Consider the following 284,574-nt stretch of genomic DNA (forward strand, 5'->3'; position numbering starts at 1 on the left):
GGGAAGCCCCCTAATATAACATATTGGTCATGTAATATGGTTATTTACCTGCCTCTTCCATTTTCTTACTTTTAACAAGTGCTTTGGTTCTTTAGGGTTTCCTTGGGCTTCCCTGGTGGCTCAGATGGTAAAGAATCTGCCTGCAATGTGGGAAATCTGGGTTCAATACCTGGGTTGGGGAGATCCCCTGAAGGAGGGCACGGCAACCCACTCCAGCATTCTTGCCTGGAGAATCCAGATGGACAGAGGAACCTGGCAGGCTATAGTCCATGGGGTGGCAAAGAGTCAGACACAACTAAGTGACTAAGCACAGTTAGTCCCTTAGGGAAGACAAAATATGAATCCCAGGGGAATTTCCACTGAATTCCTAGAACACAGGTACCCTAAATGTGGTGTTCTTTTTGGTTCAGTCTACTTGATCCTTAGGAACATTGTCTGAATATCAGTAACTATTTTCAAGGTAGCCTACCTTTCTCATATAGTGTCTTCCAGAAGCCGCTATCATAAGGAATCCCTTCAGCATACTTATTCTGCATTCAGTCATGTCTTTGCCAGGAAACTGGGGATATCTAGTTTGTCCACAGTCTGTAGGGTGGCTAAGGGATCTCTCACCTTCAGGGTGGACCCACAAGATAAGCTTTTGGGGAGGAGGTTTTGTTGGGGAGGAGTCTTGTGTTAGCTATTAAGGAGAATTCCAAAGTGAAAGCTTTGCTCTTGGTCATCTGAGCATTTCTTTCTCATTGAAGAATTTCAGGGCATTCCAGTTTGGCTCAGAATGTTTGTTGGTTGGTCACTAAGTCATGTTTGACTATTTTGCAACCCCATGGACTATAGCCCGCCAGGCTCCTCTGTCCATGGAATTCTCTAGGCAAGAACACTGGAATGGGTAGCTATTCCCTTCTCCAGAGGATCTTCCCGACCCAAGGATGAAACCTGTGTCCCCTGCACTGGCAGGTGGACTCTTTACCACTGAGCCACCTGGGAAGCCCTTGGTCCAGAATATGAAGTGCTTAATTGAAGTAAAAGCAGGTCTTTCTTGGAGTAGCTGTGAGCTATAATAGTTCCACACCATCCCCACATCAGGAATGATATGACAGGACTTTGTGTTGTAAGAAATACTTCCAGAAAATATACTGAGATAGTTTTTATGAATTTCTTTCTCCTCTAGTATTTATTGAGCTCAATCCCAATTTATTCTCAGACATTCTGATTTAATTACCTAGGATGGGGACCAGGGCTCCTGATGATCTGAATATGAAGCCTGCAACGGCAGCCACCAACCACCCACACCCTTCATTCCACACATGAGGAAATCAGGGGATTAATTAAAATGGTACCAATGTAGCATATTTAAGTAAAAAATTTTTCATAAGTAAGTAGTTAATAATTTTTAAAACATGAACCTTCTTGACCAAGGGAGGCTTAACTGTTTGAACAACTGTTTACCATTTCCACTTGTTTTTTTCTAGGAACTAAAGGTCTTCCTTATCCCTGATATTAACTCTGTGAACACAGATTAACCTTTATAACCTTTTTTTAAAAAAAAAAAAAAAAAGAACTACCAGCCAAATATTTACCCACAGGAGCTGACACAAACAAGTTTAAAAAGAAAAAAGAATAAAACTTAAAATAACATAGCTGACTCTCACTTTCAACTTTCTCTAACAGAACTTTAGTATAAAAAGAGTTAGAAGAGCTATTTTAAGTAGCTTACAAAATTAAAAACCAAACAAGGATTAAAATATGAGAGGCTAGGCTTCCCTGGTGGTCCAGTGGTTAAGAATCCACCTACCAATGCAGGGGACACAGGTTCAATCCTTGGTCCGGGAAGACCCCTCAGGGCAACTAAGCCTGTGTGCCACAACTACTGAGCCCACGCTCTGGAGCCTATGCTCTGCAACATGAGAAACCACTGCAATGAGAAGCCCGCATGCCTCAAAGAAGAGTGGCCCTCACTTGCTTCAACAAGAGAAACCACACGCAGCAACAAAGACTCAGCCAAAAATAAATAAATAAATAAATAATCTTTTAAAAATCCAAGAGGTAAGCAGGTGCCATGGTGATTTTTTAAATGGCTGAACCTTCTTTGACACACCTCCCTCCAAGAGCAGGGTCTATTCCCTCCCCTTGACACAGAAAGGTTAGTGATTGGTTTAACCAATAAAGCAGGACTCAACAAACCTTTTCTTTAAGGACCAGATAGTAAATATTTTAGGCTTTGCAGACCATATGGTTTCTGTTGCAACTACTAAACTCTGCATCAGAGCATGAAAGCAGCCATAGAAGGTATGTAAACAAATGGACATGGCTGTGTTCCAATGATACCTTTTTTATAGAGACAGGTGGCAGGCTGGATTTAGCATCAAGCCATAATTTGCTGATCCCTGCCATCAATAGAGTATGGAAGAAGTGATGCTCTGTGACTGCTGAAAGTAACAGTGTTAGCTGCTCAGTCATGTCCGACTCTTTTCCAACCCCATGGACTACAGCCCCCCAGGCTCCTCTGTCCATGGGCTTCTCCAGGAAAGAATGCTACCTTGAGTTTGCCATTCCCTTCTCCAGGGGGTCTTCCTGACCCAGGGATTAAATCCAAGTCACCTGCATTGCAGGCTGATTCTTTATCACTGAGCCACAAGGGAAGCTCTATGATTGCTGAGGTGAAGTCATAAAAGGCCACAGAGATTCTACCTGTGTCTCCTGGAACACTCAGCTTCCTCTTGGAACTTGGCCACTATCCTGGGAGAAGCCCGCATCAGAAAGAGAGGACCCACACAGGTGCTTCATGTCATCCAGGTGCCAGCATGAGCATGAGGAAGCCTCCACATGATTCCAGTTTCCAGCCTTTCAAACCCCCCTCAACCTTTGAGTCTTCTCTGCAGAGGTTTTGGACATCGTGGAGCAGAGATAAAACATCCCCACCATACCATCTGAATTCCATAAGGATAATAAAACTGTTGTTGTTTTTATGTGACTAGGTTCGAAGGCAGTTTGTTGTGCACCAATAAATAATGAGGATAGATTAACTGAAAAAGTATAAGAGCCCATGTGGAAGGCTAAGAATCAGTGCTTGACACTGTTGCAGTTTCAGATACTTTGTTGTTGTTCAGTTGCTCAGTCATGTCCAAATTTTTGTGACCCCACGGATGGCAGCACACCAGGCTTCCCTGTCCTTCTCTATCTCCGGGACTTTGCTCAAACTCACCATTGAGTCAGTGATGCCGTCCAAACATCTCATCCTCTGTCGTCCCCTTCTCCTTCTGCCTTCAATCTTTCCCAACATCAGGGTCTTTTCCAATGAGTCAGCTCTTCTGATCAGGTGGCCAAAGTATTGAAGCTTCTGCATCAGTCCTTCCAATGAATATGTAAGGTTGATTCCCTTTAGGACTTACTGATTGGATCTCCTTGAAGTCCAAGGGACTCTCAAGAGTCTTCTCCAACACCACAATTCAAAAGCATCAATTCTTCGACGTTCAGCCTTCTTTATGGTCCATCTTTCACATCCATATATAACTAGTGGAAAAACCATAGCTTTGACTATACGGACCTTTGTTGGCAAAGTGATGTCTGTTGTTTAATATGCTGTCTAGGTTTTCATAGCTTTTCTTCCAAGAAGCAAGCGTTTTTTTAAATTTCATTGCTGCAATCACTGTCCACAGTGATTCTGGAGCCCAGGAAAATAAAATCTGCCACTGTTTCCACTTTTTTCCTAGATTCTTTGTAAGTAATACTTAAAATTTATGATGCTAGTCTATACTAGAAAAGCTTTCTAACATTAAGTAGTATGAACTATGCTAGTAGTCACATTTAAATTACAGTGAATTGATTTCATCACAGCAAGCAAGAGAGAATGCCAACATAAGCAAGTCAGTCTTTTGTAACCTAATCTTGGAAGTGACATCCATTACTTTTGCCATGTTCTACTTATCAGAAGCAAACTATTAGGTCCACCCCACACACAGAGGCAAAATTATCGAGGGGCAGTTTAGAAGCATGCCTACCTCAGGATGTAAGAGAGGTTAAGTTTTAGGAGGAATGTTTGCATACCTAAAAATAGTCTTTTTCTACTCTCACATTTAATTGATAGTTTGGGCATGGAATTCAAGTTAGGCTGACTCTCCCCCCACCCCACTTACTCCTCAGGCTGCCCTGAGGAGACAGAAAGGGGGAAGCCAGACATGCAAGGTGAGGATACCGAGCTCTTTAATGACCCCCACTGCATGAGGAAAAGTCAGTAATGGTCTTCTTCATATTCCCTGGAGGACCTGGCCAGATGCAGATCAGGTGAAAAAGTGTAGGAGAGCAGACCTAAGAAGATAAAACTTAGAAGATAAAGCATCAAAAGCATCAGCTATGTGCCAAACACTTGGAGACCTCTATGCTTTGAAGAAATAGTCATTACAGTGTATCTTTATCTCACCAGTCATCTGAACAATCTGCCTAACAGAAAACAAAAGAATTGAGTGAAGATGAAATCGGGACTCTGAAACATCAAAACCAAATAGACAACAAAAAAGCCAAAACCAAAATCAGTAAAACTTCTGAACGGGAACAAAAATATAAGGACACAAACAGCAATGCTCAGACCCAGCACAAAGGAAGGAGATGAACTAAATGAAGACATTTTATCTTTAACTGTTGACGAGAATGGAAACACTTAAAAACCTTTGACATTTCTTTAAAAGAAATTTTTTTAAAGTTGAAATGTAGTTGATTTTGAGGGCCTCCCTGGTAGCTCAGATGGTAAAGAATCCACCTGTGATGCAGGAGATCTGGATTTGAACCCTGGGTGAGGAAGATCCCCTGGAGAAGGGAATAGTAACTTAGAGAATTTCAATAGACAGAGGAGCCTGGTGGGCTAGAGTCAGACACAATTGAGCAACATCACCACATTACCATTGTTGATTTACAATATTAGTTTCAGGTGTAAAACACTTTCAATATTTTTATAGGGTAGATTCCATTTAAACTTATTACAACATAATGGTTATATTCCCTTTTGCTGTACAATATACCCTTATTTTAAACATAATAGCTTGCACTGAAATTTCAATTCTTATATACAAAACAAAACCTACCTCTAGATGGACATGAGGCTGACAACTCCTATAAATTCTCTTTGCTTTTGATGAATCTCAAACATTGCTGAAGTGCAAGACAAATCCTGGTGAGAAGGCAGTGAGAAGGTCCTAAGAAGGTGACACCAGTTAACATGTTCTGTGGAGAAACAGCAGAGTCAGCTGCTAAAAAGAAACCCTTGGGGAAGTAAGAGACTCATAATCATGATGATGTGTGAACACATCAGAGGAAGAACACCATGCTGGTGAGCTATGCTGATAAATTTCATCCTCAAGAGAAGAACCTGTAGGCTTCCTTCCTCATGAAACTGACACAGGAATGCCAGCTGTATAATTTCACACTGGAATAACTAAGAAGTAGGACTAAATTTGGAGCACAGTCATGGCCAGTCAGACGTTGTGTCCAGTAGATTTTCTTCAGAAATGAACACTGTTGCCTCAAGACTTGTAGGGAAGTATTTTGGGGCTTCCCTTGTAGCTCAGTCAGTAAAGAATCTGCCTGCAATGCAGAAGACCTGCGTTCGATTCCTGGGTTGGGAAGATCCCCTGGAGAAGGAAATGGCAACTCACTCCAGTATTTTTGCCTGGAGAATCCCTGTGGACAGGGGAGCCTGGCAGGCTACAGTCCATGGGGTCACAAGAGTCGGACATGACTTAGCAACTAAACCACCACCACCATCCCTAAGCTATCTGCACACGCTATGCCTCCTATGCCTTATGCACTTGGTTGGCAAGATCAGTGTCTGTTATGGGCATACCTGTTGCACTGAAAACAACTGAGGAAGTTTGTTCTTTTATCCATCAATTACCATAACTATTTCAGAATTTGATGATGTAATTTCTGTTTCTTCTCAGAATAATGAGAAGGGTAATGACCTGAAGGAAATTTATCATTTTCTCAGTGGACAGATAAGCATTATGCTTTTGAAATTTTAATAGATCTCCCGCAAGCACTTGTTTTATGTTTAGATGGTATCCATGGTGATACAAATTTGAGATGAAATAACAGTCTAGCTGGCCGACCATTTGTCCTTGCAGTATATCAACAGATTTTCATTTCATATTTATCACTGTTGTCCTTTGAAGTGTCGTATCTTAACCTTTTTTAAAAAGTCCTATCATTTTCAAGAGTCTTTGGAGAAAATCTCCAGAGGGCAAATCTTTGATGTTTTCTTTGCAGTTAGCAGGATGACTGCGGCATTGCATTCACTAATGAGGTGATGGAAAATGTTAAAACTTAGTATGGATTTTGGTTTGAGGAAGCCATAAATTTGATAACCAAACTTAACACTTGGATGAAACTTCTTGGAAATTCCACAGACCTCAGATAGTACAGTGGTAAAGAATCTGCCTGCCAATGCAGGAGACTCAGGAGACCTAGGTTTGATCCCTGGGTTGGGAAGTTTCCCTGGAGTAGGAAATGGCAACACACTCCAGTATTCTTGCCTGGAAAATTCCATGACCAGGAGAGCCTGGCAGGCTATAGTCCATGGAGTCTCAAAGAGTTAGAAGTGACTTAGTGACTAAACAACAACAACAATACATGGAAAAACTACTTTACACATTTTATTATTTAGACTGAGCTGTAAGCATAAGTATGATATTTCCAGACTGTTAGTCGCTCAGTCGTGCCCAACTCTTTGCGACCCCATGGACCGCAGCCCACTAGGCTCCTGTGTCCATGAGATTTTCCAGGCAAGGATACTGGAGTGGGTTGCCATTTCCTTCTCCAGGGGAACTTCCCAACCCAGGGATCGAACCCGGGTCTCCTACACTGCAGGCAGATTCTTCACCAATATTTCCAGACTACTGTCCCCAAATGCTTTGAATGAAAACTTACTCTACAAAAAGTGTCCCAGAATTTCACTTCGTTTAAATATCCTGTATCTGCGTTGCTTTAAAAGAACTTACAACATAGTCTGCCTTCTAGACATAGCATCACTTTTCCCTTACTGATCACCTCAGGCAGACGTTCAAGGGGGATTTTTCACAGGACTTTAGACATGTCACATGTCATTTCCCACAAAAGTTTATTACATAGAAAGCTTTGGATCAGGAAAACAAGGATCACACAAGGAAAGAGAAATAAGGACAGACTCCTGAAAATCCAGAATACAGGCCACACCACAGAAACAACATAATCTAATGGGTGGGAGAGAAGGAAAGACCAGGGGCGAGAGACTCAGCTTTCAGGGGAATGCTACTCCTCTGCCAGCAGTGGCGCCTGCTCTTTAACAACAGTTGTTAACAAATCTTTAGGCAGTGGGAGTGTCAGATTTTTTAGCTGGGAGACACTTGTGGGTAGCAACCTGGCCTGAAGTGAAGCTAAACAATTTGTCTAAGGGAAGCCAAGCCCTCTGGGTAGTTATCACACTGTTTTTAACTTCAAATGCAAATTGCTGCTGCTGTTGCTGCAGCTAAGTCGCTTCAGTCGTGTCTGACTCTGTGTGACCCTATAGATGGCAGCCCACCAAGCTCCACAGTCCTTGGGATTCTCCAGGCAAGAACACTGGAGTGGGTTGCCATTTCCTTCTCCAATGCATGAAAGTGAAAAGTGAAAGTGAAGTCGCTCAGTCGTGTCTGACTCTTAGCGACCCTGTGGACTGCAGCCTACCAGGCTCCTCCGTCCATGGGATTTTCCAGGCAAGAGTACTGGAGTGGGTTGCCACTGCCTTCTCCATGAATGCAAGTTACATAACAGTAAAAACAACATGTGTTTTCTGAGGATGATCTTATGTATAATTTATAAACGTTTTTTGTTTTTACATATGAATTATGATTCTGGAGGGGGTTGTAGGTTTTCTGCAAATTGGTGAGGGGAGCTAAAGCTGTCCTAGGCTGCTCCTTCACGTTCACAAGTCTAAAAAGCACTGTTCTAAACTGTATGAAAGCACCGACTTCCCTGGTGGCCCAGTGGTTAGGAATCCACTTTGCAACGCAAGGGACATGATTCGAACCCTGGTCAAGGAACTAAGATCTCCCATGCCAGAGGGCAACTAAGCCTTTGAGCCACACCTACTGAGCCCGCACACCACAATGAAGAGCCCTTGTGCCGAAACTGAGACCTAATGCAGCCACAAATAAATAAATAAATACTAAAAACAAAACAAAAAACAAAGGTGCAAAGCGTGAATCAGAGAAGGTAACCGAGGTAACCTCTGACTCTGCACACAGTACAGAACTACTCAACCTCCAGGTTACAAATGAAAACACTGATGGTCAGGGCTAAGTTGATTTTAAAATTCTGTCTTAACACTGCATTGATGATGGCAAAATATTCCCATGGAGGGAGGTTATAGGAACAAAGAAGGAGAATATGTCTTTTCCTAACACCTGGTGATGTGGTCCTAAGCCATAATGAGTCTGGAGATGCACCTCCTCCCATGTAATAGCTTTTTGGGAAACAAATAATCTGAGCTATTTCAAGTCCTGTGGCGAGTTCAACTAGGGTTCAGAGGCTCAGGAAAAAATCCAGATGGAGTGGCTTCAATTCAACACGTATTTACTGAATACATATGTATCAGGCACTATGCTGGGGACAAATAAGACAAAGGTCTCTATCCTCAGAGTCAAAGGAAGAATTTTTCACCTCTGAAATCCCATAATCACACTCGGGAACTTACCTGTACATACTAGCTCAAGGACCCAGCAAAACAACTTGCCTTGCATTTTCTAGATGCTGGTTGTCTTTGAGATTGCACACCATTTCTGAACAGAGTACAAAAAGTAAAATCTAAAAGATGCTCTGGCCTGTTCTCTTTTAACGCAAATGCCTAACTCATGGCGGGGGAGAAAAAAAACCACTGCAAATTTCAGCTGATTTTGCTCTTGCTCCATGGGGGACTGAGTTAGAGCAATTTTTAACTTAATGCATGCCAACTGTGAGCAAATATGCCAGACCAAGCCATTCCATTGGGCAGGAATCAGAGCAAAGCCCATCCTAGCCTAGATCAGGGACATCCACCAGAACCTGAATGCCTGAGGAGAACGACTAATCTAACAAATATTCCTCAATGAATTCTTGATTCTAACCACCATCCCCTCCTCCAAAACCTCTTTCTCTCCACACTTTCTCCACCTGAGAAAATGGCAACCCATCCACCCAGCCAAGCCACACATTGACACGTGGCCAAGTCCAGACCATGACCAAGTCCTGTCAACTCTACCCTCCAATATATCTTAAACTCATTTACTTTTCTGTCTCCTACCATCACCACAACCCAAGTGACCGGTATCTCCCACCCAGACAACTGCAATAGCTTCCTAGCTGCTGTGCTTACTTATACCCTGACCTCTGTCAAATTCCTCAGATACATATGTGATTTAACTTGAATTGTTTATTGGATATTTCTCCCCTCAGAATGTAAGCTCTATGAAGACAAAGACCCGATCTGTTTTGTTTTGTTTTTTTAAAAACTGTGGTATTCCTGGTGCCTACCTCAGTACCTGGCATAGAGTAGGCATCAATAAAACTTGAGAATAAATGAATGCTTTGTAATCCGTGCATAGACAGAAGTCTCCTGTCCACACAGACAAGTAAGGCTTGGAATCCATTCTCTTAAGGGTCTTTCTTCCCCTTCAGAGCCACATGAGCCATTCCTCAATGAGAATTGAGATTTTTTCTTCCTTCAGGCTGATTGTATGGTAACCTTATAGCAGAGTCTTTTATAAAGAAATCACAGTTCTGAAAGACTCCAAACTAAGCCTTCCTCTTTCTAATGCTGTGGAAAGAGATGATAGTTTATGAAGGAAAAAAAAAATACAACTCTTAAACCTTTAGAGACACTACTGCCATCTGGTGGCAATAGTATTAATCTGCAAGCAAGCAACTACCCCACCTTCATTTTCTGATTGTCTCCTTTTCTGAAATTTAACAATGGTTCTAACTTTGGAATAAAATTCCTTTGATCCATCATACCTTCTATTCTGGAAATGTACATGCTTCATTTCTAGGGCATTTTCTTAAATTATTTCTTTGCTATTTTTCTCCCCATCATTTTCTCTTTTGAGATTTCTCATAATTTGGATGTTGGATCTCTTGAACTGGCTTTTAACTTTCTTATCCTTTTCATCCCATTTCCATCCTTTCTCTTTTTTCTTTTGTACTAATTTTTTTTAGAGGTGATGTGTTTGGCTCTAGCAAAATGTCTCCCAAAACCACCTTTGACAAAGCTGAGTTTATCCTTACTGAAGGAAGGGAGAGCACAAACTTGATGGAGTCTTAGCCCCCTGAGGTATTCCTGAAATTTTGCAATCTGGTTTAAGGCAGGTCCATCGATGCCAGGGCTTGATTAGGATTGGACAAGGGTTAACAGTTTAGGGTGGGGCGTCCCAGCTAGGAGGTTTTGAGATGCAGGTTTCAAAGAGTCTAGAGGAGTAAACTGTTGCTTGATGCTATCTATAGGTTAGCTCAGCATTTACATGGGTTTGCGGAGAGGAAACTCCTGGAATAAACAATACTATTTATATTTTTCATTGCCTCCTGAAAAAGTTCCCTGTAATTATAAAGTTATACTTGTAATGAGTAGAATGAAACCAAAAATAAATACTTACTGTAAACAGTAAGCTGTGTGGGTACAGATGGTTTCAGTTATCAGGGGTCTCTATCTTATTTTCCTTCCTTTCTGTTGAATTTTTCACTTCTACCACAGTATTTTCAATTTATAAGAGTCTTTCTTCTTCTGAAAGCTCTTTTTAAAGTCTTTTTTCTTTGAGGGGACAAGATATCTGCAAGGACAGATAATAGAATTTTTTAAAACAAGTTTTCCTGCGAGCTTCGTGGCCTTAACGCCTTCTGGGTTTCTTTTGGTGTCTGTCATTCACACTGGGGCTTTCCTTGACTGAGGGTGAGCCTGGGCTGTATATGAGGAGCAAGGAGACCAGGAGCGGGGCAAGGCAGGGTAGGAGGCTGGGTTCATCAGTGTAGGCTGATCATATAGGATTGCAGGGTTTTGCCCCTCTTGGGCTCAAAAGTTTTCCCACTGAGGAATTATCCAGTCGCCTGTGGGTCACGGAGAGTGTGGAGCAGGCCTGGTTGCCAGCGTTCTCAGAGTTGCATTGCAGAAGTGGGCTGAGACATCACCATCTAACACTGACATTAACTTAGTTCCCATTTTCAGTACGGTATTCCTGTACTAGCTATGCTTTTTGTTTGTTTCACTCACACTCTCTCTTTCAGGGACATCTGGTACTGCCACCACCTAATCTTTCCTAGGGGTTCTAAAAATTGGCTTGTGAAACTTCCCTGGTTGTAAGAGTCCACCTACCAATGAGAGGACACAGATTCAACCCCTGGTCTGGGAAGATCCACATGCCGCAGAGCAGCAAAGCATGTTCCACAACTACTGAGCCCATGCTCTAGAGCCTGCGATCCACAACGAACAGCAGCCCCCACTCGCCACACCTAGAGAAAACCTGAGTGCAAGAATGAAGACCCAGCACAACCAAAGCTTTTACATCTTAAATCTAAATAATGAAAATAATTAATTAGAAAATTGGTTTACTATGGCTTCCTCCACTAATAGCTTAGGGGATCATTACTCTGCTAAGTCAGTATCCACAAAATGTGGTTGTTGTCATCTGCTTACCCAGGTTCTTTGTCCTGTGGGTTTATACATTTTTAACTTACGGTGCTTTTAGAAGACTTGGGATAGGTACCAGAGATAAATGAATAGCATTCATTCAACTCCATTTAACTAGGAATCTGCATTATATTCCTAAGGTCCCTTCCAACTCTAAATTCTATGATTTTTAGTACATTTTCATTAAATCAAGAGTGAACATATTTGGGAATAATTCTGAAGGAAGAACAACTTAGGATTCTCATGTCCAAATGTATTAGGAGAAGAGAGGGAAAAAATAAAAGAAGAGAGGGAATTTTTTTTTCCTCCCAATAATCAATTTGGGAAGGCTTCATGGAAGAGGCAAAATTTATGGAATTATTTATATGATAAGAAATACACATTTTGACATGGAATAGATGAAAAAACTTTTAATAACTAAACCTGAAAACTTACTTAATTACACATTTTAAGAACAGCAGAAGTGAAATAAAAAATAAGTTGGGTGAGCCTACAGCAATCTTATTTTTTATCCAGAGTGCAACAAAATGAGGGAAGAAAAGGAAAAAAAAAACCAACAACAGAAATTGTTTAAAGAAATGGAAAAGCCAATCTTCTAAAATTCATAGGGAAATGCAAGGAGCCTTGATCAGCCAAAACAATATTGAGAAAGAAGAACAAAGTTGGAGGTCTCACTCCCAATTTCCAAACTTACTATATGGCTATCTCCTAAGTCTCTTCAGTCATGTCTGATTCTGTGCGACCCCATGGACTGTAGCCTGCCAGGCTCCTCTGACCATGGGATTCTCCAGGCAAGAATCCTGGAGTGGGTTGCCATTTCCTTCTCCAGGGGATCTTCCTGACCTAGGATCCAACCTGCGTCTCTATCTCCTGCACTGGCAGGTGGGGTCTTTACCACTAGCGCCACCTAACCTAAAACAGTGTGGTCCTGGCATAAGGATAGATAAATAGACCAACGATATAACTGAGAGTCCAGAAATAAACCCATACATCTATGGTCAAAAGATTTTCAACAAGATGCCAAGATGATTCAACAAGGAAAGAATAATTTCTTTCATAAATAATGCTGGGACCACTGGATAATACCCACACTCCTACTTCATAAAATATCACAAAAATTAATTCAAAATAGATCAACAGCCTAAATAAAAGAGCTAAAACTATGCTTCATGACTATCTCATACACATATACACATGCACAAATTTCACATTGACCTCTACTCTAGCGATATCAAATACAAACACTTCATATTCTCTCATGATTCAGTACCATCTTGTATATTCCCTGCCCCACCCCTGGAATCAGCCATTTTCTCAAGGACTCCTGGTATGTTAGAGAAGGATGGTACTTGGAAAGCAAGATCTGGCTACTAGATGTGCTTATTGCTGCTACTAGGGCATCACTGCTTCCAGATTTTTTTCAGAGGACAGAGCTGGAAAGTCTATGAATGTAAGTAGGTGTGTTTCTATGAATTCATACCAACACTTCCAACACCAATACAACACCTCAGGGTTCTTTTGAACCTTGCCTCTTTCCATGTTTCCTTCTCCAATGGTGAGAAATCTGGCTCTCATAATCCCAAATATATTATTTGCTCAATCAGCTTTCTTATTTGCTCGATGTAAACAGCCTCCCAGCCTGTTATTTGCCTCCTCACCTTGCTCTTGGACACCAGTAGGCACAACACCAAAGTGCTCTGCACAGTGCCTTCCTCTCCCCTTTGGTGTGTGTGTCCCAGGGTGCAGGACAGCCGCCACGTCGCCTCCATGCCACTCACCCCCACCATGCCTCCACCTCACTGCCTCCATGCTGGGGAGGAAAGCAAGTGAAATGAAAGAGAAGATTGAGGGTTGGGGTTTGAAAGAGAATGGCAGATGTTCTCTCATTAAAAAAAAAAAAAAATTATATATATATATATATATATATATATATATATATATATATATATATCTAGCTCAGGACCTCCCTGGTGGCCCAGTGGCTAAGACTCCAAGTTCCCAATGCAGGGGGCCCAGGTTCAATTCCTAGTCAGGGAACTAGGTCCCACATGCCCCAACTAAAACCTGGTGCAGCCACCGATATATTTCTTTTGAAGAAAAGCTATGACAAACTAGACAGCATACTGAAAAGCAGAGACATTACTTTCCTGACAAAGGTCTGTATAGTCAAAACTATGGTTTTTCTAGTAGTCATGTATGGATGTGAGAGTTGGACCATTAAGAAGGCTGACAGCCGAAGAATGCTTTTGAACTTGAGAGTCCCTTGGACCGCAAGAAGATCAAACCAGTCATTCCTAAAGGAAATCAGTCCTGAATATTCATTGGAAGGACTGATGCTGAAGCTGAAACTCCAATACTTTGGCCACCTGATGTGAAGAACTGACTCATTGGAAAAGGCCCTGATGCTGAGAAAGATTGAAGGCAGGAGGAGAAGGGGACGACAGAGGATGAGATGGTTGGATGGCATCACGGACTCAATGGACATGAGTTTGAGCAAGCTCCTGGAGTTGGTGATGAACAGGGAAGCCTGGCATGCTGCAGTCCATGGGGTCGCAGAGTCAGACACCATTGAGTGACTGAACTGAACTGATTTCTTTTAAATTTCAGATAAACAGCAAAAAAGTCTTATTAGTATAAATACATCCCCAATATGGCATGTACTTTAACCCCTCATATTGATTGTTCACCTAAAAACTGGGCACCTTGTATTTTTATTTGCTCAATCAGGCAACCATATGACCATATTGTGAAAGGTTTTAATAAATATAAGAATTCAGACTTCATTCCATAGATAACAAGGATCCCTGAAGACTGTAGCACAAAGAAGTGGCCATAGGAAAATGGTATTTGAGACCAGCCAGAAGACAACATGATGGACATGAAGTTTTAGCAAGCTCCGGGAGTTGAAGATGGACATGAGTTTGAGCAAGTTCCGGGAGTTGAAGATGGACATGAGTTTGAGCAAGCTCTGGGAGTTGGTGATGGACAGGGAGGCCTGGCATGCTGCAGTCCATGGGGTCGCAAAGAGTTGGACATGACTGAGCAACTGAACTGAACTGAACTAAGAAGACAACAGCAATTGTCCTGGTAGGAAATCCTGAGATCTAAGACAAGGATGGTAGAAGGAAAGAAAAAGGGTAAGATCTTGTGACTGGTTACAAATAGGCAGATGAAGAATGAGGAGAAATCCAGTACGACAGATGTTTAGTCTGGATGTCTGGAAGAATGACAGAGCTACTGATGGAAAGAGACAGGTCTGGAGGAGGAACTGCTTTGGGAAGAAACAAAACTCAGCTTTGAAATGATGCTTGTATATCTAAGCGAATGTTAAAACAGGAAAAAATAAGTTACCTCTTCTTCAGCACCTTCTCCCAGGCACTGCAAAGATGGGATGTTACTCCTTATCCTCATAGCCACCTTGCGGGGGAGGTATTATCACCACAATTTTCTTATGGACAAAACCGATGTCACCGGCAGGTGGCAGAGTTAGGATTTAAAGTCCCAGGTCACCTAACTAAAGTCTGGGTTTATTTCCTCTACTCCACACTGCCTGGGATTTAGAGATACAGAAGCAGAACTCCAGAGTAGTCAAGTTCTCTTGCTCCATCAACAACGCCTTCTTTAGACCCTTGGCTATCACTTCCCCTCCCAGTATCCTCTGTGCAAATGTCCTTCCAATGATGCAGTCATTATTGATGGTGATCACTTAGACTTCCAATGGTGGTCTTTGGGGTCCAAAGACTACACAGAGGCAGAGAAGAAAGGGACAGAAAGAGTAACCTGTTCTTCAGCTCTACAGCTACATTTCCCCCTCAGTTCTGGAATACAGTCTCTTAAAGTTTTTCACGAATATGGAACTTTCTTTTCTAAAACCACACCTTTCTAAAGAAGCTCAAAACTTGATCATCGGTTCTAGCTGATGTATAAGCTTGTTGTTACCTCATTTTTCTCTTGCTCCCCATCCCTGACACCTTGGCCCCAAACTCCTCCCCAAATAGTGGAAGTCCTCACGCATGTCATTTCACGTGTGAGGCTTACCAAAGTCATCCTGTTCCCACTGATTCTCTGAAGTGCCACTGGACGTCTCTGGCAGGGCGGTGGTTAAGACTCCCTGCTCCCAACGCAGGGGGCACAGGTTTGATCCCTGGTCAGGAACTAAGATCCCATGTGCCATGTGGTGTGACCAAATGATTTTTTTAAATAAACAAAATAGTTCTAGTATCAGTGCTTTTTAACATAGAGTCCTAAGAAAACAAAGCTTGAAGCAGAAGATTATGTACTGAAGTTTTGTTGATGGGTGGAATTCTAAGGAAGAAAGTGTAAGAGAAAAAAGAAGTGAGCTGGGGAAAAAGTGAAAACAATATAAAGGATGTGTTACCAAGATGGCCATAGCTTCACTGCAAAGCTGGCTGCTTGACCATGGCATCGTGTCTCCAGGGAGCGAGCACTTATGAAGCCATTATTTCTCAGAACAGCCCATAACACAGGAGAAGGAGGGAGCAGTGCTGACTCCATTCATCTGCTGTCTCTCACGGGCTATGTTTTATCCATCCCCAGACAGAACTCCCCTACACTTCTGGATTGTATTACTCAACTCCCACCCCAACCCCTCCCAGGTAGCTTCTTGGGAAGCTAGAGCCTCTGCAGTCCATTCTAGCCAAACTCTTTAGTTCTTTAGTTCTTCCTCCCAGTCAGTACTACCTGTGGGGAACCCTCAGTTTGTGAGGGCTAGACGGGAGCAGGGGCTGTTGCTTTATGGCTGTAGGTTAACTGATAGGGTTTCTGTGAGAACTCAGTCAAGTAATACCCAGTGCCTGGCATTCAGTATGCACTCAGCAAATATTAGCTACTCTTATTAATACTAATTAAGTGAAACTTTTGTGTATGATTGTCTTGTGATCTGTACACTGTTATGAACATCTTCCTCCAGTCCTTCCCCCTGATCTAAGCCTTTGTTAGGCACCACGGGACTCAGTCATCACTCTGATACAGACACATCTGAGTGGTTCAACAATGCCATGAGCAGTGGTCCACAGCATCGGGGGACAGTCAAGCAGCCAAATGGATTTGCAACAAATTGACAACAGTGGTGGCCACTGGCCACGCAACATGCAGTTATGCTGAGTGGAGCTGAGTATCTTACCTTTAAAAATATATAACTAGCAATAATGCCTTTCATTGTTTCACCACCTTAAAAAATTATTATTTTTTTAATTTTATTTTATTTTTAAACTTTACATAATTGTATTAGTTTTGCCAAATATCAAAATGAATCCGCCACAGGTATAAAAAATTATTTTAAACATTTAACTTGTCTCTGAAATCCACTAAGGAAATAAATTGGTATTTTTTTGTTGTTGTTTATAAATCATAGCCATGTAGCTGAAGGATAATTTGCCCATTCATGGAGTCATAAATTTGCTTCTGAAACCATGAATACAGGAGACATCAAATGTCAAATGAATATCTGAAGGATAATACTTTCTTTGGGAAATTTGCTACATGATCCTCTAAGTTTGGTTAATCATAAATAAATATCCTTCACTTAATGATTAATTCAAATCTTAGTCTTGTCGCTGTGGAAAAGAGGGCTCCCTTCTCTATGTTTTCTTTATGAGACAGTCAGTGCCATGGACATAATGCTTGTTTCCCTCGATGGAACAACAGCTCTTGACAAATGGAAATATGACTTCAGCAAAGAAATTGCTGTTCTATGTGTTAAAAATGGCTTCAATATTCTGTTTTGATTCTTGCTTAAAATATATGGAAAGGATTTTTATAGTCAACGTAAATCTATGTGATGAATGTGATAGACATGAGCCTTGAAACAGTCAAAAGTGAATTTGGGGCTTTCATAAAATATGCCTTTACTGTTCGGGATATAAGACTTGAACTTTTAAAGATAAAAACTGATAGAAGTTATGATCTAACAAAAAATATAAGTTGTAACATGGGTGGTTTCTAGTGAATTTCCTAAATCATGCTTTTGTTAGTGATGATAACAAGTGTTTATCATGAGTGTCTGGTACTTGTTTTAAACCTTTTGATGGTCTAGTTGCCCCTGTTCCTGGATCTACATCACCTCCATTACCTGAAAACAGCTTTGGCTCCATCATTTCTGATCTTTGGTCTTATACCTTAACTGTGGTACCCTCAGGCAACCCTCAGCAACTACCAGCCAGAACTAACCCAGTCCTTTGCCCCATCCTTCTGAGACTACTTTTGGCCTCCGGAGAGGAGTTGGGGCATGCACAGGACATGAAGCCAGGTGCCACTGAAGTTGCAGAGAGATATAAGAAATATGTGGTAGAGTTATGCAGAAAGTACTGAACTTAAAGTTGAAAGACAGGAAAGAGAAATAAAGTCAGGGAATCAGGAGAGAGCATTCCTTAAACATCTCTGTGTTTTGATGCCTTAAAGTTAGGAAATTTAATCCCCACAACAATCCTTTAATGAAGTCATTAGTCTTCATTAGTATGACTGTGAGATCAGTGGCTCTGAGAGGTTAGGTACCTCTTTCAAAGTCACTGAGCTGCAGATTTCTTAGGGAAAGCCTGTCGATCTCTGTGGTCACTGTGTACATGGATGAGTGGCATGAGAAAGTGGTAAGGAGGAGACTGGATGAATTCCTACTCAGCTATTCAAAAAAAAAAAATGACATTTTGCCATTTGCAACAACATGGATGGACCTGGAGGGTATCATGCTTAGTGAAATAAGTCTGACAGAGAAAGACAAATACTGAACGTTATCATTTACATGTGGACTCTAAAAAATAAAACAAACTAGTGAGTATAACAAAAAGGACTCAAAGATACAGAGAATAAACTAGTAGGGGGAGGGATAGGATGGGGATCGGCCATTAAGAGGTACAAACTACTATGCATACAGTGAATAAGCTACAAGGATATACTGTATACAGGAATGTAGCCAATATTTACTTGCTATTTATCGATTTTTTATTTTTGGCTGTGCTGGGTCTTTATTGCTACTCACGGTCTTTCTCTAGCTGTGCCAAGCAAGGGATTACTCTCTAGGTGCAGTACCCAGGCTTCTTCTTGTGGCGGCTCACTTATCTTGCTGTGGAGCACCGGCTTTAGGGAGTGCAGGCCCAGCAGTCGCGAGACGTGGACTCAGTTGTCCTGCGGTATGTGGGATCGTAATTCCCAGACCACAGATCAAACCCACGTCCCCTGCATTGGCAGGCAGATTCTTAACCATTGGACCACAAGGGAAGTCCCAGCCAATATTTTCTATTAACCATAAATGGAGTATAAAGTGTAAAAATTTTGAATCACTATGTTATACACCTAAAACACCTAAAATATAATATTGTAAATCAACTGTATCTCAATTTTTTTAAAGACAGGAAAAAAAGAGATTGGAAAGTTAAATTTCACCCATATAGTGAAGAGCCTTATTACACTATGTCTTTTCACTAAACGATGCTGGCTTAGGTACTTGCTAGCTCTGTAACCAAGGGCAAGTGTACTTAACCTCTCTGTGCCTGAGTTTCCTTGTTTTAAAATAGAAGGGAGAACAGTGATGCCATCATACATACCACAAAAAGTTTTGTTAGTTCCAATGAACTCATGTTAAAAAAAAAAAAATTCATAAGCAGAAAAATGCCATACAAACTCAACTCAGTTCTCCTCTCTAGATGCAAAATTTCACAGTCCAGCTGTGAAACTTCACAGTCCAGGAAGATATAACATAAACACAACTTACAGAGAATAACCACAGCAACTCAAGATTTAACTGTCTTGGTATCTCAAAAGTCCTCCAGCCTACTGGAGTATACCCCAATTGCCACAGTTTAATGGAAATGGTCTTGAACTCCCAACCTATATAAAATGAGAAAACCCAGCATTGTTTTCAATGTTTCTGAGCTTCCTTGGACTATTTCTCTCCTTGTAATTTTTAGCTCTGTTTTACTCCTGATGATTGCTCTCTCTCTGCTGACTCAAATACTTATACCACACCATCTGTACTAGATACCATCTGGATTTTTGAAGTGATCAAAATACCACTGGCACCAGATCATATATAGAGCAGACCTTTACTACAGATTTGGGGGCAAAGTTTGTGGGGTTAAATATTAAGTATCCCTGTTCCTAAATGACCTTTGAACTTTTCTTCCTGTATATTCCTCACTGGACATCTATTCACAAACTAACCAGCATAATTCTGCTCCATTTTTACTTTATTTTGATTTCATTTTCTACCTGCTACCCATAATCTTGCCAAACCTATTATACATATGTAGCAATAATAACAACACTGTACCAGGCAGCATAAGTGCTTTATGTATGTTCTTTCATATAACAGACACTTTCTTTCCCTGTGTTTGGCCCCTAGGTATCCAGGCCAAAATCCTTGGAGCTTCATCTTTTTTGTCTCAGTTCAGTTCAGTTCAGTCGCTCAGTCGTGTCTGACTCTTTGAGGCCCCATGAATCGCAGCATGCCAGGCCTCCCTGTCTATCACCAACTCCCAGAGTTCACTCAAACTCATGTCCATCAAGTCAGTGATGCCATCCAGCCATCTCATCCTCTGTCATCCCCTTTTCCTCCTGCCCGCAATCCCTCCCAGCATCAGAGTCTTTTCCAATGAGTCAACTCTTCGCATGAGGTGGCCAAAGTATTGGAGTTTCAGCTTTAGCATCATTCCTTCCAAAGAACACCCAAGGCTGATCTCCTCCAGAATGGACTGGTTGGATCTCCTTGCAGGCCAAGGGACTCTCAAGAGTCTTCTCCAACACCACAGTCCAAAAGCATCAATTCTTCGGCACTCAGCTTTCTTCACAGTCCAACTCTCACATCCATATATGACTACTGGAAAAACCATAGCCTTGACTAGACAGACCTTTGTTGGCAAAGTAATGTCTCTGCTTTTGAATATGCTATCTAGGTTGGTCATTACTTTCCTTCCAATGAGTAAGCATCTTTTAATTTCATGGCTGCAGTCACCATCTGCAGTGATTTTGGAGCCCAAAAAATAAAATCTGACACTGTTTCCACTGTTTCCCTATCTATTTCCCACGAAGTGATGGGACCAGATGCCATGATCTTTGTTTTCTGAATGTTGAGCTTTAAGCCAACTTTTTCACTCTCCTCTTTCACTTTCATCAAGAGGCTTTTTAGTGCCTCTTCACTTTCTGCCATAATGGTGGTGTCATCTGCATATCTGAGGTTATTGAGATTTCTCCTGGCAATCTTGATTCCAGCTTGTGCTTCTTCCAGTCCAGCGTTTCTCATGATGTACTCTGCATATAAGTTAAATAAGCAGGGTGACAATATACAGCCTTGATGTACTCCTTTTCCTATTTGGAACCAGTCTGTTGTTCCATGTCCAGTTCTAACTGTTGCTTCCTGACCTGCATACAGGTTTCTCAAGAGGCAGGTCAGGTGGTCTGGTATTCCCATCTCTTTCAGAATTTTCCACAGTTTATTGTGATCCACACAAAGGCTTTGCCATAGTCAATAAAGCAGAAATAGATGTTTTTCTGGAACTCTCTTGCTTTTTCCATGATCCAGCAGATGTTGGTAATTTGATCTCTGGTTCCTCTGCCTTTTCTAAAACCAGCTTATGAAATGCATTTTTTGCTTGCTTGTTTGTTTCATTTTGCTAGAACAGTGCTAGCTCCTAGAGCTTTGGTAACAAATAAAACAGACTTAGTCTCTGACATCATGGGACTCCATATTCAAAGAGATAATAAAAGTAAAGACAATTCTGTTTTGAAAGACTTGTCAAAAACCTTGAGGTTTTTATAATAATCATTTTTATACTTGCTGCAATAGATGACAACAAAAAAGACAAATAGCAAAATAAGACAAAAATACAAAGGATGGCACACAGCAGGACATGATTGGCACATAAGTCTTTCAGAAATAATAAATATTAATACTTTAGAAGCTCCTGAGATCATCTGGATTAAACTGGTGGACCCTGACGCACTAGATTAGAGAGGTAAGGAAGGTAGGGAGGGCTGGGATAGGATGAAAATAGACATAGTGTTTGAGACCCTGGGATCAAATCATGATTCTTTCACTTACTATGTGACTCTAGGGAGCAACTCAATCTCTCTAAGTGTATATTTCCTCCTTTGGAAAACTGTGATAATAACTTTCTTAAAGGATTGTTTTAGGAATTAAATGGGGGTGGGGAGCAGGGGGAGCGTTTGGGTGAGGGTGCACACCAATCTCATTAAGCAATGCCAGAAGCTTGATAAATGCCAAGCAAATGTTCATGTATAAAGGAGCAAATGCTCTGCATTTAAGATCCTTACACTTTCACTTATGTAGTTTTTTTCATATACATTATTATTTCAAAATTTCTAGCAATTTATAAAGTGGATATGATTATCATCATCTTCATTAAGCAGAATTGGAAGTTGGGCTTTTCAGATATTAAGAACTTGAATAGGGCTTGAAAAGGACTCAGCCCAGGCCTCTGAATCTAGATCTTCCAGCTCCTAATCTTTTCATTCCTGTCTTAAAAGTCAGTTATTTCCACAGAATATGGGAATATTTAAGTGTTTAAATGTTTGACAAGCAATACCTTAGGCAAAGACTCTCACCAAGAGTAGGTCAGGCATGCAAAGGAGAGTCAGAAGTGGGAGTCAAACACAAACCTCAGCTGTTGTTGCTGTTCGGTCACTAAGTCATGGTCCTACTCAGTTAGGCGTTTAGAAATAATCAGTCAAATATAAGTCAACCTAGTGAAGGTGAAAGTCACTCAGTTGTGTCCGACTCTTTGTGACCCCATGGACTCTACAGTCCATGGGATTCTCCAGGCCAGAATACTGGAGTGGGTAGCCTTTCCCTTCTCCAGGGGATCTTCCCAACCCAGGGATTGAACCCAGGTCTCCCACATTGCAGGCGGATTCTTTACCAGCTGAGCCACCAAGTCAACCTAAATGTCCACAAATGGAGTACCTCCTTACATGGTATACCAGGTAGCCAAGAAAATGAATGAGGTAGATCTATGTGTACTGATCTAGAAAGCTGTACACACACCAAAACAAAAATGGCAGGCGGTGGAATGATATACACAAAAGAGGCTTTACGGTGCAGTGTTTGAGAGAATAGATTCTACTCATTGGGTGACCCAGTCTGCCACTCTCCTTTCCTCATTTCTGCCGGGGTCCAGCCCCAGCAGGATCCAGGGGTACCCTCAGGATGACGGCTTAGGTGATAAGGATAGCAAAGCGGAGAGCAGGGTTTGATCTTCCTTGAATAACACAGAAAGCCAATAAAGCTCCTGTGTCCCAAGGAGTCATCCTGAAAGAAGAACAGAGAGAGGAAAGGAGGGAAAAGGAAAAAAAGAATGACACAGGGAGACCAAGCTTCGGTGAGCGAGGCCCATAACTTTATTTTCAAAAGGAACTTTTATTCCTTGACTTGTACATAAAGGGAAATGAAAGATGCAAAGTCATACAGAGTCAGCCCAAACATCACATCTGTTTTGTCTTTATCAAAACCAGGATTTTTTCTGCATACCTTTCCCATAAACAATGTTGTGTACATTATCTTCTGGCCTTGGAGGCCTGTGGACATTTTATGACCCTTTTTCGATAAAGGCTGCTCAGCCAGAAAACTTGTTTTCCCTTAAAGTGTTTCTTCTTTATTCCTCCCAGCCTCAGAAAGTACTAAACAGAGTTACATTCTCACAGAGCAAAGGTGCAGTGGTCACAACAAAGAAAGAACCAGTTAGCTCAAAGGTCTGATGTGGTTAATTCCAAGGCTGCTACTTGTTTTTCTTACATTCCAACTATGTTAACCAATGCACTCCCAGGCGCACAACGGATAAGGGATACGGGCACTTGGCAGCAAGCATTGGCCCAATAATGAAGCCCTTTACCAGCACTATCTATTCTAATAATTTTTCATCCCTTAAAGGACTCTATGCTCATTAGGACTTTTAGAATGCTTTGGCTTCCCATGCCTTTCAAGGTTGGGGAGTTGTGAACAATCTTGTGTGTTAACTGCAAGAGTATGGATAAACCTGTCAGGCAAGCTAGAATGCCAACAGAGGGGTTAAAATAGAAATATTCCTTTTATGTCCAAGAGACTTATTAACTAAAGCCCTAAGTTGATTTTTTTCCAGAGAAAGGTGGTCGGGGATAGCCCCCTGTTAATGTCAGAAGAGTTGGTGAAAGGCACAAAATAGTAAGACAGACAGATTCTGGTTTTGGGGTAGATGCTCGAGCAGATTCAGGGGGTCCCTCGAGGCCTGATCTGCCTTTGCCTGTCAGGCCTCCTCCACATGACCTTTGTCATGGGTGGGATCTCCTGTGGTGGCTCCCGGCACATTTCCACATCCTAACCAGCCCCTTCCATAACCTCCATTTCTCCTGGTCCTCCTGATCTTTTCTCTTGCCCACCCTTCCTCAGCCTCCTCTGTCCTCTCTGCCTGGGGCTCCTTAACTGGGGATGGAAACTGGGAGACAGTTGTGAAAGTTGTAAAGCACATGCTCCCTGGCGTCTCCCAGAACACCAAGTAGGTATGTTTGCACCCCTCCCCTCTCCTTTTCCAAGACAGAGCCCGAGAACAACTGGTCCCTGCCTTGCGCCTCGGGGTTGACCAGCACTTCACACACATCCTGGGCCCGCCCAACCTGCTTCCACCCTCATCAGTTCAGTTCAGTCACTCAGTCATGTCCGACTCTTTGTGACCCCTGGTCACTGCTGTGCTAGTGTGCAAGTGCCTCTCGGCCCAAGGAGGCGGCGTTGCATTTGTCCCAATCCCATTCAGTCCTCACTTTTCGTTCTTCCTGCTTGTGAGACTCTCCTGCTGATGGTGTTGTCACACTAACTGCTGTTACAGCGCGGCCCTCTTATGTGTCAGTGTAGATCAAATTCACTTCAAACAGGAGACAGAATGAGAATGCCGGCCCTTACCCCTGAAAGAAGATAAGGAGAGCCCTCCATCCCATACCCTTCCTTGTGTGAACTAAATTTGGCACAGAATGCAGTAAATCCCTGGTTGTAAATTGAGTTCCTTAAATGGTAATGATAGTAGCCATGATCTTCGTTTTTTGAATGTTGAGTTTTAAGCCAGATTTTTCACTCTCCTCTTTCACCCTCATCAAGAGGCTCTTTAGTTCCTCTTCACTTTCTGCCATTAGTGGTATCATCTGTATATCTAAGTTTGTTGATATTTCTGCCAGCAATCTTGATCCCAGCTTGCACTTCATCCAGCCCAGCATTTTGCATGATGTACTCTGCATAGAAGCTAAATAAGCAGAGTGACAATATACAGCTTTGTCATACTCCTCTCCCAATTTTGAACCAGTCCATTATTCTATGTCCAGTTCTAACTGATGCTTCTTAACTCTCATACAGGTTTCTCAGGAGACAGGTAAGGCGGTCTGGTACTTACCAAAAATAAGGAAGAGAAGATAGGAAAGGAGACAAGAAGGAAGGCCAAGAGGTTCTGAGCTCAGATAATTGTGAAGTGGAAGAAGGCAGATTCGCTAAAGGGACATACAAATAGTGTATATATATAATTTATTGAGGGGAAATTCACATAACATAAAATTATACATTTGAAAGTGAACAAACCAGTGACATTTAGTACATTCACAATGTTGTGTAACCACCATTTCTATCTAGTTCCAAAACATTTCCGTCATTCCACAGTAAAACCGCGTACTCATTAAGCAGTAACTCCCTACTCCTCCTCCCCCACACCTCCCCTTGGCAACCACCAATTTGTGTTCTGTCTCCATGGATATATCTATGCTGAATAGTTCATATAAAGGGAATCATACAAAATAGAATCAGATAATAATAAGCCTTTGTGTCTGGCTTTTTTGTCTTAGCATAATGTTTTCTAGGTTTGTCCATGTAGGATACATCGTACTTCATGACTTTTATGACTGAATAAAATTCCATTGTATGTACGTAACACTATTCGTTTATCCATTCAGCTACTGATAGACATTTGGACTGTTTCCACCTTCTGACTGTTGTGAATAGTGCTGCCGTGGGCGTGCACGTGCACGTACTTGTTTCAACACCCGTGTTCAGTTCTTTTGTGTATACCAAGGAATAGAATTGTGGGGCCATATGGTTATTTTATAACTTTTTGAGGAGCTCCTACATTCTTTTGAAACTCTTCCTTAAGGCTATAATATTATAAATAATATTAGATATAGGAAATATTCTAAGTCAGAGTGTCTCAACTTGAGCACTGTTGACATTTGGGGCCAGAGAATTCTTTGCTGTGGAGGCTGACCGTGCACACTAGAATGTTTAACAGCATCTCTGGCCTCTACTCAATAGAAGACATCAGTATCATCCCCCAAGTTGTGACAATTAATTATACCTCAAGACATTGACAAATGTCCTCTGGGAGGAAAAAGTGTCATCTCCCCCGCAAACCATCATTTTAAAAGAGTCAGTAAACTTGAAGCAAAATGGCACTAAAGCAGAATACTAAAACAAAACAAGGGCCTCTAAAAAACAGACATTCCTTATAAGTCTGCGTACAGGAAATATTACTATGTAATGATTTTAAGGAGTTTTAAGGTTTACAAATGTGTGACAACCAGAAAAATCTTATCGTTCAATATTCATATAATTTTCATATATACCTTTAGTACCATAAACCCAGCTCATCCACAGAACTCCAAGAAATACAGCTTTTTACCTCAGTACACATTACATACCAAACCACATTTATAGCATACTACACCATATAATTCTTAAGATGGCAACTAGAAGCAAGGTTTATATTTTTTGATATGATAATATTCATTATTTTGACTCTAAGCTCAAACAGAGCCCATAAGAAATTTCTTATTTGGTTCAGCCAAATAATGAAAATTTTATATTTACTGTTAAAGATCAAAGCGCATTAGTTATAGGATGAGAACTCTGAGTACATAAATACCTTTGCCATCAAAAAGCCATCCAGATTAGGACTTTTATGGAAATGAACCAGCTTTAGACACAGACAGCACTTCTGTAGAGATCACAGCAGTTATAAAGTGCGATAGCACTGAATTCTTTATCTTCCCAGGGACCAGAAAAAGAAGGAGGGTTGTAGGTCCCATTCAGAGAAGCACTGAAATGAAAAACCAGAGAGATACACAGTGGGTCAGATAAAAACAATGCAACAAGATGTATCAGTACGTTCTACCAAGCTGGTGAAAACAAAAACAGAAACCTATTAATGAATCCAATCACAATGACCAAGAAAGTAGGATAGAATTAAGTGTATTTTTTCATTCATGCCCAAGACAGTACTAGCAAGAAACCCTATACAATGTGTCTGCTTCTGTGCCCAATTCCAATTCCTAACCATAGTCCTTTCCAAACATCACTGAAGCAAAATTTATTCTTTGTAATGTGATTTAGAATTGAATTTATTCAAAAAAGTGAGATGATATTCCAAAGCCACTTCCCTCTTAAGAAAGGAAAACACTGGGAAGGTCATGTATACACTGCTATGTTTAAAAAGCATAACCAACAAAGACCTATTGTATAGCACATGGAATTCTGCTCAAAGTTATGTACCAGTCTGGATGGGAGGAGGGTTTGGGGGAGAATGGATACATGTACATGTATGGCTGAGTCCTTTCTCTGTTCACCTGAGACTACCACAACATTGTTAATAGGCTATACTCCAATACAAAATAAAAAGTTTAAAGTTTGGAAAAAGAGAAAACAGCTCAGGCTTGGTTGTATATGTATGTGTGTTTCAGCTTTACTGAGGTATAATTAACAAAGTTGTAATATATAGAAAGTGTACAGTGTGATCAGTTGACATATGCATATATTGTGAAAGGATTCCCAACATTGTGTTAATTAACACATCCATCACCTCACATATTTACTTTTGTGTGTGTATGATGAGAACACAAGTTCTACTCTCTTAGCAAATTTCAATTATATGCTACAGTATTATTATTAACTATAGCCACTATGAGATACATTAAAACTTCATATCTATTATCTTATATCTGAAAGTTTGTACTATTATACCAGCTTCTCCCTATCCCTCTAAGTGCTAGGCACAGGCAACCACCATTTCTGTACATGCAATTTTTATTTCAATTTTTTTATATTTCACATATAAGTGAGACCATGCAGTATTTGTCTTTTTCTGGCTTATTTTGCTTAGTGTAATTGTTCATCCACATTGTTGCAAATACCAGGATTTCTTTCTTTTTTAAGGATGAATAACATGGCACTGTATCACAAAGAGTTGGACACGACTGAGCAACTTCACTTTCACTTTTCCCTTTCATGCGTTGGAGAAGGAAATGGCAACCCACTCCAGTGTTCTTGCCTGGAGAGTCCCAGGGACGGGGGAGCCTGGTGGGCTGTCGTCTCTGGGGTCGCACAGAGTCGGACACGACTGAAGCGACTTAGCAGTATACTTCTACAACATTTGATTTATCCATCTATCTGTTAGTGGACACATAGGTTGTTTCCATACCACAGCTACAACAGTAGCCATAATAATGCTGCAATGAACATGGGAGTACAGACAATGACTTTGTTTCCTTTGGATACATATCCAGAAAGGAGGTTTCTGGATAATATGGTAGTTCTATTTTTAGTTTCTTCAGGAACCTCCAAGTGACTGTACCATTTTACATTTCCACAAACTGTGTAAAAGGGTTTCCTTTTCTCCACATCCTTGCCAGCATTTGTTGTCACCTGTCTTCTTTATGACAGCCACCCTAATAGGTGTAAGGTGATACTTCATTTTGGTTATTATTTGCATTTCCTTGTTAGTTGATGATATTAAGCACCTTTTCGTGTACCTGCTGGCCATTGACCATTTGGGTGACTTCTTTGGAAAAATGTCTGTTCAATTCCTCTGCTCATTTTTAAATTGGATTATTTGGGGGTGGTTGCTATTGATCTATATAAGTTCCTTGTATATTTTGTATATTAATTCCTTACTGGATATGTGTTTTGCAAATATTTTGTTAGTTGACTTTTCATCTTTTTTTTTTTTTTGCTGTGCAGAAGCTTTTTAGTTTGATGAAGTGCCAGTTGGCTCTTTTTTGTTTTTGTTGCTTTGGGTTTCAAATCCAAAAAAAAAAAAAAATCATTACTAACAAAAACAGAAGTAAGATCAATGGAACAGGATAGAAAGCTCCAGAGATAAATCCACACACCTGTGGTCGCCTTATCTTTGACAAAGGAGGCAAGAAAAGACAATGGCGAAAAGACAGCCTCTTCAATAAGTGGTGCTGGCAAAACTGGACAGCTACATGTAAAAGAATGAAATTACAACACTCAAATAGATGGGGAAACAGTGGAAACAGTGTCAGACTTTATTTTTGGGGGGTTCAAAATCACTGCAGATGGTGATCGCAGCCATGAAATTAAAAGACGCTTACTCCTTGAAAGGAAAGTTATGACCAACCTAGATAGCATATTGAAAAGCAGAGACATTACTTTACCAACAAAGGTCCGTCTAGTCAAGGCTATGGTTTTTCCAGTGGTCATGTATGGATGTGAGAGTTGGACTGTGAAGAAGGCTGAGCACTGAAGAATTGATGCTTTTGAACTGTGGTGTTGGAGAAGACTCTTGAGAGTCCCTTGGACTGCAAGGAGATCCAACCAGTCCATTCTAAAGGAGATCAGCCCTGGGTGTTCTTTGGAAGGAATGATGCTAAAGCTGAAACTCCAATACTTTGACCACCTCATGCGAAGAGTTGACTCATTGGAAAAGACTTTGATGCTGGGAGGGATTTGAGGCAGGAGGAAAAGGGGACGACAGAGGCTGAGATGACTGGATGGCATCACCGACTCGACGGACATGAGTTTGAGTGAACTCTGGGAGATGGTGATGGACAGGGAGCCCTGGCGTGCTGCAATTCATGGGGTCGCAAAGAGTCAGAAACGACTGAGTGACTGAACTGAACTGAACTGAATGCCATTCTCAAAAATAAACTCAAAATGGATTAAAGACCTAAATGTAAGGCCAGATACTATAAAAATCTTACAGAAAACATAGGTAGAACACTCTTTGATATAAATCACTGCAAGATACTTTTTGATCCACCTCCTAGAATGACGAAAATAAAAACAGAAATAAATGGGAAATAATTAAACTGTTTATAAAAGCTTTGCACAGCAAAGGAAAACTATAAACAAGATGAAAAGACAACCCTCAGAATGGGAGAAAATATTTGCAAATGAAACAACTGACAAAGGATTAATCTCCAAAATATACACGCAGCTCATACAACTCAATATCAAAATAACAAAGAACCCAATCAAAAAATGGATGAAAGATCTAAATAGACATTTCTCCAAAGAAGATATACAAATGGCCAACAAACACATAAATAGATGCTCAACATCACTAATTATTAGAGAAATACAAATCAAAACCACAGCGAGTTAACACCTCAAACTAGTCAAAATGGCCATCATCAAAAAATCTACAAACAACAAATGCTGAAGAGTGTGTGGAGAAAAGGGAACCCTCATGCACTGTTGGTGGGAACATAAATTGATACGGCCACTAAAGAGAACATGTAGAGGTTCCTTAAAAAAATTAAAAATAGAACAACTATATGACCCAACAATCCCACTACTAGGCATATACCCTGAGAAAACTATTAATTCAAAAAGATACGTGTACCCCACTGCTCATTGCAGCACTATTTACAAAAGCCAGGGCATGGAAGCAACCTAGATGTCCATCAACAGAAGATGGGATACATATATACAATGGAATACTGCTGCTATTGTTTTGGTCGCTAAGTCATGTCTGACTCTTTTGTGAGCCCATGGACAGATTGAACCAGCGTCGCCTGTGGCTCCTGCATTGGCAGGCAGATTCTTTACCACACAGAGCCACCAAGGAAGCTCCCAGTGGAATATTACTCAGGCATTAAAAGGAACAAAATTGGGTCATTTGTAGTTACATGAATGAACCTAGAGTCTGTCATACTGAGTGAAATCAGTCAGAAAAACAAATATTGTATATTAATCTAGCAAATGATACTGATGAACATATCTGCAGGGCAGGAATAGAGACAGAGACATAGAGAACGGACTTGTGGACACAGCAGGGGAAGGTGGGACTAACTGAGAGACATATACACACTACATACACACATGTGTAAAATAGCTAGTGGGAAGCTGCTGTGTAGCACAGGGAACTCAGGTCAGTGCTCTGCAATGACCTAGAGGGGTGGGATTGGGGTGGGGTGGGAGGGAGGTTTAAGATGGAGGAAATATATGTATACGTAGGATGGAGGAGCCTGGTGGGCTGCAGTCCAAGGGGTTGCTAAGAGTCGGATACGACTTCGTGACTTCACTTTCACTTTTCACTTTCATGCATTGGAGAAGGAAATGGCAACCCACTCCAGTGTTCTTGCCTGGAGAATCCCAGGGATGGGGGAACCTGGTGGGCTGCTGTCTATGGGGTCGCACAGAGTCGGACACGACTGAAGCGACTTTAGCAGCAGCAGCAGCTGATTCACTTTGCTGTACAGCAGAAACTAACACAACATTGTAAAGCAAGTATATACTACAATTTTTAAATTTTTTATTTAAAAAAAAAACTCATTACTAAGACCAATGTCCAGGGCTGTCTATGTTTTCTGCAAGGATTTTCAAGGTTTCAGGTCTTATGTTCAAGTCTTTAATCAATTTTGAGTCGACTTTTGTGTATGGTATAAGACAGGAGTTCAGTTTCATTCTCCTACATGGGTGAACATGAAGGGGTTAGGGAAGTAGGCAGAGTGGAGCTTTAAACATTGGGGGCATAGATGTGCAGCCTAAACCCTTCACTGCTTAGGGGGAAGCTTAGAGCTGGGAGTTTCTTTCCATTACATGGTGCTCTGCCAGGGCTGGGGTTTATAATGAGAGATGTCTTGACCTTTCCTACCCAGTTCAGTGTAGCTATTTTCTCAGTCATAGGAGTCATTCAGCTAGTTTCTTGATTTTTCTTAGAGGGAATTATTCCATGTGTAGCTGTACACTTGGTGCATACATAGGAAAAGGGAAATTCAAGCCTCCTTTGTTGTCATCTTGGTCTGGAGTCACTCGAAGTATTTACTATGAATGAACTGGACAAAAACATTCTCTTTCAGATTCTAGATACTAATGATACTCAGTAAGTGACTTGAGGCAAAAAGTCAGTTGCATTTCTGAGGGCAGAAATGAGCAGGAAAGAGTATTCTATTAATCCTTTAGTGAGGTTCAGTGACGTACTCATCATTAAACAAAAATTAGCAATTTTCACCTTATTCATTTGCTTTAGATTATGCCTACAATGATATCTACTGAAGTGCCACAAGAACAGAGGAATCATAACTATGCCAGACCAATGATCTATCTAGATTATGATTCATCTTTATCAGTGCAGCACAAAGATTACTTTTTCAGAAGATATTGGTTGCCTTCTCTGGTGAAAACCTCCAAACCCAGGAGGGTAATATCTGTTCACCTGGCATAGTTACCTGTTAAGGAGGTAGTACCCAAGCCTCTACCTGTATAGTGAACATATGTAAGATCACATACTTAATAATGACTTCCAAATCTATCTCCAGTTCTTATTTCTCTCCTAAGCTCCAGACATAAGTCGCTTCACATGATGTTTCCACAGGTAAAAATGTGGAATCAACATGCTGCTGCTGCTGCTGCTGCTGCTGCTAAGTCGCTTCAGTCGTGTCCAACTCTGTGCGACCCCATAGATGGCAGCCCACCAGGCTCCCCCGTCCCTGGGATTCTCCAGGCAAGAACATTGGAGTGGATTGCCATTTCCTTCTCCATGCATGAAAGTGAAAAGTGAAAGTGAAGTCGCTCAGTCGTGTCCGACTCTTAGCGACCCCATGGCCTGCAGCCTACCAGGCTCCTCCGTCCATGGATTTTCCAGGCAAGAGTACTGGAGTGGGGTGCCGTTGCCTTCTCCGCTAAATCAACATATTTACCTGAATTAAGCCATAATCTCTCCCCTTTACTCCCATTCCCAGAATCAATCCCCTTCTTGTCAGTTAATAAATGGCAGCCCTTAGATCTACTTGCCCGAGCCAGAAAGGGTACAGACATTTGAGACTCCTTTCTCTTCCTTACCCTTTTCTTCCGTTCAATAAACAATCCTATTGATTCTCCTTAGTCTAATGTATCTTCATCCTCACAACTACTTAGTATCAGCTCTCATCATCTACTACTTGAGAGTATTACAGCAATGTGTTTATTGGTCTCCCCAACATCCAAATGGCTACCCAACATGATCTTTTGAAAAAACATCTCAGCATGTGTTCAGAATTCTGTAAGTCCAAATCTAAATTCCTTAGCACTTCATGCTGCTGCTGCTGTTAAGTCACTTCAGTCGTGTCCGACTCTGTGCGACCCCAGAGACGGCAGCCCACCAGGCTCCCCGGTCCCTGGGATTCTCCAGGCAAGAACACTGGAGTGGGTTGCCATTGCCTTCTTCAATGCATGAAAGTGAAAAGTGAAAGTGAAGTCGCTCAGTCGTGTCCGACTCTTCACGACCCCCTGGACTGCAGCCTACCAGGCTCCTCTGTCCATGGGATTTTCCAGGCAAGAGTACTGGAGTGGGGTGCCACTGCCTTCTCCATAGCACTTTATAGAAGGCCTTATAAGATCTTTTAGCCTCATTTTCCAGAACTCTTTATTCACCCACATATCAGTACAAGTACACACACCTTTTGCTTCTGCAGAACCAAAGATCTTTTGCAGTTCCTCAGATCTTTCCTTTCTGGGTCCTGTAACTAATTCTATTAGCTTACGATATACTCCCTTTAGTTTTCAACTGACTTCTTTTGGTATTTTTTCTTTGTCTTTGATTTTCTATCACTTGAAAATGATATGTTTAAGTATAGTTCTCTTGGCATTTATCCTGCTTGATGTTCTCTGAGCTTCCCAGATCTGTGATTTGGTGCCTGACATTAATTTGGGGAAATTCTCAGTCATAATTGTTTTGACTATTTCTTCTTCTCCTTTTGGTATTCATATTACGTGTATGTTACACCTTTTGAAGTTGTCCCATAATCCTTGAATGTTCTATTTTAATTTTTTTTCCCAGTCTTTGTTCTCTTTGCTTTTCAGTTTTGATGATTTCTGCTGATATATCTTCAAGCTGGAAGTGCTTTTCTCAGATGTGCTTAGTCTACTAATAAGCTATTCAAAGGCATTCATCACTTATGTTACAGTGTTTTTGATCTGCAGTATTTCCTTTTGGTTCTTTCTTAAGATTCCTGTATCTCTGTACTTCCATTGCTCATCTGTTCTTGCACGCTGCCTACTTTATCCATTAGCGCCCTTAGTGTAGTAATCATTGTTGTTTAGTCACTAAGTCATGTCCAACTCGTTTGTGGCCCCATGGACTGTGGCCCTCCAGCCTCCTCTCTCCATGGAATTTTCCGGGCAAGAATACTGGAGTAGGTTGACATTTCCTTCTCCAGGGATCTTCCCAATCCAGGGTTGGAACCCGTGTCTCCTACACTGGCAGGTGGATTCTTTACCACTGAGCCACTAGGGAAGATCCATATTAATCATAGCTGTTCAAAATTCCCACTCTGATAATCTGAAAATCTCTGCCATGTCTGATTTTGATGCTTGCTCTGTCCCCTCAAATTGTGGTTTTTGCCTTTTAGTGTGTTTTGTAATTTCTTCTTGATAACTAGACATGACATACCCATAAAAGGAACAGCTGTAAATAGACCTTAGCAATGTAGTGGTGAGATGTTGGGGAGGGGAGGCATTCTATTGTCCTGTGGTTAGGTCTCAGCCTTTTAGTTAGCCTGTGCCTCTGAACTCTGAACTTCACAAGTGTTTCTCAGTCTTTCCTCCCTCCTTGAATGGGACGAGATGGCTAGAGTGGGCTGCAGTTGGGTATTTCTCTTTTTCTAGGTCAGGTGGACTCTGATAATACCCCAGGTGGTTAGGCTTTGGTTAATTAGTTTTTCCTAAAGGCAGGTCTTGTTTAAAAAAACAGAGTGCTTTGGTGTATTTCAAAATAGTTCCTTTTCCCCTCCACCTGCCAGAAGCATGAGGGGGGTTTTGTCTGATATTTACTATGAGAACCTAGTGTAGTTCCAAGAGGTAAAACTTCCAAAAGTGTGGGGTTTCCCCTGAGAAATGGGTCCCCTCAGAGTTTTTAACACAGCTTTGTCCTCCCCGAGGCTTCAGCAACTGCAGTTTCTGGTTTTCCTGCCCCTGCACGGGTTTCTGTGGCTCCAGTAAACCATGACTCCCTGTGTTTGCCTGTTGCTCCAATCTTGGGGTCTGCAGTTTGCCTTGTGTTTCTTACAGATTCAAGAAGAGTTATTGATTTTTCAGACTGTTCAGCTTTTTTTCACTGTTGTCTTAAGATGGAGTGGTGACCTCTGAGTTCCTTACACACAGAACCAGAAAACTATTCTAATAATATCCCACGAATTGGTAAACAAGTTCATTTTTACACTACCTGAACGCATTGTGATTTTATCAATTCAACTTTATCTGTCTCAGTCTTCATTTCTATCTGAAGAAGCTCTTAAGTTTTGGGCCACTCAGAACCACTGTCAACCTTCACCTACAACCTATCTATATTCAAATCACAATAAATACTTCACTTCTGATCAGGGAAATCACCCTCCCTTACTTCTTCTGCTGCCCCTCCACTTCTCAGTACCCCATCAATACAAGATATTGTCATTTGTAAAACTGATGATTTGTCCATGCTAGAGCCAATAGTGAGTATGCATCTAATAACAGAAAAGAAGAGAGATCTAGACCACCACAAATACCTATCCCCCTTCTTATATGTTCTCTTCAGTATCCATGTGATTACCCTCAAGACCTTACTTTTCTCCAATCCCAGAAATTCCTGAGTGAAAGAGAGCATAAGAGAGGAGACTCGAGCAGGGATCCAGTGCTCACTCACCTCTGAAAGAGCTCTCTGCAGCACACATAGGTCTCATAGGTTCGGTTGGTGAAACTCGTGTTTAGGAAGGAGACACAGTCAGTTTCTGCTCCCCTGGGGACATAGAGGATTCCTGGATAAAGGAGACAGAGATGCTAAGGGGAAGATTTTACACATGTTCCTTAAGGCTTTTAATTCTCTGGGTATAAATTGAGAATACTGTAGATTTGAAGCCTTTTCCATGCATATGTGAGACGGATGGTTAAATCAGTTATTCTGAGACTAAGCTAGGACACTTACCTGCCACACAGGCACTGATAAGGGATACACAGGCCCCTGTGAAGAGGGCACTGACCACAACCTTGGACAAGTCACTCTTCCGGTGGGGTACCATTGATGCTGCAGACAACAAAACAAAACAATTCAATCTCTTCCCTGCCAGGCAACTGGGTATACCCATGAATCCTGATTAGAAGAATGCTGAGTATCAAAACACAGCAGATGAATCGCATTCTTACTGCCAACCACCAGATGCTTGCCAGTGGTGTGCTTAGAAGTATAAGTATTCATAGGTCACTAACTTAGACACTCCCCAGGTCAAGGATGGTGCATCTGACTCTAACTTCCGTGGTTCTGTGAACATTCCTAAGATGTATCTGAACCAAGAAAAGCTCTGCATTGCTCCAGACAGTACAAATGCCTTGGGTGTTCACTAGTTGAAATTGGCATGCTTGCTGCTGCTACTGCTAAATTGCTTCAGTCGTGTCCTACTCTGTGCGACCCCATAGACGGCAGCCCACCAGGCTCCTCCGTCCATGGGATTTTCCAGGCAAGAGTACTGGAGTGGGTTGCCATTGGCATGCTTAGGGTGGACAGAATTAGACAATTTTGAGCCAGAGAGATGAGACTAGCAACATTCATCTAAGCCTTAGTCATGTGGTGCGTATTCCACCACTAGATGTTAATCTCACAGTCAGGTGGTAATCGGGCATCAGAATTAGAAGACAGACAACTGTGTGACAGAAGGGGAAAAGAAACTGAAAGGAAACTGTTTCACCTTTAAATTGTTTGATCAGCTACCAAGTAAATCAACTTAATGATTCTAGCCCAGAACATGAGTGAAATAAAAAATGAACACACTAAGCTGTATTTTTCTTATTTGTTGTTCTTTAGTCGCTCAGTCATGTCCGACTTTTTGTAACCCCATGGACTGCAGCACGCCAGGCTTCCCTGTCCTTCACCAACTCCCAGAGCTTGCTCATACTGATCCAACCATCCTGTCCTCTGTCATCCCCTTCTCCTCCTGCCCTCAACCTTTCTTAGCATCAGGGTCTTTTTCAATGAGTCGGCTCCTCACATCAGGGGGCCAAAGTATTGGAGCTTCAGCTTCAACATTAGTCCTTTCAAATGAATGTTCAGGACTGATTTCCTTTAGGATTGACTGGCTGGATCTCCTTGCAGTCCAAGGGACTCTCAAGAGTCTTCTCCAGCACCACAGTTCAAAAGCATCAATTCTTCGGCGCTCAGCTTTCTTTATGGTCCAACTCTTACATCCATACTTGACTACTGGAAAAACCATAGCTTTGACTAGACGAACCTTTGTCAGCAAAGGAAAGTGTCTGCTTTTTAATATACTGTCTAGGTTTGTCATAGCTTTTCTTCCAAGGAACAAGCGTCTTTTAATCTCATGGCTACAGTCACCATCTGCAGTGATTTTGGAGCCCAGCGATCTTCCAAACTCTTGGAATCCACTAGTTCTCTTTGCCCAGCCTTCAAAGACAGCTCCACTTTCTTCATATTATTTCCTCCAACCATCGCCATTTAGCAGTATTCTTAGCAATCTAAATGTAATCTGTGTATGCTTAAAATACTCATTCCTCCTACAGCTGGTGACTTGTAGCTTTAATTCCAACACTTCACAGCACTTGCTCTATCTATCTACCTTATATGTCTCTGTTTTTATTTGTTCTGATTCCTTGCACAAGGCCTATTTCTATGAAGTCAACTGGTGAGCAGCATAATTTCAGAAAGTACCTTCACTACTGAACAAAAAACAAAATACTTTTACTTATTTATGTACTATGTCCATTTAGTGGTAAAATAAAAATAATACCATTATAGTGTTCCTCATAGGAAAAAGAAAAATAAAATTGGTTTCTTGGGCCTCCAACAGGGAGGAAAAAAAAAAAATAACAGAAGTTGAGATTCTAAACCCAGCCTTGGCTCCACACATAGCCAGGTAGCATGATTACTTGAACTCCAAATTAACTGCCAATGGAGAGGACCATTTCACATCAGCTTCTCTATCTGGGCTCAACTTGTACTGAAGCACCAGGGCTGCCTACTATAGATGCTGGGACCTGGCTGGCATATTGGGTAGCTGGGAAAAAGAATTAACTCACTCAAGCCTCCCAGTGTGATTCCTATGGAACTAAGATTGGCAAATCCACAGAGTGAAAACGTTGTAATGATTTCAGCTCTCACCTAGGGAAAACAAAAATAAATAAACTCAGTCCCATGTGTGCAGTTGTATAATCATTATAGAAGTTCCAGAGTACTTAGAACCCCTAATCTTGTCCATACCACTCTAAGGAATGTGGAAAGGATGCTCAGAAAATAACCAATCCCTGAGTTATTCCAGGGATAATGACATGAAAACCACCCTGGTTTCTTGCCCAGTGTTCTTGTCTAAGCCTTTAGAGCCTATGAAATCTATGAGGGAAGCTGGGTCAGTGTGGAGCGGGGTGGGGGAAGGGGGGAAATGACCTCAGGGCAGCTCAGGCACAGAAGCTAAGCACACTGTTACTCTCTTGCTTTGGGTCAGACTCTTGCTTTGATCCTGACTCTTCCTAGGGTCAGGCCTGGGACCCTGGAGAGGGATCTGTGTGTGTGAGACAAACTTTTGTGTAATACTTTGTATCTGTCCACAGACTGTTTATGCTTTTCCAGACTGGCACTTACAGAAATCCACTGCTTCTTGCCTTCGATCCACTCCTCCACTCCAGAGAGACGCTTGTTTTTGTACTGAGACAGTTGCTGATAGGCCACAAACTCGTTCGTGAAGAATTTCATCCCCACCATCTCAGCCACCATTGGACAGTCTGCCCACTCGACACCCATCATGAAAACCATGGGCCTTAAGACATAGGAGCAGATGACCTGGGTGAGAGAAAGAGATATCTCACATCAGGAGCCCAGGACTTCTCTGGAACCTTGATTCAGTCCCCCAACCCCTTCTCCCTGCCATGCTCCCTTAGCTCACTCCGGGTCAGAAGACATGTGCAATTCAAGGACTTCATAAACACACCCTAGAAGGACCGCCCAGGTAAATGGAATCCATTACCTGAAAAGTGAGTCCCTGTATGTCTACCATTTCCCCTAGCCAGGAGAGGGCAGCATTGATGAAGGCCAACACAGCCAAAAAGGCAATCAGGTTGGCTGCTACGTTACTAGCAAGGCCTACAGCATCTGTGGCTCCATTGCTGGCAGCTTCCAGGACATTCTTCTCCTTCCTGTGGTTATTGGGCAGAAGGGAAGAACACGGTGTCTAAAGTAATCTCAGCCCCTCAGAAAAGAGATGTCTCAGTGCCCCAGGAGTGCAGGAGTGCAAAAGGAGAGTGCAAGAACAGCTTAAGAGGTGATGGGGGTTCCTAGTGACCCTTTCTGTGGAAATTACTAATTTTCACAGTATCAAATTCAATCACCATGAAATTCTACTGACACAAAGAACAGAGGATAATGGCATGCAGAAGGCAGAGGAAATGGCAGGGTTAAACAAAAGAAACAAATCAACATGAATAGCTAGAGGCAGAGGTAGACACAAGGAGATATGGAATCATATTATTCCCTCTCCGGGAGACTTGGAGCCTTGAACCACAGCACCACTCTTGATTCTGCACATGACCTCACCATCTCCCAAATTATATGCTTCATTGGACTCACCCACGGGGCAATTTTACCCCCTCCTTATTCTTGAACTTCGACTCCTCTACTTCCGGATATACCAGCTTTGACAAAGCAAGAGCAGAAGGGGCAGCCATCACAGAGGCAGAAATCAAGGATGATGCGTCAATCTGTAAGGCCAGACTTAGGAGTCAGCATCTACAGAACCCAGACTTGGGCTCACCCAGGAGTGATCAAACAGACTATGCTTACCCCAAAGGATATGAAGGCTCCCAACACAGTGCCTGAAATGGTGGCAAACCCTCCAGTCATCACTGCGTGGATTTCAGAGAGCGTCATGTCTGCAAGGTATGGACGGATGAGCAGAGGTGCCTCCGTCTAAAAATAAGACGGAGAGAGTCAGATTCAAGAGGGGTACAGTTTCCCACCCCAGAGTGCCCATCCCAGCCCTGGGTGCATAGCCCTCCAGTGTGGGTGCCCTTCAAACTCTGAGCTCTGCTCATAGGCTCTCCTAGTTTCTAGCTCACTCCCTCTAATACCTAATTATATCCTGGCTGGCATTGTTCTATGTGTTTTCATATGTGTTTGTCTCATCTATTTAAAAATTAGAATTCTATAAATGAGAAATGGTATATTTCTTTTGTAGGTTCTCAGTCTAAAACTGTATACTTAATGGATGAATTTAAGGAGTACAGTGTACTTACTAATAACTATTAACTGCTTAAAAAGTATTCATTAAATGAACTGCTACATGAATGAAGCCCAATGTTGATGAAACAATCAAAAGAAACAACGTTTGTGAAAATGGTATGAAATTATGAAGGCCCAACTATGCAAACTATATCTAGTATTGTAAAATAGGTAATATTTACTATTTAAAGAATGATAACTATGTGCTTAGTGGTATAGGAGATGACAGGGACATTATATGAACAGGGCAAAGTTCCTACTCTTAGGACTTCATAGTCTAGCAGAGGAAATCAAATTGATTATGGAGAATTTCAACAAAATGTTGCATGCTATGCTAGAAATATATAGAAGTACTCTGAGACCATTTCAAATACAGTTAATCAGCCTAGGACCTTAGGAGAGAAAGACTTCAATACTAATTCCTTGTCAGTTTGACAAGCCATTTCCCTAGTGTTAAGTTGATCAGTCAGTAGCCTATACTGAGCACCTACTCCATATAGACAAATGTATCAAAAAAGTATTATGGGGAAGAGCTTTGGTGTTGGCCCTGAGCAAGGCTCCTTAGAGACCCTGGAAAACAAAGGTCACTGGAAGAGACCAGAATATGGAGGAGACACCTTTCATAGTCCCTGAAGGGGGACGATTTAGACCAGGACATTTCCCTAAATCCCTGTGTAAGAATTTAGATCTGTGGTTAAGTATGTCCCCATTACATGCATCACGTAAGTATCAATAGAGATGAAGGGTGAAAGCAATGAGTTGCATTTCCTTTGAGCTTCTGAATTTTGTTTCATCAGAGAATGAGTGGCTCCCCATAGAGTCTTCATTTATCTGACTTTTCAAAAGGAAAGCATACATTTCTCAGCCTATTGTCTGCCATACTTTCTATTCCCCAGAGAAAAGATCAAAATCCTCAGGATGCTTACCATACCCACAAAGATGTTTCCTGCCACAGCCAGGGTCTCTGTGGCAGTGGTGCCCATGGTGATTTGCAAAAACCAAGCAATCTAAAGGGATGCAAACACCCAAAACATTAACATTAGCAGAAATCTCAGAGTGTATCCAGCAAAACCCCTCCTCCATTAACATTGGTAACGAAATTAAGGCCTAGAGAAGAGTAACAAGGCCGAGACCACAAAGCAAATTACAAACAGATCCTGGACCAGAACTCAGGGCTCTTTGCTTCCAGAAAAAATAAATTAAAACTCAGTATGAAGTGGTAGCTCAGCCCATTTTTTTCTCCTTGCTGTGCCCCTCAGCCTGCCCAGGGCCTGGTCCTGACCATCTGATACCAGGCACGCTTGAAAGAGTGTGCTTTTCACATTAGTTCTAATGCTCAAGATATGAAATATGAGCCTTCTTTTTCAAAGTAAGTATCATCTTCATGCCTCTTGACAGATCACACGATAAAAGCCCACCTCCTGGATGAATAGCAGAATGACTCACCTTCTGAACAACCCACTGCACAAGGCCCAGGTAGTAAAGGATGGACATCACACATCCAAAGAAAAGAATGATGGGTAAGGCCTGTAATGAGAATGATGGGGCAGGCAGTGAGATCCTACAATGAACATGCCATAAGCAAACTGTGTTTCAGGCATGTAAGATAACTTCCCATCATCCCAATGCAGCTGATACAGTATAGATCCTCAGTGGATATTTAAACACAAGCTAGTTTAGGAATAAATTTTAAGTGTACTGCAAATCTATTATGCCATCAATACTAAGCCACAAAAAGATGTTTTCTGAACCTTCCTCTCCCACCCCTATTTCATTCCAATTTCAGTATGGCACTGAACAAAGGGCAAGAGATTGACACTGCTTCCTATACGAATGGGATCAAATCCTCTTCTTAGGGTCATTGGTATACAAACTGTCTGATTTCTTGGACATACGTCTTCATCATCCGTTTTATCCCTCTTCCCACCCCCCACCCACCACCACTGACCCTCTTTCTTGCTCATGAAACAGACATGACCTGAAAGGCGAAGACATCTTTGACCAGAACATCCCCAAAAACAAAACTGGAGCCAGCCACTGTATAGCTGAGGAAAATCTGAAAGAAAAAGGAGAGAGAGATAACAAAAGTGAAGTCACGAAAGACACAAGGAAGATAAGATCAGCCTTATGTATGACTTGGACCTACTGCTGCCACTGAAGTTGGCCTCCCTTTGACAGCATGGGAAGCAGTCTATGTCCCTGTGAGTTACTCAGTGAAGGACAGAGGACTCAGCAGTTCAGTCCTCTTCATTCCTATGCTTAGCTGTACCCCCATGTACTCTCTCCTTTCCGACCAGATCTCATTAACAAGACACAGTGTGATCTCATGTTTTCCCCCAATCTCCTTTCTCTAGGGTTTGCAAAGAGCAGTTCCCTCACATTCGATTTCTCATACCTGAACCTGTTCTCCCAGCCACTGAAATGCATTAAATCCAGGATCAGTTCTGATGACCAAGATCCCAAAGACAAACTGAAGACCTAGGCCCCAAAGCACTGCCCTCCAGGACACCTGGGACCAAAAAGAACATTATTCCAATGTGAGTTCTAAATCAGACTTGTTAATTACCTGGCTGGCGTTTTAAACATGGGTATATGTACTCTGGAACCAATCTAGGGTGTTAACAGTAAATCTGGGGTAAGATGGGAGTAGAGAGAATGTGGTACCGGGTAGTGATATACAAAGAGCCACATACATATATATGTTTTTTAAACTTACACCTACAGGTTAGATCTGACACACAGTCAGACACACACACACATACATAAAAGCATCATAAACCAATGCTTTAATATTACTATGTGCAGTACTAGTTGATTCTCTACTGTATTCTATTTTCTTTCTTTCCTTCTTTATTTTTTGTTTTGTTTTGTTTTGTCTTTAACACCAGCCTGCATCCACAAAATTGATATCAAGACTCAGTTTGTAAATAAGTGGTCCAGGGCCTCTTAGAACCTTAAACTTCACTTAAGAGCAAAATTATCAAAGGAGAAAATTCCAGAGATTGTTAAGAACTCAGTTCTGTGCCTTTGTAATCAATACTTGGCACATGTACTTTGTAATTAATAACAAATGGTCCTTGGCTCGGTATTACTATGCCCACCCCTGCATAACCCAAACTCACTGCGCTATGGTGTTTGGAGCAGGCAAAGAGGATGATGATGAACATGCAGATTCCCGCAAAGGAGATCAGCTGCTCTGGCCTTTGGGCTGTGTCCAGAGCCAGCCACAGGATAAGGCCAATCAAGGAGACTCCTGCCAACACCCTGGAGAGGGAATTTCAGGATAATGCCATCAACTCACTGAATGAATAAGAAATAATCAACTTAACCTCTAAAAACCAGAAACTCATCAAATGGATAAATTCATCAAAAGGATAAACACAATAGGTTAGACACAGAGACATGTCTTTAGAATCATTCATCTGGTGGTTTCCCAGTTACCACCTCTCCCCTCCCCTCAACTCTTTTACTCACAGATGGAAGGTCAAAGAGTCCAATCTGAGGACATAAATCTCATGACTTCCTCAATCTATCATATCAGTAACAAAAAGACTTATTCTTCGAGATTGCTCTAATGCAAAACCAAAATATTTTCAAAAGAAGAAGGAAAAGTCCCCTACGGATCTCCACCCAGTTTCCAACCACTTGAAGGGGCAGAATAAAGGCTAAGGCTAAGCCACAAATCAACGACTTATGGCCTTATGGTCCCTTGATGTACCAAACATGCACAGTCAGTACACAAACTAGTCTCCTCAAGTCTGAGTGTTGGAGTCATTTCAGTTCAAGGAGTAAGAATTAGAGGGCAAATCACATGTGAAAAGAAAAGAAAACCAAAACACACACACACTGTCCATTGAGATGCTGCAGGAACAACAATGACAACAGGATAGAGGACAGGTCAGGGTTGAATACTGGGGCTGTTCTCTCTGTGAACTCAAAGTGAATTAAATCTGGCTTCCAGAATCCATCCTGCTAATGAAGAAAGTACTTCAGCTCTATCTCTTCAGTGTCAAATAAATCAATGATCCGAAATTTAGGCTGTAGTCTGGGGTGTTTCTCCAAATGATCACTGTTGCAAACATTCTTAACAGCTATTTTCTGTGCATCCATTGGACAAAAGGCAGAAAAGAGGAACATACAGGGAGTCTGAAAGTCATTCGCTCACCCTAGGTCTGTGATCAAAGGACACGTGCATGCCATAGTTAGTTAAATGAGCTGTGGCTGCTGTAGCATTTGGTCCAGTATACACTAAACAGTGCTAAACTCTAGGGAATTATAAGACACCTGTGGGTACAGGAAGTCTGGAGGACTAGAGGGGGAAAAGAGGATAAAAAGTATCCAGAAATTAAAGGAGAAACACATGAGCACCAAATCAATTTGACAGTTTAATGCAGCTTTGCCTTGATTACTTCTGTGAAGAGGAATATGGTTTTTCTCATTTCCGACACCAACCCTGACAATAAACAGGCTAAAACCCTTCCCTGAAATGTAACCCCTCCTGACCTGCAAGCAATATTAAGATAGGAGATTGTAAGAAACTGGACTAAGTTCAGTGCTCAGAAGCCCACTGCTATTTGCTCCCTGAGCCTTGGTTTTGTAAAGTATAGGAGAACTTTTCTCAGACAGCTCAGAAACCAGGAAAGGAGGAGAAGGGTAATGGTTTGGGGTTTAAGACAAGTTGTGGGACCAGGGATATTGAGATTATCTTACCATTTCATCCAAAACTTCAGGCGGGAGTTTTCAAGGGGCTTGAGACATCTCGTCAATTTTTCACCAAAGAGCCTTTTCAGAAAGCGGTGAACCAGGACCAAAAGCACCAAACAAGTGAGGACGAACAAGGCCAGTGCCCTATGGAAATCCAAGATGCAAGCTGCCAGGAAGTAGGCAGCATAAGCTAAAAACAGAAAGTACAAAGTAAGGATCAGCAAGGCAGAGACCCTAGGAACCAATGAAGACTGAGCCATGAATGTCTGGGTAAGGCAGGAAAAACCCTCCAGCAACCTTACCACCAGCCCTGTCAGACTGAGCGGCACTTCCCAACGCCAGGGTAGATGGCTAGCTGTTTTCTTGGGGGATTCAGAGCAACCAGCTTAGTTTGACTGCTGCATATTTTAATTTGTCCCTGAGGAAATCTCATTCCTTTCTATTTTATCTGGTATCCTCTTTCTATTCCTTGGTATGGACTTGATCAGCACCTACTTTTATACACTTAAAAAAATCATCTTTTCTCAAAACTTTATAACCCCAGTCATTTTAACCTTTCCTCTTGAGCAGAGGCATGGAAGCAGGCTACTACTAGGAAGAACAGCCATACGGTCCTCATTTTATGGCTCCCTGACTCACCCCAAAATATAATTTTTATTTTCACCATCCCAGCTGCCTCTAATATTGACGTCAAAGCCCCATACATCATTGACAGCATATTTTAAACAGAGGTTTCCTATGTGTTTTGTTTGTTTATTTGGTTGGCTGGTTTTTTTTTGCTGTGTCTCATGGCTTGCAGGATCTTAGTTCCCACACCAGAGATCAAACCTGGGGCCCCAACAGTAAAAGTGCTGGGTCCTAACCACTGGACTGCCAGTGAATTCCCAAAAGGTTTGCTATGCTTTAGAAACATTTTATATCATTGGTCTTATTGGCAAACCAGCAAATAAGTAACATATACTACAGGCTTTTTTCATAGACTACAAGAACCACGCCCTTCATCTACTCAAGACACAAATAGAGACAAGCCCAGATTCTTAGAAATATTTAAGTCTATTGAATAGTACAGTTTGAAAAATAGCTTATTCTCAGATTTTACTTATTCCTAGAAGTACAATTCTATAAATTACAATTCACTACAAGTAGTTAAGAGCTATACATCGTATAGCTTCTTTCCATCTAGGAGTAGTCTTGACAGAAGGTCATATTTCTGAAATGACTGTGTCTCTCACTTCCACAGGTTCTCAATACCTTACCCAAACACAGCAGGCTCAGTAGGATCTTCTTGAACAAGCCAGCATGTGTTTTACAGAAACTTCTTGCCCTGGTGAAAGGCTGTAAGGTCCTCCTGATGAGAAACCAAAAGTTAAGATAACAAAATTTACTACATCCTGTTTGCATCAATTCCCAGAACTTAGATGGTCCAGCCTGAGGAAGAATTTTCTCTTAAGAAATTCATCCAGGGGAAGTTAGGCAGTGTCCCAGCAATGCCAGAAAGGCTGGATCAACCTTGCCAATGGGCAGCAGCTCAGGACATTCCTACCCAACCTGGACTAACAATATCCCTGATATCGTTAGTGGAGGGGGAGGAACAGGAAGACACTTGGACCTTTCTGTTCTCTGAAGACAAGGGACTATTCAGTTTCCAGATTCAGAAATGGGCCTATCATTCTGAAAGAAAATAAAAATCACACAAATCCATAGCCCTAAACAGTCAATCAGACATGCACTGATGGACCAGAAGGAAAACACTACCATCCCCAAGAATCCCACCCCCAAGAATCCCTGGCTGAGAGGACCTAAGAGGAGACATCCAGCAAGTAGGTCTTCTCAAGTTTAATTTAACAAACCTTTATATAGTGTTTTCTATATGCTGGACTCTTTCTAAGAAGTTTAAAAGTAGGAACTCATTGACTCCTAATAAGAACTCTTGAAGTGGTTACTATTATCATTCCCATTTTACAAATGTGGAAACTGGAAAGCAGAGAAGTACCTTTCCCAAGGTTGTGGAGGTTGTAAGGAGCATAGACAGAACATAAACTCAGGCAATGTGGCTTCAGAATCTGAGCTCTTAACCATCTTTCTATGCTGCATCTTACCTAGGCCCCAAGCTCACCTGTCTCTACCATTCTTAAATGTCCTCAGCACATTGGAATCATATGAGCATAAAGCACTAACTTCCAAATTCTCAGAAGATCCAAAGAAGATGAGCCCAGCAAGAAGGTTTCAATTGCCCATCATGCTGAGACAGAACAGCTTAGCCAGAGCTGGAACCAACCACTAGCTCCAAATGCCCTGAGGACTTGGCACACAAACTTCTATGTTCTATGGCTGCCTCTCCTATCTAACACACTCCTCTCTCTTTCTTCTCCTTTTTTCTTCTTTCATCAAGGAGTCCAATGCTATGTTAGTTGAGTAGAGTGTATATTATCAGATATAGGTAAAGGAGAAAATATTCCTTATCACCTCCTGACTTAATCAATCCAAGAGGACACCTTGCCATCACCTTATGACCACATTCGATCATTTCCTAAGAACTACCAGAAATCAGTGAAGAATACTCATTTCTGCAAAACTCATGAACAATCTGATTCGAGAACATAATTTAGAGCTGAACTTCTGTTTTTAAAAATTAGGATTGAAAAAAAATCATAAGGGACATTTCAAAGAAAAAGGCAAAATAAGATCTCAGTCTTTTTTAAACCAACTGAGAAGCAGTGCATAGAAGTATGTGCACAGGTATTCATGGTCCTGGCGTCTTGCTTGGCCCACGATCTTGCTAACATGGCCAAGTTCCTTATATAATGGTTCAGCTTGAGAGTTAGTAACTGTGTTATATCCAGAAGCTGAATTGAGAAAAATAATCTATCTGGTAGATGGTGATACTCGATACCTTTTCCATAATTTGCTGTGATGTCTGTACCCACTGATAAATTCTTCAGGTGTGTGTATGGAAGGCTTTCCAGACATGAACTAATAATAACCTTCTCATTCACATGCTTACTGCCTGCAGCCTCAGGTGACAGTGTGAGAAAGAGTAGGGTAAGGATGTTAGGTAGTGCTAGCTCAACACTGCATTAGTGGGCGCCATAGATCAGGGCTGGCAGCAAAAGTGTTCATGCATTTTTCTCAGTGACCCTTTCTACAAGATGTGGAAACTCCCCTTTAAAAAATTCATCTGACTGTTGACAGAGGGGCCCTGGGCAAATCCTTGCTTGCCTGAGCTTGAAGTAAGAACCAGAAGGAAGGAAATGAGTCAACCCAGTATGAAATGATGGTCTGAGTAAAGGGCAAGAGTTCCAGGTAGAAGTGACCGGAATCTCTTCAAGGAGTCCAAAGTTTCCATTTGATAATAGCAAAGAGTTCAAGAAGGCGGAGTAGAAGGATATGCACTCATCTTCTTTGAGAACACCAAAATTGTGTTGAACAACCACTGACAGGAGAACACTGGAACTCACCAAAAAAACAGATACCACATTTGATGACAGAATAAAAAGAACTGTACTGGGTACCACTTTGCCAGATTCAAAGTTGTGCATACAACTGGTTTAAAACTGGATGTGCAGGACTGCTGGATAGTGTTGCAGAGGAGTTCAAGAACAGTTACCAAAAGTGCCCAAGGGAGAATGGTGACTGAGAAGCAAAAAGGCTGTTAACAAAATAAAGTGGAAAGCCATATAGGTGTTGGAAAACCAGCAAAGGCAAGAGAAAGGTCTCTCAGATGGAGGTCAGCAAAGCTACAATGGAGGCAGAGACTCTGTGCGCCAGGTTATGACCAGTGCTGAGAACCATCAGCCTAGGTAGAGTGAGAAGGAAACTTAAATTTAGAACACAGATGGGCTTAACTGCTCAGTTGTGATGGATGTGTTGCCTTGGAAAAGAACTCTCTCTCTCCACACAGGACTCAAATCTTTCCTTGATGCGCAATAAAAAGTCAGATTTCTTCACACTAAGAATAGAAATTCAATGCCAACAGTCCAAAAAATCAAAAGGGACCTAGTTAGTGGCATTTTCAACCAGCTATTCTACCTAGCCTCAATTTCTTCCTTCCAGAGGTCTTCTCCCTCCAAGTTAGAGGTAGCAGGGGTTCTGAAAAGCAGGAGAGTCTTCCCAGTAAGGCTCTCTCTCATTAGAGAGAGTCATGACCCTCTCCCCATTGGCCTTTGTGGGCCAGCCCTTTAGTTCCATTGTTAGAAAAATTTTCTCCAGGTTTCTATCATATGATTAATGCCCATCATGGAGTCCCTATGCTATATAAGCTGTCCCTATTTACACCTTCTTTTAATGATTTCAGTAGGAATTTGAGGACAAAGGAGCTCTGGTTCATTCAGCAGTTGAATACATGCTCAGGTTCTAATGAGAAAAAACAAAAGAAAACTGGAGGGGTGGGGGGAGGAGTTCCCAGCAAGGACAGGCGGCCTAAAGTTCTTCACGCAGGACTTACATTGACATGCAACTTAGTCCACCCAAGATGTCCTTCCATACCTCCTTCCCAGTAATTTGTGCAGTTCACACCCACCCATTTATCTTGCCATTCCCACCCATCCCTGTCAGGCTTACCACCATCCTCCCAGGAAGTCAGAACAGTCACTCTGATAGGGCAGCCAGAAGAAACAACAGACTTAGTAGGAGCAGTTGGGCAGCTAGGAAGAAAAGCGAAAAGGAGAAATGATTAAGAAGGAGGCAAGGTTGACGACATTCAGTGATGTGTAAAATCAGGTTTGTGTGGCAAATAAGATGGCAGTAAACAGGTGACTGGTTCTGTTTGAAAAAGCCATTTACAGGAGAATGACTAGATGAAAACAGAATTGCAGGGGACTGAGTGAATGTGAGCATACATGGACTACTTTAAAAAAAATAATAACTGCCTCCGAAGGAAAGAAAAACCAGATACTATTTACTAAGCACTTTTTACCAGGTACTGCAAGAATCTCTCAATCACCCACCCCCCAAAACCACAAGGCTAATGTTATGCTCATGAGCAAGGAAACAGCCTGCTGGCAGAGTTAGAATTTAAAACCCACCTCTTTCCATTACCCCATGTGACTTCTAATTAGACACAAAAGACTGGAATACCAGAGGGAGGGACCATTCCAGAATTCCAAAATTATAGTTGCTAGGAGAGTAGAGGAGAAGGAGCAGGTAACCATGCCGGTGAATGTTGAACAAGCTTTCACAAGAAAAGGACAGACGAACTGATCCAAAGGTAAAGGGGAAGGCACTTGCCAAGAAGAGATGTTGCAGGGAGTCAGAAGAAAAGGCTGGCGTACCTCAAGAGGAGGAAAAATATCCTTGAGTGAGCCTAGCATTTTGAAAGAACAGTATGATTTACTGTTGCTGAGAAGCAGGGAACATGTGGATGGATGGTGGGAAGAAAGCTTGTAAAGAAAACAGAAGCCAGGTCATTTAGACTTTGTCTTGTAGAAAGGAGAGACCCACTGAAGAACTTAAGCAAAGTAATAACATAGGCAGGCTTCCCCTTTGGTACAGTGGTAAAGAAACCACCGGGAATGCAGGAGAGGCAGGAGGTGCAGGTTCGATCCCCTGGGTCGGGAAGATCCCTTGGAGTAGGAGATGGCAACCCACCTCAGTATTCTTGCCTGGGAAATCCCATGGACACAAGAGCCTGGCGGGTTCCAGTCCACGGAGTCATAAAGTGTCAAACATGACTGACTGAGCATACACAGCAGAATAACAGCAGATATGCATTTTCTAAACAGAAGCAAAAAGGCAAATTGGTTGTCTGAGAAGGCCTTACAAATGGCTGAGAAAAGAAGAGAAGTGAAAGGCAAAGGGAAAAAAAGGAAAGACAAACCCATTTGAATGCAGAGTTCCAAAGAAGAACAAGAAGAGATAAGAAAGCCTTCCTTAGTGATCAATGCAAAGAAATAGAGGAAAACAATAGAATGGGAAAGACTAGTGATCTCTTCAAGAAAATTAAGAGATATCAAGGGATATCTTTCATGCAAAGATGGGCACAATAAAGGACAGAAATGGTATGGACCTAATAGAAGCAGAAGATATTAAGAAGAGGGGGCAAGAATACATAGAACTATACAGAAAAGATCTTCATGACCCAGATAATCACGATGGTGTGATCACTCAACTAGAGCCAGACATCCTGGAATGCGAAGTCAAGTGGGCCTTAGGAAGCATCACTACCCAACAAAACTCGTGGAGGTGATGGAATTCCAGCTGAGATATTTCAAATCTTAAAGATGATGCTGTGAAAGTGATGCACTCAATATGCCAGCAAATTTGGAAAACTCAGCAGTGGCCACAGGACTGGAAAAGGTCAGTTTTCATTCCAATGTCAAAGAAAGGCAATGCCAAAGAATGTTCAAACTACCAAACAATTGCACTCATCTCACATGCTAGCAAAGTAATGCTCAAAATTCTCCAAGCAAGGCTTCAACAGTACGTGAACCAAGAACTTCCAGATGTTCAAGCTGGATTTAGAAAAGGCAGAAGAACCAAAGATCAAATTGCCAACATCCTTTGGATCATCAAAAAAAGCAAGAGAGTTTCAGAAAAACATCTACTTCTGCTTTACTGACTATGCCAAAGCCTTTGACTGTGTGGATCACAATGAACTGTGGAATATTCTTCAAGAGATGGGAATACCAGACCACCTGACCTGCCTCCTGAGAAATCTGTATGCAGGTCAAGAAGACATGGAACAACAGACTGGTTCCAAATAGGAAAAGGAGTATGTCAAGGCTATATATTGTCACCCTACTTTTTTAACTTATATGCAGAGTACATCATACGAAATGCCAGCCTGGATGAAGCACAAGCTGGAATCAAGATTGCCAGAACAAATATCAATAACCTCAGATATGCAGATGACACCAACCATATGGCAGAAAGCAAGGAGGAACTGAGAAGCCTCTTGATGAAAGTGAAAGAGGAGAGTGAAAAAGCTGGCTTAAAACTGAACATTCAGAAAACTAAGATCATGGCATCTGGTCCCATCACTTCATGGCGAATAGATGGGGAAACAATGAACACAGTGACAGACTTTATTTTGGGGGGCTCCAAAATCACTGCAGATGGTGACTGCAGCCATGAAATTAAAAGACACTTGCTCCTTGGAAGAAAAGCTATGACAAACCTGCTGCTGCTGCTGCTAAGTTGCTTCAGTCGTGTCTGACTCTGAGACCTCATAGATGGCTGCCCACCAGGCTACCCCGTCCCTGGGATTCTCCAGGCAAGAACACTGGAGTGGGTTGCCATTTCCTTCTCCATGCATGAAAGTGAAAAGTGAAAGTGAAGTCGCTCAGTCGTGTCTGACTCCTATCGACCCCATGGCCTGCAGCCTACCAGGCTCCTCCGTCCATGGGATTTGCCAGGCAAGAGTACTGGAGTGGGTTGCCATTGTCTTCTCCAATGACCAACCTAGATAGCATATTAAAAAGCAGAGAGATGTTACTCTACCAACAAAGGTCCGTCTAGTCAAAGCTATGGTTTTTCCAGTAGTCATGTATGGACTATAAAGAAAGTTGAGCACTGAAGAATTGATGCTTTTAAACTGTGGTGTTGGAGAAGACTCTTGAAAGTCTCCTGGACTGCAAGGAGATCCAAACAGTCCATCCTAAAGGAAATCAGTCCTGAATATTCACTGGAAGGACTGATGCTGAAGCTGAAACTCCAATACTTTGGCCATCTGATGTGAAATACAGACTCATTGGAAAAGACCCTGATGCTGGGAAAGATTACAGGCAGGAGGAGAAGGGGAAGACAGAGGATGAGATGGTTGGATGGCATCACCAACCCGATGGACATGAGTTTGAATAAGCTCCAGGAGTTGGTGATGGATAGGGAAGCCCAGCGTGCTGCCGTCCATGGGGTCACAGAGAGTTGGACACGACTGAATTACTGAACTGAACTGACACAGATCACTCTGGAGGCAGTGGGATGGGTGACAGTCTGGGGCCGGTAAGGAAGTAACTGAGGGTGCAGGGGAGGTGCATGCACAGGAGGTGAATGCACAGTTGTTTGAGAAAGAGGATTAACATCAAGTGGAGGAAAACTAGGATGACAAATGAGGTTCCTATGGTGAGTGACTCAGTCAGGATGCTAACACGCACCCAAAGAGAGGAGACAGGAGGAGGAACAGACCTGAGGAGGAAATGTGAGTTTATCTATCTTTGTATGTCTAAAGCCCAGCCCAGGGCCTGACTTAGTAGAAAAGTATCACACCTATGCTAAGAGGAATTTCATTTTAATGTTAAATATAAAGTATATACACCACACCTAGATGAAGATGTTTGGTAAGTGGTTAGATATATAGGTGGGAAGCTTAGAACAAAGATGCAGACATCAGATGTGGCTTTATGAATCCAGACATTAAGTGTAAGAATGAGAAGAAAAGACAAAAACAGGCTCTGGAAAACAACAGACAAGAAGAAACATCCAGAGAGGCAGGAGAATGAGGAGGGTATAGCGCCATTAAAATCAGTAAGTGGGGACTTCCTTGGTGGACCAATGGTTAAGAATTTGCCCTGCAATGCTGGGGATGAGAGTTCCATCCCTGGTCAGGGAACTAAGATTCCCCATGCCATGAAGCAAGCAAGCCTGCACGCCGCAACTACTGAGCCCACGAACACTGCAATGAAAGATCCTGTCTGTCATAACTAAGACCCAACACAGCTAAATAAACAAATATATTTTTTAAAAATCAATAAATGAGTTTCCAGAAAGAAAGGATCAGAAGGGTCATGCTGCAGAGATGACCAGTGAAAGTGTGTATACATTGGACTTGGTAAGTAGGTTTTCACTGTTCACTTAAATAACAGAATTTCAGCTGAGCAGTGATAGTGAAAACTAGATTGCACTGCACTGAATACGGAGGTGAGAAAATGGAAACAGCAAGAAAATCCCACATTTCCAAGAAACTTGGTCATGAAGGAAAATGATATCACAAGTTTGAGATAAGGTTGATTTTTGGTTTTGTTTGTTTTATTATAAGAAATAAATTTGAGTACACTTATAGATTCTTCAAGCCAGGCTTCAGCAATACATGAACCTGAACTTTATGCCAGGAGCCACCACGGGAGATCCCACCCATGACAAGGTCATGTGGAAGAGATCTGATGAGCAAGGCTGATCAGAACTCAAGGGACCCCGTGAATCTGCTCAAGCATCTACCCCAAAACCAGAATCTGTCTGTCTTACTACTTTGTGCCTTTCACCAACTCTTCTGACATTAACAGGGGGCTATCCCCGACCACCTTTCTCTGGAAAAAGTCAACTTAGGGCTTTAGTTTATAAGTCTTCTGGGCATGAAAGGAATATTTCTATTTTAACCCCTCTGTTAGCATTCTAGCTTGCCTGACAGGTTTATCCATACTCTTGCAATTAACACACAAGATTGTTCACAACTCCCCAACCTTGAAAGGCATGGGAAGCCAAAACATTCTAAAAGTCCTAATGAGCATAGAGTCCTTTAAGGGATGAAAAATTATTAGAATAGATAGTGCTGGTAAAGGGCTTCATTATTGGGCCAATACTTGCTGCCAAGTTCCCATATCCCTTATCCATTGTGCACCTGGGAGTGCATTGGTTAACATAGCTGGAATGTAAGAAAAACAAGTAGCAGCCTTGGAATTAACCACATCAGACCTTTGAGCTAACTGGTTCTTTCTTTGTTGTGACCACTGCACCTTTGCTCTGTGAGAATGTAACTCTGTTTAGTACTTTCTGAGGCTGGGAGAAATAAAGAAGAAACACTTTAAGGGAAAACAAGTTTTCTGGCTGAGCAGCCTTTATCAAAAAAGGGTCATAAAATGTCCACAGGCCTCCAAGGCCAGAAGATAATGTACACAACATTGTTTATGGGAAAGGTATGCAGAAAAAATCCTGGTTTTGATAAAGACAAAACAGATGTAATGTTTGGGCTGACTCTGTATGACTTTGCATCTTTCATTTCCCTTTATGTACAAGTCAAGGAATAAAAGTTCCTTTTGAAAATAAAGTTATGGGCCTCGCTCACCGAAGCTTGGTCTCCCCGTGTCATTCTTTTTTTCCTTTTCCCTCCTTTCCTCTCTCTGTTCTTCTTTCAGGATGACTCCTTGGAACACAGGAGCTTTATTGGCTTTCCGTGTAAATCAAGGAAGATCAAGCCCTGCTCTCCGCTTTGCTATCCTTATCGCCTAAGCCATCATCCTGAGGGTACCCCTGGATCCTGCCGGGGCTGGACCCCAGTACTTCCAGATGTTTAAGCTGGTTTTAGAAAAGGCAGAGGAACCAGATGCCAACATCTGCTGGATCATGGGAAAAGGAAGAGAGTTCCAGAAAAACATCTATTTCTGCTTTATTGACTATGCCAAAGCCTTTGACTGTGTGGATCACAATAAACTGTGGAAAATTCTTCAAGAGATGGGAATACCAGACCACCTGACCTGCCTCTTGAGAAACTTATATGCAGGTCAAGAAGCAACAGTTAGAACTGGACATGGAACAACAGACAGGTTCCAAATAGGAACAGGAGTACGTCAAAGCTGTATATTGTCACCCTGCTTATTTAACTTCTATGCAGAGTACATCATGAGAAACGCTGGGCTGGAAGAAGCACAAGCTGGAATCAAGATTGCCGGGAGAAATCTCAATAACCTCAGATATGCAGATGACACCACCCTTATGGCAGAAAGTGAAGAGGCACTAAAAAGTCTCTTGATGAAAGTGAAAGAGGAGAGTGAAAAAGTTGGCTTAAAGCTCAACATTCAGAAAATGAAGATCATGGCATCTGGTCCCATCACTTCATGGGAAATAGATGGGGAAACAGTGTCAGACTTTATTTTTCTGGGCTCCAAAATCACTGCAGATGGTGATTGCAGCCATGAAATTACAAAACACTTACTCCTTGGAAGGAAAGTTATGACCAACCTAGATAGCATATTCAAAAGCAGAGACATTACTTTGCCAACAAAGGTCCATCTAGTCAAGGCTATGGTTTTTCCTGTGGTCATGTATGGATGTGAAAGTTGGACTGTGAAGAAAGCTGAGCACCGAAGAATTGATGCTTTTGAACTGTGGTGTTGGAGAAGACTCTTGAGAGTCCCTTGGACTGCAAGGAGATCCAACCAGTCCATTCTAAAGGAGATCAGTCCTGGGTGTTCTTTGGAAGGACTGATGCTAAAGCTGAAACTCCAATACTTTGGCCACCTCATGAGAAGAGTTGACTCATTGGAAAAGACTCTGATGCTGGGAGGGATTGGGGGCAGGAGGAGAAGGGGACAACAGAGGATGAGATGGTTGGATGGCATCACTGACTCAATGGACATGAGTTTGAGTAAGCTCTGGGAGTTGGTGATGGACAGGGAGGCCTGGCGTGCTGCAATTCATGGGGTAGCAAAGAGTCGGACACGACTGAGCAACTGAACTGAACTGAACTGATAGATTGGGGGAGGGTCTAATGGGGAAGGAGTAATTGAAGAAGTAGAAAACAGAGGGCCCTTAGAAGGGGACAGAGAAGGATGGATAAGGAGATTAAGAAGATGGGTAAGGGGCTTCCCTGGTGGTCCAGTGGTTAAGAATCCCCCTTCCAATGCAGGGCACTCAGGTTCCATCCCTGCTGAGAGAACTAAAAAGCTACTGAGCCCACACACTCTAGAGTCCATTCTCTGCAACAAGAAAAGCCCGTGCACCACAGTGAGAAGCCCCTGCCCACATGCTGCAACGAAGGGCCTAAGCAGTCAAAATTAAAAAAGAAGAAAGGTAAAGAGGTTAGCTTCAGACTCAGGGAGAGTAAGCTTTCTGATAAAGGAGGGAAAAAGATAGGGATTCATGCAGGTGCAGGTATATTTAAGTTAGAACACATAGGAAGATAACAATGTTTAAACAAAAATAATAATATTATAGTATGCAGGACTGATGCTGAAGCTGAAGCTCCAAAACTTTGGCCACTGGATGCGAAGAGCCAATTCATTAGAAAAGACTGATGCTGGGAAAGATAGAAGGTAGGAGGAGAAGGGGATGACAGAGGATAAGATGGTTGGATAGCATCACTGATTCAATGGACATGAGCTTGAGCAAGCTCCGGGAGATGGTGAAGGACAGGGAAAGGACAGAGAAGCCTGGCGTGCTGCAGTCCATGGGGCTGCAAAGAGTTGGACACAACTGAGTGACCAAACAAAATGTAATTTATAATGTATGGAAGTAAAATGTATAAACATAAACAATGGTAATATAAAGGCTGGAAAGGGACAAACAGAAGTAAACTACTATAAAGTTCTTATACTATATATGATGAGGTATAATATCACTTGAAGGCAGACTTGATAAGTTGAAAATATATATCACAAACTCCAAACCAACTACTAATATAGCAAAACAAAGAATTATACCTAATAAACCAACAAAATAGATAAAATGGAATCATTGAAAAATATTCAGGGAGTTCCCTGGTGATCCAGGGTTTAGGACTCCATGCTTTCACTGGTGAGTGCCCAGGTTCAATTCCTGGTCGATTATAGAAAGCTTACTGTTAACTCATTAAAATGTGATATATGAAGTAAGTGGAAAAACAAAAATACAAAGTAGTAATGTCCACACTGATGCATATCAACTGATATATATCTATTTGAATATAGAAGTGAAATTCTGGAGAAAAGAAATTTTAAAAATTAAGCTTGCTTTCTCTATGAAGTCACTAAGTTAACTCTCAAAAATAGAGAGAAGAAAGAAACATATATCCATGTATTCCCTTTAGAAACTATCCAGTATCCTCTTCTAAGCTTCTCAATGTATGACTTCAGTGTTGTTGTTGTTGTTGTTGTTTTAATAAATACAGACTCTTTTCCACACCAGGGAATACAGCTTTCATCTAACCTATTTTACTCCAACAACTTCTACAGACTTTACTTCTGTGACTACGACCATGACCAAATTCAAAGACAGTTCTCACTCCTTCCTTGACTATTACACAGAACATTGAAGATTAATTGTACTTTCATCGTTGACACTTTTTTCTCTTTTGACTTCAGAGATTGTATTTTTTTTAATTTTATTATCTCTCTTGGTGGTTCCTTCTCTGGTTTTTTTAAATTTCTGGTTTCTCTTTTTCCTCATCCCCAAATCTGAGTATTTCAGAAGAGCTATTTTTTTTAAGATTCTATGGGGGAATTCCCTGGAGGTCCAGTGGTTAGGACTCAGCACTTTCCCTTGCTGAGGTCCTGGGTTCAATCCCTGGTCATGGAACTAAGATCCTCCAAGCTCTGTGGTGCAGCCAAAAATAAATAAATACTAAAAAAAATTATAAGCCTCAATTTTCTAATTGAAAAAGGGGATGAAAATTAGTATCCACCTGTTGTGAAAATTAAATGAATTAATTACATAAAGCATTCTGTACAATAGTAAATACTCAATAATTGTTGGTTGTTGTTATTCTCATTGTTGTTATTTTTGTTGCCAGTCCAACCAATGCTGATACTACTGAACTCATTACTTATGGCCCAGGTATATTTAACAATTAATTACATAAAAATAGATACATGCACATGGTAATGGCACATGGCTATGAATCTTATTTCCACAATAAGATCACCAGCTCTTGAGAACAGGGCAAGCCTGACCTCTTCTAAATCCACTGACCACACTAGCCAACCCTAGGCCCCAACTGAATCAACGCTAGAAGACCTGTACCTCAGTCGTGTGGGAGGTTCCAATCCACCCTTAAGGCTGTGTCCTTGTTCTTCAGCCCTCTTGCTTCCCTCAGGATTTATCCCTTCTTCCTGTAAGCAGAGGTAGGATTGAGGTCAGTCCTAAGGCCCTGTCAGGGGTGACAGGGATTGCAAGCAGCCAAATACCCTATGTGAGGCCATGCGTCAGTCAACAGAGACGTGCAGAAACTAAACTGGTGAGTTACCGTGAGTTCCAGCCCTGGGTTCTGTATGCCAGTCTCCACAGTGGTCAGAGCAAAGGCCTCTTTTCCATTTGTTTTCTCCATCTCCTGTTCTCCTGAAAGACAAATTCAGAGCCAAGAGTGGAAGATTAGTTGTTCTGTAATGTGAGACTGGATAGAACTTTTAGGGCCAGTTATCCACAGGAAAAACAAAACTAAAAATATGTAGAGATTTAGCTGACTTCTTTAAGGACTGAGAACAGAGAAGATTGGAAGCATAATTCTAAAATAATGAACAATGAAGTATAGACTTCTACTTTCTATTGTCAATGGTTAAGGAAGGGGAAATAACATAGAAGAGAAATGAAGGGCAGGGGAATTGACATGAATCAGTGGCTCACAAAAGGCTCCAGGACCTGGACTAAAAAGGACTGTCTTCAGTTTCCTTGAGGAAGACCGAGAGGGCAACTACTCCTGTTAGCCTCCAGGAGGCCCCACTGAGCTGTACTAAGAAGAAAACAAGGCGGCAGAGGGCTGGGAAGACCATGCCCACAACACATTACTGAGAAAACCAAGATGAACACACTTTCAAGTTCCTGACCATAATGCAGCATGACAATCATTTCTGGAGTATCTAAGAGAGTTCCTCATGAGAGAAAAGAAACCTACACATGGAATAATCAGGATGAGTGTTAATTATCCCCAATAAAGAAAGTTTCAAAACAAAATGAGAGAATAAAGAAATAAAGCAGGACTTCCCTGGTGGTCCCCTGGTTGAGAAACTGTCAGCTAATGCAGGGGATGCAGGTTCGATCCCTGACTCGGGAAGATTCTACTTGTTGCAGAGCAGCTAAGCTCGTGTGGCACAAGAACTGAGCCCTTGCTCTAGAGCCTGAGAGCCACAACTATGAAGCCCTTGCATCTAGAGCCTGTGCTCCACCACAAGAGAAGCCACTGCAGCAAGCCCATGCACTGCAGTGAAAAGTAGCCCCTGCTGGCCACAACTGCTGCTAAGTCACTTCAGTCGTGTCCTACTCTGTGCGACCCCAGAGACGGAAGCCCACCAGGCTCCCCCGTCCCTGGGATTCTCCAGGCAAGAACACTGGAGTGGGTTGCCATTTCCTTCTCCAATGCATGAAAGTGAAAAGTGAAAGTGAAGTCGCTCAGTCGTGTCCAACGCTTAGCTACCCCATGGACTGCAGCCTTCCAGGCTCCTCCGTCCATGGGATTTTCCAGGCAAGAGTACTGGAGTGGGGTGCCAACTAGAGAAAGCCTGTTTAGAGCAGTGAAGATCCAGCAAAAGGTACAAGTTCATTTACTGGAATCATCCATTTAAGAAAAAGAAACAAAACAAGCACTTGAGCTCACTATAAGCAACCTTTATCTAAACATTCAAAGTCATAATACATGTTCATTTAAGACTTTTTTTTTACTTTATAGAAATTTTCCTTCCCTATGGAATTGTGTTTTGTTTTTGTTTTACGGTGATCCTTTCAACCATTTAAATATAATTTCATTAAGCATCATAAATGGATAACTTTTGTTTTATAAATCAGGGCCTTCCTGCATAGATATAGACCTACTTGAACTTGGTCTCAGTAGGCTCAATTAAAAAATCTGGCAAATCAGGTTCCTGCCCTCCCCCAAGATAATTACTTACTCCAGTTTGTAGACTTCTTCTGGTGCCTCAGAGAGGACAGAAAGAACTCAGTTCCATGCTACCCTGACTCTGAAGTCAGGGCTGGGAATGAGGGAGGGTGATTCCGATTGGCTCATTTTTGCCCCTGGGCCCTCCCTTGCTGTGCTTGCCCTTGCCTGTAGAGAAGGAGTGCAATGTCTCAAGTTAAATATTTATATGCTTTAAAGACTGTTTTGCAGGGTCAGGTCTAAGAATTCTGCAGGAATTTCTAACAGGCACTTCAGTAAAAGCACTGTCCAGTACTGAACTAGGCACAGGGGAGAAAAATAAGTAGAAAAGTAAGAGAAAGATCTCTGCCCTCAGAAAATGGATCATCATTTGGTACTGGGAAGATAGTTCTTAGAAAACAACGGAACACAGGACTGCACAAGATTTGATTCCAAATGACTGCTAGGAAGTCTTTTGCTAATCCACTTAACAAATATTTATTAAGTACGCACGATCACCCTGGCATGGCTCTGGGTGCTGAGGACACAAAGATGAATGGGATACTGTCTCTACTGTGAAGGAATTACAAATCAGTGAGGAAAGACGTGTCAAAAAAGGCTTTACACAGCTGGTTCCATTGGTCCTGAGCCAGGAAATTCTTGAAAGGTAAGCAGAGAATCACTGACAGAGAACAGGAAAGATATACTACAAGAGGGAGAAACACACAGAAAAGGCACAGACAATGAAGCCTTCCTGTCATACTAACAAGGCTGTAAAAATACAGCTAAAGAATAAGGGGATATTTTGGGGGAAATTAATGAAGGAGGGACAAAATAAAAGTAAGAAATTAGTTAAGGAATGAAAGGAGAAAATATGAAAGAGATCATGATGGTTTATCAAGAGATGTCTGGAGATGCAATCAAGTGCCAGGCTGAACGTTTGGTCTTATCTGGAGCCAAGTGGTGAGGCAAGAGGAGGGACTGGAAGGATGCCTGTTGGAGACAGGAAGACCAGTCAGGAGACAAAAGCTGGTCCAGGTCGGACATGGAGAGGCTCTAACCAAAGCAGTGGATGCAGAGGAAGAAACAAATCTATAAAGAGTGATGACTGGTGGGGCATGGAGGGAGTAAATGAAAGGGAGGAAGTAATTCTCCAAAATTGTTCAAAATAATCTAATTTCTTCTTGCTCCTACCCACCAGTAATACTGAGCAATATGTTGTTCCCTAAACATTTGATGTTTCCTTCTGCCTGTATAGTCATACGTTTGCAGATGCTGTTCCTTCTGCCTCTGACACGCTACCGCTGTCTATTGCTGTTGTTGTTCTTCAGTTGCTAAGTCCTGTCTGACTCTGTGACTCCATGGACTGCAGCATGTCAGCCTTTTCTGTCCTCCACTATCTCCTGCAGTTTGCTCACATTTATATCCATTGAGTTGGTGATGTTATCTAACCATCTCATCCTGAAGCCTTCCTCTCCTTTTGCTTTTAATCTTTCCCAGCATCAGGGTCTTTTCCAATGAGTCAGCTCTTTGCATTATGTGGCCAAAGTATTGGAGCTTCAGCTTCATCATCAGTCCTTCCAATCAATATTCATAGTTGATTTCCTTTAGGATTGACTGGTTGGATCTCCCTACAGTCCAAGTGACTCTCAAGAGTCTTCTCCAGCACCATAGTTCAAAAGCATCAACTCTTTGGTGCTCTGCCTTCTTTATGATCCAACTCTCACATTCATACATGACTAGTGGAAAAACTAAACCTTTGATTATGTGGACCTTTGTTGCCAAAGTAATGTCTCTGCTTTTTAATACTGTCTAGGTTTGTCATCGGAGAAGGCAATGGCACCCCACTCCAGTACTCTTGCCTGGAAAATCCCATGGATGGAGGAGCCTGGAAGGTTGCAGTCCATGGGGTCGCTAAGAGTCGGATACGACCGGGCGACTTCACTTTCACTTTTCACTTTCATGCATTGGAGAAGGAAATGGCAACCCACTCCAGTGTTCTTGCCTGGAGAATCCCAGGGACGGGGGAGCCTGGTGGGCTTCCATCTATGGGGTCGCACAGAGTTGGACACGACTGAAGAGACTTAGCAGCAGCAGCAGCAGCAGCAGGTTTGTCATAGCTTTTCTTCCAAGGAGCAAGCTTCTTTTCATTTCATGGCTGCAGTCACTGTCCACAGTGATTTTGGAGCCCAAAAAATAAAATCTCACTGCCTGCACCTTTTCCCCTGCTATTTGCCATGAAGTGATGGGACCGGATGCCATGATCTTAGTTTTTTTCAACGTTAAGTTTAGAGCCGATTTTTATTTACCTAGCAAATTCCTGTACCACCAAGTCTCTGTTGCAAGACCACTGTTTTCAGTGAAGTTTTCCAAATTCTCTCCAGTTCAGACTTCAGACCCCTTTCCCCACACTCCTGCTGCAACATGCTTTTGCAGAGGTCTATAGAGCATTTAGTACTCTACATGTCTACTTGTTTCCCACTAGACTATGATTTCATCAAGCACAGGCTCTTTATCTTATTTGCCACTGTAACCCTGGTAACTGAGCCTTCCCTGGGCCACCAGATGCTAAGAATGGACTCATTAACAGACTCATTGGAAAAGACCCTGATGCTGAGAAAGATTGAAGGCGGGAGGAGCAGGGGACAACAGAGGATGAGATGGTTGGATGGCATCACCAACTCAATGGACATGAGTTTGAGCAAGCTCTGGGAGTTGGTGATGGACAGGGAAGCCTGGTGTGTTGCAGTCCATGGGGTCACAAAGAATCGGCTGAGCAACTGAACTGAACTGATCCCCAGACTCAAGATCTGCCACAATATTGTTGTTGTTGTTGTTTAGTCACCAAGTTGTGTCCAACTCTTTTTCAACCCCATGGATTACACCCTGACAGGCTCCCCGTATAGTGGATTATCACTTCCTTCTCCAGGAGATCTTCCCAATTCAGAGATTGAATACACATCTCCTGCACTGGCAGGTGGATTCTTTACCGCTGAGCCATGAAAGAAGCCCGCCAAAATATTAGGCAATCAATAAATATTTGTGGGGCTTCCCTGGTGGTCCAGTGGTTAAAAATTCACTTTGCAATGCAGGGGACACCAGTTCAATCCCTGGTCCAGGAAGTTCCCACATGCTGAGAAGCAACTAAGCCCCCTTGTGCCACAACCACTAAGCCCACTCACCTTGAGCCTGTGCTCTACAACAAGAGAAGCCAGCACAGTGAGTCCATGCACTGCAACTAGTGAGTAGCCCCTGTCTTGCTGCAACTAGAGAAAAGCCCACATGTAGCAATGAAGACCCACCACAGCCAAAAAATAAAATAAATACATGAATATTTAATAAATATTTGTAAAATAAGTGAAACAAACAGATTTCTGACATTGGGTGTGAAGATGATGATAACAAACACCAAAACAGGAAGATATATCTCTATTTCCCTAGTTCCATGCATTTGTGTACACACACACACACACACACACACACACAAAGCCTAGCAGAGTAAATGTATGTTATATTCTGTAACCTAGAGCAACTCATTTTGCCTCTCTGGACCTCTTCTGTCATTTCTGCCCTGCCTAATTGTCCAATGCTATTGAGAGAGTCAGTTCTTAGGCAGGTTGATAGGGAGTCTAGGGGTCCCCAAGGAGAGAGGGATCTGGAATTCTCAAGGAGGAAGAAAGGACAAACTTTTTTTCTTTCTCCACATTCCTTAGGATTATATAACAATAATGTATCCTGCCTAAGGACAGTCTTTGGATTCAACCTTCTGTTATCTTAAAATGTTAATTATGGGAGTAGACCTGGTCTTTACAAGGATGTATCTTGCCTGAGGACAGTGTTATCTTAAAATGTAAATTATGGGAGTAGGTCTGATGAGGTCTTTACAACCTCCAGATAGTCTTTGGATTATATAACTCATTGTTAACACTAGCAAGCGGGTACTCTTTCTGCCCCCTTCTGATGCCTATGTCAGAAGCTTTCTCTATCTCCTTTATACTTTAATAAAACTTTATTACACAAAAGCTCTGAGCCATCAAGCCTCGTCTCTGGCCCCGGGTTGAATTCTCCTCCTCCGGGGGCCAAGAATCCCGGTGTATTCGCGTGATTCAACAACAACCTTTCACAGTCTTTCATCTTGGGGGCTCGTCCGAGATCCTTCAGGACAAGGTAAGGATGCTTGGAGCTTTAGTTCTTTGTTCACTTAGAGAACACGTTTTCTGCTGTGCTTTACTAACTCTACCGTGTGCTTGTGTGAATGAATGGCATGCCCTGCGTGAAGCAAGTAAGGAGCCCTGCTCTGCTGTTCCATGGTGATCTTATATGGCTTATGGCAGAAACCTGTCGGGGCGTTATACCGACCTGCCAATGCCAAGAGGCACCCAATGTCTCCTTCGGGAACCGACCAGAAATGGGCAAAGCGTGTGGACCGAACTCTCCTTTCTCGGTCAAACTTTTCGGTCTCTTTGACCATTTCATAACTCCTTGGGAATTAGAAGTACTAACCTAATCTATCGGATCATAGACTTTCAAGGGACTTGTGATCTATACTGTTATTGTGTACTGTGGCTTAGGTCCCAAACTTGGATTGGTAGCCGATAAAGCGCCTAGCCTCGCTAGGAATCGAAAGGTCAGAAGCTAGATGGAGCTCTAGTTCCCAGAACATCTCTGAGGTTAAAGGTTACTCACATTGGGACTGCCATGAGTTTTTTTCCTTTGGTAACACTGGCTCTTAGTAGATCAGAGGAGGCTGTTATACTGGTGTGGTGATGCTTGGAAAGAACATCTCAGTTTCATGTTCGTGCCGGTCTTATTGTGGTCAGGAAATACTCAGGGTCGTGCATGGGCACTCAGGTGACGAATGTTTCCCACAGTGGTCTTAGCTTGGGAGGCATTCCGGAAGGTTACTCTGATTCACCCCGGGTGACATCAGAGGCAAGCAAGGTTAAAGGTGAAGAGCTGGACGTCAAGTAGGGATGCTATCAAGTCTACTCCTGGTACATCCCCACTCCATCTCGGTGGTAGAACCAGGAGGGACGAGTTTGGCACCTGCATCAGTAAGGGACAGACTAAGTCCGACCAGGAAGGAAAAGCTTTTGGTGTAACGTCTGTCTACACCCCCATCTAGAGCAGGGAGGGATGCCTCCGGTAGAAAAATGGTGCTGGTCACTTTTTTTCTCTCTTACAGATGGGAGCTAACAATTCCAGCCTCACTCCTTTGAACTGTATCCTGAAAAACTGGGATAGACTTGATCCCCAGGGCTTAAAGAAGACACACCTGGTCTTCCTATGTGATACCACATGGCCACGGTATCCATTGGAGGATGGCGAACGGTGGCCAGTTGAAGGGTCTCTTAAGTATAATACTGTTCTACAATTAGACCTAATGGGTAGAAGTAGCATATGTGTTGCCCTTTTTCTCTCTGCGAAATATGCCAGACTTATGTCCTAAGGGTATAGATTTGGGTGTGAAACCTTCAGCTCCCTACTGTCCTCTTACTTTGCCCCCATACCTGGGACTCCAAACTGGGATTCAAACTGCCCACATGGAGGTCCAAACAACTCCTGTCTCAGTACGACCTCAGACTACTCTGGTTTCAGTAGAAACTCAGACCATTGAAGTAAGAGATGAGATGGAGGACAGGAGACAAAGAGAAGAGGAAAAACAGGTTTCTCCAATCTATCCCTGGGATCATATGCGCAGAGCAGCCAGGGAGACTGAGGAACAGCCACACAAGCTGTTGCCTCTTTATGAAACATCCACCGGGAGAAATAATCAGTCTGTGAGAGTTAATAAGCCTTTCTCTTATCAAGAAATACAAAGAATCAAGGAGGATCTGGGAGACTATTTAGAGGACCCAGAAAAATATATTAGAGCTTTTAAAGGTGTTACTCTGTTTTATGACCTCACTTGGAAGCATGTGATGTATATCTTGGGACAAACGCTGACTCCCGAGTCAAAGACTCGAGTTTTGGGAAAAGTGGTTGCTTATGGAGATGAATGGCTTGGTAATGAATCAGTAGGGAAGAGGGAGAACTCCCCAGTGGGAATCAAGCGGTCCCAACTATAGGACCAGACTGGGACTACAACACAGCTAAAGGAAAATGGGATCAGAGTCATTTTGTTAGATGTATTCTTGAAGGACTTAGGCAGGTGCGTTCTAAGCCTTTAAACTATGGCAAATTGGCAGACATAGAACAGGAGGAGAAGGAAGCTCCTGGTAAATTCCGAGATAGACTGAAAGAAGCCCTTCGAAGATTCACTGAGATTGATCCCGAAAGTGAAGTAGGAAAAGTGATCTTAAAGGATAGATTTCTCACTCAGTCGGCTCCAGATATCCGCCATAAGCTACTAAAAAGGGCGTATGGACAAAATCAGTCTTTAGATACTCTGTTACAACTGGCTCAGACAGTCTATTATGGTAGGGAATATGAGGAAAATAAAGAAAGGCAAAAAAAAAAAAAGACAAAGGAAAAGGCAGAAGCCTTCGCCATGGCTATGAAAAACGTTCTTAAACAGCCTGAGAAAAATGCCCAGAGGGACCCAGGTGAAAAGGGATGGGCTTGCTATTACTGTGGAAAGGAGGGGCATCTCAAGCAGGATTGCCCTCAGGCATCTAAGCCGCCCCCGGCTCCATGTCCGGTCTGCAAAGGACCACACTGGAAGAGAGACTGCCCCCAGAGTCGTAGGTCTCCAGGGTCGGACTCAAGATAATCAGGACTGAAGGTGCCCGGGGGTCCCCACACAAGCTCCCGTCCTAATTACACCTGAGGAACCCCGGGTACTAATAATTGTGGGGGGCCAATCCGTCGATTTCCTTTTAGATACTGGGGCAACTTATTCTGTGCTTACTGAAGCCCCTGGCCCACTTTCTTTCCGATCTGCTTTTGTAATGGGACTGTCTGGACGAGCCAAAAGGTATTATTTCAGTTATTCTTTATCTTGCAACTGGGATTCTGTGCTGTTTTCACACGAGTTTTCTGATCGTGCCAGAATCTCCCTCACCTCTTTTGGGGAGGGATATACTGAGCAAGGTCCATGCCTCTGTTTTCATGAATATGGAGCCCTCCCTTTCTCTCCCTTTAGTTGAACAAAATGTAAATCCTAGAGTATGGACTGATGGAAAATCTGTGGGTCGAGCACAAAATGCTATTCCTGTAGTTGTTAAGCTCAAAGACCCACACGTATTTCCACATAAGAAGTAGTATCCACTGAAACCTGAAGTTAAGGAAGGGTTAAAACCCATCATTGAAAATTTAAAGGAGCAGGGACTATTAATTCCCTGTAACAGTCCTAGCAACACTCCTATTTTGGATATAAAGAAATTGAATGGTAATTGGAGACTAGTTCAAGATTTACGAATAATAAATGAGGCTGTCGTTCCTTTACACCCCGTGTGCCTAATCCTTATACTCTATTGTCTGAAATTCCTGAATGGGCCAAATATTTCTCAGTAATTGATTTAAAGGATGCCTTCTATTCAGTTCCTTTGGCGGAAGAAAGTCAATTTCTATTTGCCTTTGAAGACCCTACACAATCAGCTGCTCAGTTAACCTGGACAGTTTTGCCCCAGGGATTTCGTGATAGTCCTCACCTATTTGGACAAAGTTTGTCACGGGATCTACAAAACTTTAATAGCTCTGAAGCAGTAGTGTTACAATATTTTGCTCTGTGCTGAGACAGAGGAAGCTTGTTCGCGAGCCTCAGAAGATTTCTTAAACTTTCTGGCAGACTGTGGTTACAAGGCATCAAGAGAAAAGGCTCAGCTTTGTCAACAATCGGTTAGATATCTGGGCCTAATCATATCAGAAGGGACCAGGGCCATAGGCCCTGAGAGAATTAAACCTATACTAAATCATTCCCTACCTATGACTTTAAGACAATTGAGAGGATTTTGGGGAATCACAGGTTACTGTCGCATTTGGATTCCGGGTTACGGGGAACTTGCCCGGCCTTTATATAAACTTATAGCTGAAACTCAGCAGGCCCAAACCGACAAACTGGTTTGGTCTCCAGAAACTCAAAAGGCTTTTAAGGTTCTTCAGACTGCTCTCCTGCAAGCTCCAGCTCTGAGCTTGCCCACAGGGTCAGAATTTAATTTGTCACTGAAAGAAAAGGTGTGGCATTGGGAGTTTTGACACAACCCCGAGGGTTGTGTGTCAAACCAGCAACCTATTGCTTATCTAAGCAGAGAATTAGATGTAGTTTCATGTGGGTGGCCCCACTGCCTAAGAGTAATTGGGGCAGCGGCTTTATTAGCACCTGAAGCTTTAAAAATAATTAATGGACGAAACCTTACTGTACTGACTTCTCATGATGTGAGTGGAATCTTAAATTCTAAGGTTAATATTTGGATGACAGACAGTAGGCTTCTTAAGTATCAGTCATTGTTGTTAGAAGGACTAGTAACTAAGCTTAAAGTTTGTGGAAATTTAAATCCTGCCACTTTCCTTCCTGAGAAGGAAAATGAAACACCTGACCACGATTGTTCTCAATTCCTAACTTTAAACTATGCAGCTTGGTAGGATCTAAAGGATACCCCATTAGACAATCCTGACATGGAAATATTTACAGATGGCAGTTCTTTTGTTCGGGATGGAAAGCGTAAAGCAGGTTACGCCGTGGTGACTGCTGAACAGGTTTTGGAAGCAAAATCTCTCCCCCAGGGAACCAGTGCTCTGTTAGCGGAGCTTGTGGCCCTGACCCGAGCTCTAGAGCTAAGCAAAGGGCAGTGGATGGGCCTGATAATCTATGTGAGTCTACTTCTGCTGACTCCAAATATCCTGAGTCTGCCGTTGGATCCTCAAGACACTGCCTTCCTGTCCTGGGCTCACTCCTATGCTGCATTCCACAATCGGTCTAACTGCTGGGTCTGCGGAGCACTCCCCTCTTCGTCAGTGGAAGGCTTCCCGTGGTGGACATCCCCACTTCAAGGAAAAGACTTTCTCCAAGTCTGTGAATACCTTCGACAACAATCACATGCGATGCCTCTTCTTCATCTGATGACATCTACCAACCCTAAAATGGACTGGTGCAACACTTTGCACTTTAACTATGGACATGATGTGACTTTTAATTTTGATTCTGAATGTTGTGTTTTTGCTGTTTGTATCTGTAATTGTATAACTGGATTTGTTTCTAGCCTCATGAAAGCTTTTAAGTTACAAATGGTTGCTCAAACTCCTGCTACTGCTGTAGCTTCCTCCAGCTACTATTTGGGCCCCCTGGATCAGATATCCTCAATATGAGGATTAGGAGAATATGTTGCCTCACCAATTTAGGGACAACGCCCCAGTCAGCTTGGAAGTAGTTATGGAATGAGAACGATGCCCCATTTCCCTAGGCAACATAATTCTCCTAAAAAGAAAAGGGGGGAATGAGAGTCAGTTCCTAGGCAGGTTGATAGGGAGTCTAGGGATCCCCAAGGAGAGAGGGATCTGGAATTCTCAAGGAGGAAGAAAGGACAAACTTTTTTTCTTTCTCCACATTCCTTAGGATTATATAACAATAATGTATCCTGCCTAAGGACAGTCTTTGGATTCAACCTTCTGTTATCTTAAAATGTTAATTATGGGAGTAGACCTGGTCTTTACAAGGATGTATCTTGCTCGAGGACAGTGTTATCTTAAAATGTAAATTATGGGAGTAGGTCTGATGAGGTCTTTACAACCTCCAGATAGTCTTTGGATTATATAACTTCATTGTTAACACTAGCAAGCGGGTACTCTTTCTGCCCCCTTCTGATGCCTATGTCAGAAGTTTTCTCTATCTCCTTTATACTTTAATAAAACTTTATTACACAAAAGCTCTGAGCCATCAAGCCTCGTCTCTGGCCCCGGGTTGAATTCTCCTCCTCCGGGGGCCAAGAATCCCGGTGTATTCGCGTGATTCAACAACAACCTTTCACAACCTTTCACTATTTCACAAGATTATTAAGAAAATTTGATATACTAATGGAAAGATAATTTGAAAAACAGTAGGAAAACTTAGAATTGTAGGCTATTATTGTAAGTCCCTATAGAAACTCAGGAAAATTAAAGACATTGTAAAGGTCGCATCTGAAAACAATATGATTATGAAATCTCTCAAACTCATTCTCAGTCAGTTCAGTCATTCAGTCATGTCTAACTCTTTGCAACCCCATGGACTGCAGCATGTCACGCCTCCCCGTCCATCACCAACAGTCGGAGCTTGCTCAAACTCATATCCATCGAGTTGGTGATACCATCCAACCATCTCATCCTCTGTTGTCCCCTTCTCCTCCTGCCTTTAATCTTTCCCAGCATCAGGGTCTTTTCCAGTAAGTCCGTTCTTCGCATCTGGTGGCCAAAGTATTGGAGCTTCAGCTTCAGCATCAGTCCTTCCAATGAATATTCAGGGTTGATTTCCTTTAGGATTGACTGATTTCATCTCCTTGAAGTACAAGGGACTCTCAAGAGTCTTCTCTAACATCACACATCAAAAGTATCAATTCTTCGGTGTTTAGCTTTCTTTATGGTCCAGCTCTCACATCCATACATAACTACTGGAAAAACCACAGTTTTGACTAGATGGACCTTTGTCGGCAAAGTAATGTCTCTGCTTTTTAATATGCTATCTATGTTGGTCATAGCTTTTTTTTTTCAAGGAGCAAGCGTCTTTTAATTTCATGGCTGCAGTCACCATCTGCAGTGATTTTGGAGCCCCCCAAAATAAAGTCTGTCACTGTTCATTGTTTCCCCGTCTATTTGCCATGAAGTGATGGGACCAATTGCCATGATCTTAGTTTTCTGAATGTTCAGTTTTAAGCCAGCTTTTTCACTCTCCTCTTTCACTTTCAGCAAGAGGCTCCTCAGTTCCTCCTCACTTTCTGCCGTAAGGGTGGTGTCATCTGCATATCTGAGGTTATTGAGATTTCTTCTGACAGTCTTGATTCCAGCTTGTGCTTCTTCTAGGCTGGCATTTCGTATAATGTACTCTGCATATAAGTTAAAAAAGCAGGATGACAATATACAGCCTTGATGTACTCCTTTCCTAATTTGGAACCAGTCTGTTGTTCCACGTCTGGTTCTAACTGTTGCTTCCTAACCTGCATACAGATTTCTCAGGAGGCAGGTCAGGTGGTCTGGTATTCCCATCTCTTTAAGAATATTCCATAGTTTGTTGTGATCCACACAGTCAAAGGCTTTGGCATAGTCAATAAAGTAGAAATATATGTTTTTCTGGAGCTCTCTTGCTTTTTCGATGATCCAACAGATGTTGGGAATTTGATCTCTGGTTCCTCTGAATTTTCTAAATCCAGCTTGAACATTTGGAAGTTCTCGGTTCACGTACTGTTGAAGTCTGGCTTGGAGAATTTTGAGCATTACTTTACTAGCATGTGAGATGAATGCAATTGTGCGATAGTTTGAGCATTCTTTGGCATTGTCTTTCTTTGGGATTGGAATGAAAACTGACCTTTTCCAGTCCTGTGGCCACTGCTGAGTTTGCCAAATTTGCTGGCATATTGAGTGCATCACTTTCACAGCATCATCTTTAAGATTTGAAATAGCTCAACTGGAATCCCATCACCTCCATGAGCTTTGTTGAGTAGTGATACTTCCTAAGGCCCACTTGACTTTGCATTCCAGGTTGTCTGGCTCTGGGTGGGTGATCACACCATCGTGATTATCTGGGTCATGAAGATCTTTCTGTATAGTTCTTCTATGTATTCTTGCCCCCTCTTCTTAATATCTTCTGCTTCTGTTAGGTTCATACCATTTCTGTCCTCCTCCTGAGAACAACTAAAAAGGCTAGAAAGTGAAAGTTAGTCGCACAGTTGTGTCCAGCTCTTTGCCTCCCCATGGGCTGAAGCCCACCAGGCTCCTCTGTCTGCGGAATTCTCCAAGGAAGAATACTGGAGTGGGTTGCCATTTCCTTCTCCAGAGGATCTTCCTGACTCAGGGATCAAACTCATGTCTCCTACATTGCAAGATTCTTTACCAAATGAGTCACTAGGGAAGACCCCAAAATAGGTTAGACAAATATTTAAATCAACAGGAGAAAATATTGCAGAGCAACCAATGGAGGCAGAACTTGAAGGTCTATGATCCTTGAGAGAAGAGAAGCATAACAGTTGAGTTCCACATTCATCTTAGTTCTTTTTCTGAGGACATTTTATTTTCCAAATCACAAGCAGTCTTTTTGAAAGGGAAAAAGAAAAAGAAAAGAAAAGAAAAAAAAAGAACCATGAAGAAGGAGCCTAAAAACCTGCAACCAAATTTCAAAGTCATTGGCCAACTCAAAAATTTTAGATGTTCAAAACAAGAAACCAAAAAATTCAGTGAAAAACAGTATTTGGAGTGGTTAAAGACCAGAGATTTCAGCAACTATGTGCTGCCAGATAGACAAATGTTTGTTTTGGATCTCGATAAACACATCAAGTTTTCTATTGAGACCCTAAAGGCACCATAGCCTAGTAATAAGAAACATGTCTAAAGAATAAATACTATGCCCTAGGACATTTCTTTTGTACTGACTTCCCTGGTGGCTCAGATGGTAAAACATCTGCCTACAATGTGGGAGACCTGGGTTCAATCCCTGGGTCGGGAAGATCTCCTGGAGAAGGAAATGGCAACCCACTCCAGTATTCTTGCCTGGAGAATCCCATGGATGGAGAAGCCTGGCAGGCTACAGTCCATGGGGTCGCAAAGAGTTGGACACGACTGAGCGACTTCACCAGTTTACCAGGGGAAAGACAAAGCTGAAATAGCAAGCTTAAGACAAAGCCTCAACAGGATCAAGTCAATCCACTTCTACCTTATCTGATTGAGGAAAGAAATGTTAACCCTCTTCAAGTACATATAACATCATCCAGAGCCTCTACAAATGTTCAATTACAATGTCCAGCACCCAATTTTAAAATATAAGAGATTCTAAAACGAAAAAAAAAAAAAAAAAAGAAGGATCAAATGACCAACCCCCTCAAAAAAAAACACATCATAGAAACAAATCCATAAATGATCCAGATATTAGAAATATCAAATAGGGCCTTTAAAATAACTATAATTAAACTTTCAAGAAAATAAGGGGAAAGGTGGAGAAACAGATGAAAAGATGGGAGATTTAGAAAAGACAATTAAAATCTGTAAAAAATAAATGCATATTCTAGAAATTAAAGGCTAACTGAAATGGTTTCATGAACTACATAAAGCAAAAGGCAGGGAGAATGAACTCAAAAAGTGGTCAACAGAAAACATCAGAACAGCACAGAGAGAAAAAATTGAGGGGAAAAAAAAGAGAATAAGACTTCCATCTTCTATTAAGGATGCAGAAACACTGGAGAGTCTTGCTCCCTTCATTAAAACAACAATTTTGAAAATCCAGATAATCTAAAATTTTACAATTTTTGTTTAGCCAATCAGTAACCTGGGTTACAAGTCACCCACCTAGTCTATGGCGTTTTGTTATGGCAGCCTGAGCAGATTAAAACTGAGGCTTATTATGAAGAGAAAGTAATTAAGGCAGTGTGGTGTCAGAAAAAGCACTGACACATAGTCAATGGAATAGGGTCCAGAAATAGACCCACAAATATATGGTCAACTGGTTTTCCACATGTTATAAAAGCAACTCAATGTAAAAAGGATAATGTTTCCAACAAATGGCACCACAGCAACTCGGTATCCATATGCAAAAAAGACAAATTAATTTCAATTCATAATTTGTGCCCTATTTTAAAAGCAACTCAAAATGGGTCAAGGACTGAAATCCCAACTCAGAAAGCATAAAGCTTCTAGAGAAAAAAAAAAAAAACAGCAAATTTTTGTTATCTTGGACTATACAAAAATTTCTTGGATATAATGTCAAAAGCACAATCCATAAAAGAAAAAACAATAAAATGAATTTCCTCAAAATTAAGAACTTCTGCTCTCCAAAAGACACCACAAAGAGAATGAAAAGATATACCACAAATAGGTATGAAATATTTGCAGATTTCAAATCTGATAATACACTTACAACCAGAATATTTTTAAACTCACAAAACTGAATATTGAGAAAAAAACAAGCAAACAACTTGATAAACGGGCAAAAGATTTAGATATTTTACCAAAGAAAATATCAGGTGGCAGAAAAGCCTATGGAAAGATGCCACCTCATTAGTCAACAGGAAAAGGCAAATTAAGACTACAATGAGATACCACTGTATATCCATTAGAATGGCTAAAACTAAAATGGCGGGGGATGGGCGGGTTGGGGGGGCGGGGCGTGGGGGTGGAGAAAAGGAAAAGAAAGAAAGAAAAGAAAAAAAATTACAATTCTAAGTACAGATGAGTTTGCAGAGCAACTGGAATTCTCACATACTGATGGAGGGAATGATCTCTACAAGCGTATACAAAAACAAATTATAAAAATCAACTATATTTCTATGTACTAAAAAAATGAATTTTAACAAAAGATACCTTACAATACAATTTTTTAATAGAATATCTTCAAATACTTCTTTGTCTCACCCATCTGTTCTTTCTGGGACTCCAATCAGATTTGTAGCAGGCCCTTGATGATATTCCACAGATTTTTAACACAGTGTTATGTCTCTCTTGTCTATGCTTATTTCAAATAGTTTCTATTGCTATGTCTTCAAGTTCACTAATCTTTTCATCTGCAATGTGTAAGCTGCTACTAACCCCATCCAGTGTACTTTTCATTTCAGATGATGTATTTTTTTATCTCTAGAAGTTTAATTTCAAGCATATCTTTTTTATATCTTCTTTTTTTGTACCTCCTATTTCTCTCCTACTTAAGCTCTCCTACTTTCTCTCCTACCTACTTCTTCTACCTTCTTGAACAATATTTTAATACATATGGGATGGGATATACAATAAATATTAAAATACTTGCTTCAAAGATTTTGTCCTGTATATCTATCATGTGTCCTTCTGTGTTTTTTCTGACTGATTTCCCCTCTTGTTACAAGCTCTATTTTCATGCATTATTACATAAAGTAAATTTAAATTTTTTTAAAATGGTAATTTCAAGTCAGAGGGCAGTTAAAATGAGTTTTACACAGTTGGGTGCTGCATTTTTTTTGCATTCCTTTACCCCGAGTCCGAGGCCAGGGGCTGCGGGCGGGAGGAGCTACCCCACGCCCCCACGCCCCCACGCCCCCACGCCCGAGGCCAAGGGTGGCCGGGAGGAGCAACCCCAAGGAGCCGTGGCTGCATGGGCGCAGGAGGGCCTAGAGGAGCCATCCCACGTTGAAGGTCAGGAAGGGTGGCAGTGAGGAGATACCCCTAGTCCAAGGTAAGGAGTAATGGCTGCGCTTTGCTGGAGCAGCCATGAAGAGATACCCCACGCCCAAGGTAAGAGAAACCCAAGTAAGACAGTAGGTGTTGCAAGAGGGAATCAGAGGGCAGACACACTGAAACCATACTCACAGAAAACTAGTCAATCTAATCACACTAGGACCACAGCCTTGTCTAACTCAATGAAACTAAGCCATGCCGGTGGGGCAACTCAAGATGGGCAGGTCATGGTGGAGAGATCTGACAGAATGTGGTCCACTGGAGAAGGGAATGGCAAACCACTTCAGTATTCTTGCCTTGAGAACCCCATGAACAGTATGAAAAGGCAAAATGATAGGATACTGAAAGAGGAACTCCACAGGTCAGTAGGGGCCCAATATGCTACTGGAGATCAGTGGAGAAAAATTCCAGAAAGAATGAAGGGATGGAGCCAACACAAAAACAATACCCAGCTGTGGATGTGACTGGTGATAGAAGCAAGGTCCGATGCTGTAAAGAGCAATATTGCATAGGAACCTGGACTGTCAGGTCCATGAATCAAGGTAAATTGGAAGTGGTCAAACAAGAGATGACAAGAGTGAATGTCGACATTCTAGGAATCAGTGAACTGAAATGGTCTGGAATGGGTGAATTTAACTCAGACGACCATTATATCTACTACTTCGGGCAGGAATCCCTCGGAAGAAATGGAGTGGCCATCATGGTCAACAAAAGAGTCCGAAATGCAGTACTTGGATGCAATCTCAAAAATGACAGAATGATCTCTGTTCATTTCCAAGGCAAACCATTCAATATCACAGTAATCCAAGTCTATGCCCCAACCAGTAACGCTGAAGAAGCTGAATTTGAATGGTTCTATGAAGACTTACAAGACCTTTTAGAACTAACACCCAAAAAAGATGTCCGTTTCATTATAGGGGACTGGAATGCAAAAGTAGGAAGTCAAGAAACACCTGGAGTAACAGGCAAATTTGGCCTTGGAATATGGAATGAAGCAGGGCAAAGACTAATAGAGTTTTGCCAAGAAAATGCACTGGTCATAACAAACACCCTCTTCCAACAACACAAGAGAAGACTCTATACATGGACATCACCAGATGGTCAACACCGAAATCAGACTGATTATATTCTTTGCAGACAAAGATGGAGAAGCTCTATACAGTCAGCAAAAACAAGACCAGGAGCTGACTGTGGCTCAGATCATGAACTCCTTATTCCCACATTCAGACTTAAATTGAAGAAAGTAGGAAAATCACTAGACCATTCAGGTATGACCTAAATCAAATCCCTTATGATTATACAGTGGAAGTGAGAAATAGATTTAAGGGCCTAGATCTGATAGATAGACTGCCTGATGAACTATGGACTGAGGTTGATGACATTGTACAGGAGACAGGGATCAAGACCATCCCCATGGAAAAGAAATGCAAAAAAGCAAAATGGCTGTCTGGGGAGGCCTTACAAATAGCTGTGAAAAGAAGAGAAGTGAAAAGCAAAGGAGAAAAGGAAAGATATAAACATCTGAATGCAGAGTTCCAAAGAATAGCAAGAAGAGATAAGAAAGCCTTCTTCAGCGATCAATGCAAAGAAATAGAGGAAAACAAATGGGAAAGACTAGGGATCTCTTCAAGAAAATCAGAGATACCAAAGGAACATTTCATGCAAAAATGGGCTCAATAAAGGACAAAAATGGTATGGACCTAAAAGAAGCAGAAGATATTAAGAAGAGATGGCAAGAATACACAGAAGAACTGTACAAAAAAGATCTTCACGACCCAGATCATCACGATAGTGTGATCACTGACCTAGAGCCAGACATCCTGGAATGTGAAGTCAAGTGGGCCTTAGAAAGCATCACTATGAACAAAGCTAGTGGAGGTGATGGAATTCCAGTTGAGCTATTCCAAATCCTGAAAGATGATGCTGTGAAAGTGCTGCACTCAATATGCCAGCAAATTTGGCAAACTCAGCAGTGGCCACAGGACTGGAAAAGGTCAGTTTTCATTCCAACCCCAAAGAAAGGCAATGCCAAAAATGCTCAAACTACCGCACAATTGCATTCATCTCACATGCTAGTAAAGTAATGCTCAAAATTCTCCAAACCAGGCTTCAGCAATATGTGAACCGTGAACTTCCTGATGTTCAAGCTGGTTTTAGAAAAGGCAGAGGAACCAGAGATCAAATTGCCAACATCTGCTGGATCATGGAAAAAGCAAGAGAGTTCCAGAAAAGCATCTATTTCTGCTTTATTGACTATGCCAAAGCCTTTCACTGTGTGGATCACAATAAACTGAGGAAAATTCTGAAAGAGATGGGGATACCAGACCACCTGATCTGCCTCTTGAGAAATTTGTATGCAGGTCAGGAAGCAACAGTTAGAACTGGACATGGAACAAGAGACTGGTTCCAAATAGGAAAAGGAGTTCGTCAAGGCTGTATATTGTCACCCTGTTTATTTAACTTACATGCAGAGTACATCTTGAGAAACGCTGGACTGGAAGAAACACAAGCTGGAATCAAGATTGTCGGTAGAAATATCAATAACCTCAGATATGCAAATGATACCACCCTTATGGCAGAAAGTGAAGAGGAACTGAAAAGCCTCTTGATGAAAGTGAAAGTGGAGAGTGAAAAAGTTGGCTTAAAGCTCAACATTCAGAAAACAAAGATCATGGCATCCAGTCCCATCACTTCATGGGAAATAGATGGGGAAACAGTGGAAACAGTGTCAGACTTTTTTTTCTGGGCTCCAAAATCACTACAGATGGTGACTGCAGCCATGAAATTAAAAGGCGCTTACTCTGTGGAAGGAAAGTTATGGCCAACCTAGATAGCATATTCAAAGGCAGAGACATTACTTTGCCAACAAAGGTTCGTCTAGTCAAGGCTATGGTTTTTCCTGTGGTCATGTATGGATGTGAGAGTTGAACTGTGAAGAAGGCTGAGCACAGAAGAATTGATGCTTTTGAACTGTGGTGTTGGAGAAGACTCTTGAGAGTCCCTTGGACTGCAAGGAGATCCAACCAGTCCATTCTGAAGGAGATCAGCCCTGGGATTTCTTTGGAAAGTATGATGCTAAAGCTGAAACTCCAATACTTTGGCCACCTCATGCGAAGAGTTGACTCATTGGAAAAGACTCTGATGCTGGGAGGGATTGGGGGCAAGAGAAGAAGGGGACTACAGAGGATGAGATGGTTGGATGGCATCACTGACTCGATGGACATGAGTCTGAGTGAACTCCGGGAGTTGGTGATGGACAGGGAGGCCTGGCGTGCTGCGATTCATGGGGTTGCAAAGAGTCGGACATGACTGAGCGACTGATCTGATCTGAAATACTTTTGGACTTCATTCTAGAATACAGCTAAGTTATTACTTGGAAACAGTTTGAATCTAGCAAGTCTTTTTTTTTTTTGCTTTGTTACAGAGATCCAAAACAGCCTTTAAAGGGACTTCCTGGGCAGTTCAGTTGTTAAGACTCTGAACTTCCACTGCAGGGGGTGTGGGTTTCCTACATGGAACTAAGTTCCCACCTGTCTTGAGGCCAAAGAAAAACAAAACAGCCTTTAAACTAGGACTAATTTGGCTCTACTACTGAAACAATCCTTTCCTGAGAATTTGACTCAATGCCCCAAGAGTTAGGTCTTTCCACTTGGGTCAGTAGTTTCCCAGTCCTGTGCAAGCTCTAAGGGTTTTTCTGATTGCTCTTTTTCAGTTCTTCTTTCTTAGGTCTCAGTGGTTTCCTCACATGCATGTCCTTATCAGCCTTCTCTCTGTTACTCTCTCCTCCTCCGTACTCTGTCCTGTGAATACCAGCCATCTTGAACTGAACTCTGAATCCCATGAGATCAATGGGCCTGGAAACCCTTTCCAGGCAGTAAGCTAAGACAGTCACAGGGTTCATCTTACTGCCCTTTCAAGGATCACCATCCTGTGCTGCCTGTTGTCCAATATCTGAAAATGTTTTCAGTTGTTTACAACGAGATAAGTCTGGACCTTGTCACTCCATCTTGGCCAGAAGTGGAAATCCGTGAGTAATTATGAGTGCCTACTATTGTGCTGGATGCTGAGGACACAGTCGTGACCCACACAGACAAGGGTCCTGTCCTGGAAAAAAGCTTTTTTAAAAAAAGAAAGGACCTCCAGGGAAGCCTGCATAGCATCTTTTTAATTTCATTTCTTTTGCCTGTAGTGGGTCTTATTTGCTTTCTACTGGCTTTCTTTAGTTGTGGAGATCAGGGGTTACTCTTTATTGTAGGGAGAGGCCTTCTCATTGTGGTAGCTTCTCGTTGTGGAGCACAGGTTCTAGGTGCATAAGCTTAAGTAGTTGCAGCACGTGGGCTCAGCAGTTGTGGCTCGTAGGCTTAGATCCATAGCATGTGGAAACTTCCCGGACCAGGGATCGAACCTGTGTCCCTTGCATTCACAGGTGGACTCTTATCCACCATGCCACCAGGGAAGTTCCGGGAAAAAGCTTTTTAATAAAGGCCTGTGAAGATCAGTATTGGATTCTACAGCAGGAATAGATACAATTAAGAAGTCTTCATTCTGCCTTTCAGGACTTTCAGATCTACAGCTTCAAAAAATAGCAGATTACACTGGAGGGCAGAGGATAGGCAAAGAGGTGAAGCAGACATCTATATAAAAACTTTGCCTATCATTTTTTTTGCTTGTTTGTTTTTGCTCTCTTCCTTTGTGTGATTTTTTCCATTACTGTTCTTTTGTATTTTTTTTATTTTTTGACTACCATTTTGTAAACAGAATGGTAGTTGGCTGTAACAAAGCAGCATTAGTTTAAGAATGAATGTGGGTAATTATAGTGTCCATTCAACAGAATCCTAAATCAAGTTGATTTATATGAAGTGTTTATTTATCTCAATGCTTGATAGGGACAGCTTTTTCCCTAACTTCAATTCAACAAATAATTATGGACAAATTCACAGCTCGGAGTAGTGTATGGTGCCTTTTCGTCCACTCCTATGCAACTTGTATTATTATTCCTATAGTCTTCTGCCCCCAGATACAGAATTCTCTCCGGAAGAATCTCTCTTATTTAAGACCACCTCCATAATTTGTGGGGCCCAGTGTGAAACTAAAACATGCCCCTCCTTGATCAAAAAAAGAATTACCGGATGTTGACAGCAGAGCAAAGCAAGCATGGGACCCCTCTGAGAGTGGGCCTTGTGTGACTGCCTAGGTCACACACTCATGAAACCATTCCTGCTCCCGTCTCACCTCCAAACAAATTCCAATCTCCTCTAAGATGCCCTCAACCATCTGTCAGACAGACAGGAAGGCTCTCCAGCAGCCTGGTAACACAATTAACACAAACACACAAACAAACAGTCAAAACATTTGCATCATTCACAGATCGAATGCACAGTGCTTCTCCTAGGGTTGTAACACAACACGTACTTGATAAACACTTGTTGGATAACAAATACTGAAGAAATCATGCCCTAAGAAAAGGAGTTAGTTAGCATAGCTTTGATCATCAGGACCTTTCTGGCACCCATGAAATCTTCCCACATGAGTGATCCCTTCTTGAACTCTAAGGATAGGTCTACCAGTGTTCATACCACACTACCATCATTTAGCAGTCTTCGGAGGAAAACTGTTTAAAGTGAAGGAATTGGGACCTCCCTATTGTCACCCTGCTTATTTAACTTATATGCAGAGTACATCTTGAGAAACGCTGGGCTGGAAGAAGCACAAGCTGGAATCAAGATTGTTGGTAGAAATATCAATAACCTCAGATATGCAGATGACACCACCCTTATGGCAGAAAGTGAAGAGGAACTAAAAAGCCTCTTGATGAAAGTGAAAGTGGAGAGTGAAAAAGTTGGCTTAAAGCTCAACATTCAGAAAACAAAGATCATGGCATCCGGTCCCATCACTTCATGGGAAATAGATGGGGAAACAGTGGAAACAGTGTCAGACTTTATTTGGGGGGGCTCCAAAATCACTGCAGATGGTGACTGCAGCCATGAAATTAAAAGGCGCTTACTCCTTGGAAGGAAAGTTATGACCAACCTAGATAGCATATTGAAAAGCAGAGACATTACTTTGCCAACAAAGGTCCGTCTAGTCAAGGCTATGGTTTTTCCTGTGGTCATGTATGGATGTGAGAGCTGGACTGTGAAGAAAGCTGAGCGCCAAAGAATTGATGCTTTTGAGCTGTGGTGTTGGAGAAGACTCTTGAGAGTCCCTTGGCCTGCAAGGAGATCCAACCAGTCCATTCTAAAGGAGATCAGGCCTGGGTGTTCTTTGGAAGGAATGATGCTAAAGCTGAAACTCCAGTACTTTGGCCACCTCATGCGAAGAGTTGACTCATTGGAAAAGACTCTGATGCTGGGAGGGATTTGGGGCAGGAGGAGAAGGGGACGACAGAGGATGAGATGGCTGGATGGTATCACCGACTCAATGGACGTGAGTTTGAGTGAATTCCGGGAGATGGTGATAGACAGGGAGGCCTGGCGTGCTACAATTCATGGGGTCGCAAAGAGTCGGACATGACTGAGCAACTGAACTGAACTGGTGGCCCAATGGTTAAGACTCCATGCTTCCATTGTCAGGGGCGTGGGTTTGATCCCTGGTCGGGTAACTAAGATCCCACATGCAGCGTGGCTTAAATAAATAAATAAAATGAAGGAATTACATTTAAAGGAAAGGCAGAGAACCAGCAAACTGAAAATTTCAACTTTCCAATCAATAACTGAGCTACTGTTAAGTGGATACAGATCTACATTATCTTGTTATCAGCTAAAGAAGAGAACAAATTGAGAAATTATCCTGCTTCCAAAAAGGTAACTGAAAAAGTCAATTTCCAAGGAAAAGAACTTCACGGCCCTCCCATTCCTCCCATGCTCAATTCCCTCTGGCCTTGGTGCCAGCCAGGATCATAAAACAGCTGCCATCTGGAGGAGTGAGGCAGGTTATCTTGTAGAATCTAACAGATTTTTAGAGCAAACTGGACCTTTAAGATTGTCTTGTTAACCACAACTGAACTGACTGTGGGCAGTGCAGGGCATCAAGCTGCAAACAACTGCCTGATCGGCAGGGTGTAAGGACTCTGCTCTGCTGGTTGTGCACTTGGGCCTGCAGTGAATCTGACAGTCTATTACACACTTTCCTCTTCATGAAGATGACATCCAGTCCCTCTCTCTACCTGTGACCTTGAGAAGTCTCCCCTCACTCTCCTGTCTTCCCAAAAACCTGAAGGTCCTTTCCAATTAGATGATTCACTGATGTCTCAGCACTAATTGTTCTAAACGTGAAATTACACTTGTCAGATGCCATCTCCTTCCAAATTCCCTCTGTTACCCTCTAGGTGAAGCTTTCCTTATCCTTACTTTCTCCTTCTGTCCCCGTAGTGGTACTTTCCTCACTTGGCCTTGTGTAGAGCTAGGCATATGTCCGAGCCAGGTACAGGGTCTGGGCTAGAGCTAGGGCCTTTGTTCCCTCTCATCAGAGGGGAAGTTCCCTGAGAGAAGACCTTGTGAAGGAGAAAAAGAAGACATGGAATAGGGTGCAAAGGGAAGCATTTAAAGATTCATCTCTTCAACGTCACAATTTTGCAAATGGTGGACCCTAAACACCAGGCCATGCAAATTACTGGGTACAGTTAAATGGCAGATTTAAATGGGTGGTAATGACAAGTGTTTTCCAAGGACCCCTTTATTTTTTAATGTTTTCTATATTCAACTATGATTTGTTTTTTGAAATGTTTGCCATTTCTTATGTAATTCTGCTGTTTTTTAAATTTTGTCTATGAGAAATTTAAGGTCTTTTTCTCTTTAGCTTTGTCTCCCACACAGGTTCCTTTCAGAGTAATGAGACATTGCAAGTGTAAAGGATGTGAGAACAGAGGAGGGAGATGATAAATACCCTTCCATACCACAAGTATTGGTCTTGGCCAATTCAAAGACCAAGCACTAGATAGCCTGTTCTTTCAGTAAAGAGTTTCTAGAAATACCTAATTGAAAGATCAACCAAATGTTCTCACCACAGAAAGCAGAGTGAAACTATGGTAAGTCTTAAGGAATTAACCTTTCTGCTCTGGTGTTAAGAAATCTTATTCCTAAAGATGCTTTCTCAAAAAAAAAAAAAAAGATTCTTTCTCAACATCCTGTTTGTAATTTCTCTATCTCTTTGACTCTACTTCCCTCTCTCTCTCATCTCTGTCTCTCATACCCCTTCCTCTCTGTTTCCCACCTCTGTTACATCTTGCAGTGCGTTGCCTAAGAAAGCTGTGAAAGACGGAACTCTGGGGAACAGCTTCCCAAATTCCTGTGGGGACCACCCCACCTCAGTCCCTGCAGAGTGGAGTTGGTGACTAAGACAGTCAGAAATGAGGGTGTGTGTGTCAGGGAGCAGGTGGGTGAGCAGTCAAGGCTTTATCCTGGGAGCGACTTCCCTGGTGGTCTCATGGTTAAGACTCTATGCTTCCAATGCAGGGAGCCTGGGTGTTTGATCCCTGGTTGGGTAACTAGATCCCATATGCTGCAGATCCCATATGCTGCAACTAACTAAGAGATCCCACATGCCCCAATGAAAATCAAAGATCCCATGTGCCACAATTAAGACCCGGTGCAGCCTGACTAATTAATTATTTAGTATTTTTTAAAGGCTTTATGGGGGAATGAATGAGGCTCATGAAGAACTCAGTGAGGCCCTGCGAGCACAGTCATGTTGTCTAGAGATTCCGCATTAACAAAAACCTCCCACAGTTAGTCTTACAGGACTGTGACTAGAATCTTAATTTTCTTTTTGCTGAACTTCTTGGGAGACTTTTGCCTTGGATTCTGATTAGAAAAGCCTAATCTCTAGTATTCCTTATTGGTCTGTAGTTGGCTAATTATTTCCCATGGTTAAATTGTGAGGTGGACAAAGTCTAGGAAAATTGGTGCTCATTTCTCACTTCTGACCCTCCTCCTAGGTGCTCTAAGTATACCTTATTGGTGAAAGTCTATTCTTGTTTGAAAAACAAGTTATAAGGAAGTAATCCTTGGCCAAAATATTAGTTATTAAGCATTTCAAGGTTTTTCTCTCTACCTCTCTTTCTTCTTTTTTTAACTTTTAAGGTAGGATTGGAGAGATTTGGAGTCAGAGACTCCACGAGAAATGACTTCGTGCCTTTAGGGAAAGTATATTAACCATCTTGAGTCTCGAGTCCCATTTCTGAAAAATGGAAGTGATAAATTAATCTGCCTACAAGATTGAGAGTCTGCCTTCTAAATGAGAACAAAAGGGAAAGGAGAAAAAATGTCTGTATAAATGGTAAGATGCTCTCAAAACTTTAGTACCTAAAGTATAAACATCCTAATATGGATCCTTTTGCTTTTTTTTTAAGCTATATTGTTCATTTATCATATTTCAGGCACTACTCCAAGCCTGACATGTATTTCATTCATTTTCTCATGTAATCCTATCCACACACCTTTGAGGAAAGTACTATTACTATCCCAGTTTTCCACACAAGGAAACTCAGGCTTAGAAAGGTGAAATACTTAAAGAGGTTAAACAACTTGCCCAACTGCTGATAAGTGGAAATCTTTGTTTTGAATCCAAACAGTTGGGTATTTCTTAAGTAGAGTTGAGAATTCCCAATCCGTAGGTTCCCAAATCCCCTTGTCTCCCCTAATCAGAGGGTGCTGATGGGGCATTACAGCTGGGGCACTGATTCAAACCTTCAGTTCACATCTCTCCCAGGAAGCTGTTTCAGTTCCTGATAAAGCCTTCTAGAAGCAAGTATTGCAATAAAGATAAGTTTTGAAATAATGGCATTCTGCAGAAAGGAATTAAGGCAACTCTGATAGTAGGGAAGGGCACTCCAGATGCACTAGCTTTGAAGTCTGCAAACTCTGCCTGTGATTCAGTCCATAGGTCAGTTCTCAAGAACTCTTCCAGGCCTGTTGACTCCATGGCCTAAAAGAGTAGAACCTGCCTGCAAGGAAGATGGAACAGAGTGGTGGCCACCATCTCCTCACTTCCCTCCTGTCCTCTCCACCTCTGCAAGCCTTTCCAAGGAAACCACTGACCATATCATAAAGAGTAGGAGAAGGGGCCCTGCCTGGGTCAGATAGGGGCATGGAAAGGAGAGGCCATGTCTGAAACATGCAATAAAGGACAGCACAGATGACTGGGAAGCCAGTCTTCGGCGCTAAAGCCCCCTCTCTTTTCCCTTTTCTCCATCCTATCTTCCTCTCCATCCTGTCTTCTTCCTCTCCAGCCTGATCAAAATCTGTCCTCAGGAAAAGATCAGAGATTGGCTGCTTCCCTGGGAACCAAAGTCAGGAAGTAACCATGTAGTTTCTGTAGTTTCTGTGCCCTGTAAAGGGCTTTGCAGAATTGGTGAGCAAAAGAGGTAGGTGGGCTTTGTCATAGTCAGGTTTATTTTCCCTGTGCCTAGATCAGTGCCTGGCTCTTTAGTTGTTGACTGAATGAATTTTGGAGGCCAGGGAGTCCTTTTCACAACCCTTAAACTGAACACCTATTGGCCCTGGGCTGTGGACCTGTGGGCCACAGAAGTTATATCTACTGAGCAGAGGAACTTCAGATGCTAAGAGATCTAGGCCTGTGTGGATGTGAAGCCAACACTAAATACTGTATCACTACATGTACCCAGGGTGCCCTTCAGCTCCTAGCAGAGATTTATAAGCCTCACTCCAGCCTCCAGTCCCTGTTTCCAAAATTCCAGAATGCTGGCTCTACCACTGGAGGACATGCCCTGACCTTTCTGGGGCATAGAGCAAGGGGTCTGGATTAAGACCTCCCCACTGCTAATGCACTGAATTGTGCCCCCCTCCTCCCTATTCAGGCTCCTCCTGTGGCTCAGCTGGTAAAGAACTCACCTGCAATGTGGGAGACCTGGGTTCGATCTTTGGGTTGGGAAGATCCCCTAGAGAAAGGAAAGGCTACCCACTCCAGTATTCTGGCCTGGAAAATCTCATGGGCAGAGGAGCCTGGTGGGCTGCAGTCCATGGGGTCACAAAGAGTTGGGCATGACTGAGTGACTAACACTTACTTAACCCCCAATTCATATGATGAACCATTAAACCTTAATGTGACTATATTTATACTAAAGAAGTAATTAAGTTTTAATGAGGTCATAAGGGCAGGACCCTAGTCCAATAGGAATATTGTTGTTATTACTATTGAATACTTTGGCCACCTGAAGTGAAGAGACAACTCACTGGAAAAGAACCTGATGCTGGGAAAGACTGAGGACAAGAGGAGAAGGCGACAACAGAGGATGAGATAGTTAGATAGCATCACCAACTTAATGGACATGAATCTGAACAAACTCCAGAAGATAGAGAAGGATGGGGGAGCCTGATGTGTTACAGTCCATAGGAATGCAAAGAGTAGGACATGACTTAACAACTGATAAACAAACAAAAAAATTGTTCTTATAAGATAATACACCAGAGTAGTCACTCTCTCTCCACCATGTGAGGACAAAGCAAAAAGATGGCCATCTGCAAGTTAGGGAGTCCTCATCAGAAAATAAACTGGCCAGCACAAATACATACATACATTAGGTTTAAGCCACTCAGTCTATGACAGCCTGAGCAGAACAAGACACCTGCTTCCTCTATAATACTTAAGATTTATGCTCAGAGAGGTTCTGACGAGCAGACAAATCTTCTAGGCCCACTCTTACCCAAGCCAAATTCCTTCCTGTTATATATCTTTTATTCCTCACAAATGGACACAACACTGCTTTTTCTTATACTCCATTTCTCCCTTGCCACATCTTAGATATTTTTTTAATGGTAATTTCGTTTTTCCAACTTTAACTGAATTTCAGATTTCTGCTTGTTTTTCCATTTGGGTTTTGCCTTTTTTTTTTTTGGCTTCGTTGCATGGCATGTGGAATTTTAGTTCCCTGACCAGGTATGGAACCCATGCCCCTGCAGGGGAAGCTGGAGTCTTAACCACTAGATGACCAGGGAAGTCCTGCCACATCTTAGATATTAAGTCACAAATGAGGCAGACTTTGCAGGACAAGAAACCTTTGAAGATCCAGGCATACCATGGGGCCCTGGTGGTACAGAGAATCTTCTCTCCCTTGGTCTGTCTTGGTCTCACGGTTTCAGCATCAAGAAATTGGGCTTAAGATGTCTCCATTAAAATGGTCATGTTACTTTGGGGTATGAGGGTAATACTTTTAACAGTCTTCAACCATTTAGTAGGTCAGCTGGCTCCTTCTGAAGGGAACTGGATAAAGTTCTCCTAAAATAACTGTAGGAAAGAAGGTTTAAGAGTCCTGAGAGGGAAAGCTTAGGAACCAAAGCTTACGTCTAAAAGAGAGTGAAGCTTAAATCAGCAAAGCAGGATTGCTGACATGGTAGTGTTTCCCATTTCCCAGGAAATAGAAAACTAATAAAGCCCTTGATGCTGGCACAGCATAAACCTCAGCAAAGGCTAATAAACAATTATAAAGCATTTACGATAAGACCTTAAATAATTAACTAATTATCTTGGAAAGTTAAAGAACAGGACCCCAGGGTATGGGACCTGATTATAAAGTCATACATATATATGTGAGGTGAGGCCAGAGTAGGAAGAGGGTGGCAGGAAGGAGGCCTATTAGAATAGGCTGAAGGAGAAGGGGAGGAGTGTGCAGATCAGTAGTCAGAGACAGGAAGTGGGAGAACTATGTTGACTACAACCATACCTGTATCAGTGCCATGTCTTGGGGTAGTCACAGTGCTGGACAAAAATCGCAAAGACTATTGCCCTTTCCAAAGAGATACATAATCAACTGCCTAGGAGGAGAGCCAAAAAGAGACCATTGGAAACCTACGGGTTTTTCTATAAAGCTGTTATGAAGTGTTACCAGACTCATTTTCTGCATATTTTCCAATCCCAACATTCTGCCTTATTAAAATGCTGGGCCTTTGCATTACCTTGGAAGTACCTTAGGGCAAGTCACCACTTGTTCTGTACAATTTCAAGATGCACTGTTGTCCAGTGACTGAGCTTTCATTGCCTTGCTGGTTTCCAGGAAAGCAGACCCCTAAATCACTCAGAATTGACTCAACAATTTTTTCTAAAAATTGCCAGGATTTCCACTGTCAAAAAACTGCTCACGTATATCTAAATAACTTAAGAATATTTTTAATATAAATAAAGCATTCCAACAATTTTCTTTTTAAGAACCATAAAATCTGTACTATGCCTTCTGAGACCCAAGCAAATTAAAGATAATAGGATTGTTAGGGAACTGTTGACCAAAACTGCCTGCCTTGGCCAGGCACAACCAGTAACAGGTTTGCTTAAGTCTCCCACTTCAGAATGCTTCAAAAGGACTCAAAACCAGTGTGGGGCCCAAAAACAACCCAGAGAAAACCTAAGAGGAGCCAAGAAGGGGAGGAGATACCAGTTGATAATATGTCTCAACAACCTCTCAGAAATCCTTGTGCTGAAAACCATCATGACTGAGAGATGCACGCACTACCAAGAAGGGCCTGAGGCAGATCAAATGAAGGCACAACCAAGATGATTGGCCAGAAACAACCCAGAAAGCTAACCCCACCACCATAAAACCTGAGACTGTGAGATACACGTGGCAGAGCAATTCTTCCCAGTTCCTTTACCCTGCTGCTCTCTGCCTGAGTGCCCCTTTTCAATAATGCGTCTTTTGTTTTGTCAGTACGTCTCCTTTGACAATTCATTTCCAAGGATTCTGAAGTGGGACCCCTTCAAGAGCCCATTGTCAGGCCGTTGAAAGAGTCCCATCCAGTGACAGGATGATGCTGGCAATATATATTTACAAGAACAGAGGTTTCCAAAAATCAGAGGTAAGATGAAAACCAATTTTATTCTGAACAGCCTTTTAGTTAAATCATTGAGGGTGTGGCCCCTGCACTGGAAGGGTGGAGTCTTAACCACTAGACCACCAAGGAAGTCCCCAGATGCTCTAGATCTTGATTGTGGAGGTGGTTATACAGTTGTGTATATTAGACAAAAAGCACAAATGTGTGCAATTTACTATTATCAGTCACCATACTTTCCATAGACAAGGGAGCTGAGGAGATAATAGGTGGGGAAGAAGACACTATTAACACATTATTTTCCATTGGCACAATTTCTTCTGTTTATTTTTGATTTAACTTTCCTTTCTGATTCCTGCACTAGAATATAGGTCTACGAGAGCAACGTATCTGTCTTATTCATTACTATAACCCCAGAAACTAGAACACTACCTGGCACATAGTAGGCCATTAATAAATAGTTGATCAAATGAATGAGAATTAATATGGTAAGGACAACATAAAGAGGTGGAAGGGGATCAGAATGAGGGAAGTGCTGGATATAAACTTGAATAATTTTATAATTCTGGAAGTTTATGTCAGTTCCTCCTTGGAGAATTTCCTTCCACTCCAGCAAGAGATGTCTTTCTTCTACAGCATTTCTTGTGTCATTTCTGACTGTTGCTATAGGCTAGCATTTTCTCCCAGCTAGAAAATAACTATTTGGGGCAAGAAGTAAGATATACAGCTTTGCAGTTCCCCCATGATGCACAGCACTTTAGCTACACTATGCTAGTTTGCTGAATGAATGAATAACTGAAACTTGAGTCCTGAATGTCCAGAGAATCCCTGAGGAATGGGCTCAGTGTTATAGCGGCTAAAGTCAAAGTGATATATTCAAGAGTAAGTTTCATCTGGCTTCAGCATTCTACATCCACTCCCTGGGGTGCAGTACCTCCTAGTGGAAGTCCAGGGCTGCTGCCTCCTTCCTAAGTGCCCCAAAACACGGGCCCTCAGTGACTCCCTCCCAGAAATCCATCTTCTCCTCCTCAAAACTTCCCTTTCACCCCCATCAGTGAAGCCCAGTAGACAATGAGGACCAGCAGACTCAGGCAGGTCCCTTCTACTAACCCCCAAAATCCACAGCGTAAATAATGAAGGGCTCCATTAGAGTCAGGTGGTTCTCTCAACCATACCTGCACTTTTCAAACTCTATGGTGCAAATGAATAATCTGTGGAGAATCCTGTTAAAATGAAGATTCTGATACAGCAGTTCCAGTTTGTGGGCCAAGATTCTGAATCTGAACTAGCTTCCAGATGACACCAAAGGATGCTGGTCCAGTCTGTACTGCACCCATGTGGTGATTGACAGCTACAGCAGTCACAACTCCAGATGCACCAAGAACTCCAGAAAACCACGGGGGTTGATTGTTTAAGCAAACACTGTGAAGCATATAAACATATGTTCCCTTCAAGGTTTGGCCCTAGAAGGTTTGCTTGCTTCTTTCCTGATGCTGAGACCCTAGAGAAGAGCTCTGCCTTCCAGCTGGAAGGGGTAGAGGAAGGGACCACATTCCCAGAATCAGAAACAGAAAAATGTGGTTTAAATCAAGAAGTTAAGGGGAGGGAGCTGAAGGCTCAGAGAGGGTGTCCCAGAGCAGTAGTCTCTATAAGGTCATCCCAGGCCAGTGTCTCTAGCTCTCAGCTTTGCCAGCCTGTAAACTCCACATTTTGTCAGCACACCAAGAGATAAGCAGACTGAAGGGAAATGAATCATACCAACTAGACTCAAGGGTCTAAACCAAATGGCAAAGTAAGAAGAACAAACACCAACTAATCAGAAACTTGTTCAAAGCAATGCTTTTCCCTGCAGGAATGTCTACGTGGGCTGGCATATCATTACCAAAAGTCTGTTTTATGGGCCTGAAATCAGAGCAAGAGGAATCGAGTGAGGGGATATTATGTCATTTTGAAAGCTGGATACACCCATCTCCAGGATATTTGTATATCTGCCAAGAAGGTCAGCAGTCAGAAACTAGGAGAACACACTGCCCCTCTGTTAATCTTCCTGCACCCGGAAACTTTCTGTTCAGCTTTCTTTACTACATTCCTGATCTCAGAAGACACTTCAGTTGCCTTGGATTGGATGTGAATAGCTAGAATGGGTTATGTCCAGTGATGTATGTTTGTGGGTTTTATTTTCTTGGTTGACTCCTTTTGCTCTTGGAAAGTGATTGCACCAGAACTTCTCTCCAGATTCTGAGAGCAGCTCATTGTGCAGCACTGAAGCACCAGCAGGAGAGGAACAGGGGGTTGGAGGGAAGGCCACTGGGGAAAAGCTGGATCCTTTCATTGCTTCCTACCCTAACACCTTATTCCAGGTTGCAGATTTTAAAACCTGTGTAGTTATTTAAGTGGTCAGAGGAACAGAGGTTGTCACATTCCTGTTGGCTGGTTCTTTTTCTGCTGGTTATGTTGATTTTCTATATGGACAACACTTAAATCAGTGTCCAAAGTTGGGCAAGTTTCTCAGGCTCATCTTTCCTCATTCCATTCTCTGAGTTGTCCTGTTGTATGGCTTTACACTCATCAAATTTAGGGAAGTGGCAGTAAGGAGACCTGGAAAATTACAACACTCCAGTGTCTTGCTTTTACAGGGTTCAGTATGCTTTTGTAGACATATTGTCAGTAAAGGGAGCACAACCCCACTTCTTCCTGACTTACTCTGCCACTTTCCTACAACCCCTGAACTCCGCCCCGCCCCCCCCCCCCGGACCCGCCCCGCTCCCCTACCTCCACCCCCCCACCCCAGGTCCTCTAGGAGAAGCTGGAGGGACTCATTGTTCACTGAGTCCTATCTCATTCCCTCCTTGACAGTGATACAGCCACTACCCAGCCACCTGAAAGCAAACTCCAAAACTTACTTCCATTTGCCTATTGCCAAATGACAGACTTAAATTTGCTAAACCTGGATACTGCTAAGTCACTTCTGTCGTGTCCGACTCTGTGTGACCCCAGAGACGGCAGCCCACCAGGCTCCCCCATCCCTGGGACTCTCCAGGCAAGAACACTGCAGTGGGTTGCCATTTCCTTCTCCAAAGCATGAAAGTGAAAAGTGAAAGGGAAGTCGCTCAGTCGTGTCCGACTCTTAGCGACCCCATGGACTGCAGCCTACCAGGTTCCTCCATCCATGGGATTTTCCAGGCAAGAGTACTGGAGTGGGATGCCATTGCCTTTCCGAAACCTGGATAAAGTGCTCACAAGTGCTCACAAAACAAAGTAACGAATAGTATTTGCTTTAAACCTGAGGTAGGTTAGGAAAAAAAAATCCTCAAGGAGAAAAAGCCCTCCCACCCAGAAGGCTGAGGAGACGGAGGCCACAAACTCTTCCGCAACCTCATAGTGGCTACCGGTACCAATTCGTCCAGAGCGGTCAGATTTTTCGCTAGTCACGGTGTATTGTCTAATCTGCACTCTTCTAATTCTTAATAAACGTTTGCACAGTGTTCCTATAATCCCTGCACTCCAAAGTATTGACTAGAAAGTATGAGGCTTTTCTTTTGAGAACCCAAAATATGATTTCACCACTGATAGCAAATAAGGAAAGAGAACGAGTACCACACGGAAAGTGAAAGTGAAGTCGCTCAGTCGTGTCCGACTCTTTGCGACCCCACGGACTGTAGCCTACCAGGCTCCTCCCTCCATGGGATTCTCCAGGCAAGAGTACTGGAGTGGGTTGCCATTTCCTTCTCCAGGGGATCTTCCCGACCCAGGGAACAACCTCCCAAAATTAAACAGTCTGATAACACAGAAGATGACGGTTGGCCGACTCACTGAAGCCCCTGGGTTCACTTTTTGCCGAGTTATTAATATAATTTCAGCCCTGACCTAATGTCAAGAAGCAGTTAGGGAACAACCGCAGAAGAATACTGCTTCCCAAGTCTAAAAAAGACGCCCCTGCCGTGCCATTGTTGCCACAATGCCGTGACTCGGATTCGAACCGAGGTTGCTGCGGCCACAACGCAGAGTACTAACCACTATACGATCACGGCGAGCTACTGGGACGCCGCGAGTAATGCGTCACCCAGTGTGGTCCTCGTCTAGATGGCTGCCGCCCTCGCCTGCCCCAGTCGCTCACTATCAGCCCCTCTGGTTCTGGCACAAAGCCTGAAGCGGAGTAAAGGCGCCGTAGACTCCGGGCCGAAGTCTCCGTTGATCGTCCGCCTGGACCGTTAAAGTACTTTGCAAACTAAAGGACCCCTGGGACGCCGGGCCTGCGAACCGGACTCACGCAGCCTGGAGGGGATGTGAGGCCTGCGCCAGCGGGTCGCCCGAATAGCGGCGCCGGTCTCTTCCTCACACCCTTTGTGCCCTGGCGCTCGTGCTGTCTGAACAGGCTCTGGCTGGGAATGGGACTGTCTCTTAACTCTCACAAGAAGAAAAATCAGTTCCAGTCCACAGCACAACTTTCTTCGAGATGCGGAGTAAGATAACCCCAAAATACCTAGCACCGCGGTAGTGAAACCGCAAGATCTGTCCCGCGGAAGAGTGCGGACTGATATTGAGACAGCTGAAAGACAGTGCGCCTGCGTACGCCCGGGCAGAGCGGCGAGGTTTAAGATGGGCGGGAATTAGCAATGTCACAGCCAGGGGGCGGGGCTTTAAACAGAGAAGAGCTCAGGCGAGAAACAAAAGACACAAGTCTCCAGTAGCTCGCCGTGATCGTATAGTGGTTAGTACTCTGCGTTGTGGCCGCAGCAACCTCGGTTCGAATCCGAGTCACGGCATTGCGAAAGCAGTGGCACGGCAAGGGGGCTGCATTTTAGCGTTCTCCTCCATTTTTTTTTTATCTTCAGTTTGTGACAATTTTCTCGAAAATGGATCCCAATCCCCTTGTGACAGAAACGATATTTACGCCAGGTCTAGCTACACTGGATTTCGGAAGAATATAGGCTTCCGCTTACACTGGGCTACGCACGTTATCCGGCACAACCCAAACAAAGCACAGAACACTCAAGAGGCAAAGTGCTAAAATTAACATATGTACAAATTTCCATAGCAGCACTGGAAATGGGCTTCCGGTAATAGAAGTCTTCGCAGAACAAGTGACCTTGGAAGTAGCTCTTTACAGGCAGAAAGAGAATTTGTCAAGCAGCAAGCAGCCAGGATAATCTCGTGAGCTAAGGTCTTGAAATGGAACGAAGAGAATTCCTCTTTGCAGGACTTCTCTTCATCTCATCCCCACGACGCTTACGGGCCCTGGTCGGAAAGGTAGTATTAAGCGCTTCTCAAGGACCTGTTGAAAGCAAGTAACTAAGAAATGGGAAACGACACTGAGGAAAGTCGAGGGGTGTTGGGAAGAGAGTTAGAAGAGTGAGATTCCATTCGGGTTTAGCAGGATCCTTCCGACTGCTCTGCAGTGGGGGAAGGGGGTAGTGATTAGAGCAGACGACACTGGAGAAAGACGGGTGGTCCCTCTGGATTCACTCATTAGAACCAGTGGCACGTTCTGTTTAGCAAAAAGGCACTGCCTACTGTGGACTCAGCCTGGTTCTAGGCGCCTTGCGGACGAGAGCTCCGATGTATCCAGAAGGAAAATCGGGCTCCCTCCCTGCTGCGCCCAGGGACACAACAGAGGATGGCACCGGATCCGGCGGAAACACAGGTGAGCGGACGAGTCAATGCCGTCGGGGGAGCAAGGGAAGCAAGGAAGGGGGTGCTGCAGATGAGGGGAACAGCAGGTTGAGATACATTCATGGAGTCCCTTCTAAGTAGCCAGTCCAATTCTGGGGGTGTCTTCCTTCAGAGGCAGCGTTCGGTCACTCGGGGAATCAACAAAGAGAAGCCCTCAGGAGCTCCCCTCTGCCGGTCTGCGGTGCTGGAAGGGTCTCGAGGGCACAGGAGATGGGATTCCTCCAAGGAAGGCGAGTTACACAGTTTGTGAACATTTTGAGTTCACGGCCAGTCCCGTCCCTGGATGCCCAAGTGGTACCCCCTAACTCCCACCTCCCTTACATGGAACCCACTCTTTCTTACTGCATCGTCACCATCTCGGGTAGCTAATGGACCCAAACTGGAGAGAACCGGAGCAACTGGCAAAAGAGCAATGCGCCTGCGCATTCTCAGACTCGGCCTTAGGCCTGAACCCGCCCCATAGGTGGACCCTTTGGTGACGTGCAGAATGGGAAGGCCTATAACTGTTGAAGAAGACAATCCGAAAGTTCGCCTGACAGGTCTCCGGTAGCTCGCCGTGATCGTATAGTGGTTAGTACTCTGCGTTGTGGCCGCAGCAACCTCGGTTCGAATCCGAGTCACGGCATTGTGGCAACAATGGCACGGCAAGGGACCTCTACTTTTAAATTCCTTTTCCCACCCTAGTCCACGACGCTTTATATAAATCATAACTCACTTTTTTGAAACGAAACGCTGCATCTCTCTACTTTGAAAACTGAGCCACCTCCGATCGCCACCTTCAATAATTCTCATTTAATCCTCTGAATGCAGCATTAGAGCAAACAAATTGTAACCCTTTCCCTCCTGAAAAAAATTGAAAATCAGTGTCAAAATCATTTTACACCAACAAAACAGCGACCCTGTGGCCTCGCGATTTCTTTCCTTTTCATACATTAAAAAAAAAAAAAAAAAAAAAAGTCTTCATTTTCAAATGGAGAATACAAAGAACAAGCCCAGTGAAAACTGTCTCCCTCTCATTCTTCACCCTATCTAGCAATCGTCGTCAGTTTCCAATATATTTTTCTGTGGCAGTCTTTGTATAAATAAATATTTGTATATGTATGCGTGTCCTAAGTCGCTCAGTCGTGTCCGACTCTTTGCGACTCTATGGACTGTAGCCCTCTGTTCACGGGATTCTCCAGACAAGAAAACTGAAATGAGCTGCCACGCCCTCCGCCAGTGGATCCTCCGGAGCCAGGGGTTGAAACCTTCTCGGGTTCTTTACCACTTAGGGTCATCTGATACATGTATGCACATATATTCCCGCTTGCTTCTTCCATAGTACAGGTGACATCTCTTCTTCCTCACCCCCAGAAATCAGACTAAACTTGAAGTCTTAGATTTGCGTTGGTAACCTATCTCCCACTACAGAAGAGTATACATACCCCAGGGGGAGTCTCCACCCACCTGATCTAGTCCTTTTTCTCCCCAGGCACAGGCTCCTGGTTGGGGAGGGTGGAACTCTGGGTTGATAAGATAAGGGAAAAGCATTCATTACCTTGCCTCCCCCCCCCCCCCCCAAAAAAAAAAAACCGTTGGATGGGAGCCTGGGCTCTGCTGGGAATTGGCCCTCTTTTGATTTTAGGTTGGAAGGTCAGAATTCATTTGGAGACCCTCTGAAGGCAGGAGGAGGAGGGGTTGGATGGCATCACCAACTGGATGGACATGAGTTTGAGCAAGCTCCAGGAGTTGGTGATGGACAAGGAAGACTGGCATGCTGCAGTCCATGGGGTCGCAGAGTCAGACACGACTGTGAGACTGAACTGAACTGGACTTCCATTTCTTCCTTATTGTCAGAATCCAACTTAAATCACAAACCACTCAAGTTAGAAAATTCAAGTTCAGTGAAGGTAGAACTGAATCCTACTATGTTTGTGTTCCAAGAATACAGCCTCCTCATAAATATTTGAACAGAGATATCTTATGGAGTCTATAAATGAGATAAGTGGCCCAGTTTGCTGTATGGCTGCATTTTAAGTTGTATTCTTGCAACACAGAACCATGTTATTTTTATACCAGAAAACATGACTCAAATGAAGCTCCATCTACATGCAGAATATCTAAGAACAGAATTCATATATTTGGGATATGTTTGTCTTCTCAAGGTTGTGGACAGAGATGAACGCAAGGCAAGGCTGGAGACCAAAGGCAAGGGCCAGGCTTAGAAAAAGACAAAACCAGAAGGAATGAGAGTTCAGAATGGGACTGGGCACTCAAAGGTAAGCAAATAGAAGTAAGGACATCCCACGCAGTACCCAGCAAGGGAAGTGAGCACTAAGGACTAGGCTTTGGGAAATGTGCAAACTTAGCACGTTAAGGGAGGAAGACAGGATTTGTCTTGAGAGAAAAGAGAACAGTGTCATTTCAAGAAAAGTTTGGGAGAAGAGGACTTTAAGCATAGAGGAGGTCAGCAGACAGGAGAAAGAGAAATGAGAAGTCACTGGTCTTAACACATAAAAGTCGTTGACTTTAAAAACCTTCTGTGAGAGCAAACGGATAACGTGTAACAAGAGTCAGAAAAAAATATACACTCTTTGCCCCAATAACTCCACTTTTGGGAATCTTGCCAAAGGAAATTATCCTAAACTTGGAAAAGTTATCCACATAAAGATGTTTGTTACAGTTATTTAGAAGGGAGGATAATGGAAATAGCCTAAATGATCAACAAATAAAGTGATAAAGTATGTTCATTTGATGAGATATTAAATAGCCATTTTTAAAGTACAAAGTCAACTTTTAACTGCCATCTCCAACTAAAGGGAGTAAGACCCCTTTAAAGAAATTGATTACAAGTACAAGAACTGCAGACCGGTAAGTACAAGTTGTGTCTGGAATATCTTATGTGAGAAAGCAAGTAAGTGTTGAAAGACTGGCAAGACCAAGTCAACAGAATCCAGAAGCTTCTTGAAAGGGCTCTTACTGGCCCAATTTAGGACAGTTTTGAGCATTAAAAAAATGATGGCAATGGATTATACATATTAAATTAAAAAAAAAATTTTTTTGAGACCACAGGGATTGGGTGGAGGGGTTGGGGGAGGAGAAACTCTCTCTTTACAGAAGAATGCTGGATAATAAATGCAGAATGACAGAATTAGAGTCACCTTTTGCAATCCCCAGTGTAATAACAAATGTAAGCATAGATCATCAATGGAAGCTAAGACCGCTGGGTAAAACATGTTGGGAGCTAATAGTCTTAGGTTATCACACCACAACTTACTCTAAATTGTGAAATGGAGAGATCTGATGGACTCCAGTTTAAGCAAGTGATCAAGCCTAGCATCGCCAATAAAGGACAATGAGCACTATTGACTGGCCTGCCAGTGTAACACACTGGAAAGTCCACATCATCTCAAATGTAGTGGTCTTTTTTTTTTTTTTAAATGTCAAGCCTGAATCTAATCATGAGGAAACTACGGAAAAATCCAAAATGTGAAACATTCTACATGACAACTGTCCTGGACATTTCAAAATGAGCAATGTCATGAAAAACAAACTAGCAAGAAAAAAAATGGGAAATATTTCAAGATTTTAAAGAGAGTAAAGAAGTAAACAGTGCAACAGGGGAACCTTGGTAAATCCTGAATCTGGATGGAAAAAATCCCAAATGTATATATGTATGTATGTGTTGGAGAAGGCAATGGCACCCCACTCCAGTACTCTTGCCTGGAAAATCCCATAGGCAGAGGAGCCTGGTAGGCCACAGTCCATGGGGTTGCTAAGAGTCTGACACGACTGAGCGACTTCACTTTCACTTTTCACTCTCATGCATTGGAGAAGGAAATGGCAACCCACTCCAGTGTTCTTGCCTGGAGAATCCCAGGGACGGGGGAGCCTGGTGGGCTGCTGTCTATGGGGTCGCACAGAGTCGGACACGACTGAAGCGACTTAGCAGCATGTATGTGCACAGTCGCTCAATCAAGTCTGACTCTTTGTGATCCTATAGACTGTAGCCTGCCAGGCTCTTCTGTCCATGGGAATCTCCAGGCAAGAGTACTGGAGTGCTTGCCCTATCCTCGTCCAGAGGATCTTCCTGACCCAGGGATCAAACCCACATCTCTGCATCTCCTGCAATGACAGACTGATTCTTTACCACTGAGCCACCTGGGAAACCCAAGTAAATGACATTTGGCAGGGAGGGATGGAAAAAAATTAATATGGACTGTATAACAGACAATGCTATTAATGATAATGGTTTGTGGCCCCATAGAAGAATTCCTTATTCTTAGGGAATGGCTGCTAAAGTATTTAGAGCTGAAGCATCATGACAACTGAAACTTGCATCAAATCGTTAAGGGGGGGAAAAGGCTGAAAGGATAGAACAAATGTGGCAAAATGTTAAAAAGTGGTGAATCTAGGTGAAGGGTATACAGATTTCCCCTGTACTTTCTTACTTGTACTTACTTGAATTATTCTGTAAGTTTGAAATTAAAAAAAAAAAAAAAAAAACCTGGAAGAAAATAAAGCTTTCATAATAAAAATGGGGAAATTATGCAATGTTCAGTGAAAAAAATAAGGATACAAAATTGTGTATACCACAATTATAGCTATATAAAAATAACAAGAGAAATGATGTTTATTCATTTCAACATTTGTTAAGCTCACTGAGTGATGAGAACACCCAGATCACCTTCAGAATCCTGAGTCTATGGTGCAATGCTTAACATGCTTAAGTACAAGACTTTGGATCTGGCAAACTCCACCCAAGTCTTGAGAGCCTCACCTCTGTATCCTTGGTTCCTAGCAAGCTATCTGGCCCCATGAGGTGCTCAACAATGCCTGATTCTGAAAGTGCATTAACAAAAGTTTAAGACAAAAGTAAGTTCACGGTGTACATAAAGTATTAGAGCTCTCTAATTATCATTTAAACTATCCTTATGATATCCTCCCCCATCCTCATGTGATTTTACTTCCTAATCTTCCTCACTATGAATTCACCCCTTCTTAATGGTATGCTGGTTCACTCAACCCACGCTGACCTCTTAGCTTGGAATGACCATTTGCTCCTTTGCTTCATCTACCCACACCCTACCCAGTTCAGGTCTACCCCCTGCGTGAAGCCTGACAACTTTTGTGCAGACCTTATTTGATTCCATTCCTCTGTGCTGTCAGAAGCTTAGCTCCATATTTCTTAAACATAGGTGGCTTCATTTGACACCTACCATTGTAAGCACTTTACAGTTTTAAAAGCCTGTTCCATCATTTCCATCACTCCATGTCCATGATTTCCCTTAATGCTCACAGGACAGTCATCATGCCCTTTGCAGATATAAGGAAGGTAAGAATCAGTGGCAAGAGGAGGGTCTTGCTTTTGATCCTGAGATGTGTCTCGAGCCCACAATTACTGTTAAACACCTGGTGATTGAGGAGATCCTCCAATATGAATCTACTGGATCATTCTTCTAGAATTTATTATCTTTATAATAAATAAAGATATTTATTTATATCTTTGCTTTGTTAGTCAATTTTAAGCAAATATCTATTTATTAGGTTGCACTGAGTCTTAGTTGCAGAATCTTCAGTCTTCATTGTGGCATGTAGGATCTTTCAGCTGCAGCATATGGAATCTTTAATTGTTCCGTGTGGAATCTGGGATCTAGTCCTGACCAGGGATGGAACCCAGACCCCCTGCTTTGGGAGCACAGAGTCTTAGCCCCTGGACCACCTAGGAAGTCCATTAGTCATATTTGAAGCCGCATATTTTTATGATGTGCGTGATATTTTCTCTATTATACCTCATGAAACCATATACAATATCAGACATTTCAATTATCTCCTACAGTCCTGCCCCTCAAAGAGTGGTGGGAGGACCAGCTGCATTTGTATCACTTGGAAGCCTGTTAGAATTCCATCGAAATTCCATCCCAGCTAGACCTACAGAAACTTCAGTTTAACAAATTCCCCAGGAGATTTGTGTTCATTTTATAGTTTGAGAAGCACCGTCCTGTAACACCAACTAGAATATGCACAAAGCAGAAACTCAGCAAATATTTTGAGACGTGGGGCCCTGGGAATCCTAGGAGATTCTCAGTTTTGCCATCACATCTTACTGTACTCCAGTTTTGAGCTTCCTTCCCTTTGGGACCTCAGGTGGCTCTTTGCTCCCTCACAAAGCAGATATGAGCCTAAGAGAGAGGGAGACATTGAGGGAGACATTGAGGTGGTGTCAGAGGGATGGATGCTGATGAAGTGCAGCTGCTGTCTTTCCAACCGTCAAAACCAAGTGTTGGAGTCGGGCCTCAGGGCTACAATATTTCTGGGGAGAAATTGGCTTTATTTCTAAGACAAAAATGCCTATCGCTTGAGCATCTGAGCCTCTGGGGATTAAGGGGTTTGTGATAGACAACACTGTAACTGTTTCTAGACTTGGTTTATTGACTTGTCTGTTTCTATTCTGTCACTAATCTGACGGACAAGGAAACCCGGGACATGAAAGAATTTCTGCGTGTTTGCGCTCTCTGGCATCAGGGCCGGGTCGACCTGCTCAGAATGGGTGAGCTCAGGGGTGGGAGGCGTTTGTGCAAGGGCTGTTTGCCTGTGAGGAGGGCGTGTGTGGAAGCCACTCGGGAGAAGTGGGTGCCTCTAGGGAGCTGATTGTCTGTGATGTGAGATGTCCGCCTGGAGTGGGTTAGAGTATGTGCAGTGAGAGCGGTTGGATGGGAGGAGGTAGGTGGGGCTCCCATAGCAGCACGCCGAAACCCGGTCCTACCGAGCAGCCCCCATCTCGGCCTCCCCTCTGCCTGCCCCCAACCCCAGCTTTTCCTCCTAGGATAATATTTCCCAGTTAGGAGTGGCCTTGGGGAGGGGCAGAAGGAGCCGGAGAGCCAGGAATCCAGGAGTCTAAGGACTCCCCTCTCGGGGTCGCGCTAGGTGGGAAGTGGCGGCAGGGAACAGACGTGGGCAGGTGAGCCCCTGCAGGGACAGGCGTGGCGACACGTGGAGGATTTATCCTCAGTCCATCCTCAGGAGTCGGATGACCTGCCCTGGGGTCGCTACTTCGCGTCTTCGGCGAGCACACAGGCTGGAAGCGCGTCCCCCTCCTCTCCGTGGGGCGGGGAGTGGGGGGAGGTAGGCCCCTTTAGGTAGCGGAACCCCGCCTCTCCCTTGTTACCGACGAGCCCCGCCCCCTCTCGCCGCCCGGCGGAGCTCCGCCCCCTCCCCGCCCCCCGCCCGGTCACCACTCTCCCCTAGCTCAGTCTGGCCGGCCCTATGTTACTGAGCGGAGCTCCTCCGGCCGGCTCCGGCCCCGGCCCGCGGGCGCAGGGGAGCGCGGGGGGCGGCCCGGCAGGATCACGCCGCGGCGCCGGGGGTGCAGGAGCGGGCCCAGGAGGGGGCGGCAGCGGCGGAGTGGCCAAGTGGCTCCGGGAGCATCTGGGCTTCCGCGGGGGGGGCGGCGGCGGAGGTGGGGGCAAGCCGGCGCCCCCCGAGCCGGACTACCGCCCCCCTGCACCTTCCCCGGCCGCGCCCCCCGCACCTCCCCCGGACATTTTGGCTGCCTACCGGCTGCAGAGGGAGCGTGACTTCGAAGACCCCTACTCCGGGGGGCCGTCCGGCACCGCTACCCTAGCAACCCCGTCCGCCCCCGGCCCCACTCCGCCCCCGCGCCACGGCTCGCCCCCCCACCGCCTTATTCGGGTCGAGACCCCTGGCCCCCCAGCTCCTCCGCCTGAGGAACGAATCTCTGGACACCCCGCCAGCAGCGACAGGGTGAGTGCCACGCCGGGCAGGGGGCGGCCAGAAGGAGAGGTGGTCGGAGGTCTGAGGCTTACGAGAGGGACAAAGGTGGCCTGACCGGGGCCGGGCCCCTTGGTGTCACGGTTTCTGGCGGACACGATCTTAGTCTCTGACCCCGGGGCTCGAAGGCTTCATCCACCTTTGTTCAGATTCTCGACCTACTAATTTGGGACGTGCGCCCCAAACTCTGCCTCTTTCCCTTATTATCGCCCCGGAACTAGTGACCCTCCCCCTCCCAGGTTCTGCTCTCCTCATCGCAGCCCCCGGAGCCTAATCAGGGAGCCTTTTTCTAACGGGATTTGAGCCCCGCTTTTCCCCAGTTTATGGCCTTTCAACTCTCCGGGAGCAGCAGCTCACTGCCCTTTGATCTCTGACCCCTCCCCCCCAGGGCAGAGTGAGCACAAAGCTCCTTCCCACCTCCTGTTAGCATCTTTGCAGGTGCTCAAGCGCCAGAAAGGAGGGGAAGACTGGTTTTCTCCCGGACACGGCAAAAGCTGGCTTTTGCCTTAACCCATGGTGCTGGAGATGGGTGGACTGTTGAGCAGGGTAGACTTGTTCTTAGCAAGCCAGAACCAGCAGTATGCATCTCTTCACCAAGGATGCCGACCACTGAGGTACAGGCAGGGCCACTCCTGCTCTCCTTCCCTATCTCCTCAGGTATGGGGACAGTCGGGCTTTCCTGGTGGCTCAGTGGTAAAGAATCCATCTGCTAATGCAGGAGACTCAGGTTTGATCCCTGGGTCAGGAACATCCCCTGGAGAAGGAAATGGCAACGCACTCCAGTATTCTTGCCTAGGAAATCCCATGGACAGAGGAGCCTGGCAGGCTGCAGTCCATGGGGTCATAATCAGACACGACTTAGCAACTAAACAACAACGTGGGGACAGTCAGTGCTCAGAACCTGTTGCCCAGAAGGGACTAAGCAACTGAGCCCACTCCTCTCTTCTTGGCCTCCTCCTCCTGGATGGTTAGAGCTTTTCATGGATCTTCAGGCTTAGGGTTCTCACCATTCTCGAGAACATCCATTGTGGCTCAAAGCCCCAGGTAGAGAAACCACCCCCTGCCCAACCCCAGTGTGGCCTGAGAGCTGAAAGCCATCCTCAGGCCCCTGTGGCCCTAAATTCTAGGAAGGTGACTCTGTGGGTGGCCCTGGCTCTGTTGTCCCTTCACTGACCTCTGGGAGCTTGCTCCGGGGCTTACTCCCCTCTCCTCAGCAGAGAACACTGTTTTCTTTGATTGGAAAGCAAAGTTGCTGTCTGAATCCATTGGCTCCAGTATTGAGGTTTTCAGCTGAACGTGTGATGCTGTTCTGCCCAATTTCCTGGGTAAGAGAGATGTGTCGGGGTCAGAGAAAAGCCTCAGGAATGTGATTTATTTTTCCCTGAGTTCCTACCATGGGGCACGGCTGCCCATCCTGCCCATTCTGCAGACCCTTCGCCGGCAGAAGGTGGCTGGCCTGTCCCCACGTGTCCTTAGGCTCCTCTTCTCCCTAATTTTCCCTGTTGATGATGGTGGTGGTGGCAGTGGCTTTGTTCTTACTATTGACCAGTTAGTCTCCTCCTCCCTGACCATTGCCTATGGGCATGTGGGCCTGGAATGTCCCTGGCCCTCCTCCTCTCTGCATCCTCTTGGAAAGGCATAACAGGCTGCCCACCAAGCCATGGACTCCTCCGGGACAAGGACCATGTCTTCATATTATGTCTCACAAGCACCTAACACAGAATTTGGCATGAAGAGGGGTGGTGCATAAATAAGTCCTGAGTTGTGACTGATCATTGCCATAGTGACCTGAGGGTGAGCATTTCCCCTAACTAAAGCTGCCCATGTCCGTATTCTCACAGAGACCCCAAGGAAGGGGCTGTGCCCACACAACCATGTGGAAACCCACAGCCTCTTCTCACCGAGGGCATCCATCCTTCTCCTAGTCGGCTCTGTGATCTGTGGGCTGCTCAGACCTTGTGGGCTAAGCAGTGTCTGACTCCTTTGTCAGCTGTGGGGACAGAAATGAAATGGAGCACTCAGTGGTTTAGTGGGTGTGTGAGAAAGATCCAGGAAGCTATCTGAGCTGGCCCCAGGGCAGGGATGCTGACCTGGGGCTGCCCCCACCCCCTGCCCCACCATTCCGAGAGAGCAGCTCCACCCCCTCAGAACAGTTTGGATCTTCTTAGGAAGAGCCCAGACTGCACACCTGAGCCCCTTACCCTAAACCCAGGTGTCGGCCCATGCCTGCAGAGCCTGCACAGAGTTGTGGCTTCTAGATAGTGAGCCAGCCTGGCCCCCTGAGCCCCTGCTCAGCCAGTATTTCTGTTCTGTGTGGCTGCTTTCTCCTTAGTCTCCGTTTCCCCCGCTCTTAGCCCTGCAGGTCCCCTTGGCTTGTTGCTTTTGGGTTACTTCCTGAGGCGCGACGGAGCTGGGCCCCAGGTTTTACTTTGGGCTGGCTCATTTCTCTCCTGCAGCCCAGCAGCTGGTACTGGGTGGGTCAGAACCCTCTGAGAGGCTGGATCATGAGATTTGATGCAATGGGTGGAAATGCTTCTGTGATGAGCCAGAGAGATTGAAGGGGAATGAGCCCAGTGGATGAGTGGATGTGGGTCAGGAGAGAATAGGCCTTCAGACAGGACCCTGAGAGGCCTGGGAGCTCAAGACCATTAGCCTTCTCCCCATGCAGGGCTCTGGCTGCTGGCCCACCCTGAGACCCATGGCCGCAGTTGGCAGGGGTGCACGGGTGGCCATCTGGGCAGGCCTGGCAGGGCAGGTGTGGGAGCAGCGGGAGCCGCGCCCTGCACCAGGCAGGCGGGGCCTTGCCATCTGGCTGCAGGAAGGCTCCCTCTTGGTGCTGGGCCCTGTCTGGCCATCAGGCTGTGCTCTGGCAGAGGGGCTAGAGAGCTGTGCCTTCCCTTGCTTTGCTCCCTTTTCTCAGACCTTCAACAGGAAAAACCTGATCTAATTAGCAAAAGGGGCTGGGGTTGGGAGAGGGGCCCTGACTGGATGAAGCTTTGAGTTGCCTCTGACCATCTGCACAATGTGTCCTTTGCCTCCATCATGCCAAGATACGTGTGAGAGAGACGGACAGAGATAGAGAATGAGTGAGAGTGAGAGCAAAGAGAGAGAAGTGGTGTGAGCAATAAGACAGGCACCTTGGATGAACTGAAACTAAGGTTCTTGTCCCTAGCTCACAGATGGGCCTCTAAGGTTCACGAACCTCCAGAAATAGTGCGCAGATATTTGGGTGAGTGAGCATTTTTCTGCGAAAAGGCTCACAGCTCTTGGATTCTTATTGGTGTTCACAGGGCCCAAAATATTAAGAATTTTGAAAAACAGATGCTATACCTCAGATGATTTTCATGTGGACTTGGATCCTCCAGTCCCAATTTGGAAATGAGTGAACAGATAGGCAGGAGGAAGGAAGTGAAGGATACATTCCGGGTGCCAGAAGATGAACAAGCTATGCCTGCCCTGGGGTTAGGGGGGCAGGTAGGGGCCCTCCCTTAGCCAGTGTTTATGGAGTGTTTGAGTATCATTAAATGACACTGGCCCAGGCACCGCCTGGGAGGCTGAGGTCTTGCCTTTTTGGGGTTTGTCTGCTTTAATTTTCCTTCTTATGACTTGCACAGAATCTGGAGGTCTGATCTGTTTATCTTACACCTGTCCTCATGTCCCCAGTGACGGAGGAGAAGAGAAGGGTCTGGGTCAAGGGACCTCTGTGGACTGGTTAGACCTCTGAACCCTTTGTGGCCCGGGCTGGTCATCTGTGCTGCTGTTGGTTCCCCTGCCGTTGGTGCGTCGAGGAGGGCCAAGGCCCGCGGTGACTGTGGGATGGTGTGGCAGGCCTGTCCACTCTCTTCACTACCGCCTTCTCACGCTGTGACACTCCCTCCTCTGGAAGACACCTGTGGCTTGTTGGCCAGTGACTCAGTGACATTGCAGCCCTGGTGCTTTTCCTTTGGGAGCCAGGAACAGGCAGGAGCCTGTGACCAGAATGGGAGCAGCTGGCTAGGGTCGGGGCTTGGAGGGGTACCTGGAGCCAACACCAGCTACCCTGGAGAACCAGTGTGGTATGATAGGAGAGCGGAGAAGGGGCCCAGACCCTGCATACAGTGAGCCTGTCATGCTTCCAGAGCCTGAGGCCCAGTGGTGTAGCTTCATAGCACCTCAAGGTGCTTCTTCTCTCTTTCAGAGCTTGTTTTGTGTGTGTGTCACTGTGAGCTCCTGAAGGATCCCGAAATTTGTTCTTTTCATATCTAACAATGTAATCATGGATGTTTACTGAGCCTCTACCTCGTATCTAGCATTGTTTGAAGCAGCTCGCGTATATTAGACAGTTGATCCTCACAACAACCCTATAAGGACAAGTCTGGTCTGTTATTATTCCAGCATTACAAATAGGGAGACCAGGAATGTTGAGTCACGCTTACTTGGTTTCACAGCTAGTTAGGAAAGCTGAAGTTCCCACTGGGGCAGCCTGATTCCAGACTGACTGCCAGCATCGTGGGACCTTTGCACCTGCCTTGAGGACCCCTGCAGAGAAAGGATGTGCCACTAAGCAGTTGCTAATGAACAAGGGGAAGGAGACTCTTAAAGAAGGAATGAGGATTGCATTCTATGCTGAGTTCACAATTTCCTGAATGCTGAAGGCCAGCACTTGCCCCTGAATCCCAAAGTGGCCCTCAGACAGACCTTTCAAGAGTCTTACAAAGGTTGGTAACAAGGGTTAGTTAGTACACGTCTGTGATGTTTGAATGTTTTACAGGCATGGCATTGCTTTGTGGTTAGAAAAGGATAATAACAAATTTGCTTCATGTGAGGGCATTTCCCTGGCAGATAATATTAGGAAGGGCATTCCGGTAAGTGGGAACAGAAAGTGCAAAAAGTTTGATCTTGAGGAAGGTAAATATCAGTAGTACACCATTTCCAAAACTGACAGATTTTCAGTGGTAAAAGGATTTCATGGTTAAAATAGTTTGGAGAAATGCTGAATTAGACAAAATTAGTTTATTCTTTTGACTGTAGGACTTCTCATAGCCTTTAACATGCTATGGTGTATTTTATATCTACAAGTAGAGGAGGGAAGATGCTACATTTCCCAATTCTTCTGGAAAATCTATGGCAAGGCACTAAGACCTGGGTCTCTGACTTTCTTGTCTCCACTGCTGCAAACTGTGCACCCTGGACAAGCCTGGACTGTGGGGCCCCAATGCCTGTATACAAGAGATTATCATCAGTGCTAAGACTGATGGAGCACTGACTCCATGCCAGCCTCTGAGCCAAAGACTTTTGTATTCATTGTCCTCTACCCAATCCTGTGAGACAGATACTAATACCAACCCCATTCCACAGATGAAAAGACCAGAAGCTTCCAGACATTAAATGTAAATGAAAGAAATAGAGGAAAGGGACAGTGGTAGACTTTGGAGACCTTACAGAGCCCAAATCCTGTGACATGTGTCCCCCTTGCTCCCCTGGCCTTAAGAACCCCGTGGATTGGCTCAGGAACTCCTAGCAGGGTCCAGCTGCAGAGTGGGAGGGTGGAACCACATGGTGGGCCTGCCAGCTCCCTCAGGAGAGGCCTGGGCAGGAAGGAAAGGCAGAGCCAGACAGCTACTTTGGGAGGGACACTGCCCAACTGAACAGGTGCAAGAGCAGGGTCTTGGAGCCACCCTGCCAGATGGCAGGAGGGGAAGGAGACCTGGTTGGCAGGGGGCCCTCTGGGGAGCAGCTACTCACCTATTAGTTTGGAAATATTTCAGCATTTCAGGAGCGTTCCAACTACCAGAGGGTTTGCCTAAATATCAGCCCCGTGTTTTAGGTGCCTTCCCTGTCCGTTCCTTCCTTCTGCCCTTGAGCCAAAAGCTTTGATCCCCATCAAATACCCATTCTCCTGACTGGCTGCTCCCACAGCCCCTACTGGTCAGTCAGTTAGGATGAATGGGGGACTGAGACTTGGTGTCTCTCCAGAAGATGGAGTCTGGGGAGCAAGAGGCCTTTTGAGCATCCAGAATGCGCACTGAGCAGCTACTGTGTACCAGGCCGATACCATATACTACAGTGAGCACATCAGAGTCGAGTAGAGGACCCATAAAGTAAGTCGTGGTGGAGCAAAGGTGTCAGAACCTGGCAGAGGCAGCTTCCCCACACCTGAATGGTTTGCCTTCTCACGTGACCTGGAAGCCACTGCGAAAGCAGGTCTGGTCTCTGATGGGGGTCCCCCATGTCCAGGCAGATGCTTGTCCTGCCAACCTCCCAGCAGGCGTCTCTGCTGCTGTTCCTGATCCCTGTCCTGTGGGTGGCTTTTCTGGGCACCCCCGCCTAAGGTGAGGGCCGGGGCTTCCTGGAGCAGGTGTAGAGCCAGGAATGGAACAGAGGAGCCATTGAGCTGCCCACAAAGCTGCCACCTGGGTGCCCGTGGGCCCTGCCGGCTGGTGCTGTGGAGGCCCACGCCAGCCTGGGAAGGGTCACAGCACCTGGCCCAGGCTCTGGTGGGAAGGGCCGGCCTGCAACTCTGACTGAGCTTGGAAAGCCAGGGCATGGGGTGCTCCGTGGAGTTGGGGAGGAAGGGCCTGGGGCTTGGGCCAGGTGCTTCTGCTCCCAGAGCAGCTTCTGGGGACTCATACCTTCTGTCTGACTCCTCACCCAGATTCATGCTTCCTCTTCTGAATGAACAAGGAAAAGTGCTTCCTTTGTCCTTTCTTCCTTCCTGTTTATATGTACTGATTCAACACAGAATTACTGAGCACTTTAGGCATTGGGAATTTAGCAGTAAACATGATTCCTGCCCTCAGGAAGTTCACAGTCAGCAAGAAGACAGATAAGAAGACAAGTATATACTACACAATGTGATGGTAGCCCAGCACAGAGCCCCTAACCAGACCTGGGGGGAGACTGACTGGAAGGCTTTCTAAAGAGAAATAAGCTGATCCAGGTAATTGGAAAGCCTTAGAGATAAAAAAGAGATTATAGAGCTTTCAGGTAATGAAGTGACCGGAAACTTCAGGGAGGGAGAGAACATTTTTCTAGTGCCTACTGTGGACCAGGTGCTTATTAGAGCTGGAGAGACAAAAATGACAAAGAGCTCAGGTTACAGGAAGAGCTGGTGGAGGTGATAGGATGATCTGAGATGTGGCCTTAGGGGCATGCAGAGATACAGTAGAGATAAAGGAGCTGGCGGTCTTGATTGGAACGAGGTGAAACAAGTGGGAGCTGAAGAACTGAAGGATGAGAGTTCTGCTAGGAGCTGTTGGGATGCATGTCAAAGACCCCTGGAGGGGCCTGTAGAGTGCTGCTGCTGCTGCTGCTAAGTCACTTGGAACCTGCAAAAAGGGGTATCTGAGATGGGAAGTTTTCTTTCTTCATTCCGCCTTGCTAGGGGTCTCAGATCCTATTACCCAGGCCAGGGTGGTCATCCCCACAGCCTCCCTGCCCAGCTGACTCCCAGAGTTCTGATCTGGACCAGAAAGAAAGTCTAGAAAAATGGGGGAGAGGCAGGAGCAGCCCTCCCCTAGGCCACAGGCCTCACAGCTACCTCTTGTCAATGCCCAGCATCCTGGTGTGCAGTGATCTCCCAGGGCTGTTGGCACGGGGCGGACTGGGCTCTGTGTCTGCCTCAGCGGGTCCCCCCACCACCCAGCCTGTGCCCAGCTTGGAGAAAGGCTCTATTGTCCTCAATGAGTCCCGCCCCAGAACCTTAAGCTCTTCCGAAGGGTGTGTGGTTTGCCATTCACTCTGCCTTGACTGGAAGCAGGAACAGAGGGGTGGCCATGAGCCACTTGTGTGAGAGAAGGGGCAGCCTGAGTATGGAGGGCCAAGGCCAGGGCTGTCCTGTCCCTTCCCTCCAAGAGCCCAGAGGGGTTCCGCAGAGCCCAAATCCTGGTTTTCTCAGGGCTGTCCTAAGGTGGTCTCTCTCCCAGGATAGCCAAGATGCCGTGGTAGCAGGTTAGCAGCATGATTTTGCACAAAGGGCACAGGTTCCAATCCTGGTTCCTCTGCTTACCTGGAACAGACTTGGGTATGTTGTTCCCTACCTGTCCTGAGCCTCTATTTCCTAAAAATGGGGATAATAATTCCCATATGGCATTTTGAAGGGCTGTGAGGATAAACCAGTGAACTGTGACATAAAGTCAGTGCTCAGCCCTTCCTTCCTCCATGGTCAGCAAATATTTTCAGCATCTGGGAGTGCAATGGTAGACATGAACCAAGCTAATCGCCTCATTGCCTGCTGTTCCTGCTTATTCTTAGGACACTCCCAACACCTTTATAAGCAGGTTTCTGAATTAATTCCTTCTGTTAGGCCACCTTGCCTAGTGGATGGCCCAGAGGCACACAATTAAGAGAAAAGGAAGATGGCCCATTCTGTGGGCAGCCTGGTGGGGGACCCCACAAAGGAAGAGCCAGAGCTTGTCCCCATCCAAGCTCCTGGGCAGCCAGGACTCTTGTTCCCATGGACAGAGCAACCGGGGAGAAGCAGAGCTGTCTCTCAGATGGCTGAAGCCTGCTCCCCTCACTCTCTTCCCACAGTTAGCAATTCTAGAAGACTATGCGGACCCTTTTGATGTTCAGGAGACTGGCGAAGGCCCAATAGGTGCTGCAGGAGCCCCAGAGAAGGTTCCTGAAAATGACGGCTACATGGAACCCTATGAGGCACAAAAGATGATGGCTGGTAAGTGATGGAGTCGGGGGTGGGAGCAGGGTGGGGGACACTCCCTGAGGCCTGAGTATTTGAAGAACAGGCTCTGGGACCCACAAGTCTAAGGACTGATTCCTTGGTCCCGAGAAAATAGGGAGAAAGCCTTTGCTGGGTCCTTGGGGAGGGTGGTGGCCATTGCCTTCAAGATAGTCATTTTGGAGGAGCTGGGACTTATGGAGCCTAAGACCTAAGGTACTGGAGAAGGCCATACAACCAAAGGTCAGACAGTAAAAACATTTGGGATAGTCAGGAAGGGCAGGCTAGTGGGCTGGGCTGGGGGTCACTGATCCCAAGCAGAGAATCACTAGCTATAGGGAAGGTGATGGGGTCGAAACGATGGGATGTTGAAGTAAACACCTTTGTGGCGACTGGAAACACATAACTAGACATGCAGATGCAGTGCACAGAAGTGGGTATGTAGTTCAGGGAGTGAGGGCAGGGAGAAATGAATAAGACCTGGCCCTGGGGAACAGAGGTCAAGAAAGCATACAGGAAAAGGGACCAACAGGGGAGGATGTGGTGAATCAGTGTAAGCCAAGGCCCCAGGGAAGGATGAAAGGAAGGTTTGTTCAGGGGCAAATAATCTTAGTGCTAGGCAGAAGGCTAAGCCTAGCTAAGAGCTAAGAGGGGCAGTAAAGGATCGCAAAGGCTCGAATGAGGCATTTGGACTTGCTCCAAAGTGGGGAGGGGAGCCATTCTGTATTCTTAAACAAGAAAGAAACAGGATGAATATGGCATTTTAAGAGGATTACTGAGGCTTTGGTGTACAGAACAGGCTAGAAGAACTGGGCATCAGGAAGATGAGTTATTAGGCTATTGTGGAAATTGTTGAGGCTTTAAGAGACCGATAATTAACACTTCTTTCTTCCCCTCTGGGCTTGGAAATAACTGAGAAATAGGATTAAGGAAACAGACAGATGGAGATAGCAATGTCAGCTTTATTACTGATAAAGTTGATTGGAGAACATTACTTAGCTATGTCACTACAATGGGCTTCTTAATACTTCACCACAGAATTAAACTTGCCCACTCAGGCTTGGGCAACACAGGGCAGCTGTAGGCCCCTGTACGGGGGCAGGAGGAGAAAGAACCAGAATGTTCTCTCTCTGCAAGTAGACAGATGTGGGAAAGAAAGGAAGCATCCACTGTCCGATCAGATAAGCTGCTCTCCCTCCCTGGGTGAGGTGGGTGAAGGGGCAGAGAGAAGCAGGGAGTGTTATTCCATGGAGACCATGAAACATGAGCCTGTAGAATGGAGGTTCACCCTAGCAGTAATCTAGACGAGGAGACCTGGCCCTGTGGAATGGAAGTCAAGATAAAGTGTCAGAGGGAAAGGGGTCGTAGAGAGTTGAGAGCGGGGAGTCAGCAGGTGGCACTGAACATGTGGGATTCAGACAAAGAAGAGGGGCCAGGACCAAGGAGAGCAGTGTAATCGCCAGCAGTGGAGAAAATGAGAGGGTGGCTACTGTATTTAGATCAGAGGGGTGTGGATACCTGGGAGGTCTAGGAGTGCCCTGGAATTGTATGAGAAAATTTGCACATTTTTCTGGGGGAATAGCTCCATAATTTTTATCAAAATTTCATTGGGGTCAATGATCCCTAAAAGAGGATGACAGAAAAGACTAGAACTTTGGAAGAAAGCAGTGAGTTTGAAACACCAAAGGGAAATATCTTTATGGCAGTTGGAAACATACAGATGCAAAGGGTGCCATGAGACTGAAGAGTGAGGGCAGGGAGAAATGAACAAGGCTTGGCCGTATGAGAACAGAGACCAAGAGAGGGATCCAGGGAAAGAGACTGAATGGGGGTGATCAGAGAGGCAGACAGTCCATGAAATTGACTCATCCAAGGGGACAGTTTCAAGGAGGAGGAGGTCAGCAGTGCCTGAACAACAAAGAAGGATTTTCTGACTGTGAGATGACAAAACTTGGGGCTCAAAGAAATAAGTGGATCTGGGTAGCAAGGAGGAAATGGACTCTGCCTCAGTTTCTGAAATGAGTAAGCCTCAGCAACCCACCCCTTGCTGGCCATCACAAGATCTCTTTTCAGTCTTTCCCTTTGGTGCTTCTCTGCCCCTGCCTCCGTGGGGTCCCATGCTGTTGGAACCCCAGGGGTGTTTTGAGGGGCCTCTGGTCTCCCTGCAGAGTCAGCAGCCTCCCCTCTGAAGTCTTATAGCTGGAGGGTGCTGCCTGCTAGGGGAGCTAAGCCAGGCAGCCAGGACCACTCACACCTCCCCTCCTGCCTTGCCCTGGCAGAGATCCGGGGCTCCAAGGAGACAGCAGCTCAGCCCCTGCCTCTGTATGACACACCCTATGAGCCAGAGGAGGAGGGGGCCACCCCAGAGGGTGAGGGGGCCCCCTGGCCCCGGGAGTCCCGCCTGCCAGAGGATGATGAGAGGCCCCCCGAGGAGTATGACCAGCCCTGGGAGTGGAAGAAGGAGCGGATTTCCAAAGCCTTTGCAGGTGAGTCCTGGGTAGAGAGGGCAGTTCTGCTGGGGCCTCGGAGCAGCTTTCCAGGCTCAGGGGAATGGGAGGACTGGGCCCTGGGGACAGAGGTGATGAGTTGGGCACTGTGAACACGAACTGTGTGCAGCGTCAGGGGATGACTTCCTGCATCACCACCTCTCAGGCCCCCATCTTTTAGGAGGCAGGGTAGACTTAAAAGTAAAGAAATTCCAAACAAAATGCTCAAACGTGTGGCCTGTGTTAAAGACTTATATTTAACAAAACAAAGCACAGAGGGTGTGCGTGGGTGATGCAAGAGCCTGGATCCTTGATTCAGTGAGAACATCAAGGACTTAGTGCCGTTAGACCTCATTCCTGCTCCTGTGTCCTCCTCAACCCTCCCTGGGCAAGGGGCTCATCCTGGAGCTGGACTCGGCTCTCTGCTCTGTCCCCCCAACCCTGGCAGTCAGACTGAGAAACCACAGCTTTCTCATTTGTTTCCTGTAAAGCATGCACCGTTGAGGATGGGCCATTTATCTCCAGGAGTCTCCTTGGAGAATCAATACTGTTTGGATTGCTTAATGGGAAAATCTATGCTCGTCATTAGGAAACCTCGTTAGCAGTCCTGCAGCCGCCAGTGGCATGGCTCTGCTAATTGTCAAGGCTCAGGATTGAGAGTGTGGGGGGTAAATTTCAATAAAATATCTGCCCCCGTGTCTAAGCTTTCCTGACACCCTGCGGCCAGACTCTCTGGGTCTTGCTACCCATGAGTTCCCAGGCTTCAGGTGAAAGGGAGAAGAGAGGCAAGGTGGGAGGTGCCAGGAGGCTGTGGGGGCGCCTGGGTATGGTGCTGGGTGGTGTGGACAGCCCTTTGTCCCACTTTTCCTCCCTGCCCAGTCCCTTTGGGCCCTGGAGGCTCGAGAGACATCAAAAGGGACCTGTGGGGCTGGCAGAGCAAGGCCCTGTGTTCTGCTGTTTGTCACTGGAGCCTCCCACTGGATCGGTCAGTGCGGCTCCACCCAGTCCCCTAAGAGTCCTCTTCCCCCAGAAGCCGCCCCTGCCTCTGCTCCTTTTCCTTTCCAGGCTGTCCTATATCCTGGCTCTGGTTTCGGTGTCTCAATCTCTGCCTCTCTCTGTCTCTGTCTCTGTCTGTCTCTCTTCTCCCGGCTGCTCCTGGCTCCAGTTGACATTAAGGTCATCAAAGACCTACCTTGGCCTCCGCCCGTGGGACAGCTGGACAGCAGCCCCTCCCTGCCCACCGGGGACAGGGACATCTCCGGTCCAGCCTCCCCCGTCCCCGAGCCCAGCCAGGAGGATGGCAGCGGTGGGTCCCGTGGGGGCTTCTGGAGAGGGCCATCCCCTAGGCCCCGTGGGATTGGGTGGGAGGAGCTGAGAGGTGGGGTGGAGTTCAGAGAGCCCAGGAGGAATGCCTCTGGCCCTGGAGGGAGAGGAAAGGGACAAAGGCCTCGGTCCTCCCTCCCCAAAGCACAAGGGAGGTGCCTCCTGAGAGAGGCCCCTTCCAGATACCTTTCCCACCAAGCCAGGTCAATCCACTCTTCTAAATTCACCTTTTGGGGCAGAGCTCTGCCTGACCGGATCCTTCAGCAGCACAAATAACCCTGAGGCTAGGTGATACTAGCACAGGAAGGACCTGACTCCTTAAAGGAGAGATCTGGTTTTGCACCTGGTGACTGGAGGGCTTGAAAGTGGTACTCAGAAAAAGAGCCCAAATGGGGAGAGAGAAGACACTGAACCCTTCACCTATGTTCAGTTTTATGCACAATGGGCAGCCAGGGGTGGGCTTGCGGCTGTGCGTACACACACAGGCATGAGCACTTGTTTGTATATTTGCGCCTGTGTGTGAGTGGGCATCATGTAAATACAGGCTGAGGGGGGGTCTCTGTCACCTGTGCATGCTGGCTTTACCCGTGTGGGCCACTGGCTTCAGCCCTCCCTGGGCAGGCTGCCCAGGGTCTTGGAAGGGCTCTGGGGTCTGGGAGGGCACCGCTGCCTCTGCTGGGCTTCTGTCGGGGGCAGGGGGGTGGGGGTGGGGGAGCCTATGGGCAGCGACCTTGGGGGCGGGGGCAGGCTGGCGGCTTTAGGCTTTGGGCAGGGATGGCCTGTCAGGATGGCACCAAGGGAAATCAGATAATTGTTCTCGGATCGATAAGTCATTTCTACAGAATGGCTTGGCAGGGTGATTTGGAGAACGGTAATGAACTCTGAGGAGGAGAAAGAAACAATATTATCAGCGCTGAAGCCACCCTGAGGGGGATGGGAGAGGGAAGGCAGTCATCTCCTCCAGAGGGAGAGGCTTAAGTGGTTTCTCATGTCATTTCTCTCCCCTCTCTTGCCACAGAATGGGGACCGAAAGGCCCTGTGTGCACAGGAGAGCTGAGCCCCGCCCCCACCAAGGAAAGGACAGATACTGTCCCTAGAGCTAGTCAGGCTTCTGAGCAGGCCCCACCCTTGCAGAACTTTCCTTTGTTCCCTTTTGGGTGGAAATGGGGATGGAGCCCTGGCTAGGCTATAGGGATCTACCTCTAGGGTCCTCAGAGTCTGTGACTGGTATGTTCCCCACAGCCCAGTTTGAAGGATCTGAGAAGAGCTGCCTGTCACCTGGCCGAGAGGAGAAGGGGCGCCTCCCTCCCCGACTCTCTGCAGGGAACCCCAAGTCAGCCAAGCCCCTAAGCATGGAGCCCAGCAGCCCCCTGGGGGAGTGGACAGACCCAGCACTGCCTCTGGAAAACCAGGTGTGAGTGTCTGTGTCCAGTTGGGGACCCTCCCCTCCCTTCCCGGCACTGACTTGCCTGCTGGGAACACTCAGAATGGGTGGGCCTGGACAGCCAGGGACCCAGCAGAGATGCCCCCCTTTTTTCTCTTGTCCTCAGCTGGTATCACGGGGCCATCAGCCGAACAGATGCCGAGAACCTGCTCCGGCTGTGCAAAGAGGCCAGCTATCTGGTGCGCAACAGTGAGACCAGCAAGAACGACTTCTCCCTGTCCCTCAAGTGAGTGGGGCCTGCTGGCTGGGGGCTCTAGACAAGATGAGCCTGTCAGGATGAGTCCAAGGGGAATCAGTGTGAGGACTACCAGCAGGGCAGGAGGAGTCTCCAGTTCTCTCCCAGGCTGGAGAGAACGTCATCCCCTGTGAACACGTGCTGACTCTGGGCCAAGCCCGGACACCTGAGGCTTGACTGAGGCTTGACTTGCTCTCGAGGAGCTTGGAGTCCTTTGGGGAAAACAGTTAAGGTATTGAATCCAGCTTAGAAGTGTTCTGTCCCTTTCTAGCTCTGTGACCTGGAGCCCCTTAACCTCTGTGGGCCTCAGGGGCAATAACGTATCTGCCTTATAGGGAAGGATTAAATGAAATAAGCACTTAGCATAGTGCTGAATGCTTAATAAATTATCAGTGTCATCATTATTAATGAAAGTCCAAGATGTTCTAGAAGTACAGGGGAAGAGATAGGAACTTTGCCTGTGGAACTCAACATGGTGAGATGGAGGCTGGGTCCTGGGAAGAAAGTGGAGTGTTGGACACAGAGCTGTTCTTGTTCACTCTGAGGAGGTGGGCAGAAGGTCTGGGGATGGCGGCTGACAACTGAGCTTTAAAGGGTCCTGAAAGAGGCAGAGGAGTCAGGGCACCTCCTCCTCCTTAGCCTTCCACTCTGGGCACAGATATTTTACATAGACCAGCATCTGCCTCCCAGGTTCTACTGGCAGGGTGGCTAGTCTCCTTGGCGCCCAGGAGTTCTGTCTAATAGAACCCCACATGGCAGCCTGTCACAGCGCTGTCCATTCACATCTCCATCGTTACTGGGCCACCTATACCACTTCCTACCATATTTCCTAGGGGGCATTAGAGTACAGGTATACCGCACTTCAAACATCCAATATATGGAAATTTGGGAGTATTAAACACACACATTTGAGGATAATTATTCAACTTCACTAAAACATAATGGGAAAAAAATGCCAAACTAAAGTCAGATAACCTGAATTTCATTCTTAGATTTTAGTAAAACTACCTGTGTGACCTTAGGCAAATCACTTAACCTCTCTGGACTTTTTGCATTTGCAAAATATGTCCAATGGCTATCTCTTAGGGTTCTTCCAGCTTTTATGCTCAGGGGGCCTGCAAGTTATGAAAACAAAGGAACATTCAGGAAAAATTCTATTTGTCAAAAATTTGATCTACATCACTTCGGAAATGTGTATTGCTTTAAAAATCATAGTCATGATTCCTAGAGCATCTACTAGGTGCCAAGCAGCATATAACACCATCTCCAAACCAACTGCCACCTGCAAGATCAATCTCTTTTTATAGAAAAAGAAACCAGATTCAAAGAGGTACGTGATTGGCTCAAGGCCAACAGCAAATTAAGTGCCCAAAGCGGGCTCTGAACCCCACTCAGGCTGACTCCACGAACCTCACTGTTCCATTACACAGTTCCACCCCCGTCAAGGCTGGTATGGTCCAAAGCAAGGAGAGACAACGGGGTCTGGCTCCCAAACAGAGCAGAGTCCGGGCCCTCCCTTATCCAGAGGAGGGAAGGAGAGGGGGCGGCCTGGACACTGCTCCAGCCCAGGCTCATCTGGGCCTGCCAGCATCTGTCTGCCAGAGTCTTGTTTGCATATAAATGGCTTCTCTGAAATACAATTATAGTTTCTCTTGTCTCTGTAATGGAAGGGCTTTCACTGGTAATTAAACAGCTTCCTCCAAAAGCCTGCCAGCCCTCACGCTGTGGGCCAGCAAGTCCCACCCTGGTTCCCAGAGGGTCAGGCAAAGGCTCTGCTGTGTCCTAATGGATGCTTGGGACTTTGTCCCAGGAGGTCAGTTAACCACACGGAGGCTGAGCTCTCAGCTGCCAACTCAGTTCTTTGACCACTTGTTGCTCTTTTTGGCCAGACCTGTCCCTCAAGGAGAAGATATAAGGACAGTTTTCAGGAGAGGTAATCCCCCCAAGTGCACTGTGGGGAGGGGGCTGTCCCCTAACGGTGAGAGCACAGGGCCCACGCTGCTGCCCACAGCCATGGGCTGGGCTTTGGGCACAGGAAGGACAGGGGAGGGTGACTACTCACTGTTTCCCCTCTCCATTGCCCCAGGGGCTGTAACTTTTCTTAGGCCCTTTGCTCTATTCTCTGGGGCCTGCATGCTCACTGTCAATTCAGCCTTATCTCAGACCTGCAGATGAAAGATGGCCCCACACCCTGACACAAACCCAGGCTTGAGGGCACTCCACCCTAAGCGGGAAGGGAAGGATGGGTTTAAGGGCCTGTCTTTTTCTTCCCATCCCTTTCCTCTTTAGTTTCCCCATTCTCCGTGCTTTCTCACTGTAGGCCTAGTGCAATGCGTCCAGGCAGAGCCTTCTTTGTATGTAGATGGGAAACAAGTGGTTTGCCAGCCTCAACTCAAGGGTGGGGCCTCACAAAGAGCAGCCCCCTTGCCAGCCCTGCCTCTCACCAGCTTCTGAGCCCTGCCCGTGTCCCCTCCAGGGGCTCAGACCAGCAGAAGCAAGTCCTCGGGCTTCAGGGTTCTTCAAGGATTGTTTCTCTGTTGCTTGTGTGTGCATTTTAGAGCTGGGGCCTGGCTGAGCAGGCTGGTGGTAGTTTGAACAGACGTTCTTGCTGGGAGCTGGCCAGAGCTCAGCAGCATGGTCTTCGTCTTGTGGGCAGGGCTGGGCACTAATGCTGATTTCCTGGATTGTGGTGGGGAGATGGGAGAGGCAGTGGAGCATGTCCTCTCTGAGGGAGGGAATGGAGAGGCAGCCTAGTGATGATGTCATCCCAGGCAGAAGAGCTGGATAGATGAGGGGGGGGTTGGGAGATTGGCCCAAGGCCCAGTTAGCAGGAGGGTGAAGGGATGTCCTCAGGACCAGGCAGTTGGGTGTTCCCAGATTTGGAGGGATGTCCAAAGCAGCTCACCCCCTCCCCAAATCATTGCACGAGAGAATCCCAACCAAGATTCACTTGGTTGTCGCATCTGGCCACCCACTGTCCTGCCAAGGGTGTCTGTTCATGAATCACCAGGATCTCCCCCTACACAGGTGTTCTCCCCCACAGCTCAAGGAGGGGGAGGATAAACTGGCCCTAGCTGGGGGGGGGGATGGGAGAGACTGGATCCCAGGGTTGGGGGGTGGTGCTGATAGCTTGTTTCCACCTGCACACACCCTGTACACTCACCACACACACATTCTTGGCACACCCAGTGCCCTCACCACAAAGCCAATGCCTGCTGCCGCCTACTCACAAAATCCCCTCCATCTCCTCCCTGCTTTCTGGACTGCCCTCCACCTCAGCGGCCTTGAAAGAACCACTGCCAGGGTTGGGGTTGGGGGAGCAAGGGTGGGACGGGTGGGTACAGGGACTGGAGAGGGCCCTGGCTCAACAGGGTCTCTCCTCCTCTTCCCAGGAGCAGTCAGGGTTTCATGCACATGAAGCTGTCCCGGACCAAGGAACACAAGTACGTGCTGGGCCAGAACAGCCCGCCCTTCAGCAGCGTCCCTGAAATCGTGCACCACTACGCCAGCCGCAAGCTGCCCATCAAGGGCGCGGAGCACATGTCCCTGCTCTACCCCGTGGCCATCCGGACTCTGTAGGGGTGAGGCCCGGGCCTTGTGACAGATCTGGACCCAGCCCTGAGCGACCTCTCCAACCTTTCTTCCCCTCTTCCAGGAATCAGTGGAAGCTGTGATATTCCTTAATTTATTCTTAAGGGGAAGGGCTACAGGGACCTTGGAGTTAGAGGTGTCGGGAGCTGAGGATTGAAGACTCCCTGGGGAGAAAGAATAGCCCCTGGAGGAAGGAGACGTCAGAATCACTGGTCTTCCGAGGGGTTTAAGGGGTTTAAGATCGATAGCTCCAGCCCCTTTCTTCCCCTCGGGCAGAGGTGGCGATCCCTTTCCCCGCCATCCTGGGTGGAAAGGTGAATGCCGGATGGAGCTGGACGCGGGCCAACGGGGCACCCTGGCCATCTCTCCGCCTCCACTCCCAAACCACCAGCGGGGGTTCACCCAGAGTCTGCTGCAGGGCTTCGGGTAGACCGACCCCTGGGATGGAGACGGCATTGAGGGTGGGGAAAGAGGGGAAGGGCTCGGCCGCCGGGAACTTGTGCAGGCCCCGGGCCGCCCCGGCTCTGGGCCAGAGGCAATAAATAAACTCCGTCCTGCCAGGCACAGCCGCGTCCGCGCCGCCGCCGCCGCCGCCCCCCCCCCGGGCCGACAGGGGAGGGAGCGGAGCGAGCACAGATTCTGTTTATAATCAGCTCTGGAGCAGCAGGCACGGGGCGTCTGTGAAAAGCAGTTTCGAAGCATCAAGTTCCTTCCTTTGACGAGATGTCAAAACATCCCCCGGGGCCCCCATCCCCGCCCCGGCGTGGGGGGCGGGGGTGGGCACCCGGATCCGGCTGGCCGCTCGGCGCCCCCTCCCCGCCGCCCGGACGAGCGCGGCTCCCTGAGAGCGCGTCTAATTTCCTGCCAACAGCCATTTGTCTGGGAGGAGGGGAGCCGCGGAGAGACAAAGAGGCAGCGCGCCAGGCGGGAGGGAGCAGGGCGGCCCTGCCACGCGGAAGCCGCGCGCCGGCGGAGGCGGGAAAGCTGGCGCGCCGACCGCGTTTCCTTTCCAGAGGAAGCGAGGGCCTGCCGCGCCTCACCCGGCCCGGGTCGCTGGGTCGGGTCCCGAGACCTGCAGGCGGCCGGTCCCGGGCGGGATCTCGCTCGAGGCTGCGGCGCCCAGCGGGGTCGTCCGCGTGCGCCGCCTACTGGCCGCACCTCCAAGAGCCGGGCCAAACCTTCCACGTCCCTGGTGGCCCCGCAGCGGCAACCCGCCTCTGGATACCACTGGGCCGCCAGGCGGAGCTGCTGTCAAACCACTGCAGGCCCGCCCGCCCGCTCCCATGGGCCAGCTGGGCAGAAACTCCTGAGGACGGGCTGAACTAACACCCTGGGGACGGCTGCCCTGAGAAAGCAGCCTGAGAACCGCGCCCGCAACCCCCACCCGCCACCGACACCTGCAGCTCCTAAGCGCGGTGTGAAGCAGGGGAATTTGGATTTTCTAACCCAGTGGTTGAATTTATCAAAATCGAGGATCTGTGATCAGACAAATTCAAGAATTCTGTGGGGACACTGGAAAGGATGACTTGAAATTGAGTCCTGCTTCAGAAATTCGCTCAGAGAGGTTGCCCTATCCTGAAGTAGACTTGGAGGGCATTCAGTTATTTTGCAGATTAGAAAACAGGCCCAAAGACGTTAAGTGATGAGTGCATGTCTCCTCACTGCCATCTCACTCAATAGAAGACTCATGTGGGCACAGGTGCTCAACCCTTCCACTGCTCAGAGAAGAGCTGGGAGTAACTGACGTCTTGGAGCAAGTCAGGTGACCTCTGGCTCCCTGCAGATTCCTGCAGTGTCCTGCTACACTGCTTCCCACTTTGTGCCCAGCCCACCTTCTCTAGAAGCCCCCACGCCTCCCCCTGTCCCTCCTGAACAGGCTCAGAAGCCCCAGACCACCTGCCCTGAGAGGCCTTCTGTCAGGAAAGGTGCCGCTGAGCAGGGAAAGGTCTCTAGCCGCGGCAGGTGGCCTTGGAGGGGTTCCCTTATTCAGTGGGTGCTGGCAAGCTCAGAGACAATGTCTGGGCCAGCCATGGTGAACTAGCCACATGAATGGCTCTTCTGCCAGTACCTAACCCATCCTGGAGCAGAATAAAGAAACCCTTAGGGCAGAAACGGAGGAGGCAATGGCACCCCACTCCAGTACTCTTGCCAGAGGAGCCTGGTAGGCTGCAGTCCATGGGGTTGCTAAGAGTCGGACACGACTGAGCGACTTCACTTTGACTTTTCACTTTCATGCATTGGAGAAGGAAATGGCAACCCACTCCAGTGTTCTTGCCTGGAGAATCCCAGGGACGGGGGAGCCTGGTGGGCTGCTGTCTTTGGGGTCGCACAGAGTCGGACGCGACTGAAGTGACTTAGCAGTAGCAGTAGGGCAGAAAAGTGGTTTATTTATAAAAGAGACTATTAGAGCAGGAAGAGGGGAGGAGAGCGGAGGAGCACCCAGACATGTTGGGCCAGGTTCTGACGACAGTACGTGTTTAAAAACTTGGGGAAAAGATCAATTGTACTGTTGGAATGGGGTCCTCAGGGGGGCATTCCTGTAAATTGCTCTCTGTGGCTCTACCCTCTCTAAGGCATTTTCCAGCCCTTTGACAGTGGAGAGCTCAGAGGAGTGGAGATTTGGGTGGTGGGTAGGGGTTTTAGGATGCCAGAATCGATATGTGCTCCCACTTCATCCCTAAACTCACAGCCCTCTACACACACACACAATTTGTCTGTTCAAGCCTTTTGATTTTTTTCCTTATTTTGGAAGAAGAGGTGTCACTTAGTCACAAAACAATAATAGATCTCCTAGCTCCCAACTTTTAGTCCCTACACAGTGCCTTGCATTTCTCCAGGCTGAGACATTCTGGACCTGGGAGTCCATGAACCCACATGGGGTGACTGACCATGGCCACCTGGACCGAGGTTGGGAGGTAGAAATAGGGAGATGGCTGAGGAAGCCAGAAACAAGAAATCTGGAGGTGACGTGTCAGGCCGAACCTCTGCTCAGCTAGACAGTGGGCAGAGCCCCTGGGCAGGAAACCTAGAAGTTCTCATAATGGTGGGAGAAATGAGTCCTGTCCTGCCTGTTGATGAGCTGACAAGCCTTTTCTACATTCTTGGTCATGCCAGGGGGGCCGCAGCTGAACACCCCAATCTTCCGGACCTGTTGGAGAAAGAAGTGAAGGCCAGCTCAGTAGTCACTGTCCAACTCAGTGTCTAACTCCATGTTCATGTGAAAGACCAGCAGGAGTCCTTGGTGAGGACTCATTCCATGATCCTGTGAAGGTTTACTCCATACTGTGCATGGTGAGGGCTGGCTCAGGGTTTATAAATCTCACCGAGTTTTGGAAGACTTGTTCTCTGTGAGGCCAGCCTTGACTCTTTTCCAAGGCATTTGCTAGCCCAGTGTTTGTCTGGATAGTATTAATGGTAAGGGTAGCTCTGAGTTTATGGTGAGGACCAGCTCCACCACTGAGCCCTTCCTTCGAGACAAGGCATCATAGCTTCAGAAGTAGCAAGTCCCTGCTGCCTGCTTCCTCCCTTGGCCCTTGAGTGGCCTGCATCTCTCCCTTTCCATTCCATCACCCCACCAGACTCCTCAGGGATGGGTCCTCCTCCCTTTATGGAGCAGGTTTGGGAGCTTTGCTCAGGCCTCAAATGATGAAGGTGAAGAAAACCTGAATGTGGGGTGGGAACTGACCTGTGGATGGACCTTCTGCAGAGAGTTGAAGAATGCCTCGAAGGGGGGGCGGCCAAAGTGGGTGACAGAGCGCAAGCCTGTGAACAGACTCCGGTTCAGCACCTTCTGGAAGTGCCGCTCACAGATGTACTGGGGGAGGAAGCAGAGGAGGAAGGTCACAGCCAGCAGACTTGGTCAGCTTCTCGTCCAGAGGCTGGTCCGCCCACCCACCTTGGCCATCCTGGCTTGCCCTGCCCACCCACAGAGCCACTCCTTGGTTGGCCCTGACACACCAGCATGGTGGTCCTGAGGTCGAACTTCTCAGCCAGCTGGGTGATATAGATGTGTACAGACACGAGGTCCTGGCGGTCATTCTCCTCCACCTCCCGGATGATGTCAGCCAGCCACTCAAACTGCCGTTGGGTCCGAGTCACCCAAATGAAGTAGATCTGGGAACACAGGGCTGGAGCTTAGGACCCAGCTCGTCTCAGAGTCCCTACCTCCCAGGAATCGCCACTCCTGGTCTCAGAGCAGCTTGTGCCTCTCCCCTGGCAGCCAGAGGAGGTGAGTGTATGGGGCCATGCTCTGAGGTGGGAGACAGAGTTGCCCTAGGACACGGAGAAGTGAAAGTGAGCAATAGCCTGGGGCCGTTGAGAAAGGACCCCTGTCAAGTGAGCTGAAGGTCTGGTGGGGTGGGAGGCAGCCTGCCCTTCCACTCAGTCCAGTGGGCCCTGTTCAAGCTGCTAGGCTCCCAACCTACAGGCTGCCCGAGGTGAGAGGGACCCAATAAGGGGTGCGTCACAGAACGGCCTCTGGGAAGACTGACTTGGCTGCCTGGAGTGGATGGGCATGGGCTCAAAGAGAGACCAGGGAGGACTTCCCTGTGGTCCGGTGGCTAAGACTCCATGCTCCTAATACAGGGGGCCCGGTTTTGATCGCTGATCAGGAAACTGGCTCCCACATGCTGCAACTGAGTTCTCAAGCTGCAACTAAGACCTGGTATAGCCAAATAAATAAATGGGTCCCTGTGGGACCCATCTCCAGCTTCTGATAGGAAGAAATGGGGCTGTGTGAGTTAAGAAGCAGAGACAGCTGGCACAAACAGGGAAGCCAGGTAGTTGTCTGTCACCCTCCGAGTGCTGACAGCATACAGGCTGGGCCTCTGCCCGCTGCATTCTTGCACCCCTGACTCACCTGCCGGGCCCAGAGAGACAAGCAGGGGCCCGCCACCAGGGCTAGGCTCAGGTGAAGGGGCCTGGTGTGGAGGGGCCTGAGGGCCTGGGCTGTGTTCCTGGAGCCGACCAGGCCCACCAGCCCTGCCTTGCAGCCTCTCCTCCTCTTCCTCTTGAGAGCAGGGCCGGTTTCACCGGTGCCCCACCCCAAGTGTTCCCTTCCCTCTCCCCACCCAAAAGTGCTTGAGGGGCGGGCCCCCTCTCCATCCCTGGCTGGAGGGACTCTCAGAAGCAGATTCTATGTGGGGCACCGCATAACTGAGGGCAGAGCCTGCAGGCATCAGCAAAACCACTCTGTCCTTTAGGGTCCAGGAATAGTCCGACTGTGCTGTATGCTGCAGTCCATGGGGTCGCAAAGAGTCGGACACGACTGAGCTACTGAACAACAACAATATCCTGACTCTCTTGGGTCAGGCCAGCTCAGCCTTGCCTAGAACAGGGAGGCCAAGAACAGAGGCAGGGGACAGGCACAGATGGACACAGTGACAGGGAGCAGGGGACCACAGCTGGTGGGAGGAGGGGCCACTCACCTTCTTACAGAACACTTGGCAGCTGACTGATGACTTGAAGACCAGGTCTTTGAGGATGGAGGCAAAGGGGGTGACCCCAATGCCCCCTCCCACCAGCACTGACACCTCAAACTTATGCCACTCCTGGTGGCCCTCTCCAAATGGCCCATCGAGGTACAGCTGCAGGAAAGGGTTAGAGTTAAAGGGTTAGAGTTGAGTTCGGCTACCACCACAGTTCTGAAGCCAGAAATGGGAGGCAGAGAAGTGCAGGTAGGTTTATGGAATGAGGGAGCAGTGGGAGCCTTGAAGCATCATCTGGAAGAATCAGTCTCTCAAGGAGGAACACAGCGGGGAGTCTGGTGCCGCAGAACCAACGCCTACTAAGGGGATGTGGGAGCATGTGGTACACCTGGCCTGGGTCTGGGCACCTTTGGATATTTGGCACAGCTGTCATCCGTCGGGGGTGAGTAGATCTCCCTGAGGCGGGTGGTCCAGGGCCCCGCTGCCCGGATGTGCAGGCTAAGCGTCTCCTCATGGGGTGCTGACGTCAGCGTGAAGGGGTGGTACTCGGTGGTCCCCAGAGCCAGGCAGGCGATCCGCACCCACTGTCCTGACTTGTACTCAAAGCCTTGGGGCCGCTGAAACTCCAGGTGGGTCACTCCTGAGGGGAGGTGGGCAGTAGCCCGCTGTTCTGAATCCAGCAACAGTGGGGCCCCCCAAGAGTTTCCCCACCTGCAACCTCAGCTCTGCTTTTAGAATATGACAAAGGAGGCCTCCCCTCATCAGAAGTTACAACACCCCCAGGCCATGTCTACCCTGAGCAGGGTTTGGGCAGCACTGGGGCTGGTGGGCAGCAGGACAAGGAGTGGCCTGGCCCAGGCCCCTCCTCTCTCTGGTGTGAGAGCAGCTTAGGTCCCCTGGCAAAGAGCCTCTTGTACTCACTCCCCCATCCCTACCACCTCAAAGACCCTGCTAACTCCACTGGACCAGGCTTTTCCCTGCCCTGTCAGCATCCACAGAACCACCAGCCTGCTCCCCCGACAGCCTCTAGGCTGGTACCTGAAGGCAGCAGCTCCGCCTTCACCACGCTGATCTCCACCTTCTTCCGGCTCAGGCTCACCAGCTTGTCCCCCACATAGATAAGTGCTGGGACCAGGAAGAAGATGTGGAAACGGGGCAGCTGGATCAGGGCGAAGCTGCCGTGGATGATGAGCTGGAGAGAGCAAAGAGTACAGCTGAGGTTGAAGCCACACCCACAAAAGGATCTGACCCCTGCATCCTTCCCCAACTGGCCTATCCAATCCCCACCTCATCAGGTGCAGTGCTCCTTCCAGGCTCCAAAACCTAACCACTCCCAACCCATCCTCCATAGCATCCATCTGCATCTTCCTGATACCATCCTAGACTAAGCCACCTGCACTCATGTGGTAGCCTCCTAACTGTCTGCAGGCTGCCCTACTGTGATGTATTCTTTCCAAGACAGTCAGTATGACTTTTTAAGTTCCTTTTATCATGTCATCCCAGCTCAGAAAACCTTAGAGGATTTCCCACTTCACCACAAGGCCTTGTGATGCTCTGTTTTCTGCCTGGCAACATTCCCCGCTCCCTGTTTTTCAAACACAAGTTCTTTCTATTTCTGGACTTTCCACCTGTTGCTCCCTCTGGTGGGAAGGCCTTTCCCCTAGTTCCTCCCACCACCTCATTTTTCAGGTCTCCGCAGAAAGGCCTCCTCAGGCCTTCTCCCTTCCCCCAGCACACTCTCTATCCCGTCTCCCTGTTAACTCCATTCACTGTCGTCATCCGCGATATTTGTGTTCCTTCATCCATAGACATGTTTACTGTTGTTCTCCCCACTGGACTGGAGAAGTAGGGACTGCATCCATTTTCCATGACACTCTCAGCTCCCAGCAGTTTCTGCCTGGCACATGGTAGGTACTCAATAACTAGTGAGTCAGTGGAAGGGGTTTCCCCAATTTACCCAACTCTTTTGGAGACTAAGACACCTAATCAGTCCTCTTTTTCCATTTAGTAACTAACAGGTATTGTCCAGCTCTGGTTCTTTCCCCAACCAGCTGGTCTAACATGGTCAGAGACAACTTGCCCCATTCTTTCCGCTTGCTTGTTTGAGTCTGGTCAGTCTGGCTCCCCACTCCACCTCTTCTCAGGATCTGCTCACATCAGACTCACAGTAGCAAGTCCCCGAGGTCTCCCTTTAGATGGCATTCACTCCCACCCTCCGCAGCCTATGGCTCTAGTGAGCATCCCTGCCTTGCCTCTTTAGCAACAATGTCCTGCTGGTTTTCCCTCTTTCCCTCTCTGACTGTTCACTTTCTATCTCCTGCACTGGCTCTGCTCCTCCCAACTCCTAATCCTATGTGTTGCCCAAGCCTGATTTCTTCACCCTCTGCTCTTCTCCTACAATCTCCCACACAGCGTGGCTTCTCAGCTGAGCCACAGCCCTTCAGCTTCGAATATTCTATTGTCATTCCCACCTCTCCACCAGTGCTCCTGCCTTTCTTCTTTTTTTTTTCTCTCGATCAGGGATTGAACCCAGACCTCGGACCCTTGGCAGTGAAAGTGCAGGGTCCTAAGCCCTGGACTACTAGGGCAGTCCCTCATAGGTGCCATTCCTTCCACCTAGAATGCTCAGTTCCCACACTGCCCTGTTAAACCTTAGCTTATCTCTCCTTCAGGCTTAGCCCAAGTTCCGTCTTCTCTGTGAAATCTTCCCTAACCAGTTTGGCCCAAATGAGGCTCCCTTCAATGAGCTCTTGTAACTGACAGACTGGAACATTTAGCTCAGCAATTAATCCCATATTATCTGGTCATTTTGATCATTGCACGTGCATGGCACTAATCTCTGCAGCTAACCCTCAATTTCCGAGGGCAGAGTTTAGAGTCTCCCCCTCCTCTGCTGGGCCTGTGTGTGTGTTAGTCACTCAGTCGAGTCTGACTCTTTGCGACCCCATGGACTGTAGCCCACCAGGGTCCTCTGTCCATGGACTTCTCCAGGCAACAATACTGAAGTGGGTTGCCATTTCCTTTTCCAGGGGAACTTCCTGACTCAGGGATCGAACCCAGCTCTTCTGCATTGCAGGCAGATTGTTTACAGAGCAAGTATATCCTAGGCCCTCAACAGATAACTGTTCAAATGAACTCAGTCCCTCATTCAGCTCTCCATTCCTCCAGCTGAGTGTTCCCCAATTCTTGAACCTCTCCCCACAGAGCTAACTCGAACCTTTTTGGGCTGTGAATTGTCTCCAGTTTTCCCAAGATCCTCTTTCATTACAGAGCCCACGCCAACCCCTGAGGCTTTCTGAGCATCCACTGGCTGAGAACAATGTCTGGATGACTTCATACTCCTCTGTTTATACACCTTGCTTGGTGTTGGCTCTACCTTGAAACCGCAAAGCTGCTGCAGAGTCATGATTGATCAAGGAGCCTGGGGAACAGCCTGCCAGCTCAGCTTTGCTGCACTAGCTCCAGCCTCTACAGCCTGAATCAGGAGCCTAAACACCTTTGCCCAGGGTCTGCTCCACACTGGAGTCATTTACTTGTAACTTCTCTTTCTGTCTGAGGGCAAGTGGCCACATCTGAGATAAATGGAAAGGCAGCTGATGCTTTGTGCCTGCATGCTAAGTTGCTTCAGTTGCGTCCAACTCTTTGGACCCTATTGAGGAGCCCACCAGGTTCCTCTGTCCGTGGGATTCTCCAGGCAAGAATACTGGAGTGGGTTGCCATGCCCTCCTCCAGGGGATCTTCCATGACCCAGGGATCAAACCCAGGTCTCTTATGTCTCCTGAGTTGGCAGGCAGGTTCTTTACCACTAGTGCCACCTGGGGAACCCTGCGATGCTCCCAGGCTGCCAGTGCTAGGACTTCCCAGCTGAGGGTCCTGCACCTTGGTTAGCTGCTGACTTCTCTGTTGGCTTCCCCAGTGATCCCCAGAACCCAGGGATAAATCAGAAACCAGTCTTGCTCTCAGAAAACAAGGCTGGCCACTCTTCTGGATCTAGTTTTTTAAAAAAGCTGCTTTATCAGCAGGAACAAAACTATGATCTCCACCCCTAACAATAACAGTAACCCAGATTCTAGGGCTCTACCCATTATCAAGAAATTGGTGAGGGAGGCATAAATTAGCCACAGCTTCCAAAGAAACAAACTCATGAGTTCTCGGAAACATCTAAGCTGAGGCTGGGTAGTTCTCCAGAACCATGAAGTGCTGAGCCTCAGGCAAGATGGAACCAGACATTCTTACTTCCCACTGAAGACAGAGCTGCACCTGGGAGGGGGCAGGGCAGACAACCAGTGCCATCCGGACCCAGGCAATGAAGACCTTTCTCCCTTTGTCTTAGGACAAAGAAGACCCCTGTGTGCAGTTGTGTCTAGAGCCAGGTGACCTCCAGGGCAGCCATGTGTGAGCTCTGCATGTTTTGAATCCTGGCAGCCAGGCTATCACCAGTGGGGACGTCAGAGCTTTGGGACTTGGTTTACCTTCTCAGCAAGGCCCTCAGATGCCCTTTGGGGAAGTGCCTGTGTCTGTGAGGAAGGCAGGCCAAGCAGACCCATGCCGCAGCAGTACAGATCAGAGTTATCTCTGGAAACAGCCACTAAAGTAACAGAGAGCAAACCCAGGGGAAGAGGGAAAGGACAGAGGCAGGGAATCTGAAGGAAGGGAGGCAGGAGCCCAGGATAAGAAGGAAAGGGGACAGGTGGAGTCTCAAAATCCATTTTATCAACAATCCAAAGACACTTTGAGCAAGTTCATTGACATTACAAGTGGCACTTAGCTAGCTGGATGGGGTAGCTAACACCGCAGAAACAAAATGGCAGAACCTACTTAAGGGTGAGTTTCTCTTTAAAAAGACAATGCTCCCTTGAGTGAGTCCACCCAAGAGCCCAAACCACCACCCAAAGACGGGAAAGACTGACTGGGCAGAAATGATGTGGGGGTGTCTAGAAGGAATGTAGATCAGCCTGGTAAGGCTGCTCCTGCAAAACACATGCCAGGGAGTCAGCCTTCTGAGTGCTGCATGTTGGGTCAGTCTACCTGAGCGCCCCATACTATAATCTCCATCTTTTAAGGTGGATGTCTCAGCCATTGCTGCCTCCCTGGGAACATCCACCCAGACTCTGCTGGTCTGGTTCATATCCCAAACCCCTCACCAGCACATAGAGCAGGATGTAGAGGTGATGGGTCAGCCAGAAGCCCCGAAAGCTGCAGCGCCGGAAGTGGCGGGAGGCGAAGATGTACATGATGGCGAGAATCAGGAGCAGCATGACTCCCGTGAGACCTGCAAAATGAACATGGGGTGAGGGCAGAGGAGCAGGGCCTCACAGAGCCGGCTGTTCTGAGGCTCCCAGGGTCCCCTCTCCACTCCACAGCTCTAGGCAAGTGACAGAAGCCCACCATCCTTCCCTCTTCCTCTCCCCAACACCACTGATAATAAGCGCCTTTCACTTCCCCAGACCCTGCTTGTCCTTCATAGACCCTGTCACGATGGTTATGTCTCAAGCACCCGTGTCATTATTTGTTTCATATCTGTCACTTTCTTGACTCTCAGGTCCACAAGAACAGGGCTCAGGCTAGGCTAGTTCACCACTGCACTCGGGTGCCTGGTGTAAGGCCTGGCACACCATGGGCCTTAGGAAAATGTGTGCTGAGTGAATGAATGGACAGGGCAGCTACTCTGAGTCCTCTGAGTAGAACTCCGGATGTTGTAGGCCCTACCCTTGGGGAGTCGAGGCTTGGTCAGGGGCCAGGTAGTACTCTACCCGGCAGCCACATCACAGAGCATGAACACTGACACAGTGAGTGAGTGGGACCACACCATCACTGCTCATCACCAGAGCCCCCCTGAGTTCCACCCACTCAGACCTGGTGGGAGACCCCTCCTCTCACAGAGGATCCTAGGCAACACTGGAGCCATTCCAGAGAATGGTCCCTCACATGATCAAGGAGGAGGAGGCAGAAGTGAGGAAGATTAGAGCCCTGTAGTGTGGAAAAGCAGAGATTAAGAAGGGATCTAGCCAAAGCCTATAAGTCCTGAATGGAGAGGAGAGCGTAAACATGGCTTGATCCACTAAACCCCAGTGTGCAGGATCAGCAAGCACTCTCTGAAGTTCAAAGCAGATCATTTTAGGGTTTAAAGAAAAATAAAAAAAACATGCTGTGTTTTACAGAAAGGAGTGTAACACATTTACAGAAAGATGTGTTACTCCAAGGAGGGAACAGACTTAAAATATAAATAGCTTCAAGAAGCATTTGAATAGATTCATAGCTAATAGCTCTAAAATGGGTGATTATGGGGAGTGGGGAATATGGGCTCTTGTAAAGACTACAGAACAGAGGGGAAGCCTATTTGCCAGGAGGGGGAAGGGTATTTGCCAGGCTCCATGAAGAGCCCAGCCCCTCCCCCACATAGCTGGGGCACAGCATTCCTCAAAGTCACTGTCATGGTAGGTGTGTGTGTTCAGGTGGAGGGGATACACTGCTGTTCCTCAGAGGGAGTAACTAGCTCAGAACTGGGGGAGGAGCCCAGCTAAGCTCTTGAGAGAAGGCCTGGAATGCAGTCCCCTATAGCCCAGGAAAGCACTCTGGGCAAGGGCAGAGCCTGGCTCACGGTCAAGGCCAGAAGCACCAAGCCAGAGTGACTGGGCTGCCTGTGGCAGGCAAAACCCAGATCCTGGCACTCAGAGCCAGGCCCAGAAACACATGCAGCAGACAGGGCTCTCACCTGGCACAGTCTGGAAGAACCACCAGTAATACTTCTGGGGGAACTCAGATCTGTGGGGAAGGGAAAGCAAGTGAGGGGATGTCTAGGACTTCCAGAAAGGACCCTCTAGAGGAGGCACCCCAAACCAGCCACCAGTCTCCCTTTCTGCAACTTGGGATTCGGGGCTCAAGATGATCATTGTGCTATAACCTGGAGGGGGACCCACTCCTGAGCCAAGAAAATTTTTTTTCTTTTTTTTGAGCCAAGAGGATTTCTGCAAATAATTTCACCCTCTTCACCCCCAGGCCAGGCCACACACACACACACTCTCACTCTCTCACTCTCTCTCTCTTTCTCTCTCTCACCCATTGTCATGGAAGAGGCCCGGAAAGAGGCAGGAGAGGACGCTGAGCGGGCTGATGGAGAAGAGGTACACGTTCACCACGTGGCCTGCACTGTGTAAGACTGAGGAAGACCAGACAGGGTAGGGATGAGCCTGGGGCCAGCCCACTGGGGGTGCTCAAAGCATTCAACCCCAGCAGGAGGACTCCAGCCAGCCAGAGTTGGGGGCCTGAAGAAGGACCCTGGGGATCTAGACTTCTGTTTTCTAATCAGCCTCCTGTTCCTCTCCTGCCTCACATACACATTATCCATGAAAACAACCCCAGAGGTCTGAAATTATACTATTAGAAATTCATTCCTTTGGTTTCTCTCGCAGAATTATGTTTTAAAACATAAAAGTTGGGGGAGATCACACACTATTATGTGCACTCATTTTGGGGTGTGAGTAACTTGTCAGTGGGAAGTGGTGAGGTGGACTTTACAGCCTGGGGCAGTGAGGGACTCCTGGGCTTACTTCACACCACCGTCATCCCACGAGAAGGACATCTAAGACTAACGCTCACATTACACGCGGGTGGAGAAGAGGGGGGCTCTCAGAGGAAGGGGAGCCTGCAAGGGGCGAAAGAGATGGAGAGGATCCCTGAGACTCCCAGGCCCTGCCTGTGAGGACGATGGCAGTAGAGGCAATGAGGCGATGGAAGTCCACGGCGGCGTCGAAGGGCACGTAGCGGTTGAGGAAGGTCTCTCGCAGGAAGGTGATGAGGTTACGGCACATGGTGAGCAGGATGTAGGAGAACATAAAGGAGATGCTGGCCGCCGTGCCGCGAGACAGGATGATGCCCACACGGGTGGTGTCCGTGATGCCCTTGTGGTGAGCCGCAAAGGCGTAGTCTGCAGAGGGCCCTGGCCGGTGAGCTCAGCGCAGGCCCCGGCCCCCGGCCACCACTGCGGCCCACAAGCCTCCCGCAAGCTCTAGTCCAGCCGGCACCTCGCTCCCCTGAGGCCCCGCCCCCAGGGCTGTCACTCATTGCCGCCCCGCCCCGGGGCTGTCCGTCCCTCGCTTAGGCCGCACTCCCAGGGCTGTGGCTTATTGTAAGCCCCGTCCCTCCACGGCTGTCACTCACAGTAGGCTCTCTCCAGGAAGAGACCCCCCGCAATCGCGTAAAACACCGCCAAGCAGCCGATGTGGCGCCGGTAGTTCTCAACGAAGCGCTTGAACTGCTGCACCGTCTGGTGACGACGGCTGCGTTGAAACTTCTCTCGGTGAGCCTCGGTGAACAGCAGGGGCTGGAACGATGTCACCCTGGAAGACAGGAAGTCTTGGTTCTCCGCTAGGGACCCGATGCTAATATGTACCCGTTCTCCAGAGAGGAGAAAGGAGCATCAGGTTATTTAAGACAGTAGGGTGTAGACCTCAAAGGCTCCTTAAGACCACCCTCCTTAAGCGGGCTGTCAGTGAGGGGACGCCCTTGCAAATGGTCACTTGGTCACTCTTCTTCCAGTCCGTTAGCTCTCAATTCCCACCAGCTCCATTCTCATCCTTTACTGGAGGCTCTTCCTCCAGGAAGCCTTCCCTACCTCCCAGGCATAGGTGACCACTTCCTTGAGCTCTGAAGCCTCCTGTTCTTACCACCATTACAGCATTCATCGTGGGACACTGTAACTATCACTGTACCAGACTATTTCAGCAGACTGTGACATTCTTGGGCAAGGACTGTTCATCTTGCCCATACCCCCAGTGCCAGCACAGTGCCTGGCGTTAAATAATCAATGTGTGCGTGCCAAAGGGATGGGTGAACTGCTTGGGCTAAAGGGAAGGAGCAAGCATACTTCTTGCCAAACCTCCGGCGAATCTCCTGGGGAGGGTCTGTGTCGTTGGGGTACTGCAGTCTCCGTGGTGTCAGCTCCACCTCGATGTCAGCGTCCTTTCGGGGACGGCGAGCACTCACTCTGGGAGAGGGACTAGGACAGGAATGCAGATTAGGATGGGACCTTGGCCATCTGAGCCACCAGATTCTCTGCTGCCCCTCCCAGAGGGCTTTCTCTGCCCTTTTCTAATTTGCATGAAAGCACTACTTGGGCTAGTGAAGGTCCTGATCCCAGACATTGTGGAGAAATAAAAAGCACCCTGACCCTCTCCCTCCAACATCTCCAGATGAGGGCTTACCAGAGCTTCTCCTGGCTGATGTAGGAGGCTCGCCGGCAGAGGTCCTTGATGACTTCAGGTACCTCCACCCCTGCAATGCAGAGCCGGGCTAGCTAGAAGCTCAGGGTCCAGGGCCCAGGAGGACCTATCTCAAATGCACACCGCTCACCCCATGTCCGGACACTGTAGAGGGTCCCTGGCCAGTACACTGCCTCTGGGTGAGCCAGCCTCAGTCTGTGATCCCAGTGGTAGCTAGACTCAGCCATGAGGGGTTAGGGAGAGGGTTTGAAACCAAGGTGGCCAGGCAGGCTCCCCTGAGTATGTGTTCAGTTTCAGTCCTACACCTGAGACTGGTATCAGGCTTGTGGGCTAGGGTTCAGGAACTGTACATAACCTGCCTGATAAGACTGCTGCTGCTGCTGCTGCTGCTAAGTCGCTTCAGTCATGTCCGACTCTGTGCGACCCCATAGACAGCAGCCCACCAGGCTCCTCCATCCCTGGGATTCTCCAGGCAAGAACACTGGAGTGGGTTGCCATTTCCTTCTCCAACGCATGAGAGTGAAAAGTGAAAGTGAAGTCGCTCAGTCGTGTCCGACTCTTAGCGACCCCATCGACTGCAGCCTACCAGGCTCCTCTGTCCATGGGATTTTCAGGCAAGAGTACTGGAGTGGGGTGCCATTGCCTTCTCCCACCTGCTAAGACTACTCAGCCACAAAACCCTGCTAAGGATCCTCTGGCTTAAAAACTCCCAGGAGTTAAGTGTAGACTCTAGGTAGTACATGTATGGGAGATGACTATAAAATTCTTTCCCCTTTTCTGTGTTTGAAAGTGCTCGTAATAAAATGTTAGGGGTTGGGAGGAACCCTCCCAGAAGCCGCCAGAGCTAAGGGGCAGGGCAGGACTGAGCTGCAAATCCAGGTTCTCACAGGAGGTCTGGGAACATCCAGGTCACTTTCAAATGCAAAACCAGTCTTGAAGATTACCCTGGTCTATAGCCCAGAGGCCAAAGTGACTAAACTGAATTTAATGAAATGAGCGTTTAAAAATAAAGTATAGATGTCTGTCCTCTCATACGGTTCAGCAAACAACAGATGTGGGAAAATGGTAACAAATGGCCAATGTAGGTGAAGGGCAAAGGGATGCTCCTTGTACCATTCTTACACCTTTCCTGCAGGTTCATGATGTTTCCAAGTGAAATACAGAGGAAAGAGCAAAGCACAACAACAATTAAAAACCAAGCAGAACAGTACTCAATGCTAACGCTCAACTTAATCCTCAAGCCTGGTCCTCCCACCCACACCAGGGCCTGGATGTCCCCAGGACTCGTCTAGGCTCACTTCCTGGCATCTGTCCCTGCTTTCCCCTCAGGCCCAGGGGCCTGTCTGGTAAAGGTGGGAAATTGCAGAATCAGGAGTGCTGGGTCTGTGCTCTACCAAGCCCCCTCTCACCCTGGGGACCAGAAGCCCTGACCAGAGGCCCAGCTGTGTCTTATACAATTCACCCCTCACCCCATCTGGGCTGCTCAGCCCCCCAAATTCTCATAATACTGGAAGGGACTGGGTTTGGTCTCAACATGTTCCAGTGAGAATTCCAGGCTGTGAAGACTCTGTAACAGCCCAGAGGAGGCCACAGGCAGTCCCTCTGCCTGCTACCTGGCCCCTCCTCACCCTGACTCTAGCCCCTAATCACCTGAGTCAGACATAGGTGGGGCAGGTAGTCAGGGGGAGGGAAAAAAATAGAATGGGACTCCATATACTCAGCAAACATTTAACAAGCACTCCTCCGAGGGGTAAGGTGGGAAACAAAACCAGAGCAGCCCACTGCCACCATCAGACCCCCAGCTGAGATGGGTATAGCCAGATACGAGGAAACACGTTTTCCCTCATGACGTAGGCACCAGGCACTGGGGCCTTTGACAGGAAAGCAGAATTCCAGCTGCCATCCCCAACCCTATCCTGACCCTGCCCACCCCACCAGCAGGGCTGCACTATGACTTTTCTGGGCCATGGGCACTACTGCCTTTCTGTATTAAAAAAATATATTTTAATAATTATGTTCGTATAAAGAAGAATATAATCCAAGCTGGATACATTACATATTTATCAACATTATTATATTAATTCTTCTGACTGTAAAAGAAACATAAACATTTCAATGGCACCTCAAAGCATTTGGACCCTAGGCAGGTGACTGCTGTGCCTACTAACTGAGTCAGCTGTGCCCAGCCGGCTGCCCCACCTTTGACACAGAGCTGCGTGAAGCGGAGCTCGCTGTCGTGGTCCCGCAGCATGAAGTGGAAGTCCTCCCACGTCAGCTCCTGCTTGTCCTGGAAGCCTGACTCCCGGAACATGGACTCCACCACCTCAGCCAGCTGGGTCTTGGTCAGGCAGTTGTTGGAGATCTCAATGAAGGACCTGGGGCCGGGGGGAGGAAAGCCATCAGGCCCCAACAAGCAGCCTGCAGCTTAGATGCAAAGCCATCCCAACAGACCTTCAGAGCTGAGCCAACATGGAAGGGCCTTGACTGACTAAATCCCAAGCCCTCTCCGAGTTACAGCAGTCTCTGGCTATATGGACTCTGTATCTGCTGTTTACCTCCTGCTCTCTCCTTCACGGCCCCCCTCTCTCCCCCACAGTTCCTTCCCTGGCCCACTCTCCCAGCTCTCCTGCAGCACCAACCTCAGCATTCTGATGAACTCATCCTTGGAAATGAGGCCATTCCCATCAAAGTCATACATGCGGAACATAAGGCGAGACTTCTCCTCGGGGGAGCCTGGGAGAAGAAGGACCCTGTGAGAGCCTCGGCCCACCTGCCTACACCCCAGGCTGGCCAGGAGGAGCCTCACACTGGATCGACCCACTGCTGGACGCAGCTAGGGTTTGCTCTGCTTCCTGACCCCTACCCGGGCATTCCCAGGTGTCTGCCACGACTGGAGACCTGGCCCCAGTACTTCCCGTGTCTTAACAAGTCAGCTGCACCCCAGCCTCAGTCTCCAGCTCTTCTCATCTCCTCCTGTCTAGGTAATCACTCCCTCCTCCCTCACCTTTCATGAAGACCACCAGGATATCGAGGAACTCCCGGAAGGACAGGTAGCCATTGCCGTCTTTGTCGGCCAGAGAAAACATGGACTGCACAAACATGTCCTGGGGCTTGAGGCCCAGGGACTCGGCAAACTCAGCCCGGCTCAGCTCACACGTCAGGGCCTCCTGCACCTTCTGCGATGAGTCCAGGGGCAGGGCCCCTGCATCTGCCTGGTCGATGTCCAGCACCTGTACTTGGGCAGCAGCAGAGGAGGGAGAGAAAAAGACAAGGCTTCCTTGACTTGAAGGCCAGTGCAGGCTTTTGGTGCCACCTTTTAAGGTGACTGCTCAGCAGCCCCACCGCTAAGCACTAGCCCATCAGCCCTGTGGGTGGTCCCTGGGTCTCTGTATTAGCTGATTGGATCAGGGATGCACACTTGACCCAAGCAGAAGGTCTGAAATTGAGACTGGGAGGTCCCAGGACAGTCTTGACCTGAGTGTAAGAAAACAACCACACTGCTCCTTCATGTGCTCAGAGACAGAGACAGGAGGAAGTGGGGGGCGGGGGGTTGACTTCCCTGGTGGTCCAGTAACTAAGACTCTGTGCAGGGGGCCTGGGTTCGATCCCTGGTCAGGGAATTAGATCCCACATGCCACAGGTAAAGTTCTAGCATGCCACAACTAAGACCTGGCACAGCCAAATAAATAAATAAAAGGAAGCAGGGGCATGGAGAAAATGGAGGCAGCCTGAGACAAAAGTGGCCTTGTTTGATGACAGCTTTCCCTTTCCTGGTCCCTTTCAGACCAGATCAGTCTTCCCTTTGGACTTCCTGAGACACCACTCTGTCCTCAGAGTCACTGACCCTTTGTCCGTGCTAGCTTTAGCAGGTGTCTCTTATCTCCAAAGGAGTTTTGACTGAGAACATCCTCAGCTGGGCTGAGAACACGTTGGGCTGGGGCAAGGGGAATTCTCATGGCAGGTCATCTTCAGCCCACCCTCCCCGGGGCTGCGTGATCATAAAGACAGACGGTGAGGGCAGCAGGCTACTGCACCTGTCCTCCCTGTCTGTCAACTGGGGGCCTCCAGGTCCAGGGCCGGCTGTGATTTCATGAGCTAAACCTCATTGCTTCAAGCAAGGTGCTGTGGTAGAAAGAGCCTGGGGCTAGAGGCAAGAGATCAGGGTTCATGTCCCAACTCTGCCACCCATTCACACTGCATGACCTCAGGTAGGTCCATTCAGCTGTCTGGCATTCATTTCCTCACCTGTCTTTCTTATATCACAGGGTTATTGTTAGAATCAATGAGAGGTTGCGTGGAAAATGTTTTGAAAGCACTGAGCAGATAGAAAGGGTTGGCAGCTACCCGCAGAATACAGTAACACACCCTTGACAGTTCCCAGCACAGGGAGTTCCCAGAGCACTTTGGGTCCTAAGCTGAGAGGAGGTGCCCAGGTCCTGGCAATGAGTCACCCCAGTGGGGGTCCCTCCACTCTCCTGCACACTCAGGTTCAGCTTGTTGGAGGAGTGAATGACATGCCATGTGCCTGGCATGTAATGAATGACCATTAAATAGTGCCTTCCTTCATAAATCCTTTCCCCAGTCAGCCAGCCCTGCTCCTTCACCTCAAACATTCATTTTCTTCCCCTCTACTAAGCATCTCTGCCCAGCCCTTCATGCTGCTTTCTTCTGAGATAAAATTTTTCCAACTTTTTTTGAGTACTTGCCAAATCTTACCTCCACCAAGACTACCTTACATCGGCCTGAAGCCTTATTACCTTTTCTGAACTCCTAGACCACTTACTTCCTGGATCTCTTTTGTAGCTGTCGTTCTTCCCAGTTATCTTTCTTCCTATGCTCACACCATCTTCCTGGTGGGATGATAAACTCCACCAGTGGGGGCTGTATTTATCCTTCATCTCCCAAGCTTCTCCTCTCCACTATTCTGCTTCCAGGCTGCCTGCATTTCTGTACCAGATAGGGACTCAAGTCCTTGCAATTCTCTTCCTATCTTGTTTACCCACATCCTCCCAATAGACTCAAAAATCTGCAAGGTGAACACTAATGTCCCATCGAGGCCTCTGACAGCTGTGCTCCCCCAAGTACATGTGGCCAAGGGCCCCCATACTGCTCATCTCACCCTAAGTTCCTGCAGCCATTGGGGCAGGATGAGCTGCATGAGGGCAGCAAAGTGGTTAGCTGTGAGCAGTGAAATAAGAAATGACACATTCAGATAACCGCCTTCCTGGGCATTGCCTCCCTGGAATCTTACAGACGAGGGTAGGCTTGGGAAGGGGGCAGGAACATCTCCTTACAGCAAGGTCAGGTAACTTGGCCCAAATCACAGCAGAGTTGATTGTTAACTAAGAACTCGGGGCTTATAATCTTCCCTGGTGTCACCCCCTGGCCTCACACAGGTATACCACTACAGGCAGGCCCACATGGACAGAACCGACCCCACATACACACCTGGGAGAAAAGGTGCCTGAAAAAGGTCTCCAGGAGGTGGCTCCGCTGCTCGCGTGTCACTGCCGCCCTCATCAACTCCTGCTCTCGCAGCTCCCACTCCTGGAAGTTCAGCCCACTCTCCTTCAGAGCGCCCCGCAGGCTCTCCACCATCACTTGCCGTTCTTCCTCCAGGTCAAATAGCAGCACCTTTGGAGGAGCCATCGGGAGAGCAACCACGTGTCAAGGCCTTATAAGGGACTAGGAGCCAGAAACCCGGCCTGGCCCAGGGCCCCTCCCCTCCACCTGGCTGCCCCCATGGCTGTGGCCGGCTGGGCCATACCAGGTCATACTCCTTGGGGATCTTGAGCAGCAGGGCGCGGCGTCCGTGGTTGCTGGACAGGATGAGGTTGACCTGCTGTGGGGGCCGCAGCTGGACGGTGCGGAGCACGGAGAGCCTGCCATCCACCATGTGGATCTGCCCAGGCTGCAGGTGCACCAGCACAGGCCGGCAGGGCTCCTTGCGGCCCTGCCATTCCATTGCTGGAGAGAGATGAGGCTGGGTCAGCTGGGGGCTTCCTCCCCGTGCCCCACCACCGCCTCGGGGAGGAGGGCCGGCTCAGGGCTGGAGTTAGTTCAAGGCCTCTGAGCTCCACGTCCTGTCCTGGGTACTGGCGGTCATCCCCTGCCGACAGTCGCGCCTCTAGTCCATGAGCAGCATAACTACCATGTCCCGAGTGTTGAATATGTGTTCAACACTGTACCGAGTGCTTTACGTGAACTACTTTATTTAATCTTCACAAATCTATGAGGTTAGTGCTATTGTTATTATCATGTTACAGATGAGAAAAAAATAGGTTTAGATAGATTAAAATTTGTCTGAAGTCCAATAGCCCATAGGGGTGGAACCAAGATCCCAATTCTCAGTGAATGTGACTCTAGACCTTCTTTAATGACTTCCTTGTTGCCTGAAATTCCAGTGTGAGACACTGCAAAGCAGCAGTTTTTGGGAATTTGTGAGTCACAATGAGCCTGTGAAATGTAGGCAGGGTCCTGTGACTCCTCCCTGTGAGTCTATCACATTCTGTTTTTGGGGGGGACCATCAGGAAGAGCTAAGGAGGATGGAGGACTCCTGATCCAACTCCTCCTAATGCCCCAGTGACTCTTCCCGCCTGACCCGGCCTGACCTTTGCCCTAGGCTGCTGAGGGATTCAGGGGCTGTAGCCTGGAATCATGATCTCCCCTCCCCGACCCTGGCCAGCCCAAGGCCTACCTTTTATGCCCCCCATGAGCTTCTCACACATGATGCTCTGGCGGTCTTGGCCCTGGAGCCTCTTTAAATTTCTCCTCCGGAGCTGGGCAACGATCCAGGCACTGAGCAGGCTCACTGAGAAGCAGAGGCAGTAGGATGCTCAGGGGAAGGTAGAGGTCTGGGGAGATTAGTGGCTTCCTTCACAGGTTTCTTTCCTTGGGAAGAACCCCTGCTGTCCTCACCTCCTAGGTTACCCATTCAGTTGTCTCAAATTATGAAGTGCCCTGGGAGGGAGGTGCTCTGCATCCCACAGGAAGCTTTGTGGAGCATCTAAGGTGCCTGCCTACGCTTGCCTGCTTCTACCATTTGGGTCCCTTCCCAGCTAGAAATTGGTCCTTGTGCCAGAGACTGGACCCACTCTACCAGGCTGCTGATCGATCCACACACTTAGTCAAAGACTAAGTCCCAAGCCGTTGCCCCAGCAGCTACATCCCAGCCCTACTTCTTAAGCAGGCATTTGCTTCTGACAGTTTTCCACGCCCAGGCTCCTGCAAATTGCTGTGGATTGTGGGTTGCCCATGGCTCCTGAACCAATCTGGGCCCTGCGAGGGACCCCAGAAGACCAGGAAGACAATTCCCCCTGGAATGACTTATGTGTAGCTTTAATATTTCTCACGTCCCACCTGCTCTGATGTTTTCATCTCCTCGGAGGAACAGTACTCTGCATTGGTTGGTTGTCATAGATGCAGCTGACCCCACCCCCAGCTGATACCTCTCACCCAGCCCCACCCTGCCCATCACTTTTACCCAAGGGGAAGCAGCACAAAGTCCCGATGGTGACCCCGAAGCCAAATCCACTGCCTTCAAAATAGTCCCGCATGATGGGGGGAGCACAGGCTGGCAGGCCTTCGGTGCTGAGCTGTCCTGGCTGTGGGCAGGGGTCTCCTGGGGAGACAGAGGAATGTACAGGCCTGGGCGTGCTGGGCCACAAGCTCTGGGACAGGATCACTGAGGAAGGTAGGGTGGCAGAAAGAGTTCTGGGGAGCAGAGGAGAGGGGGCTTCTTACCCCTGCCATTGTACCAAGAATGTGGCATCTGCCTACTTGGGTAACATGTGGGATAAAAAAATGAACCTCAACCTGTCTCTCCCCCACACGCACATAATACACACCCACACACACATAGAGCCCTTTCCTCATCACTGCAGTGGGATTAGGATATCCCTGGCCACCTGATGGGAAGAGCCAACTCATTGGAAAAGACCCTGATGCTGGGAAAGATTGAAGGCAAAAGGAGAAAGGGGTGGCAGAGGATGAGTTGCTTGGATGGCATCACTGACTGAATGGACATGAATTTGCACAAACTCCAGCAGGTAATGAAGGACAGAGGAGCCTGGTGTGCTGCAGTCTCCATGGGGTTGCAAAGAGTCTGACACAACTTAGCAATGCAACAACAACAAAGGATAGCTTGGCCCCCACTATGCTATAACCATCCTGGCCAAATGTGAGGAGACCTGGCCTCCTCACCGGGTCTTTCTGCATCTCAGTACTACCCTCGCTTGGGTACCTGCTGGGGTTTTGCAGAAGGGACCCTACATGGCTGTATGTGGCCACCTGGGGCCCCAGAACCCAAGTCTTCAGGGGCAGAATCAGGGTCACTCCCCACATGGAGTCTACTACCCAGCCACCCTGAAGCAAGCCCCCAGCTCAGGAGGGCTGAGGCACTAGATCCCAAACCCCACCAAGCGCCCCAGGCCACTCACCAGCATGCCAGAAGAAGACACTGGGCTGCAGGGCACCAGAGTCCACCTTGGTGACAGCTACTAAGACATCCCGTAGGGAAGTGTTTCTGATCTCTGCAATCTCTCTTTCAGAGAACAGCCTGGGAGTGGGAGAGGTAGTGAGCTGATGAGATGGGTGAGAGAGGCAGGCCCCTAGGCCCAGGAACCCAGATGAAGGAAAAGACAACAGAATGTTGGGGTGGGAGTGGTGGGTCAGCTGGGAGTCAAGGGCCCATGGGGGCCATTCACGGGCAAAGGGTCTGGGACCCAGACTGAGGTAGAGTCTGAGGTGGAAGCCAGGCAGGCCTTACCCATTCTTGCTGTTCTCAAACCAGTAGCGGTCACCATCCCGCAGTCGCACAAACTGATCAAGGATGATAGTGCTGAAGAGGGGTCCAGGGTCCCCGTGGCTCTCCAGGAGCCCCCCGGGGAGTAACTCCAGCCGGGACAGGTCCTGGTTGTACAGGGCCGCCGTGGCCTCCAGCACCTGGAGCCAAGAAGGGAGAGGTGCAAGGATCGAGTACCTGCCCTCTAGCCAAGAGCTGGCTCCCAGAGATCAGCCCCAGGGATCATCATAAAAAAGTGACAGTGACAATAAGTCACTCATTATGCCCTGGGCACTGCTCTGAATGCTTTCTATAAGTTGACTCATTTATGAGAATTCTCTCACAGACTCAGCTGCTTATTTTATCAAGTTAAAACAGGCAGGCAGTCCCCTAGGTGACTTGTTCTTGAAAAGGTATGACAGTTGAAGGGTCAAAATCAGCACGAAAGTTGAATGGTTGAATGATGAGTCAGAAAAAGCTTCTAATCTTTACAGGTTAAAAAAAAAGTTTGGAAAATCGAATCCCTTCATATCCATTGCCTTTTAGAGACAGTATATGAACAGTGTTGTCCACCTGACTTTTACTGTAGTTCTTTTTTCCACAATGTAAATAAGCACTGTGTGCTATGCTGTGCTTAGTCTCTCAGTCGGGTCTGACCCTCTGAGACCCCATGGACTGTAGCCCGCCAGGCTTCTCCGTCCATGGGATTCTCCAGGCAAGAATACTAGAGTGGGTTGCCATGCTGTCCTCCGGGGTGGGGGCGGGGGGTCTTCCCAACCCTGGGATTGAAGCCAGGTATCCTGCATTGCAGACAAATTCTTTACCATCTGAGCACTGGACCAGCTTAATTCCAATGAGGCCCAACTGAAGTTAAGGATTTGCTGCCTTTGGCATAGCTGGTGATTCCTATCTACATGTTGATTTTATAAAGGTTTCAAGCCTTATGGACATATCACTTCTTTATAACCTTTCAATTCTCCACTTTCCAATAATTTTATAAAATAGTGAGGGCAAAAACAATAAAATAATTATTTACTGCTAGCTTCCCCAGTGGCTCAGAGGTAAAGAATCCACTTTCAATGCAGGAGAGGCAGGAGATGAGGATTCAATCTCTGGATCAGGAAGATCCCCTGGAAGAGATATGGAAACCCACTCCAGTATTCTTGTTGGAAAAACCGCATGGACAGAGGAGCCTGACTGGCTATGGTCCATGGGGTTGCAAAGAGTCAGACACAACTGAGGTGACCGAGTACAACTGTAGAAGCAATGCTGTGCCCAAAAGGTAAGGCAGCCAGAACTGGTCTGCTGGCTGGCAGGCCACGCCATTTGCCCAGGTCATAGCTCAGAGTGTGACAGCTGACTCTCCAAAAGCAGCTTGAATATTGGCATATGAAAGTACAGTTTGTTTCTGAATTAAGGACCTGCTAAGCTCATTCAGGGAGTTGTTGGGAAGAGTAAATGAGATGAACCCTATCAAGTGCAACAGATGCTCTCTAAACATTTGCTGGATCTGCACAATCACAGAGTCTAAAACTGATCCTGCTGGTCTGGTAACTTCCATCCTGGTGTGTGATCCTGGGAAAAGCGACCTGGGTGAGCTCTGCCCCTCTCACCAGGTGCTTGTCTCTGGAGCCTGTATCTTGCTGTCTGTCTTCCGTGTCTCAACTCAGCGTGCCCTGGACCTCCCCCCACCTGGCCCCACCAGCAGGGGCCCAACCCCTCCTCACAGTGCCATCACTCCGGGAGAGGGCTGGGTTGATGTCCTGCCATCTGGTAACTGGAGGCAGGCCCAAGGTTGCCCTGGCCTTGGTGTAAGAGGGCAGGCCCAGATCTCGGCCCCTGAGCAGGCAACTGGCCAGGTGGTCTGTGCGGGAAAACTTCAGTGGCCCAGGCCAGAAATCTGGGGATGAGATACCGAAGAGTCTGAGGGAGCTCCTGGACCTCATGTCCAGGTTCCCACCAGCCCTGGGACCCCAGCCATACCCACACAGAGGGAGCTGTGGTCTGCAGGTCAGAAGCTCCGTCAGCAATGAGAGAGTGCAGGTTTCCCACACCCCGTCCCCCCAACCCAGCATGCCTCCCTGCCTGGTTCTGGAGCTCCCACTGAACTTTTTCCCAGGGGCCAGGGCTGCATAGCCTGCAGGGACAGCCTCAGCCTCACCTCGCACGTCCTCCACCACCACATGGTCCTCTCGCTCAGCGATCTGGGAGGCCATGCCCAGCAGTAGCGCATCCACATCTTCAGCTCTTTGTAGGTTGGGGTGCTTTAGGGGTGGGGAGAGGGGAGAGGTGTGGCTAAAGGGGCCAGATGTTGGGCAGTCAGGCTCCCTCAACCCCACACTTTGGGTCCTGGGCCCACCCAGTCCTGCTGTTTGCTCCCAAACTGGAGAGTCATTCCTCCTCTACAGCTTGATCCCCTACTCAGGATGAACAATGTCCCCATCCATCCAGAGCGCATGCTGCTAGGACACAGGTCTCCACAAGCACAAGGGACCTAAAACTTTACTTCTGTCTTAGGAAACTTGATGGTACAGTTGCCAAAGGCACTAGGTCTACGTCTTGACCCTTGCTCTGTTAGCAGCCAGTTGTGTGACAGGACCTCTCTGAACTCAGTGTCCTGCCCTTAATAAAAGGGCCTTATTAATAAAATAAAATAAGTAAAATAATACAAAGGTATTAGCAGGACACTGATGTCTCTTTCAGCCCAGATCTATGACTCTGCTTTCCTCTCCCCTCTTTCCTCTTACCTACCCTCTATGAACATACTACATGGAGTATCTGATGTTGCTTTAAACGAATGGTTAATGCTCCTTACCCCTAGTGGCCTGGACAGATGATTCCTGCTAATCTCTCAGAATTCCTCCCTCCACCTTGCCCTCCTCACACATACACATTCACACGCTGCCCAGGTGTGTCTAACCGGGAAGTTTCCTTGGGGGAAGGGATGGCTGGGGTACTCCAGTGCCTACAGAGGGGAAGGAAAACCTAGGAAGAAGTGATACATGTAGACCGCATCTGCACAGCCCCCACCCCCGTGCCTCACACTGCCCTGAGGTGGGGAGGAGGACTGACGTTTGATGTGCACAGCTACCTGATCATCTCAGACATTGGTAGGGGAGAAGGCTGAGGTGCCCTGGGCTGCCTCCTCCACCCCAGCCCATCCCAGCTGGCTGCCTCAGTCCACTGCCCACCTTTACCACACACCCTCACACACACACACACAACCTCAATCCTGACCTCTCGGCTCCAGTAGCTGTTGCAGACCCGGAGAGCTCTGGAGACACTTGAGTTCCTATTGATGACCCCCTGGAAGTGGCAGCTGGCATTTCTGAAATGAAAGAAGCAGGTTAGTAGTGACTGAGGCTATGAAGTCCTAATGTCAGGCAGGCATCAGCTCTGGTCTCCAAAGCTAGAGCCAAGGATCCAGGTCATTGATTCCCTAAGGTGGTGTGTGGTCAGGTCCTGAACAATCTGATTTTTGGAAGTTCCCTCTCTCCACATTAGACCAAATTTCTAAAACTGTATCCCATATTTTGCCATGTTTCATTCCCTCTCACTCTCTCTTGACAGATAAAAATATGGATATGGATATAGATACAGTTATAGATAAACTGTCAACAGAAAAAAAATGAACATAAGAGTTGTGAGTTCCAGTTTTATTCAGGGAACTTACTGAGGACTATAGTCCAGGAAACAGTCTCTGAGTAGCTCTGAGAGGACTGCTCCAAAAAGGTTGGGAGAGAAGCTAGTGTATATATACGATTTTGGCTAGAGAATGGGTGCAAACACTCGTCTCTGTAGAAGGTTACTGCTAGTCATGAGGATCAGTACCTTGGTTAATGGTTTTTGTGTTTTTCTATGTGTTGGGAGATAAAAGAATATGGGTTCATTAAAAATTTTTTTTCTGAGATATCTCTAGCTATCTAAGGAGTCTGTTTTTCCAAAGCACAGAGTGCCTTATCCTTTTTTTTGTCCCAAATTCTTTTTCAGGGTATATTGTTGGAAGATAGCTGCAGTGGTTAATTCCACAAGTGGTTCCTTGTGGAACTGGATGGTGGGCAACATTCTTTATATATATATATGTATATTTATGTATGTAAATTAAAACATATAAAAGGGATTATTAATCATTTTTTTGAAATTACTTGTCTATGGATAACTCAAGTACTACAATTTCTTAGCCATCATCAGCCATATCCAGAAATTGTTCTAGAGTAAAAAAATCTAATCCATGAGTGTTTTCAATTATAATGCAGCTGGGAAAAAAAATAGACTGCCATGCTTTGTTTTATATACTTTTAACTTAATATGTATGTTTTTAAAGTTTCCCTCTCATTATTTTGGAGCCAACACTTTCGTTCAGCCTCACACGTTTTTATTGTAATGCCCTCCAAAGGCTTATAAGCCCCATGTTCTGTTCTTATAGCTAAAAATGTCCCCATGTAGTGTCAACACCTGAGGTGCAGACCTGGGGGCTTTGTGATTCACCCTCTGAACCTCAATTAACTGGTCTTTAATTGGGGGGATTAATATCTACACCGGTGGCAAAAAAAGTGGACATTAAGGTGCTTAAAAACCGCTGAAGGGGACTTCCCTGGTGGTCCAGTGGCTAAGACTCTGCGCTCATAATGCAGGCGGCTCGGGTTTGAGCTCTGGTCTGGGAACTAGATCCCACGCGCTACAACTAAAATATCCTGTATGCCGCAATGAAGACTGAAGATCCCACCTGCCGCAATTAAGACCTGGCTCGGCCAAACAAATAAATAAATATTAAACACACACACAGTAATGTGTTTTTTAAAACAATTGTTGTCCTTCTTTCCTTCCCTAGTCACTGTTCTCTGGGGAATGGGCATACTTCAGATTGGTAAGCCTGTCCTGAGGGCAGATTTTTCTGAATATGTATGCCCACCCCTCCACACACAAACACCTGAGCCCCTCTCTCACCTCATGTAGACGCCAGGGGGCACCATGGTGGAGAAGAACTGCTCAGAGGCAGCCAGGAACTCCGGGGAGATGCTGGGGTCCAGGAAAGGGCGGTATCCTGGCCGGAGCGAAGAGGAAATAGGATTGGTAAGATTTAGCCCTTAAATCACCCAACTTCCCCCCGCCCCCACCAAAAAAAGTTCCAGCAAGCTCTCCCTTCCTCCCTCCCCATCCCCTCACCTGCATATTCAGGGGGCATTTTCCGCAGGAAGCTGGGCAGCCACTCATACATGGCGATGTTCTGAGGGTCAAGAGAGGGGAAAGGGGAGGCCAGCGCTGGAGCAGCCAGGCCACGAGGGATCTGAGCTCAAGGAAGGCTTAGGAGGGAGACGAGGACCAGGCAGGGACAGTCACAGGAGACACTCTCAGACAGGAGAGGTGCGGAGGTTCCTGTTCCCCACAAGCAACCAGGGCAGGTGGGTGAGGAGCGGGCTGCGAAATAATAATCAGAAAACCTCCTGCGTGAGGAGCGCTTTGCCTGCTTATCACCCTCAGGGGCTTTTCCTAGATGGCAGCTCTCTGGGCAGGGGAGGGTGGTTTCTGGCGGGGTCGTCCAGGGGAGGGCTCTGGAGTCTCCCGGGGACCAGGCCGTGGGGGACCCACCTGGTAGGTGGCGATGACCCTCTTGCGCGCGTGCTGGAACAGCTCCTCGTCCCCCCAGAGCGGGTACCGCCGGGCCAGCTTCTGCGCCCACAGGTTGTGATAGCGGAACCAGAGCAGACCCAGAGCCTGCAGGAAGGGCTCGCGGTTCCCTCGCTCGGCCCCGAAGGCTGCACGCGCCGCGGGAAAGCAGGGAGGAGATGAGCGCGGGCTGGACCGCGGGGCACCCCTCGCCGTCCCTCGACCGCGCCCCGCCCGGCCCCCGCCGCCTCACCGTATAGCCCCCGCGGCCCGCGGCGGCCAGTGGTGGGATCTGGCGGCATCCACATGAGCAGCGGGGCCTGCGCGGCCCGCGGGAAGGCGGGGTCGGGCCCCGACGCCAGCTGCCCCCCGGAGAAGCTCCGCAGCTCGTCGCTCCAGGAGTGCGAGGAGCCATAGATGGCGCTGCCGTCCAGCCAGCCGGTCACCTCGTTGGTCTGCGGGGACGGCGGGAGGCTGAGCCGGGGGTCGGGCGGCCAGGCGGGTCGGGGAGGGGTGAGGGCCCGCGGCTGTCTTGGGTGCGGCGGGATGGGATCCTCTCCGCGGCTGCCTCGGGTCCCGCCAGCCCCACACCCCCGCCTGCCGCGCTCACCAGGTCCCGGGGGTTGCTGGGGCTCTGTCCGGTCTCGGGGTCCCAGCGACTCCTCTGGAAGGGCAGGACCACGTCCCCGCTCTGGTCGCGGTCGAACACAGGGTCTCCGGGCGGGATGTGGATGTTAAGGAACTCGGCTGGGCAGCCAGACTTTTCCACGCTGACGAGGTCCGATAGCACGTGGTAGCCTGCCAGCAATTGGGGAGGGCTTGGTAGGGCCAGCAGAGGGCCCCTGAGCCGTGTATGTAGACCTTCCCTTCGAGCTTTAAAACACTCAGAAGCCATTACGGGCAAGTCTAAGCCTTGACCTCCCCACCCCTTACCAACCCTTTGTCCAAACTGTTTTCATTGTCAAGTTTGGGCTTCTCCTTGGTAGCTGGGAGGTGCCCGTTGAGTGTGCCTAGGCAGCAGGGCTGGCAGCACTGGCTGTGACATGCAGCTGGAAGCAGCCTGCCCAGAGGGCCTGCCAGCCTCAGTGGGATGCTGCACACTGGAAAGCAAGTATGGGCCCCAGGGATGCCCGACAGGAGCTGAGCGTTCCTGCTCAGAGCCAACAACCCCCAGTCAGTGGGGTCAGGTCCACCTAGCACCCCCATCCTCAGCCTTCGTACCAGAATCAGCACCCTGCCCTGAAGCTGTCCTAGGAGCCACAGGGGCAGAGTGAGAACAGAGTCCCACCATGAGCCCTTCAGGATTATGCCCATGGTCCTCTCTTCCCACTCCTATCAACAGCTTAAGGTGGTGCAGATTTATGCCTCTCTCTTCTCCCCCTGCTCCCACGCCTACCCCACCACCCCATTGACTCCTCTTCCATCTCTCACACCCCTCTCTCAGACCCTCCGTCACTTCTCTCTGTCACTCCCTAATGACACAGAGGTGTCCAGCTGACCCCACAGACCTCCCTTCCCCAGAGGTTGAGGCCCTTACCGAAGAAGACCCCCAGCACTGTGCGGTTTTGCAGCGAGGCCAGCCCTGCAGGGCCCTTCATGGCAGTGTTGCTCAGGGCCCGGGGGTTGGGCAGGTGAGGCTCTCCCAGGGGCTGGTACACGCCATCTGCATAGCTGGCTGGGACCAGACGCTGTAGCCGAGAGCCTAGTGGAGGAGAGGGAGACATAAGGATGAATTCTCAGGGGGCTCCTGGGCCCTTCTCCCAGGCTCCTCTCCAAACCACAGATTCGAAAATCTTAGGAATGAAGGAGCTTTTCTGGGTACCAGCCAGCCCTTGCCCCTTAGTGATGACTACTATCCTGACCTTGCAGCTCTGGTCTCCATTTGGCTCTCACCTACCTTTGCTGCCCCATCTGTGCTCCATGAGGTTGTTGTACCACCCATCAAATCGCTGTACCTCCCATGAAATGGAGTTCTGAGATCCTGTGTGAGAACAGAGGGAAGGGGCAGCTGAGCAAGTCAGTGCACGAGAGGACAGGCTGGGTATGGGTCCAGGGGGCCTGGCACTTGGAGCAGCAGAAAGTGGACACCCAGCACAGTGCAGAAGGAAGGGTACAGAGGGAGATCACCCAGGGGAAAGTGATGTCCAAATTCAAGCCCAATCTTTAAGCTGTTCAGTGGGAAAATATGGCAGGGAGCACTAAAGTTGTGTAACTGGTATCTACTGATAAATGGCCTCAGAGAGGAAGAGGAGGGTGGCGATGGGGCAAGGGAGGCAGGAATCTTCTACTGCCCTCACACCTCAGCTCCCTGGGGACAGAAACTCTTCCCAGCCCTAAAACATCACACAGTGCAAGAGTCAGCCACTCTTCCACCCAGGGAAGAACGTCATTCTGACTCACCTGTGGACAGGGGCAGAATGGAGAGGGGCTTGGCCCTGTCCCGTTGAGCAGAGCTCAGAGCAAGGGTATGAGCCATGGGGCTGAGGCTTTGGGGCCTGTTGCTACTCAGGTCTTTTTCCCAGTTTCTTGGGTGGGATCAGGGACTGACTGGTCGTGTGGATAACCTTGTTGCCTCCTCTTCTGGGGCATTATGTTCCCCACATAATTCCTCCTACTGATTCTATTTTATTCTCCAAAAACTAGGATCTAGGAGGAAGCACTCAGCTGTTGAGGGAAGAACTCAGGCAATGCGGGCAGAAGGAAGAGTGTAGATGTGGAGCAAGGATGCTTCTGGTCAGTAGATCAGATGACCAGCCAGATTCCTTTCTTTAGACTAGGAGGTTACAGGGCTTAGGCTCCCTCTCTGCTCACCTCAGAGAAGAGAGCAAAGAAAAGGACTCTCATCAGCCAGAGAGACTGTCGTTCCACTCAGACCAAGGACAGGATCTCAGAGCTATCTTTCTGCCCCAAGACCTTAGAGCTTGCACATCAGCACACTTATACCCATAAACTCAGCAGGGGATCTGAGACGGAAGATGACTCAGGCTGTGATGTTTGAGCAAAGAATTCAATTAAGGATCCAGGACTTGGAGCAGGAATTAGGGCGGCCATACACATGTGATTTCTAAAATATGATGAGCCAATGGCAGAACAAGGAGGCCACCTCTTGGGTAGGGCATGAGGGAGAATGCCTCTGGGAATAAGAGGCAAGAGCTGGAGGAAAAAATGGAAAATGCAAGGCCCAGGGAAGGAGAGGACTGGGAAGAATGGGACTGTGAGCAGCTTTGGCAAGGCAGAAGCTGCAGGGGCTGTTTCACCATCCTATGGCCTCCAGCCAAGACCCATCATTCCACAGACTTTCTCTGCTTTCTCTTCTTGCATCGCCTACCCCTGATGATCAGGGACTTGATCTTTTACACCTGATTTGTGGCACCTTAAGGCCACTTTTCTCTGCAGAGACCCAGACTACAGAGAATGGCCTCAGATTCTAGTAAGCGGCAGTCCAAAGCTGAAGTAACAAGATGAAACTCTTATGGAACTTATTGGGCTGGTGTCTTTTTTTTTTTTTGGCTGCACACCAAAACTTGCAGGATCTCAATTTCCTGACCAGGGACTGAATCCAGGCCATGGCAGTGAAAGCCAGGAATCCTAACCACTAGGCCACCAAGGAACTCCCAGATCTTAATGGGTTTTGTTTTTATCATATTGTTTTAAGACACTGGTGACTTCGCCTCAGCTTTGGGTCCAATCTGAATCCAAGATTCTTTTTTGTTTTGTGTGTCTAATCAGTCATTTCCTCTATGAGGTGACTTTATGAAAAACAAGAGAAGATAGAGGAGAGAGAAAGGGCCCCCAGATTGTAAGGAATACAACAGGAAGTACTGACACAATTGAAGGCTCTCTAGTTCTGTGTATTTGGGGAAATTTTTCATTTCATTACCATTCATCTAATCAAGAGGCTTGAAATGAGCACTCACCATGTGCAGGGTGCTGTGTTAGCTAGGGACTAGGGACACAAAGTGACACAGCTTGAAAATGACACAGCTTCTGTCCTTGGAGGATCCTGGAGAATCCTGGGTTCCTCTGCTCCTAGCCACGCTTCTCTAGTCTATACTCACCCATGGGCATCCATGGTCCAACCAGGAGTGTCCATACCAGAGCAAAGTGGAAGCTCATGATGAAAATGTTAATAAGGCTCAGGTGTTAGAACACCCTAAAACAGAAACCCTAGAAAAAAAGACAAGAGATGGAGAAAATAAGCTCCAGCAGTTCAGGAGAATCAGGGTCTCTGGAAGCCCCTGGAAATCAAGGCATGGGCGTGGGCCAAGGCCAGGGGACTCACTCTCTTCCAAGAATCTTTTATTCATTCAATGAACATGTGAAAAGCACCCACTACATGGTGGGCACTGACCTAGGCACTGGAGATTAAGTGATACAGCAGACAGAAACCTCTGCCTTCCTGAACTTTACTTTCTAAAATTAATTGGAAACCTTGCCTTTTTTTTTTTTTTTTATCCATGCCATGCAGCTCTCAGAATTCTAGCTTCCTGACCAGGGATTGAACTGATGTCCCTTGCAGTGAAAGTGCAGAGTCTTAACCACTGGACCACCTGGGAAGTCCTGGGAAAACTTGCTTTGACTCGTCTTTCCACAATATGTGTTCCCTGGACACAGTCTTGCTTGTCGGCCAGAACACTGGGTAGAGGCCAGGATGCTGTGCAGTGGCCAGTCCAGTAGTGTGATCTTAGGCAGGTCACTTATCTGCTCTGGACCTTGGTTTCCTCTTCTGGCTATGAGAATATACAAGCCTAAACTGTCTACCTCCTAGCCTGGTTACTAAAATCAAATGTGAGAATGAAGTAGAATTCAAGGCAAGAAAATTGACAAGTGTTATGTAGATATGATATAGAGAGGGTAGGCTGGAGCTTGGCTTCTCTTAGCAGACTCAGAAGGGATGTAGCCCCAGGTGCTCGTGTGTTTGGTGCTGCTCTCTCTCTCTCTCAGGCCAGCACATCACCCGGGAATGATGGGGAAACTGAGGCAGCAGGGGACTCAGGCTACTGAGTCCCTTGAGAAGTGCAAGGCTAGTGAAGACCTCCTAAAGGCAATCTGGAGATTAAACAAACAAACAAAAACAACCTAGGCCCAGTCATAATTCAAAAGCTCAGCATGCCACTCTCTCCACCCCTCAGTGAAGGGCTTTGCATAGTTAAAGCCAAAAGGCTGGACCCGCTGAAGTGGCCACAGTGCCCCTTCCCTGATCTAGGATGTCTTGTCCCTTTCCCTCAGTCACCAGTGTACCAAAAGCATGCAGTGAGCTTTCAGGCCAAGCTAGGGAAACACCTGAAGGGCAAAGTGGACATGCTTCATTACCACTCCTTCTGGGTGGGTAGCCACAACCACTTACTTCCCAACAATCTTGAAAGGAAAGCAGAGCCTTATGACAGGGCAGTGAAGCCCCAGGCAGTGGTAGAACCTGGGAAGAACACAGGTGCCTAGTTCTTTCCCCACATGGCTGCTTTTCAGACCCAAAGTACCAGAGTGGTGAGTTCCCTGGGGTAGGGGAAAGATGAGTCAAGGCCATAGGTACTCCATCTTGGTCCCAAGGGTGGGCGAAAGAGGAAAGCCTGGACTCAAAAAGCCCAAAGTTCCCTCCCTGACATGATGCAGTGGCACCAAGAGGCGCTCCAAAGACAGCCCCTCCGTCCAAGCGAACTAGGCCACCCAACATTCCCATTTCCCGAAAAACCCAGTCTCTGCAAGCCGTGGAGGACAGGTCTTCACAGGCTCATTTTAGCCTCGGGTTAAGAATGGAGGCGCAGCGGCGCCAAAGCTGAAATTCCCCTTCCCTCAGAAAAGTGTGGCGGTGTCACCGCAGTCACCTTCCCCTGAGCTCCCGTGCACGCGCGAGCCCTCCTGGGTCTGACCTGCGGCCGCGGCGTCTCTCGAGCGCTGACTGCTGCTTGGCTCCCGCCGGGCTCGCTGCTGGGCCGGCGACGCGCGCTGAGTCCGGCGCCTTCTCCCTCTCTGCTCGGGGACGAGCAGGGCTGGGGGGTGAAGAGGGGACTGCGCGTCCCAGTTCTAAGGCGGAGCGGGGCGGGGTGGAGTGCCAGGACCCGCCGAGGTGCTCCGAGGAGACCCGGGCGCGCAAGGTGAGACTGCACGGGCTCGCCCAGCTCAGATAGGGTAGACGTCCGGTCAGTGGCGAAGCCACGTGAACGGAGAAAAGAGCGAGTCGGCTTCTAAAAGGTCTGCTGGGGATGGGAGAGGGCCGAAGAGGGGACAGGGTGCGAAGGGGCAGGGGAGACGCTGCCCAATCCTCTCCACGCTGGCGGATAAGACCAAGAGCACCGGTCAACGCGCGCAGAACCAGGCTAGGCGTTCGAGCAAGGCATCCGTCCTAAGACCTTTTAAGAGTCCGTGGTAACATCCACCACCCGGAGTTCGTCGTGAGATCTCGGGGGTCTCACCGCCCTCGAGCCCCGTCCGCGCCCCTCTGGACCCCGGATTGCATCGCTAGGTTTGTGCTAGAACTGCCCGGGGTTGTGCGCCAGGGGCGAGGGGAAGGAGGAGTCGGAGGGCTGGCTGCGGAGTGGACCGTTCTCGCGCACCAGTCCTTTTTCCGTCCCAGGCTGGGTGGGTGCGGGCGCAGCGCCGCAGAGACTGGGGTGCGGTCTGAGAAGGTTGAGAAGTACTTGGAGCTGGAGGGGCGGGGCGGGGGCGAGGGCGGGGGAGGGCGGGAAAGCATCCCGGACCTGGTTTGTCCGGTCATAGTCTATTTAAGTGCAGTAGGAGAAGAGTAGGGGTTGCAAGAAAGCCCCGCCAAGAGAAAGGGCGTGCGCTTTTGGTGACAGGGCGTCCGGACCTGGTTTCTTCTTTATCCCATACCTGGGAGCGCTTCGTGTGAGGTTCCACTACGAAGAGGCGAGCGGCGCCGGCTGCCAGGCACGCACTGTTTCGAAGAGGCAAAGGTAGGAAACAGCAGCCCGGGTTTAAGTGGCGGGTATACTGCTGCGGTCTGTGCGGCCCGGGTGGGTGTCGAAGAGGGCCTTGAAGTGCTGTCCCCGCCCCGGCCCCTAGAGGCGCACTTCCCACATCCGCCCAGGTTCAGATCAAGTGGGAATTCTAAGTATTGTGAGAAACTAAGAGGCAAAGAACAAACAAAACAACAAGAAACTTACTAAGGCCACGAGGTTTACAGATGTAGAATCCTTACCTCGGCTTAACTGGGGTCTAGGTAATTCGGCTGGCAAGATTCAGCACCCCTAGGCTCCTTAATCACCTCAGCCCTTGTTAAGGATTCCTGCCCCAAACCACTTTTCAGATCTTGTTCTATTTCTCCACTTAACGGCCTTCTTTGGTGCAAAAGCACACGTACACGTGCCCACACACCTTCCTGAAGAAAAGAGACTGGGACAGGAATTCTGGACAGGGTCCTTTTAGCCATCCAGAGCTGTGAACTTTGAGTGGGGTCCACCCCAAACAGAGAAATAAACCATCACATTCTAGCAACTAGTATCACTAGTCAGAGTTCTTGACAACTCCAGGCAAGTCACCCACACTCCCTTTGTAGAGAATTGGTCATCTTTACCGGTTCCAGAAGAAGCAGGAGGCAATCAGAGAAAGACTTCAGGAAGAAATCCCTGAGAGGCCACAGAACATTAAGAATGTACAGAAGAACGCTGAAGCTCCAGACTTGCACTAGGCTGTATTTCCTTGAAGACTGTAGCTGTATTTCTTGGCCACCCCTAATACACACAAAAAGGAACCCCACTCTATCCTGTGGTAGGTAGGAATGGGTAATCTTTATCTGAATTGCAACTGAGCATGAGAAATACTTTAGTATTTTAAGAGGAAAGGTGTCCCTTACCTCTCAGGCCAGGTGGCAAAGGAGAAAAGGACAACCCCAGAATGTGGAAATTGGCCCACCCAGTGAGAAAACACCTCAACTTTGTCACAGGGGCCTCTGATGCAGGATTTTTGTGTCTAGATGTTTATGGTACTGAGAACTCCTTCCTTGTTTTGCCTATATTTCTATTTATATGAACCTGTAGGTGTGTATATCTGACCATGCATGCATGCATGCTCAGTTGCTCAGTCGTGTCTGACTCTTTGTGACCCAATGGACTGTAGCCTGCCAGGCTCCTCTGTCCATGAAATTTTTCAGGCAAGAATACTGGAGTGGGTTGTCATTTTCTCCTCCAGGGGATCTTCCCGACCCAGAGATGGAAACTGAGTCTCCTCTGTGCAACCCCATAGACGGCAGCCCACCAGGCTCTCCCGTCCCTGGGATTCTCCAGGCAAGAACACTGGAGTGGGTTGCCATTTCCTTCTCCAATGCATGAAAGTGAAAAGTCAAAGTGAAGTCTCTCAGTCGTGTCTGACTCCTAGGGATCCCGTGGACTGCAGCCTACCAGGCTCCTCCATCCATGGGACCTTCCCGGCAAGAGTACTGGAGTGGGTTGCCATTGCCTTCTCTGTCCAGTTGCCAATTCAGCCAACTCAGACTTGAATTGGCAGGCAGATTCTTTACCACTGAGCCACCTGGAAAGCCTATATCTGACTGTGTCTTTCTTGTGCTTATTTATATTAATATATATTTATATCAGTATAACAATCTGGTAGTCGGCTAAGGGAGAAGTGGCAGATTAAAGATTGACATGAGATTTTTCTAGAAAAAAATTCTACTGTCAGATCCTCCTTGGCAAGCCAGGAAGGAAGATGTCCCCAAGGGAAACCACAAACTGTGTGGAAAAAGCAGGATTGTTGGGTGTGAGGACTTTTCATTTCAGTCCCACCTTTTCATGCAGGAGGCCTATTAAGTTAATGATTAAAGCCAAATTAGGATCAGGGTTATCAAAAATTAACTTTAAATTGGGTTATGTAGATTAAAGAAGACCTAATTCACTAAACTGAACTAGAAGGAACTAAACAAGGCAAGTTTTATTCACCAACTGTCTTTTTGTTTTAGTCATCTTTAATAAATATTTTGGAGAATTGGAAATAAATTAGTGTTGTTCTTCTATACTTGATCCAGAAACCCTTTTGTTAGTGTTTCTTTGAAGCACAATGTTAATAGGGATGAGCCATTCTTATAAAATATTTTATAACCTCCCTTTGAAATAAATTGGAGAAGGAAATGGCAACCCATTCCAGGACTCTTGCCTGGAAAATCCCATGGATGGAGGAGCCTGTCTGGCTACAATCCATGGGGTTGCAAAGAGTTGGACACGACTGAGCGACTTCACTTTCACTTCACTTTGGAATAAATGCAGGAATAATGCTAATACATGACCCTAATCAAAATACATTGCATCATCATTATTTCTTTATATTGCAAATGTTTGGCTTTGAAATTCCAACATATAACATGTACTCTTATTTGACTACTATGTATTCGAACTTGCTTTATCTTCCTATCTTATTAACCAAGATAGTCTACATTTTATAGCATTTCCTTAAAAGTATAGTCTTCCATCAAAATGTAACGGCTTCAGTCTATGTGTCATAAGTTATAAAAGTCTTAGACCAATAAATATCTGTTATAAAATATTAATAAAGTATTACCAACATATATTTTACAAAATAATTTAATCCTCAAACTCTTACTTATCTTTAGCTGGAGTTGAAATGTATGTTTCAGATTCAACTAACATGAACATTCATGCTCTGGAGACTCCAACTATTGGAAGAGGCTTTCTGAAAATTTTGTGAAGCACTAAAAATTGACAGCATGGGTCAAATCCATTCCTGTCCAATCTTTAGCCTCAATGTAGGTGATACTGTTGACTGAGTACAGGAGAGGACAGTGAGGAAGCATAGCTCCCTCTTGTGTGTGAAACAGAAGATGCCACCTGCAGGGAGAGGGATACATTCATACATTCATTCATTCCATCCACAGACTGATTAGCAAGTACATGCTGCATTAGTAAGTTTATCCCCTGATGCAAAGATGGAAAGACAAAGCCCTTGCCCTTTAGGAGATTAGAAGCTAATGGGTTCTAGACGTTCAAACAGAATGCAGTGTAATTACTGTGATTCTGGAGGTATGTTCAAAATGCCATCAGAACATTAGGGGTGGGAACATCTACACTGGCCTGATGACGTCAGGAAACTTCACAGAGGAGGTAACACGAGCCGAGACTTGAAAAGTGAAGAAGAGTTTTCCAAGAGAGCAAGAGCATTCCAGACATAGGAAATAGTATATACAAAGGCATGAAGGCTTGAAAGTGCATGTCAGATTCAGGGAGATGCCAGTAGTTTACAATGGCTAGAGATTAGGCTGCATAAAAGATGGAGATGGAAGTATAGGTGGGATTGGATCACAAAGGACTTTGCATCTGATGATGAGAAGATTAGATTTAACACGGAGCAAAGAAATAAAATGATTATACTTGCTTGTTAGAAAAATTGTCCTGGCACCAGGCCAGATAGAATGAGACAGAATTAGGGCAGAGGCAGTAGTAGGGAAGGAAATACATGGATGGTTTCAAGAAATAGTTAAGAGGTAAAATGGTCCAGGTCTCTGGCTTATTTGATTGATGAGATGGTGATGCCACTGAAGAAACAAAGAGAACAGAATAAAAAGCAGAGTGGAGACACTGAATTCAGTTTGGGACCTGTTAAATCTGAGGCGTTCATGGAACAGCCAAGTGAAAATGTCCACAGGATAGCTGGCCCTTTTGTGTTTCGAGCCCAAGTAGGAAGTCTGTGTGGAGACAGATCTGAGAAGCATCATCCATGAAGGGATGAACTTGCCTAGAAAATCATGAAGAGTTACTAGAAGAAGAAAGCCAAGGCAGAATCCTGGGGAGCATGACTGTTTAAGAGGGGAGAAAGAACTGGCAAAGGGGCCATGAAAGGGATGGCTATAGGCAGGAGACCTAGGAGAATGTGGTGTCATGGAGGCCCAGGGAGGAAGTTAGAAGAAAGAGAAATTACCACGGTGAGGGCAAGAAGGATGAAAAGTGAAAGTTTCCCTTGAAATTTAGCACTTGGTGACCTAATGGGGAAGGATTCCCAAGTGGCTCAGTGGTAAAGAATACACCTGCCAGTGCAGGAGACACAGAAGACTTGGGTTCAATCCCTGGGTAGGGAAGACCCCCTGGAGAAGGGGATGACAACCCGCTTCAGTATTCTTGCCTGGGAAATTCCATAGTCAGAGGAGCCTAGTGGGCTACAGTCCATGGGGTCACAAAGAGTCAGACATGACTGAGTCTCTGGGCTCTGAGCACACATGCACACAACCTAATGGAGAAGCTGGGGTTAGAGAGAAGCCAGATTCACTGGACTGAGGAGATAAGGCAGTGGACACACACAGAAGCTGTTCTTCCCAAAAGCCTGGCTGTGAAAGGGAGAACATGGGACAAGGTAGCAGCTGGAAGGGACCCAAAAGTTCAACGGAAAGAGCTCCTTCTCTTTGTGTTCTTAAAATGGGAGAAATTAAAGCATGTCCTTGAGAGAAAGAGCTGGCAGAGAAAGAGGAGCTGCAAAATCACCAAGAGAAAGGGGGATAACTGATGAGATAGGTGGTGGTGAAGGTGGGCAGGATTGGGGTCAGAGCCTAAGAAGAAAAGATTTCATTCCTCTGGGATGGGAGAGTTGAAGAGTTAAGAGAAAAAGCAAAACTTCATGTTAAAACTGAGGCAGAGGTTATTCGACTTGCCCCAAAGAGAGGTCTGAATCTTTAAATTGTCTCTTTGCCTGATACCATGCTTCCTCCCATAGATAGCACCAGGAGGTGGCCAGCCTAGAAGAAGAGGGAGAGTCTGGGAGCCACAAAATTTAGAACTAGAATGGGTCATGGAGATATCACCATGTCCAATTGCAGATGAAGAAGCTAAGAAACAGAGGAGGTTTTCATTTGTCTGTCTAGTTATAAAATCAGTCAGTAAAGAACTGGAACTAGACCCAGAACTGATTCCAGCCCAGGGTTCACTGTAAGGATTGTCAAAAGAGATAAACGGGGATTAATGAAATGCCCCCCTCCTTCCCAGTCTACTAGCTTCTATTTATTAGTATTATTCTGTTCCAGGTACTATTCTTAACACTTTATAGGCACAATCTAGTTTCATATTCACAATGACCCTATGAAGTTAACATTATCATCATCCCAATTTTTAAAATAACATCAAGTCTCTTTTGAGGTCAAGTAACTTGCAAGAGGCAAAGGCAGAATTAAAATGCAGAGCTTCTAAACTCCTAAACTTATCCTTCCATTGTATCACTTAACAAGACATTGCCTGGTCAAACTATAAATTATGAAGCTTCCTGGGTACCAAGGCCCCAGTACAAATCATAGACAGGAAAATGAGCAGAGCAGGGTTCCTTGATCGTAAGAGGAATTTTTTTTTTTTTTCACATTTTGACATGTCTGAAATTGAGATGTGTCTTACCAACAATGGCTGTTATAGTTTGTTTGTTTTGCTGCACTGCACAGCATATAGAATCTTAGTTCCCCAACCAGGGACTGAACCTGTGCCCCCTGCAATGCAAGCACAGAGTCTTAACCACTGGATCGCCAGGGATGTCCTGGCTGTCATGACTTAATTCGCAGTGATTTTTTTCTCTTTCTTTCTTTGTGATACATACAATAACAGCATCCATTCCATCTGGATTTCACAAGACACAGTTGATTCAGGTATCATTTTCCCAGTATTTCGTCTGCAAATGGACAAACTAGAGCCAAATAGCTTTGAGATCAGGGAACAGACAGAACAGAGCTGAGCCAGGGTTTGAGCTGAAAGGAAGCCTGGGAATTTAAATCAAGGAGAAGAGCGGCTGTTGATGATGTGTGGGTAGAAGGACGTCTGGTCCCGGCACTGTTCCTAGTGGAGGGCGGGCTCCTTCAGTGCTCACTGAGGTGTGCTAGTTCAACTCCGTTGTTCTCCAGTTACCAGTGCAGGAGCCAGGGTGCTCCAGAGAGCTGGTCAGACCGGGGGGCCAGTCCAGGTCTGGGAATCAGCCCTCTGGTGATGTAGCTGGATTACATACACTTGGCAGAGCTCTCTGGCCTTTGTTCCTTTGGGGACTGAGAAGGAAAGCCAACCTTTTTGTAATCTGTACCATCCTCCAGCCTTATGCCTTACCTTGACAGTAAATACAGCTCTTTTTATGCTCTGTGATCTGTCTGCTTGTGCTGGAGGCCTGAGGGAGATAAAAGAGAATTATATTTCCTAAGACAGTCCCAGAGGAAGCGGAGAAGCCTTGAGGGTAGTGGTGGCACTGATTTAGGGGACCTGGGGATTATGAAGGGAGCATGGGGTGACAGAGAATGATTGCCAAGACCTTTATTCTCTCACAGCTAAGGATGGCTGAGGGATAGTGGAATGGTGGTAACAGTGGCGTCTGGTGAGCTCCAGAGAAGAGGGGTCTGGTGTACTCTCTGCTGCATCTCCAGCACCAGGAACAGTGCCTGGCACAGAGAGGGCACTCAGTGAACACCTATTGTTGTTGTAGAGCCTCTGCCTCCCCCGAACAACCCAAAATGGCTGCTTTTGGACACACATTCCCCTTCTACGCTGGGCCCAAGCCGACCTTCCCAACGGACACCACACTGGCCATCATCGTTGCCATCTTTCTGACTTCACTGGTCACCTTCATCATCATTCTGCCAGGCATTCGGGGCAAGATGGTGAGAAACAAAACAAACCCTGCAGACCCCAGCCCCAGAGAGACCTTGACCTTGGGAGGAGGGGTCCAGACTCTCTGGTTACAATCAGATTCAGGAGAGAGAGTCTAGTCCTGAGAAAACATCAGCCACCCTCCCAGCAGAGAGCTCCCCACTCCCTGACAGATAATTACTGAGTATCTGTTCTGGGCCAGGCACTTTGATCTCAGTTGACTGAGTGACCTCAGCTTTAGAGCAAGCACCCTCCCCAAGTCTGGAAAGAGAAGGGGTGGATTTGGAAGGAGGGTGAGGCATCGTGAGCTATCACTCCCGCCCTGTGACACAGAGGCTGTTCTGGATGCTGCGGGTAGTGACCAGCTTGTTCATTGGAGCTGTGATCCTCGGTGAGTGTGAAGGGCAGCTGCCTTGGGCAGCTCCTCCATCCTGTCTCTCCCATCGGGGTGTCCCCACAGCAGCCTTTGCTTCAGGGTGGACTTCTAGACCTCCCTTCCCACATCTCCCTCACCCTGGACTTATTCCCTCATATCTACCCTTTCCCTGAGAGGTGTAAGCCTCCACCATTCTGAACATTTTTATTCAGTGGAAAGGAGGTCAAATGAATGCCTGTGGGGAGAGGTTCTCTGGAGGCTGGAGGGAAAGAATGGTGGAGGGCTTGCTTTGCTTTGGGGATTAGGCAATAGGAAACATAGAAAGTCTCTGTGTTGAAGCTCCCTGTGTTTGCCCCAAACCATTTATTATGTTAGTGTTTCTTCCCCCAGCTGCTTGAGTAGCGCTCCCTAAATGGGGGAAGAGAGGGGAGGGGGAAGAGGAGTATGACCAGGGGAGGGAGATATTGGATTCTGACCCATTTATTCATTTTTTAAAAATTTTATTTTGGGTTGTGCTGGGTCTTCAATGCTGCACAGACTTTATCTTTAGCTGCGGTGAGCAGGGGCTACTCTCTAGTTGCAGTGCATGGGCTTCTTATTGCCGCGGCCTGTCGTTGCGGAGCACAGGCTCTGTAGCATAGGCTCAATAGTTGTGGCGCATGGGCTTAGTTGCTCTGAGGCACGTGGGATCTTCCTGGACCAGGGATTGAATTTGTATCTTCTGCATTGGCAGGCAGCTTCTTTACCACTGTACCACCGGAGAAATCCCACCCCACCCCCATTTATTCATCTCATACATGTCACTGGCAAAATTACTATGACCCAGGCCTTAGGCTGGTTAATGGATACACAATTATGAGCGAAACAGACATGGTCGGTCCCCTTGGTGCTTTCCCCCTGGCTCTAACCCAGCAATGCCCAGGCCTCCCTGAGTTCTTGTGTATCCAACTCCCCAACCCAGCCGTGAATTTCAGTTCTGAGTGGTCTGTGGGCCAGGTGAGCACCAACACGTCCTACAAGGCCTTCAGTTCCCAGTGGATCAGTGCCAACGTTGGGCTGCAGATTGGGCTGGGAGGCGTCAACATCACGCTCACAGGTGAGGGAGGGCTCTTACCTGTGAGGGAGGGCAAGGCGCGGCTCTGTGTCTTTGGGAACTATGCTCAGAGTGGTCTAAAGAGCAATAGGATGCCGGGTGGTAGGAAGGGAAATTCTCAGGCCTTGGAAACAGCCTTCTCTCACTGGAGACCAGAGCCTGGCCCCATCCAGTGTGATAAGCCACTGCCCAGGTACATCTCCACTGTGGCCCTTGGGTCCCTGCTGAGCACAGCTGCCCTCTTCCCCAGGGACCCCAGTGCAGCAGCTGAATGAGACCATTGATTACAACGAGGAGTTCACCTGGCGCCTGGGGGAGAACTACGCTGAGGAGTATGCCAACGCACTGGAGAAGGGGCTGCCAGACCCCGTGCTCTACCTGGCCGAGAAGTTCACCCCACACAGCCCCTGTGGCCTGCATGGCCAGTACCGCCTAGCGGGACACTACACCTCGGCTATGCTGTGGTGAGCCTGGCCGCAGGCCCTGCTGGCCTAGACTCAGGAATGGGGCTTCCACCCATCTCTCCTATACTCATGTGGAGATCCCTAGTGAGACAGTCTGGTGCCGGTGATCACAGTACTTGGTTGGGAAGCCCACAGGCAGGAATCCCCACCTCACCTCTTTGGGGTGTCCTTGGGTCCCCGAGCCTCCACCTCAGCCCCTCCAGCTAGAAGTTCGCCCCAAATGAGGCAGAGGTACCAGCCTTCACCAGGTCCTGGCTCTCCAGGGTGGCATTCCTCTGCTGGCTGCTGGCCAACGTGATGCTGTCCATGCCTGTGCTGGTCTACGGTGGCCACATGCTGCTGGCCACAGGTCTCTTCCAGCTGTTGGGACTGCTCTTCTTCTCCACGGCCACATCCCTAACCCCGCCCTGTCCCTTGCGCCTGGGTGCCGCCACGCTGCATACTCACCGTGGGCCTGCCTACTGGATCACGTTGACCACAGGTGAGGCCCTGGGACAGGCAGTGGGGGGCTCAGGGCCAGGGCCCAGAAGGCCCATGGGGTTAAAGGTCTGCCTCTGGGGACCAAGGATGCCTTTCCCCTCTTTAGAGCTCCCTCCCTCTTAGATTCCTTATCCCCAGGCTTCCCTTCCTTGTATTTGTATGTATCTGTCTTTGTCATATCCCTTTTTCCCTAACTCTCTCTTCACCCAGCTCTTCCCAAAATCTTCTGACCTCATGACCCCTCCCTCTTCCCCAAAACACTTTCCCCTATGTCCCCCATTCCTGGAACACTTCTCTGTCCTTGACTCACAGAGTCTTAAATTGCCCTGCAGTTTTCTTCTTTTCTCCTGTGCCACTGTGTCTGCCCCCTTAAGCCATTTCCTATGCCTCCTCCTGTGTGTCCTGCCCTCCTCCCCGTGCTTCTTGGTTTTCAGAGTTCTCTCTCTCTACCCTGGGATGTAACTGAAGGAACACTGGGTTTAGAGTCCAAAAAGTCAGGACAACAGACCCATAACAGACATATGACCTGATACCGATCATCTCTTGGAGCACAAGTTGTCCTGAAGCAGGGATACCAGGCCTCCCTCAGGAGGGGCCTAATGCTCTTAGGAAAATATGTCCTTGGGAGGTGTTCCTATCACTGAGGTGGGATACTTGTTGCTCCATCACCAGGACTGCTGTGTGTGCTGCTGGGTCTGGCCATGGTGGTGGCTCACAGGATGCAGCCCCACAGGCTGAAGGCTTTCTTCAGCCAGAGTGTGGGGGAGGACCCTGTGCTGGAGTTGAATCCCGAGGAAGGGGGACTCCTGAGCCCTCGCTACCGGTCCATCACTGAGAGTCCCGAGCCCCAGGACATCCCTCTGTCAGAGGCTTCCTCCGAGGCCCCCTGCGAGGAGCCTGACTGTGCCCTGTAACCGACTGTGCCCTGTGTTCCTTTCCCTGGTGGCACCTGGACTTCCAATGCGCTCCAGACTTTTCTGGAACCCCCTCCCCCAAAACCACCAGAACTGCCAACAGGCTGGGTTGTATCAGTTCCCAGCCCCAATCTGAAAGTGGAATAGGGAAAGAGGCTCTATCTATTGGTGTTAAAAGTGGAACAAAACAAAAAGCTCTAAGGCAGACATCGAGGCTGCTCATAAACCAGACCAAGCAGAGATTACCTGTTTGTGCCCAGCAACCCTGCTCTCCCCTGGTGCTTTGCCTCAAGGTGGCATTTACTGAGACCCAGCTTCACCCACATAATGACATGTGTGTGTGCGGGGTTACAATGTGATTCTCCTATGGTCCCTCTCATTCTTCTGCATGTCTTTTAATTTCCTTTTTCCTGGGTCCCTTTTATTCTTCTTTTACTGCCCCAGCTGGTGTGATTTCATTAATACAATGAAAGTACTGCAAGGGAGAAGAGACCAAACTTCTTGTCTTAGATCTAATATTAACTGAGTGTGCCACATTCTCTCTGAGCCTCTGTTCTAAATTTGCCAAATAAGATTGTAGGATTTGCCAAGGACCTTAAAAAATTCCCAGGGTTTACATCTTTATGCCTTGCTGACATAGCTTGGCCCTCAGACACCACTACTTTGATGAATAAACTAAATTAGTGAATAAACTCCAAAATAATATTTCTTCCGAGCCCACTCAGCAGAGAGGGATCCCAGGGGGCCAGTGGCAGGGGTTGGGAGATGGGAAGACCTGTCTGGTCACTGCTACCATATCCTTGGGGCAGCTCAGGAGGATGCTGGCTTTGGTTGGTTCTTCCCTGGACTCACTAGGGGGCACCCTCTCCCGGGTTACTCTGCATTTTTCAGACAGATAGAACCCGGCGTGAGTGGCAATGCAGAGAAAGAGTGTACTAGACTACCTCCAACCTAGGGAAGTCTCGTATGCCAGGAAAGCCATGAAAAGCCGGGGAAGATAATGAGGGATAGTTTCTAGAAAACAAAAAGAGAAAGAATTTATTTCCAGCTCACCCTGGGAGACTCTTTCCCCGGAGCGGGGGTCACATCTGAGGCCACCGGCCTCTCCCACCGCGCTCCCGGAGCTCCTCCGCTCGGCCGGCACCGCATCCCGGCCTGCGCGGGAACCAAGGCAGAGTAGGAGTCCGACGTTGAGTCCTTTCACAGGTTAGTACTGATGGTTAAGTCCGAGGTCTTGAACTGCTTATGCAGTGGGTTGCTGAGGATGAGAGGCGAGCTCCCCTTCGTCGGACTTTCGAGGTCGTTGACGCTTCCTTCCAAGAAGAGGCGAAGAGCGCTGGGCCGAGCGTAGTGCAGACTCAACACCGCGGCTCCGAGGAGGAGGCACAGGACGCCTGCGATAGCGCAGTCGGGGCGGGGTTGGGGGTGGGTAAAGGAGGCTGTTAGGGCTTCAGAGCCCGGCCTCCCCATCTCCATCTATTAGAAGTATCTGCATTTCCTCCCCAGACACACACATACACAGACACATACACACACACACACACACAACCCGCAGAAAGATCTCTAGTATGGATACATGATACGCGGGTTCTGTGCTCAGTGGGTAAGAAACCGAAGGAACCCTTCCGAACTCCGTTCCCCTCCCTCATCTGCAAAATAGGTGTAACAATGTCCGCGTCTACGAACTATTGAGCGGGACAGATCAGATAATTTATGTGAACTCACTATGCAAACTGGAAAGCGCACGCTGGTATAAATCGCGTCCCGGCTCCCAGCCACCGGGGGCGTGTTCCCTTGGTCCTCACCAGTGGCCAGAGTGATCCAAAAGGCTGCGCCATAGTGAGTGGTGAGCTCGGAGGAGCCGACGCGGAGCTGGCAGAGAGGCACGCTGGAGATAGAGGCGAAGGCGAACACCGAGAAGAGCGCGAAGGCGCCAGTGATGAGGAGAGTCAGGCCTCCGTAGTGCGGAACCGGCATGGAGAGCAGCATGTTGGAGAGGAGCCAGAAGCAGAAGGCCACCCTGCGGGGAGTGGGCGGTAGCGCTGTGAGCCTGGTCCTCCACCACGCCCGGCTTCCCAAGGGCTCGCTGGCTCTACATCCCAACCCAGAATCAAAGCCCGGGGCTGGGATGGCAGAGGCGCAGGGAAACACCGGAGGGGAGTAGCCGGCGTTTAGCCGTTTCTGGTTCTCTTCGGATTCCGGCGATCGGTACCGACGTCGTAACTATCTGCCCCCGAGGCTGCGATTCTCACCCCAAGCGCGTCGGGCTGCAGCGGGAACTCACATCCCCCGGCTCACGCGCCCCCACCCCAACCCACGCCACCCCACCCCCACCTCTGCCACATACAACACACAGACGCAGTGTCTTCTCACCATAGAGTGGCCGAGGCGTAGTGTCCCGCCAGGCGGTATTGGCGGTAAACCCCACAGGGGCTGCTCGGAGTGAACTTCTCCGCCAGATAGAGAACCGGGTTCGGCAGCCCCCTCTCCAGGGCCTCCGCGTACGCCCCTGCATAGTTTTGGCCAAACCGCCAGATGAACTGCTCATTGTAGTCGATGGTCTCGTTCAGCTGCTGCACTGGGTTCCCTGCGGATGGCGGCGAGGTCACCCGGCTGCGTACAGCTAGGACCCGGCGACTAAGCGGATTCAGTTGGGAAAGTGAGACTCCGAGAGAAATGGGTTTGGCAGCGGTTGAGGAAAACACAAATCAGTGAGGGCCAGAAGCTATTTGAACTTGTGGAATCTGTCCTCACAGGTCCCCCAGCTGCTCCTGCCATCCTCCCCCGACCCATGGTGTCTGTCTGCCAACCCCAGGAGCTCACATAGCCGCAGCCCCCTCACCTGTGAGTGTGATATTAACGCCCTCCAGGCCCACATGCAGACCGACGTGGGCTCGGACGCGTTCCACGCTGAAGGCCTTGTAGGATGTTTTGGTGCTAACGCTGCCGACTGACCATTCTGCGCTGAAGTGCGCGGCTGTGGGGAGACGCACACGGTGGGGGCGGGGAAAGGTCAGGGAGAAGATTGGGGACGTTTAATTGGGTGAGTGGGAAACGGTGCACAGAGTTGGCGGGTGTTGGGTGGGGGGCGTCTAGAGCCCAATCCATATGTACGGTAAGGGTGGAAGCCCGGGCACTAGAAAGAGAACGGTAAGAGGGAGTGGGAAACCAACCGAAGTTCTCCACTTGCCCAAGCGTCCTCTGGCCACCCCCTTCCTCACCCCAGGTCCTCTCCCCATCCACTGCATGACACACTCACCCACAATTTCTGCTCCTATGAACAGGCTGAGAAGAACTCTCACCAACCAGAACCATCGCTGCAGGAGCACACACTGGGTCAGGTCTGGGTACTGCCTGACCAGATTCCCGCAGACCTCCCTTGACCCCACGCTGCCCTGGCCTTTAGTGCCTCTGCAACTTCCCTCTCTTGCCCACCTTTCCCAGTTACATTCTTGACCTTTAAAGGCTGAAGTCAAGTCATGCAAGTGCCTCTGAACCATCGGCATGTCTGATGTATTCTGGCTGCGTGTTTCTACCTCCCTAGCCCCATTTCCCAGTCCACCCTGCCACTGGGCTGTCTCTACCTTATGCTCTCCCACCACCCCCATCCCCTTTCTTCTCTGGCTATCTGGTTCCTACTCCTGGTGCTGTTTCCTGCTCGGCGCACTGCCATGGTGAGGCTCAGTGAGTCCAGAAGTGCTAGGCAGGCAGGGGTCACCTCCCTCAGGAGAGGGAGGCCTCAGGGTCTGGTCACCAGGTAGAGGAGGTGAGACACTACATCTCAGATATTACTAGGCATGCCAGTTTCCCAGAAAACCAACACAAGACCTGGGGAACCTTGAGAAACACACAACTTAGGTTCTGGGAAAGGGGGAAATCTAAGAAAAAGTGCCTAGTTTACCACAACTTTGAAGAAATTGCTTTAGGATGGGGACACACGACAACCAAGTGCAGAGGCGAAACACAGCAGTCTGAGTTGCTGTTTTCTGTCCTCTTAGCCAGAAGGTCATCACCCGGAGGTCAGGAAGGGGGTGGAAAGGGAGTGGAGGTGCAGCCTGGGGAGAGGAGGAGGTCCCTGCAGCAGGTGAAGCCTTGAACTGACCCCAAGATTACCAGACTGGACACCTACTCTCTGCAGCAGCCTCCTGAATGTTCCAGCTAGGGGGTCCTCTCTGAATGTCCTGCAGAGGCTCTCTCCCTGTTTTTGGGAAGGGGTGCACACTGGACCAGACTACTGGTGTGCTCCCCTGTGTTTGTCTGGTTCATTGTGCTTCAGCCTGACTCTTCATGAAAGACCCTGCTGCCCTCCTACCTGTCCTGGTTCTCCAGAGACAAGCTATCCAAGATGCCCTCCATCCCCCAGACCAGAGCTTCTACTACCCCCTTACCGAGTGGCCACGAATCCCGGGTAAGATGAGCAGGAAGCTGGCGGCCAAGACCAAGAACACGAGAATGACGATGAGTAGCGGGACACTAAGGCCGGCGGCATGCCGGGGCTGAGGGTAGAAGGGCAGCACACCATTCCACAGAGTCATGCTGCAGCCCGGCTGAGCTGGGTGTGTTCCAGCGGGGAGAGCAATCACTGGCCTCCGAGTCCAGGTCCCACTTCCCTTTACTCTGTCCCCTGCGTGCGAGCACTGGACCCAATGGACAAGTCAAGTCTGAACGTCTCTGCTCCCCTTTAAGGAAGCCAGCAGCTAACTGCTCTCAGGCGCTCTGGATTGGCCGATATCGAGTTAGGTAAGTGGGAGAGCGGGCTCTGAGGGTTCGCTCTGCGTTTGGAAGTCGCATGGGACCTGAAACCCCTTTTATAGCAGCGTGGGCCGAGCGCTGAGCGCTGTCGGGACTTCGCTGCTGGGTCCGGGAGGGAAAAGATCATGCAAATAAGAGGCGGAGGTCATTATGCAAATGAGAGGAGCCCCACCCGCCTAGCAAGAGGGAGCGGCCCAGTCCAGATGCTCACATCTGGCGCTGGTCTAGCCTAAGTGGAACACCTGCACAGCTGGCCTCAGAGGATCCAGAGAGGAGGGTGAGAGTGAAGCCGGGGGTGGCTGAGGATCTGCGGAGCGGGGAAGGGAGGAAGTGGGGAGAGGCAGGAAGCAGAGCAGAGAGGCAAAGATTCCAAGAAAAAGACTTCTGACCGACGGGGTCCCTAAGCCAGAGGTTGGACCGGTACTTGGGACTTGATCTTCCCATCCCTCAGTGTCCAGGGACAGGTATTCACTGAGGGATATGAGAGGCTTGTGCCCTTAAAAAAGTGCCCTCTGGGTGTGGGTCCTTGGCGATACTTCTAAAAGCTTCGCTCCAGAAATGGGGGTGGACACAGCTCGCGCCAACTGTCAGCGGTGGGAAAGGCTGGCTCTGTGTTCCTCATGGACCACCTCCCACCCCGCTGGTCTCAGGGTCAACATGCTCCGCGCAAGGCCAGAGGTACTTGTGCTCCTGGGAGTTCTGCTGTCTCTACTCCTGGATCCAACGGGTAAGTACCAGGCGCTAGTTCCCTTGGGAGTTGAGGAAGGGATTGGTGCAGGCAAGAGGCTTCCTGGGGCTGGAAAATGGGGTGAGATCGCTGCGCGGCTCAGCGAGATGGTAAACTTCCCGGCGCAGCCTAGAGGCCGCGGGAGCATCTCCACTTGGGTCGGGTTGGGGGCCCTCAGCTGGCGGACCGAGGCCATCGGGTCCCCCAGGGGTCGCAGGAAAGCTAGCAGTGAGCGGACCACTCTCTGACCCACAGGTGGCCAGGACTCACTCTCACTGACCTGGGAAGTGCAGCGCTATGACGGCTGGTTCAACAACCTGAGGCACCACGAGCGTGGCGCTGCGGGTGCGTCCTGCGGCCTGGGGTGGGGAACGGCTAGTGGAAGGCAGGGGTACGGGAGAACCGGCGCGGAGAAGCCGGCGGGAAGGGAGCGCGCCAGCCAGCCGGCCCGCTGCCTGCGCGGCCAGCTCCTATACACACCTGAAGGCTGAAGAAGGGGTCTCGTCGGTCGAGTGGGGGTTGGAGGGAGGCATAGGGCGAGATTCAAGGGCTTGTTGGGAACGGCGTGTTCTGACAGAGCCCGGCTCCCTGCTTCCCATAGGCTCCCGACTGCAGCGCCTTGTACCGGCCAACTACGCGGACGGCGTGTATCAGGCTCTCGAGGAGCCGCTGCTGCCCAATCCGCGCAGACTCAGCAACGCCGCCACGCGGGGCAGCTCCGGGAGGCCGTCCGGCCGCAATCGCACGGTCCTGGGGGTCTTCTTCGGTGAGGGCAAATGGGAGAACAGTTCCGGTGAGGGTTGACCTGGCGCTTAGCTCAGCGCCTAAGGAGATGGGCCCTGAGGCCGCTCTGCAAGTCCAAAGGACACCGACCCAAGACTTCAAACCACGTCCTCACCGTCCTCACCGTCCCCACCGTCCCCCAGCCCATCCCCTCAGGCTACACTTGGAGCCTTTCTTCGTCTTGGACGGATTTGAGGGTGTTGACCAGCTGGTATTTTGCTCTCCTAATCTTTCTCTTACCCCTTACTCCAACCCAGGAGTGCCACTAGCCTTCCCTGTAGCTCCTTGGAGCTAGGTCCCCTGCCGCCCCTCTCCTCCCATTGTGAGGATTAACTTCTTTACCCCTGGAGAGGGAGGGGGAGGCACGATCTGTTAGGAGATGGGGACTGGCTCCGGGGAGCCCTTATATTTATTGTATTATTTTGATTCTCACCACGACGTGATGGGGGTGGGCGAGGAGGGTACTATAACCCCACTTTACAGATTAGAAGAAAGTTTTAGAGCTGGTGGAGCGGCGCTTGAATTGGAACATCTGTCTTTAGGCTCCCTGGAGGTGGGGAATAGCGATTCTTACCAGATTGAACCCCACGACCGCAGGCTACCACGTGCTGTCCGACCTGGTCAGTGTGGAAAAGTCTGGCTGCCCAGCCGAGTTCCTTAACATCCACATCCCGCCCGGAGACCCCGTGTTCGACCGCGACCACAGCGGGGACGTGGTCCTGCCCTTCCAGAGGAGTCGCTGGGACCCCGAGACCGGACAGAGCCCCAGCAACCCCCGGGACCTGGTGAGCGCGGCAGGCGGGGGTGTGGGGCTGGCGGGACCCGAGGCAACCGCGGAGAGGATCCCATCCCGCCGCACCCACGACAGCCGCGGGCCCTCACCCCTCCCGGACCCGCCTGGCCGCCCGACCCCCGGCTCAGCCTCCCGCCGTCCCCGCAGACCAACGAGGTGACCGGCTGGCTGGACGGCAGCGCCATCTATGGCTCCTCGCACTCCTGGAGCGACGAGCTGCGGAGCTTCTCCGGGGGGCAGCTGGCGTCGGGGCCCGACCCCGCCTTCCCGCGGGCCGCGCAGGCCCCGCTGCTCATGTGGATGCCGCCAGATCCCACCACTGGCCGCCGCGGGCCGCGGGGGCTATACGGTGAGGCGGCGGGGGCCGGGCGGGGCGCGGTCGAGGGACGGCGAGGGGTGCCCCGCGGTCCAGCCCGCGCTCATCTCCTCCCTGCTTTCCCGCGGCGCGTGCAGCCTTCGGGGCCGAGCGAGGGAACCGCGACCCCTTCCTGCAGGCGCTGGGTCTGCTCTGGTTCCGCTATCACAACCTGTGGGCGCAGAAGCTGGCCCGGCGGTACCCGCTCTGGGGGGACGAGGAGCTGTTCCAGCACGCGCGCAAGAGGGTCATCGCCACCTACCAGGTGGGTTCCCCACGGCCTGGTCCCCGGGAGACTCCAGAGCCCTCGGTCCTGGACGACCCCGCCAGAAACCACCACCCCCCTGCCCAGAGAGCTGCCATCTAGGAAAAGCCCCTGAGGGTGATAAGCAGGCAAAGCGCTACTCACGCAGGAGGTTTTCTGATGATTATTTCGCAGCCCGCTCCCCACCCACCTGCCCTGGTTGCTTGTGGGGAACAGGAACCTCCGCACCTCTCCTGTCTGAGAGTGTCTCCTGTGACTGTCCCTGCCTGGTTCTTATCTCCCTCCTAAGCCTTCCTTGAGCTCAGATCCCTCGTGGCCTGGCTGCTCCAGCGCTGGCCTCCCCTTTCCCCTCTCTTGACCCTCAGAACATCGCCATGTATGAGTGGCTGCCCAGCTTCCTGCAGCAAACACCTCCAAATTACACAGGTGAGGAACACTTGGGTTGAGGGGGTTAGGGGAGGGGGGTGATTAAGATCCATAGGACAAAGAAAACTGGTGGGTTCTTGTGATGAGAGTATGTGAGGGTAAGGAGCCTGTTTTTCTTACTACCCCTGTGGACAGAGTATCGCCCTTTCCTGGACCCCAGCATCTCCCCAGAGTTCCTGGCTGCCTCTGAGCAGTTCTTCTCCACCATGGTGCCCCCTGGCGTCTACATGAGGTGAGGGAAGGTCTGGCTGAGCAGCACACTGGGAGAGGTGAAGATGCAGTGGCCTTGGGGCCTGGGACCTTTCATATACCCCACCCCCACAGTTTCATGGGGAAAGAGAAGCGGAATTTGGTCCCCTGAAACAGAACCCTGGGGTAGGAGTCCAGTCTTAACAGGGAGGTTTCTCCATTTCCTCCTAACAGCTTAACTTCAGTTGCTGAGAGCAGGATTTGTCCAGCAGCTGTGTAACTCTCTTCCCTCCTTCCCTTCCTACCCTGTGTGGACAAAGAGCAACCTCTACCTTCAGTCCACACTGATTGCCAAATCCCTGCTGCAGTCAAGGAAGTTCAGAGGACACCCCTTAGTACTCACCAAATGGCCTCTGAATGCCTCACCCCACATCAGCCCCACCCCAGCCTCTTCCTTGAATTCTCTTACCGCATCCTTGATTCCCCATTTCAGAAATGCCAGTTGTCATTTCCAGATGGTCCTGAATGAGAGTTTTGGCAGCTCCCCAGCTCTCAGAGTCTGCAACAGCTACTGGATTCGGGAGGTCAGCTTGGGGTCAGGGACAAGGGAAGGTGGGTCAAGGTCAGTCTTGTCACACAGGCTGGGAAAAGCAACAATTCCAGTTCATAGGTGTTGCTGCCTCAGGGTGGTGGGAGATGAAGGTAGAGTGATCAGAAAATTATCTGGGAACAGCAGTTCAACAGGCTCTAGGCCTGGCCAAGGGCCCTTTGTCCTGGGATGCTGCAGTGGTCTGGGTGAGGGGGACCCCGCACTGGGAAGGAGCCTGAGGACCTACCTTGAGTATGCTGTTTCTTTCCAGAATCCCAATCTGAACAGCTCTCAGGCAGTGAATCAGCTGCTGCTGGGAATGGCCTCCCAGATCTCAGAGCTAGAGGACAATATTGTGGTGGAAGATCTGAGGGGTAAGCACTGGAAGTAGAAGGGATGAGGGCCCAGAGGCCCGTGAGCCTGGGGACCCTTCTGGGTTAGTCACCAGGGAGTCGGACATGACTGAGCGACTTCACTTTCACTTTTCACTTTCATGCATTGGAGAAGGAAATGGCAACCCACTCCAGTGTTCTTGCCTGGAGAATCCCAGGGATGGGGGAGCCTGGTGGGCTGCCGTCTATGGGGTCACACAGAGTCGGACACGACTGAAGTGACTTAGCAGCAGCAGCAGCAGGCCTAGGGTACCTACAATGTAAGAACACACACACAGCAGCCATTAGAAAAAATTAGAGGAAAATAACTGTATTCTAAATTACCTACATCTGAGTATGTAGGGGGTAGCTTGTCCAGCACCATCTTGAGGTTAAGGAGGTGGGATGGGGGATTTGGTGACTAGAACCATCCTGAGTCTTAAGGGAAGAGTTTTTTGAGAAAAATTGCTCCTGGTCACAAATGGTGACATTGACATGTGCTGGATATGGGTAATGCCAACAGCCCAATTCAAGGCTGCTGGGTAAAGAAGGGTTAGGAGGACAGCCTAGAGCCAGGTCCTCTCTCCTCCTTAGATTATTGGCCTGGCCCTGGCAAGTTCTCTCGCACTGACTACGTGGCCAGCAGCATCCAACGTGGCCGAGACATGGGGCTGCCCAGCTATAGCCAAGCCCTGCAGGCCTTGGGGCTGAATACCCCGGGGAACTGGAGTGACCTCAACCCCAACGTGGACCCTCAGGTCAGAAATAGTGATGATAATAATGGCAACTAAAGCTTTCTTGAGGTGATACTAAGTCCTTTACATGTGTAACCCATTTAATCTGTGTGAAGAACATTATAGAGTAGACACCATCATTGTCCCCATTTTACCGATGACATAATTGTTAAGTCCATCTCGGAGGCAGGATTCAAATTCAGGCATCTGATTCCAGAGTATCCTCACCGCTACTCTGTACCATTTCTGCAGAATGACCCCTGGGTGGGGAGCCATTGTCCTGTTCCTGCAGGGTCTTGCCCCATGAGATGGATGACCCTGAAGCTGCTGGTCACTGGAGACAGCCTGGGTGGTGACACACTGGTCCTCCCACCAGACTTGTCACCACTTGAGGGGGCTGCCTAGAAAGAGGAAACTCTCTCAGGGCTAAGCAGCAAGCCAGGCCGCGGATGGGGTCCCATGTTTGAGGGATGGGGCAGTAGTGGCCACCCTCCTAACACAAAACCACACACGTATGCTCACACACTCCTCACCTCCTGTGGTGCCCCAGGTGCTGGAGGCCACAGCGGCCCTGTACAACCAGGACCTGTCCCGGCTGGAGTTACTCCCTGGGGGGCTCCTGGAGAGCCACGGGGACCCTGGACCCCTCTTCAGCACCATCGTCCTTGATCAGTTTGTGCGACTGCGGGATGGCGACCGCTACTGGTTTGAGAACAGCAGGAATGGGTAAGGCCTGCCTGGCTCCTGCCTCAGACTCTGTCTTGGCCTGGACCCCAGACCCTCTGCCTGTGAATGGCCTCCATGGGCCCTTGACTCCCAGCTGACCCACAACTCCCTCCCCACCCCTCTGGGTCTATTTTTCTCATCTGGGTTCCCAGGCCCGAGTTTGCTGGAGACCTGTGATCCCTTCTCATCCCAAACAATTCCTGGCTTTCCCCACCTTAGGCTCTTCTCTCCAGATGAAATTGCAGAAATTAGAAGCACCACTCTTCGGGACGTGGTGGTGGCTGTCACCAATGTGGACCCTGACACCCTGCAGCCCAATGTCTTTATTTGGCAGGATGGTGGGTGGCCTGGGAGAGCTCAAGCAATGGTGGCAGAGAAGGGGCAGAGGTTGTGTGTGGGGGGGTCACTTGGTGCTGTCTCAGGGGCTAGGCACCAGGCAGTTCCCTCTGTGTTGGTCTGGGAGGCCTGCATTAGGTGCCTCCCCCAGTAGAGACTAGACTGGTTTGCAGGCTGTACCTTGTGGTCGGGTTGGGGTGATGCTGAGAGGTGGGATGTGGAAGAGGAACTTTTGAGGGGAACAAGTTCCAGGGAGGTGGATCTGGGAGGGAGCAGTACCTGGCCCTTTACAGGAGAAGAGGGGAAGGATGCCTGGCCAAGGAGTGGGACGCTCAGGCCTTGAGACCTTCTGTGCTTCTCCCTCAGGTGCACCCTGCCCTCAGCCCCAACAGCTCACAACCGGAGACCTGCCCCACTGTGTGCCCCTGACCGAGATTCATTACTTCGAGGGCAGTGGTCCTGGCTTTGGCATCACCATCGTGGCTTTGTGCTGTCTTCCACTAGGTAAGCCCTTCAGCCCCCTCAGCCATGTCTCTTCTCTCAGCTCCCCTCCTCTCCACAGACTGTCCCCACCCCTTGTTACTGACTGACCTGTAGGGTTCAGGCCTGAGTTCATTTGAAGCCAGCCTCAGGATGCCTTAGGAAGGGAGGGGCAGCAGCCAGGGCCTTGGAAAACCCACAGGTGAGGGGTTCCTCTCCCCACTGGCTCCTTCTGACCCCCTTCAGTGAGCCTGCTTATCTCTGGGGTTGTGGCCTATTTCCGGGGCCGAGAGCGCAAGAAGCTCCAAAGGAGAGGCAAAGAGAGTGTGAAGAAGGAACCAGCCAGTGATGGAGTGTCAGGTGAGATGGGGCCAAGGGGAGGGAAGCGGGAAGAGAACCGAAGGTGCGGGGTGCTGTGAAAGAACCAGCTTACAGATGTGGGGAGAAAGCCAGGCTTCAGGGTGCTGGCTCAGACTGGAACTGGCCTGAGGGCCGGGGCCTGGGAAGCTCTGCTGAAACGCTCTGCCCTGCCCGTCGTCCCTTCCCTAGCGATGGAGTGGCCGGGCCCCCGGGAGAGGAGCTATCCAGTCACCATCCAGCTGCTCCCAGACCGGCGGCTGCAGGTTGTGGACCGGCGGCTCTCTGTGCTCCGCACCATCCAGCTGCAGCCCCCACAACAGGTCAACCTCATCCTGTCCAGCAACCGCAGATGCCGCACCCTGCTGCTCAAGATCCCCAAGGAGTATGATCTGGTATGGCCCAGCCAGCCTCCCCAGCCTGGGCTGCCCTCGCCCATTTCCCTTCTACGGCGAGTCCCCTCAGGTCACCGTGTCCTCAGCTGCAGGGCTCGTCTGTGAGGGCTGACACTGGGAGGAGGCACTGCTTTCCAAGGTCCCCACCCAACTCTCCCTTTGATCCCCTTGGGCCACTCACCGGGCCCTAGCCGGGTTGGAATGGGAGCCTTTTAGTTTCCTTCCCCCAACCCAAGGACCTCTGAGGGGAGGCTGAGCCAGGAGCTTGAGCATTAGCACGGCCTTCCTTCTGCCAGGTGCTGCTGTTTAACTCCCAGGAGGAGCGGGGTGCCTTCGTGCAGCATCTGCGGGGCTTCTGTGAGAACTGGGCTCTGGGCCTGGACATGGCTGAGATGAGCGAGTATGAGCTGTTCAGGAAAGCTGTGACCAAAGAGCAGCGGCAACGCATCCTGGAGATTTTCTTCAGACACCTTTTTGCCCAGGTGCTGTGACCAGGCTTTTTGGAAGCAGAAGGGGCCCAGGGGTAGGAGGAAAACTACCCAACTGTCCAACCTGGGCTGGACAGTACCCTATCTAGGGTGAACTGAGCTTCTGTCCTGAGGGCTGGAAACAGACAGCCCTGCTGGAACCCAGGTTTTGCTACTCACTAGGGCATCACCTTAGGCAAATTACATCGCCTCTGCTCTGATTTCAGTTTCCTCGTCTATAAAAGAGTGATTAAAATAGGATCCATCCCCTTGGGTTATGAGGATTCAGAAAGATAGTCTACGTTTGTGGTCTTCAAAGTGTGCTCCCTGGACCAACAGTAACAGCCTCATCTGGGAATTCGTTAGAAATTCAAGTCCTCAGGCCCTTCCCCCAGACCTAGGAAATCAGGAACTCTGAAGCTGGGACCCACAAGCCCTCCAGAGGATTCTGATTCACTCTAAAGTTTGATAAACACTGTTCTATGTACAATGTTTAGCCCTAGTGCTGGGTACATGATTGCATGTAATGCATGGAAGTTACATATATGGGCTTCCTTGGTGGTTCAATGGTAAAGAATCTACCTGCCAATGCAGGAGATGCAGTTTCAATCCCTGGGTCAGGAAAATCCCTTGGAGAAGGAAATGACAACCCACTCCAGTATTCTTGCCTGGGAAATCCCATGGACAGAGGAGCCTGGTGGGCTACAGTCCATGGGGTCGCAAAAAAGTTAGACATGACTTAGCCACTAAACCACAGTAAGTTACATGTATGTGACTTTTAAAATCAGGCACATGGCAACCCTGTCTGAACTGACAAAAGAGCGTATCTTTAGCCCCTTCCTGCCTTCCATTCATGTCTGCTGCAGTTTCTGTCACCGGTGTAGGCTCTTTCACTTGGCATTCCCAAACACTGTCCCTCCTTGCTCCCACCTCATCCCCTGCTAGTCTCCCCTCTGCAGGAGAGCAGAAATGAGCGACCACCAGGGCTCACCTTTCTGATCCAGACTTTGGGAGATGAGAGGGGTCACTGAACTGCTTCCAGCCCAGGCCTCAACTCTTCCTCTCCCTCCCTCTGCTGCTGTCCAAGTACAGGTGCTGGACATCAACCAGGTGGATGCAGGAACCCTGCTCCTGGACTCATCGCAGAAGGTGCGGGAGGCCCTGACCTGTGAGCTGAGCCGGGCTGAGTTTGCCGAGTCCCTGGGCCTCAAGCCCCAGGACATGTTTGTGGAGTCCATGTTTTCTCTGGCCGACAAAGACGGCAACGGGTACCTGTCCTTCCGGGAGTTCCTGGACGTCCTGGTGGTCTTCATGAAAGGTGAGGGGATGGTGGACCATCCCAGGTGCCAAGTATCTTTCAGCAGAGAGGTGACAGGGATCCCCCTGTCTCTTCCCAGGCTCCCCAGAGGACAAGTCCCGCCTGATGTTCACCATGTATGACCTTGATGGCAATGGCTTCCTCTCCAAGGACGAGTTCTTCACCATGATGCGGTATGGGGTGGGCCCCCTCCAGTCCTGAGACGTCTTGGTATTTTAAACAGGAAAACAGGTCAGGTCAGAGGAGGGTAGGTGAGGAGGTTATGTGGCCGTCTGCATTGAGAGGTGGCCTAGGTACTGCATCCTAGATGCCCAGAGCATCCAGCTTCAAAGTTTATCTGGCCAGGCCCCTGCCCCCAGAAGGGTCTGTTTCTTCAGTCAACACTAGCCAGAAAATTCTCCCAAGTGAAAAAACACAAACAACACCAAGATGACCAGTAACAAAGCCAACCAGCCTCTTTTGGATGCTGTCAGGTCTTTGCTAACTCTTCTTCTTTTTAAAAACTTTTTTCTTATTTTGGTTGCGCTGGGTTTCGTTGCTGTATGTGGGCTTTCTCTAGTTGCGGCGAGCAGGGGCTACACTCCTGTTGTGGAGTGCAGGCTCTAGACAAGTGGGCTCAGTAGTTGTGGCACACCGGCTTTAGTTGCCCCAAGTCATGTGGGGCATTCCTGGACCAGGGATTGAACCCATGTCCCCTGCACTGGCAGGCGGATTCTTATCCACTGGACCACCAGGGAAGTCAGGTCTTGGCTGATTCTTCTAAGGCTGTGCTTTACACAGTGAGAGCATGAATCCTGGAGGACAGATGCCCTTCATCACTGCCGATGTTAATCACCAGGACAGGCAGGAGGAGAAAAATGGAATGTTCTATATTTCAAACTTTCTCTCTTCCTGCTTCTTAAGCCATCTCTGGTTGTAGTGTGCCAATAAAGACCAGTTTGGGGCTCACAGACGTCTTATTCCTGGAGACAGTGCTCCAGTAACACAGCTTCCTGCAGCTCTACAAGGACAGGGTTCATATCTCATCCACCTTCTCCACACTGATTGGCACATAGCAGGCATTTGATGCATAGGCAACTGAATCAGATGAGACAAATGAGCAAATGAATAAACAGAATGCAAAAAACAGCTCAGATCCTTTTAACTTTTCTATCCCTGCAAACCTTACTCATTGCTTTCCGTGATCCCCTTCACTGCCACCTCTCTTGCAGGATAGATACAACAACTGGACGTGGGCTTCTGAAAGGGCTAGGGTGAAGCTGATTGCAGTTGTCCCTCGCTGGGTATGCTGCTGCAGGACCCTCTGGGAGAGGGTTTCTGCGCCTGGGGGCTAAGCTCCCACCTCCTCATCCTGTGCTCAGCGTGGCTCTGGCTCAGTCTCACCCTGAGCAAGTGGGATGATATATTTTTTTAATGTGATGGCAGTTGTTTGCTGTGTCATGCAGGCAAAGCTTTTTTTCTGCTGGACTCAACACAAATGTGCACGTGTGTTTGCTTGTGTCGAAAGCGCACCTAAGAAAAAAGTATGGCCATTGTAGATGCTGTCACGTTGGGTGTAGAGACACTTCTGCCTGCGTCCTGGGGTGTTGGCACAAGGAAGCAGAAGCCACTGTGGCTACATCTCCTCCCTCAACTCCCAACTGTCTGTGCCCCCACTTAACCATGAATGGGGTGCCCGGCATGGGTGTGGGAGTTATCAACACGAGAGAGCCTGCCACTTGAGTGGGCTGTGGCACACCTGGACATGTTCCTACACTCAGTGGACATTTATCCCCCGTTTGAGGGCTGCTTTCTCTAAGTGACTGGTCAAGGTCACTTTCAGTTTTGTTCTGCCTTTCGGGCCGTGGCCACCCCACCCAGCTTAGCGTCAGCAGCAGGCTGGATGAACACCTTCTCGGTGCCATTTCCTGGGTCACTGGTAACCACACTAGATAGTCTGGGGCCCGCCCCACCCAGCACCTGCCTGCCTAAACCTGACCTGGCTGGGTGACAGGCTGCTTTCTTCTTGGGTTCCCCCCACCCCCCGACCCAGGTCCTTCATTGAGATCTCCAACAACTGCCTGACCAAGACCCAGCTGGCTGAGGTGGTGGAGTCCATGTTCCGAGAGTCAGGCTTCCAGGACAAGCAGGAGCTGACGTGGGAGGACTTCCACTTCATGCTGCGGGACCATGACAGTGAGCTCCGCCGAACGCAGCTCTGTGTCAGAGGTGGAGGAGGAGGTGTGTAAGTTTGGAAGGCGTCAGGGATGGGCGTATCTTCAAAATGTGAGTTCCTGGTGCATAGCACTCAGGTCTTACTTCTCTCTTAGTCTTTGGTGCCTAGTACAGAGCCAGGCATGTATAATCAAGGGTGTCACCTACAGTTGTGCAATTTGTACACAAAGGTGCCCATGGAGGGGTCAGGGCAGGCTGAAATCTAGCCTACATGCTGCACACCAGCCACGCACATTGATCTGGGGTGAATCTGGCCAGAGGATGAGCCCCCATTTTCTGTATACAAACAATCTGCAGGGCTGCGTCCACCTGGAGGGGGACCCTTTTCCTAATTGCACGAAGTTGCCACATTGTCTAGCAGCAGCCACCTTGTGTGGGTGCTCCGTGTGGGCAGTGAGGGGAGCAAGGCTGGAGAGGGTATGGGGATGTGACCAAGCCACTGCCCTGTAGCCATCCTAGGACGGTCACCTCCCCGCACTCTTGGGGAAGCCTGTCCAGCTTCTTGTTCTCCTCTCCAGGTGTTGGAGACATTTTTAAACCAAACATCAGCTCTCGAGTGTCATTCATCACTCGGACTTCTGAGGAACGGTGAGCGGGAATGGGGCATGGGGAGGTGTCCTGACTGGGTCCCCTGCAGGGAAACGAAGCAAGTAGGGCTGGTGAGATCAGCCCCTGGGCCAGACATTTGCCCTCTGAAAGTTGCTCTTAATGCACAGTTGTTCTGAGTCTGTATTCCAGCTGCATCACACACATACCCACATACCCATTTACTGTTCAGGAGCCTGGCTCTTTCTGCCCCTCCAGGACACAATCTTCACACAGAACAGATGACCTGACCATATCCATTCCTTCGGTCCTGCCTTCTGCCAGACTCCTCTCTGATCAGTTTTATGGGCAGGATCTGTGGACAGAAATGAATCCCAGGATCTACCCCCTCCCAGCCCACCCTCAACCCTGACGTGGCAGTTCTTCTCCTGCCTGCAAAGACAAGGGGATCATGAGCCCCATTTTTCTTTCCTCAGTTCTTGCCCTCAGGGAGTGGGGCTCCCTGCCTCGAAAGCCCCGGAATTAGGAGGCCCTGGGCTGAAGAAGAGGTTTGGCAAAAAGTGAGTGTTTTCTAGAACCTTGATCCATGAAGACATGGGGAGAAGTCTCGGAGTCTTGGTCTGCCCACCTCCACCCACAAGAGACCATCCTGAGACTCATTCCACATGTCCCTGACCTGGCTGGCAGGCTGTTAAGTCGAATGACTCTTCAACCTCTTCCAACTTCTGCACCCTACTCTTTAGGCCAGGGGCCTGGCACTCGATGCAACACCAAGATGGCAGGGAGGGGTCCCCTGGCTCCTGCCTGGTTTGGGTGCAGCAGTGAGGCCTGGGCAGGGAGCAGGAGGAGAGACAGAAAGGACAGACAGGAGGAAGTGGAGATGGAGTAGTGGGGAGATGGAAGAGTGGGTGGACAGGGCAAGTCAAGATGAGTGGTAATGGCTCGGGAGAGTGGGAGTCACCCCCCAGAAGCTTTTTCTTTCATCTATTGCGGCCCATCCTGACTGCTGCCAGAGCACCAGGTCTCCTTTATAAGGTGGCACTTAGGGGAGGCCAGGATGCACTGACCTCAGGCTACCTGCCTCCCATTGCTGCAGGGCAGGGGTGCCCCCTCCCCGGCTGTACACGGAGGCGCTGCAGGAGAAGATGCAGCGGGGCTTCCTGGCTCAGAAGCTGCAGCAGTACAAGCGCTTCGTGGAGAACTACCGGCGGCACATCGTGTGCGTGGCTGTCTTCTCAGCCATCTGTGCCGGACTGTTTGTGGAGCGCGCTTACTGTAAGAGTTTCAAGTTGCAGGAGGGGAGGTGTGAGAGCCTTCTGGTTGTTTTTCCCGAACCTCAGCGTCTGGCCTGGGGGACCCAGGTGTTCTGACTCAGGCCTCTGTACTGTGCTGTTCCACCCCAATTCTACCCCCAGACTACGCCTTTGCCTCGCCACCATCGGGCATTGCACAGACCACCTTTGTGGGCATCATCCTGTCACGGGGCACGGCGGCCAGTGTCTCCTTCATGTTCTCCTACATCCTGCTCACCATGTGCCGCAACCTCATCACCTTCCTGAGAGAGACCTTCCTCAACCGCTACGTGCCCTTTGATGCTGCCGTGGACTTCCATCGTTGGATCGCCATGGCCGCTGTGGTCCTGGCCAGTATGTGGCAGCTGGGCATGCTTGCCATGGCTGCAGGCCCCTGGGTCTAGCTGTGGGGGAGACAGTGGGGACACTGGAGCTACTTGTACTTCCTTCTCTCCTCCCTGTGCCTCCTGTCTCCCTGGGGCTGGAGTTAGTTAGGGTTGGCCGTGGGAGGCATCTCTAATGGGATCTGTCTCTTTCAGTTTTGCACAGCGCTGGCCACGTGGTGAATGTCTATATCTTCTCAGTCAGCCCCCTCAGTCTGCTGGCCTGCATCTTTCCCAGCGTCTTTGTGAATGATGGGTCAGTTCTGGGGAGGACCCCCCTTGGGAATTCTGGGGAAGGCCTAAGGGTACAACAGAAAAGAGGTAGATGGCCCTAGACTCTCCACTCTTTCACTGAGTGAGAGTGAGAAGTTAGTATCCTGAGGAAGCCGAGAGACGACTTCCTTGCCCTCAGGAAGGAAGCTGGCCATGACTTGCCAGGAAAGGACTTTGGGAGATGAAGTTGGATACTCTTTCCCATGTGTACCTGACACACAGCTTGCTTTCTCAGCCTGCCATCCATTTACTGGGCAAACATTTAGGAAACATGTCTATGTGTCCATCCTGGAGCCAGAGAGTAAGAATGCCAAGATACATGCAGTCATTCAACAAGTATTTCTTGAGCACTGACTCTGTGCCTGGCATTGTTTGAGCCTAGTGATAGAGCATAGAGCCTCATGGAGCTTACAGAATATGAACCAGGCACTCAAGAAAGCAAAGGTTAGCTGCAGTAGGGGAATTCAAGATTACACAGGAAGAAGAACTGCTTTGAGACCAGAGAGTAGAACACAGGAGGCTGGGGCCCATGTTCTTTGGAAGGATCCCTGGTCGTCTGGGTAGAAGCCCAGGAACCTCTGTATTCAAGGCCATCAGGAACAGAGTCACATTGCAACAGTGGTGGAGCTCTTCCTGCCCCAGCCTGAGGTTCTGGGTGTCTTTGCCCTACAGGTCCAAGCTTCCCCAGAAGTTCTACTGGTGGTTCTTCCAGACAGTCCCAGGTAAAGAGTAGATGGTATGTGGAGTCTGGGGGTTCTGAGGACTTCTGATTTTGTCCTCATCTTCCTATGAATACACACTTGTCTATAGTGTTGACAGTTTCCCTTTGAAGGCTCCAGGACAAGCTTTAGTTCCAGCTTCTTTAGTTAAGCTGTTCTGGGAGCCAGGGCAGAATGGGGACATGCTCTCTGCTACTCTCAGCCTAGGCTGAGGCCCTGAGACCCGGACTGTCTGACCCTGTCTCTGCTGCCCCCAGGTATGACAGGGGTGCTCCTGCTCCTGGTTCTTGCCATCATGTATGTCTTTGCTTCCCACCACTTCCGACGCCGCAGCTTCCGGGGCTTCTGGTTGACCCACCACCTCTACATCCTGCTCTATGTGCTGGTGAGGGACTTCTCTGGGTAGGGCCAGGCCACAGGGCAGAGATGAGCATCATGATGTGGGGAGGGAGAAGGCTGAATTGGACTCAAGAGCTTCGACTGAGGCCCTGAGATCTGAGGCCACAGTCTGTGGAGTTGTGCCAGCCCCATGCACTCAACCCAGGCCCAGGGCTGGGGCAGGAAGTGTCTGGGTAAGGTGGGTGCAGAAAAGGGGCTGGTCGGCTGGGCCTGAGCTGTACTAACTGGCCATGTCTTCAGCTCATCATCCACGGCAGCTTTGCCCTGATCCAGCTGCCCCGTTTCCACATCTACTTCCTGGTCCCAGCACTTATCTACATGGGGGACAAGCTGGTGAGCCTGAGCCGGAAGAAGGTGGAGATCGGCGTGGTGAAGGCGCAGCTGCTGCCTTCAGGTACCAAGCTGGCCTGACCTCAGGTGGGGAGCATGAGAGGTCAACTCATGGGATGTGGGGAGACAGCTTTCCAGGCCTCCTCACCCCATTGTTGTTTCTGAGACCCTCTGGGGAGCCCTACGGCTTTCCTGATGGAACTGCAGCCCCCAGAAAGTCTGGACTTAGTTTCCAGGACTTGCACACAACGAGAGGTGACTACTGAAAAGAGCCAGTTGAAAGGCATTCAGAGGGGTTTAAGGACGAGAAAGACCAGAACATGCATGACTTGGGAGCAGGGCAGGGAACCGAACATCTCTCTCCCATTTCTTCATTCGGAAAAACCCCTCTTCAGAGACAGACAAATGGTCCAGACCACAAGAGTCTGTTGAGAGTCAGTGCTGGCCAGAGCAGGGATTCACATCAACACAGAGGGTGATGGAAGATATTTAAGGGTTGTGGGGCTGGCTGACCCTCAGAACTCACATAGTAAGAAAGTTAACCTCGTTCAACTTTATATCGATCAAGATTACTTAAGAGCAAAGTCTCAGCATGGTCTTCACATGCCTTTTGCACCCTCCAGTACTTGCAAATCTCCTTTTTCCACAAAGAAAGCACAAGCCTGAGGCTCAGCTGTGGTCAGGCAACAAACAGGATCCAGCTAAACTGTGATAAAATGTGGTACTTTCTATTTAGAGCACATAACACTTAGATGTGTAGGGTGGTGGTTAAGAGCTTGGCCTCTAGAGCTAGATAGAGCACATGACACTGGTTTTCCACCTGCCTCAGTGACCTAAATGTTCAAGGTAAACTGAGTTGAAAAAATAAATCAATTTAAAGAAAAACATCAGATCAATGATAATGCGGGAGGATGAGCACATAAGTCCCACCACAAAGGTAACATTCACATGCTGGAAATTTGGCAAACACTGAGGTGGTACTTGGGGAGCCTGAGGTCCCCTGACCTAGTACACTGGTATCCAGGACAGTGGTGTCAGCCTGGGCCCTTAGTGGGAGGAAGCAGCAAAGAGGAGGGGAGGGGCTAGAACAGGGGAGCAGAGAAGCCCAGCTCTTGAGTTACCCAAGAAACATATAAAAGGGTCCTCCAACCCCCAACCCAGAAGCCCTACTAGGTCAGATCACGTGGCTGCTCCCTGTGCCTGAGGTGAGTGATGAGGACAGGGCACCTGCTGATTCTCAGGTACCAGGAACAAGCCCTCTGATCCCTGCCCCTCCCTGCCCACGACCCTCAGGAGTGACCCACCTGGAGTTCCAGCGGCCCCAAGGCTTTGAGTACAAGTCAGGACAGTGGGTGCGGATTGCCTGCCTGGCTCTGGGGACCAACGAGTACCACCCCTTCACGCTGACGTCAGCGCCCCATGAGGAGACGCTTAGCCTGCACATCCGGGCAGCGGGGCCCTGGACCACCCGCCTCAGGGAGATCTACTCACTTCCAACGGGTGACAGCTGTGCCAAATATCCAAAGGTGCCCACCACTGGGACCACTTTTTGGGGCTCTAGCATTGACAGAAAGTCCCCACCCTTCCTGACCCCAGGATAAGATGCTTTAGCTACTGTAAAGCCAGACTGGGAGAGGGCTGGGGTTCCTCAAAGAGACTGGTTCTCCCTGTCCCTCTTCCCCCACATATCTAAGCTCAGAGCTTGGGAAGGGCCAGGCTCATCTCATCTTCCTCTTCTGTTGGCAGCTGTACCTTGATGGGCCATTTGGAGAGGGCCATCAGGAGTGGCATAAGTTTGAGGTGTCAGTGCTAGTGGGAGGGGGCATTGGGGTCACCCCCTTTGCCTCCATCCTCAAAGACCTGGTCTTCAAGTCATCCTTGGGGAGCCAAATGCTCTGTAAAAAGGTGAGTGTTTACTCTCTTCCATTCTTCAAAGAAATAGGGACAGACAGCCTGATTGTGTCCCCACATCACAGCAAAGCAGCATGATAAAAAGCCCTGGCTCCTTGAGCTGAGCTGAGTCAGAGCCCTAGTCATGTGTCCCCAGATCTACTTCATCTGGGTGACACGGACCCAGCGGCAGTTTGAGTGGCTGGCTGACATCATCCGGGAAGTGGAGGAGAATGACTGCCAGGACCTCGTGTCCGTGCACATCTACATCACCCAGCTGGCTGAGAAGTTCGACCTCAGGACCACCATGCTGGTGCGTCAGGGCCGGCCAGGGGGCAACTCTGGGTATGTGGGTGGGCCGAGCAAGCCAGGATGGCCAAGGCGCTGGCTGTGACCTTGCTCCTCTGCTCCCTCCCCCAGTACATTTGTGAGCGGCACTTCCAGAAGGTGCTGAACCGGAGTCTGTTCACGGGCTTGCGCTCCATCACCCACTTTGGCCGTCCCCCCTTTGAACGCTTCTTCAATTCTCTGCAGGAGGTCCACCCAAAGGTCAGTCCCACTCCCAACCATCCTTCCCCTGCCAGGACTTCCTGGCCCTTGAAGAGCCTGCAGCTGTGTCCTGAGCAGAGGACCTCAGGATGGGGTCCAGGGTTGGAGGAGGGCTTTAAATCCCACCCCTGCCGCCCCAATTCAAGCCTCCTCCTCCTCAGCGCCTGGGGTCAATGCCCTGGTCACTCCAGTCAGGCTTGGGAAGCAGCTCCTGGGGAGTGAGCATCTCAAGGCCACAGGCCTCTCCTCTGCAACCACTGCTCTCTCCCCACCAACACTTGATAGGTGCAGAAGATCGGGGTGTTCAGCTGCGGCCCTCCAGGAATGACCAAGAATGTAGAGAAGGCCTGTCAGCTCATCAACCAGCAGGACCAGGCCCACTTCGTGCACCACTATGAGAACTTCTGAGCCCACCTTCCCTGGTTCCCGGTCCCTCCATGGACCAGCCCTGCCAACAGTTTCTGTCAGAATTCACCTCAGGCCTCAGCCAGAGAGCTGAAAGGGCCTCTCCCTCATTGCCCTATCTGTCCCAGGCTCTGAGGAGTTAGCAGAGACACTTGCAGCTCACATCACAGCAGGCTGTGGCAGATAAAGTGGGGAAGTCTCCGCCTTGTGATAACTGAGGTGAAGAGACAGCTGCATTTTTCTCTGCTAGATCCCCATGTCTTTTTCCCTTCCACAAAATCAGTGAATAGTGTTGGTGTTTTCGTGGCCTAGGCATTTGAGGGAGGATGGGTAGGGTACCTGGTGTGAAGAGAAGGCTCAAGAGAAAATCTCCTCAGAACCCAGCTTAGAAGCTTCAGTGTTAAACCTGGCAGCCCAACTGTCTCAGTTCAGTCTCTGAGGGCTTTGCCCTCCAGCTCTACCCCAAAGCCCTTCCTGCTCCTAGGGGATCAGGAACGCTGAGTGATGCCCACTGCCCACTGCCCTCACCTCTTGGCAGACCCATCTCTTCCTGCTGGAGCAGCCCTTCAGCTCCAGTACCACGGGAGCCCAGCCTCTCTGCACATCATCCAGAGTCCCCTCTTGGCTCCCCACCTTCACAGGAGTTGGATGACCAGCTGTCCCAGTTTGCCCAGGACTCTCCCAGTCTTAGCGCTGAAAGTTTCTTGTCCTAAGAAACCCCTCAGTTCCAGGCAAATGAGGACAGTCAGTCACCTTCCACAGGGGCCAACCTGGGACATCCCCTCCACGCTCTTTAAGACTCTTCCTTTTCCTCCTTCAAGTGGCTCATTCCTCAAAAGCTAAGCTTTAATTAAAAAAAAATTTTTTTAGTATAATTTACATATAGTAAAGTGCACAAATCTTAAAGCTACCATGTACAACACGTGTTGCTACTACTATCCAGATGAAGATCTAGGACATTTGCATCACCCCAGAAACTTCCTTTGTACCCCTGTCAGTCCACCACCCCCAACCCTTAGTAGCAACCACTGATGTGAATTATATTATCACCCCAGATTCATTTGTTCCTATTGAATGTATTCTTTTGAAACTGGCGTCTTTCACTCAACAATGTCTCTGTGATTCACCCATGTTATTGTGTATATCAGTAGTTTGTTCTTTTCTCATGCTGTGTCAAGCTCCATTGTAGAGATGTACCACAGTTTGTTTATGGAGTCTTATGTCGATAGACATTTAGATTGTTTCTAGTTTCTGATAATTATGAATAAAACTACTATGAACTTTCTTATGACTTATTGTTTGGTGTACATAATGCACTCATTCCCAAGAGGGTATGTATCTCAGAATGGAGTTGCTGGGTCATAGAGTCCTCCAGCCAGCGGGACCTGTGGCAGGGAGAGTTTCAGGCCGTCTCCACATTCCCGCCCCAGGCTTCTCTCCCCATTGGTTCTATTCTACCTCTTCTGACAGGTCAAATGGCTTGAGCCCCCTACCCTATGTACCAAAGGAATCTCTGAGAGAACTGGAAGGACACCAGATCAGGGGCCAAGAGACCTGGACACTACTGCTAACTCTGCCTTTATAAGTAGCTACAGAAGAAAATCCTGTAACTTCTCTGAGCCTGTTTACTCATGTATTAAAATGTCTGTGTAGATACTAGGAAGACAGATAGTGATACTGGCCCAGAAAATTACACAGATGAGGAAATGTATGAGAATATATTGTACAATTGCAGTGGATGATGATTATTAACCTACCTATCTCCTAACAGCATCAGACCTATAGGCCTCCAGCCCTCCTGCCCCTCGCCAGGTAGACAACCAGTCATTGATTCCAAACTCCAGCCCCTTAAGTCTCAGCCTTAGCTGTATTCCCAAATGTGGCCCATCAGTGCCTTCCTTATTCCTTTCTAAAGACCATTCAAAATATCTATCTGTCTCATCCTAACTCACCTATCCTTGTGAGACTAGCACATGTTGTTGACATGGCTGTTATGATTGTCCATAGTCTCTACTCAGCCTTATCCTCCCTAATGCTTGGGCCTGACTGAAGGTCTGCTGAAGACTCCGTGATCACTCTTGCCCAGGATCCAGGCAATGGCAACTGCCTGTCCAGCTGGACAGGGGGACATCTATGCCACCAAGATCTTAGGTAGCCTCAGGTGACACCCAGCCTGTCTGGCATTAGTCCTGATACCACACCCTAGCCAAGTTCCAGACGTCAGACTGAAGCATGTATTCATATGATCCGGCTACTGTCTAACCTTGACCAGTCTCCAGAAAGCCACATGTTGCATGATAGAAGTCAAGGACGCGCAGAGAGGATAGAAGTTCAGTGTGGTTATTCTCCAGAACTTCAACTGGCCCCACCCTTCCTGGAACCTTGAGGCCAAGTCTTGGGAAATGAATTGAAAGGCAGGATCAGGTAACAAGCAGGCAATGTGCCTTTGGATTGAGATAATGAGATCACGGACTGCAAAATGAGATCATGAGTGTAGGGGAGAGGTTAGACACTGGAGAATATGTAAACATAGGAGGCCACCAAAACTTCCAGAGAAAGAGGACTAGGGAAGGATGACTCACAAAATGTAACAGACATGTTTATATCTTATATCAACTCTGAGAAAGAAAGCAAATCTTTTCTACTTCAGGTCACAGATATAGGTCTCAGGTCCTAGGACAGAGCCCAGCCCAAGCCCTGCCTTGGGCATGGGAATCGGGTGGAGAATGGAACAGGGGTAGAGAAGGAATAGGGTGGGATTGGAAGGAAGTGGGGCTGGAGATGGAGAGGATGAGGACGAGATTTGGTGAAAGGGCTTCAGGGTTAGGTGGGAACGGAGTACATGAAGATGTGGGGAGGTGCTGAGGCTGAGCTCTAGGAGAAACACATGAAGGCTAGCTCTTTGCCTTTCCCCTCATATTTCCAGACCCAGCACCATTTGAGAGGGGAGAAAGTTGATAAGATGTGGCAACCTTCCCATCCACTTCCCATCCACTTCCTCACAAGCATTTTTGAGTGCCTGAGTGCATGCTAAACCGCTTCAGTCGTGTCCGACTCTCTGCGACTGTATGGGCTGTAACCTGTCAGGCTCCTCTGTCCATGGGATTCTTTAGGCAAGAATACTGGAGTGGGTTGTCATGCCCTCCTCCAGGGGATCTTCCCAACCTAGGGATTGAACCCATGTCTCTTATGTCTCCTGCATCAGTAGGCAGGTTCTTTACCACTAGCACCACCTGGGAAGCCCCAAGAGTTTTTGAATAAGAGGAGCCAATTTAGCATAGTCGTTAAGAGTGAGGGATTTGAGTCAAACTGGGTCACCAGCTGGGTGACCTTGAGCAAACAAAGGAACTCAGTGCATTTTGCCTCTTCATAAAAGGGGGAAAATCCAATGATAAAATTCAATTCAATTCAACAAATATATGCTGAGCTTTTATTAGGTCCCAGGCAAGATTCAGCTCCCATGGAACTTCTCTGTTAATGGGAGCAAATGGACAAGAAACAAGGAAAGAAAGAAAAGGAAGATAATCCTAGATCGTGATCAGATCAGATCAGATCAGTCGCTCAGTCGTGTCCGACTCTTTGCGACCCCATGAATCACAGCACGCCAGGCCTCCCTGTCCATCACCAACTCCTGGAGTTCACCCAGACCCACGTCCATCGAGTCAGTGATGCCATCCAGCCATCTCATCCTCTGTCGTCCCCTTCTCCTCCTGTCCCCAGTCCCTCCCAGCATCAGAGTCTTTTCCAATAAGTCAACTCTTCGCATGAGGTGGCCAAAGTACTGGAGTTTCAGCTTTAGCATCATTCCTTCTAAAGAAATCCCAGGGCTGATCTCCTTCAGAATGGACTGGTTGGATCTCCTTGCAGTCCAAGGGACTCTCAAGAGTCTTCTCCAACACCACAGTTCAAAAGTGTCAATTCTTCGGCGCTCAGCCTTCTTCACAGTCCAACTCTCACATCCATACATGACCACAGGAAAAACCATAGCCTTGACTAGATGGACCTTTGTTGGCAAAGTAATGTCTCTGCTTTGAATATGCTGTCTAGGTTGGTCATAACTTTCCTTCCAAGGAGTAAGCGTCTTTCAATTTCATGGCTGCAGTCACCATCTGCAGTGATTTTGGAGCCCAGAAAAATAAAGTCTGACACTGTTTCCACTGTTTTACCATCTATTTCCCATGAAATGGTGGGACCGGATGCCATGATCTTCGTTTTCAATGTTGAGCTTTAAGCCAACTTTTTCACTCTCCACTTTCAATTTCATCAAGAGGCTTTTGAGTTCCTCTTCACTTTCTGCCATAAGAGTGGTGTCATCTGCATATCTGAGGTTATTGATATTTCTCCCGGCAATTTTGATTCCAGATCATGATAAAGAGATTCAAAAATAATAAAACAATAATCTGAAAGTGAATCATTAAAGGGAGCCCCTTTAGATAAGATGATTAAGAAAAGGCTCCTGAGGTGACTATAAGATTTTAACAATTAAAGCACACAGAGCTTGCTGTGTGCCCAGTGCTATGGTGAATGCTTTATACATACTAATTCACTTGATTTTTGCTGTATTGCCCTATATGTGAGTGAGAGATCTGGATTTGAGCCCAGGAAGTTTTAACCAGAGACCAGGCCCTTAACTACCACTTTATTTTGCCTCTCAAAAGCATGTAAGCGTTCAGGCAAAGATAATGTATGATAGCCCTGAACTGTGTCTGGGACATAGCAATATTATTATTGTTATCAGTTATTATTAAGAGAGGTTGAAGCTCTAGGAGTCACAGCTCCATATTCTGAGGAGTTTGGAGTATTTGGGGCTTGAGTGATGCTAAGTGACTTGTCCTTTTTAAAAAAAAATTTTGTTTACTTATTTAATTTTGGCTGTGGGTCTTCCTCGCTCCATGTGGGCTTTTTCTAATTGCCTCAAGCCGGGGTTACTCTCTAGTTGCAGCGCAGGGGCTTCTCGTTATGCTGGCTTCTCTTGTTGCAGAGCACGGGCTCTAGAGCTCGGGTTCAGTAGTTACGGCCCACAGGCTTAGTTGCCCTGTGGCATGTGGGATCTTCCTGGACCAGGGATCAAGATCAAACCTGTGCAGACTCCTAACCATTAGGCAGCCAGGGAAGTCCAAGTGACTTGTTCTGAGTCCAGGTCTGTCCTGTGCTGACTGCTCTCTCCCCTTCCCATCTCTCTAGGAAGGGGGAGGGGAGGCCTGCCCTACCCTCTAGGGACATCAGGCCCGCAGATCATGTGGAAGTCACTCCTTCCTGGTATTTCCTGGAATGTGACAAGGAGAGTTAACGTCCCTGCCCAGTCTCCAGGAAGTTGTAAAGGACTGGGAATCTCTCCAACCACCTTCTCAGGAATTATTTTCCTCCCTGCAGAGACTTCAGATAAACTGTAATATGAAGACACTCCCTTTTCTGAGAGTGAGAGGCTGGCAATAAAAAGTTGTAGGAGAAGTTGCCCCGAGTGCATTGGATGCTGGGTCGGTACCTGGGTTCTGTTTCTAGCCCTACTACTAAAATCATTGTGTGACCTTAGGGAAATCACCAGAGTCCTCTGGGCTTCAATTTCCTCACCGAGAAAATGAAGGGAGTAGGCTAAGACCACTTCCAGACCTAAAAGTTTACCATTTCCCTCTGTGCTCATTATCCTAACTGAACAGAAGCCCTGTATTAGGAAATAGAAGCCCTTCTTTGACCTTCCATCCAAGGTTCAGTTGGGCAGGAGAAGGAAACAAACATTTAAAGGTGTGTGTTCTAGGCTCTATACCACATTTATACAAATTGCCTCATTTAATCTTCACATTAACTCTTTGGAGAAGGTATTGTTGCTCTCATTTTACATAGAAGGCACCTGAGGCTCAGAGAGTAATTGCCCACAAACATCCAAGAAGGAACAAGCAAAATCAGGATTTGAACCCAGGTCCCATGAAATCTCAGAATTTCTGCTCTTTTCCATCTTGGTGCGTCTAATGGTATAGAAAGAGAAGGCGATCAAGAAACAATCAGGGGCTTCCCTGGTAGCTCAGTGGTAAAGAATCAGCCTGTCAGTGCAGGAGACACAGATTTGATCCCTGGTCCAGGAAGATCCCACATGCCTCAAAGCAACTAAGCCCATGCATCACAACTATTGAGCCTGTGCTCTAGAGCTTGGATGCCACAACTACTGAGCCCACTCGCTGCAACTGCTGAAGCCCACACACCCTAGAGCCTGCACTATGCAACAAGAAAAGCTACTGCAATGAGAAACCTGCACACCACAACCAGAGACAGTAGCCCCCACTCGCTGCATCTAGAGAGAAGCCTGTGCAGCAGTGAAGACCCAGCACAGCCAAAAATATATAAAATTATTTAAAAAAAAACCCAAACTACAGCATGGTGACTATTGTTAATGATACTGTATTGCATATTTGAAAGGTGTTTTAAGACAGTGGATTTTTAAAGTTCTCATTACAAGAAAAAAATTTGTAATTATATACAGTGACAGATGTTAATTAGATTTACTGTGGTCATCGTCTCACAATATGGATCATTATGTTGTATACTTGAAATTAATATAAATATTATTTTTCAGGTGGCACTAGTGGTAAAGAATCTGCCTGCCAATGCAGGAGACTCAAGAGACGCAGGTTCAATTCTATGGTTAGCAAGATCCCCTGGAGTTGAAAATGGCAACCCACTCCAGTATTCTTGCCTGGAAAATTCCATGGACAGACGAGCCTGGTGGGCTACAGTCCATGGGGTCAAAAAGAGTAGGACACGACTGAGCATATATACCTAATTTAAGAAAAGAAACAGTTAAACATTTTCATAATCTGTTTCTCATTGTTAATTATTCAAATGGCATTTATTGACCAATTGCTGTGACAGGTCATGTTAGATCCCACAGGGCTCAAAAGGACTGCAAGACACATCCCAGCCCTCTGGGAGTGAAAAATCAGTCCAGCTTTGGGGAGAAAGTGCAGTAACTCATTACACTTGCAAGCACAGTGCTTGTTCAAGGTCCGTCTTTCCTGTTATGCTGTGAACTCCTAGAAGGGAGGGCCTGGGCCCCTGCTGTTCACTGTCGTTTTTCCACTGCCTAGCAAAGTGCTGGGCACAGAGCAGATTCTCTCGGGCTTTATGGTACATAGATTACATCACACAATAAATAACTGATTAAACACCAAAATAAGTGGTAGAGCTGTGAGAGAGTTTAGGAAAAGTCTCTGGAGGAGGGAACCATCCTCGAAGGATAAGGGTCAATTGTACAAACTCATCTCTGGGCTGGAGTCCACATTCTACTGGTCCAGACTTGAGCTGTGTTCCCCTTCCACAACCAGACCTCCCTAAAGATGGCATCTCTAGAAGGAAAGAACATCTGTGAATTCCTTTTACCTTTGGATCTGTTGACATCAGTGTGACACGGTTACCTCATCAGTGCTAGTGACCCCAACGAAGGATCACTTTATAAGAAACAGGCCTCACCTGGCCTGGGTTCAGGTGCTGGGGAGCAACTAAGCCCATGCGTCCCACTGCTAAAGCCACAGTGTCTAGGGCCTGTGCTCTGCAACAAGAGAAGCCACTGCAATGAGAAGCCTGAGTGCTGCATTAAAGAGTAGCCCTCATTCTCTGTAGCTAGAGAAAGACTGCACACCAATGAAGACCCAGCAAAGCCAAAAAAAATTTTAAACTATATTAAAAAAGACACAAACATGCTGATGTATGGCAAAACCCAACAAAATTCTGTAAAGCAATTATGCTTCAGTTAAAAAATAAATAAATTAAAAAGAAAAATAAACCAACAAACAGAACTCAGTGTCATGGAGTCCACAAAACATTGCTAAGTCCAAAAGATGCAGGCATCCAGAACTAGAGGGAAGACTTGCCAATTACTGCCCCCATAAGAGTGGTTACTCCCTTAGTCATCAGATAAAGGACATGATTTACTTAAGAAGACCAAGAGATAACACAAGGAGACAAACAGTTCACTTCTCAGACCCGTGGTTCCACCCTATGGTCCTGAGGTTTCTCAAGTGACTCCTGGGCCCATGATATAACAGATCAACTTGCCCAGCCTGCCAAGGGTCTTCTAGGGGTCAGGGGTGGGGTTGTAATCAAGATTGGGTGGCTCCCTACCTCTCCATGCTCCTTGGAACTGGCTGCAGCTGAAGGATTTCTGGGAATGGAGTGTGTCCTCTGTTTTGGGAGTTCATGATACGGCTCATGCACTTCTTCATTTGACTCTGAAAGCTACAGTGAATTGTGACATCCTTATTCACTTTTTAAAATGATACTGGTCAAACTTTTTTAACTAATAGAGATAAAAAAATGATGAAAGTCCTTCTGTTCCCCTCCCCTCAGACACCATGAAACCTCCCTCAAATCCTCTCCTCTGGGGTGAACTACCATTAACAGTTTGGTTTCTATCCTTCTAAACAATCTCCCCCACACACAGTCAAACATATGTATGTATGGGGTCGGGGAGGATCTGAGGCAGTTATTTAATCTCTGTAACTCAGTTTTCTCAGGTTTATAATGGAAGGAATACTAATCCCATAGGGTTGTTGTGAGGTTGAAATGAGTTAAGATACCTAGCATTCTCAGAAAAGAGTCTGGCCCAGGACTTCCCTGGTGGCGGAGTGGATAAGGAATCTGCCTGCCAATGCAGGTGACACAGGTTCGATCTCTGGTCTGGAAAGATTCAACATGCCGTGGAGCAACTAAGCCCCTACACCACAACTACTGAAGCCTGTGCATCGTAGAGCGCATGCTCTGCGATAAGAGAAGCCACCATATTGAGAAGCCTGTGCACCACAATGAAGAGTAGGGCCCGCTCACCGCAACTAGAGAAAGTCCACTAGCAGCAATGAAGACCCAGCATAGCCAAAAATAAATTAATTAATTAATTAAAAAGAGTCTGGCCCATAGTAAACATTCAAGAGGTTGGCTGTTATACCTATCCCCTCATTCTTTTCCACAGCAGCTTAGTATCCTACTGCATAGATGACACTACTGAGAGGTTTTACTGCCCCTATGACAGATGCCTGCTGCTGCTGCTAAGTCACTTCAGTCGTGTCCGACTCTGTGCGACCCCATAGACGGCAGCCCACCAGGCTCCCCCGTCCCTGGGATCCTCCAGGCAAGAATACTGAAGTGGGTTGCCATTTCCTTCTCCAATGCATGAAAGTGAAAGTGAAGTTGCTCAGTTGTGTCCGACTCCCAGCGACCACATGGACTGCAGCCTACCAGGCTCCTCTGTCCATGGGATTTTCCAGGCAAGAGTACTGGAGTGGGGTGCCATTGCCTTCTCCGATGACAGATGCCTAGGAACACACAAATAAACTAAATGGATCTCCTAAACTTAGGGGGGGGGCGCTGGATCCAGAACCCAGGATTCTGCCTGTGGCCCAGAGTTGTTCTTATCATACCACAGGGTCCCCACAGGCCCCCTTAAAACCAAAGAGGTCTGAAAGGGGCAGCTGGTCTCACTCCTTGTTCTTCAATGAGATCCTACTCAGCTGCCCCATCTCATTTGGACCCCAGGCTGTCTCTGATGGGTCTCCAGGGCAGGGGGCTTTAAAAGCAGGTGAGCCCTCCTCTTGCTCTGGACATACCCCCAGGTCCTTTCTCTGCTACCCAGTGAAACATGCTGAGGACATATAGCTGCTCTGGGATCAGCTCAGGCCGACTGCTGAGAAGCAATGGCTCAGAGCTCAGAGTGAGATTAGGCTACTTATCAGGCTACAGACACTCCCAGAGCTCCCTCTGTGAGCACCAGGCACTGCACCAGCCATTGAGGGGTACCTCCATAATGTGGGTAAGAGGCATAGCCATGGCCTTAGGGAGACCCTAGCCAGTAGGGACCAATCACTTACTTAGGGCTCCTGGGTGCAGGGTTCCCCTGGGTGTTCACAGGGGCAGAGCAGGGCAGGCAGATAAAAGGGAGCTACTGAATGCAGTTACCTGGTTCCTACTTGTCCTGCTTGGCCTCCACGTCTAGGTGCCATCTCCTCCTCCTAGCCCTGACAGGTTTATGGAAAAGCAGAGGACACTGGGTCATGGGCAGGCTGAGCCTTTCCTGTCACTCTGGGAACTTCTTTGAAGCACTTTTGCAAACTTGAGGCACAGAACTGGAAAAGCCTTGGGGATCATCCACCCTGCCCATTTACCAGCTGAAGACAAGAGATTTGGTGAGGAAGGGGCAGGGCCACAGTCATGGAGCCATTCATTCTGCCCCTGTGACCACCCTGAGGTAGGTGTTATCTTTCCTACTTAAAGAATAAGGAACCCGAGGCTTTTAGAATTTGAGTTGCTCAAGGTCATAAGAAAATGTAGTAGCCTAACATGTAACTACCTACCTCTTTCTTTCTATGGGGAGCCCAAGACATCCAAACACCCCACTGGCCTCTTCCTTTATCACCGCTTCCAAATGCAGGAGAGCTTCTCTGGTAGTTGGGCCAATGACAAGATGCATATTGAATGACAGAAAACTTTTCCTCAGCCAACCCCAGCAATATCTGTCTTTCCCCTGGAAGATTCACTCCCTTTGGAACCCTGTTCTGGAAGAGGCAGTATGGCTTTAGGGACCAGCCGAGTTCTAGTTTTGTTGGGTGTGCAGCAAGATGTGGGAATTTTGTATGTGGTAGGTGGCTCAGATAGTAAAGAATCTGTCTACAATGTAGGAGACCTGGGTTCGATCCCTGGGTCAGGAAGATCCCCTGGGGGAGGGTATGGCAACCCACCCCAGTATTCTTGCCTGGAGAATCCCCATGAACAGAGGAGCCTGGCAGGCTACAGTACATGGTGTTGCAATGTCAGACACAACTGAGCGACTAATACTTTCACTATACTTTTCACCAGGGGAAGCCAAGTCTGGGGTGCCCAGGGGAGCTCTGGCTAGAGCCTATCTGCCCCCGTGATGTGTTGTAAGCCCAGCTGTTGTTCCCCAGAACAAGCAGCCCCAGTTTCCAAAGGTCACAGCTGAGTCACTTTCTTCACCTTACCCTAGATTACTGGCTCCATTTCCTCTGAGCTTTTTCCTCATTCACTCCCTCTAAGCTCATACGTTTTCTTTTCTTCTGCTTACTTAGCAGTTTTTCCAGAAGTTCCTTAGAATCATCAATCCTTGAGATTATAAATGCTGGCAGTCCTATCTCATCCCATTTAGAGGGTGACAAGGGAAATGATTCACTTTAGTGTTTCTGAAAACACGTGACACAAATATGCAAGCAAACTTGAAAATCCACATTGTTAAGCTACATATATAAGCACAGCGTTAAATACATATGTGCTTAAAAAAGCAATGTGACAATTGTATTTTAATCACTTGCTCAGAAATTCCAAAAGAGTACTACAAACTGTCAGTCTGCAAGGTCTGAGAATCCAAGATTTGCATCTTATTAACTATTTGAATTCTTTCTATACCACGTTGATTTGCATATATAAGAGAGGTCAGGGCCCAAAAGGAACATTCTATACACACCATCCTCACTTCCTCCAAGTGACTTACTGAAGTGACTATCTCTCAGAGTGCCCTGGCATTGAAGTTTGGTGGAGCAGAGACAGCCTTCTACAGATACAGATCAGTAGCTCAGTTGTGTCCAACTCTTTGCGACCCCATGAATCACAGCACTCCAGATCTCCCTGTCCATCACCAACTCCCGGAGTTCACTGAGACTCTCGTCCATCGAGTCAGTGATGCCATCCAGCCATCTCATCCTCTTTCGAGAGCCTTCTAGTATAAGTTTACTTACAGGGAGGGTCCCCTGCTCCACAGTGATCCAGTCACAGCTCCCCATGAATCCTACGCCAGCACTTTACAGGGGCTGTTTGTTCTCACATCCTGCTACAAGGGATACTGAGTTTACTAATAAGAAGATGAAGGCCTGAAGAAATGGTGTCCTGTTCAGGTTACAGATGGTGGAGGCCCAAGTCTCCAGCTTTCCCAGGGTTGGCCTGAAGCCAGAGCGCCAGTGGCTGTATGACCCCATCTTTGAAAGCTCTCCTACCCTGCAGAGTCCTCCAACACTACGTGGACTCAGGCACACCCAAACTCAGATTTTCTTAGGTGGTCTCAATATTCTGTTTTCTTTTCTAACCAAGACACCTTTAAAAGGTGTAAACTCTTCAACCCAGCTATTGTCATTCTAAAATACAACTTCAGGAAAGAGTAAGTTAGAAGCATGAAAATGTATGTACAAGGATAGTCATTGAAACTTTATCATAAGCTCGAAACCCTGCAGAGTATCCAAATATCCAAACCACTGTGATTTGCTTTATAAATAATGGTACATCCATATGATGGGATATGGTGATGTAGAATGATGATGTATGACACAGTTAAGGGAGTGGCCAAGATGGTGGAGTAGGAAGACCCTGAGCTCACTTTCCCCCACAGGCACACCAAAATTACAACTATTTACAGAGCAAATTATTAATGAGAAAGACCTGAAAACTAGCAGAAAAGATCTACAACTAAAGATGTAAAGGAATCACAGGACTTCCCTGGTGGTCCAGTGGTTGGGGGTCTGCCTTCCAATTCAAGGGACATAGGTTTGGTCCATCATCAGGGAACTAAGACTCCATGTGCCACAGGGCAGCTAGGCCTGTGCACCACAGCTGGAAAGCCCAGGTACCCTAGAGCTCTCAATCATCAACTAGAGAAGCCTGCACCCTGTAACGAGAAGTCCTTGCACCACAACTGAAGAAGGTCCACAGGCCAGCAATGAAGACCCAGCACAGCCAAAAAAGGAATAAAGGACTCACAACAAGACAAGTAGGAGGGGCAGGATAGTCAAGTCACACATCCCCCAGCGGATGACCCACAATGGGAGGATAACTACAATTGCTGAGGCTCTCCCCATTAAGCAAGGGCACCAAGTCCCACATCAGGCTCCCCCTCCTGGAGGTCCTACATGGAGAACCACAGCCAGGCTGTGCCTCTGCCCACACACAGGGAAGTCAACGATGGGGCCACACCTCCCCAGGCCCAGCTCTGGGCCTGCAACCTCCACCTCAGGATCACACCTGAGAGCCTGAGGCTAAGGAGTGGAATAAGGTAATGCCAAGAACCTGGGTGTTCCTACAGACAGCTCCTTTCTCCTCCCTCCAGCCACCCATTAACATACAGACAAGACTGGAACTGAAACCCAAGAAGAGCACTCACATCTAGAGCCTAAGGGACACCCCTAAAGGGGTCCTTACTCCACAGGGCCTCTGGATGATGGGAACCTTGTAAAATATCAGCACTCAAAAGAGACCAGTGCAACCCTTCCATGAACAATGGAGGAAACCAATGCCTGAATTGGGAAAGTGACTTGGGAAGTCACACAGTGAATTAGCTGCAGGCCTGGGATTAGATACAACCCAGGACTCCTGCACCAAATCCTTCACAACAAGCTGCCTCTTGTAGGCCTGATGGGTGCAAGACCCTAGAGGACAGAGGCTTCTCTCCAACACATCACCTTCAAGAAGCTCCTGCTGATGATAAGATCCACTGAAAGATCTTGTGGCAGAAACATCTTACATGAATCCTGTTACCACTTCTAGGTACCCAAGGAAGGAACTCAGGGTCTGACTCAGAGAGGCTTTAAGCAGAGAGGACAGTCAGGAGGGAGACAGGGAGGCCGTGGGAGTGCAGCTGTGCTGCTTCAGGATGGCAGCGGCTGCACCGGAGAACCTCTGCTGCTGCCTGACAGATGCTCCCCTCGGGTGATGAGTTCCCAGCCAGGCCACCTCACTGCCGCCCTCCCTGAGCCCTCAAGGACCTCGGTGACCTCGGTGTGTGGATGCGACAGTGAAGTTGGAGACCTGCCTGCTACCCAGGCATGTGGGTCTTGTATATTGGCTTCTGTACTCCAAGCCCAGACTGATATCATGTGCAGAGGACAGTTCTGGGGAAAGGCAAATATCCAGTAAATTCTGTCTCTTCCCCCAACTCTTAATCTCTGGTCCAACTGAGTTCCCTTGAGACTCCTTTGCTCTCCCAATGGGAGCAAGATAGGAACCAGGAAGGAAGAGGCAGGACTGTGCTACGCAGAAGTGACTGGGATGGCCTGACACCCAGGGACGGGAGATCCAGAAGTGACTTATGACAGCATCCACCGTAGCCAAATGTGGACGGCAAGAGGAAGTGGTTGGAGCTGTGTCCCCGTCTCCTTTGAGGTCCAGGGGGCAGCCTCCCCCTTGTACCCTTTAACCTGCTGGCAGGGTCCTTCTTCTCAGGTCTCCACCCAAGTTGGGAGTGCCGGCTGGGTGGGGTCCTCAGTATTACCCGGTGCCACACATCAGTGACAGAGCACACAGAGTCCGGCAAGGCCACCCAAGTTTGGGGAGCTCGTGGGGAATTCCTATTCTTGTTTCCGGAACTGATTCACTGAATCAATATTTATTGAATATCTAGGGAAAGTGGCAGGAGAACTGAATTTCTGGGCTTCCTGCAACCCCTTCCAAACAGTGGAGGGAACATCTTAATAAGGATGCAGAGAAGAAGGGGCCCCAGCACCAGCTCAGTTCACTGACATGGGTCCTCTGCCACCTGGAGGACTTGCTGGCCCCTCATCCATACCACTTCCTCTCCCACCAACCATGCTCTCTGCCCCTGCTAGGGAAACTGTGAAACATCACAGTAGGTAGAGCTCTGGGGGAATCTGGAAATGGAAAGTGTTTCCTGAACTGTTTTCAGTCAGCCCATTCACTCCTTGAAACTGCCTGCATGGAGGTATCAGGAAGCCCATTTAACAGACCAGGGAGTAGCGGCTCTAAGGCCTTAACACAGAAGATCTAGCCCCATCACCATTGTGAACTGAGCCACATGTTTTTGTCCTTGGTGGTCCTGCCTTTCCAGGAGTCCCCACTGCAACTCTTAAGTCCTTTTCAGGTTCAGTGGCTTCCTCTCTCCGCCAAATCACAGTCAGAGGAAGAGTGGCTACTTGTGAATTTAACATAGTGAGGCCACCTCCTTTAGGGGTATTTCAATTGGAAGACTTCCATCTAGAAAGGGAAGAGTCTTTCTCAGCCCACGTTCAAGAACACTGGGCATCACTGAGCTGGAAAGAGTTTTAAGAGAAGGGAGCCAGCAAGTTGGGCCCTACCTAAACAGGACTTGGGGAAGGAAGTGATGTGGCTCCTGAGTGTGTGCCTGTGCTATGTGTAAACGCAAGATAACTCCAAAGATAACACAAGAAACAAAAAGTAGTGTGAGATCTCAAGCAAATTACTTGATTCTCTATTTCCTTAGTTGTAAAATAATTATATTTGGCTTGCTGTGAGGATTAGAGATCATTAAGTTTTCAACAGTCAATGAAAATTGTACTTGATGCAGAAAATGAGTTACTTTCAAAAACCCCAGATACTTCCTTTCGTGAAACGGGTAACCAAAGTCAACTTCTCCCCAAACAGGGCCACAAATGGGGGCAGCAGTCATGTACTACAAGCAGAATTTATTACCCAAATCAATTTGAGGAACTCCAGGCACTGGTTACAGCCTTCCCTGGTCACAAGAAAACCAGAACCTCTTCAAACTCACCCACCAACCCTAGCTGATCTGAGGGGTAGGACTGTAGCCCAAATCATGTCCCAGCTATTATATCTTCATTCGTGACCAGTAACCTCAAAGTCACAAATGGCATGGTGTGATTTAGACCCCAATCTTACCCAGGAAAATCCCATAATTAAAACAGACAAGGTTGGAGCTACCACTCAGACAGAAAGGTACCAAGACCCTTAATTGGCTTTGAGGAGGGAAAGTTTCCTGCTCATAAAGACTGAAACTAAACCAATTGTCTAATAATCATTAGTGAACTTTGAGCCTAGAAGGGCATGCTAATCCTGTGGGGTAAGACAGGTGTACTGCCCAAACTCTCCTGGGCTAGTCTGTACGCGATTTAAGGTCTCCCATGAGGACGCTTAAGTAGGCACTTTCTGGTTGCCTAGTAATAAAGGAGCCTGCAGTGGCTGCCTCCAAATGTGCAAAAGGGTTCAGGCGGGGCACATTGGGAAGGTGATTCTTCACCTTGCAAAGTAAGTCACACAGAATTCTCAGGATCTGAAGAGCAGTGCTGCAAAGTTCCTTGTCTGTTTCTACATTTAAGGAATACAAGCTGGTTTGATTTCACATGAGATCGTGATTTTATTTGTTTGATTTTTATGTGTCCTAGATCCAGGAAAGTGAGTCCCTTATTCTCCTTTTGTCATAAAACCAAACAGCCCTAGTGTCAAGGGAGAGGCACTGTGCTCTGAAGTAAAATTGTTCACAACCTTTCACCCTCAACCCGGAGCTGCAGATTTTTGTGAAAATCAGCTTCTGGGCCACTTAAGTCTTGATAAAGTTGTAAATGGTCTCTTCTTACCTGAGCTACCATCTCCCATCTGGCCATAGTCACAATAGAAGCAGGAATTCAATAGGCAGATTTCTTTCCTTATTCAACTTCCAGGTACTCCAGGAAGAAGGGGAGTTCCCAGCACCTGCCTGCCAAGCTCTGCTCTACTTGAACTTTGATCAGCATAAACAGGTCATCCTGACTACAAGTTCCCCCAAATTCTCCTTACTTGTGTTTTTTTATTTTTATTTTTTTTAATTTTATTTTATTTTTAAACTTTATAATATTGTATTGGTTCTGCCATATCTTACTTGTGTTTTTAAGGCACAACTCCCCAGCGTACGGCTCTCTGTTTACAATGAATTATTTTAATTATTCTAACTACTCAAAAGAAACTTCCACCACTCCCAGTCAACCACTGAACTCCAACATGCTGAGAGTGGGGACAACGACAGAGCTCAATTCACATCATGGATTCTGGTCGTTGGGGTCACACTTGATCATGACTTTCAACCCCAAACCCTTTTTGGATGTTTCAAAGGCCTCCAGAGCTTTCTCCAGAGGAAACCGATGGGTGACCAAGGGCTTTACATTCACAGACTTGGATGCAAGCATTGAAATCGCCATCGGCCATCTGGAAAAGATCACAAGCATTACACTCAACCTGAAGGAGGAAACAGGGAGGGCCCTAAAACTACCAAGCACAAGATCAGCTTGGCCACACTTACTAGTTTTTTGGGTTTTTTTTTTTTGACCACATTTATTTGTAGATTTGTGGTTCTGCAAGGTCGGTTCTACAAGCCAACAATGGGTGGAAATGATCTTATGACTTGTAATTCAGGAGTACAGAGTCTGTTCCCAAATGCAATGTCTGCCATGAAGCCTAGAATTTCTCTGGCATGAAGGTCTAAGGCATATGTAAGCCACAGTGAAGAGGCAGATAGCCTCAGGGCGGCAGCCCAGGATGATCTAATCACACCCTGTAGCAGCTCATTTGGCAGAGTTTACAGGAAAAAACAGCACTCTGTTGACAGGACAGATACAAATTCTAAAATGGGAGAAAGGGCCACTGGTGGGGAAGATGGTCCTGGACAGAGTTCCCCAGCAGAGAGAGGATCGAGCGACAAAACACATGTTGGCATTTATTTAGACCCCGTCACTTCCCAGGGTGGGACCTGGGGACTGGGAGTGAGAACCAAGGAACTGGAGTTCTTGTGGTTGCCCTCGTTTCTCTCCTTCTCTTTAAAGAGGGAAGATGGAGATCTGGCCACTTAGAACCGGAAAAGAGAGCGCCTGGGCGATGAGGGGAAGACATTCAAGAAGAGCATGCCTCATAATCTCCCTCCCTCACTCTCTCCCTACAGATCTGTCAGCTCTGCCCTCCCATCTTTAACCAGGAGTGAATGCTCTCTCTTTGGGGCCTTATCATATCGCATGGCTCTCAATGGGGCCAAGGCGTGCCTCTCATGAATAAACAGGCAGAGCCTCTTGGTCCCAGAGGCCGTGGAGGGCCTCCCTTGGACTTGCTGGCCGCTTGCCACCCTGGTTCACCCACAACATACTCACGTATTGCAGTATCGAAACACGCCCTTGATGTCCACCTCCCTGGTGGCTGCGTGCACGAGGGGCACGCTGGTCATCTCAGAGCCCAGACCCACCAACACCAGGGTCCCACCAGAATGAGTGGCCTGAAGAAGAGGTAAGGACAGAAAGCTAAGAAAATGAGAAAATACAGACTCCACTCACAGTAGCCCTGTTGCCATGAGGATGCATGCATGGTAAGTTGCTTCAGTCATGTCTGACTCTTTGTGACCCCATGGACTATATAGCCTGTCAGGCACCTCAGCCCACGGGATTCTCTAGGCAAGGGTACTGGGGTGGGTTGCCATGCCCTCCTCCAGGGGATCTTTCCAGTTCAGGAATCAAACCTGTGTCTCTTATGTCTCCTGCACTGGCAGGTGGGTTCTTTACCACTGGCACCATGTGAAAAGCCCACTGTTGCCATAAAAATAGGTAAATATCCAGAAATTTCAGAAAGCTTGATTCTTTTTATACAGCTGAACTCTTTAGCATGTTAACCAGACTCAGCAGAGCAGCAGAGTGAACACGGTCTCCATTAAAGGTCCTGAATGCACTTTACCAGTGGAGGCACAGTGGGAGCATCTCCTGCCGCCCACAGCACCCCAGGAAACAGCAAAAGTTCTCCAGAGAGCAATGAGGATCTCCCCTGCAACCAAGGCTGACCCTTCAGCAGCCTCTGAGCATCTTTCAAAGCTTTACTTAGTACCAGATGTCAGTGTCAGCCACTTTCTCCTCCAGAGTACTTACCCACAAGACAGAGGGTCAAATTTCTAAGGGGCCACCAACTACCAAGCACTATACCAATGGGGAGGGCTATAGGAATTCTGTGGTTCAACAACTGCCTTAGGGGCTTCCCTGGTGGTCCAATGGTTAAGACTCCCAGCTACCACTGCAGGGGGCACGGGTTCGATCCCTGGTGGGGGAACTAAAAAATCCCAAAAGCGGTGTGGCCAATAAATAATTAATTAAAATGCTTTAAAAAAATAAAAACTGCCTTATATGTGAAGGCTGGCAATTAGAAATCTTTGTTCCAGGGACATTCACCTCAATGGTATAAGTCATAATGGAGTCATCAATTTCCTCTTTGGAGTGGGCAGGAGAGCAAAATTTCCGCTGACAACTTCCACATAACTTTACATGAGTGCTGAGCCTGCTCCAGAGATGTGGGGGAGATCATGGTGCTCAGTGTAGTGAGAGACAGAAAAATGGACAATTTGCTCATGCTAAGTTTTTACTATAGCTAACAGTAGAAAGCACTTACTGGGGGCCATTCTAAGTGCTAACCACAGAGATTTAAAACAGCACACATCACAGCTTGTCTCCGCGGGGAAGGATACATCCTGGAGAGAAGCCTGTAGTATAGGGGTGACTCCTGGCAGTTGTACTTTTGAGCTGTGGGCCCCGAGACGGTGCTGTCAGCCATGGTCGCCTCATGTGTAAGAACAGGACGATGCCTTCCCATAGCAGGACTAAAGGGGTAACAGTCACAGAGGCCTGCACTAGAATGGGCTCAACGCATAGCTCATTTGCGGGTTTAATGGAGGAGCAGTCACTTACAGACCACCTGTGACATACAAACACTGTCAGCCAAGGAAAGGGCATCTCACGACGGGAAAATGTTGCTGTCCTCACTGAAGGGGAGGGGTTCAGATTTGTGAGTGAGCCACGGAATACACTGAGAAACTTCCCAGGAAACCTGCTGTCCACTCAGCATTTCCTCTCTACCTGGTAAGAAGGGAGAGAAGCACCACTGAACTGGTCATCACAAGCTGCCAGGAGGCCAGTAGCTTACTGACCACAGGCAAAGGAATGTTCAGGCCATTGCTTAGTGGGTGTGACTTTCACAACAAGGAGATGACAGCAATGCTAAACATTTGCTAGGTCTCCTTATGAATATTATCCAGACACAACACAACAGAAGACTGACTCTCAAAGGAGGGCTTTGCCCTATAAAGCCATATCTTTTACTGCCTCTCTGTTGAATTGGGGGTCACTGTCTTGTCAACAACTCAAAAACAGCACACACACCTTACTGCTCAAGCCCTCAAGGTGTCTGGCACAAAACCAGGCATATGGCAGGAACCCAAGATATGCCATGAGTCAACATGGCTCCACTGGTAACACACAGGCTCAATGCCTGCTGGATTTTGGTTTCTCTTAGCTCCTTCCCACATGGTGATGCTGATTATCTCCAACAGTGGAGCTGAGAGCTGGTTGATTCTGGCTGGAACTGGTCAGGGCAAAAGGGGCACCTGCTCCTCCCTCTCCCGTTGCTTCCCTGACACCCCGGGGTCACAGGCATCTTGGTAGGAAGAGGGGAAGGCAGCTCTGCTTGGGTGCCAGGCTTGAGGGCCGTGCCACACAGGTTGAGGGATCAGCTTTTCCCAAATGTCTTGCATGGTGGAAAGTGCCCTTGTGTGTGACTCAGTGTGACTCAGAAGGGCACAGGCATGTGCTGTTGTGAGAAAGCAGTCTGGGGGACAGGGCAGGGGTGCCCAGGGGTGGCAGCTGCCGCCATTCTCCCCAGCCCAGCCCCTTCCACCCCAGAACTGGCTCCTAGCCCCTCAATCTCTTCCCCTCTGGAGTAGCCGGATGGAGCAAGGAAAGCCCAGGCATTGGAGTAGTGCGCTCCAGGCAAGTCCCTGGGCCTCTCTCATCATAAAACGTGTAAAATGAGAACTTACTGTGAGGGCTAGTATGCAGATTAGGACCATGTCTATAAAGCACACAGCCAAAAACACGGCCCATGGTGGAGAGCAGAGCCGAGCTCGTATTCCTTCTTTTCCTCATACTTTGGCAGTGCTACTCCTCCCTGCCCCTCCCCTTCCAACATCCATAAATTACTGGTGGGTTGCTAAAGGGTGGGTCAGGTATTGGCAGCTTATTCGTTCCTAGTTCTGGGAAAGGACAGCAGAAGACAACTGTGACCCTAAAAACACACCTCATCTTTGTGACTAACTGAATTAGTGCCCGTCACCTTGTATCAATGACTCAAAGACTGTAGTTTTCCTCAATAAAACAAGATAGGGATTTCCCACACTCATCTAAGGCATGGTTCCCTGTTCCTCCTATTGATTGTTTTTTCTTTTTCTTTTTTTTCACCAAGAGCACTACTTGGTAAAATCCTATCCTAAAGGTATGAGTCACTTAACATCTTTGAAGGCCCATGTGTATCTGTGGCCTAGTTTGAACATCACAATGACCCAATGAGGATGTTAGGGAAGTGTCATTACCTTCATAAGAGAGATAAGAAAGCAGATAACAAGGGATTACCTAATTATGTTTTGCAGGGGGAGCATGCCTTCTACTGGTGCCTTCTACTGGTTCACCACCCTGGGCTGCTTACTCGAAGCTGCCCACCAGCTTCAGCTACCCTTATTTCTACTGGGCCTGATGGCTCAAATGGTAAAGAAGCTGTCTGCAATGTGGCAGACCTGGGTTCGATCCCTGGGTCAGGAAGAGTCCCTGGAGAAGGGAATGGCAACCCACTCCAGTATTCTTGCCTGAGAAATCCCATGGACAGAGGAGTCTGGTGGGCTGCAGTCCACTGGGTTGCAAAGAGTCAGACATGACTGACTTAACACTTTCACTTTATCCCTACTCACGTAGATGCCGGCTTGGATGGAGGTCTCCACCCCTGTGCACTCAATTGTGACTTCTGGCTTGCTGCCCAGCAGGCCTTCCACTTTCTTGGCTATTTCCTGAGGGCTCTCGTTGGAGATCTGGAGGATGAAATCAGCCCCGACTTCCTTGGCTTTAGACAACCGAGAGGCTGACAGATCTACAGTTGAACAAAAGTTTCTTTCAAACTAAGAAACTGGACGGTGGATTAGGGAGAAAAAATGAAGATGCAGATTCTGATGCCAAGGAAGCTCTGTGTAGTGGTGTGGCTGAGCCCAACACACACACTCTCTGAACACACACACCCTCACACACGATCTTTCGATAACTTCTCAAACATGTACACCCTTCTATATCCCCATATACCCCCATACCTACCACATAGCTCTCCACAGCTACACACATACACTCTCTCACCTCCTCACACAAAACACGCAGTGACACCCTTCTGCACCCCATTCCCTTCAAATATCCACAACACCCCATAAAGCACACAACTCTACACATTCACCCACACACTCTCAGATATGTTACACACATACATACACACTCTCTCACAGATGCCTTCTCCACATACATACACCCAGCTTCAGTTTATACCACACCTCTCCACACTCACATACTCACATATGCTGTCAGATAACCTCTCCTCACACATACACACTCATGTCTCTCGTTCATATCACATACCTCACACACAAACATCCTCTTATAAACATATCACACCCAACTAACTTCACATCACATACATACACTCACACATACACACCCCCTCTGAGTTTGGTCAAACAAGGGCTGAGTCTCTTCTTAGGACCAAATGGGCAGTTTAAGTATCTGAGGTTCACATATAAAGAGCCAGGTTCTTATCAGTGGTTTTCTTAAGAAAAACTTACCAGTCACCACCACTTGAGCTGCACCCATTGCCTTGGCTGCAAGCAAACTGACCAGTCCAATTGGCCCTGAATAAAAGAGTAAATAGGAGACAATTCTGAAATACCAAACACCAGCTCTCCCCCTTTTCCAGGCCAGGGACAGAAACTGTACCTTCTGTGGGCCTCTAGCATCTCTGCCCCAGTCCCTGACGTACAGTGAGACCTTAACAACTGTTTGCTGAGTGCATGAGTAAATGAACACATGAGTGCTTGTTCTCTACCTGGAATCTGCTCCCAGTGCTGGGCTCCTGTTCTCTTTGCCCCCCACCCACCTTTTCAGAAAGAACCCCTCATGTCTCCCCAAGGTGAGACATATCCTTTAAGGTGCCCCCTGAGGACCCCCTGTCAGGGTGTCCTAGGTTGTCTTCCCCATTTCGGTGTGCTAGATGGTTTTAACACAAAAACCAGATCACAAATACACTTATGCAGGATACCTTTGAGGATCTGCTTTTTGGACACTCCAAAAGTGAGTTAGTGAGTTTGCCCAGAAAGCAAAACACTGGGAAATAAGCAACAAATGGGTTAAGTAAACTACAGCAGGATACTATACACCTGTTAAAAAGAGGAATTCCCTGGAGGTCCAACTGTTAGGACTCTGTGCTTTCTCTGCCAATGGCATGGGTTTGATCACTGGTCAACGACCTAAGATCCCACAGGCCATGTGGTGTGGCAAAAAAAAGAAAAAAAAAAATATATATATGTCATCTAACTCTTATCTATTGACATAGAAAAATGTTCACAATATATTAATGTTTTTGTAGGTAAAATGAAGCATGATCATTTAGAATGATCTCATGAATAAAGCAAAAACAAAACTGAAAGATTCTACACCAAATTCTTACCAATGGTCCTCTCAGGCTGATGGTGCTATCAGTGAATTTTTGTGTGTGTTTGTTCACATGTGTGCAGGCATGGTATGAATAATTTAATTTCTTTTTCTAAGGCAAAAATGTATTACTTATGCAGATTAAAAAGAAAAAACCTGTCACCTGGATCCTACAGTCTGCTTGGCTCATTGAGGCACATCTGTTCTACACCCATCACCTGCCATAGGAAGCCCTGCAGTCACTTATTTGGCCCTGCCCCAAAAAAATCAATCACAAAATGTATAAGGATTAACTCAAAATGGATTAATGACTTGAACATAAGACCTGAAACCCTAAAACTCCTAGAAGAAAACATAGGTAGTAAGCATCTTGACATCAGTCTTGATGAGTTTTTGGATTTGACAGCAAAAACAATGGCAATAAAAGCAAAAATAAACAAGTGGGGAATTCCCTGGCAGTCCAGTGGTTAGGACTCCATGTTTTCACTGCCAAGGGCCCAGGTTCAGTCTTTGATCGGGGAACTAAGATACTGCAAGCTGCATGGTGTGGCAAAAAAAATAAAAATAAAAAATAAACAACTGGGACCATATCAAACTAAAAAACTTCTGCATAACGAAGCAAACATCAACAAAATGAAAAAAGCAACTTGTTGAGTAGGAGAAAAATATTTGCAAATCATATATTTGATACGGGTATTAATCTCCAAAAATATAAAGAACTTACCCAACTTAACAGCAGAAAAACAATCCAATTAAAAAATGGGCAGAGAATATGACTAGACATGTTTCCAAAGAATATATACAGATGGGCAACATAAACATGAAAAGATGCTCAACGTTAATAATCAGAGAAATTCAAAGCAATATTACAAAGAGATATCACTGCACATCTGTCAGCATGGCTTTTATCAAAAACACAAGTAACAGGTGTCAGGGAGGGTATGGAGAAAGGGAAAATCTTATGCATTTGTTAGTTGGGAATGTAAGCCAGTCCAAACACTATGGAAAACAGTATGGAGATTAAATTAAAAATTAAAAATAGAACTTCCATGTGATCTGACAATTCTGCTTCTGCTCAGAAGTGGAATTTTATCCAAAGAAAACAAAAGCACTAACTCAAAATGAATCTCCACTCCCATAATCACTGCAGCATTATTTATAATCGCCAAGACATGGAAACCATCTAAGTGTTCATCAGTGGATGAACAGACAGAGAAAATGTGGTGTACACACACACACACACACACACACAATGGAATATTATTCAACCATAAAAACCCTGAGCTCATAGTTATGGAGACTGGACTGGATTGCCAGAGGTAGTGGTGGCAGTGAAGAAATGGATGAAGAGGGTCAAAAGGTACAAATTAAACCTCAATAATACAAAAAAAAGTGTACACCAGCTCACACCCACAAGGAGTGAAGCATGTTGTCTTGGTCACCTGAAGCAGTTAGAAGCCTAGATGATTCAATCTGAGGTTGCCAGGTTTGTTCAGCTGGGTGGAAGCAGAGGAAGAAGGAGCTAGCTATAAGCCTATGTGGACAGAGTGCTGGCTCCCCATGGGCTGGGACTCACTCCTGCTGGTCCTAAGTAGTAGCCATCTCATTCTTGGAAGACCAGGAGACCAGTTCTCTGGGATGATCTGAAAGCTCCAAAAGATACCCTTCCCTTTAATCCCAAAAATATTTCCCTAGTTTCCTGTCAAGGGTTGAAAAATAATTCCAAATTGCACTCTTTAAAGTGAACAAATGAGTTATGTTGCCTAGGAGATAACATTAGTTAGCTACCTTGCCTGCAAACATTTATTTAGCATAGTGCTCGTCACTGAAGGAATGGCACACTGTAATCCTCCCTAACCAGAGATTCGAGAATCTATTTCAGCCCTCAGAGTGGGGATGAGATGGGCAGAGGGGTCTCACATTCCCCTTTAATGAACTCATAACCACAGTGATATCTGTTTCTTACCAGCTCCACACACAAGGACCTTGTTCCCCAGCGTGACTCCAGCTCGCCGGCAGGCATGGATCCCCACAGACAGTGGCTCAATCAGGGCCCCTTCCTCAAAGGTGACATTGTCAGGAAGCCTGAGGAGTTATTCAACATACTCAGTCCCTCTAGGTTAACAATAACAACAATAGCTAATATTTACTGAGCTTTTATTTATATGCTGAGCAAAAGGGCTAAGCAATTTACCTATATTCACTCTTGTAAATCCTCAGAACAGTTCTGTGTATACATTATCATTCCCACTTTACAGACAAGGAAAGCAAGCTTTGGAGGAGTGAATGACTTGCTCCAAAAGTTCAAAATCAGGGAGTACTGAGAATCTTAAAGGGTTTAAACTGGAAACCAGGTACGTCTGATTCCAGAGCCCGTATCATACTGCCTCCCTCTGAAAATGCCATCCAAGATAAGGTGCGGTGTGGCTGTCTTTAATAAACGAGTTCATTTCACAAGGGTTTAACTTAACCACATCCCAGCATTTCATCTGCTTCTCAAACTTATAGCCTTTCTGGTTTCATTTTAGCAAACAACCCAGACGATCAGCAGCTTTGCACAACAGTGATTAGAAGCTGACATCACTCTGTACATCGTCCCCCATAGTACATGCTCCAAAAGAACCACAGTGCTAGCAGCAGCTGCCTGGCTGTCTCTGGACTGGTTAAGATGGGAAAGGGCTTGTCTCCACATAGCAGATTAAATGCTGTGTCACCTTCGCCACTGGGTTCTTGGCTTTCACTTCCCTGTCTACTGGCATCTTGACCCTTTTCGCGATACCACTGATGAAGACAGCAAATATTTGCATAATGCTTTACAGATTAGAGCTTTCTCCTCCATTATCTCATTTAATCCTCAGCATGACCTTGTCAGGCAGGAAGGGCAGGCTTTGTTGTTTTTTTCTTTTTTTGGCGGCTTGCAGGATCTTGGTTCCCCATGCATTCTTAGTTGTTCAGTCGTGTCTAACTCTTTGTGACCCCATGGACTGTAGCCTACCAGGCCCCTCTGTCCATAAAATTTTTCAGGCAAGAATACTGGAGGGGTTGCCATTTCCTCTTCCAGGGGATCTTCCAGACTCAGGGACTGAATCCGAGGCTCCTGTGTCTCCTGCATTACAGGTGGATTCTTTACCCACTGAGCCATTGGCTGTGAACAGGGATTAAACCCAGGCCCTCAGCAGTGAAAGCCTAACCACTGGACTGCCAGGGAAGTCCAGGGAAGGCTTTGTTTTTTATTCTATAGAAGCAAAACTGACTGAAGCCATGAAATTAAAAGACGCTTGCTCTTTGGAAGAAAAGTTATGACCAACCTAGACAGCATATTAAAAAGCAGAGACATTACTTTGCCAGCAAAGGTCCGTCTAGTCAAAGCTATCATTTTCCAGTAGTCATGTATGGATGTGAGAGTTGGATCATAAAGAAAGCTGAGTGCCAAAGAACTGAAGCTTTTGACCTGTGGTGTTGGAGAAGACTCTTTGAGAGTCCCTTAGACTGCAAGGATATCTAACCAGTCCATCCTAAAGGAAATCAGCCCTGAATATTCATTGGAAGGGCTGATGTTGAAACTGAAGCTCCAATACTTTGGCCACCTGATACGAAGAACTAACTCACTGGGAAAGATTGAAGGCAGGAGGAGAAGGGGACGACAGCAGATGAGATGGTTGGAGGGCATCACCGACTCAATGGACATGAGTTTGAGTAAACTCCGGGAGTTAGTGATGGACAGGGAAGTCTGGCGTGCTGCAATCCATGGAGTCGCAAAGAGTCAGACACGACTGAGCGACTGAACTGAACTGAGCAGAACTGAAGCCAGAAGACATTAAGAGACCTGCCCCAAATTACAAGCCTAGTGAGCAAGAAAGTAAAAACTTGAATCCAGATCTCCTGATTTCATATCCTCTGCCTGTCCCACATCAGCTGCCTTTTGGCACAAGCAGTTCTGTAGTTAACTTTTGCTAGTTCCTCACTGCCCAGTACTTATTCAATGCTCCCAAAACCTCCACATGCAAGAACATGAAATCCCTAAAATTCCAAAAAGAAATAAGTGGAAGCCAAAGCATGGGCTCATCTCCATGACCCTTCTGTTCACAACCCTCCACAAGATAAATAACAAGGTCTACATTCGGCCTGACAGGTGCCCACAACCCTTTCTTTCTCCCCTCCCCTCTGCTTCTCTTACACCATTTCCCCCACCCCAATCCACTCTTCTGCTCTGATTATTATCATCATCCCCCTACCTGCTGAATCTATCCCATAAATTCAATATTAAGGAAAAAACTCTGAAGAGAAATATTGACTTGCAAACTCTCTCAAAGACCCCAAATCACACACACTCTCTCTCCAATAGTCCTGCCTCATCACATTTGGGTCTCGCTCAAAGCTGGTACTGGGACTAAAGTGAGGGTGGCCTGTGGACAGGAACTGTGTGCTCTTCTCATCCTCACTCTGACTTCCCTATGACATAAGAATACCAAGAGGAGGGGCTTCCCTGGTGGTCCAATGGTTAAGAATCTGCCTTGCAATACAAGGGACACTGGTTCGATCCCTGGTCCAGGAAGATCCCACATCCCTTGGAACGGCTAAGCCTGTGAACTACAACTACTGAGCCTGAGCTCTAGGGCCCATGATCGGTAAATATTGAGCCCACCAGGCCACAACTACTGTGCTCCACAACAAGAGAAGCCTCTGCAACTAGAAGCCCACACCTGGAAACTGGAGAGTAGCTCCCACTTTCCACAACTAGACAAAGTCCATGCACAGTAACAAAGACCCAGAGCAGCCAATTAAAAAAAAACAAACACAGAGAAATGGGATTGGAGATGGTGATGAGAAAGGATTACCCTGTGGGAGATTATTCCACTGACAAGGCAGATGTTGCCTTATCACACATAGTCATAGCCAGAGTCCTGCGAGCTGCCCTTTTGCCACAGACCTGGGAGGAGCTACTGGTCCTCTTTCCCCAACCTTATTGTGTGAAAGCTGAGGGAAAGGGGATGAGTTTCTTTCCAACTCTAACTGTTCATGATTTTCTAAACACCAGAAGAGAGTGAAAAAGTTGGCTTAAAGCCCAACATTCAGAAAACTAAGATCATGGCATCCTGTCCCATCACTTCATGGGAAATAGATGGGGAAACAGTGGAGTGGCAGACTTTATTTTTGGGGGCTCCAAAATCACTGCCGATGGTGACTGTAGCCATGAAATTAAAAGATGCTTACTCCTTGGAAGGAAAGTTATGACCAACCTAGATAGCATATTCAAAAGCAGAGACATTACTTTGCCAACAAAGGTCCGTCTAGTCAAAGCTATGATTTTTCAGTAGTCATGTATGGATGTGAGAGTTGGACCATAAAGAAAGCTGAGTGCCAAAGAACTGATGCTTTTGAGCTGTGGTGTTGGAGAAGACTCTTGAGAGTCCCTTGGACTGCAAGAAGATCCAACCAGTTCATCCTAAAGAAAATCAGTCCTGAATATTCATTAGAAGTACTGATGTTGAAGCTGAAACTCCAATACTTTGGCTACCTGATGGAAAGAACTGACTCATTTGAAAAGATCCTGATGCTGGGAAAGATTGAAGGCAGGAGGTGAAGGGGACGACAGAGGATGAGATGGTTGGATGGCATCACCGACACAATGGACATGAGTTTGAAAAAACCCTGGGAGTTGTTGATGGACAGGGAAGCCTGGCGTGCTGCAGTCCCTGGGGTCGCAAAGAGTCGGACATGACTGAGCGAATGAACTGAACTGAAACACCAGAGAACGACAAGGTAACTTGGAGGTTTTCATAGTGGGATTCAGGGAATAGGCAAAGCTTCCCTGGTGGCTTAGAGGTTAAAGTCTCTGCCTGAAATGCGGGAGACCTGGGTTCAATCCCTGGGTTGGGAAGATCCCCTGGAGAAGAAAATGGCAACCCACTCCAGTATTCTTGCCTGGAGAATCCCATGGACGGAGGAGCCTGGTGGGCTACAGTCCACGGGATTGCAAAGAGTCGGACACCACTGAGCGACTTCATTTTCACTTTCAAAGAATGATCAAGAAGCCAAGGGGGAAGCAGGAAGATAGAAAATAAGATGGGTAGGAAAATAAAGAAGCTGTCGTGGTGTGCAAATCCTCACAAAAAGAAACAAGAGAAGAGGGTGTGGACCCAGGGCTAGGCTGGGGACACAGACACAAAATACCCTTGGAGAGGAAGAGAAGTGGGGGGTAGTGTGTCCCCTGAAGGCCCTCTGCAGCCCTCCCATTGCCACTGCCAACCAGGACACTTCCTTCCCCACCTCTCCCTACAACCAACCCCCGCTCCCCATTCCCAGTGCAAGGCTCCTTTTCAGGCCTATCATGGTACCATCCCCCAAACATAAGGCCACAGCTATGACGCAGTCATTGCACTGTTTACTGAGCTCCTATTACGTGCCAGGCCTCATGTTGAGTACCTGAGACGCTTTTCCCATTGAATTAATGCACTAAAATGTATTAATTCTATGCATTTCATCATATCGATGCTATTATTTCCATTTTACCATCTAGAAGATTGAGATTACACAGTTTAATTTGCTCTAGGTCACACAGTTGGCAAATAGCAGAGATCAGTGGTTAGTCTCAAGCTTTATCACTACGCTCTTCTGCCTTCCACAAAAAACTTGTTGGGCACCTTGACTTGAAAAGGGCCCAGGAAAGGTGGGCTGGTTTAGGAACCACTTGCTCAAAGGCAGACTCTGCCCTTGTAACTTGTTCCCTCCTCGAGTGCCAACTTAAACTCACGAGGTCCCTGGCCTGTGACTCCTCTCAAGGCTTCCAGTAGGCACTAGAAAACTCAGATCTGTCAGACTGCCCCTGTGACGAGTGCCTGGCCTCCGCTGGACAAGCCCCATCTTGGCCAAGAGGCACCGCTGGGGCCAGGCTGGGGTGCGGAGAACACACCTGGCCGGTTGAGAAGGAAAGTGGCACACCAGCATCCCAGAGCCCCATGCCAGGCCCGTGCAGAAGGTATAGCACTCGGTTTCTGCCAGACATAAGTTCCCCAATCACTTTGAAAGCTGAGCTAGGACAGTGAGGACAGGGCAAGAGCCTGAGAATCACTGCCACCCTGTCTGGACTTCTGGCTCTGTTCTGGGGCCAAGCTAATCAGCCTTCTCCTGCCTCTGCTAATTCTCACATAATCCTGGGGTCCACCTCACCATCACTGTTATGGAAGTCAAATAAGCCATGCAGAGACCTAGCACAAGGCCAGGCAGGTAATAACAATCATTGTGTCTTTACATGCATGGTCACATTTAATCTCCAGGTGGTTAAAGAGACTGAGGTGAAGAAGGTTCATTTCCACAAAGTCACTCACTAGGAGTGAGTGGACCCAGGGTCCAAAAGCTCATGCCCTGTGGCTCTACGCCACAGTAAACTTTGGCTGTTGCTATCATTGTTGTTAAGGTTCCTATTGTTACAAGATATCTGTGTTGTAGCTGCAGTGGAAACCAATAACAGAGGACAATCCCAATAATTTACCTCCAAGACAGCTGGAGAGGAGTGACTGATTTCAGCAATGATTTTCTATGATTGCTCTACTTGAGGGAAAATCAGACTGAACGACTAAATCTAAGCACCGAGGGTCAGTCCTAGCCCTAGCCAGGTGACCTGTCTTCAATGCATCCAAGGAAGGCAGGCCTGCCGAGAGAATGCTTAATGTCCGGAATTATGAGCGTAAAAGAAGGAAGAAACCACTACGGGAAACTAGAAGAAAGAACACCAAAAAACAGCAGGGAAGAGGTCCCAGGTGCCGTGGCTGGGCCCTGGGCACTGACTTGTAGCAGAAGTTAGCATTGTGCTTGTAGAACCGGCAGAGGTTCCCATCATCAGGGGGCGTGGCGCAGAAGAAGATGGTAGGTGACAGATTGTATCGGCCAATCTTGCAGAACTCATCAGTTTCTCGAGGAGCACCAGGCTCGATGGCGACACGATCACCTGGTGGAAAACAAACATACAAACAAACAAACAGAGGGGCAGAGATGCTGGTAAGAGTCATGTGCTCACAGGTAAATGCCAACAGGGGGATCTGGCCGAATGAGCCTCCCTCCCCACTGGGGACCCAGGGTAGTCCAGGAAAGCCCAGCCTGTTAGTGTCTCCAAGGGAAATACCAAAGGCAGCACACACACTCTGGAAGAAAATGACCAGTCCACTTCTCCACAGGATGGTTTGCCTTGCCTGCCCTTTTTTCAACTCATGGGATAAGTCCTCCAGTTCCATAGCCACTTCCCAGCTTATGAAACATAACTAGTCCCAGCAAGCCAGGTTTTGTTCCCATCTCAAACTGGTGCAGAAGAGGTAGCTAGTGTGTGGAATTTGCAGAGTTTTTTCTTCCCTGTTTTGATAATATGCTGACAGGAGTCATAATGATGGCACATCTTGTGTTCAGTCTCCTAGACAATAACTGATTCCTGGTTAGTAGAACCACTAAGGCAAATGACCCATAGAGGCTTCAGACTCTGTACATCAGAGAAACACTAAGGCTTGTGAACAGCCAGCTCTACTGTACTTCTACTCCATGTCTCACTACGTCCACTTGGAAACCCAGCCTTAGACTGGCTCTTCTAACTTCTTAGTATGAAAAATTTCAAACATACAACAAAGTCATAGGACTTACCCCATGAGTTGAAAAACATACAGCAAAGTTGAAAGAACTGTATGATGAACACCCAGACGTTCTCTACTTGTTTCTTCAATTAACATTTAGCTACATTGATTTTATCACATATCCATCTCATTTATCTCTCTCTCTTCCACCCATCAATCCACCTTCTTTTCGAATGCATTTCAAAGTAGGCTGCACATTCAAGTACATATCACTCAGCTTCATATCATTAGACTGTAGCTTGCATATCATAACTACAGTTCAATACTTGTTTATGGTATCTTGTTAAGGTAAAATTTAGATGCTGACAAAATGCAGACATGTACTTAGCTTCTTCAGGGCTAGTGGATCCCTCCTGGTGCAGCCAGGCTCAGAGGGCCTTGTAACTAACACAGGACGACACCTCCTGAGAACTCTCTCCTTCCCAGAGAGAATCTGTTGTTTCCAGGCTATGAGGTGGGCTCACCAGGAAAAGAAGGTTAAAGCCACAGCTGGCTATTCCAAGACAGCTTGGATTTAATTCACTGTGTTGGGGAACATCGCAATCTGCCGTAGCTGAGAATTCCGCCTGAATTAAGCAAATTCCCAGGTAGCTCAGTGATAAAGAATCTACCTGCCAAGTAGACTTGGACTCGATCCCTGGATCAGGAAAATCCCCTAAAGAAGGAAATGACAACCCACTCTAGAATTCTTGCCTGGAAAAATCCCATGGACAGAGGAGCCTCATAGCCTACAGTCCATGGAATCGCAAAGTCAGATACAACTTAGTGACTTAACTATAGCAACAACAAAATATTGATGGTTTCCAAGCCATCCAGTAAAATCAATGCTGCATGGAAGGCCCTGGTTCTCAGTGTGTATAGATATTCTGTGGTTCCTGTGGCTGCAACATCTTCCCCTCCCCTTTACCTGGCTTATTTCTTACTTGTCTTCAGGTGTTGAATTAATTTTCTCTTCCTCAGATGAGCCAGGGTTCTGGAGAGTAGTCTACACTGATCACACCCTGTATTCTCCTCTGCTGTCCTCAACACAATTTTGATTAATTAACTGTCTGTCCCAGTTGCCTTCCCCTGTGTAAAATCCAAGTATGTAGAGATTGAGACTGTCTTGTTCACTGCTGTGTCCCCAGTGTTTACCAGAGGGCCTGGCCCTGAAAAATCACACAGAAATATATGTGCTGAATGAATAAACAAATCCATTGGCGAAAGGGCTTTGCTGACCTGGTTGTAGGTGCCTGACCAATGATCCCACTTTTACGACTGTTCCTGAAGCTTCATGCCCCAGCACCATTGGCTTTTTCACAACAAAATCTCCAATTCGACCATGCTGCCAGTAATGGACATCTGAGCCACAAATTCCAACAGAATGCATCTTCAGAAGCACCTCTGGTAAGAGAAAGGAGAAGGAGAAAACAAGTGAGGAAGGGAAGGACCCCTCTATCTCTCTGAGGTGTTTTTCCTCTGGACAAATGAGAGGGTTTGGTTTCAAGGTCAGGTATAAAACTTAGATCACAGAGGAAAACAAGCTAAAAAGCAGCTTGACTAAGTCTTACAAGGCAAGAAAGCTTCCAAACAGCAAAATAACTGCATGTGAGGGCTAATTCTATGCATCAGCTTGGCTTGGCTATGGTGCCCAGCTGTTTGGTTAAATGCTCGATGTTGCTGGGAAGTTACTTTTTTGATGTGATTAACATTTAAGCACATCCATGTTCACTGCAGTATTATTTACAATAGTCAAGTTATGGAAACAATCTAAGTGTCCATTGATGGAGGAATGGACAAAGAAAAGGTGGTGTTATATATACAATGGAATATTATTCGGCCATTAAAAAAGGAAATCTTGCCATTTGCAACAACATGAATGGACCTTGAGGGCATTATGCTAAGTGAAATAAGTCAGAGAAAGACAAATACCATATGATTTCACTTAAATGCAGAATCTAAAACCAAACCAAAACAAAAACCTACCAAACTCAGATACAGAAAATGGATTGGTGGTTGCCAGAGGCAAGGAGTGGAAGGTGGGTGAAATGGGCAAAGGGGGTCAAAGGGAACAAACTTCTCCTTATAAAATAAATATCAATAAGTCTGGGGAGGTAATGTACAGAATGGTGACTGTATTTATAATACCGTGTTACATATGTCAAAGTTCCTGAGAGAACAGATCTTAAAAAAGTTCTCATCACAAGAAAAAAAAACTGTACAATAGTTATTTGCAATGACAGATGTTAACTAGACATTGTGGTGATCACTTCACAGTATATACAGATATTAAATCATCATGTTCACCTGAAGCTAACATAATGCTGTGTGTAAATTATATAATACTTTAATAAAACAAACATTTAAACCAGTATATTTTGAGTAAAGCAAATTATTCTCCATAATGTGGATAAACCTTCTCCAATCAATTGAAGGCCTTAAAAAAGTCTGAGGTTTCCTGAAGGAGATGGAATTCTCCTTAACTTAACTTACCTGAATTTTCAGCCTGCTGGTTATCCCTACAGATTTCAGTCTAGGCAGCTCCTCTGTCTCTGTTTCTCTCTATATAATAAAGCTAATATAAATAATAATGTCTCTCAGTTCTATTTCCCTGGAGAACTCTAATACACCAAATAAAAGGTGTTAGTAGGAAGAAGTGTGTCAACTACCTAAGAGGAAAAAAAACCTGTTTTTTGAGGAGATAACTGTTTCCAGACAACTAATATGCTATGCTTGAGTCTTGAGCTTCCCAGGTGGTGCCTCAGTGATAATGAACCTGTCTGCCAATGTAGGAGATGGAGATGTGGGTTTGATCTCTGGGCTGGGAAAATCCCCTGGAATAGGAAATGGCAACCCACTCCAGTATTCTTGCCTGGGAAACCCCATGGACAGAGGAGCCTGGTGGGCTACAGTCCATGGGGTTGCAAAGAGTCCATCACAGCTTAGCGACTGAGCATGCATGCCTGATTCTTATCTATCATGAGAAGGAGGCTGGTACGATTCAGGCTTGGCAATACTTTGTGTGCTATCAGGCTGAGTTCTTCATGCTTGTTTTGTTCAAAAGTGCAGCTTTAATTTAAACCATCCAAAGACTTCAACTGGCATTTCTCCTTCACAGGTTTGAATATAGTGAGATTTGGTGATATTGTTGTTGTCAGTTTTCCAAGTTTAAAATAATGATTGAACTGAGCCCCTTTGCTGAAATAAATCCTAAAGGATTACTGGCCTAGTGTGACTGAGTTTACCACATTACAAAGTATCTCCCTGAGAAAAAGCTCTGCCCTAGGAAGACAAAGAGACCAGAGCTCTGCTCCGCACTCGGATGTTTTACACATTGCCCTTGTCACAAACCACGGGAGATCCACCAGGTGTGGCTCCGTAGAACTTCCTCGTCCTTGGTGAACAGGGTAAGAAGTTGCAGGGCACATCCTGAGATCAAACTTAGGGAAAAGTCATTTGAGTCATGAAAATTATCTAGGAGTTTCCTCTCTTGAAGTTAGCAATTTATAACATGAGATTACATTTGAGATGCTAGAACGCTAGCTGAAATTTACCATCATTTCCCTTTTCAACTCAAGAGTGGCAAGGGATAAGAAAATGAGAGAAGCATGCTGCAGAGAGAAACTGAAAAGCTTCCTTTGGGTCCAGAGAAACCCTTTTCTTTTCTTTTTTTTTTTTTTTTTGCCACCTCTGGAATCCACACTAACTTTTCAGAACACAATGAAGTGCCCTTTCACTTCTCTGAATATCATATCTCGGTAGATACACTTGAGCCTTAAATATACATTACTTGCTTAACACTGATAGAAACAGCTATTATCTGTCTTCTTAGTGCGGGCGAGAGGAGCTACCCCACGTCCGAGGTCAGGGGCAGAAGCCGGGAGGACCCCATGCCCGAGGGGAGGCGGCCAAGAGGAGTTACCCCACGTCCGAGGTCAGGGGCAGCGGCCGAGAGTACCAGGCTGCGATGGCGCAGGAACGGCTGAGAGGAGCTACCCCACGTCCAAGGTCAGGGGTGGCAGCCAAGAGGAGCTACCCCGCATCCTAGGTCAGGGGCTGCGGCCGACAGGAGCTACCCCACGCCTGAGGCCAGGGAGGAGCAACCCCACCCCCAAGGAGTGGTGGCTGCACGGGCACAGGGGGGCCTAGAGAGCTATTCCACATTCAAGGTCAGAAGGGGCAGCGTGAGGAGGTACCCCTCGGCCAAGGTAAGGAGCAGCAGCTGCGCTTTGCTGGAGCAGCCATGAAGAGATACCCCACGTCCAAGGTAAGAGAAACCCAAGTAAGACGGTAGATGTTGCAAGAGGGCATCAGAGGGCAGACACACTGAAACCATACTCAAAGAAAACTAGTCAATCTAACCACACTAAGACCACAGCCTTGTCTAACTCAATGAAACTAAGCCATGCCTGTGGGGCCACCCAAGACGGACGGGTCATGGTGGAGAGGTGGAGAAGGGAATGGCAAACCACTTCAGTATTCTTGCCTTGAGAACCCCATGAACAGTTTAAAAAGGCAAAATGATAGGGTACTGAAAGAGGAATTCCCCAGGTCAGTAGGTGCCCAATATGCTACTGGAGATTAGTGGAGAAGTAACTCCAAAAACAATACCCAGTTGTGGATGTGACTGGTGATAGAAGCAAGGTCCAATGCTGTAAAGAGCAATATTTCATAGGAACCTGGAATGTCAGGTCCATGAATCAAGACAAATTGGAAGTGGTCAAACAAGAGACGGCAAGAGTGAACGTCGACATTCTAGGAATCAGCAAACTGAAATGGACTGGAATGGGTGAATTTAACTCAGATGACCATTATATCTACTACTGCGGGCAGGAATCCCTCAGAAGAAATGGAGTAGCAATCATGGTCAACAAAAGAGTTCGAAATGCAGTACTTGGATGTAATCTCAAAAACGACAGAATGATCTCTGTTCGTTTCCAAGGCAAACCATTCAATATCACAGTAATCCAAGTCTATGCCCCAACCAATAACGCTGAAGAAGCTGAAGTTGAACGGTTCTATGAAGACCTACAAGACCCTTTAGAACTAACACCCCCAAAAAGATGTCCTTTTCATTATAGGGAACTGGAATGCAAAAGTAGGAAGTCAAGAAACACCTGGAGTAACAGGCAAATTTGGCCTTGGAATATGGAATGAAGCAGGGCAAAGACTAATAGAGTTTTGCCAAGAAAATGCACTGGTCATAACAAACACCCTCTTCCAACAACACAAGAGAAGACTCTACACATGGAGATCACCAGATGGTCAACACCAAAATCAGATTGATTATATTCTTTGCAGCCAAAGATGGAGAAGCTCTATACAGTCAGCAAAAACAAGACCAGGAGCTGACTGTGGCTCAGATCATGAACTCCTTATTGCCAAATTCAAACTGAAATTGAAGAAAGTAGGGAAAACCACTAGACCATTCAGGTGTGACCTAAATCAAATCCCTTATAATTATACAGTGGAAGTGAGAAGTAGATTTAAGGGTCTAGATCTGATAGATAGAGTGCCTGATGAACTATGGACTGAGGTTCGTGACGCTGTACAGGAGACAGGGATCAAGACCATCCCCATGGAAAAGAAATGCCAAAAAGCAATTTTTTGGCTGTCTGGGGAGGCCTTACAAATAGCTGTGAAAAGAAGAGAAGCGAAAAGCAAAGGAGAAAAGGAAAGATATAAGCATCTGAATGCAGAGTTCCAAAGAATAACAAGAAGAGATAAGAAAGCCTTCCTCAGCAATCAATGCAAAGAAATAGAGGAAAACAACAGAATGGGAAAGACTAGAGATCTCTTCAAGAAAATTAGAGATACCAAAGGAACATTTCATGCAAAGATGGGCTCGATAAAGGACAGAAATGGTATGGACCTAAAAGCAGCAGAAGATATTAAGAAGAGGTGGCAAGAATACACAGAAGAACTGTACAAAAAAGATCTTCACGGCCCAGATAATCACGATGGTGTGATTACTCATCTAGAGCCAGATATCCTGGAATGTGAAGTCAAGTGGGCCTTAGAAAGCATCACTACGAACAAAGCTAGTGGAGGTGATGGAATTCCAGTTGAGCTATTTCAAATCCTGAAAGATGATGCTGTGAAAGTGCTGCACTCAATATGCCAGCACATTTGGAAAACTCAGCAGTGGCCACAGGACTGGAAAAGGTCAATTTTAATTCCAATCCTAAAGAAAGGCAGTGCCAAAGAATGCTCAAACTACTGCAGAATTGCACTCATCTCACACGCTAGTAAAGTAATGCTCAAAATTCTCCAAGCCAGGCTTGAGCAATATGTGAACCGTGAAATTCCAGATGTTCAAGCTGGTTTTAGAAAAGGCAGAGGAACCAGAGATCAAATTGCCAACACACTCTGGATCATTGAAAAAGCAAGAGAGTTCCAGAAAAACATCTATTTCTGCTTTATTGACTATGCCAAAGCCTTTGACTGTGTGGATCACAATAAACTGTGGAAAATTCTGAAAGAGATGGGAATACCAGACCACCTGACCTGCCTCTCGAGAAATCTGTATGCAGGTCAGGAAGCAACAGTTAGAACTGGACATGGAACAACAGACTGGTTCCAAATAGGAAAAGGAGTACGTCAAGGCTGTATATTGTCACCCTGCTTATTTAACTTATATGCAGAGTACATCATGAGAAATGCTGGGCTGGAAGAAGCACAAGCTGGAATCAAGATTGCCAGGAGAAATATCAATAACCTCAGATATGCAGATGACACCACCCTTATGGCAGAAAGTGAAGAAGAACTAAAAAGCCTCTTGATGAAAGTGAAAGAGGAGAGTGAAAAAGTTGGCTTAAAGCTCAACATTCAGAAAACTAAGATCATGGCATCTGGTCCCATCACTTCATGGGAAATAGATGGGGAAACAGTGGAAACAGTGTCAGACTTTATTTTTGGGGGCTCCAAAATCACTGCAGATGGTGACTGCAGCCATGAAATTAAAAGACGCTTACTCCTTGGAAGAAAAATTATGACCAACCTAGACAGCATATTGAAAAGCAGAGACATTACTTTGCCAACAAAGGTCCATCTAGATAAGGCTATGGTTTTTCCTGTGGTCATGTATGGATGTGAGAGTTGGACTGTAAAGAAAGCTGAGCACCGAAGAATTGATGCTTTTGTACTGTGGTGTTGGAAAAGACTCTTGAGAGTCCCTTGGACTGCAAGGAGATCCAACCAGTCCATTCTGAAGGAGATCAGCCCTGGGATTTCTTTGGAAAGAATGATGCTTCCTTCATTCACAAAGGAATGATCCAGTACTTTGGCCACCTCATGCGAAGAGTTGACTCATTGGAAAAGACCCCGATGCTAGGAGGGATTGGGGGCAGGAGGAGAAGGGGATGACAGAGGATGAGATGGCTGGATGGCATCACTGACTCGATGGACGTGATTGTAGTGAACTCCGGGAGTTGGTGATGGACAGGGAGGCCTGGCGTGCTGCGATTCATGGGGTCGCAAAGAGTTGGATACGACTGAGCGACTGAACTGAAGTGAACTATTGCTATAAATCAGTAACCCAATTGACCTTTGAGTAACAAAACCCCAGAGGCTCCAGGAAAGCTGCCTTCAGTCTGATGTTCACACAGAAGCTACAGTTCTGGGTGAGGCAGGGAAGCATGTACCCAACTCATCAAGGATAGAAATTGCCCCTTGCCACCTGCCTCACTTCCTGCTGCGGGACCCCAGGGATGAAAGGAATTGGGAAACTGTCAGTTGGAAGCTGCCACAGCTAGGAGGGTGGCATGAGCTCCCCAGGTAGAGACATCACCCTGGGAAATGTGCGGGTCAGCTCGGCTGGGCAGGTTTGGCCAGAAGGAATGGAGCAAAGGTGGCAGGAACCCTGCCCCAGTGTGCTCACCCACTTCCTGCTCCTGTTTGATTAGGGTAGTAGGGAAGGGCTCTATGCAGCTCGTCCCACCCCCAGTGGAGAGAACAGCCTGGTCTTTGGAGACTGTCCTGGACGTCCCCTTTTGTATTTACAAGATTACGATCTAAAGACTCACGCCTTTCCAAAGTTTGGAGTTAGGACATGGGTTGGCCATCCAAATGGCAGTTTATAGAGGACAGAGTAACCTAATTCTGTCATTAGTTCAAAAGAGGGACAATTCTGCCTTTGTCCATAACCTGAAGAATTTTATGTCAAATTCTCTGGGACAAGTCAGCAGTTTGATACAGTAACTCCTCTGGTTCTATCACTGTTTCTTTTATTTCATGTAGCAGCCGATTGAATCTATCTAGCCATACTGTGGACAATAGAACTAGGTTGAAAGCCTAAGAAAAGCATAGTTTTCTTTAAATTAATTACTTTAATTGGAGGATAATTACTTTACAATATTGTGATGGTTTTTGTCATTCACTGACATGAATCAGCCACGGGTACCCATGTACACCCCCATCCTGAATCCTCCTCCTATCTCCTTTTTATGGAGGTTTTTAAGTAACAAACAGTAGGAAAAGAGGGAGAAAGGAACAGCATATGTGTGTCTCCGGGGTAAACAACAAGAAACAATAAAAGACAAGTCGAATATTCCACGGACCTACCATTTGGGCCTGGTTCAGGGATAGGATAGTTTTCCTAAAGGAAACAAAATAGAAAAATAATTTAGCATGTACAACAACTTTACCTTATGAACATTTCAAAGTTTCATTCAAATATTTCTTCTTATAATTAACACAGATTCAGACCATACCGCTGCTGGGTGGATGTCGGAGGGGTTATCCTGAATCCTGCTGACTCCAACTGCTGACCTCATCCAGCCCACTGGTGAAATGTGCCATGGAGCAAGGAAAAGTACACAACTTGCATACCCTGGCAGAAAGGATACTTCTGGGTCTCTAATATGGGGTGTGGATAATAAATTCTTACTTAGTTTTCTTTGGTCTGGCGAACTTGTACTGGGAAAGGATGAGGTGTTTCCAGCAGTTGCACAGGAAGGCTTTTGTCTCTGAACATGTTGGAAACTGTGTGTGCTCCGCTCATTCACATCAGTGCACAGACTAACGCTTGGTACTCTCTTTTAAAACCTCCCACTGGAGTTTTAGTTTGGGGGGACACAGAGGACCTGCATTTTGCACATGCTCACTGGGTTAAAAAGCAATCTGATGGTCACAGCTATTTATGATGAGGATAATGATAATTTACCAAGCTTTTTTTCCCACTGCCAACTAGCTAGGAAGTTCCTAATGACAAGGTAGAAGGACAGTGAGTGGCCAAATCCAAATGTTCATTTTATTAATTCTTTGAAGGCAGCCAAGCAAGAAGAGGGAGAAGGGATACAAATAAACCATTCACTGGACATACCATGTGCCAGACAGTCTACTGGGCTTTACATACATCATGGCACATGGCCCATCACTTGCAGATGGGAAACCTGAGACTAGCAAGTTAAAAAAACCTGATCAAGGTCACAGGACCAGAATGGACAAACTAGGTCTAACCCCAGGTGTGTCCGACTCCCAAGCCTGCCTCATTGCATCTCATTGCACCCTCAAAGTCGAATTTGCCTTTTCTCCTCTAGGGGTGATGTAAGGAGCAATCAGATAATGAGAATTTTGGAACTGGGCCCAATGCAGAGTGCTCTAGAAGGAAGCAAGGCTCAAAGCTTGCCTCCTTCACAAAGCCTCCTCCAGATGCTTTTATGGGAGCAATAAGTAATCCTAGTGCTATTTTGATTGGAGAAGGAAATGGCAACCCACTCCAGTGTTCTTGCCTCGAGAATCCCAGGGACAGGGGAGCCTGGTGGGCTACCATCTATGGGGTCGCACAGAGTCGGACACGACTGAAGCGACTTAGCAGCAGCAGCACTATTTTGCTAACATGATAAGAACCTTGTTGCCAAAGACTATGCCTTCAATCTCTGGCACCAGATACAGTGCTCTGCGCCAAACCTGGGAGGCTTGGTACTTGTTAAATAATCACTCTCCATAACAGTATTTCCACAGAAAGTCTGAGGTTCTTGCTCATCCAAGATTATCAGCCTTTTCTGTTATAACAGCTCAATGCTTATTTGAACTCCCTGTTTCCCATGAATCAAAAGATCAAAGGGTTAACACTCATGCTCATTAGTTAACACTGACCAACTTCTCTGTGTCAGGTGCTGCACATGCATCACCTCAGCTCATCCCCAGGACAACCCTATGTAATGCCTTATTATTATCCCATTTTTGGTCTATGATGAGGGTGAGGAACAGGGAGATTTGGCCATCTGTTCATAGTAACAATAAGGTAGTAAATGATGGAGCTGCACCCAAAGTAGCTTGATGGGGGGACAAGAGGCAGTTTTTTCATCTCTTAATACATTTGGAATGAAGAGAGGAAAGGAGAGAGGAGAGAAGAGAGGGAGGGAAGAAAGCCATCTAGAAACAGGCAACTCCAGATAGCTGGCTGTCACCAAAATCTTTCTCAAAGTTGCTGGTCCCACATCTGACATTATACAGCATCAGAGACTGCTGTGTAAGGTTATGTTTCTGTTATACGGAATGAAAATTTAAATTACATGCTAAAATGAAACTAAGACTAAGTAAGGCTTTTTATTTCAAACATGGAACTGCACTCTCCCCATCCCCACCCATCCCCTACCCCCACAACCCCCTAAGGTGCTAGTAGGCAACTTTCCAGGCACTGGGAATTTGGGATGGAAAGATGGTAAGATCCAAACTCAAAGCAACAGTTAGGAGCACCAAGTTGCCCTTGGGTCACCAGAGATTACTGTAACTGGGAGTTAACAGAGCTCACAAACTTTGGTCTTACCACATGGGCAAAGCTGCAGTGTCTCTCCTGGACACTAGAGGGTGCTGTGCCGATAACCTGTTTTTTCCTTAGTAGCAGAACAGACATGGGGAACTTAAATACCCATCCCTGAAAATCATGTCTTTTTCTGTTCTCTTTCTTGCTGAGTCTAAAGACTCTTACAGCTCAGTTTGGCTCTCCTCTCTCTTCTCTGCAGGAGACATGCCACCTGAGCACAAGACCATGTTAAGATCAGTCCTTAAATTTGTAAATATTATCCTAAGCATAGCTGCAGGGCTCACAATGTTTTCAAAAGTTATGGTTATTAAAAAAAATCTTGCTTTTAATTTATGGTTGGTTCCTTGGTATGATGTTGGCTAAATCCTGTTTACTTAATCTCCTTTTCTGTCTCATATTACGGTGGTGATATTCATTTATCCTATTTCTCATGTATCAAAATTTCTTAGCTCCTCTGAGATCTTATAATTTCACTTTTAACCCCCTGGCCCCTTTCTTCATTCCCAAAGGTTTGTCATCACACATATTCAAAGTCTCTTGAACAGGATTTCTTATTTTTCTGTGAGTGATAGTAACCAAGGGATAGAGAGGAGTTGAGTAACACTCTTTACTGAGTTATGTAAGTTTTACAGCATTTTCACTTTGAGTCCCTTCTATGCCCTTCAGGTCTTCCTCCTCCACCACCACCACAAATAAATCATGTAAATACTTCAGGAAGAACTCTGTGGGAACACAGAATCATCTCAGGGGAATCTCACATCCTAAATGTTATCTTGCCTTTCCTAAATATATTTTCTCAAATTAGCTTAAATATATATTCCCTGAATATGCCCTATTGGCCCCCTTTCCTCAACTTCCAGTTGTCCATCTGAGTATGTCTTGCCTGGATGGTAGCAATGGTCTCAAGATGAGGAGAAATTAGGAGAAAATGCCCTCCCCCTCCTCCAGCCAACATGACTCTGGAATCACCTATCTGTTGAAACACAGGTTCCCCTCCAGGAGCTGTGTGTCCTTGGGGCAGTTACATAAGGTCGTTGGACTTTGAATCTTCTTCCTCTAACGAAGATAATCATAAAAGAGAGAGCCCTTGGGAATTCCTCAGTAGTCCACTGGCTCCAAACTCTCTCTGCCAAGAGCCTGGGTTCAATCGCTGGTCGGGGAACTAGGATGTCACTAGCTGTGCAGCTCAGCCAAAAAGAAAAAAAAAAAAGAGTGCCTGACTCGTAGTAAATGTTAGCTCTTATTACAAAAGAAATAAAATCAAAATCCTTTCTGTAAAATCAGCTCACAACGTGGTTGAACCAGCTCTAGACAACCGTGTCCTTTTTCTTTTGAAAGGGTAACTTTTAAAACTATTTTGGAGAAAAGTTGTATGTCTCTTGTTTCTCAGGTCAACATTAAGGGAACTAGACTGCTTCTGAAAAGGCTGGAATTTAGGAGAAAAGTCAAGTAGGATTCCAGCATTTTTTAGGCTTGATTCTAACAGTTGAGTGTAAAGACCGTGACCCCTGCCTCAGAGTAAGGGACAAAGGGCACGGCTGGGAGAAAGCGGCCATTCTCGCCCCCTGGTCCTTGCAGCCCACCTTTGCCGCCTGCGCTACTTGCCAGGTCTCCTGTCAACCTGCTGGCTGGCTGCCCTGCACCCTTAAGGAGACCAGAGCAGAAAATCTTATTTTTGTTTCCCTCACTCCTCAACTTTCCCCCTCCCCTGAGGGCTTGAAGGGTGTTTTGAGGGTATGAGGAAAATTCAAAGGTTTTCCATTTATCCTAAGAGGCTTTGTTCTAGCCGACACTGGTCCTGGCAAACTCGAGGTCAAAGTAGAAGGGTCAGACATTCTCGCAAAGTTCACTGAGCGGGTCTCCAGCCTCCAGCCCAGGCTCTCTGGGCTCCAACCAGTCTTCTGCCGATAACAATCTTTCTAAATTGCAAATTCATTTAAAGTGCCCAGTGGCCCTGCAAAATCCTAAACCCCCTCATTTTGCAAGCTATTTACCTCCTTGCAAGCCTCCTGCAATTTCCAAACCACCCCACACTCACTCCCTCACCTCAAGGGGGCCATTTCTCCACTTGTCAATCCCCTTTCTTCTTCCTTGAGATCCCACAGGAGGTGAGAAGTGAGGGGAAGGGAGTTACCTGGAATGGCTTCCTAATTCCTGTGGGAACTCAGGGAGATTTGAGGTTTGGATGTATAAAGATTGCAGTGTCAGGGACATCCAGGTGAGGTTGTCCAATAGAAGGTTGTAACCCTGGGACTGGCTCGGATGAATCACGAACATGGAGAGAAACAATCACCTCCTGCAAAAAAGACTCTTCTCTATCCCCACCACCCTTCCTCTCCTGAGCTTCCGCAGCACCTAATTGAATCCATACATGATGGTTAAAAGATTCTCAGCAGTGATAAACTTTAAAAAAATTCCTCCCTATTCAAAACGTATGGACATAACTACGCATGAACCTATTAGGTGGTTCTTTATTTACTGATTAAGTGCTCGTTGCGTTCAGGTCTAGGTAACCGAACATTAACATTTCTAAAAAATTATTGAGCTGAATATCACTTCACAAAATTTGACCATAGTTTCTCCAATAATTAGTGTTCTTCATGTAAATCTAGTTTGGGGAAAATCGCCAGCTTTAACAGCCACACTAAAAGACTTATGAAGTGGACATCAATGTTATATATGAGTATACACTTCTCCTCAATTTCTCTGTCATGCAGTTTTGAAAGAAATTTACCCCACACCCACCCATAATTCTAGTGTTCCTATCAGAACAGGGTTACTTTTACCAGGTCTGTTAGTAGCGCCAGGATGTATAATATAAAATGTTAAAATCCTGTTTGTGGTATTGTTTACTGCTCCTCCTGCTTTTAGGGGAAAATGTCAGCTTTGTACTTCCTGGCCTTTTGCATTTGGCCTTTGGCACTGCCCTTCTATGGCATCTGTTGGCACAGATGGCAGTATTTGCTGGATTTAATTGCCTGTTGTTATCTGGTTTTGTTTTGTTTTGTTGTTGGAACATAATTAAGATAAAAAAGAAAGGAGTTATTTCTTTGGCCTATTTGTTACTACCTCATTTTCCTGTTTTCTGAAGGAGTTTTAGATTCGGCTTCAACTGCCTCTGACTGATAAGTCTAGCTCAGGTATTAAAGGGTTAAGCAGCCTCGTTTCCTCACTCACAGTAATCTCCCAGTTTAGCCCAGCTGTTCCTTAAAGCCTTTCGGGGCCCTTTAATTTAATCCTATAGAAGCAGGCAGCTCAGCCTACTGGTGGCAAAACCAGGGAGAGAGACCTGACATTTAGGATCACCCCAGCTGCTGTGTGATCATACCCCCCTCTTTCTACAATCCTCTCCTCCCCAACCAAAATCTTAACAGCAAAGTGTATATGCAAGAAAGGGACCCCTTGAATGTGTATTACAGACTCAGAATTATCTCACTTTTTAAAATATCATTATAGATTCAAAGGAATTCTTTGGACATCAGATATAATACATTTCCTCACAGAGCAAAAACTAAGAAATATCTTCATGGTACTCTGATTAACGTTTAAACTTGATGCCAATGCACTATTTTCTCTGCCCTTTATAATTAAACAACATCAACCCGTCGCTCTGAAATGATTATTTCCCCTTAACCAGTTCTCTCTTCATACAGCTATCATAAAACAAAAACATCTGACTACATCCCCTCCACCAGGTGGGGGCTGTGCTGTTCTTGTTTTCCCTGTCCCCAGGCTCCTGCCTGAAATCTGAAAGAACCGGTAGGTAAGAATAAGGGAGATAACGTGTTCTCAGCATGGTCGATGGACTGCTGCTGATAGGTGATGCAATATGTACAGAAATTATTGGCAGGGGCATTTAGAGATGTTTACAGCATTTTGACATTGCTGCAACATCCAAATGCAGTGATACAAACATATTGATCCATGACCAATTGGAAACAAAACTAAATTGGTGCTTTATCTCAGACAGTTTGGGAAACACAAACTATTTAAATTCTCCAATGCATGAAAGTGAAAAGTGAAAGTGAAGTCGCTCAGTCGTGTCCGACTCCTAGCGGCTCCATGGACTGCAGCCTACCAGGCTCCTCCGTCTATGGGATTTTCCAAGCAAGAGTACTGGAGTGGGGTGCCATTGCCTTCTCCAACTATTTAAATAACTTCCCTCAAATAGCTTCTTCGGGGAAAAACTAATTAGACTATTTCATATCCCAATTCCATGAAATAATAATTCAGAGAAAGAATTCTGTAAGGGAGCAGAATTCACCATCCCAAAATATGTCTCTTAGGCATATTAATTATTTTAAGCTGGTTATTTTTGAATACGTTCTGAAAACCCAAGTGACACATTTGTAAGGAAAATCTCCATTTATAAGGGTGTCTTCCTCAATGTACCAAATAGAGGAAGATGACCAAATCTCTCGAAACTCGTCAGTGGAGAAGGCAATGACTTAAATCTGTATAACAACCTTACCCTTGTTTTCTGAGCTTTCCCTGGCAACCTCCCATAACTGACTCTCCCCACCCTCAACATCTTTTCTCTTTAGCTGTAGATGGTATTCAAGGTGAGGGCTTTGGCCATTTTGGCAAGTTTCTCAGTTTTCCTGGGTCTCTCTCATGTATGCATATTTAATAAAATTTTGTTTGGTTTTCTCCTATCTCATGTCAAGGTCCTATCTCAGACCAGCCAGAAGAACCTAGAAGGGTACAGGAAAATTTCTTGCTCTCCAATGCTATCTAATTCTCACACAACTCAGAGGTGAGTACTACTACCATCCCCATTATAAAGACAGGAAATTGAAATGGAAAGTAATCTGTTAAGTCACACAACCAGAAGCAGTAGAGCTGCTGGCCACTCTGGCCCCTACTTGGCTTGTGATCTCATTACTGTCTCCATTTGAAGAGGACCTCAGCGAGCTGACAGTGTTTGCTGATAAGCTGTTTGTGCATCAGCTTGGTCACCTCTTCCATTGTTTCTTTCAAGTCCACATGTTCTCTATTTAAAATGCTAGGGGTAAGGAAGAGTGAAGGAGTGAACATCCTAAGTCCTCATTATAAGGAATTATAAAGAAACCGGCAAACTCTCAGTGTATATATGTGTACACACTCCTACTCTGATTTACCACCCAACTTACAAATGCCCCAGAGCCCAAACCACAGTGCAGGCCCAAGTCCCCTGGCCAAGGAGCACTGACTCCTCCCTTGCTGTGACTGTGGTGATCACTAGTTACCTAATAGTGAAGGGGTTTAATTTTTCCTTCCCTGCAGCCACAGCTTGGAGAAAGAAAAGGGAATCCTGCATTTTTCATAGGCAGTTTAGAGGAAGGCTGGGTATCAGGTTTCCTTCCTGGTAGGCAGGCCACAAGTTTCAAGTGGCTGCTGAGATGTCTACTCCCAACTCAACCCCAAAACACTTAGCCTATCTGCTTTAAGGGGGTGCAAGGGCAGAGATATCCCACCAGTTGGCTCCCTATGGAGGTGCTGGGCGACACGCATGCTCAGGAGGGAGTGGTGAGGGCCAGAAGGGTCTGTGTTAGGTTGCAAGTGTTTGGAGAAGGAAATGGCAACTCACTCCAGTATTCCTGCCTGGAGAATCCCATGGACAGAGGAATCTGGGAGGTTCTCAGAGACACTAAAAGGTCCTGTCCCAGAGACATCTTAAATTCAAACCAAACTTACCATTTTAATCTACTCTCTTTTGTCCAGTAAATGAACCCCATCACCTCCAAGAGTTGGGGTCTTCCTGAATCCACCCTGAAGCCTTTCACCCAGTGAGTGTACCAACCCCACCACCACAGGCTACATTCTTCAGCCTATCACATTCTCATCTCTTTCGGATACACTCACTCCATCCCAGCCCCTAATTTGGGCAGTGGGTGGCTTCTAAGGCACAGTTGATAAAACCAATTTTAGGTGAGCCTCCCCACCCTCTTCTATGTTCAATGCTTAGTTCTACAGAGCCATATAAACAGTCTGGCTGAGCAGTGGGAGAGCCTGAGTTTAGGAATTAAGGCAACGGAGAGCCTGGGGGTGTAATTACAGTTCTGCTTATTATTAGGTACACTGACTTTCCTTAAGGCAGGCCCTGATCATTCAGTGCCTGTGTGATAAGCTTCGTCATTTGTGTCCGACTCTCTGCAACCTAATGGACTATAGCCCACCAGGCTCCTCTGTCCATGGGGATTCTCCAAGCAAGAATACTGGAGTGGGTTGCCATGCCCTCCTCCAGGGCATCTTCCTGACCCAGGGATTCAATCTATGTCTCTTATGTCTCCTGCCTTGGCAGGGGGGTTCTTTACCACTGGCGCCACCTGGGAAGCCCGAGCATTCGGTACACCACATATTTATAAGACCAGAAAAGAGGACACAAAATTTTGTCCTGCTCTTAGTTTGTACTTGCTTTTCCACTTGCCTGAATGTCCCCTAGTTTCCGTCCTCAAGTAGCATCCATCTCCTCTAGGGTCTCTTCCCTGGGCTAAAGGCCCCTGTGAGGCCTTTACTCTCTGTGGCCTCCAGCAAAGTCCTCACACTTGTATCGTTTAGTGCATCTGAGTGTCTAGAGCAGCTTGGGTGTCAGGGCTGTGTCCTCCTCCTCCTCTCTGAGCCCCCAGCCCAATGTATGGCACACAGCAGGCTCCCTCTCATCCAGTAAATGTTTGTAGATGCAGGGCTGAGTTTGACATCACTCTGTAAGCTGTGTATAGCTGTACCACTTTCCTTTCTTCATAATACCATCTGGTGTCTGCAGCAATAAGAACTAACAGTGACACTTTAATTCAGGATCTTGGCTGGAGGCTCCAAGGGGAGTAGAAGGAGCACTGGAATAAGTGTCTGAAACTCTGGGTTATTCTGGGCTCTCTTAACTAATGAAGCCTGTCACCTTGGGGATGGCACTTCCCTCAACTGAGTTGGCTCTGGGCAGGCACATTCTGGGGTCCACAGACCTCTAGAGGATCTATGAAGGAGGGCCATAAAGGAAGTCCATGAACTCTGAAATTGCTGCCAAACTCAATCTGTTTGCATCCTATGGGGAGAGAAACCATAGATTATCAAATAGTCAAGAACTACTTGACTAGAGCTGGATAATTTTCCAAGTCTCTCCAATTTAGATCCTGGTGCATGTTCTCTCTGAGGGGGAAGGAAGTGCTAGGGAATAGGTGAGATGGCTGGCACAGGACCCCTCCCACATACCAACTGCCCAGGCCCATTTGAGATGGACTTTGTCAAAGGAGCCCTGGCACAACTACAAGCCTGACTCCGCAGCTCCCAGAACTTTGGTCCCATGAGTCAGGGAGCAGAGGCAGGGTCTGGGGTGCAGGAGACACATACATATTGCTCTTAAAGGGACAAGGGAGAAGGAACGGGAAGGAAAATGGCTGAAACATAAACCACGTGTGGACTAAGAGAGGTAAGGAGGAAAGGCGCTTTAGAGACATGAAGACTATCAAGATCCATAAATTTGGCACAGGCATGGTGAACACCAAGAGTCCTGGAGATGGAGATCTGTGCTGACACTAAACGTGGAAGAAGCTGGCACTTTCGGAGTATCTATTAGGTGCTAGGAATTCTGCTGATCTAATAATCCTGCAAAGGGTGTGTGATCAGCCCCAAGCAAGAAAGATTAAATACGAGTACCACAGCTTTTAAATGTCTGACTCTTCTTTCTGCCTGCACTGTCTAACCAGAAAAGAAGCCCAGCACGTGTCCTAAATGAGGCAGCCTGTCTGATATCACTTCTGCAAAATGCAATGACAAGGGGCAGGACTATGAATCCGAAGCTGGCAAAGAAGGGAGAGGGCTTCAATCATTTTGCAACCTTCCTGGGCTCTGGCCACGTGCCGGCCACGGGGCTAGGTTCCGGGAGGGACGTTACAAGAACCCTGCTCACCGCACCTTAGAACGAACGGCCAACTGTCCCCCCTCCCCCCAACATGGTAACCAGCTCGATCGCCGGGCCAGGACGCGCAGTGTGGGGCCCGCACCGCGCTGGAATTGGCGAGCTGAGACCGCGGCTGGGCTTGGAGGCGAGTAGGGCAGGAACAGGCTAGTCTTCCCACTCCCGATTCAGTTTTACCAAGCGCAAGTCTCCGGGTCCGTGCACCACCAGGGAGAGGTTCTCGGGCTTGGCCGCCGCCATGTCTGTCGCTCTCTCCCTCTCGGGTCGGGGCCGCTGTCCGCAGCTGGTGAGGTGGCTTGGTTGGCGGCCCCTTGGAGGGTTGGGGGTGAGGGGCGGGAGGCTGGGCTTTGACTGGGAGCGCGCGCCGAGCTCCGGGCGGGGCCTCCTTGTCCCTGACAGCCGGGGCGGGGCTAGCGGAGAGGGGCGGGGCTAGCCTTCCCCAGGGCTAGCCGGGGGCGGGAGTGGGGAGGGGGAGCGGGTGGGGGGAGGGTGCGAAGAAAGTTAGAGAGTGAAGGGAGGGGGTAGGGAAGGGAGAGGGAGAGGTAGGAAGGGGGTGGGGAGGGGTGAAGAAGACCAACCCAGCTCCACCTGCAGTGCACAGTTGGTCTGTCTCACATCCAAGGGGACCAGTCTGCCCTGAAAGTAGTCTGCAGAGGCAGTACCCCTCAGACCAGAGCTCTCAAGCTTTAGCTGCGGAGTAATGAGGATGGGCAGTGTGGGGCAGTTTCTCAGGACCAGCACAGAGATTTTGATACAGTCTAGTCTCAACTGAGGCCTTAGGGTCTGTATGATTAGCATTGAGAATGCTGAGGCTGCAGGTGGCCAATGGTGTGCTGCACTGATGCAGTGTCTATGTTGGGCGCATGTCCCCAGAATGCAGCACAGTGCCTGGCACCAGAAGTGAATGAATGAAATGGTGCATCGCCCTGTGGGCCTGATGCTTAAGTGTAAGGAGGCCATGCAGTGGAATCTGTGAGTCCCTTTCTCTTACCCAGCTGCTTTTTATATTAGAAGCAGGATTTCTGCCCAAATTCTTCCTTTAAGTCTCTCTCCCCTTCAAGAAACAGGGAAGTTTAACTCTAAGGGGAGAGAGTTGCCCTCTGGGAAGGCCTAAGTCTGCAAAGACCCAACCCTGCTTTGAGGACTTTGAAGACAGTGTATGGATTTCATTCCCTACACCCTTTCCTCCTCCAGACACTCTACCAGATCCTCTCACCTACTCCTGGACACTTTCCCCAGCACCTTATTTCTTGACGATGTTTTAGTGCGGCACCTACTCCGTGCCTCACATATGGGGCATGGCCTGTCTTTTCACTAGTAATCCTCCCTTCCTCAGATGTACTGGAAACCCACTGGGACTAAGGCCTCATTCGTTAAACAGAACCTGGTAAACTGGTCTATACAATGAAGGAGCTCAAAAAAGAATATTTGATGATGAACATGGATCAGACTTTGGAATGCCAATAATGACACAAAAGGAAGTGTGTGTGTTGGTGGGGGGGGAGTATTACAAGGTATAACAAGGCAATGGGATGGATTTTGTAGGGGACTTACAGAGTCAGTCATGTTTTTGCTTTGAGACGCCTCCCACAAGGTTTGGCTGTGCTTGGCTGGTTCCCCAGGCTGCTCCTGCACTCTGCTGAGCAGGCCGTAGAGAGATGACTAACTAGGGGTTGCTTGCCTTCACTCAGGCACCTGAATTTAAAACAGCTTCACCTTCTTGCCTTGTAGCATTTCATCACAGTCTCCCAGAAGGTTTTTCCAATGAGTAAAGCTGAAGATGGAGAAAGCCTCAGGAATGGCTTAAGAGCGGAAGGCTACTTGAAGTAGATACTTCTTGAGTTTTAAGAAAACAGAACATCAGAACCAAAAGTCACTAAAATAATGCCACAGCTGCCACATTTGGAGTGGTATTTGTTTTCTCCTGAGCAATAGCACTCTGAAACTCTCTTGAAGGCTGTTGGCTGAAGACCAAGAGATATGGAAGGGCAGGAGAGATACTTTTTGTGTTTTTTTGGCTGTGCTGGGTCTTCGTTGCTTTCACGTTGGCTTTCTCTAGTTGTGGTGAGCAGGGACTACTCTCTAGCTGTGGTGAGTGGGCTTCTCACTGCAGTGGCTTCTTTTGTTGCAGAGCACAGGCTCCAGGGTGTGCGGGCTTCAGTAGTTACAGCACACAGGCTCGGTAGTTGTGGCGCAGGGGCTTAATTGCTCGGAGGCATGTGGGATCTTCCCAGACCAGGGATAGAACCTACGTCCCCTGCATTGGCAGGCTGATTCTTATCCACTGTGCCATCAGGGAAGTCCAAGAAATACATTTTAAAAATATTCTATGACTAGGGCCCTTTATAGAAAAGTTAACATGGTGAGTTGATAAAGGTTTTTCAGAAACTGACATTTTTAAGACAAAAAAAAGCAAGTCCTTATTACAGTATTTAAACAACTAGTTGTCATCTTTCTATGTAATTTCCTAACAGAGACCAGCATTCACAGTGGTGAGGAACAGATTTTTTTTAGGCATTTTACTGAATAAAGGATAAAATGCTGGCTTTGCCTTTCCTGCTGGCCTACTTAGCACAGCTTCTCTGGGCCTTGGCCTAACTTTCCCAAACAACACAGCACTTTTAGGCACTCTTTCCACTGAATACAACTTCAACAACTTGTCAATAGAATTCTGCCAGAAAAACTTAATTTGAACTTTAAAAATTTAATCACAGGATGCATATCTTCTGGGGTCAAACATCCAGAGAAAGAGGGAACATCCTTCACTGATACTGGGTTACTATAGATCTGGAATTTTACATAGCGCATTAACAAGAAAAATCAGTGTGTCGCAAGGCCTTAATATTCCAAAGGTCAAAACAGTTATAAAATCTCTTGATTTCCAGATTTCTCCATTTTGTCATCAAGTATTCAATTACTCGAACCTGGTTATTTACAACAAAATAAATAAATAAAAACAACCACAAAAGCAACCATGAGATTTCCTGCAGATCTTAAAAAATAAGGTTACTCAAGAGAGTTAAGCCAGTAAAATTCATATGCAGCGGGTAAGATTAATGGACTTCCCCCAAGGAACTGGCAATATATCTGCCATTAACAAATCTCAAGAAAGAAGGGTTAGAAAAAGAACTAAGAGAGCAGGGAATTTTAATCTAGAACCATCCAAGGGAGAGAGGCGCTTGGTAGTGGTAGCAGTGCAGCTGGGACAGAGAAGTGGAAGCAAGTGGACAGACAGGTTAGGTGACTGCCAAATGTCAGCTGAGGAAGGTAACTTGGGCTTAGACAAGTGGTGGAAGGGAGATGGAGTGCAGAGGACAGATCCAAGATTTTTATTTTTAATGATTTTATGTATTTATTATTTATTTTTGGCTGTGCTGGGTCTTCATTGCTGTGAGAACTGAAGCTGTATGCTAACTGCTGGCTTTCAAGATAGAGAAAGGTGTCAACAAAGATGCAGCTCTGGATGCTAGAAAAGACGACTAATTAGATTCTCCCAGAGAGACTCAGGAGGAAGCAGACAGCTTGATTTTGGCCCAGAGAAACTGATTTCAGACTACTGACCTCTAGAATTTTAAGAGAATAAATGTGTATTGGTGTGTTATTCCAGCTTTGAGATATTGTTTACATATAACATTGTGTAAGTTTAAGCTGTACAATGTGATGGTTTGACACGTTTATATTAGGAGATGTTTAAAACTACAGGGCTAGTTTATTAGCTTTAGCTCATCCTTTAGCTCATATAATTACGATTTTGTTGTCATTGTATTGGTGAGAACATTAAAGCTTCACTCTCATGGCAACTTTCAAGAATACTTCAAGTTACTTGCTGTAGTCACTAAGGTGTATATTAAGATCTCCAAAATTTACTCATTTTGATTTGTATTATGTTGAGTTATTCTTGCATCAGGGATTAAGCTCACTTGATAACCGTGAATGATCCTTTTAATATGCTGTTTAATTTGGTTTGCTACTGTTTGGTTGAGAATTTTTTATCTATATTCATCTGATCTTTGGAATATTGGTCTATATCCTGTAATGTCTTTTTTTTTTTTTTTTTTTTTCTTTAAATTTGGCTGCAGTGCTTGCGGGATCTTAGGTCCCTGACTGGGGATCGAACCTGAGCCCTGGGAGTGAAAGTAAGGAGTCAATCTCCTTACTTGTTATTGGTCTATTCAGATTTTCTATTTCTTCAGGATTCAGACTCAGTAGATCGTATGGTTCTAGGAATTCACCCATTTCTTCTAAATTATTCAACTTGTTGAAATATAATTTTATTTTCCTGTTACTAGTTAACATCCTTTCATTTCAGCTTGAAGAACTCCTTTCGGCATTTCTTATACGTAGGCCTAATGGTAATGAACTCCTTTTGGTGGCACCAGGACCGGGAGTCATGGTGACTCATTTCTCTCAGTCCGTCAGGGTCCCCAGCCCGTTGACAAGTGATACTGGGAGTCCACAAAGACGGTAAGGGCTGTTGGAGTCCTCAGCAGTGTCCCCAGATCCAGATGCTATGGACCAGGGCAAGCAGCAGTGGCGACTGGAGCTATGCACACAGGAGCTGTGGGGCTGGCTGCTGGTGCCTGCGGCGGCAGGGGTAATTGCTAACACACATGGAGTGGTGGGGACCAGGGCAGGCAGCAAGGGCCAGCGCCGACTGTGCATGCACTGGCACCTGCAGGGCCCTGGCTGGCTGTATGCATTACCATGGCTGCTGGGAATCACCACCAGCGTGTGGCAGTGGAGCCCACCTGGGATTGGGCTAAGGGCATACAGGTACACGTTTGGAGGGGTTAGTGCAGGTGAGTGCCCTGGCGCAGGCCAGTGACAAAAGACAGAGCCTGATCCAGGCCCTCAAGCAGCTGCAGGGTCCCAGGTCACTGGCCTGCTCTGCCTTGGCTGCAGTCTCCCCATGGACATCCATATATACTAGTGGAGTCTGGTGACAGGCGTCAGGCCTGTGGCATGCAAGTACACAGCTAGAGGGGCTTTTGTCAAGTGCATGCAGTGGCGGGGGTGAACTGCAGAGGTCTAGCCGGGCATCTTCAATTCATGCAGCTGCAGAGGCCTGGGCTGGCTGCCAGTGTGGTTCCTGGGCTCCAGTGGGCAAGGGGAGGGACTCAGGAGGTTGGCATTAGCAAATCCAACTACCTTTGGACAAATGCCAGTGAAACCTGCAGAGCATCCCTAGCAGCTGTGCAGGCTGTCAGTTTCTTCAGTGTTGAAAGCTTTTGGGCTCACCTGCAGAACAGGTTACTGGGAACTGTGGTTGCTCTGATTGTGTGACTACCACTGGAATCACCCACTTTTCTTCCCCAAACCTAGCTATCTTCATACACCTCAGCTTTGCCAGTCTCTGAGTGGGGTGAACTGAAGCAGGTCCTTCCTGTGGGAACCCCAAAGGCAGGAGAAGCTGGCTGCTCACCCTGTTGTTCCTTTCCTGATGAGTACTAATTGGAGAGGTCTGTCTTGGTGTTGAGCAATGCCAGCTTGTGCGACGGGTTGATGCAGACAAAATGAAGCTGCCTTCCTTCCTTTTTGGTGAGGTTATTCTCAAGTTGTTGTTGTTATTTTCAAGTGCTGCTGAAATTTCTTAGGTGAACTCCAGAGCTGTTTTTTATTCCTGAATAGCTATTTAATTATTGATCTTTGTTGGGGATGGAAGCAAGAATCTCCTACTCCATCTTGGTGATATCACTCCCAAATCTGTATGAATTAAGAGAGTAAGTTTGTAGTAATTTATTAGAGGAACAAAGATCTGTCTAGTCAAAGCTATGGTTTTTCCAGTAGTCATGTATGGATGTGAGAGTTGGAATATAAAGAAATCTGAGCGCCAAAGAATTGATGCTTTTGAACATGGTGTTGGAGAAGACTCTTGAGAGTCCATTGGACTGCAAGGAGATCCAATCAACCCATCCTAAAGGAAATCAGTCCTGAATATTCATTGGAAGGACTAATGCCGAAGCTGAAACTCCAATACTTTGACCATCTGATTCGAAGAACTGACTCATTGGAAAAGACCCTGATGCTGGGGAAAGATTCCAGAGGGGAGAAGGCAGGGGGAGAAGGGGACAACAGAGGATGAGATTGTTGGATGGCATCACTGACTCAATGGGCATGAGCTTGGGTAAGCTCCGGGAGTTGGTGATGGACAGGGAAGCCTGGTGTGCTGCAGTCCATGGGGTCACAAAGAGTTGGACATGACTGAGCGGCTGAACTGAACTGATTAGAGCAACTATAGTAAACTAATATAGCCAGGAAATATTCTAAAGGCTTCCCTTATATTATTTCATCCAATTCTTATGTTTTTCCATCTCCTCATTAATCAGAGAAAGGTATATTAGTAAATAGATACTAATTTAACACCCTCCGCTGGTCTCACCACACTCTGTACCCAAACACCATCAGGGAGAGGTATATTAGTATATAGATACTAATTTACCACCCCTTCCCCTCTGCCTCTCCCCCACCCCACCCCACACCCGCTGCTGGTCCCACCACACTCACCCTGTTCCCATATGCCACGCATGCAGAATCTTCCTGACTGTTTTATTCTGGGACAGAGAAGAATCTGAAGAGCCTTAAGCCTAGGGTTTTTCTTCAAGCCACTCCTACATCAATGCCATAACCCAGGGTCCAGAATAAGATGGAAAGAAGTAGCAACAGGAAAAAAGAATTTATATTTTTGTTGACTTGTTTTGTAAATCTGGATTTTTTTTATATTAGGTTAAGATGATACCTCTGTATCTACCATGTACCTTAAGGTAGATTATGGTACAAGATGGGTCTGTTTTAGACTTTATCCATCAGACTTTATTCTAAGTAATATCCCTGATTTGAACCCACAGGACAGTCTCAAACACATGCACAAACACATAGTTATCAACCATGGGTGAGTTCTTTTGGGAAAACCTGTTCTTTATGCAGTCATGGGGGGAACAAAGGGCAGCAGTGGCACCCCACTCCAGTACTCTTGCCTGGAAAATCCCATGGATGGAGGAGCCTGGTAGGCTGCAATCCATGGGGTCGCTGAGAGTCAGACACGACTGAGCAACTTCACTTTCACTTTCATGCATTGGAGAAGGAAATGGCAACCCACTCTAGTGTTCTTGCCTGGAGAATCCCAGGGATGGGGGAGCCTGGTGGCTGCCGTCTATGGGGTTGCACAGAGTCGGACACAACTGAAGCTACTTAGCAGCAGCAGCAGCAGTGCTGTCCTTTCTCTGACATCTCTCTGCCTTGTAATTTTGTCTCAAGAGAAATTCACTTAACATGCTTCCTTGAGGCTTCTGGATGGTGATTTCTAATGACAGATTTGAGATTGCATGTTGGCTTTGCCTTGGGTAAGCTCTCTGTCCCCTAAATTCTTCATCTGTAGAAAATAGGATGATATCTATTGTCAAGATTATTATAAGGATTAACATGAGATGATATAAGGGAAAGTGTCTTGTTTACAGCAATCACGGTAACTGGTATACTCACAGCCCTTGTTAAGAGAGAACTTGGGCAGCTTCGTTGGTCCACAGTTGATTGGACCATGTGTGGACACTCAATCCCCCAAAATCACCCAGATCCACAGGCTGATCAGATACTAATGGGGCAGCTCAGTGGAGAAGGTTGTGCCTAAAAAGTAAAATAGCAGCAGGTTGCTCTCTTGAATCTGAAATGGGAAACAAGAAGAGAATCAGGAAATTAGGGGCAGAAGCTAAAGCTAAAACGATGTAAGGAGGGAGGAAGTTGTGGGGCCAGATGCAAGTTGTATTTCTTGAGTAGGGCTAAGTTCTAAGGAAACAGAAACTGAATATACAGAAGCGAGAACATCCCTAATAGTAGATGAGTCACGAAAATGCAGAACAGTACACGGAAGATCCTTAGTTCCTGCCGCCGAGATTCCTGGAGTCATCTTGCGCCCAGAAGAGTTCCTGTTCTTGGATTTCCATGGTTTGCCTATCTTCCATATTGACTTGCATGCTCAGTTGCCTCAATCATGTCCGACTCTGCGAACCTACGGACTGTAGCCCACCAGGCTTCTCTGTCCATAGGATTTTCCAGGCACGAATACTGGAGTGGGTTGCCACGCCCTCCTCCAAGGGATCTTCCCAACCCAGGATGCAAACCAGCATCTCCTGCTTCTCTTGCATTGCAGGTAGATTCTTTACCACTGAGCCACCAGGGAAGCCCTTTTATTGACTTGTGCCATCTTAAAATAAACTTCCATTACTTGAGCTGGACTATTAATCCTCATGTCTTGCAAAAGAGCTTAATTAAAACAAAAGGAATCCACGTGGTAGTTTCATTTTTAAAAATGGATCATGAAACAGTGGGGCATAAGGGAAACAGGAGAATATTCCTGACAAAGGGAATACAAAGAGTCAAGTCTTGGACTTCCCTGGTAGTCTAGTGGTAAAGAATCTGCCTGTCAATGGAGGGGACACAGGTTCAATCCCTGGCCCAGGAAGACTGCACTTGCCACAGAGCAACTAAGGCCACAGCTACGGAAGCCCATATGCCCTAGATCCTGTGCTGCGCAACAAGAGAAGCCACTGCAGGGAGAAGCACAGAGCAGCCAAAATAAATAAATAAAATTGTGAAAATAAATAACCAAGATGGAGGAAAAAAAAAAAAAGAGTCAAGGCTTGGAGAGAGTATTAAGGGTATTGGTGGGTGGGCAGAATCTGAAAGCATGAGTCAGAGGGTTGTGATAGATCAGAATCAAAGCCTAAAAGGAGTAAGGCAGGGTAGGGCGGTTGGGAACCCAGACGCCCAGGATGGGCAGATTTACTGTATTATCAGTGGAAGCTCCTCCACTAAGGCTTTGTTATTTTCACACCCTGAAGGGTTTTACTTTAGTAATTCAAACAATCTTAAAGATCTTTAAAGATCAGTCAACAACCCCCACCTTGGGCAAGCAGTATATCAACCTAACTGATTAATGATCAAAAGCCCAGTTGTTGTTATGGAAGACTCCACCAGACCACCTCCTTATCTCTGACTTTCAGAAACTTCAAGGAAGCTGCTTGAAAGAAATACAGAAAACAAGCCGTCATGTTTGACCTTGTGGCCTTAACCACAGGGAAATGCAGTAAGGAGAGAACCTCGTTTCCCATCTGTGGCCTAATTCTGACCCAGCCCAGACCCAGGTGATGACTGAAGTCCCTGGGGGTTTGGATCCAGTTAAGTTCAGTTCAGGTGCTCAGTCGTGTCCGACTCTTTGCGACCCCATGGACTGCAGCACACCAGGCTTCCCTGTCCATCACCAACTCACGAAGCTTACTCAAACTCATGTCCATCCAGTCAGTGATACTGTCCAACCATTTCATCCTCTGTTGTCCCCTTTTCCTCCTGCCTTCAATCTTTCCCACCATCAGTCTTTTCTAGTGAGTCAGTTCTTTGCATCAGATGGGCAAACTATTGGAGTTTCAGCTTCAGCATCAGTCCTTCCAATGAATATTCAGGACCGATTTCCTTTAGGATTGACTGTTTCTATCTCCTTGCAGTCCAAGGGACTCTCAAGAGTCTACAGTTCAAAAGCATCAATTCTTCAGTGCTCAGCTTTCTTTATGGTCCAGCTCTCACATCCATACATGACTATTGGAAAAAACATAGCTTTGACTAGACGGACCTTTGTTGGCAAAGTAATGTCTCTGCTTTTTAATATGCTGTCTAGGTTGGTCATAGCTTTTCTTCCAAGGAGCAAGTGTCTTTTAATTTCATGGCTGCAGTCACCATCTGCAGTGATTTTGGCCTCCAAGAAAATAAAGTCTGTCATTGTTTCCATTGTTTCCCCATATATTTGCCTTAAAGTGATGGGACCGGATGCCAAGATCTTAGTTTTCTGAATGTTGAGTTTTAAGCCAGCTTTTTCACTTTCCTCTTTCACTTTCATCAAAAGGTGCCTCAGTTCCTCTTTGCTTTCTGCCATAAAGGTGGTGTCATCTGCATATTTGAGGTTATTAATATTTCTTCCAGCAATCTTAATTCCAGCTTGTGCTTCATCCAGCCTGGCATTTCACAGGATGTACACTGCACATAAGTTAAATAAGTAGGGTGACAATATATAGCTTCATAACTTATGGTTACCAAGAAGGAAAGGGTGTGGGGAGAAAATAGCTCGTTCATATACACACTCCTAATTATAAAAAGATCCAGAAGGACCCACTGTATAGCATGCAGAACACTAATTAACACTGGAATAATCTATATGGGAAAAGCACCCTAAAGGAACATATAGATGTCTAGACATAAGTGAATAAGTGAGAGTCACTCAGTTGTGTCCGACTCTTTGCAACCCCACGGACTGCAGCCTGCCAGGCTCCTCTATCCATGTAATTCTCCAGGCAAGAATACTGGAGTGGGTTGCCATTTCCTTCTAAGTGAATAAAGTTCTTATCTTTTGGGGGAAAAAAATCCACAACATTGTAAATCACTTATATTCCCCAATTCAAATGACACAATTAAAAAAAAAAAAAAAAGAAATGGGAATGCTGACTCTAGGCCCCTCAGACCTGGTGACCTAGGCTGGTGTCACATCCCTGGAACCTGAGCAGACTTGGGTCCCAAGGCTGGAGTGTCTTGGATCTGAGTGGGCAAGGAAGATGTGCCTGGCAATGAGCCCTCTACCAAAGGACCTGGACAATCTCCAGCTCTGGGGGGTGGAGGGAGGTCCTCCTGCAGCTAAACCAAGCCTACTGCACCCAAAGGATGCTGGAACTTCTGGGATGGAAGAGTTTTGAAAAGTCCCCTGGGCTCCAAGACTCCTGGTAGTGGGGATCTCAAGTCCAGAGGGAAGGGGGAAGAAATCAAGAGACACAATCCGCCCTGGCTCTTTGTTACTTCTGTCACAGCTGCAACTGGACAGCCCAGGAGCAAGGCCTTCCTTCAGGTTCTGGTTGCCTAAGTAACCAGAGTTGGGCAGGAAGAAATGCTGCCACCTTGAGACCATTTCCCATAACAATATCTTTAAAACTGGTGCTAATGATCTCTGAATAAGGATGCACACGGGGTTGGACCTGCCCTCAAGTCCTTGAGGTAAATCACCAAAAAACGTATTCAAAACAGGGTCGATGTTCAAGAAGCCAATTTCAACAGGTAAACTATACTCACACTGTATAAGATCATAAAGCACACGGAAACATATTCCACATGACTAATTATCAAATCAAGGTAAATCAAAACAACACTGAGGAATCACCTCACCGTGGTCAGAATGGCCATCACCAGAAAGATCCACAAAGAATAATTGCTGCAGAGGTCGGAAACAAAAGGGAATCTTCCTACACCCTTGGTGGGGGTGTAAACGGGTGCAGCCACTATGGAAAACAGCAGGGAGGTTCCTCTAAAAACTCAACACACAGGTACCATATGATCCAGCAACCCCACTCTTGGGCTCAGATATGGAAAAAAAATCATAATTTGAAATGATTCGTGCACCCCTATATCCAGAGCAGCACTATTTACTAGAGCCAAGATAGAGAATCAACCAACAAGGCCAAAGACCAAAAAATGAAGATGAAGTGAGACAGCCAGATGCTGGAATACTCCTCACTCATAAAACAGAATTGTAAGGAGAGTGCAGGGAAAAAGAGAATGAGTCGGGCAGTCAGGCACGAAAAGGGAAATTAATTAGAGGGAAACAAGAGGGTGACTGGCTCTTAAGGAGAAGCAGTGTCCTCCCTTTCTGACGGGGTCTTTCTTATACCCCACCAATGAAAAGTTCTCTGAACGGATGGTTAATTTTTGGCCTATAGTTGAGTCCTGTGGTCATGTAGCCTGAGGTCTGGAATCTGGTGGTCTTTTAGCTTTGAGAAGGTAGGCACCAGTGAGAAAACAGAATGTCGTGTGGGCAATTTTTGGTCAGTCTCAAGGGTCACTGTGATTTTATTCTTTGTTGGGAGGTCAACATAACCAGCCATCTTAACAGTGAGCCCCCATGTGGGGTCTTTGAGTCCTTTACCCTCACAGACAAGAAATGTGAATCTGTATTAGATAATCCACAAGGAATATTCTTTTCTCTCCTTCCATCCTTACTTCCTTGCACAGATACACAGAAATCTGTAACTCTAAGAGGTAATCCACAGTAATTATCTCCTAAGTTTTTTCTGTGTATACACAGAAAAGTATAACTGAGATAGATAATTCGGAAGGACCTGATGTTCAGCACTCTCCTCACTCTTCTATGGCAAAAAAAAAAAGAGAGAGAGAGCGATATCCCACCCCATAAATACATGTGCCTGAGTCAGGAGGCTGTATGTGACAACACTCACAAGACTGCCAATCAAGTGTACTGCACTGCAGCATTGACAAGATGGTAAGAAAAGGAGAGAAAAGCAGTGCCTATTTTCTTATCGATCTCCCTGACTTGGGATGCTATCACGTCTCTGGACAGGCTTGGTCCCACTGCTGAACTGGGGGTGGTTGACACAGCCTGGCAGGGTGCCCTTGGTTGACCCTTTTAAAGATCTACTCTCTCCTACATTCTGGCTGGGACCAGAGTCCTGTGTGGCATCGAGGCCTCAAGGGATTTGAAGGCAAGGTTCAGCTAGCCTCGACCTCTCCTGGTGCTGAGGATCCCAGCTCAAGCCTCGTTCCTGAGAGTGCAGCCTCCTAACATTAGCACCTAAGCACCCTCAGCAGTGCACTGCGGTCCTGGGAAGATTCGCCAGGACGGGCTGTTTGTGTGATGCTTCACGGGGAAAGATAACCGAGACTCAAGAGACTCGAGTCCTTTCGGAGGCACCCTCCTCCCTATTTCATTGCCCAAGAAGCAAACTTTCCCTCAAGTTTTGGTTACCCCAGGAACCAAAGGTAGGCCTGAGTAATGCTGCTGCCTCGTGGACATTTTCTGTAACTACAACATTTTCTCGGGTGTTCACTGGCAACTCAAATCATGAGGGCTGCATTTCTGTGAATGACAGAAATGAACATTACCTGCCCCAGGATATGTCCTGGGGCAGGTAATGGAGAAATAAATTCCAAAGACAGCCGACTTGTCAACCCAATTGTCAAAGGTAAATTCTCCTGACAACCTTTAAGGGGGGAAAAAAAAAGCCAAAACAAAATCCAACCTCCACAACAAGACAAGATATTAAGGATCCCTAATTGCTGGAGGAGTGCCATTCAAAACGACAATGGGAAATCAAATCCCGCCAGTCACAGCGGCTGTCATCACCAATCTACAAGCGATAAATGCGGGAGGCAGCCTGGAGGAAAAAGAATCCCCCTAAGCTCTCTCTGGGAATATACACTGGCAACAGTCAGTATAATGGACAGTTTCTGAATGCCTGAAAAAAAGCTCTCAGATTAAAACTAGAATCTGACATCCCCACACCTTGGCCTATATCCAGAGAAAACCAGGAATTGAAAAGCATGGGCACTCCAACAAAGCTTCAGCACTGCTTCCGATAGCTGAGACACACTCTCAGCAAAATCTCCAACAATGGCTTAAAGTTTAAACAAGGTGTGGTACATATATACAGTAGACTATTCCTCACTTATAAAAAGCCATCACCGAAATTAGGAAATTATGACAGTAATAGCCACAGGGATGGTCCTTGAAGGATCATACACTAAGTGAAGTCTGTCAGGCAGAGGAAGACCATAGTATATGAGGTACCTTCCAGCCAAAATAAAAGTAGACATACAAGGCAACAAACTTACACCCCAAACTCAAAACAGACTTTGAGAATTCAAAGTCAAACGAAGGGTTCTGGAGAAACATAGGTGACGGCCAGGGAATGAATTAGCATGTCCGTGCCTACATACACAAGAAATCTGTATTGTAATAGATAATCTACAGTGATTATCCCCTTCCTTCCTATCTTCCCTCCATATATAAACAGCAATATGCATCTCTAAAGACAAATCTCTAAGAGATAATCCACAAAAATTATCTCCTAACTTCCTTCTTTATGTACACAGAAAAGTGTATCTGAAATATTTAATTCACAAGAACCTGACGCCTGGCACTCTTCTCGACTTTCTATGGTAAAAAGTTCAAAAATGCAACAGAGATACACCATGGACATGTTATACCTGAAGCAGGTGGCTGCACGCTGAAGACAAGCACAGCACTGCAAACTGACTACACTCCAACATAGCATCGGCATGATGTTAAAGAAAAGGAAAGCAGTGCCTGCTTTAATTCTCTCTGATCTCCCTGACTTGGGATGTGATCCATCCTGGAGCCTGTGCAGGCTTGGGTCTCCAGACTAGACTGCTTTGTTTCTGAGACACCCTGGCAGAGTGTCCACTGAGCCCTTTTTAAGCTTATACAGTCGGCTGTGCTCTGTTTGGGACCAGATACCCGAATGGGATCAAGTCCTCAAAGACCTTGGCGGCAATAGTGAAAGGTTGTTGTTGAATCATGCGAATACACCGGGATTCTTGGCCCCCGGAGAAGAAGAATTCAATCCGGGGCCAGAGACAAGGCTTGATCGCTCAGAGCTTTTGTGTAATAAAGTTTTATTAAAGTATAAAGGAGATAGAGAAAGCTTCTGACATAGGCATCAGAAGGGGGCAGAAAGAGTACCCGCTTGCTAGTGTTAACAATGAGGTTATATAATCCAAAGAATGTCTGGAGGTTGTAAAGACCTCATCAGACCTACTCCCATAATTTACATTTTAAAATAACACTGTCCTCAGGCAAGATACATCCTTGTAAAGACCGGGTCTACTCCCATAATTAACATTTTAAGATAACAGAAGGTTGAATCCAAAGACTGTCCTTAGGCAGGATACATTATTGTTATATAATCCTAAGGAATGTGGAGAAAGAAAAAAAGTTTGTCCTTTCTTCTTCCTTGAGAATGCCAGACCCCTCTCTCCTTGGGGACCCCTAGACTCCCTATCAACCTGCCTAGGAAATGACTCTCTCAGTAGTCACCTAACCTCCATGTCTCCTGGTGCTGGAGTTCCCAGCTCAAGCCTGCTTCCTGAGAGTGCAGACTCCTAGGCACTGAAGCACAGACAGCAAGGTGCTGTGGCTCCGTTGGAATCAGTCTGGAAGCCGTGTGTGTGTGTGTGTGTGTGTGTGTGTGTGTGTGTGATGCTTTAGGAGGAATAAGTAGTGAGACACAAGCCCCTAAATGTTCCCTCAGGTACATTCCACTCTCGTTACACAACCCTGGAAGCCGACTTTGCCTATGCTCTGTTTGCCCCAGGAACCAGAGTGGTCATCAAAAGTGCTGCCACTTTGTGGATATTTTCTGTAACTACAACTTGACCGAAGGCGTTTACTGGCACCTCCAATTCACAAGGGGGCGGGGGTGGGGGGGGCTGGGGCGGTGCTGTTAAGACAGCTTGCCTCAAGAAAGGTCCTGGGGTAAATATTAGAGAAATAAATCGCAAACACACCCAACTTGCAAGATACCAATTGAAACGTAAATTTTCCACACATGCCTAAAAGAAAAAAAAAAAATGAAAGAAAAAATACACTAACCACCAGAAGACAAGATGTTCAGCACCCCTAATTATTGCAGGAGGAATGCTAATCAAAACGACAACAAGAAATCAAATCCCACCAGTCAGAACGGCCAATCTCAGAAGTCTACAAACAATATATGTGTGAGAGAGCAGGGAGGAATGGGGAACCCCCCCAACATGGTTGGCAGAAGGAACACTGGCAACAGCCACTAGAACTGACAGCCTCTGCATGGCAAGGGAGAAAAAAAAAAATCAAGAGAGCTAACCCTAGGATCTCGGAGAAGGCAACGGCACCCCACTCCAGTACTCTTGCCTGGCAAATCCCATGGATGGAGGAGCCTGGTAGGCTGCAGTCCATGGGGTCGCTAAGAGTCGGACACTACTGAGAGACTTCACTTTCACTTTTCACTTTCATGCAGTGGAGAAGGAAATGGCAACCCACTCCAGTGTTCTTGCCTGGAGAATCCCAGGGACGGGGGAGCCTGGTGGGCTGCCGTCTCTGGGGTCGCACAGAGTCGGATTTGACTGAATCGACTTAGCAGCAGCAGCAACCCTAGGATCTGACATTCCCACATCTCAGCCTATATCCTGAGAAAACCATTATTCAGTCACATGCACCCCAACATTCACTTCAGCACTACTTACAAGAGCCAAGACACAAACCCAGCAAAATGTCCACTGATAGATTAAAGCTTAAAAAAGACCTGGTACTTATCGACAATGGACTATCACTCAGCAATGAAAAACTGGCACTGCAATTATGAAATCATTCCACTTGTAGCCATAGAAATGGATGCCGGAGGATCACATACTAAGTGAAATCAGCTGGACAGAGGAAGACAAGAGTATATAATGTCCCTTCTAGGCAAAATTTAAAAAGAGATACAAAGGAATTAAATTACAACACAAAAATTGACTCTGAGAATTCAAACACAAGAATTTTAAAAAATAAAATAAAAAAGGAAAGACCAAGGAATTAATTAGGTTGGGAATAACACACACACACAGAAATTTGTGTCTATACTAGATACTCCACAAGGACCTGATGAGCAAGCAGCACAGGGAACCATGCTGACCTTCTGCAAAAATCTCTATGGCAAAAGAATACAAACAGAACAGATACGCTGTATGTATGAATCAGAAAGCTGTAGACTGACGACAAACAGAAAACTGCAAAATTAATATACTCCAACATAGCACAGATGTGAAATTAAAGAAAAAGCATCCTTGTTTATTCCCTCCAACCTTCCTGACTTGCACTGCTATTCCATCCCTGGAGCCTGAGCAGGCTTGGGTCCCATCGCTGGATTGGGGTGGAGTCCAGACAGCCAAGCCAAGAGCCCTTAATTGAGACCCCTCTTAAACCTCTTCTGTCTGGTCTCCCTGAGACCAAAGTCCCTAGTGTTCCCAAAGGATGGGGACCCGACCCTCTATCTTCCAGGACCTTGGGAATGTTACCTAACCCTCAGGGCCTCTGGTGCTGGGATCCCCAACTCAAACTTCCTTCTTAAAGAGTACAGCCTCCTAGAACCCTCAGCAGGGTGCTGTGGCCCGGTTGGAATGAGTCTGGAGGGGAGGGGTGAAGTTTTACAGGGAAGAAGTGAGACACAACCCCTTAAGTTGTTGCTCAGGCATATTCCACTCCAATTCACTCCAATTGGCCCTAAGAAAGCCAAGTTGCCCTAAGGCTCTGGTTGCCCAAGGAACCAGAAGTGGCCAGGGGGAAGTGCTGTCACCTTGTGGACAATTTCTGTAACTACAACTCCACCTCCGAGGCTTACTGGCCCCTCTATTTCTCAAGCGTTGGGTTCTGTTAATGACAGCTGTCCTCAGGACATGTCCTGGGGGCAGGAATTGCAGAAATGAATTCCAAACACAACCAGCTTTCAGGAAGCCAGCTGCCACAGGCAAATTATCCTCACATCGTTCATAGAAAAAAAAAAAGACCCAAACCTCCACCACAGGACAAGATGCTCAGCATCCCTAATTACTGCAGGAATACCAATCAAAATGAAAACAAGAAATCCAGTCCCATCAGAGCATCCTCAGGAGGCCACAAACACTAAAGGCAGGAGAGCCTGAGGAAAAGGAATGCCCCTATACAGTAGGTGGGTCGGCACACTGACAGCACCCCGTGTAATGGACAGACTCTGAATGCCTGAAAATACACCATCAAGAGAGGCTAAGCCTAAGATCTGACATTCCCATGTCTGGGCCTAGATCCCGAGAAAACCATCATTCAAAAAGGCACATCCACCCCAGCTAGCACTGCAGTACTACTCACAATAACCGACACAGAGAGATAGCAAAATCTTCACCAACAGATTAAACTTAAAAGACGTGCTACATATATACAATAGACTGTTAGCCATAAAAACCAAAACTGAAGTAAGGAAATTATGCCACTGGTAGCCACAGGGATAGATCTAAAAGGATCATACCCTAAAGGACCCTAAAGGAACTAAGCCACACTAAGTAAAGCAATAACACAAGATGTCCCTTCTAGGCAAAATTTAAAAAGTGAAACAAAAGAATTTACAATCTGAAGACTGAGAATTCATATTCAAACCAAGAGTTCAAGAAAAAAGTGAAGGGCCTGGGATGAAGCAGGTTGGGACTAATATAGACACAGAAATCTATAATAATCCACAAGGATTATCAGCTTCCTTCCTTTTTCCCTTCCACACACACACACAGAAATCTCTATCTCTCACCTATACACAGAAACATGCATCTCTAAGAGATACTCCACAGACTGTTTTCCTCCTTCCTTCCTCATATACACAGAACACTGTATGTGAGATAGATAACCCAAGGACCCAATCCTCAGCACGTTGCTCGACCTTATACAATAAACTCTGTGGCTGCTGCTGCCGCTGCTAAATAGCTTCAGTCGTGTCCAACTCTGTGCGACCCCATAGACGGCACCCACCAAGCTCACCGTTCCTGGGATTCTCTAAGCAAGAACACTGGAGAGGGTTGCCACTTCCTTCTTCAATGGATGAAAGTGAAAAGTGAACGTGAAGTCAGTTCCTAGGCAGGTTGATAAGGAGTCTAGGGGTCCCTAAGGAGAGAGGGGTCTGGAATTCTCAAGGAGGAAGAAAGGACAAACTTTTTTTCTTTCTCCACATTCCTTAGGATTATATAACAATAATGTATCCTAAGGAGAGTCTCTGGATTAAACCTTCTGTTATCTTAAAATGTAAATTATGCGAGTAGACCTGGTCTTTACAAGGATGTATCCTGCCTGAGGACAGTGTTATCTTAAAATGTAAATTATGGTCTGATGAGGTCTTTACAACCTCCAGACATTCTTTGGATTATATAACTTCATTGTTAACACTAGCAAGCGGGTACTCTTTCTGCCCCCTTCTGATGCCTATGTCAGAAGCTTTCTCTATCTCCTTTATACTTTAATAAAACTTTATTACACAAAAGCTCTGAGCAATCAAGCCTCGTCTCTGGCCCTGGATTGAATTCTTCTCCTCTGGGGGCCAAGAATCCCGGTGTCTTCGCATGATTCAACAACCTTTCATCTTGGGGGCTCGTCCGCGTTAGGGTTAGGGTTAGGGTTAAAAGAACCCAAAAAAGACCAGATATACTCCATGGATACGTCATACCTGAATCAGCCAACTGTACACTGATAACAGCGTGGCAGATTGACTGTACCCCTACATATCATTGGCATGAAGTCAAAGGAAAGGAGAGAAAGTTAACTTTATCCCACCTCCCTCATTTGGGCTTCTACAGTATCCCAGGAGCCTGAGAAGGCTTGAATCCCAAGGCTGGACTGGGGTAGGGTCCAGACAGCCTGGCAGGGTGTCCTTCATTGAGGCCCTTTTTAGTTATTATTTCTGAGCCCCTTTGAAAATCACACCTATCTGCTTGTCTCGGCTGGGACCAGAGTCCTGAGTGGGATCAAAGCCTGGAGGATCATGGGAGCAACAGTCACCCAGCCTGCACATCTCCTGGTGCTGGGGTCCTCAGCTCAAGCCTTCTTCCTGTTAGGATTAAACACTTCGTGAGAGTGCAGCCTCCTAGCACCTTAAGTACCCTCAGCTGGGTGCTGTGGCCCCAGTTGGGATTAGTCTGGGGGTCGGGTTGTGTGAAGCTTTAGGGGGAAGAAGCAGTGAGACACAAGGCTGCAGGCATTTTGCTCTGGCACATTCCACTCCAATTGACAGCCCAGGAAACCCACTTTCCCTAAGGCTCTGGTTGTCTGGGCAGGGGAAAGTGCTGCCGCCACCTTGTGGAGACTTCCTGTAATGACAACCGCAGTACCTGCGCTTACTGGCACTTCTACTTCAAATGTCCTTGTTGTTCAGTCACTCGGTCCTGTCCGACTCTTTGCTACCCCATGGACTGCGGCACGCCAAGCTTCCCTGTCCTTCACCGTTTCCCGGAGCTTACTCAAACTCATGTCCATCGAGTCAGTGATGTCATCCAACCATCTCATCCTCGATCATCCCTTTCTCCTCCTGCCTTCAATCTTCCGCAGCATCAGGGTCTTTTCCATTGAGTCAGTTCTTCACATCAGGTGGCCAAAGTATTGGTGCTTCAGCTTCAGCATCAGTCCTTCCAACGAATATTCAGGACTATTTTCCTTTAGGATTGACTGGTTTGATCTCCTTGCAGTCTAAGGGACTTTCAAGAGTCTTCTCCCACACCACAGTTCAAAAACATCAATTCTTTGGCACTCGGCCTTCTTTATGGTCCAACTTTCACATCCATACATGACTACTGGAAAAACCATAGCTTTAACTAGACGTGCCTTTGTCAGTAAAATAATGTCTCTGCTTTTTAATATGCTAAGTTTGTCATAGCTTTTCTTGCAAGGAGCAGGTGTCTTTTAATTTCAAGGGTGCAGTCACCATCTACAGTGATTTTGAAGCCCAAGAAAATAAAGTCTGTCACTGTTTCCATTATTTCCCCATCTATTTACCAGGAAGTGATGGGACTGGATACCATGATTTTCATTTTTTGAATGTAGTTTTAAGCTAACATTCAAATGTCTTGGAGGGTTGTTAATGACAGCTGCCCTCAGGCCATTTACTTGGGTGGGCTTTACAGAAAGAAATTCCAAACACAATGGACTTTCAGGAAGCCAAGAAGAAAGGGAAATTTTCCACACACCCTTTAAGGAATAAAACAAAACAATGCTATGCTATGCTAAGTCACTTCAGTCGTGTCTGACTCTGTGTGACCCCGTAGACGGTAGCCTACCAGGCTCCCCTGTCCCTGGGATTCTCCAGGCAAGAACACTGGAGTGGGTTGCCATTTCTTTCTCCAATGCGTAAAAGTGAAGTCGCTCAGTCGTGTCTGACTCTTAGCGACCCCATGGACTGTAGCCTACCAGGCTCCTCTGTCCATGGGATTTTCCAGGCAAGAGTACTGGAGTGGGGTGCCATTGCTTTCTCCGAAACAAAACAATACAAAACCCAAATCTCCACCACAGGCCAAGATGCTCTGCATCCCTAATTACTGCAGGAATGTCAATCAAAAAATGACAACCAGAAATCATACCCCACCCTTCAGGTTGGGCATCCTCACAAATCTACAAACAATAAATGCGGGAGAGAGCCTTGAGTAAAAAGAACCCCTATACAGTAGGTGGGAAGGTAGTCTGGCAACACGAAGGATATTTGACAGTCTCCAAAAGCCTGAAAATAAACTATTGAGAGAGGCTAAGCCTAGGATCTAATATTCCCCCATCTGGTCCTAGATCCCGAGAAACCCATCATTCAAAAGACATATGCACCCCAACGAGCACTGCAGCACAACCCACAAGAGGCAACACCCATAAACAGCAAAATCCTCACGGACAGATTAAAGCTTCAGCACGTATGTATGATGGACTCTCAGTCATATCCAAACAACACTAAACAAGGAAATTGTGCCCCTGGGAGCTGATCGGGCCTACATGGGGGCTCATGGTAGAAATGGCTCATTACGTTGACCTCACAAAGAATAAAATCACAGTGACCCTTGAAACTAACCAAATTGCTCAAAAGACATTCTGTTTTCCCAAGGGTGCCTACGTTCTCAAGGCTATGAGACCACCTCATTCCAGACCTCCAGCTATGTAACCCCAAGACTCAACTACAGGCTAAAAATTAACCATCCCTTCAGAGAATTTTTCATTGGTAGGGTGTACAAAAGACCCTGTCAGAAAGGGAGGACACTGGTTCTGCTTAAGGGCCAATCACCCTCTCGTTTCCCTCTAATAAATTTCCTTTTCTTGCCTGACTGCAGCTCGCTCACCCTCTTTTCTCTGCACTCGCCTTACAATCCGGTGCCAAAACCCGGGAGGGAAGAGCCACAGCAACTGGGTGGGCTCCTCTCACGAGTCCCCCTCCGGTGGTCCCCTCCCTTGGACCTTGCCGAGAAACAGATGAGCTCCGGGCGGGACTCCCCACTTGCCTTGCTGGACCGACATCCACACACCGGCCCACATTTCATCCATCGGTTACAAGGGTGAGCGAAATCGCATTCCCTGGATCCTCTTTCTCCCTCGCCTCATTTCCAGGTCCTAGCACTAGGCGGGAGGATCCCCACGGCCCTCGGGCCCTCAGCCTTGTAGCCCGTCTGACTTTGAAATAAGGGACGCCCATTTCAAAGCAGACTGTTATTACTCTCTGCGAAGGTCCTGAAAACAGGGATGCCTTTTCTCTCGGCACTTTCTCCTCGCTTTCCTTCTCCCTTGTCTGGTGCTTCAGTCACTAAATTGTGTCTGACTCTTGTGACCCCATGGACTGTAGCCCACCAGGCTCCTCTGTCCATGGGATTTCCCAAGCAAGAATAGTGGAGTGGGTTGCCATTTCCTCCTCCAGGGGATCTTCCCAACCCAGGGATCGAACCCAGGTCTCCTGCATTGCAGGTGGATTCTTAACCTTGTCTACCCTTCCTATTCGGCCACAATGGGAAATTCTCAATCCCAGCTCTCAAAATTTACTCCTCTAGGATGCCTTCTTCGAAACGTAAAAGCCTTGGGCTTCCAAGGAGACATAAGACCAAAAAGACTTACGTACTATTTTAACACTGTCAGGCCACAATACAGACTTGATAATAGGTTCCAATGGCCAGATAACAAAACTCTCGATTATAATACTCTATGGGACCTCGGTACCTTCTGCCGCCGCAACCGGAAGTGCTCCGAGATCCCTCACGTCCAGGCGTTCTTTGCTCTTCGCGCTCAGATTCTCCCTCTGTGAATCCTGTTCTACTTCTCAAATACTTCTCAAACGTTCTACTTCTCCACTCTGGGCCACATCGTCCTAATACAATGTCTCCCGATTCCTGTTTGAGACTTTTCTTCTTCTTCCTTCAACCCTTCCGACCACAGCTCACACCCTCTCGCTCCCAATTCCCTTGCAGTCGCTCCAGATCCAGTTTCACAACCTCCACCTTACGACCCCTCCTCCCTCCCTCCTGCTCAAGGGCAGGCCACCTCCGCGCCCAACCCCTCTCCCCTGCAAGCTCTGAGACCTCAGCCCCACCCTCTACCCCGAGGGTTCCAAGGCTCTACCCTGACCTCCCTAGATCCTCTCCCGATCAGCGGTCGGAACAACGTTAAAGCCAGAAACTTGACAGCAGGAAGTCTTTGCCTGCTCCACCTCTCCCTTTATGGCAAGTAGCGGGAGCAGAAGATATCGTTCAGGTTCACGTCCCATTCTCCCTCACCGATCTATCTCGAATTGAAAAGCGTCTTGGCTCCTTCTCTTCAGACCCTAATAATTATCTAAAAGAATTCAAGTATCTTACCCAGTCTTACAACTTAACCTGGCATGATATTTACATGCCTTTCCTCCACTCTTCTCCCAGAAGAGAAGGAACGAGTATGGCAAGCCCCTCAGGTGCGTGCTGATGAGATACACAGACTGGCGACACTAAGCCCGTAGGGGCAACGGCTGTCCCCCGAGATGATCCCAACGGGGATTATCAGGCAGGGAGACCTGGACAAGCAGCCCGTAATCGCATGGTTGCTTGCCTCGTTGTGGGCCTTCAAAAGGCCTTCTCACAGTGGCAGGTAAGCCGATCCCTTTTCTCATCTACACAGGGGCCACTTACTCTGCTGTGCCTACCTAATCCGGAAAGAACAAGGTTTCTCAGGTCTCTGTTATGGGGGTTGACTGCTTAATATCTATGCCACGAATAACCAAGCCTCTAATTTGCACACTTCAACATACCCCATTTCCCCATTCTTTTCTCATACTCCCCAAATGCCCCAGTCTTATTCTTGGAGAGACCGTCTCTCAAAATTCAAAGCCTTTATTACTGTCCCAAGCCCATCTTCTGATCTAGCCTGGCTACTGCTCCTCAATCCCACCTCCTCTTCCCCCACCCCATTGCCCTCCTCATCCATAAATACTATAGTCTGGGATACAGACAACCCATCTGTCACCTCTCACCATGCTCCAATTCATATCCACCTCAAAGACCCCCCCTAAATCCCCCAATCAACCGCAATACCCAATCTCCCGAAAACATCAACAAGGGTTAAAGCCTATCGTCACTAAACTGCTATATCAGGGCCTCTTGCCCCCAAGCCACTCTCCCTATAACACCCCATCTTACCTCTCAAAAAGCCAAATGGCTCCTATCACCTGGTCCAGGACCTGAGACTTATCAATGCAGCTGTTATCCCCATACATCCAGCAGTTCCAAATCCCTATACTCTTCTCTCTCTCATTCCCTCTTCCACTACCCACTTCATTGTTCTACACCTCAGGGATGCCTTCTTTACCATCCCTTTGCACCCAAACTCTATAAAGACCTCTTCGCCTTTATCTGGACTGATCCAGACAATCATCGCTCCCAACAGCTGACAGGGACAGTCCTCCAACAAGGCTTTCGTGATGGCCCTCATTTCTTTGGCCAAGCTCTAGCATCAGACCTAACCTCTCTTGACCTTACTCTGAGTACTGTCCTCCAATATGTGGACGATCTCCTCCTTTGCAGTCCTTCGCTTACACACTCTCAAAAACACACTATACAACTCCTCAATTTTCTAGCCGATCGAGGCTACTGAACATCTCCCATAAGGTTCACCTTTCTCGTCCTAGAGTCACCTATCTTGGAGTCCTTTTAACACCAACAAAAAGATATATTGCTACCGATAGAAAGTCCCTTATATCAACCCTACCACTCCCTACATTGAAAACAGATTCTGTCCTTCTGGGGGTTAGCTGGATATCTACGCCTCTGGATTCCTAATTTCACCCTCTTGGCACAACCCCTATATCAAGCCCCCCGAGGAGATCTTTCAGAACCCCTAGAGCTAAATAAAATATCCATTCAGCTTTTAAGACCCTTAAGCAAGCCATTCCCTCAGCCCCAACTCTCACACTTCCTGACCTATCTTGCCTCTTTATACTCTACTGAGAGACAAAAAATTGCCCTAGGAGTTTTGGGACAAAATCAGGGCCCCTCCTTCATCCCTGTCACTTATCTGTCAGAGCAACTAGATACCACAATTCAAGGATAGTCAGCCTGCCTATGTGCTCTGGCAGCAGCTGCAATCCTCACTCAGGAAAGTAAAAAACTCATTTGGAGCACCCACTGTCATTCGTTCACCACACGTGACTTTAAGGACTTACTTTCTCACAAATCCATGACCCTTCTAGCTCCTTCACACATCCAGCTAATTCATGTCACCCTTCTTAAATCTCCCGAGTTCTCCTCTGAACGCTGTCCTACTGTCAACCCTGCGACCCTTATCCCTAGTTCTTCTGAGCCCCCCATCCATACTTGCAAAGAGGCATTAGAAGACCTGATGCCCCATTTCTCCCATATTTCCTCGACCCCTTTAAACAGCCCTGACTTTACTTGGTATATTGATGGCAGCTTCTCTACATCAGAAAGAGAAAAAGGGAGCTGGATGTGCAATTGTCTCTGACACCGAAATTATTGAGTCCTAACTTCTCCCCTCGGGAACCTCTTCCCAAAACGCAGAACTTATTGCACTAACTAGAGCCCTTACCCTCTCAGCTAACAAGATAGCAAACATATACACTGACTCGAAATATACCTTCCACATCATACACTCACATGCTGCCATCTGGAAGGAACGAGGGCTCCTATCTACAAAAGGCCCCGCTTATACTCCAACTTTTAAAAGCAGCTAACATGCCAACTGAAGTAGGCATCATACATTGCTGAGGTCACCAGGCAGCCTCAGACTCATTTTATAGGGTAACAAAACTGCAGACAGAGAAGCGAAAAAAGCCTCACTCTGATCACCAACTCAACAACTTATAGTAATCCCCAACATAAAGCCCCTTCACCTCCCCAAAGAAACGCGATTATTATAAGAAGGAGCACAACCACAAGGACACTGGTTACAAAAACAGGGCTGCTATGTCCTTCCCCAATCTCAGGCCACACAGATTCTTATGGACATTCATCAGGCCCTACACGTAGGCACTAAACCTCTTTATCATCTCATAAGACCTCTTATGGCATCACCAACTCAATGGACATGAGTTTGAGCAAGCTCTGAGAGTTGGTGATGGACAGGAAAGCCTGGAGTGCTGCAGTCCACGGGGTCGCAGAGTCAGACATGACTGAGTGACTGAACTGAACTGAAGACCTTGAATCACCCCGCTTAACCTTCTTTCACTCCTACAACAAATCACTCACTCTTGCGTTATGTTATCTGTTCCTCAGTCTCACCGCAGGGAGCCCTAAAGCCTATTCCCTCATTCACATCAGGCTCGAGGGCATACCCCAGCAGAGGACTGGCCAATTGACTTCACTCAAATGCCTCCAACTCAAAAATGAAAACTCACCCTCACTCTCAGAGACACTTTTTCAGGGTGGATTGAGGCTTTTCCTACGAGATCAGAAACTGCTTCAGAAACTGAGTAACATAGTTTCTCATACAAGAAATCATCCCTCGCTTTGGCTTCCCACTCTCTCTCCAATCCGATATTGGGCCAGCTTTGTCTCCCAAATCACTCAACAAGTAGCCAAATCCCTTGGCATAACCTGGAAACCACATATTCCGTACAGACCCTCCCTATCCCACTAATTTATAACCAACCAAAATGGGCAAATCAGTTCATTCCTCTATTAATAAGTATAGAAATAGCAGCTGGGATTGGAACAGAGACAGTAGGACTCACAACCTTTTAAAATTACTACCAACACCTTTCTAAAGACCTCACTGAGAGCCCTGAAAAAATAGCTACTAGCCTTATCACTATCCAAAACCAGCTAGATTCCCTGCCAGTGGTCCTCCAAAACAGAAGAGGATTAGACCTTCTCACAGCAGAAAAAGGGGGTCTATGTCTATTTTTGGAGAAACCTTGATGCTTCTACACCCACAAATCAGGCGTTGTAAAGGAAGAGAGTGAAAGTCGCTCAGTTGTGTTCGACTCTTTGTGACCCCATGGACTATACAGTCCATGGAATTCTCCAGGCCAGAATACTGGAGTGAGTAGCCTTTCCCTTGTCCAGGGGATCTTCCCAACCCAGGGATTGAACCCAGATCTCCCACATTGCAGGCAGATTCTTTACCAGATGAGCTGCCAGGTTGTAAAGGAAGCAGCAAGAAATCTGATAAACAGGGCCTTGAAAATACGTCGACACCTCAGTAATTCATGGGAAAACTTGTTAAGCAATTAGAATTGGATGCCCTGGGTCCTACCTTTTCTAGGTCCTCTTCTTCTACTTCAGTTCAGTTCAGTCGCTCAGTTGTGTCTGACTCTGCGACCCCATGAATCGTAGCACACCAGGCCTCCCTGTCCATCACCAACTCCGGAGTTCACACAAACTCACATCCATCGAGTTGGTGATGCCATCCAGCCATCTCATCCTCTGTCATCCCCTGCTCCTCCTGCCCCCAATCCCTCCCAGCATCAGAGTCTTTTCCAATGAGTCAACTTTTCGCATCAGGTGGCCAAAGTACTGCAGTTTCAGCTTTAGCATCCGTCCTTCCAATGAACACCCAGGGCTGATCTCCTTCAGAATGGACTGGTTGGATCTCCTTGCAGTCCAAGGGACTCTCAAGAGTCTTCTCCAACACCACAGTTCAAAAGCATCAATTCTTTGGCACTCAGCTTTCTTCACAGTCCAACTCTCACATCCATATATGACCACTGGAAAAACCATAGCCTTAACTAGACGGACTTTTGTTGGCAAAGTAATGTCTCTGCTTTTGAATATGCTATCTAGGTTGGTCATAACTTTCCTTCCAAGGAGTAAGCATCTTTTAATTTCATGGCTGCAATCACCATCTGCAGTGATTTTGGAGCCCAGAAAAATAAAGTCTGACATTGTTTCCACTGTTTCCTCATCTATTTCCCATGAAGTGATGGGACCAGATGCCATGATCTTAGTTTTCTGAATGTTGAGCTTTAAGCCAACTTTTTCACTCTCCTCTTGCACTTTCATCAAGAGGCTTTTGAGTTCCTCTTCACTTTCTGCCATAAGGATGGTGTCATCTGCATATCTAAGGTTATTGATATTTCTCCCAGCAATCTTGATTCCAGCTTGTGTTTCTTCCAGTCCAGCGTTTCTCATGATGTACTCTGCATATAAGTTAAATAAGCAGGGTGACAATATACAGCCTTGACAAACTCCTTTTCCTATTTGGAACCAGTCTGTTGTTCCATGTCCAGTTCTAAGTGTTGCTTCCTGACCTGCATACAGGTTTCTCAAGAGGCAGGTCAGGTGGTCTGATAATTTTGGCCCATTTTTAATGCATCTTTTTTCAAAATTTCTTCAGAACCACTTATGAGCCTTCACCAACCCAACTATCCATGAATTACTTCTAACTCGCTTAAATTATCAAAAACTTCAACCTCACACAAATCCCCTTGACCCACCAGCATGCTTTTCTCATGTCACCTCCATAACGCCCTTGTCCCGCAGGAAGCATTTACAGAAGATTGACCTTCGGCCCTTATCCCAGATCAAAAAGCCTGAATGCCGGGGTCTACATGAGGGCTTATGGTAGAAATGGCTCATTATGTTGAGCTCACAAACAAAGAATAATATCACAGTGACCCTTGAGACTGACCATATTGCCCAAACGACATTCTGTTTTCCCACTGGTGCCTATCTTCTCAAAGCTATGAGACCACCAGATTCCAGACCTCTGGCTCCATGACTGCAGGACTCAACTACAAGGCTAAAAATTAACCATCCCTTCAGAGAATTTTTCATTGGTGGGGTATAAGAAAGACCCTATCAGAAAGGGAGGACACTGGTTTTCCTTAAGGACTAGTCACCCTCTCATTTCCCTCTAATAAATTTCTTTTTTCTTTGCCTGACTGCCCGGCTCGCTCTCTTTTCTCCGCGTTCAACTTACAGTAGCCACAGGGATAGATCTAGATTACTCATACACTAAGGAAACTCAGCCAGACAGAGCAAGGCAAAAACTCAAGATGTCCATTCTAGGCAAAATAAAAAGAAAGTGAAAAAAAGAACTAATTTACAACCCAAAGAGATTTTATTGAGTCCCAGCACACTCTGCTCACCACAAAATGATGTCTCTGCCTTTTAATATGCTGTTTAGGTTTGTCAGAGCTTTTCTTCCAAAGAGCAAACATCTTTTAATTTCATGGTTGCAGTCACCTTCTGCAGTGATTTGGGAGCCCAAGGAAATAAAATCTGTCACTGCTTCCACTTCTCCCCCTTCTGGTGGTTCAGTCACTAAGTCACGTTTGACTCTTGCAACCCCATGGACTGTAGCCCACCAGGCTCCTCTGTCCATGGGACTTCCCAGACAAGAATAGTGGAATGGGTTGCCATTTTCTTCTCCAGGGGATCTTCCCAACCCAGAAATTGAACCTGGGTCTCTTGCATTGCAGGCGGATTCTTTACCAACTGAGCTACCAGGGAAGTTACCTTCTATTTGCCATGAAGACATGGGACCAGATGCCATGATCTTGGTGTTTTGAATGTTGAGTTTTAAGCCAGCTTTTTCACTCTCCTCTTTCACCTTCATCAAGAGGCTCTTTAGTTCCTCTTCACTTTCTCCAAGTAAGAGTGCCTTATCTTTAGGAATGCAACCAGTGTGATCTATCACACGAAAGGTCAGAAGGGGAAACCACTGTAATTTCTGCTAAGAATTACACTTGAACCAGCTACAGAGAAGAGATGAAGGTCATAGGAATTGGAAAGTAAGAAATACAAAACCATCATGTATTGTATACAATACAATTGTGTCAAAATTCCAAACAATTTTTAAAAATAAATTTGAATTTAAGATGATCACTGGACATAGGTCTGTGATCCATTGTATTCCTTTATAAAAATAAAAAGAAATTGAAAAAAAAAGAATTTTAAATATGATCTACCAAAAATGCATAAAAGACCAAATACCTAGGAATAAATCTAGTACAAGTTAGACTGCAAACTACAAAATGTTATTGAAGAAAATTAAAGGGGAAACATTTTAAGATCTAAATAGAGGATATATCAGATTTGTGGATTAAAAATTTCAATATTGCAAAGTTATCAGTTCTCCGCAGATTGATACATAGACTCAATCTTAATTAAAATTCCAGTAGAATACTCCAATAACTTTTTTTTTTAATCCCAGTAAAAGCTGTTGTGGAAATTATCAAGATGGCTGTAAAATCATGTCAAGTCAAAGGGTTTAGCATGTCCAAGCAAGAACAAACCTGGAGAATTTACATCATCATCTATGGAGAATTTTTATTATAAAGTAATTAACACAGTAGGAAATTGACCCATGGAAAGAAAACCCAACTAAGGGAAGAGAATTGAGAATTTAGAAGGAAATACACACAGAGAAGTACCTGATTTATGATAATAGGGACAGTGTAATGGGAAAGAGTGACTTTTTGATGATGGCTCTGGGTTCATTGGCTCACTATAGGGGAACAAAATGCCTTGAAACCCAGCATAAAAAAATATCATTGTCCAATGTATTCCAGGTGTAAAAGTGAAACATGGAACCATGTGACTAGCTGCCTGAGAGTGTTAACTGTGCCATGAGCACTGTGTACCACATTGCTTCTCCCTGTCTGCTCATGATGTGCGCATGGGTGCTCAGTCGTGTCTGACTCTTTGAGGTACTTACTAACTACTCGTTAACTGAATGAAACAGTGGTTTAACTCAAAATATGAATTGGAGTATCACATTCTTCATTTGTAGAAAATGTCTATAACTCCAACATTATTAGTCTTTTTGCTATAGACATCTTTACTGTGTGGTATTTAATGAGGTGATTCTTTGTGATTCCACGGACTGTAGCCTACAGGCTCCTCTGTCCATGGGATTTTTCAAGCAAGAATACTGGAGTGGGTTGCCGTTCCCTTCTCCAGGGGATCTTCTCAACTTAGGGATCAAACCTGGATCTCCCACATTGCAGGCAGATTCTTTATCAACTGAGACACCAAATGTAGTATAAAGCTGTGTGGCTCCAGATGAATTTTAAACCCCTTTGCTGAAGGTAGAAATCACGCCTATTTACCAATAATCTAACATTATATTTTGGCCATAGCATAATTTAATTGGCTAATTACAAAGACTGATCAAGATTGAGCTCTCTAAGATCTAATATGTGAAACAAGTCTTCAAATATTAGGAACAATACCTTCTGAAGATATAGTAAAAGTTATAATTAACTTCCAAGTAATGGAAGTCACAAGGAAGTCTGGTGTTGAAGAACAAAAATAAAACCTATTCAAAAACAAATAAATGAAACTTCTTATAAACCTTAAGAGATGGTAGAATGCTAAAACATTGTGAAAAGTCAAACCTACTCCATTTGGTTCCTGACATATTCCAAAAAGGCAGAGAGGAGATCCAGTAGGTTTCATCAACCAGTCAGTTGCTAAGCAACTCATCACTAAGATGGATGTAAAGTGCCTTGACACAAGCGTAGAGAAATACAAAAATAAAGAAGGATAAAAGCCAGGTAGTCCTCAGATGCTAACCTCAAATGACTGACCTTTGAAAAGGTCTTATGTCTTAGCACAAACATAAGTACTGAACACTTGACCATTTCACAGCAGATATTCTTCATTACAGGGGTACTTCATGAGTCACAAGAGTACTATGAAAACAATCTGAGTAATGATGTGCTTAAAATAAAGCAAAAATCTTCATTTCCATCTCCATTTCCATATTTTCAATTTATGTTGAAAGTAGTATGCTTAAAATTAAATCCCAAGTTCTCAAGTTATTATCACTGTCATTTTCACTGCTGATGAGTAAAAACTTCATTTATGATTTTAAAAAAAAGTTCTAAAAAGTGTACTAGTTCAAAGGTTTTTGAAAATGCACCAGGTACCTTTTACTAACTAGTGGCAATTACAGTTTTTTAATTATACAGTCATGAAGAGAAATAAGAGCATACTGAAATTAAAGAGAATAATAAAATAGTAGAGGTAAAATAAAGTCCTAATTGCCAAAATGTAAAGACAGATTCTGCACTACAAGGACTTCTGTACTGGTTTCTCATAACAACTGACGCGCAAGGAGGACAAATCAGTCTCTGGTCCCAGCACAAGATGGAGGGTTTAAAGCCTCAGGGGAGCAGCGAGAAGCCGTGAGCTGTATGCGCCTTTCCCCTTGATCATAAATTTTCAGGAGACACAGATGGGGGACCCTCTACAAATTGACGACAGCCTGAAATAATCTTGCGGCTTCCCTGGTGGCTCAGACAGTAAAGAATCTGCTGCAATGCAGGGGATCCAGGTTCGATCCTGGATCGCGAAGATCCCCTGGAAAAGGGAATGATGGTAACCCACTCCAGTAATCTTGCCTAGAGAATCCCACGGACGGAGGGGCCTGCTGGGCTACAGCCCATAATCTGGCTGTGTGAGCACACGCCATTAAAGTCATGAGTTGTTTCTGCTTTGGGGTTCACCCCAGAGCGTTTTACATGTGAGTGTCTTATATATAACAGAGCAGACCTCAAAGGAAAATGAATGGTACTCTTCAATTTTCTTCCTCTCAGGGTAATTTTAAAATTGTTTTCATTCTGATTTATTTATGGTTTCAAAAGTAAGTTAAACCATCTTACTACTGACAAGAGTTGCCAACAGCTACACAGAACAAGGTTGAAAAAAGGTGGGACTAAAAGAAAGTGTAATTTTTAATGTATTTTTATAATTATAAAAATATATATTTATAATTTATCTTTCACGGAAAGTTTTCTAAAAGTTACATTTAAATCTTAATTTCTAAAGATAAATTTTTAAAATTTAACAAAAAACTAAATTAAAAGTGACATGTCTTTGCTAAATTAATTATGTGAACACCTGAAATACATAAAAATGATAAGCTAGTGTTCATGGTGTTGATTGAATTCACACGTCAACTGTCAGGTACAGTGTGAGTGCCTCTGAGCTGAGAGCTCTCTATTGTTGCTTTTCAGTCATTCAGTCGTGTCCAACTCTTTGTGACCCCATGGACTGTAGCCCACCATGATCCTCTGTCCATGGGGTTCTCCACGCAAGAACACTGGAGTGGGTTGCCATTCCCTTTTCCAGGGGATTTTCCTGACCCAGGGATTAAACCAATGTCTACCACACTGGTAGGCAGATTCTTTACCACTGAGCTACCTGGGGAGCCCCCCAACTGCTCTGGCCTGCTCTCTATTCGGTGGAAGCTGAGATGGAAACCACAGCCAGCTCCCTGCCCCTCCTCAGGGGCAGGCCAAGTGGGCAGCTCACACCTCCCTCTCCATCATGCCTCCCTGAGCGTCCTATGGCCAGCATTTTTCCACTGGAACCACTGAACAGGCCATTTTCATGTATTCTATGTGGATTAAGTACAAAGAACACTGTATACTTCCATTAAAATAGAAACCTAATTGTTCCGACATTAACAAACATAAATCAAGTGTTATTATTAACAAATAAAAAGACTTTGGGAGATGCCAAGTGTTTTCATAGATTTGTACCTTCAAAGAGTCAGTTCTTCTTTCTCCCTTTCCACTCCATTTAATCAATTAGAAAAGGCAAGTCTGCTTATTTTCAAAATCCACAATAGGATTTTAATTTCAATAGGAAATTGAATTTTTTGTTTCCAGAAAACAATTATGGAAAACGGGGCAGAGCAAAATACTACAGTCATTCATGCTGTTTGAAGTTTTCCTGAACATCTGTTTTCTGTTGCTTCTTCCTCACTTAAATGGGTTATACTTATGCCCTCAGAAAGCTAAAGTTTAGAATATGAAGAATTGTTTTGGCTAATACAGAAAGTACTTCCTTACAATACCAGAACTAAATATCAGAGTCTTAGAGAGTAGGTAAAAACATCTTTTCTCTTTTGGTCTTCTAATTTCTTCAGTCTGAGAAGAATGATCTGATTTCTTCAAGCTGATTTGGTCCAAATCAAAAATAGAGCTAATGCACACAGTTTTGAATTTGAAGTATTAATAAATCAGTTTTAGCTCATAGTTACTGTTTTACGTATCTCACAAGAACTTTCACCAACTGATCCATAAATAGGGTGACTAGAGTTTTGTGATGTATGTTTTTGAAAAATGATTCATCATCTACAGGCAATTGTATTACGGCTTTATTTTGAGAAATATTAGTTTGGATTATTTTAAGTCAGGACACAGTTGAGAAAGGCCCTAATACTGCCTTTCAGAGAAGTAAGAACTATGTGCTGCCCTGCTGCTCTCTCTGCCCAGCACCGTGGAGATAGGGCTCAGGGCATAAAAGAACTGTCTGCTGAAGAACTAGATCTTATCTGTGCTCAGCATTAGCAAAAGCCCCAAGGCAACAACGAAGATGATGTCAAAGCGTAGCTGGGAATCTGCTAGTGATTCTCACGACATGGACGGCAGTTTTACAGTCATCGCTTTGAAACTTGTAAGCCAGAGTTTTGGTAAGAGTGTACTCTTTCTGCAGATGTATGAAGAAACGCTTTGTGCTGTTGGCTGTGAGTGTCTAAAACCTGTTGAAATAACTGTGTGACTTCGCAAATGCACTCAATTGTACATTTAAGTAACGCCACAAATCAAACTGGTTATCTCAGTTTTTAAAAATGAAATTTTCAGGGACTTCCCTGGTGGTCCACTGGTTAAGAATCCACCTTGCAGTGCAGTGGGATTCAGGTTCAATCGCTGATTAGAGAACTAAAATCCCAAATACCAAGGGACAACTGAGCTTTCATGCCACAGCTACTGAGCTGCACAGCCACAACTAGAGTTTGCCCAGCGACTCAAAAGATCCCACATAACGCAGCAAAGATCACATGTGCCCCAACAAAGACCTGATGCAGCCCAATAAACACATAATAAATAAATAAATTCTTTAAAAAGGTGAAAATTTTCAGCCATTTCAAAGAATAATACATTTGAAATCTGTGTGAGTTAATACATTTCTGAAAGAGCTGATTTCCTTGCACCACATAAGGGGGCTTTTAAAAGTCCTGAGAGCATGGGATTTACAGGAAACACACAGGGTTAAGAGAAGGCCACTGTAGCTGGAGACACAGGGGTGGAGGTGGCCAGACCAGACCACAGAGACGAATGGCTGAGGATAGAAGCTCAGTTGTGAGGATGCTACCATCATCACTGCCTGCTTGCTGACAGAATTTAGAAGCTTAGGAAAGACTTTTTTCTCTCTCTCTCTTCATAAGACGCTTGTGGCAGATTATCTGGGAGTTCAGTGTCTGCGGGATGCAGGTGGAATGTCATGGGCGCTGAGGGCATTGGAAGGCTTGGCTGGAGCTGGGGCATCCACCTCTGTGTGGTCCAGCCTCACGGGTGAGGGCGGGAGGGAAGTCCCAGTTCCAGGTCACCTGTGGCTTTCCAGAGCTACTGTGTCCCCCTTCATGTGGCACCCACTTCCCCCCAACAAGGACCCCAAGGGGAGGCAGAGGAAGTGGCCCATTCCATACCAGGAAAAGACTACATCAAGGCTATATATTATCACCCTGCTTATTTAACTTCTATGCAGAGTATATCAGCAAAATATTGGGCTGGATGAAACACAAGCTGGAATTAAGATTACTGGGAGAAATATTAATAACCTCAGGTATGCAGATAACACCACCCTTATGGCAGAAAGTGAAGAGGAACTAAAAAGCCTCTTGATGAAAGTGAAAGAGGAGAGTGAAAAAGTTGGCTTAAAGCTCAACATTCAGAAAACTAAGATCATGGCATCTGGTCCCATCACTTCATGGCAAATAGATGGGGAAATAATGAAAACAGTGACAGATTTTATTTTCTTGGGCTCCAAAATCACTGCAGATGGTGATTGCAGCCATGAAATTAAAAGACGCTTACTCCTTGGAAGAAAAGCTATAACCAACCTAGACAGCATATTGAAAAGCAGAGACATTACTTTGCCAACAAAGGCTCATCTAGTCAAAGCTATGGTTTTTCCAGTAGTCATTCAATGGATGTGAGAGTTGGATCATAAAGAAGGCTGAGAGATGAAGAATTGATGTTTTTGAACTGTGGTGTTGGAGAAGACTCTTGAGGGTCCCTTGGACTACAAGGAGATCAAACCAGTCCATCCTAAAGGAAATCAGTCCTGAATATTCACTGGAAGGACTGATGTGAAGCTGAAGCTCCAATACTTTGGCCATCTGATGCAAAGAACTGACTCATTGGAAAAGACCCTGATGCTGGGAAAGATTGAGGGCAGGAGGCGAAGAGGGCGACAGAGGATGAGATGGTGGATGGCATCACTGACTCAATGAACATGAACTTCAGCAAACTCTGGGAGATGATGAAGGACAGGGAACTGTGGTGTGCTGCAGTCCATGGGCTTGCAAAGAGTCAGACACGACCGAACAATGAAGAATAATGCTTGTCCACTGCCTCCCAGTGATAATGGCAAAGGTGAGCAACGAGCAGAGAAAAGAGAAAGAGATGAAAAGGCAGGACTGGACAGGGAGGAGAAGAGCCCGTGGTCAGTTATTGGACCAGACCTTCAGCTCTGTGGGCTGTTGTCACCATCAGTCAACAGGGAGGAAGGGCAAGCGGACAGAATTCATTAAAGTAAGGAGCTCAGAATCTGCCTGCAATGCAGGAGACCCCGATTCAATTCCTGGGTCAGAAAGATCCCCTGGAGAAGGGATAGGCTACCCACTCCAGTAATCTTGGGCTTCCGCTGTGGCTCAGCTGGTAAAGAATCCGCCCGCAGTGTGGGAGACCTGGGTTCGATCCCTGGATTGGGAAGATCCCCTGGAGAAGGGAATGGCAACCCACTCCAGTATTCTGCCCTGGAGAATTCCATGGACTGTATAGTCCATGGGGTTGCAAAGAGTCAGACACAACTGAGCCACTTTCACTTTCAAGGAGCTCAGGAAGTCAGAGAGATTCAGAGTCGTTAGGAGGTGAGAGCTTCCTGTCAGTCCTGAAACCCTTGGTCTCTGGTTGATAGAAGATTACGCTCAATGACATGTATATACATCAGTGACCCTGCCAAGCTTATTATGTGTATTATGCATCAGCAACAGTGAACTCAAGCCTCGCAGTTTCTTGTGAGACAAATCACTTACCAGACTGTCTTAGGACATCTGAGGTGTCTCGTTTTTTTCATTCTCTTTTATCAAACTTCCTGAGCCTAGTGGGCAAAAGCCCTGTGGTTTAGTTTCTCAGAGAAGAGTTCATAATAAATGGAAAATATGTTTCAAATATCTCTGCTATTTTAACACAGAAATGCAAGATCGACCAAAGTTTGGGTTATTTCAAAATCAATCCCTTCAAAAATAAAGACCTACTTCCAAATAATTTGGAACATGCTATTTCATAATCAGATTTCTAACTTTGGTGGTACTATTTTTGTTCTGCTAATGCAGATGAGAGGCTTCCCAAGTGGCTTAGCCAGTAAATTTAAAAGAAACAGAAGTTATGTCTCTAGAACTTAATCAGAGTACAATGGTGAGAAAAAAGAAATTACAGAAAAATAGAAAATATATTCAGTTCATCTGCCACCGACAACACGTTGCGTATCTATGTCACTATAATATGGAATAAAGGTTAATTTTAAAAGAATACTCAATAAAAACAAAAGCTTTTGGGTGTTCGTTCAGGTACATTCCACATTAAATTACAGCCCTGAATTAAAACTCTCGTTTTCATTTCCCAGGTAATCACAATTGGGCTCCAGAAAAGCCTGCCACCTTGTGGTCATTCCCTGAAATAGCAACCGTAAAAGTTTTGCTCGTGAGTCCTTGTTCAGTCGCTCAGTGATGTCCGACGTTCAGATCAGATCAGATCAGATCAGTCGCTCAGTCGTGTCCGACTCTTTGCGACCCCATGAATCGCAGCACGCCAGGCCTCCCTGTCCATCACCAACTCCAGGAGTCCACTCACACTCACGTCCATCGAGTCAGTGATGCCATCCAGCCATCTCATCCTCTGTCGTCCCTTTCTCCTCTTGCCCCCAATCCCTCCCAGCATCAGAGTCTTTTCCAATGAGTCAACTCTTCGCATGAGGTGGCCAAAGTACTGGAGTTTCAGCTTTAGCATCAGTCCTTCCAAAGAAATCCCAGGGCTGATCTCCTTCAGAATGGACGGGTTGGATCTCCTTGCAGTCCAAGGGACTCTCAAGAGTCTTCTCCAACACCACAGTTCAAAAGCATCAATTCTTTGGCGCCCAGCCTTCTTCACAGTCCAACTCTCACATCCATATATGACCAGAGGAAAAACCATAGCCTTGACTAGATGAACCTTTGTTGGCAGAGTAATGTCTCTGCTTTTGAATATGCTATCTAGATTGGTCATAACTTTCCTTCCAAGGAGTAAGCGTCTTTTAATTTCATGGCTGCAGTCACCATCTGCAGTGATTTCGGAGCCCAGAAAAATAAAGTCTGACACTGTTTCCACTGTTTCCCCATCTATTTCCCATGAAGTGATGGGACCGGATGCCATGATCTTAGTTTTCTGAATGCTGAGCTTTAAGCCAACTTTTTCACTCTCCACTTTCACTTTCATCAAGAGGCTTTTTAGTTCCTCTTCACTTTCTGCCAGAAGGGTGGTGTCATCTGCATATCTGAGGTTATTGATATTTCTCCCAGCAATCTTGATTCCAGCTTGTGTTTCTTCCAGTCCAGCGTTTCTCATGATGTACTCTGCATAGAAGTTAAATAAGGAGGGTGACAATATACAGCCTTGACGTACTCCTTTTCCTATTTGGAACCAGTCTGTTATTCCATGTCCAGTTCTAACTACTGCTTCCTGACCTGCATACAAATTTCTCAAGAGGCAGATCAGGTGGTCTGGTATTCCCATCTCTTTCAGAATTTTCCACAGTTGATTGTGATCCACACAGTCAAAGGCTTTGGCATAGTCAATAAAGCAGAAATAGATGTTTTTCTGGAACGTTATGATACAAATTATTCATGGCACATACAGCTCATTGTGGGGCTTCAACATAGTGGGTCGCCAGGTTGGGCCAGGCTCCAGGGCAGGGAAAGCAGGTCCAGGGTCCAGATGAAAGTCTTTCAGGAGAGATGCTCAAGTGCACTCCCTGAATAGGATTCAATTTAGAGAGGTTAACACTCAGGTTGCCTCTTAGAGGATCTTGGGAGTTTTCCAGGCAGTCAGGAAAGATCCAAGTGTGCAGAGGTGAAGAACAGAAATAATCACAAATGACTCTGCATACCTAAGACGAAGAAGTGTTTGGGTAGAAGAGAAGGTGAGGGGGAGTTACAAGGTTCAGATTAGGAGCATTTCTGTGTATCATTTCAGAGGCTTTGAATTTTGCACACAGGAACTGAAGAAACACTGAAACTTCAGAGGGGGTGGTTGGTGTTTGAAGGAAGACCCCCTGAAGACAGAAGGCTTCTCATGGGGCTGATCTAAATGACCCCAATAAGACCTATTTTTTGTTGTTGTTGTTTTTTAACTTTAAAATTTATCTTATTACTTTTCCAGCTTTACTAGGAAATAACATTCAGTTCAGTTCATTTACATACATCAATGAACTCTGACATACATCAATAAACAATTGACATACGTAACTGTATAAGTTTAAGGCATACAGCATGACAGTTTTGATTGCTCTGATGTATTGTGGAATGATTACCACAGTAGGCTCAGCTAACATCCATCTTCTCACTCATCATTTTCTTAGCTCATGAATTATGCTTTGAGTACTTCAAAAGGCTTTAGAAGATTCATCTATCTCTAGCTGAACTGTGCTCATTCTAATGCCTTTAAGCAGAATTGTAGCAGTCATTATTTTTCTTCTTTTTTATTGGAGTATATAGTTACTTCACACTGTTGTATTAACTTCTGCTGCACAGCAAAGTGAATCAGCCACATGTCCACACATATCCCCTTTTTGGATTTCCTTCCCATTTAAGTCACCCCAGAGCACTGAGTGGTTCCCTGTGCTATACAGTAGGTTCTCATTAGTTATCTATTTTATACATAGTAAAGGAAATGGCAACCCCCTCCAGTGTTCTTGCCTGGAGAATCCCAGGGACGGGAGAGCCGGGTGGGCTGCTGTCTATGGGGTCGCACAGAGTCGGACACGACTGAAGTGACTTAGCAGCAGCAATGAGGGCTGCGGGTTAATATCATGTCAAGGCTAAATATCCTATTCTTTTTTTAACCATTCAATAATATCTGCCTCTGAAGTCGCACCTTAGAATGTGAGTTATCACCAGCACGTCAACTTAGAGTGACCATGTTCATCCTAGCCCTATCCTGCCTGAGGCCCTGCAAAGACTCCCACATTCTCCTGTGGTCCACACTGAAATGGGGCGGCACAAAGCCTTACTAGCAAAATTCCACCACCCGATTCTGGTGACTCAGCCCTGACATGACACTGAAAGTCAGCATCAGTGCTGTGGATGGAACTGTTTCAAAGGCTGAATGCGGTAATTAGAGCCAATATTCAATCTATACACTATTTAAACAAAAAGTGGCTACTCTCACCTCCTCTCAAATATGTTTTTATTGATTCTTCTCTTTTTAAAATCTTTGTCCTTGTTATTTTAGTACTACAAACTGGACATTAAGCCGTTCATTTGGAAGGCTGTTTTCTTTTTCATGTTGTTTTTAAATTGTCTTCTGAAACAATATCATGTTTATTCATGCAAAACAAATGCCATAGTCAGACAGTTTAAACTGGTGTTTATTTTAAAATAATTTCTGCTCTGTTCTCCAGATAATTGTATAGGAGACAGTGATCAAGCCCATCCCCAAGAAAAAGAAAAGCAGAAACAGCTGCCTGGGAGGCCTTACAGGCAGCGGAGAGAAGAGAGGCTGAGGGCAAAGGAGAAAAGCAAAGATGTGCCCATCTGAACGCAGAGTTCCAAAGAAAAGCAAGGAGAGATAAGAAAGCCTTCCTCGGTGATCAGTGCAAAGAAATAGAGGAAAACAACAGAATGGGAAAGACTAGAGATCTCTCCAAGAAAATTAGAGATACCAAGGGAACATTTCATACAAAGATGGGCTCAATAAAGGACAGAGATGGTATGGACCTGACAGAAGCAGAAGATATTAAAAAAAAGGTGGCAAGAATACACAGAAGAACTGTACAAAAAAGATCTTCATGACCCAGATAACCACGATGGTATGATCAATCACCTAGAGCCAGACATGCTGGAATTCGAAGTTAAGTGGGACTTAGGAAGCATCACTATGAATAAAGCTAGTGGAGGTGATGGAATTCCAGTTGAGCTATTTCAAATCCTAAAAGATGATGCTGTGAAAGTGCTGCATTCAACATGCCAGCAACTTTGGAAAACTCAGCAGTGGCCACAGGACTGGAAAAGGTCAGTTTTCATTCCAATCCCAAAGAAAGGCAATGCCAAGGAATGTTCAAACTACCACACAATTGCACTCATATCACACGCTAGCAAAGTGATGCTCAAAATTCTCCAAGCCAGGCTTCAACAGTATGTGAACTGTGAACTTCCAGATGTTCAAGCCGAATTCATAAAAGGCAGAGGAACCAGAGATCAAATTGTCAACATCCGGTGGATCATAGCAAAAGCAAGAAAATTCCAGAAAAACATCTACTTCTGCTTTACTGATTAGGTCATAGCCTTCAACTGTATAGATCACAACAAACTGGAAAATTCTTCAAGAGATGAGAATACAAGACCACCTTACTTGCCTCCTGAGAAATCTGTATGTAGGTCAAGCAACAGTTAGAATCAGACATGGAACAACAGACTGTATCCAAATTGGGAAAGGAGTATGTCAAGGCTGTATACTGTCACCCTGCTTATTTAACTTATATGCAGAGTACATCATGCGAAATGCCAGCTTGGAGGAAGCACAAGCTGGAATCAAGATTGCTGGCAGAAATAGCAATAACCTCAGATACGTAGATGATACCACCCTTCTGGCAGAAAGTGAAGAGGAATTAAAGAGCCTCTTGATGAAAGTGAATGAGGAGAGTGAAAAAGTTGGCTTAAAACTCAACATTCAAAAAATGAAGATCATGGCATCTGGACTCATCACCTCATGGCAAATAGATGGGGAAAGAATGGAAACAGTGACAAATTTTATTTTCTTGGGCTCCAAAAATCACTGCAGGTGGTGATTATAGCCATGAAATTAAAAGACACTTGCTCCTTGGAAGAAAAGCTATGACAAATCTAGACAGCATATTAAAAAGAAGAGACGTCACTTTGCCAACAAAGGCTCTTCTAGTCAAAGCTATGGTTTCTCCAGTAGTCATGTATGGATGTTCGACCATAAAGAAAACTGAGCACTGAAGAACTGACGCTTTTGAACTGTGGTACTGGAGAAGACTCTTGAGAGTCCCTTGGACTGCAAGGAGATCAAACCAGTCAATCCTAAAGGAAATCAGTCCTGAAGATTCAGTGAAAGGACTGATGCTGAAGCTGAAGCTGATGCTGAAGGCCACCTGATGTGACGAACTGACTCATTGGAAAAGACCCTGATGCTGGGAAAGACTGAAGGCGGGAGGAGAAGGGGACGACGGAGGACGAGATGGTTGGATGGCATCATTGACTCAATGGACATGAGTTTGAGCAAGTCTGGGAGATAGTGAAGGACAGGGAAGCCTGGTGTGCTGCAGTCCATGGGGTTGCAAAGAGTCAGACACAATTGAGCGACTGAACTGATGCAAACCAAATGCCATAGTCAAACAGTTTAAACAGGTGTTTATTTTAAAACAGTTTCTGCTCTGCTCTCCAGATGATTCACTTGACTTTGCTTCTTACCTGTCAACACCACTGACCTTTTGGACAAATGTAGTTGTGCTTCTGGATTTCCAGTGAAACTTTTTATGTAAATATACAAACCGAGAATTATTCAAACTATGGAGATGATATCACTATAGTGCCCACATAATGTGACTTTTAGGTATCTTCCACTTGATTCAGCATCAACACGTGTTGATTCAGCATCAACATGTCTGTCTAAATAAAAAGAAGCGTCTTTAGGGGAGCCGGGTTTGGAGAGTCCCGGGCACTCGGAGAACCCGGGTAGCCCCGGCTGGAGCCATGTCCCGGAACCTGCGCACTGCTCTCATTTTCCGCGGCTTCATCTCCCTGATCGGCGCCACCTTCTACCCCATCTACTTCCGGCCCTTAATGCGGCTGGAGGAGTACAGTGAGTGACCTCTGACCCCACGCGGCGTCCCAGCCCCGGTGACAGTGATCTCTGACCCCACGCGGCCGACTGGCCCTAGTAACTCCCCCGCTTTCCCTCATCATCCCCACGTGGGGCCATGGACAGAGAGAAGGAACAAGCCATAAATCGAGCTGGTGTTGTTCAAGAAGACGTGCAGCCACCAGGGTTGAAAGTGTGGTCGGATCCATTTGGCCGGAAATGAGAAGACTAACACCACCTCTAATTATGAAAGTAGACAAGAGATTTCATGCTTTCAGTTCTGCAGCAGGTTCAATAAGTCATCTGGCTAGAGAACACTGGCTGGAGCAGAAAACTCTAGAAGGCCATAAAAAGTCCTATGCATGAGGAGTACGTCCCTTCTTAAAAGGACCCTGGAACAAATCATACTATTAGGAGGGTTTTCATGATTTGGTTTCCTTTCTAAAAATGAAGTTGTCTCACTCAGCTGGACTTGAAGGCTATCTACATATTATTCAGTCTCTACCTCTTAGCCAGCCAAGCTGTGATATGAATACAAACAACTAGTAGACTGGGGAAGATTCTAGACTATTTTGCCATCCTCCAAATAGGAAATTTCAGGGGGAAACTACCATATTGAGCAGCCTCATAGGGCTCTTTGAAAATGTTAAAGTTGATAAAACTCTTTGAGGACAAGGTACATTGTACTCTTTAAGAATAAATAGTTCAACTCAACTATCTCATTAGGAAAGTTGCTGCATGTGGAGAAATAAACAAATTTGAAGCAAACTAAATGGGTCTGCATGCCTGTTAGAAATCATTGTTGAATTGACTGAAATGAAAATATATATATTAAAATGATTTCTCTTACTTCAAAAAAAAAAAAAAAAAGAAGCGTCTTTAAACAAAGCAATCTGTATTTCACGCTGAAAGTACACTAACAAATTTGTTTGAGCATGGACATTGGATTATCCACAACTTATGTTTGCTTTCCGGAGCTAAAGAATGTCTTCTAATTTTATTGCTTGATTCTTCTGTGACTCCCAATCTTATTTTTACTATATTACCATTTTCTTATTCTAAAACACTTGTTTATTTCTTTTTGGAGAACAGTATTCAGGTATTACAGTTTCAGATTTGTTCTAGGTGGTTTCTGTTCTTTTGTTCACACAAGGCCAAACATTTCTGCGAGTTTTCAAAGAGTAGATTGGAGTTCATTGAAAAGCAGCATTTTCTGTGATAAAACTCAGCACATATTAAAGATGTGAAGAAAAAGTCACTAAGGGAAAACTAAACTCAGGTCATGGGAAAAATGAGAAATTCACAAGTATACATGGAGAAAACAACATAATTACTTATTTGCTGGGCTTTTTTTTTCTTAGGCTTTTCTGGTCTCAAAAAATACCAGAAATGTATGTGGATCCAAAGGTAGATGACAATGAGGTGAAAGGTTGATGTTTGGATGTACTAAAGATGCACTGCAGTAAAGAAAGGATTTATTTCCCATAATTCCATACTGATTAATGACTGAAACTGTGCACTTGTGAAAATCGATTCTGGACAAGGGTAAAGACATGCATTTCTGAAAGGCACTGCAACTTCAGGAAGGGAAGATATACCTAGATGCACGGTTACAACTTTTTCTCTCTTCTGAAACAGTTTGTGCAAAAACTTTGTAGTTTTAATACAAGTTTAA

At 46.9% G+C, this 284,574-nt stretch overlaps 8 protein-coding genes, 3 non-coding genes and 1 pseudogene across 16 annotated transcripts; 7 read left to right on the plus strand and 5 right to left on the minus strand.

Moving 5' to 3' along the window:
* The first annotated feature begins 3,990 nt into the window (after nucleotides 1–3,990).
* LOC139185467 (52 kDa repressor of the inhibitor of the protein kinase-like) lies at nucleotides 3,991–6,406 on the plus strand (annotated as a pseudogene).
* Nucleotides 6,407–24,244: 17,838 nt separating this feature from the next.
* On the minus strand, nucleotides 24,245–95,409 carry SLC28A2 (solute carrier family 28 member 2). The gene is made up of 20 exons (XM_070798059.1): nucleotides 95,326–95,409; nucleotides 94,856–95,008; nucleotides 93,794–93,948; nucleotides 92,644–92,695; nucleotides 49,366–49,397; nucleotides 46,062–46,153; nucleotides 44,812–44,995; nucleotides 43,224–43,365; nucleotides 42,497–42,610; nucleotides 42,080–42,157; nucleotides 41,548–41,628; nucleotides 41,028–41,108; nucleotides 39,664–39,789; nucleotides 39,451–39,581; nucleotides 38,852–39,020; nucleotides 38,470–38,667; nucleotides 37,911–37,992; nucleotides 35,809–35,907; nucleotides 35,530–35,641; nucleotides 24,245–26,724 (listed from the first exon to the last, which is right to left on the minus strand). Exons 1-20 carry the CDS (start codon nucleotides 95,407–95,409, stop codon nucleotides 26,604–26,606), a joined length of 2,286 nt encoding a protein of 761 aa, XP_070654160.1. The 3' UTR covers nucleotides 24,245–26,603.
* On the minus strand, nucleotides 93,270–93,341 carry TRNAH-GUG (transfer RNA histidin (anticodon GUG)). Its single transcript has one exon. It is a non-coding gene; the product is annotated as a tRNA-His (tRNA).
* On the plus strand, nucleotides 94,005–94,076 carry TRNAH-GUG (transfer RNA histidin (anticodon GUG)). The gene has a single exon. It is a non-coding gene; the product is annotated as a tRNA-His (tRNA).
* Nucleotides 95,410–95,536: 127 nt separating the features above from the next.
* On the plus strand, nucleotides 95,537–95,608 carry TRNAH-GUG (transfer RNA histidin (anticodon GUG)). The gene has a single exon. It is a non-coding gene; the product is annotated as a tRNA-His (tRNA).
* Nucleotides 95,609–102,198: 6,590 nt separating this feature from the next.
* On the plus strand, nucleotides 102,199–121,052 carry SHF (Src homology 2 domain containing F). Of its 4 annotated transcripts, XM_019968906.2 has the most exons (7): nucleotides 102,199–102,726; nucleotides 111,265–111,406; nucleotides 113,689–113,895; nucleotides 115,061–115,201; nucleotides 116,461–116,632; nucleotides 116,769–116,888; nucleotides 120,290–121,052. In XM_019968906.2, the coding sequence occupies exons 1-7, from the start codon at nucleotides 102,229–102,231 to the stop codon at nucleotides 120,474–120,476; spliced, it is 1,467 nt and encodes a 488-aa protein (XP_019824465.2). In that variant the 5' UTR covers nucleotides 102,199–102,228; the 3' UTR covers nucleotides 120,477–121,052. The 4 variants fall into 4 exon arrangements, with proteins under 4 accessions (XP_019824465.2, XP_070653708.1, XP_070653709.1 ...); XM_070797607.1 differs by lacking the exon at nucleotides 115,061–115,201; XM_070797608.1 differs by lacking the exons at nucleotides 115,061–115,201; nucleotides 116,461–116,632.
* A 1,555-nt stretch (nucleotides 121,053–122,607) lies between these two features.
* Nucleotides 122,608–155,502, minus strand: DUOX1 (dual oxidase 1). The gene is made up of 34 exons (XM_019967971.2): nucleotides 155,393–155,502; nucleotides 153,584–153,692; nucleotides 151,423–151,506; nucleotides 151,063–151,227; nucleotides 150,136–150,323; nucleotides 149,779–149,980; nucleotides 149,508–149,674; nucleotides 149,085–149,145; nucleotides 148,866–148,962; nucleotides 147,156–147,246; nucleotides 146,080–146,182; nucleotides 145,646–145,818; nucleotides 143,904–144,079; nucleotides 143,575–143,693; nucleotides 142,620–142,757; nucleotides 141,834–141,947; nucleotides 140,903–141,102; nucleotides 140,584–140,769; nucleotides 138,140–138,365; nucleotides 137,775–137,868; nucleotides 137,335–137,510; nucleotides 135,118–135,187; nucleotides 134,781–134,912; nucleotides 134,075–134,253; nucleotides 133,611–133,841; nucleotides 132,974–133,073; nucleotides 132,630–132,679; nucleotides 131,059–131,186; nucleotides 126,953–127,106; nucleotides 126,322–126,554; nucleotides 125,915–126,073; nucleotides 124,446–124,601; nucleotides 124,174–124,302; nucleotides 122,608–123,636 (listed from the first exon to the last, which is right to left on the minus strand). Exons 2-34 carry the CDS (start codon nucleotides 153,639–153,641, stop codon nucleotides 123,514–123,516), a joined length of 4,662 nt encoding a protein of 1,553 aa, XP_019823530.2. The 5' UTR covers nucleotides 153,642–153,692; nucleotides 155,393–155,502; the 3' UTR covers nucleotides 122,608–123,513.
* Nucleotides 155,503–155,887: 385 nt separating this feature from the next.
* Nucleotides 155,888–167,323, plus strand: DUOXA1 (dual oxidase maturation factor 1). Of its 2 annotated transcripts, XM_019968907.2 has the most exons (8): nucleotides 155,888–155,985; nucleotides 156,320–156,436; nucleotides 162,924–163,098; nucleotides 163,421–163,478; nucleotides 164,425–164,559; nucleotides 164,807–165,020; nucleotides 165,284–165,501; nucleotides 166,173–167,323. In XM_019968907.2, the coding sequence occupies exons 3-8, from the start codon at nucleotides 162,952–162,954 to the stop codon at nucleotides 166,412–166,414; spliced, it is 1,014 nt and encodes a 337-aa protein (XP_019824466.2). In that variant the 5' UTR covers nucleotides 155,888–155,985; nucleotides 156,320–156,436; nucleotides 162,924–162,951; the 3' UTR covers nucleotides 166,415–167,323. The 2 variants fall into 2 exon arrangements, with proteins under 2 accessions (XP_019824466.2, XP_070653711.1); XM_070797610.1 differs by lacking the exons at nucleotides 155,888–155,985; nucleotides 164,425–164,559 and having other exon boundaries at nucleotides 156,236–156,436.
* A 102-nt stretch (nucleotides 167,324–167,425) lies between these two features.
* Nucleotides 167,426–171,119, minus strand: DUOXA2 (dual oxidase maturation factor 2). 2 transcript variants are annotated; one of them, XM_019968909.2, is made up of 6 exons: nucleotides 170,803–171,102; nucleotides 169,674–169,731; nucleotides 169,257–169,391; nucleotides 168,788–169,001; nucleotides 168,220–168,434; nucleotides 167,426–167,808 (listed from the first exon to the last, which is right to left on the minus strand). In XM_019968909.2, exons 1-6 carry the CDS (start codon nucleotides 170,947–170,949, stop codon nucleotides 167,615–167,617), a joined length of 963 nt encoding a protein of 320 aa, XP_019824468.1. In that variant the 5' UTR covers nucleotides 170,950–171,102; the 3' UTR covers nucleotides 167,426–167,614. The 2 variants fall into 2 exon arrangements, with proteins under 2 accessions (XP_019824468.1, XP_070653712.1); XM_070797611.1 differs by having other exon boundaries at nucleotides 167,629–167,808; nucleotides 168,140–168,434; nucleotides 170,803–171,119.
* Nucleotides 171,120–171,301: 182 nt separating this feature from the next.
* DUOX2 (dual oxidase 2) lies at nucleotides 171,302–190,762 on the plus strand. Its single transcript, XM_019968910.2, has 33 exons — nucleotides 171,302–171,893; nucleotides 172,149–172,238; nucleotides 172,495–172,659; nucleotides 173,274–173,461; nucleotides 173,617–173,818; nucleotides 173,923–174,089; nucleotides 174,455–174,515; nucleotides 174,651–174,747; nucleotides 175,198–175,288; nucleotides 175,565–175,667; nucleotides 176,259–176,422; nucleotides 176,949–177,124; nucleotides 177,344–177,462; nucleotides 177,827–177,964; nucleotides 178,187–178,300; nucleotides 178,490–178,692; nucleotides 178,989–179,174; nucleotides 180,252–180,477; nucleotides 180,557–180,650; nucleotides 182,510–182,697; nucleotides 183,210–183,279; nucleotides 183,714–183,797; nucleotides 184,334–184,512; nucleotides 184,653–184,883; nucleotides 185,069–185,168; nucleotides 185,858–185,907; nucleotides 186,162–186,289; nucleotides 186,544–186,697; nucleotides 187,927–188,159; nucleotides 188,380–188,538; nucleotides 188,681–188,836; nucleotides 188,944–189,072; nucleotides 189,358–190,762. Exons 1-33 carry the CDS (start codon nucleotides 171,725–171,727, stop codon nucleotides 189,478–189,480), a joined length of 4,737 nt encoding a protein of 1,578 aa, XP_019824469.2. The 5' UTR covers nucleotides 171,302–171,724; the 3' UTR covers nucleotides 189,481–190,762.
* Nucleotides 190,763–204,873: 14,111 nt separating this feature from the next.
* On the minus strand, nucleotides 204,874–240,375 carry SORD (sorbitol dehydrogenase). The gene is made up of 9 exons (XM_019968911.2): nucleotides 240,169–240,375; nucleotides 229,892–229,925; nucleotides 222,569–222,733; nucleotides 220,521–220,680; nucleotides 214,699–214,817; nucleotides 211,868–211,933; nucleotides 210,959–211,134; nucleotides 207,339–207,460; nucleotides 204,874–206,406 (listed from the first exon to the last, which is right to left on the minus strand). Exons 1-9 carry the CDS (start codon nucleotides 240,229–240,231, stop codon nucleotides 206,241–206,243), a joined length of 1,071 nt encoding a protein of 356 aa, XP_019824470.2. The 5' UTR covers nucleotides 240,232–240,375; the 3' UTR covers nucleotides 204,874–206,240.
* A 42,361-nt stretch (nucleotides 240,376–282,736) lies between these two features.
* On the plus strand, nucleotides 282,737–283,871 carry LOC109564556 (small integral membrane protein 20-like). Its single transcript, XM_070797612.1, has 2 exons — nucleotides 282,737–282,899; nucleotides 283,028–283,871. The coding sequence occupies exons 1-2, from the start codon at nucleotides 282,791–282,793 to the stop codon at nucleotides 283,120–283,122; spliced, it is 204 nt and encodes a 67-aa protein (XP_070653713.1). The 5' UTR covers nucleotides 282,737–282,790; the 3' UTR covers nucleotides 283,123–283,871.
* The last annotated feature ends 703 nt before the right edge of the window (nucleotides 283,872–284,574 follow it).

This window comes from Bos indicus, chromosome 10 (genome assembly GCF_029378745.1).
Source record: "Bos indicus isolate NIAB-ARS_2022 breed Sahiwal x Tharparkar chromosome 10, NIAB-ARS_B.indTharparkar_mat_pri_1.0, whole genome shotgun sequence".
Lineage (NCBI taxonomy): Eukaryota > Metazoa > Chordata > Mammalia > Artiodactyla > Bovidae > Bos > Bos indicus.

Excerpts from the sequence above, each read along its gene's own strand:
- DUOXA1 (XM_019968907.2), top strand. The coding sequence starts at position 162,952 with ATGGCTGCTTTTGGACACACATTCCCCTTCTACGCTGGGCCCAAGCCG. Across the intron at positions 163,479-164,424 it reads CATTGGAGCTGTGATCCTCG|CCGTGAATTTCAGTTCTGAG; the intron begins GTGAGTGTGAAG and ends TCCCCAACCCAG. Across the intron at positions 165,502-166,172 it reads CTGGATCACGTTGACCACAG|GACTGCTGTGTGTGCTGCTG; the intron begins GTGAGGCCCTGG and ends CTCCATCACCAG.
- DUOX1 (XM_019967971.2), bottom strand. The coding sequence starts at position 153,641 with ATGAGCTTCCACTTTGCTCTGGTATGGACACTCCTGGTTGGACCATGG. Across the intron at positions 137,511-137,774 it reads GAGTTCATCAGAATGCTGAG|GTCCTTCATTGAGATCTCCA; the intron begins GTTGGTGCTGCA and ends CCCCGGCCCCAG. Across the intron at positions 133,074-133,610 it reads TACTGCCATCGTCCTCACAG|TCTTACACAGTGCAGGCCAC; the intron begins GCAGGGCCTGGG and ends GGTCTTCCTCAG.
- SORD (XM_019968911.2), bottom strand. The coding sequence starts at position 240,231 with ATGGCGGCGGCCAAGCCCGAGAACCTCTCCCTGGTGGTGCACGGACCC. Across the intron at positions 220,681-222,568 it reads GGTCAGGCACCTACAACCAG|GTGATCGTGTCGCCATCGAG; the intron begins GTCAGCAAAGCC and ends GTTTTCCACCAG. Across the intron at positions 211,934-214,698 it reads GGTCCTTGTGTGTGGAGCTG|GGCCAATTGGACTGGTCAGT; the intron begins GTAAGAAACAGA and ends TCTTTTATTCAG.
- SHF (XM_019968906.2), top strand. The coding sequence starts at position 102,229 with ATGTTACTGAGCGGAGCTCCTCCGGCCGGCTCCGGCCCCGGCCCGCGG. Across the intron at positions 116,633-116,768 it reads CTGCCTCTGGAAAACCAGGT|CTGGTATCACGGGGCCATCA; the intron begins GTGAGTGTCTGT and ends TCTTGTCCTCAG. Across the intron at positions 116,889-120,289 it reads GACTTCTCCCTGTCCCTCAA|GAGCAGTCAGGGTTTCATGC; the intron begins GTGAGTGGGGCC and ends TCCTCTTCCCAG.
- DUOX2 (XM_019968910.2), top strand. The coding sequence starts at position 171,725 with ATGGGGGTGGACACAGCTCGCGCCAACTGTCAGCGGTGGGAAAGGCTG. Across the intron at positions 175,668-176,258 it reads TGTGGTGGAAGATCTGAGGG|ATTATTGGCCTGGCCCTGGC; the intron begins GTAAGCACTGGA and ends TCTCCTCCTTAG. Across the intron at positions 177,463-177,826 it reads TGTCTTTATTTGGCAGGATG|GTGCACCCTGCCCTCAGCCC; the intron begins GTGGGTGGCCTG and ends CTTCTCCCTCAG.
- DUOXA2 (XM_019968909.2), bottom strand. The coding sequence starts at position 170,949 with ATGACTCTGTGGAATGGTGTGCTGCCCTTCTACCCTCAGCCCCGGCAT. Across the intron at positions 169,732-170,802 it reads CCGGGATTCGTGGCCACTCG|CGATGGTTCTGGTTGGTGAG; the intron begins GTAAGGGGGTAG and ends GTGCTCCTGCAG. Across the intron at positions 167,809-168,219 it reads TTGGATCACTCTGGCCACTG|GCGTCCTGTGCCTCCTCCTC; the intron begins GTGAGGACCAAG and ends GCGCTATCGCAG.
- LOC109564556 (XM_070797612.1), top strand. The coding sequence starts at position 282,791 with ATGTCCCGGAACCTGCGCACTGCTCTCATTTTCCGCGGCTTCATCTCC. Across the intron at positions 282,900-283,027 it reads AATGCGGCTGGAGGAGTACA|AGAAGGAACAAGCCATAAAT; the intron begins GTGAGTGACCTC and ends CCATGGACAGAG.
- SLC28A2 (XM_070798059.1), bottom strand. The coding sequence starts at position 95,409 with ATGCGCAGGCGCATTGCTCTTTTGCCAGTTGCTCCGGTTCTCTCCAGT. Across the intron at positions 95,009-95,325 it reads CCCGAGATGGTGACGATGCA|CACCCCCTTCCTTGCTTCCC; the intron begins GTAAGAAAGAGT and ends CCTCATCTGCAG. Across the intron at positions 43,366-44,811 it reads CTGAAGTTTTGGATGAAATG|GGTGTTGGCAGGAGTCTCCT; the intron begins GTAAGATAATCT and ends TTCCCTCTCCAG.